The sequence below is a fragment of the Bombina bombina genome, chromosome 1 (assembly GCF_027579735.1).
Source record: "Bombina bombina isolate aBomBom1 chromosome 1, aBomBom1.pri, whole genome shotgun sequence".
NCBI classification, from domain to species: Eukaryota; Metazoa; Chordata; class Amphibia; order Anura; family Bombinatoridae; genus Bombina; species Bombina bombina.
Window position 1 is genome coordinate 340,452,812 of NC_069499.1, and position 288,358 is coordinate 340,741,169.

Consider the following 288,358-nt stretch of genomic DNA (forward strand, 5'->3'; position numbering starts at 1 on the left):
CAGTTGTGATATTGTCGTTCTGAAAACAAATGAATAATTCTCTCTTTAATAGCAGCCAAGCCTGAAGAGCCCTGAAAATAGCACGGAGTTCTAAAATATTGATTGGTAACCTTGCCTCTTGAGGATTCCAAACTCGTGCTGTCAGAGGCCCCCAGACAACTCCCCAACCTGTGAGATTTGCATCTGTTGAAATCACAGTCCAGGCAGAATGAACAAAAGAGGCCCCTTGAATAATCCACTGATAGACTAACCACCAGGACAGAGAGAGTTGAATGTTGGGATTTAAGTATATCAACTGTGACATCCGAGTATAGTCCCTGCTCCATTGATTCAGCATACAAAACTGCAGAGGTCTCATATGAAAACGAGCAAAGGGGATCGTGTCCGATGCTGCAGTCATGAGACCTAAAACCTCCATGCACATAGCCACTGAAGGGAGTGATCGAGACTGAAGGTTTCAACAAGCAGAAACCAATTTCTATAGTCTCTTGTCTGTTAAAGACAGAGTTATGGGCACTGAAACTATCTGGAAACCTAAAAAGGTGACCCTTGTCTGAGGAATCAAGGAACTCTTTGGTAAATTGATCATCCAACCATGTCTTTGAAGAAACAACACAAGTTGATTCATGTGAGATTCTGCTAAATGAAAAGATTGAGCCAGTACCAAGTTATTGTCCAAATAAGGAAACACTGCAATACCCTGCTCTCTGATTACAGATAGAAGGGCACCGAGAATCTTCTAAAAGATTCTTGGAGCTGTTGCTAGGCCAAATGGAAGAGCAACAAACTGGTAATGCTTGTCTAGAAAAGAGAATCTCAGAAACCGATAGTGGTCTGGATGAATCGGAATATGAAGATACGCATCCTGTAAGTCTATTGAGGATATGTAATGACCTTGCTGAACAAAAGGCAGAATAGTACTTATAGTCACCATCTTGAAAGTTGGGACTCTTACAAAATGATTCAAAAACTTCAGATACAGAACTGGTCTGAAAGAATTTTCCTTCTTCGGGACAATGAATAGATATGAATAAAAATCCAGACCCTGTTCCAGAATTGGAACTAGTACAATCACTCATGAAAGCTCTAGATCTGAAACACACTTCAGAAAAGCCTGAGCTTTCACAGGATTTGTTGGAACGTGAGAGAGAAAAAAATCTTCTTACAGGAGGTTTTATTCTGAAACCTATTCAATACCCCTGAGAGACAATATTCTGTATCCAATGATTCTGAATGGAACCTGCCCAAACGTCTTGAAATAATTTCAATCTGCCACCCACCAGCAGAACTGGATCAAGGGCTGCACCTTCATGCAGTCTTGGGGGATGGCTTTGGTTTCTTGTAAGGATTGGATTTATTCCAACTTGAGGATGGCTTCCAATTGGAGCCAGAGTCTTTAAGGGAAGGAGTGGTTTTCTGTTCTCTATTCTGACGAAACGAACAAAACCAATTAGAAGCTTTAAATTTGCCTTTAGACTTTTTATCTTGAGGCAAAAAAACTCCCTTCCCCCTAGTAATAGTGGAAATAATAGAATCCAACTGGGAACCAAACAAATTATTACCCTGGAATGATAGAGATAGTAACCTAGATTTAGATACCATGTCAGCATTCCATGATTTGAGCCAAAAAGCTCTTCTAGCTAAAATAGCCTAAGACATAGATTTAACATTAATCTTGATGATATCAAAAATAGCATCACAGATAAAATGATTAGCATGTTGAAGTAAATGAACAATGCTATGCAAATCAGAGTCTTTTTTACCGTTGTGCTAAGCTATCTAACCAAAAAGTTGATGCAGCCGCAACATCAGTTATAGAAATGGCAGGTGTGAGCATATAGCCAGAATGCAAATAAGCTTTCCTTAGATAAGATTCAATCTTCCTATCTAAAGGATCCTTAAAAGAGGTACTATCTTCCATAGGAATAGTAGTACGTTTAGCAAGAGTAGAAATAGCCCCATCAACTTTAGGGACTTTTTCCCAAAACTCTAATTTAGCCACTGGCAAAGGATACAACTTTTTAAACCTTGAAGAAGGAACAAAAGAAGTACCAGGCTTAGACCATTCCTTAGCAATAACATCAGAAATAGCATCAGGAACAGGAAAAACATTAGGAGTAGTCGCAGGAGGTTTATAGACAGAATTTAAATGTTTACTGGATTTATTATCAAGAGGATCAGACTCCTCAATATCCAAAGTTATTAAAACTTCTTTAAACAAAGAACGAATATACTCAATCTTAAAAAGATAAAATGATTTATCAGTGTCAATGTCTGAAGTAGGATCTTCTGAGTCAGAGAGATCCTCATCAGAGGTGGATATATCAGTATGTTGCCGGTCATTACAAACTTCATCAGTATTATGAGAAGTTTTAAAATAACTTTTACCTTTATTTGAAGGCGGTATAGCAGCCATAGCCTTCTGTATCGCCTCAGCAATATAATTTTTCATATTAAGCTAATACATGTACATGAACTGCCTGACTCACTGCTGCAAATACAACCGATGTAACAAGCTACCCCAACCTTATGTCTCTGCACCCGAAACCTATAGACTGTGAGCTCTCCGGAGCAGGGCCCTCTTCCTCCTGTGCTAGATTTGTTTAGTCTTGTTATGTTTTGTATTGTATCACAAATCTTTGTCATTGTATACCCCTATCATTGTACCCAGCGCTACGGAATTTGGCGGCACTATACAAATAAATGATAATAATAATAATAATAATAATAATATCAACAGGGATATCATGTACTTTAGATGTTGAAGGAACAACAGATACTGTACTAGCACTAATAGAAAACATTTTCTGCAGGCAAAAGCTTATCATAACAACTGTTACATACTACAGCTGGAGATATAATCTCCACTAGCTTACAACAGATACACTTAGCTTTGGCAGAACTGTGTTCAGGCAGTATGGTTCCTACAGCAGCTTCTGAGACAGGATCAGATTGAGACATCTTGTAAAATGTAAAAAAGAAAAAATAACATTAAACAGAAATATCTTATTTCTACATATAGCAGTTTCAGGAATGGGAAAAAACGCAAATGCTAAAATTGACAAAAAAAAGCAAATAGCATAGCCCTATGAGCATGAAGAAGGCAAGGAGCATATAGGAAATGATGCAACTCGCGTCATAACAAACACAATTTCGCGCCAAACAACTTAGCGTCAACTAAGACACAGGACACAAAAAAATTCTCGCGCCAAGAATGACGCAATAAATAACAGCATTTTGCGCCCTCACGAGCCTAATTTGCCCGCAAGTTTTCCAAGAAAAAAAACAAGTCAAATTGAAAAAAAGACTATACCTCAGGTAAGGCAAACTTCCTAAAACATGATTCCCATAACTAAACTGCTGGATTGCAAAGGGAAATACACAAAGACCTGACTCGTGGCAAATAATGACTCATGGTAAAATACATATATTTAAAACTTTATATTAATACATAAAGCACCAAACCATAGCTGAGAGTGTCTTAAATAATGATACATACTTACTGAAAGACACCCATCCACATATAGCAGATAGCCAAACCAGTACTGAAAGCTATCAGCAGAGGTAATGGTATATAAGAGTATATTGTTGGACAGATAGCTCAGCATGCTAAGGCACTGTGGCTGAGGTCTGTAGCATCCCAAGGGTTGCAGGTTCAATCCCCGGCGAGGTCCACTCAGCCTTTTATCCTTCCGAGGTCGATAAAATGAGCATCGCCTTGAGACCCTTACGGGTGATTAGCCGCGCTTTACAAGTACCCAATACAATACAATATCGTCGATCTGAAAAGGGAGGTAGGAGATGAATCCCTACGACCGATAACAGAGAACCCTTGAAAAGATTTCCCACGAGGAAAACCATTAAATCCAATAGGCGATACCTCTCTTCACATCCCTCTGACAAACACTGTACTCTGAGAGGAATCAGAATGCTTAGAAGCGCTTATCACAGAAGAAATCATAAAAATCAAGCACAATACTCACTTCACCACCTCCATAGGAGGCAAAGTTTCTAAAACTGAATTATGGGTGTGGTGAGGGGTGTATTTATAGGCATTTTGAGGTTTGGGAAACTTTGCCCCTCCTGGTAGGATTGTATATCCCATACGTCACTAGCTCATGGACTCTTGCCAATTTCATGAAAGACAAAGCATAGCTCTCTAAAATATAAAGAGAGCAAGAAGCATAAAAGGAAGTGGGGTAAAATAACATTTTTTAAATTTTTTTTCCGGAGCCAAGTATGACGCACAATGCAAAAGGAATTGAAAAAATGTTTGGCGCCAAACCAACACCAGGAAATGACACAACTCGTGTCATGACAAGCACAACTTTGCGCCAAAACAACTAGCGTCGACAAAGATGCAGGAAATGACGAAACTTGCGCCACTATAGGCGCAAATTTGCGGCAAACAAATTTTGCACCAAAAGGGACGCAATAAATAACAGCATTTTGCGTCCGCGCGAGCCTAGATTTGCCCGCGAAAATTAAGTAAAAACAACCAAATTGGAAAAAAAAACTTAAACCCCAGGTAAGAAAAAAAGTTTAAATAAACTTCCTAAAACATGATTCTCATACTGAAACTGCTAGACTGCAAAAGGGAAATATACATAGACCTGACTCATGGCAAATATAAGTAAAACACATATTTAAAACTTTACAATATAATATAAAGTGCCAAACATAGCTGAGAGTGTCTTAAAAAAATATATATACTTACCTGAAGACACCCATCCACATACAGCAGACAGCCAAACCAGTACTGAAAAATATCAGTAGAGGTAATGGTAGAGGAGTATAAAGTCGATCGAAAAAAGGTAGGCAGGGGATGAATCCCTGCGACCGATTACAGAGAGGCTTTGAAAGGATTTCCCATGAGTGAAACCACTTAATCAACAGGCAGTACTCCCTTCACATCCCTCTGACAAACACTGTACTCTGAGAGGAATCGGGCTTCCACGGGAGGCAAAGTTTGTAAAACTGAGGTATGTGTGTGGTGGGAGGTGTATTTATAGGCATTTTGAGATTTGGGAAACTTTGCCCCCTCCTGGTAGGAATGTATATCCCATACGTCACTAGCTCATGGACTCTTGCCACTTACATCAAAGAAATCTGGGTAATCTAGGGGTGGAGGTGTGCAGTGCAGGGGTGGAGTCTGGGTAATCTAGGGGTGGAGGTGTGCAGTGCAGGGGTGGAGTCTGGGTAATCTAGGGGTGAAGGTGTGCAGTGCAGGGGTGGAGTCTGGGTAATCTAGGGGTGGAGGTGTGCAGTGCAGGATTGGAGTCAGGGCAATATAGGGGACAGGGTTTTTGTAGTGCAGGCGGGAGTCTGGGTAATCTAGGGGGGTGTCTGGACAGTACAAGTGCTCAGGGGCGGACTGACAAGTCGGGCAAATCGGCCCTGGCCCGAGGGCCCGGCTTCTTAAAGGGGCCCCATGCATCATACTGATGCTGCATTTTTTTTTTTCTATATATTTTTTTTTAATTATATATATATATTATTTTTTTTTGCGGAGGGGGGTGGGGGGGGATCCCCGGTGCGGTGGTGAAGGAGACGTGACTCATCAGTGTTTAATATGGGCAAAGAAGGGCATAGCTGCTTGAGTCAGGGAAGGCTTTACACATTCCAGTGCAGGTTTTGTGCAACGTCAGGTTTCCTTTACAAATAGTAAGTATTGTAAGCTTCAGGAGGATCAGGAAGACAGAACTCCAAAACCATGGTAATCAAAGTGTAGAGCAGAGAGCTTTTTACCTGGACTGCTCTAAATTGTAAAATACTTCAAATGTTCTAATGCAAACACAAAAAAATACAATAAAAACAAAGCACATTTTATAACTGAAACAATTGGAAACTGTTTAATTGAATGTTTTATCTGAATCATGAGTGTTTGATTTTGACTTTACTGTCCCTTTAAAGGGTTTGTTTTTTTTGCTTTGACAATTTTATTATGAAGTGCTGCACTGATATTTTGCCCCCCCTCCCACAAACATTTTCTTTGGATATCTATGTTAGCAGATAAGGAATTCCTTTTTGAGGTTACAGGTGTTGGCACATATGTAGTTAATGTGGGTATTGGTAGGCTGACCATATTGCCGCTTTAAAAAGGGACACATATGAAAAATGCATATGTCAGGGCTGTTTAAAGAAATGCTTTGAATAATGTTCTGTTATAAGAACCCTGACATATGTATTTTTCATATGTGTCCCTTTTTAAAGCGGCAATATGGTCATCCTAGGTATTGGGGATATTCCAGCAGTGGAGGGAATTAATTAGTGGTGTTAAAGGGACATTCCAGCCAAATTTGGAATCTACATGGGTGCATTTCAGATTTGAATAGAAGCATTTTTGTAATATACATGTATTAGTATCAATGCTTCTAATAAAAGTTATAGAGGTTTCAAAAGTGTATTCAAGTATGCAACGTGCACAAGCATTTTAAACAAAGCACTTGCTGAGAGAGCCTACAGTGCATGTACCATCTGCTATTGACTCAACGTTTTAATTGCTCACATGATACAAGCCCCCCTGGCTATCTGAGCAGCTGCAGTACTTAAAATGCTGGTGCACTGAGAATATCTAGTTATGCTTCACATGCATGAGCAGAGAAAAATGTTAGCACTTAAACAGTGATAACTTTTTTCTAGAAGCATTTTTGCTAATACATTTATATTGTAAATATGTTTCTTTTAAAAGATGTAATTCATTTACGTGCATTTAAATTTTGACTGGAATGTCCCTTTAATACTGAAGTCCATATGACACTGACGTTTAATTAACCCTCAAACTATAAGCGCTCTCTCTCTCTCTCTCACACACACACACATACAGGAAGTCACAAAGACACCAGTAAACATACAAATGCGCAAGTACACACTAATTCTTGTATTACAATAACCTACAGCTCACACACTCGTACAGAACACAGTGCCTGCTGCTAAACAAACTTCCTTTTTATACCTGGATATTTATAACCACCACAACCTACTCAGTGGGAAAAAAATCACAACCGGTAGATAAGAGATGACCTATGAGTCAATCAATAATGAATTGTCAGTTGGTTTGTAGTACCAAACGCCTTCATGTGACGTATCCATAACAGGGATTGCCAGTTCTCTAATCCAGGCAGGATCCTGAAAAAGATATGTTTATTCAAATCAATACCGGGATGGTATATTTATATTTTATGCAAGTGAAATGCATATTGGTATTGAATGCATACACACAGTTCACTGTTACAGGGACCAGGTACCCCAATTATTTCTATTTAAAGGGACATCCCAGCCAAAACTGGAATCCACATGGATTTATTTCAGTTATGAATAGAAGCATTATTATAATATACATGTATTAGCAAAAATACTTCTAATAAAAGCTTTAGCTGTTTTAAAAGTGTATTTAAGTATGCATCGTGCACCTGCATTTTAAACACAGCTTTTGATCAGAGAGCCTAAGGTGATTGTACCATCTGGTAATGACTCTATTTGTTAATTGCTGACATGATACCAGTCCCACTGGTGCTCTGAGCAGCTGCAGTATTTAAAATACTGGTGCACTAACAATATCTAGCTATGCTTCACATGCACATGCTGAGAAAAATGTTAACATTAAAACAGTAATAACTTTTACTAGAAGCATTTTTGTCAATACATGTATATTGCATATATGTTTCTATTCTATGTGCATTTAAATTTTGACTGGAATATCAAATTATATATAAAATTGTCAGAATCTAAACATCACTACTAAATGATATAATATTTGATAAATAAATGCAAATGTCAGCATTCCGAGATTGGTTATATAAATTAACATAATTAATAAAAATATACCAACCAAGGGAGGAGAGAGAGAAAGGCAAATATATATTGTAGGACTCACTTACACACATTAATTCCAATTGTCCTATTCATTTAATAAATGAACAAGCCCAACCACCTAGGGAGTTGGAAAATAAAATGTAACATTTAATTATACTTGTTTAAAACTAAGCCATTAAAACATAAGTAAAAAAGCAAGCAGCCTGTAGTGAGTCTATGTGAAAATGATGGTAGTTACAAAAAACATAATTTATGCTTACCTGATAAGTTCATTTCTTTTATGGTGGTGAGAGTCCATGATCCATTACTCTGGGAATTTGTCTTCCCTACCACTAGTAGGAGGCAAAGATTTCCAAACCCCAAGAGCCATATAAAACCCTTCCCACCTCACACATACCTCAGTCTAACCTATAGTGAGGTAAGAAAAAGGAATAAGAAACATTAAAGGGGCAGGGGAAAAAAGATGTGCTAAAAAAATAAAAATAACCCCAAAAAAACACAAGGGTTGGGTCTCATCTTTCTAATTCACTCCTATTATCAATTATTCTTCAAGACAATTTGTATCCATTACAACAACAACTCAGCGTTTTTCAGCGCCATTCCGTGACTGTGTATGCTAACAGATACAGGTTGTGTTGAAAAAGGCTGGATGCATAGCTGAAACCTCGACTGATACATTATGATGAATTGTATGAAATAAAGATTGCTTTTCAACTGTCAAGCCCTGTGAGTGCCCTTTCTTGGAAAACTTTGTACATGTGATTTAAGAAGTCACCCAGGCACTGGATGTGCTACGGCTGAGGGAGGGAGTGCATGATAAGTACATATATTAGCAAAATTGAGAAGTGATATACAACAATTGAAGGATTGCACAAACTACTGGGATCTAAAGTTTAACACAGCAAAGTGTAAAATAATGCATTTAGGGAAGAAAAATCCAAATGTTAATTACAGACTCAACGACACTTTACTGACTGTTACAGATGAGGAACAGGACTTGGGAATTATTATTTCAGATGATTTAAAACTAAGTAAACAATGTAGTAATGCAGCGAGTAAGGCTAGCAGAATGCTTGGTTGTATTGGTAGAGGTATTTGCAGCAGAAATAGTAAGGTTCTTTTGCCACTTTATAGATCATTAGTTAGGCCTCATCTTGAGTATTGTGTGCAGTTCTGGAGGCCATATCCTCAGAAGGATATTAACAAACTTAAATCTGTGCAAAGGAGGGCTTCCAAAATGGTACATGGTCTAAAAAATAAAACTTACCAGGATAGGCTCAATGACCTAAATATGTATAGCTTAGAGGAGAGAAGGGAAGGAGGTGATATGATAGCAACTTTCAAGTACGTTAAAGGGCTTAGTAAAACTGAGGCTGTGGGTGTTTTACATAAAATGGAAAATTCAAGAACAAGTGGTCATGATCTCAAGGGTAGTAGATTCAGGAGTAATTTGAGGAAGCACTTCTTTACAGAAAGAGTGATTGATTTATGGAATAAACTTCCTCAAAAGGTAATAATGACAAACACTGTGGGGGACTTTAAAAATGCATGGGACAAGCATAAGGCTATCCTACAAACTAGATATGTTTATACTGTTAGGTAATATCGGGCAGACTTGCTGGGCCTATGGCTCTTATCTGCCATCAATATCAATGTTTATATATATATATATATATATATATATATATATATATACAAACTAATAAAATGCCTATAACATAGCTATAGAGTGTCTACAAAGTTTAATAAATCATACTTACTAATAGACAATTGTCTACCAGCAAATAAGTAGCAGACAGCAAAACCAGTACTTAAACATATCAGCAGAGGTTAAGGAACAGGAGTTTATTGTAGATCCATAAAGGGATGCAAAAGACAAGTCCCTGCGACCAAATATGGAAGGTTTATGACTTTCCCAAAAAATCTACCAGTGTGCTTAGTTGAAACCCACAAATAGGGAAATGCATTAAGCTTATGATTACGGATGTATAGTACAGTCAATAAATGCTATTCACGATATCAAGTAAATGCTCAAATCATACCCATGTGACCACCAAACCTCAAATCGCATCGATTTGGCTCACATTGGACGCACGTTTTGCCAATAAGAGCTTTTTCAAAGGCAAGAGCATCCCTAGAGATGAGTCTTATTTAAATAGCTTACTATCATCCAGCCATATTGGTCCTTGCGGAGTTACGCCCACTAATCTGATCATGTGACAAACAAATGTCACAGGATCCTCCTTGGCTGATTCTAATTTGGATGGTACGAGGGGGGCTGGAAGAAATTTATGGTTGGAAGAAACTATAATAAAATCAATCAATTAATAAATAAAATAATAACAACACTTTGGAGTGCCCTTTTCAAATTGAAAAATAACCCTGATATTACTATTAAGGCTGCAGATAAGGGTGGGGCGGTGGCCATAATGGATACCACTTACTATAATAAAGAGGTTTACAGACAGCTAAATGATCCTGAGGTTTATAGGGAGCTTGATAAGGATCCCCTTGCCAGATTTCATGTATACTTAAGGGAAGTATTGAGTAAAGCTGTAGAAGCAGAGATCATTAATAAAAAGCCGTTTGATTTCCTTATGCCTCTAAATCCTAAAACCCCATACTTTTACAAATTGCTCAAGATCCACAAAGACCTCCTTAATCCACCAAGAAGGCCTATTATGGCTTCAGTTGACTCACTGTTCAGTCCCATTTCTAGAATTTTGGAAAACATTTTAACACCCCTGGTTATGGAAGGTAAATCCTTTCTAAAGGATACTGGGAATTTTCTAAGCAAGAATAGAGGGTTTAAAAATGTGCCCAAGAATGTTGTTCTAGCAACTTGGGATGTATTTAGCTTATACACCGTTATTCCCCATCAGGATGGGTTAAATATGACTTGGGAAGCTCTCACAAGATCGGGCAAATATTCTGATGTTCAAATGAATTTAATTATTGAATTACTTGAATTGAGTCTAAATTTTTCCTTTGACAGTAATTTTTTTCTACAATGACGGGGCACTTCAATGGGTTCAAATGTTGCCTGTCTCTATATGGATGGTGTTGAGGAACATGTGGCATATACTGATTCTGAATACCACAAGTGTTTGGCATGGTGGAAGATATATTAATGATTTGTTCATCTTGTGGGAGGGTGACATTGAATCCATTGAAGCTTTCCACCTAAGTATCCAAACTAAAGTCCCAGCCTTACAATTTACCACTAAATATAATGAGATTTCTAATGATTTTCTAGATGCGGTAGTTATATGTTTGGGGGATCATTTTGAGACAGACATTTTCAGGAAACCTACAGATAGGAATACTCTCCTATTGAGACAGAGTCATCACCCTCCTAGGGTGTTTAAAAATGTACCCAAATCTCAGTTACTGAGGGTCAGGAGAATAGTGACCAATCCTTCTACCCAATGGTTGCGCTTAAATGAGATGTGCAACTGGTTTAAGGAAAGCGGTTATTCCCATGAGGAATTGGCCACTATTGATCTAGACCCTACTAGAAATATGAGGGCTCTTCAACAAACTAGTAGATTGGCATTTGTGTCTGATTACAATATCACTAGTCCGATTCTTCATAAAATCATTTGTAGAAACTGGTTCATGTTAAGGAATTTTATGCCTAATATTGAGGAGTTAAAACAGCCACCGTTTCAGCTTTTAGGAAGGGTAATACCATTGGCAGACAATTGGTCCATGCCAGACAGAATACCACTGGTGCCAGGCAAACTACACTTGACCTAGGCAGAATGGTACTTTCCTCTGTTTAAGTTGCTCACATTGCAACAGCATTATCAAAGGCGATTCTATTAGCCATCCCTTTTCTGGTTAAAAAAAAACAATCTATTAAAGGTTATTTTATGTGCCACTCCTCTTATGTTGTATATGCTTTGAAATGCCCACGTGGGCTTGTATATGTGGGTGAGACTACCCAAAAGATTAAAGACCACATTACACAACATAAGTTGATGATCAGTAATCCTAAAAAGAGACAAATGCCAGTCCCAGCCCATTTCTTTGAAATGGGACACCAAGGTAATCAACTTTGCTTTATTGTACTGGATTGGGTGCTTAAGGGACCTCCTGGTTTTGATAGGGGTAAAATGTTGTTAAGAAAAGAAGCTATGTGGATACACAAAATAAATGCTTTATACCCCCCAAGGCTCTCAATAGCCAATAGGGATGGCTTTCTTGTAAGGAGTTTAATGTATCTTATTGTTTTGCGTTAAGCATAAATTACACATAAAGTATATATGTACATATTGTAGGATACATTGATTTCTCTCTCTTCCCCCACCCCACCCCCCTTGTGGTCTATTTAGCCATTAAACTCAATAAAAACTGGCAATACAAACTTGGTGCACACTGTCTGTAACCCCCCTCATCACTGTAGAACTAAGCTATCCCACCCACTCTCAGGACATTCTTTTTTTAGCTATTACAGAAATGTTTGGGAGGAACAGATAAGGAGGAGATTTACTTTCTCCACAGGGGAGCAATCTCTGTGTAGATCAAGTTAGTTTAGAATTTCTTGCTGAGATTATAGGTCTACTGCAAATTTATTTACAGTGCTGCTTGATAGCAGCTTGCCTGCACACACTGAGGGTTGTGTGCACCACCCTCCAGAAAGGCACCTGAGCTCACTAAAGGGATATGAAACCCAAATTTTTTGTTTCATGATTCAGATAGAGCATACAATTTTAAGCAACTTTCTAATTTACGCCTATTATCATTTTTTCTTGATTCTCTTGATATCTTTATTTGAAAAAGCAGGAATGTAAGCTTAATAGCCGGACCATTTTTGGTTCAGCACCTAGGAAGTACTTACTGATTGGTGGCTCAATGTGCTTAAAATTGCATGCTCTATATGAATCATGAATGAAATCCCTTAAGCTAAATCAGCCCCTTCCTGCAGACAGTCCCCGATTGCAGAGCTTGCGGACAGCAAAGAGGGAGAAATCCTAATTGAATCTGCTGCACTGCCCAAAGAACAACTCCAATAGCATCTGCACCCTGCTCTTCACAACTCGTCTCACTAAAGAAACCTGCAGGGTACAGTAATACAGATTGCCCATACCAAGTCCTGATCGATAGGTGAGCGGGGGTAAGGCAAGCAGTCCCCACACTGCCTGAGCGTGCTGCAAATCACATTGCTAGCTTAGACAATTTATAGTATATTGAAAACCTTTGTTACAGCATTTGATTGTTGGCTTCTCTAGGGTGCTTGGGACAAAGCTACATTTTTAAACAAAAGCAAAAGATGTCAATGTCCCTTTAATTACATGACATACAGTAGCCACAAACCTGAGTGTATTGTTTAATACTATATCTCCAAAATGTATAAAACTGTATCCAAAAATACCGGAGGCTTCAGGGAATTGTGGAAACAAAAAAGTACATAGATTTATCTGTGTATGCCCTATTAGGAGATGGAGTAAAGTGTTCTAGTGTTTCCTTACAAGTACATAGTGATCTTTATAACACACATTAAGAAATTTCCCAAATAGGATTAAACAAACATTTAGTGCTTTTTATAACAAGCATTAAGACAAAGAAATGTCTTAAATAGGATTATTGCAAAGTAGGTACATTATGTTGAAATCATTTTTATTAAGTTTTTGAAAAGAAAAGTACAATAGGTCGAAATATTGCAATATATATTAGTAATTTCAAGTTATCTTATTACATAGTTACATTCTTATTAGGTACAGATCAATGCCCACAGTTAAATCATATGAAGGCTGTACTTAACTATCGAATTCATAACTATCAAATTTTTATAGATAAAATTAAAGACATTTCGATGAGGTCTCCACTGGATTTGCGTAGCGCCGTAACTAAAATGTCTTTAATTTTATCTCTAAGTTTAGATGCTAAAAATCTGTCTGGTTTATTTGTGAATATAAGGTATCTGATTTGCAATCCCTGTCTAGCTCTCAGGGATTCTGTCTGTAGATTAAGGTCTAGAGATTGACGTTTTGCTGTTAGAATTTTGAGAACTGAAGGAGACCCAGTATTTTTGTGTTGTTTCTCTAGTAAATGTATTTCGTGTTGCAATTTAAGAAACTTATTTTTCTTTTTGTTGTTTAATTGGGACTTCAATTTAATCAACATTCCTCTCATGAATGGTTTATGGGCTGCTAAGGGAGTTATTGGGTTGGTTGTTGAATCTACATTAATTTGCCAAAACTCAATTTTTGGTAAATAGTGTTTCTATGTAGGGGGTCTTCTAATAGCCAAGGGTCAAAGGTCCAATTTTTGTGAGTGCTTGGAGGGAGAAAACCTTTAAGTTCTGCTTATAGGATAGAATGATCTGACCATACACATGAACTTATAGAGGAGGAGATTAGATTGTGAACTCAAAAATATATAATGTAGTTTAAAATATATTCTATGGGCTGCAGAGTAGAAAGTGTGGTCCGTTGTGTTGCCATATAATTTTTTCCATGAGTCAAGGATGTTATGTCCTGTAAATGTGTTTAAAACTGATTTTATTTTATTATTATATCTGATTTGGGAGTAAGAAAGATTAGTGTTAGGAGGAGCACAATGTGGTTGAAGTGAGACATTGAAGTCACCTGCAATAAATAATCTAGTGTGATTCCAGGTCGTAAGTAAGTGTGAAATGCGAGAGAAAAATTGTTCCTGTTTGCCATTGGGGGCGTAAACATTACAAAAAATCACCTCTGTGCCCTGTATTCGTCCTTCCGGGTCAATTAGTTTGTCCTCTACTGTAAAATTTAAGGAGGAATGAAATAAAATTGATACCCCCCTTGTTTTGCTTTTTGTAGTGGTGTGAAAGTGTAGGGGATATTGGTAAGACCAGTAATTGGGAATATGATTTCTCTCAAAATGCGTTTCTTGTAAGAAAATTATGTGTGCTCCTAGCTGTTTGTATTGATTTAGAGCTTTTCTGCGCTTTACATCTGAATTTAATCCTCTCACATTTTGAGAGAGTAGTATTATATTGGGTGAGTGCATAGCTTTAAGTTACGGAAGTGTGTAGTGTCATATCAGTGCCTATAAGTGTTCTAGAGTGTGTTATTAAATTCTTCCACTTAAAGGGCCATGATACCCACATTTTTTCTTTCATGATTTAGAAAGAGAATGCATTTTTAAACATCTTTCTAATTTACTTCTATTATCTAATTTGTTTTATTCTCTTGATATTCATTGCTGAAAAGCATATCTATATATGCTCAGTAGCTGCTGATTGGTTGCTGCACATAGAAGCCTCATGTGATTGGCTCACCCATGGGCATTGCTTTTTCTTCAAATAAGGATATCAAAAAAATGAAGGAAAATAAATAACAGAAGTAAATTGTAATGTTGTTTAAATTTGTATGTTCTATCTGAATCATGAAAGAAAGATTTTGGGTTTAGTGGCCCTTTAACCTCAGTGATGATCACTTGAAGCTATACCTGAAAAGATCTTATCAGCTGTAGGGTGGATTGCGTTCTCCGGTGTCCGACAGGGAGAAGTATCTTTGAAAAGAGAAAGAGATTTGGCAAGAGGGTAGTCTTGATTATGTTGATAGCATCTAAAGAGATAAAAAAAAAAAAATTAGTAAGGAAAAGGAAAGAATAATATAAAAACATACTAGTTAACTGTAATTGCAGAGTGTTAGTCTGGGGGTTATCAGAGATACACACCTCCTCTCAATTACAGCTTACAATACCCTCGGAGGGAGTGCAAAATATCCTAAATATACTAATAGAAAAACCTGGTATTTAGTCCTATTGAACCTATCTCATACCTTACATTATAACAATAATTAAACAGTAATTTTAATTGACTAACAATAGTAAATAAAGTATGTCAAAGAAATTAGGCAGACACTCAGGAATCAATTTGAATCAAGATTTCTTTACTGTAGGCAGCAGCACATACAGAGCAACGTTTCGGGGTAAATTACCCCCTCCTCAGGTTCAATACAAACAAATGCCAAATGTACATCTTATATAGCCAAATAGACCCACCCCCAATTAATAATTATGACATCATTAAAGAAAGAAAACACACCCCTTGTGCAATGTTCAATACATAACACTAAACAACCAATCTCATTTATAGTCTGATATTTAAGCATGACAAATCACATCTTCTCATGCTATGTATGCATATGACTTATAACTCCCAATGGATTCCAAACAATAGGCTAATTTCTCACTCTCTACTAATCCTTTAGACGCATACCATACATATTTCATACATTTGAGATATTTATTGTTTTGTTATTGATATTTCTTATTTTGTTTTTTGTTTTTTTATTTAGTAAATAAAGTAGTTACATTATGCATAAATAAACATTTTATACCAAATGTCTTTGTGAAACATAACAGAGTGACTATGGGGTGTCAAATTGGCAGTAAAGTCCAAATTTAAAGGAAAGTCTAGTCAAAATTAAAGTTTGATGTTTCCAATAGGGCATGCAATTTTAAACAACTCAAAATGTAGTCACCAATCAGCAATCGCTACCCAGGTGCTGAACCAAAAATGTTCCAGCTCCCAAGCTTACATTCTTGCTTTTTCAAATTAAGATACCAAATATTGTCCCTTTTTCAGGGATTGGTCCCATGGTCTCCTCCCCATATTACCAGATGGCAGATGCTTGCGTATTCTAACATTATCCTTCCTTATGTATGGCAGATGCTCCTTTTTTTATATAAAGCTTCAGTGGGAACAAATATATATTCTGAAATGTTTAAACTGTATGAAACAATTGTTTGCCAGTTATCATCCGTTCGGGATGAAATTTATCACTGATCCTTTAGTAGTTATATATTTATGGTTTAAATTCCTACATACTTTGGGTTTGAATTAGGTAAATGCAGTTTTAAAGTTTCTGCATCCTTAATAATGCTTTTTATTGCTCATGTTCAGAATAGAATTTGACCCCCAGATAGAGCATGTTAACAATTAATTTTAGGAGTGGCAGCTTTACATGCTCTTCAATGTCATGTTTTTTAAACCCTAAATTAGGTTGTCAGTGGAAATAAACAATACATTTTATATACATCTGACTTTTATACTAAATATCTGGCATTCATGTCGCTTGGTCAATCTGCCTGTTCACTGTTAGCACTGGGCAGAAAACAGAGAAACTGTTGACAGGTTTTTCTCAACCTGCCATAAGTTGTTCTTTAATATGAACAGTTTGATTTTCATATTTTTGAAACTACACTTTACGCAATGTTGTCATCAATAGTTAATGTAATATCAATTAATTATCATAAGAGTGAAAAACTTTACTGGCTATATAAAGGAAAAGATAATATGAAATACCCATGTGAAGTCGAAGACGACTATATAACATATTTGGGTATAAAAATAAACAATGATCCAACGAAGACATATAAGATAAATTATCACCCGCTTTTCACACAGATTAAAAGAGATCTAGGGATATGGAGTAAATTATATTTAAACTTAACAGGCAGAATACAGTTAATTAAAATGATGATACTACCAAGGCTACTATATCCAATGCAAATGTTACCATTTCTACTAAAAAAGGCAGATCTATTAAGTATAAATAAAATAATTAAAAACTTCATCTGGAAAGATAAAAAAGCGAGGATAAGTCTAAAGAAGTTGCAGGCCTCTCAAGAACTCGGAGGTGCAGGAGTTCCTAATATACAGTATTATAACTGGGCGATTCTATTAAAATACGCAATAGAATGGATTACGGGTAAGGGCCAGACAGTATGGTCAGAACTATAACAGAAATTAGCTAACCCAAAGAAGCTAACTTTTTTACTATTTGCATCGGCAAGAGAACGAACGATGGAACAAAAGAATAATGTCATGATAAAGGACACGCTATGGGCATGGAAAAAAGTTAATAAACAACTAGAAACAAGAACTGAGATTATAATGTATATGCCGATACAGGGAAACCCCAGATTTGAACCAGGAAATTACTTCCCCTTTAAAAAAAAAAGATGGAAGCCCAACAATTAGACAAGAAAAAGATGTAATGAATATGGTAGAAGGAAAAATTAAAACATTGTCAGAACTATCTAACCAAATCGACTCTTTTAAGGGACAGACTTTACCATACTTGCAAATAAAACATTTTATTCAAACAGAAGAAGAGAAGCTAGGAAGAAATACAACAGAAAAGATAATGGAGAGTATTATTGAAAGAAGTAGAAAATCAAAATATAAACTATCAACTTTATATAAACAACTAATAAAAAAAGAATCAAAATTGTGTCTAAGGAATATAACAGGAAAATGGGACAGGGCTATTGATATAGATATAGGGGAAGAAAGAATATCAAATTGTATAAAGATAGTGAAGAAATCAACATTGGATATGGGGATAAGGGAATCTAATTTAAGATTATTGCACCACGACTATATTACACCCACAAGGAAAGCAAAATGGGACAACAGGACCAACCCAGTATGTATAAAATGTAACAAAAATACACCGGATATATTACATTATATCTGGCTTTGTCCAAAAATTAGACAATTCTGGTACCAGGTAGCAACACTTATATCACAAATTGTTAAAACTAAAATAACTTTAGAAGTAGAGAATATTCTGATCTTTAATATACCTAAAGAAATCAAAAAAGAAGAAATGAGATTAATAACAATGATTATATTATTGTCAAGAAAGTTAATATTTAAATTTTGGATAGAAAAAAGAAAGAAACCTACGATCAGATACTTAAAGAAAACTATAACGCAACCGATCAATATAGAAAGAGCGGATACTCTGGCAGATGTAAATAACAGAATTGGAATAATTTTTGAAAAATGGTCTCTATATGTTAAAAGTCAATCTATAGAAACTTTTAGAAATATGGAATAAGCACAAATTAGAGGTGAATGGAGTTCTCGGAGGGGGAGAAGAATAAAATAGAGAGGTTAGTCAAGCCTATTTTTCTTTTTTTTTCTTTTTTTCTCTCCTCTTCTTCTCCCTTTTATTCTCTCTCTTTTGTTCCCTTACCCATATAGAGCTCTATACAAAATCTGAAGGTGAAAGAAAGATTGCTTAGTAGTCCTTAAAAGATACAACTAGTTATTTAACTAGTATAACTTGATCAGATAAAAGACGGAACTGTTAGAAAAATGAGAATGTTGCCATAACGTACTATGGATATTTGTTTGAGAATTGTTTTTTCATGATAATGTATTGTTTTTTTTTACTTTTACTAATAAAGAAAAAAATTAAAAAAAAAAAAAAAAGTGAAAAACTACAAAAGTATCATATTTTTGTTTCTGAATGCAATAACCATTAACATATTTCTCTAATACAAGTATTCATTGCACAACTTTGATACACCGTCTGCATTCTAATTTTGTGTAAATAAATTAATAACAATAAAAAAAATTGCCACCTGAATTAATTTTTTATAAATATGACATCTAAATATGCGATTAATGCAAACTGATAGGTGTGTGCTGCATTGTTTTGGGGCTACAATGGGGCTAGCAACTTGAGTGGACCTTGCCATGCCCCAAGTTTCATCAGCCAGTTGCAGTAAATTAAATGTGTGTTCATTGGAGGGGGATATTAGGATTCTAACAACTACCCAGGAGTGCTGTATTTTAGCCATGTGCTTTGTTATACGTTGTATGGCAGATAAACATAATGGCTGTATGTGGGAGTTAATATAATAAAGAACTTCAAGGGACACATGAGTGAGCTCTTTCATTTCTTTGATGCACCAAATTAATTTCCTTATACTTTGTACAACATTAATTTAATGTTAGTTTGCAATAAATTTGATGTTCTTGGAAGTTTCAAAAATTACCATAAACCAAAAGAAAGAAAGAAAGAAAGAAACAACTAAATAAAAATAAATGTAAAAATAAAACACTGGAAATAAAACCTATCAAGGTGTTTTGTAAGAAGGAATATCAGGAGCCCCAGATGTTATGTTGCATCCCAGGAGTAAATATCTATATGAACCCTTCCAGCAAACAAAGAGTTGTGTAGGTAATTTATTTTAACTGTTTTAAATCTCAAGAGCTTTTCATCAATCACGGAGATCTCTCTGCTATCTAGAAAATGCAAAGTGCTGTTACCAACGCCATCACCATGATATGCCTGAATGGCATCTGTTTGTCCACAAAAAATATTTTTTATTTTTTATTTTGTTTTATTTATTTACTATAACTAAGACCACAACCAACATTTTATATGGAATTAATTATATTCCATTATATTCACATACTGAATAATGCAATTAATTTCTATACATGATATATAATTAAATAACACTATCCCATTCTTAGAAATGTTAGAGATTATTCCCACTGTACAATATAAATTTAGAGTTAAGGGATAGGATCCAACTTTAGTTACCCAGTGTGCATTTAATGTAAGTTCTTTAATTTTACTTGACTAGTGTTCCAGTATGTTCATTCTACGTTAAATGCTGCTTTTCAAAAACATAGAATTTTTAAATGGCTGAATTAATTTCAGTTTAATGTCATTATAAAATAAAAAATGGGACAACAAATACTCAGTGCCCAAACAGCTTATAGCACTTTGCTACTAAACCTCACATTTTAATTTTCCCTTGGGGCAGGTGGTATTTTTTTCTTTCTTTCTTCTTTATTTTTCCTTTTCTTTTGATGAACATATTTTACTTAAATAACTTGTGTCTGTTTTCTTCTGTGTGTGACATTAATATTATATTTATAGGCATATTAAACCTAAAAATGTGTTTTTAAATGTATGTGTAAGGATTCAAAGGATTCTTGCATAGTGCAGCGCCAATTATATTTGGGGCTTGGCCTGAAGACATATGAATTGAGGGGTCAATTAATCCCCCCAGAAGAAAAGTCTTTAATTTGTCTAACTGTATCCATAAATGAGCTTTGACGTGTAGGTAGCAGAACCTTCCCAATGGAGAGATTGCTTTGGTACCTTACTTCCTTTTTACAAGGTACTGGTAAGTGCCAAGAAGATCACTAAAGTCCAGTGAGGATGGAACATTGTCAGTATTTTTTTTCTTATATTGTTTAGATCAGGCCTAACTGTCACTATGGACTCTAGGGACACTGTTATTTTCCATATGTGAGTCTCAGATTTTTATATATGCAAGGCTAGAATATGGTTGTGCCACTGGTTCTGTCCAAATCTGTCACTTTTTCACTCATCACAGAAAAGTACAGGAAACAGCACAACATTTAGTTTCTCTTCATGGATGTTTTCTCATGAGATTTACATTTCAGTTTGAGCTGTGCAGTAAAGCACATAAAAATAGCTTAAAATACATAAAGAATCTAAAAGGGCACTGTTTAATATTAGACAGTCACGCCCTGTATAGATAATGACAGTAATGCCCAATTTATAAAGCATGGCAGTTGAATTCTCACTCTGCATTTGTAGAAAGAGACATAATGTACAACAAACAACTTGAACTAAAGCTATGGTTTGAAACAAATAGACAGTAATTAATATAGTTTGGCTAATTAGCAGGGAATACTCAGTGGGAGGTATGTGCTTACCTTCCCTATACAGCTGAGGTATATTTCCTTTTATGGAAAACACAGATCAAAGCTGAGCGGAGCAAAGCTTGGACAAAGGTCATTGCTCCCTGTCAGGAGAGACTCTGTACAGGTGTGGAGGATTGCTCTCCTCTCCTGTCTGCCGGCCACACCAGACGCAGGTAAGATCTCCTCTTTGTCATTTATGTGTGCAGGTATATTTGTATTATATTCTGTAGATCACAGGTATTCACTAAGCCTTCCGAGTATACAATATTAGTTTTGCTAGCACAATTGAATTTTTTACCTGCTAGTTTTTTTTCCTCCAGTGAACACAATCTCTCTCACACCAATTCCTCTGAGTCTACTTTTCAAGTCAGAGAGTATTTAGTACTTTAGTTTAGATCCATATAATAAAAGAAAAAGCTTTTATTTGAGTCTAAATACCAGCTTGATAGTTTTCTTGGCAAGGATTGAGATTTAAAGCCACTTACTAAATGATGTTTGTTGCTGCTACAGAATTAGCATAGGAATAATAAAAGGTAGCTATGCAGTATTCATAAAATAGTCATAGTAGTGATACAGTAAAAATATATATTTTGCTATTACCATAAGAGGGTGTTATTTATTTATTTATTTATTTAACATGTGATAAATATTTTTTTCTACTGAATTCAATTAGTCACATAAAGCAACAGATATTTTATCTCATAAGGCAGCATTTGCAAAATCTGTCACTGATATGATTGTGCTCTATAGTGCAGTCATGTGATGACAATGTTTTCTTTAATGTTTATTCACACCTTTAAATAATTAAAGATACTTATTGTGTTTAGTTTATTATATGAGATACTCCTGCCACCCTTCTGCTGCATGTATTCCTCATGGAGTAGCTGCATGCATGTTACCATTTTGCATACTAGATAATATGTTGCCTTCATAGCAGTGTGAAACATCTTATTGAAATCAGGGCAGTGTGTTTATTTCAAAATGACAGCATGCGGGGTCATCCTAAAATGCAGAACATAGACTCTGATAGATATCCCTCTGTATTTCTTTTGCTTATTTGTGTTTTCCTGATTTACTTTAGAACGTTCATTTAGGACATTTGCAAAAGTGCAATAGTTTATGGAGATTTGTTTAGAGGCATTTAAAGAAGAATGTTCAGGTATTGTTGTCCACAAAAATGTTTCTAGTAGGGGAACTAAAATAAATAAAACTACCTTAACACCAGAACAGAGTTTCTTGGGGTCATATACAAATGCAGGTTATCTCGCCATTTTTTTTATTTCTTCTGAAACGTTGGTAGTGCTTTTTATAAACCTCCCAAGCAAAAATCAGATTCTTAAAGGGACACTGAACCCAAATTTTTTCTTTTAAAATTCAGAAAGAGCATGCAATTTTAAGCAACTTTCTAATTTACTCCTATTATCAATTTTTCTTCGTTCTCTTGCTATCATTATTTGAAAAAGAAGGCATCTAAGCTTTTTTTTTGGTTTCAGTACTCTGGACAGCACTTTTTTATTGGTGGATGAAGTTATCCACCAATCAGCAAGGACAACCCAGGTTGTTCACCAAAAGTGGGCCGGCATCTAAACTTACATTCTTGCATTTCAAATAAAGATACCAAGAGAATGAAGAAAATTTGCTAATAGGAGTAAATTAGAAAGTTGCTTAAAATTTCATGCTCAGTCTGAATCACGAAAGAAAAATTTTGGGTACAGTGTCCCTTTAAGCATGTTCTCCTTAGACATAGGCACAAAAGAAGGCTCAATGCCTCAACTTCTGGACCTTGAAGAGTTTGATTTCATATAGAGAAATAAACTCTCCTTGTTCCAACAGATTTGTTTTTATTTGAAAGAGTTGTTAGCACAGTTTTAACATTTATACCAGAGCCCATCTCCAAAGGTGAATGTTATATTAGAGGCCCAGATGGTGATGCTGTTTGGCAAATATTCAAATAGCGAGGCATAGTGCTGGACACCCCCTACTTACCCCATTATCCTATAATCCCAATCACATAGTAACTGGGAGAGACATTAGTTATCATCTCATCCCCAATTATACCTCAGTGACAGAGTGAAATTCTCTCAGTCTATCACGGCTCTACCTCAGCACTTAACAGTGCAAGACACATACATGATGACTCTTCTTGTTTTGTTGTTCCGTAGTCTTTGTTTATAAGTTATCTTTTCTCATTTAAAACATACTGGGGCCTGCACATAGATTTGCAATGTTTCATTGTGCTTAATAGATATTGTAAATTGTATAGGGTTGACACAGCTTGGGTCACCTATGTCTTTTATACCTTTGAATAATTATGATCCATTGGGCCATGATACCCAAATGTTGAAACACTTGAAAGTGGTGCAGCATAGCTGTAAAAAGCTGACTAAAAATATCACCTGAACATCTCTATGTAAAAAAAAAAAAAAGAGTATTCACACTCCACTGTAAAGGACTTAAAGCTGCAAATCAGTATGCCTGTCCCGGGACTTGCAAGGGAGCGTGCCTCATGCACACTCATGTTATTTCCATTTTCAGTTTAAGGAAGTTTTCTATGGAATCACATGAGATCACAGTTCATGAACTCAGCACTGCTGATGCTGATTGGCTGCTGTTCATTTCTTCCTTTTATTTTTTTTGTTACTTGCAGCTGGGCAGTAACTGAAAGATAACTTTTTACAGAACACTTACTCTGGTGAGCTGAGGAAATTTTGAAGTAAAATATCTTCCTTTTTTATATAGAGATGTTCAGGTGATATTTTCCTGTCAGCTTTTTACAGTTATGCTGCATCACCTTCAAGTAATTTATGATTATTATGTCCCTTTAAATATTAAGGAAGAGGCATTTCCCCCCCCCCTCTATCCCCCCCCCATCACCCACGAGTTCAGGATTTTTATTATTATTTAGGATGTACAAACTGTTTTAGACATTTCCCCTAAACTAATTGACTTTTGAAAAATGAACCATTGTCTCTGTATAAAACATTAAGCTAATTTGCACAGATGTTTTAACAATGCAGATATCATTATTATTGTTATCATTCATTTCTATAGCTCCCCAAAATTCTGTAGCAGTAATACAAGGAGATATAGCACAAGAATGATATAGTGTAACAAAAATATGGATAGCATAATGATTATTAAAAATAATACATTTTTTTGTGGGGACAGGTTCACTTCATCCTAGTTAAAAAACCCACACTTTTGTGTGGATCTCACCACACTAGGTGCATTACTAAGTGTAGGCTACAATGGGCATAGTCTGGAGTGCTCATAATATTATGTTGGACCGGTATTCTATTTTTTATTTCCACATACATATTTAGTCTATGGGGAGTCAGTAATCACTGGTTAAAAAGGAGTCTTGGGTGTAACTGTAGGCTGCACAACTGTAGTGCTGTAGGCTGTACAACTGTAGTGCTGTAGGCTGTACAACTGTAGTGCTGTAAGCTGTACAACTGTAGTGCTGTACAACTGTAGTACTGTAGGCTGTACAACTGTAGTACTGTAGACTGTACAACTGTAGTATTGTAGGCTGTACAACTGTAGTACTGTAGGCTGTACAACTGTAGTGCTGTAAGCTGTACAACTGTAGTGCTGTACAACTGTAGTACTGTAGGCTGTACAACTGTAGTACTGTAGACTGTACAACTGTAGTATTGTAGGCTGTACAACTGTAGTACTGTAGGCTGTACAACTGTAGTACTGTAGGCTGTACAACTGTAGTACTGTAGGCTGTACAACTGTAGGCTGTACAACTGTAGTATTGTAGGCTGTACAACTGTAGTGCTGTAAGCTGTACAACTGTAGTGCTGTAAGCTGTACAACTGTAGTGCTGTACAACTGTAGTACTGTAGGCTGTACAACTGTAGTACTGTAGACTGTACAACTGTAGTATTGTAGGCTGTACAACTGTAGTACTGTAGGCTGTACAACTGTAGTACTGTAGGCTGTACAACTGTAGTACTGTAGGCTGTACAACTGTAGTACTGTAGGCTGTACAACTGTAGGCTGTACAACTGTAGTATTGTAGGCTGTACAACTGTAGTACTGAAGGCTGTACAACTGTAGTATTGTAGGCTGTACAACTGTAGTACTGTAGGTTGTACAACTGTGGTGCTGTAGGCTGTACAACTGTAGTGCTGTAAGCTGTACAACTGTAGTGCTGTACAACTGTAGTACTGTAGGCTGTACAACTGTAGTACTGTAGGCTGTACAACTGTAGTACTGTAGGCTGTACAACTGTAGTACTGTAGGCTGCACAACTGTAGTACTGTAGGCTGTAAAACTGTAGGCTGTAAAACTGTAGTATTGTAGGCTGTACAACTGTAGTACTGTAGGCTGTACAACTGTAGGCTGTACAACTGTAGTACTGTAGGCTGTACAACTGTAGTACTGTAGGCTGTACAACTGTAGTATTGTAGGTTGTACAACTGTGGTGCTGTAGGCTGTACAACTGTAGGCTGTACAACTGTAGTATTGTAGGCTGTACAACTGTAGTACTGTAGTCTGTACAACTGTAGGCTGTACAACTGTAGTACTCTAGGCTGTACAACTGTAGTACTGTAGGCTGTACAACTGTAGGCTGTACAACTGTAGTATTGTAGGCTGTACAACTGTAGTACTGTAGTCTGTACAACTGTAGGCTGTACAACTGTAGTACTGTAGGCTGTACAACTGTAGGCTGTACAACTGTAGTATTGTAGGCTGTACAACTGTAGTACTGTAGTCTGTACAACTGTAGGCTGTACAACTGTAGTACTGTAGGCTGTACAACTGTAGTACTGTAGGCTGTACAACTGTAGGCTGTAAAACTGTAGTATTGTAGGCTGTACAACTGTAGTACTGTAGGCTGTACAACTGTAGGCTGTAAAACTGTAGTATTGTAGGCTGTACAACTGTAGTACTGTAGGCTGTACAACTGTAGGCTGTAAAACTGTAGTATTGTAGGCTGTACAACTGTAGTACTGTAGGCTGTACAACTGTAGTACTGTAGGCTGTACAACTGTAGGCTGTACAACTGTAGCATTGTAGGCTGTACAACTGTAGTACTGTAGGCTGTACAACTGTAGGCTGTACAACTGTAGTACTGTAGGCTGTACAACTGTAGTACTGTATGCTGTACAACTATAGGCTGTACAACTGTAGTATTGTAGGTTGTATAACTGTGGTGCTGTAGGCTGTACAACTGCTTTTTTTCTATATGAGGTTTCATGGTATAAAACTGCTACCAGTATGTCGGATTAAAAACTATAAAACTAATAACTTACATAAGAACAATATCTTGGGAATACTTAAAAGAATTAGAATTTGTTAGACATTAATGTTTGCCTGTTGCGAAATAATTTTGTGGAATCTTGCACTGTTCTAGCAACACCCTGTAACTTATTTAATGATTGTAGCAAAAATAACATTTCTTTTCATAGAAGACAACAATACGTTTTTAAATGCCAGGCATTTTAGAGTGCTAAAGCAGTTTAAAATAAGTCTTTGATCCAGTTGTTGTAGCAGTACCATGTGCTGAGCAATATGTTTCTAATATAGTTCCATTAATAGCTTCAATATAATTTTTGTTTAAAGCAGTATTACAGTCACTAAAGACAAGTAAATACATATTTCTAAACAATTCAGACTACCCTAGACAGACCCCATCCAAAAGTGTCCTGAATCCTCTAAAGACAACTTGACCCCATCCCAAGACCACCCAGGTTCTGCTCCCTGATCCTTCATTTTATATATAACTGGTAGATTATAAGAGAAAGGGGCCAACGGCACTAGTTATATGTATGTATATATGTTTTTATTAACCTTCTGTTTCCCACTGAGTCAAAGAGGGACTATGTCCCTAAATTTTAATATATAAATGGGATAGAGTAGGTGCTATGTAATAATGTAATGACAAGATAAACCCAAGAGAGAAAGGAGCTCTAACTTGGAAAAAAGAGACTGGTAGATTATACCTATGGTTTGTTAAACCTAACATAACTTGATAAAAAAAAAAACAACATGCATCTTCTAGATGGTTCAAAATATTTATACTCCTGTGCTGGTGAAGGAAAAACTCATAAAGTTGTTAAGCATTAAACTCCCTGCAGTTTTTCTGGCAACAAAACCTACATGACCATCTAAGTAACCTGATTCACAAACAGACTTCAGCACCCAGCCCTCTCTTTACTTATGCCGCCTGTAAAATGCCTCAGCCCAGCAGAAGATCGGCCAATCAAAGTTTAGCACAGCTTTACCTGTCAGTGCTCAGGACATGTCTACTAATTGCATCAGAACATCTTCTTTTTGCACTTTTTTGTTTCATTAATAGGTAAATATTGCAGATAGCCCTATATATTATCAACAAACAACCACAACTAGGATATTTCAGATTTAATTTGTGTGTGTGTATAAGTGTGTGTGTGTGTTATTACCTCCTTGAAAATATAATTCAGCATTACATCAGTTGACAAATACAGGGCTAGATTACAAGAGGAGTGAAAAAATGTAAGCAATACTGTGCATTAACATTGCTCAATCACAGCTATAGGGATTCTAATTTTGTGCTCAGATATTACAAGTCCAAAGTTCTATTTATTGCTCGAGCAACAGTCTAGGGGGCTATAACATCTTTATGTAGGTTAGAACGGATACACTAAATCCCTCACATGGTAGACTTATATGTGGCCTAGCAGGACATTCATGTCAGCAAATACTCTGCTTAGCACACCAGTGGGTTCCTGCTTGAGCGACATCTACAGTAAGTTGATGGTAGTAGTTCTATATGTAGTTCTATGCTATACTAGAAATAATAAGGGTTTTCTTCAGGTCTAAAACGTGCTTAATTATACTGCAGTATTTACATTGCATTTGAGAGTAATACTTTACTCACCACTTGTAAAACAAATGCAATGAGGGCACTAATAGTGCTCCCTACGCTTTCCATTAAAAGTATAGGTTGCACTAAAAAAAAACTTAGGTTTTTTGGTTTAAATATTTAACCATCGGCTTGTAAAACTCTTTCAATATTATTTTCAATAAGTCTTGCTACTTTTTTAGCTGCTTTTTTATTATCCCTGAATATAATTGTAAATAGTTTTTTATCAATGTAATAAAAGTAATTTGATTATTTGCACAATATTTGTTGTGTAAAATGACTACACCATCTTACCCAACTGATATGTAGTTTAGACAGGTTTTATCTTTGTATTGGAGAATTGCAGAGTTCAAGTTCTGAATTTTTTGTTACGATACAGAATTTCTCTGTTTTTTCACATCTGATAAAATAAAAAACCTTAAAAATCTGCATTACTATAAGTTTAGTTTCCCTCTAAACATCCACCAGTAGCCAATTAGTTAATGCTGCTCAAACCTGGATCTTCTATATATATATATATATAAGCCACTCACAAAAATAACTATTCTATCTGCATTATACATGTTCTGTGTAATAATAAACACATACCTAAATAAATATTTACCGCCTGGAGTGTGTTATATACATACATAAATATGAGGTACGGTATCTTCTGAGGTTTCTGGATGCCTAAGTCCTTTAGTAGTTTAAAGGGACAGTATAGATCAATTTTCATATAATTGCAGGTAATAGACACTATTATAAAGAATAATAAGCACAAATACTTATAGAAAAATCCTGAATAAAACGGTTTAAAAACTTAGTTAGAAGCCCCCAATTTAGCTCTGTTAAAAAGGTAGCTAGAACACCCACTTTAAGTGGGAAATAACAGACCCCCCTCCCCCTTCCTCTGCATATGAAAAGACTCTATACACAAACAGAAGCAAGCTGGAGTAGGTATACATCAGTATTCTCCTAAAACTTTGGGGCTTGGTTAGGAGTCTGAAAATCAGAGCAATGTTATTTAAAAATATGCAAACTATACATTTTAAAAAAACAAAAAACCTCTATGGGCTATATAAATAGATCATCTACAAAACATTTATGCAAAGAAAAATCGAGTGAATAATGTCCCTTTAACATTTCATAATAACAGCACATAGAGAAATATACTGCTGGCTCATTATAGGCACAAGGGCCATTAAATACAGCAAAATTGTTTAATAATCAAATGCATAATAAAAGGAAAATGCAATAGCATGATTAAGGGGTTGTCCCCCGAAACGTTGCAAACTTTTTACTTGTCTCTGCAATAAATATTATTTCAAGCAAGGTGCTGCTGTTTCTTGGAACTGAATTGTACTATAGTATGACGTAATATAAAGTTAACTTTAGTTTTGCTGTTTCCTATAGACTACGCATCTCACTATCGTTTTGATTGGCTTGGGCAGCTGTTCCATAAATATATGCATGTGAATGTTCAATAACACTTAACTCATTGCTGTCTGAATCCTAACAACTCTAATACTGAATTTATACATTATAACTCCACAAACCTTAATGGGATATGAAACCCCCCAAAAAATATTTTGTGATTCAGACAGAGCAAACCATTTTAAAAGTTTACAAATTACTTCTGTTATCAAATTTTCTTCATGATATTCTATATTGATGATATACTTAGCTAGGCATCTAGAGCACTGCATGGCATGGAATAGTGCTGTTATATAGTGCTCTTGGAAATGGATAACATTCTTGCAAAACTGCTTCCATATAGTGCTCCAGAAATGTGCCGACTCCTAAGCATATGTCCCTGCTTTTCAACAAAAGATACAAAAAGAACAAAGAAAATTAATAATAGATGTAAATTAGAAAGTTGTTTAAAATCGCATGTTCTATCTAAATAATGAAATAAACATTTTGGGTTTCATGTCCCTTAAAATCCCAGAGTGTGGGGAGCTACCATTCCTTAGAAATTAATTAATCCCTCTGAAATACAGAATCTTCCAAGGGAGAGTGAATCTGACAAGGAAAAATTAAAAAAAAATTAAAAAATTAAAATGGTCTGTTTCCAGCTTACTTTTGCTTCTAGTTTGCATAAATATCCTTTTCTAACTGATCAATTTGTGCATTGGTTATTTTTTAAACTTGCCAGTGAAACTTACAGCTTTAACATTCTTATAGAAAACAATGAGACCTGAGCTAAAAACTTCAGACACACCCATGTAACGCCCCTGTTGAGACCACTTGCCAAGGCTGCTAAACTTGGGCGCGATCCGATATACGGCACAGGTTTCGGCGCAAGCATGGAAACCTGCGCCGCCCGTAGTTTCAGCTCGCAACTCGAGCTATCACATATACGGCGCCGTCAGATGCTAAAGTGCCGTAAGTCTGACAAACTAGCGATGTCCAGAAATCTGCGTAAGTACAAATTTCTGGAGTCGCCAGTGACTTACGGCACTTTAGAAACTGCCGCCTACAAAAACTTACTAAATTATAAAATCACCCGTGACTGTCTAACACGCCTCCCAAACATAGCCCGACACGTATACCCCTCTATCCGCAATCCCCCCTCTCACTCCTAACAATAAATGTATTAACCCCTAAACCACCGCTCCCGGACCCCGCCGCCAGCTACATTAACTATATTACCCCCTAATATGATCCCCCTACACCGCCACCACCTATTTTAACTATATTACCCCCTAATGTGAGCCCCCTACCCCGCCGCCACCTATATTAAAATTATTAACCCCTAATCTAATCCCCCTACACCGCCGCCACCTATATTAAAATTATTACCCCCTAATGTGAGCCCCCTACCCCGCCGCCACCTATTTTAAAATAATTAACCCCTAATCTAATCCCCCTACCCCGCCGCCACCTATTTTAAAATGATTAACCCCTAATCTAATCCCCCTACCCCGCTGCCACCTATTTTAAAATGATTAACCCCTAATCTAATCCCCCTACACCGCCGCCACCTATAATAAATGTATTACCCACTAAAATACTAAAATGTCCCTACCCTAAACTAAATTACAAATAGCCCTGAAAAGGGCCTTTTGCGTGGCATTGCCCCAAAGTAACCAGCTCTATTACCAGCCCTTAAAAGGGCCTTTTTCGGGGCATTGTCACAAAGTAATCAGCTCTTTTACCTGTAATCTGACCCCCCTACACCGCCGCCAGCTATATTAAATATATTAACCCCTAATCTAATCCCCCTACACCTATATTAAATATATTAACCCCTAATCTAATTCCCCTACACCGCCGTCACCTATATTAAATATATTAACCCCTAATCTGACCACCCTACACCGCCGCCACCTATATTAACTATATTAACCCTAATTATATTAGGGTTAATATAGTTATTTTATTATATATATTAACTATATTAACCCTATCTAACCCTAACTTAATTATTATTGCAAATCCCCCTAATAAAATAACAAAGCCCCCCAAAATAAAAAAATGTCCCTACCCTAAACTAAATTACAAAATGTAATCAGCTCTATTACCAGCCCTTAAAAGGACCTTTTGTTTTGCCCCAAAGTAATCAGCTTTTTTACCTGTGAAAAAAAAGAACACCCCCCCATTACAACCCACCACCCACACACCCCTGCTCTAAAACCCACCCTATCCCCCCTTAAAAAAAAACTAAGTCTATCCCCCAAGTGCTCCTTACCTGTCCTGAAGACCGGTGGAGAAGGTCCTGTTCCAGGCGGAGAAGTCTTCTTCCAGGTGGCGACCTCTTCTTCTTCCAGGAACCAGCCAGCGCGGAGCGGAGGAGTTGAAGATCGATGACCGCGGAGCTGAAGACCGTCCTCCCTGGAACTGAAGACCGGCGATGCAGGAACTGAAGATCGGCGACGCTGGAACTGAAGACTGGAGCCATGGAGCGTGGAGGATCCTCTTCATACGATCGCTGCCGTACACTGAATCGGAATTCAAGGTACGCGATTAAAAATGTCGTCCCTTGAATTCCTATTGGCTGATTTGAGCCTTCAAATTCAAATCAGCCAATCAGATGAAAGCTACTTTAATTCTATTGGCTGATTTGATTAGCCAATAGAATAAGAGCTACTGTAATTCTATTGGCTATTCTAGGGATATTTTTTTATTTTGGGGGGCTTTGTTATTTTATTAGGGGGCTTAGATTAGGTGTAATTAGCTTAACATTCTTGTAATCTTTTTTTATTTTTTTGTAATTTAGTGTTTGTTTTTTTTTGTAATTTAGTTTAGTGTATTTAATTATATTTTAGTTTAGATAATTGTAGTTTAATTAATTTATTGATAGTGTAGGTGTATTTGTAACTTAGGTTAGGATTTATTTTACAGGTAAATTGGTAATTATTTTAACTAGGTAGCTATTAAATAGTTATTAACTATTTAATAGCTATTGTACCTAGTTAAAATAAATACCAAGTTACCTGTAAAATAAATATAAACCCTAAAATAGTTACAATGTAATTATTAATTATATTGTAGCTATCTTAAGGTTTATTTTATAGGTAAGTATTTAGTTTTAAATAGGAATATTTTAGTTAATAAGATTAATATTATTTAGATTTATTGCAATAATAATTAATTTAGGGGTGTTAGGGTTAGATAGGGTTAATATAATTAATATATATAATATAATAACTATATTAACTATATTAACTATATTAACCCTAATATAATTAGGGTTAATATAGTTAATATAGGTGACAGCGGTGTAGGGGGTCAGATTAGGGGTTAATATAGTTAATATAGGTGGCGGCGGTGTAGGGGGGTCAGATTAGGGGTTAATATATTTAATATAGGTGGCGCCGGTGTAGGGGATTAGATTAGGGGTTAATATATTTAATATAGGTGGCGGCGGTGTAGGGGGATTAGATTAGGGGTTAATATATTTAATATAGGTGGCGGCGGTGTAGGGGGGTCAGATTATAGGTAAAAGAGCTGATTACTTTGTGACAATGCCCCGCAAAAGGCCCTTTTAAGGGCTGGTAATAGAGCTGGTTACTTTGGGGCAATGCCCCACAAAAGGCCCTTTTAAGGGCTGGTAATAGAGCTGGTTACTTTGGGGCAATGCCCCGCAAAAGGCCCTTTTAAGGGCTGGTAATAGAGCTGGTTACAGGGCTATTTGTAATTTAGTTTAGGGTAGGGACATTTTAGTATTTTAGTGGGTAATACATTTATTATAGGTGGCGGCGGTGTAGGAGGATTAGATTAGGGGTTAATCATTTTAAAATAGGTGGCGGAGGGGTAGGGGGATTAGATTAGGGGGTATTGTAGTTAAAATAGGTGGCGGCGGGGTAGGGGGCTCACATTAGGGGGTAATAATTTTAATACAGATGGCGGCGGTGTAGGGGGATTACATTAGGGGGTAATAATTTTAATGTAGGTGGCAGCTGTGTAGGGGGATCACATTAGGGGGTTAGACATTTAATGTAGGTGGCGGCGGGGTCCGGGAGCGGCGGTTTAGGGGTTAAACACTTTATTAGGGATTGCGGTTGACAGGTAGATAGACATTGAGCATGCGTTAGGTGTTAGGTTTTATTTTGCAAGATAGACATTGCGCATGCGCTAGGTGTTAGGTTTTATTTTGCAGCCAGTTTAGGGAGCTACGGGGCTCCAATAATCAGCGTAAGGCTTACTACGCCTGCAATTTGTGGCAAGGTGAAAATGGAGTAAGATTTCTCCATTTTCGCCACGTAAGTCCTTACGCTGTATATTGGATACCAAACTGCGCGGGTTTGGTATACCTATCTATGGGCCAAAAAACTACGGCCGTAGGCAGAAATATACAAGCATAACTTCTATGTTACGCCGTATATAGGATACCAAACCAGTGCAATATTTGGCGTCGCCGGCTTTTGCAGGCAACGCTGCATATCGGATTGGGCCCCTTATTTTACAATCGAAAAAATAAAGTATGCAATGAATTTGTACATTTTGGTACAATTTTAACGATGTATTTTGACTTTATGGTGTAAATTAAATTATTTGCAGCAGATTTTCATATGTTTTCTAACACAAACTATAAATAAAAAATTGTATTTGTAATTTAATTATGATTTTTACTTTGTACTTAAAAAACTACTTTTTTTCCTTACCTTATCCTTTACCTTATCAAGGTAAAATTTAACTCTAAAGAATCCTGTATGGATCTTTTTTTCCTGAGTAGACAGCTTTAGAGAATTGGGTCCCATATTAGTTTTATTAAGTTTGAAAATAATGAACTTATGACTTAAATGTTAACTCATACTTGGTGGGTTCATTTACCTATTTTAATAATTTTAAAAGAATATTTAAAAGTGTCAGAGATTAAAAGTTATTAGACACACCAGGAGCTGAACATTTGTTTTGACAATCATTAATTTTACTTAAAGGGATAGTCTAGTCAACATTAAAGTTTCATGATTCAGATAGATCATGCAATTCAAAGCAACTTTCTAATTTGGTATCAATTTTTGGTTCAGAATCTGGGTAGCGCTTGCTGATTGGTGGCTACATTTAGACACCAATCAGAAAGCACTACCTAGGTGCTGAACCAAAAATGTGCCGTCTCCTATACTTACATTCTTGCTTTTTTAAATAACGATACCAAAAGAACGAAGACAAATTGATAATAGGTGTAAATTAGAAAGTTGCTTAAAATTGCATGCTCTATCTGAATCATGAAGGTTTAATTTTGACTAGACTATCCCTTTAAGTAAAATTTATGGATTTCAAAACAAATGTTCAACTCCTGGTGTTTCTGATAACTATTAATCTCTGACACTTTTAAATATTATTTTAAAATTATTAAAACAGATAAATTAACCCCCAAGTATGAGTTGAAGTTTAAGCCAAAAATAAAAGCTGTGGGTCTTTACTGAGCCTTTTACATGTTGTAGTTTTTATTATGTGGGTATTAATAATTCAAATAAAGAAAATACTAATCTTGATGTCAGTACTAACACTTATACAGTACACTGGCTGAATTTACATATTTTAAATTAACACAATCTCTCTGCTGAAAAATGTCTTCCTCCTGTAATTTACATAAACATGAGTTCCCATGTTAAGTTTCCATAATTAAAAATCTAGGTCATTTTACTGTTAAAAAGAAATCTGGTTGAGAGGAGAAGACTGTGATGGAATGCTACTAATATACAGAATTGGAATATTTTCACACAGATACAGCCTCTGAATAATTAGTGAAACTAGTGGAAGGAGCCTGCCTGGTCGTGGCTAGCTAGCAAACTAATTTACATGTCAACTAATCTGGGTCTCTGCGCTCCTTACAAGGACATTTTCACCATATTATTAAAAAATGAATGTTTTCTAAACATTTAAAACATAATTTTGGTTTCAAAATGTGCATTGTTTTGCTCTCCCAGATCAGTCCTGTGACACACCAGTTAGGGACAGCTATTAATTAGGGCTAGCACATATCAAACAATCACTGGGTACAATATTGCGGAGACAAAGTTCTGGATCCTGAAGGATGCGCCCCATCTTCTAAGGGGGCGATGGAAAACACAATTATAAGTACATTGTATAACTTTTCTACTTTATATTATCAAAGATGAGAAATGCATTTGACCTTTTTAACATTAAAGTGAATGTAAATTTTGATGCTAAAGTGCCCGGTTTTTAAAACTTTGATTAAAAACAGGGGCACTTTAATTCATCAATATTTTCATTTCACTCCTGTTGTGAAAATAAACTTATTTTTTAATCTTCACAGCAGCTCCAGCTTCCTCCACCTGTTTCAAAGCCTCTTCCTGGGTCTAAAATTAGGTATCTGGCTTCCTCCAATCACAGCAGTGAATCAGACACTGAATCCCCCGGGGGGGAATCTGTGATTGGAGGATGACCTATCAATCATTTCTGACATCAGAAATGGCTTGTGAGACCGGAGGAAGCAGCAGCTGCTGTGAAGTTTAAAAGGTAAGTTTTTTGTCACAACAGGAGTGAAATGTAAATTTTGATGAATTAAAGTGCCCCTGTTTTTAATCAAAGTTTTAAAAACCGGGCACTTAAACATCAAAATTTACATTCACTTTAAATACATAATGATATAGGTGGAGAGCTTTTAAGAGATTACAATCTATGTCCATTCCCTTGACCCATTGATGGACTTCAGATAATTAGCAGGTCAGAGGCAGCATGTGCCTATTACAGTTTGGTATTCAGTTTGAATAAAATTAACTGGTTGTTTAGTCTTACAAATTAAATTGACCTGACCCCATGCACTTATTGTGCTATCTATCATTGTCATATTGTTTAAGATTTAAACACTAGCAATGATGTGCTCCACTCACAAATTATTTTTCTTAATGTTCTAGGTTCCAAGATTTTCATCATAATTCTACAAAATGCCAGAACTCAGTGAAAAAGTTTCAAAATCGTTGAATAAAACCACCCCTGGGTTGCAAATATGGAGGATAGAGGTAATGGTGTAATGTGAGCCAGGAAACAATAATGTTATATTCACAAGGGACTACAACACTAAGTTTATGATTTCTAAACAGATGGCTATTCTATATGAAAAGTAACTCAATGTGAAAATTGAAATGTGAAGAAAATCTTGATAAATTTTTTTTATTACAGCACAGTCAACAGCATTAAGTCAGGTTTTAACAGGAAAATGATTAATATGATAAAGCAGTTACTGGTTCTTTTTGTTTGCTAACCAGAATCTGATCTTGAAGGTTTTAATCTGTAATTGATGTTTCAGATAACTATACCCTGCTCATGAGAACCGTATTGGCATCTGTTCAGCTTGTTTTTTTAGAATACTGTTAAAGTGCTTTTAACTGTCATTGTGCGATGCATATGAGGTTGCTCGATATGCATCAGACCAGAGCAATTATATTTTAGGGAAAACACTGCACAGGGAGTAAATCTACAATTTGTACTTGTTTATTTTTTGTCGTCAGATGATATATTATTTAATGAGATTAACAATTGCTTTAGAAGAAAATCACACACACACACACACACACAGGCTCACACATATACAAACACACACAGTCTAACACATATACAAACATACACAATCTCACACGTATAAAAACACACACAGATTCACATTTATACAAACACACACAGACTCACATGTATACAAACACACGCAGGCTCACACGTATACAAACACATGTATACAAACACACAGACTCACATGTATACAAACATACGCAGGCTCACACGTATATAAACACATGCAGGCTCACATGTATACAAACACACACAGGCTCACTTATACAAACACACACAGGCTCACGTATACAAACACAGATTCACATTTATACAAACACACACACAGTCTCACAAGTATGCAGACACACGCAGGCTCACACGTATAAAAACACACACAGATTCACATTTATACAAACACACACAGACTCACATGTATACAAACACATGCAGGCTCACACGTATACAAACACATGCAGGCTCACATGTATACAAACACAAACAGGCTCACACATATACAAACATACACAGTCTCACATATACAAACACACACAGGCTCACATGTATACAAACACACACATGCTCACGTATACAAACACACACAGATTCACATTTATACAAACACACACACAGTCTCACACGTATGCAAACACACACAGGCTCACACGTATACAAACACATGCAGACTCACATGTATGCAAACAAACGCAGGCTCACATGTATACAAACACACACAGACTCACAGGTATACAAACTTACACAAACTCACAGGTATACAAACCAGTGACGTGCGGTGAGGTCAGAGGCTGGTGAGGCACTGGCTATGATATGCCTGAGAAGCACAAATATGAACCCAATAGAGGTAGCAGAAGTCTCCTGCCAGCTATAGCTTTTAAAAAAGTACAAATCTAATTAAACTCATGTTCTGATCCAACATCTGCAGAGTCAGAATTTTACCCTGTAACTCTAACAGCATATTTTACAAACAGACTCCAGATAATTACAATAATAATTACAAGAAAAAAGCTTCACGCTGTTGATTATTTGCAAAGCATTTTTTAAAGCATTTAAAGGGATTTAATAGTCTACATTTAAATACATGAGTGCATTTCAATCCAAAAGAACAACTTTAGCAATATGCTGCAGTAGCAAAAACTGCTGCTAGGAAAAGTTACTGCAGGTTCAGCAGAATACGTAAATATGCTACTTATGACTTGTGCAACAGCATTCAAATACAGTGCAACCAATAGCTTGTATGGCACACACTGAATCATCAATAAAATGATACAGACCATCACAGGCGCTATGTTTGAATGAGAGTCCAGGGGACATGAGCAGCATACATGCATATGCTCTGAAACAGTAATATATTTTTCTACTAGTATTTTTGCTAATGTGAATATAGTGTAAAGATGCTTATTTTTTAAATTGAAATGAACTAATGCACGTTTCATTGTGACCCTTTAACATATACCTGTATTTAAATAGCTGCAGAATCTGTTGGTGCTACAAATAAAGATAATACTAATAAAAATAATAGTGAAAAAAACATAATTTATGTAAGAACTAACCTGATAAATTAATATCTTTCATAATGAGCTAGTGACATATGGGATATACATTCCTACCAGGAGGGGGCAAAGTTTCCCAAACCTCAAAATGCCTATAAATACACCTCCCACCACACACATACTTTAGTTTAACGTATAGCCAAGTAGTGAGTTGTAAAAAGGATTAAAAAAGCATAGAAAAAAGAGGAACTGGAAAATATATTGTGCTTTTATACAAAAATATATAACCACCAAAAACAGAGTGGGCCTCGTGGACTCTTGCCATTATGAAAGAAATGAATTTATCAAGTAAGTTCTTACATAAATTATGTTTTCTTTCATGTAAATGGCAAGAGTCCATGAGCTAGTGACGTATAGGATAAAATACCCAAGATGTTGAAGTCCATAGAAGAGTCACTAAAAAGGGAGGGATAAAATAAAAACAGCTATCTTATCTTGGGGAAAGAAAACTCCCTTCGACCCAGTGATAGTGGAAATAATAGAATCCAACTGAGAACCAAATAAACTATTACCCTGGAAAGAGAGCGATAGTAATCTAGATTTAGATACCATATCAGCATTCCATGATTTAAGCCATAAAGCTTTTCTAGCTAGAATAGCTAAAGACATAGATTTAACATCAATCTTGATGATATCAAAAATAGCATCACAGATAAAATAATTAGCAATTTGATGCAAACAAACAATGCTAGAAAAATCAGAGTCTGTTTCCAGATTTGCTAGACTATACAACCAAAAAGTTGATGCAGCCGCAACATCAGCCATAGAAATGGCCGGCCGGAGAATATAGCTAGAATGTAAATGAGCTTTCCTTAGATAGGATTCAATCTTCCTATCTAAAAGATCCTTAAAAGAAGTACTATCTTCCACAGGAATAGTAGTATGCTTGGCAAGAGTAGAAATAACCCCATCAACCTTAGGGACTTTTTCACAAAATTCCAAATTAGCCACTGGTAAAGGATATAACTTAGCCTTAGATGAAGGATTAAAAGAAGCACCGGGCTTAGACCATTCTTTAGCAATCACAACAGAAACGGCATCTGGAACAGGAAAAACCTCAGGAGTAATCACAGGAGGTTTAAAAACAGAACGCTTACTGGATTTGTTATCAAGAGCATCCGACTCCTCAATACCCAAAGTAACTAATACTTCTTTCAACAAAGACCGAATATATTCAATCTTAAAAATATAAGACGATTTATCAACTTCAATGTCTGTAGTAGGATCTTCTGAACCAGAGAGATCCTCTTCAGAGGAGGATATATCAGTATGTTGTCAGTCATCACAAATTTCATCAGCTTTATGAGAAATTTTAAAAGACCTTTTACGTTTATTAGAAGGTGGAATAGCCGACATAGCCTTCTGTATTGCATCAGCAATATATGTTTTCATATCAACATGGATATCATGTACATTAGATGTTGAGGGAACAACAGACGCTGTACTAGTACTAATAGAAACATTATCAGCATGCAAAAGCTTATCATGACAACTGTTACATAGTATAGCTGGAGATATAATCTCAGCTATCTTACAACAGATACACTCATATAGCAGTTTCAAGAATGGGAAAAAATGCTTATGCTAAATAAGCAGAAAAGCAAGCAGCATATCCCTCTAGAATATAAAGAGAGCAGGGAGCATAAAGGAAGTGGGGTAATATAATCAAAAACATAAATGGCGCCAAGTATGAGGCATGACACATAGTGAAAAAACTTTGGGCACCAATCAACATCCGGAAATAACGCAACTCGCATTATAACAAGCGTGACTTTGCGTCAAACAACCTAACGTCAATAAAGACGCAGGAAATGACAAAACTTGCGACACTATAGACGCAAATTTGCAGCAAAAATATTTTGCGCCAAAAAGTACGCAATAAATAATAGCATTTTGCGCCATCGCAAGCCTAGATTTGCCCGCAAAATTTAAGGAAAAACAAGTCAAATTGAAAAAAAACCAAAAAAAAACCACAAGTAAGAAAATAACTTCCTAAAACATGATTCTCATACTGAAACTGTTAGACTGCAAAGGGAAATATACATAGACCTGACTCATGGCAAATATAACCCCAAAGGGGTGCGTTAGCTACGCATGCTTTTTTCCCCCCGCACCTTTTAAATACCGCTGGTATTTAGAGTTCACAGAATGGCTGCGTTAGGCTCCAAAAAAGGGAGCGTAGAGCATATTTACCGCCACTGCAACTCTAAATACCAGCGTTGCTTTGGGACGCGGCCAGCTTCAAAAACGTGCTCGTGCACGATTCCCCCATAGAAAACAATGGGGCAGTTTGAGCTGAAAAAAAACCTAACACCTGCAAAAAAGCAGCGTTCAGCTCCTAACGCAGCCCCATTGTTTCCTATGGGGAAACACTTCCTAAGTCTGCACCTAACACCCTAACATGAACCCCGAGTCTAAACACCCCTAACCTTACACTTATTAACCCCTAATCTGCCGCCCCCGCTATCGCTGACCCCTGCATATTATTATTAACCCCTAATCTGCCGCTCCGTACACCGCCGCAACCTACATTATACCTATGTACCCCTAATCTGCTGCCCCTAACAACGCCGACCCCTATATTATATTTATTAACCCCTAATCTGCCGCCCCCGCTATCGCTGACACCTGCATATTATTATTAACCCCTAATCTGCCGCTCCGTACACCGCCGCAACCTACGTTATCCCTATGTACCCCTAATCTGCTGCCCCTAACACCGCCGACCCCTATATTATATTTATTAACCCCTAATCTGCCACCCCCAATGTCGCCTCCACCTACCTACAATAATTAACCCCTAATCTGCCGACCGGATCACACCGCTACTATAATAAATGTATTAACCCCTAAAGCTAAGTCTAACACTAACACCCCCCTAAATTAAATATAATTTAAATCTAACAAAATAAATTAACTCTTATTAAATAAATTAATCCTATTTAAAGCTAAATACTTACCTGTAAAATTAACCCTAATATAGCTACAATATAAATTATAATTATATTGTAGCTATTTTAGGATTAATATTTATTTTACAGGTAACTTTGTAATTATTTTAACCAGGTACAATATCTATTAAATAGTTAATAACTATTTAATAGCTACCTAGTTAAAATAAGTACAAAATTACCTGTAAAATAAATCCTAACCTAAGTTACAATTAAACCTAACACTACACTATCAATAAATTAATTAACTAAAATACCTACAATTATCTACAATTAAACCTAACACTACACTATCAATAAATTAATTAAATAAAATACCTACAATTAAATAAACTAACTAAAGTACAAAAAATAAAAAAGAACTAAGTTACAAAAATAAAAAAATATTTACAAACATTAGAAAAATATTACAACAATTTTAAACTAATTACACCTACTCTAAGCCCCCTAATAAAATAACAAAGACCCCCAAAATAAAAAAATGCCCTACCCTATTCTAAAATTAAAATAGAAAAGCTCTTTTACCTTACCAGCCCTTAAAAGGGCCCTTTGCGGGGCATGCCCCAAAGAATTCAGCTCTTTTGCCTGTAAAAAAAACATACAATACCCCCCCCCAACATTACAACCCACCACCCACATACCCCTAATCTAACCCAAACCCCCCTTAAATAAACCTAACACTAAGCCCCTGAAGATCTCCCTACCTTGTCTTCACCTCGCCGGGTTCACCGATCCGTCCACCGAAGTCTTGATCCAAGCCTCCGAAGTCTTGATCCAAGCCCAAGCGGGGGCTGAAGAGTGACGTCCATCCTCTGGCTGAAGTCTTGATCCAAGCGGGCAGAAGAGGACATCCGGACCGGCAAACATCTTCATCCAAGCCGCATCTTCTATGTTCTTCAATCCGATGACGACCGGCTGATCTTCAAGACCTCCAGCGCGGATCCATCCATCTTCACCGACGACTTCCCGACGAATGACGGTTCCTTTAAGGGACATCATCCAAGATGGCGTCCCTAGAATTCCGATTGGCTGATAGGATTCTATCAGCCAATCGGAATTAAGGTAGGAAAATTCTGATTTGCTGATGGAATCAGCCAATCAGATTCAAGTTCAATCCGATTGGCTGATCCAATCAGCCAATCAGATTGAGATCACATTCTATTGGCTGTTCCGATCAGCCAATAGAATGCGAGCTCAATCTGATTGGCTGATCGGATCAGCAAGTCGGATTTAACTTGAATCTGATTGGCTGATTCCATAAGCCAATCAGAATTTTCCTACCTTAATTCCGATTGGCTGATAGAATCCTATCAGCCAATCGGAATTCGAGGGACGCCATCTTGGATGACGTCCCTTAAAGGAACCGTCATTCGTCGGGAAGTCGTCGGTGAAGATGGATGGATCCGCGCTGGAGGTCTTGAAGATCAGCCGGTCGTCATCGGATTGAAGAACATAGAAGATGCGGCTTGGATGAAGATGTTTGCCGGTCCGGATGTCCTCTTCTGCCCGCTTGGATCAAGACTTCAGCCGGAGGATGGACGTCACTCTTCAGCCCCCACTTGGGCTTGGATCAAGACTTCGGAGGCTTGGATCAAGACTTCGGTGGACGGATCGGTGAACCCTGCGAGGTGAAGACAAGGTAGGGAGATCTTCAGGGGCTTATTGTTAGGTTTATTTAAGGGGGGTTTGGGTTAGATTAGGGGTATGTGGGTGGTGGGTTGTAATGTTGGGGGGGGTATTGTATGTTTTTTTTACAGGCAAAAGAGCTGAATTCTTTGGGGCTTGCCCCTCAAAGGGCGCTTTTAAGGGCTGGTAAGGTAAAAGAGCTTTTCTATTTTAATTTTAGAATAGGGTAGGGCATTTTTTTATTTTGGGGGTCTTTGTTATTTTATTAGGGGGCTTAGAGTAGGTGTAATTAGTTTAAAATTGTTGTAATATGTTTCTAATGTTTGTAAATATTTTTTTATTTTTTGTAACTTAGTTCTTTTTTATTTTTTGTACTTTAGTTAGTTTATGTAATTGTATTTATTTGTAGGTATTGTATTTAATTAATTTATTGATAGTGTAGTGTTAGGTTTAATTGTAGATAATTGTAGGTATTTTATTTAATTAATTTATTGATAGTGTAGTGTTAGGTTTAATTGTAACTTAGGTTAGGATTTATTTTACAGGTAATTTTGTAATTATTTTAACTAGGTAGCTATTAAATAGTTATTAACTATTTAATAGCTATTGTACCTGGTTAAAATAAATACAAAGTTGCCTGTAAAATAAATATTAATCCTAAAATAGCTACAATATAATTATAATTTATATTGTAGCTATATTAGGGTTTATTTTACAGGTAAGTATTTAGCTTTAAATAGGATTCATTTATTTAATAAGAGTTAATTTATTTCGTTAGATTTAAATTATATTTAACTTAGGGGGGTGTTAGTGTTAGGGTTAGACTTAGCTTTAGGGGTTAATACATTTATTATAGTAGCGGTGTGGTCCGGTCGGCAGATTAGGGGTTAATGCTTGAAGTTAGGTGTCGGCGATGTTAGGGAGGGCAGATTAGGGGTTAATACTATTTATTATAGGGTTATTGGGGCGGGAGTGAGGCGGATTAGGGGTTAATACATTTATTATAGTAGCGGTGCGGTCCGGTCGGCAGATTAGGGGTTAATAAGTGTAGGTAGGTGGTGGCGACGTTGGGGGGGCAGATTAGGGGTTAATAAATATTATGTAGGTGTCGGCGGTAGCAGATTAGGGGTACATAGGGATAACGTAGGTGGCGGCGGTGTACGGAGCAGCAGATTAGGGGTTAACATTTTTTAATAGATTTGGGGGGGGCTTCAGTTTAGGGGTACATAGGTAGTTTATTGGTGTTAGTGTACTTTAGAGCACAGTAGTTAAGAGCTTTATAAACCGGCGTTAGCCCAGAAAGCTCTTAACTACTAACTTTTTTCTGCGGCTGGAGTTTTGTCGTTAGATTTCTAACGCTCACTTCAGCCACGACTCTAAATACCAGCGTTAGGAAGATCCCATTGAAAAGATAGGATACGCAAATGGCGTAGGGGGATCTGCGGAATGGAAAAGTTGCGGCTGCAAAGTGAGCGTTAGACCCTTTCCTGACTGACTCCAAATACCAGCGGGCGGTAAAATCCAGCGTTAGGAGCCTCTAACGCTGGTTTTGACGGCTACCGCCAAACTCTAAATCTAGGCCTAAGTAAATACATATATTTAAAGCTTTATATTAAAACATAAAGCGCCAAACATAGCTGAGAGTCTCTTAAATAATGATACATACTTACCGAAGAAACCCATCCACATATCACAGACAGACAAACCAGTACTGAAAACTATCAGTAGAAGTAATGGTATAAGAGTATATTGTCGATCTGAAAAGGGAGGTAGGAGATGAATCCCTACGACCAATAACAGAGAGCCCTTGAAAAGGTTTCCCATGAGTGAAACCATAAAAATCCTCAGGCAATACACTCTTCACATCCCACTGAAAAATACTGTACTCTGAGAGGAATTGGGCTTCAAAATGCTTAGAAGTGCTTATTATAGAAGAATCATAAAAATCAAGCACAAACTTACTTCACCACCTCAATAGGAGGCAAGGTTTGTAAAACTAAAGTATGTGTGTGGTGGATGGTGTATTTATAGGCATTTTGCGGTTTGGGAAACTTTGCCCCCTCTTGGTAGGAATGTATATCCCATACGTCACTAGCTCATGGACTCTTGCCATTTACATGAAAGAGACGATATTATATTTTATACACACACACACAGACCGACTCACTCAAACACGCTCACACAAACACATTTACTGACTCACTCAAACACACATACAAAGACACACAGACTCACACACTGTAACACACTCAGACTCACACAGACTAACTCAAACACGCTCACACAGACTAGCTCAAACAAACATACAGACAGACACACTCACTCACAGACTAACTCAAACGCACACAGACTCACATACACAGACACAAACACAGACTAACTAAAACACACAGAGACTCACTCAAACACACTCACACAGTCTCACATGTATACAAACACACACACTCCCACACACACACAGACCGACTCACTAAAACACACTCACAGACTCACTCAAACACACATGCAAATACTCACACACTGAAACACACCCAGACTCACACAAACTAACTCAAACACGCATACAGACGCACACTCACTCACTCACAGGCTAACTCAAACACACAAAGACTCACATACACAGACACACACACAGACTTGCATACACAGACACACACACAGACTAACTCAAACACACACAGACTCACTCAAACACACTCACACACAGTCTCACACGTATACAAACACACACACAGGCTCACAAGTATACACACTCACTGTAACTGCTCTTTAAAAAATATTCAATAATCAAAGCCCTAAAAATGGATGACTATAGTAGGGAGCATGGGAAAGAACCCTATAAACTTACATAAACCACTTTAAAGGGTGGGATAAAACACTTGATAATGAGCAAATATAACATCATGACCAGGACAAAGCTACCGGTTTTCATCTGCTGTCTGAATGTAACAGGTAGGTGTTAGTTTATATCCTCAAGTCTACTAACCTACTAACCCAGCCCTGTATGCTGGTTTAGCAAAATACACATGGGAATGTAATTTAGGTTTGTCTCTGTAATGTTTGTGGCGTGCTTAGATATAAAACATCCACAATAACCTCCTTAACATACTGAAATATTGATATTTTTTCAGGAAATGGCAATGGCCCCTGTGCCCGAGAAAACATTTGGAAACTTCTTTGAAGGAGATTGCTATGTGATCCTTATGGTAAACTAAACAAAATAGATAGTATATTATTTACAAACAAAGTAATCTGTTATATCATTTTATGTCTCATGTAGATAAAAAATACTAGTATGTACTGAATGGTTTTCAGGAGAAGGTGTTTCTTTTTTTTGCAGATGATACAAAAATTGGTAGCATAATTAACATTTATGGAAAGGCAGTTCTAATTAGTAGTGGTATTAAAAACAGCACTATTGGTCAGATAAGTGTGATCTAAAATTTGATCCCACAAATAAGTAACTCAGTGGCCTTGGGCCTTCTGGTTCTAGTCTGCAATCAAAATCAATGTCTTTAAAGGAAATGCTGAAAATACTTTTGAAATAAATTCTAGATTCAAAAAGAAACAAAAATCTAAATTCAGTTTATGTTTATGTTTTTACTGTTACTTTTTATAATTTGGTAATTTAATCTTAAATTGTTTCCTTTTTTCTTGCATAAGTGTGTTATAAAATAAAACACACTATATTTCATATTTTAAACATTAATTAAAACCAGATTATTGTAAATGGAATCTCCAAGGAAGTCACTAAATGGTGTGTACACTTTTTTTTTCCAAATGTTGGTTTGCTGGAGATAGACAGTTCAAAATCTAAGGGTGGTTCTATTTTATTAAAAAAATGCCAAATTCTATGGACCTGTTAGAAAAGTAACATGGCATATTAATACACATAATGCTGTGGCTATTTAGCCCTGGATGAAGTTTAATACATGTTTCCAGAATAAATGTTTGGCTCATTTTAGACACTTGTAGTGGCAAACAGGAGTATATGAAAAAGCTGAATGGTGTATACAAACCACCCACTAGCTTGCCTTTAACTCACACATGCACAGCACGTAAGCACTCATCAGGTTCTCTGTATACTCAGAGATTGGGCACATAAAAAAAAGTATTTGTTTCTAGGTTAAATTTACATTTCTAAAAAAAAACTTTTATATGGAAAACCCGCTTTGAAATATTTTGCTGTTGTTAAATAGCGAACATATTTAGAATATCACTATAAAGGGACATGGAAGTCAGTAAATGTCTCTACAATCTGTAATGTAATCTTTAAACCACTGAAATCAACATTTTGTTTGCCCTTCATCCTGCGCATTTGCTTTTTAGATAATGAAATCCGTATATATAAATAATGAAATTAACAATTTTTTGTTCTTTTGGGAGGTAAACATTTCAAAGTTCAGGAGTATAAATGGAAGCATTTTAGTATTGTGATCACTGGAAATCGTAATTTGCAGAAAACAAGTGTAAGATTGTGATCAACCCCCCTATGTTGGTAATACTCTAGAGTCTATTTTAGGGTTTATCCACCATTTTTAAGGGTTAGAGGTAGACCAGAAATTTGGGAGTCATACCTCTGCACACACAAGAACATTCTTAATATATAGCCTAATCTCCAGGCCACAAGAAAAAAACATTAGACAACAATGGTCTAGATATAAAATGTGATGCTATATCAAATATCCCACTACTGCCTGATAAATTATTATCCCTTATGGTATTGGGCATTATATGCATATTATCTCTCTCCATTACTCACTTTTTATTACATTTCAGACACACAAAACTGGAAATAACTTCAACTATGATATCCACTTCTGGATTGGTAAAAACTCATCAACAGATGAACAAGGAGCGGCTGCTATTTACACCACACAAATAGACGACCATCTTGGTGGAAAGGCTATACAGCACCGTGAGGCTCAGGGCTATGAGAGCGAAACCTTCAGGGGCTACTTCAAGCAGGGCGTCATGTAAGTATCAGCTGGTAATATGAAAAATATTCACAAAACAACCTAATATTTCTATGTCACTTGATAAAATGACTTTAGTACAGGGCACTAGTTCACTAATGAGTAAACCATACAGAATAATTCTTACTGTGCAGACTCCTAGACCTCTAGACCTCACCCCAAAAAACTATGACTCCCCCAGGGTTAAAAATCAAATACTAAAGCACACAGGAGTAGCGCTAAAAAAGCAGTCAAGGTCTTCCAATCAATAATAATTTTAATAAAATATATATAAAATACACAATACACTCAATAAATATTAAAGACAGAATGAATATATATATATATATATATATATATATATATATATATATATATATATATATTATTTTACAAAACTAGCAGCACAAAAGATATTGGTAATTTGCAAGTCCTCTTTTTCCTGACTTTCATTAACGATTATAGGCAGAAAGAAGGTGCACGGAGATTGTATTAATTATAATATAATGTATTGCATATATACGAAGTAGAAGATAGAGAGAGGTATAAAGCAAGAAACAAAAGTAAAGATTAAAGCCAATCTTTCCCAGCACTAGGACAATTCCTGCAAAATAATTATTACACAACCCTTAAGAAAAAGGATTAACTATAAAATGACAGATTCTTAAATTTGAAAAAAACAATATAGTTCCAAAAATGCATCTGATATAGGTAATTTTATTATACCAAAAATTATATAGATATATATTTTTATGGCAATTGATTGAAAAATGAGTATCCTACATATATAAGCACATATATATTTAATTTAATAAACTAGTGGTTCTAAATTAAAGTTCAGCAATTCCTTTAAGTAAATACTTAAGGATTCCACAAATAAAGTTACAACTAAAAGTCCCGTTAGGAACTGAGGAATCAGGATCCCCAGAGCAGGCTCTATAATTCCAGACATTCAAATGTAGCCGGTTTGTATTTGCAAACAATTGTGGCCATTTTCTCTCCAAAGCCTTAATTTGCTACAATATATCAGCTCTCAACATTACGATCCCTTGTTAGGCAATTAAACGGCTGAAGGCAACAATTTCCCTGAAGAATATAATTCCTTTTTGTAACAATTTTAGTTAGTTTTAGAGAGGAGGTCTTTTGCAAAACAAAAATTGCTCATTCTTTTCACCGTGTGGTCCTCCGGCATGAAACGGCTACTCAGAGTTACTTACTCAGTAGGTATGATATCCTCCTCCCCTTCACCATGTGAATCACCAACAAGCTGTAGTTACTGCTGAATGGGATGTACTTGTTGCTTTCATGGAAAACCATTAGACTGCTGCATTTTCCCTTGCACCGGGATCTCAGTCATCTGTAACGATTCCGTTTTGTACTTGCCAATTGTCAACTTTATTTGGATAGTATAATCATCTGTGCTGATAGGATTCTCCTCATAGTCGCATCTTTCTCACAGCGACCTGTGCAATGCCAAGCTATGCGCGTTTCATCCTCTATGGCTAAGGGCTTCTTCCGGCAAACATATTTCGTGATGTCATCAGAGTAGTAGTTTTTATTCATTTTCGTAACTCCTCCTGTTACTTTTTACTTCTGTTTTTTAGCCAGATTAAATATATTACTTGCATAAACAATTGCTTAGCTTTGAAACTCTTCCAAGAAGAATGCGTATCATTTTACAAGGCTTAACAAGACTTTGTATTTGGAACATATATATATTAATCATCTTTGTTATCACTATTATCTAATTTACATTGTAACAAGTCTATATATTTCTCAACTTAGAGTATTTTAACTGAGGAAAAAAAACCTTAAAGGGACACTCCAAAATATATAGCATAAAGATAGAAAGAAAAATAATGGAAAACAAAACTATTTTTTGTTGTAAACTTTTTAATATTTCTTTTGTAAATTAGGGTCAAGAATCATATTTATCAATTACCAGATTGATTTATTTTTTAGAGGTTATTTAATCATTTAAAAACGGAGCATAATTAATCTCTTCATTTAAACCCCTAGGGTTCAGAGATTGCAAATTGTAGATCCAATTACATTCTTGTTGAAGGAGAATCTTATCTAAATCCCCTCCTCTTCCTTGCAAATCAATTTTTTCTAACCCTCTAAATTTTAGCTCATTTTTATTACTTTTGTGATGGTATAAGAAATGTCTAGCTACGCTACTAGTTTTAAATAACTTATTTGTTATATCTGTTTTATGTTCCTTTATCCTATCACGTATCTCCCTGTATGTTTTGCCTATATAGTACATCTGGCAACTACTGGTTAACATATAAACCACTCCCTCAGATCTACATGTTATATATACCTTTATTCGTCTTGTTTTCCCTGATTTATCAATGAAACTTTCCCCTACTAGTAGATTCTTACAGACTGAACATTTTTTACATTTAAAGTTTCCATCTTTTTTTGTTGATATATTTAACCAGTTGGACTCTTTTTTAGAGTAGTGACTTGACACTAATCTGTCTTTCAGACAAGGTGCCCTTCTTGCCGTCAATTTTGGCCTTGTTCCTATTAATTTTTCTAAAACAGGGTCAATTGTTAGTACATGCCAATGTTTGCTAAGGATTGATTGTATTTCTTCCCACTTATTGTTATACTTAGTTACAAATCATAATGGATTATCATCATCTTTGAATTGTTTTTATATAACAGAGTCTCTCTGCTTGTATTAAGCGCTCTGTTATAAGCTTTCTTTAGGGGTCCTTGTGTATATCCCCTTTCTTTAAATCTTGCTTCAATTTTAAACTGTAGAATGTAGGGATTTTTGGAGATTTTACCATCAGAAATTATTTTTCTTTTTTATTTATTAATCTGCCATCATACGCCTCTTTGATGAGTACTTCTAATTCATTTTGATAGTCTAACGTTGGATCTTTTTTAAAGAGTTTATATTGTGTTATATCTGACACTTTTCTATAACATTCCTTTTCATAATCTATTGTTTCCATTACCACTACATTACCTCCTTTATCAGAATGTTTAATTATAGAGCCAGCTCTATAAAACCGGCTGCATTTGAATGTCTGGAATTATAGAGCCAGCTCTGGGGATCCCAAGTTCCTAACAGGACTTTTTGTTGGAACTTTATTTGTAGAATCCTTAAGTATTTACTTATAGGAATTGTTGAACTTTAATTTAGAACAATTAGTTTATGAAATTAAATATCTATGTGCTTATATATGTAGGATACTCATTTTTCAATCAATTGCCATAAAAATATATATCTATATAATTTTGGGCATAATAAAATTACCTATATCAGATGTATTTTTGGTACTATATTGTTATTTAGAAATTTAAGAATCTGTCATTTTATAGTTAATCCTTTTTCTTAAGGGTTGTGTAATAATTATTTTGCAGGAATTGTCCTAGTGCTGGGAAAGATTGGCTTTAATCTTTACTTTTTGTTTCTTGCTTTATACCTCTCTCTATCTTCTACTTCGTATCTATGCAATACATTATATATATATATATATATATATATATATATATATATATATATATATATAAAACCAGAGCTGGTATCCTTATTGGAATCACTAATAGATCAATCACACATTTAAGTGAAAACCCTAGTCTCTGAAGGTAAATACAAATCTTGCATTGGATCAAGCACACATATCTTAGATATAGATAATAAAATACTGGGTGTATTAAAACATCCAAGAATCATACAATGTCAAAAGTAAGGCTCCACAGCGTTAAAACCCTACGCTCCGGCAAACTTATTAAAAACTTGATAGTTTGTGACAATATAAATACATAGATAAAGTAGGTGCTCCGAAAGTTTGGTTCCCCAGTGTGTAATTGGACACGTGTCACTGTAAGGTGTGGTAACAGTTTAATACCTTCTAATGAGCAGTTCCACAGTCAGTCCATTTCTCACTCGTTATTCTTAAATTTCCTCTGATCTCTCCTTGTGAATGAATTATATAGTACTTAGACAATAAATGCCTTCTTGACTGGGCTAGGTTGGCTGTTTTACTGTGGTTCCTCACTTGATCCGGATACCGCACTTCCACTAATTCACTAATAGCACACCTCAGTTTCTACATTTCCTATGTCATTTACAAAAATATTAGCATTTCTGTGGGCCCTTTAGTGAATAAATTCAATAGAGTAACATAGAACCTAGTTAAGCTGGAGACGGTGGTAGAGTTAGAGACACTGGAGAAAAAATACTTAATTGAGTTTATAATACTAATTTAAAAAAAAAATCTACATGTTACTATATGGTCATCAAAACTGAGATATATTTATGTTATTGAAAAATATAGATGAAGTCAAAATTGCTATACAATTGTTCAAAATGGACTCATCAAAGTATTTTTGTTTCAAATTATATCAACATTTTTATAATTTTTAGTTTACAACTGTTATATTTTCAGGGAAGAAAATTTCCACAACTTAACTATATAATTGTAGTTGTAAGAATCCTGAGGAAGCAAAATTATTTACTATTCTGCATGAGTTTGTCTCAAAATACTTTGAATAATCAGTTGTTATTTGCAATTCAAAATGTGTACATTATTTAAAGACCTACAGTATGTATTAAAGAGACTTATGGATTGCAATAGCTATTTTGCTAAATAGAACAATGTAATCCATATGAAACATAAAGGGTTAGATAAAGCTAGAATTGTTCCAATTTCTTTTTTTAATCACCTTAAAATAACAATAAAATTATGAGAGTTTATATGATCAGTAGTTTACGTTTTTTATTATTTATTGCCACCAAAGAATAGAAATGCATAATTCTGAACTTTGACATTGTGATCAGACACCCCTCATCAGAATATAATTTAACATAAAAATATTCTGCCATAGGATCCTGTGTTAAGAAATAGCTCAAAACCAATTACTGGAAAGTAGTACTCAAAACTGTTATATCAAAGCTATCTTTAAATGAACCTTAGATTCTTAGATCTGGATCACTACATGGCAGGAAATAGTGCTGTATAACATTCTTGCAAAACTGCAGCAATATAGTGCTCCCGAAATGGGCCGGCTCCTAAGCTTACATTCCTGCTTTTCAACAAAAGATACCAAGAGAATAAAGAACAATTAATAGAAGTAGATTAGAAAGTGTCATGCTCTATCAGAGCCATGAAAGAAAAAATTGGGGTTTCATATCCCTTTAAGAAGCCAACCTTTCAGAGCATAATTTCACACTTCAATTGCGTTGGTTACTCCTAATTATGCAAACAAAAACATATTGCATTACAAACCTATTGACGACATACAAACACCATTCTAAATACATATGGACCTTACTCTTAGATACAAGACTGGAGGTGTGGCCTCAGGAATGAAGCAAGTGGAGACAAACACATACAACGTAAAACGTCTTCTGCATGTCAAGGGGAAGAAAAACATTGCAGCAGGAGAGGTGGGTTCCTTCCAAACAGGATTGTTCCAAGAACTTTACAAGAACACAAATGAGAGATCACATTATTTCACATTTAAGAACATTTGAATTAAAATATGCATTATTACAATTACTATAAAAATAGACCTGTCGTTATCTTTTTTTGCACATAACGAATAGCTGCTGATTTATTTTTATTGATGATATTATAACAGCACCAAAAGACAAAAATAGTTCACATCTGCATTAATATTTAGATTTAAGCAGGAAGTACATTTCTCATGTAAATGATTCATACTTATCTTATATGTGTATTTTTGTTCTAGGTGCCATTGGAATGGAACAGCTTTAATACTGGAGATGTCTTCTTGTTGGATCTGGGGAAATTGATCATTCAATGGAACGGCCCAGAAAGCAACAGAATGGAGAGGCTGGGGGTATATCAAAATTCCCCCCCCCCCTTTTTATTAAAAACTATCCACTGGGACTAAGAGATAAATTACAGTTTAGTATGTGATTAGGTACATGTAACCCATAATAAGTGAAATACCTTAAAAGGATATTAAATGCAAAAATAAATGCCCCACCATCAATTAGAAATGAAACATTGCAATATACATATACATAAACAATATACATATGTTTATTTACTGTGCTGTTGCTTTAAACTGCTGCTTGTCGCATACATAAATTAGCTGTCCCTAATTTGCCTGATGAAGTGCTGTTGCGCATGAAACAGGTAGAATCTCTGTAGCTATTTTTGGCTGTTTTCTTTATACCCTGTATCTATTTTTAATGGAGCAACAAACAGTATGTTTTAACAATACGCTGTTTCTCCTTTGCGGGTTTGAACATTATGCACAACCTTAATTGCCACAGCAAAGGAGACTAAGACTTTAAATTTCACCAGGCATTTCAAGAGGTGTAAAGAGTAAATGATATCAACAGAATTGCAAAGTTAAATTATAGTAAAACATTTCTTCTGTAATGCACAGCTTAAAGGGATAGAAAAGTCAAAATTAACCTAGTAATGATTTAGATAGAGCATTAATATTTAAGGCACTTTTCATTCACTTCTATTTTAAACATGTCTTTGTTCTTTTGGTATCCTTTGTTGAAATATATATATATATATGTACGTATCCAACACTGTTGGAAGCTAGCTGAGACTGGTGGCTACAAACATTTGTTTCTTGTCAGTGTCTCACCAGATGTGTTCAGCTAGTTCCCAGCATTGCATTACTACTCTAGAGCTGACTTTTACTATGTGTTTAATCCGTTTGCAGGGGTTAAACACACATTTATATACAAGCAATAGCGCACAAAATGAAATGCTCTAACATATCTGAACATATTTTCTTTTTGCAATTTTATAATTGCTGATTGATAACAGGGTATGAACCTGGCAAAGGATATCCGTGATCGAGAAAGAGGGGGACGAGCCCAAATTGGTGTTGTGGAAGGAGAAGATGAGGGAACATCCCCTCAGCTGATGACAATCATGAGCAAAGTGCTAGGAGAGAGAAGGGAACTAAAGCAGCCCATCGCTGATGAGGTGGTAGATAAGGCGATTAAAACATCAGTGAAATTGTTCCAGTAAGTAACAAAGAAATGGCCTACCACTAAATGCATTAGCAAATGTGCTGGTATTAAAAAGTGACACATACTTCCTAAATTAGTATTTTACAGAGTAAATTCAAATTAAACTGGTTTCCTGTATATACATGTAAGCAATGCATTAACCCAGTTTCATTATATTCCAAGATCAGGTTCTTTGTTCCTAATAAAGATTATGCATCTGCATTGTGTAACCATATCAGTCAGTAGATATATTTGCCTGGGGATCGGTTTCAAGGTGCGTAAATGATGCCAGGCCCAGAGCTTTTGCACTATTGCATTTTGAGAACTATGTGTTTTTCTCCCACACAGGGATTAAATACATAGTTAAAGTCATACACTGCTGATCCAGAGCTGAACACAGCTGGTTACTGGCACCTATGCCTCTCCTGATTGGCTCAGTGGCTGGGTTTAACTTTCAATGTATTGCCAATCAGGAGCTGACTTTAACGATCAAGTTAAAGGGCCATTACAGTCGAAAAATAACATGCTCTAATTCATTTGTATGGGTTAAATAGCATTTAAAGGTTGCTTTTCTTAACAAATTAGAGCATGTTATTTTTTTACTATAATGGCCTTTAAAATCCTTTGTGAAAGATAAACACATAGTTCTCTTCAAGCAGTAATAAAATGCCCTAACACATTGAAATATTTTATTGTTGCACTTTTAAGTCCATTTAACTTGGGGCAGACATTTTTATTAATTGCATATAAGTTAAAAACTAGGTAATACAACCAGGCACCTAAACAGAATCTTCAACTACACGTAAGTGCTGCAAGAGTCTTTATATGTTGTTATCACGTTTAACTCCTGTTTGTTTTTGTGCAGAGTATCAGATGCAAATGGTAACTTGGTAGTACAGGAAGTAGCAACCCGACCTTTGACCCAGGATTTGTTGAATCATGATGTAAGTCAGTTGCTTATTGCCGACCTTTAATGACTTCCGTATAGAAGCATTTATATACAAAAACATAATTTATGTAAGAATTACCTGATAAATTCATTTCTTTCATATTGGCAAGAGTCCATGAGCTAGTGACGTATGGGATATACATTCCTACCAGGAGGGGCAAAGTTTCCCAAACTCAAAATGCCTACAAATACACCCCTCACCACACCCACAATTCAGTTTAACGAATAGCCAAGAAGTGGGGTGATAAGAAAGGAGCGAAAGCATCAACAAGGAATTGGAATAATTGTGCTTTATACAAAAAAATCATAACCACCACAAAAAGGGTGGGCCTCATGGACTCTTGCCAATATGAAAGAAATGAATTTATCAGGTAAATTCTTACATAAATTATGTTTTCTTTCATGTAATTGGCAAGAGTCCATGAGCTAGTGACGTATGGGATAGCAAATACCCAAGATGTGGAACTCCATGCAAGAGTCACTAGAGAGGGAGGGATAAAAATAAAGACAGCCAATTCCGCTGAAAAAAGAATCCACAACCCAAATCAAAAGTTTTAATCTTTATAATGAAACAAACTGAAATTATAAGCAGAAGAATCAAACTGAAACAGCTGCCTGAAGTACTTTTCTACCAAAAACTGCTTCTGAAGAAGAGAAAACATCAAAATGGTAGAATTTAGTAAAAGTATGCAAAGAAGACCAAGTTGCTGCTTTGCAAATCTGATCAACAGAAGCTTAATTCTTAAAAGCACAGGAAGTAGAGACTGACCTAGTAGAATGAGCCGTAATCCTCTGAGGCGGGGATTTACCCGACTCCAAATAAGCATGATGAATCAAAAGCTTTAACCAAGACACCAAACAAATGGCAGAAGTCTTCTGACCTTTCCTAGAACCAGAAAAGGTAACAAATAGACTAGAAGTCTTTCTGAAATCTTTAGTAGCTTCAACATAATATTTCAAAGCTCTTACCATATCCAAAGAATGTAAAGATCTTTCCAAATAATTCTTAGGATTAGGACACAATGAAGGGACAACAATTTCTCTACTAATGTTGTTGGAATTCACAACTTTAGGTAAAAATTTAAATGAAGTCTGCAAAACCGCCTTATCCTGATGAAAAATCAGAAAAGGAGACTCACAAGAATGAGCAGATAATTCAGAAACTCTTCTAGCAGAAGAGATGGCCAAAAGGAACAATACTTTCCAAGAAAGTAATTTAATGTCCAAAGAATGCATAGGCTCAAACGGAGGAGCCTGTAAAGCCCTCAAAACCAAATTAAGACTCCAAGGAGGAGAAATTGGCTTAATGACAGGCTTGATACAAACCAAAGCCTGTACAAAACAATGAATATCAGGAAGATTAGCAATTTTTCTGTGAAACAGAACAGAAAGAGCAGAGATTTGTCCTTATCCAAACCATCCTGAAGAAACTGTAAAATTCTAGGAATTCTAAAAGAATGCCAAGAGAAATTATGAGAAGAACACCATGAAATGTAAGTCTTCCAAACTCAGTAATAAATCTTTCTAGAAACAGATTTGCGAGCCTGCAATATAGTATTAATCACTGAGTCAGAGAAACCTCTATGACTAAGCACTAGGCGTTCAATCTCCATACCTTCAAATTTAATGATTTGAGATCCTGATGGAAAAATGGACCTTGAGATAGAAGGTCTGGTCTTAACGGAAGTGGCCAAGGTTGGCAACTGGACATCCAAACAAGATCAGCATACCAAAACCTGTGTGGCCATGCTGGAGCCACCAGCAGTACAAATGAACGTTCCATTATGATTTTTGAAATCACTCTTGGAAGAAGAACTAGAGGCGGAAAGACATAAGCAGGTTGATAATTCCAAGGAAGTGACAACGCATCCACTGCTTCCGCCTGAAGATCCCTGGACCTGGACAGATACCAGGGAAGTTTCCTGTTTAGATGAGAAGCCATCAGATCTATTTCTGGAAGCGCCCACATCTGAACAATCTGAAGAAACACATCTGGGTGAAGAGACCATTCTCCTGGATGTAAAGTCTGGCGACTGAGATAATCCGCTTCCCAATTGTCTATACCTGGGATATGGACCACAGAGATTAGACAGGAGCTGGATTCCGCCCATAAAAGTATCCGAGATACTTGTTTCATAGCTTGAGGACTGTTAGTCCCACCTTGATGATTGACATACGCCACGGTTGTGACATTGTCTGTCTGAAAACAAATAAACAGTTCTCTCTTCAGAAGAGGCCAAAACTGAAGAGCTCTGAGAATCGTACGGAGTTCCAAAATATTGATTGGTAATCTCGCCTCTTGAGATTTCCAAACCCCCCTGTCAGAGATCCCCAGACAGCTCCCCAACCTGAAAGACTTGCATCTGTTGTAATCACAGTCCAGGTTGGACGAACAAAAGAGGCCCCCTGAACTAAACAATGGTGATCTAACCACCAAGTCAGAGATAGTCGAATATTGGGATTTAAGGATATTAATTGTGATATCTTTGCATAATCCCTGCACCATTAGCTCAGCATACAAAGCTGAAGAGGTCGCATGTGAAAACGAGCAAAGGGGATCGCGTCCGATGCTGTAGTCATGAGACCTAAAAACTCCATGCACATAGCTACTGAAGGGAATGACTGAGACTGAAGGTTCCAACAAGCTGAAACCAATTTCAGACGTCTTTGTCTGTTAGAGACAAAGTCATGGATACTGAATCTATTTGGAATCCTAAAAAGGTTACCCTTGTCTGAGGAATCAAGGAACTTTTTGGTAAATTGATCCTACAACCATGTCTTTGAAGAAACAACACTAGTTGATTTGCGTGAGATTCTGCAGAATGTAAAGACTGAGCAAGTACCAAGATATCATCCAAATAAAGAAACACCGCAATACCCCGCTCTCTGATTACAGAGAGTAGGGCACCGAGAACCTTTGAAAAGATCCTTGGAGCTGTTGCTAGGCCAAAAGGAAGAGCAACAAATTGGTAATGCTTGTCTAGAAAAGAGAATCTCAGGAACTTATAGTGATATGGATGAATCGGAATATGAAGATATGCATCCTGTAAGTCTATTGTGGACATATAATGTCCTTACTGAACAAAAGGCAGAATAGTCCTTATAGTCACCATTTTGAATGTTGGTATTCTTACATAACGATTCAAAATTTTTAGATCCAGAACTGGTCTGAAAGAATTCTCTTTCTTTGGAACAATGAACAGATTTGAATAAAAACCCAGACCACGTTCCAGAAAGGGAACTGGCACAATTACCCCGGATAACTCCAGGTCTGAAACACACTTCAGGAAAGCCTGAGCCTTTACTGGGTTCACTGGAATGCGTGAGAGAAAGAAACTTCTCACAGGCGGTCTTACCTTGAAACCTATTCTGTACCCTTGAGAAACAATGTTCTGGATCCAATGATTTTGGATTGAATTGATCCAAACATCTTTGAAAAATCTTAATCTGCCCCCTACCAGCTGCGCTGGAATGAGGGCCGCACCTTCATGTGGACTTGGGGGCTGATTTTGATTTTCTAAAAGGCTTGGATTTATTCCAGACTGGAGAAGGCTTCCAATTGGAAACCGTTCATTTAGGGGAAGGGTCAGGTTTCTGTTCCTTATTCTGACGAAAGGAACGAAAATGGTTAGCAGCCCTAAATTTACCCTTAGATTTTTTATCCTGAGGCAAAAAGGCTCCCTTCCCCCCAGTGACAGTTGAAATAATAGAATCCAACTGAGAACCAAGTAATTTATTACCTTGGAAAGAAAGAGATAGCAACGTTGACTTAGAAGTCATATCCGCATTCCAAGTTTTAAACCATAAAACTCTTCTAGCTAAAATAGCTAAAGACATATACCTGACATCAATTCTAATGATATAAAAAAATTGCATCACAAATGAAATTGTTAGCATGTTGAATTAGCTTAACAATACTATACACATTAGGATCTGGTACTTGTTGCGCTAAAGTTTCCAACCAAAAAGTTGAAGCCGCAGCAACATCAGCCAAAGAAATAGCAGGCCTAAGAAGATGACCTGAACATAAATAAGCCTTCCTTAGATAAGATTCAAGCTTCCTATCTAAAGGATCTTTAAAAGAAGTACTATCTGCCGTAGGAATAGTAGTACGCTTTGCAAAAGTAGAGATAGCCCCATCAACTTTGGGGATCTTTTCCCAAAACTCCAATCTATCAGTCGGCAAAGGGTACAGTTTCTTAAACCTTGAAGAAGGAGTAAATGAAGTACCCAGACTATTCCATTCCCTATAAATTACATCTGAAATAGTATCAGGAACTGGATAAACCTTTGGAATAACTACGGCCTAGATTTAGAGTTGGGCGGTAGCCGTGAAAACCAGCGTTAGAGGCTCCTAACGCTGGTTTTGGGCTACCGCCGGTATTTGGAGTCAGTCAGGAAAGGGTCTAACGCTCACTTTCCAGCCACGACTTTTCCATACCGCAGATCCCCTTACGTCAATTGCGTATCCTATCTTTTCAATGGGATCTTTCTAACGCCGGTATTTAGAGTCTTGGCTGAAGTGAGCATTAGAAATCTAACGACAAAACTCCATCCGCAGAAAAAAGTCAGTAGTTAAGAGCTTTCTGGGCTAACGCCGGTTTATAAAGCTCTTAACTACTGTGCTCTAAAGTACACTAACACCCATAAACTACCTATGTACCCCTAAACCGAGGTCCCCACACATCGACGCCACTATATTTAAATTTTTTAACCCCTAATCTTCCGCTCCGTACACTGCCGCCAACTACGTTATCCCTATGTACCCCTAATCTGCTGCCCCTAACACCGCTGACCCCTATATTATATTTTTAACCCCTAATCTGCCGCCCCCGCTATTGCTGACCCCTGCATATTATTATTAACCCCTAATCTGCCACTCCGTACACCACCGCCACCTACATTATAGCTATGTACCCCTAATCTGCTGCCCCTAACACCGCCGACCCCTATATTATTATTATTATTATTATCATTTATTTGTATAGCGCCGCCAAATTCCGTATCGCTGGGTACAATGATAGGGGTATACAATGACAAAGATTTGCGATACAATACAAAACATAACAAGACTAAACAAATCTAGCACAGGAGGAAGAAGGCCCTGCTCCGGAGAGCTCACAGTCTATAGGTTTAGGGTGCAGAGACATAAGGTTGGGGTAGCTTGTTACATCGTTGTATTTGCAGCAGTGAGTCAGGCAGTTCATGTACATGTATTAGCTTGGTTCGGATGAGGGATGGAGGAGAGATGGTAAGCCTCTCTGAATAGGTGGGTTTTCAAGGATCTTCTGAAGCTATACAAGGTTGGAGACAGTCTGATGGAGCGGGGTAGAGAGTTCCAGAGGACAGGAGCAGCACGTGCGAAGTCTTGGAGGCGGGAGTGGGATGTAGAGATAACAGGAGTGTAGAGACGTAGGTCAGATGATGATCGAAGAGGACGGGATGGGGAGTATTTCATGATGAGAGAGGAGATATAGTTGGGAGTTAAACTGTTGAGTGCTTTGTAGGTTAGGGCTAATACTTTAAATTGTATTCTGGAGTGTATGGGGAGCCAGTGTAGAGACTGGCAGAGCGGAGCAGCTGATGTAGATCGTCGGCTTAGGTGGATGAGTCTAGCAGAAGCATTCATAATAGATTGGAGGGAGGAGAGGCGGTGTTTTGGAAGGCCATTTAAGAGTAGATTGCAATAATCAATGCGTGACAGGATGAGGGAATCAATAAGTATTTTTGTAGTATTTTGAGTAAGGAAGGGACGAATTCTGGAAATGTTGCGTAGGTGTGACCGGCAGGATTTGGTAAGCGTTTGTATATGTGGGTTGAATGTGAGTTCTGAGTCTAGTGTGACCCCAAGGCAGCGGACCTGGGGTGAGGTGTTGAGAATAGAGTCTCCAACCATCAGAGAAATGTCAGGTGTCGGATGCCTCGAAGAGGGGGGAATAAGAAGCAGCTCAGTTTTGGACAGATTGAGTTGGAGGTAGTGTGAAGACATCCAAGAGAAAATTGCAGAGAGGCAGTCAGAAATTTGGTTGAGTAAAGAGGGAGAGATATCAGGAGAGGAAAGATAGATTTGGGTATCATCAGCATATATTATATTTATTAACCCCTAATCTGCCCCCCTCAATGTCGCCTCCACCTGCCTACACTTATTAACCCCTAATCTGCCGAGCGGACCGCACCGCTACAATAATAAAGTTATTAACCCCTAATCCGCCTCACTCCCGCCTCAATAACCCTATAATAAATAGTATTAACCCCTAATCTGCCCTTCCTAACATCGCCAACACCTAACTTCAATTATTAACCCCTAATCTGCCGACCGAATCTCGCCGCTACTGTAATAAATGGATTAACCCCTAAAGCTAAGTCTAACCCTAACACTAACACCCCCCTAAGTTAAATATAATTTAAATCTAACAAAATAAATTAACTCTTATTAAATAAATTATTCCTATTTAAAGCTAAATACTTACCTGTAAAATAAACCCTAATATAGCTACAATATAAATTATAATTATATTATAGCTATTTTAGGATTTATATTTATTTTACAGGTAACTTTGTATTTATTTTAACCAGGTTCAATAGCTAGTAAATAGTTAAGAACTATTTAATAGCTAAAATAGTTAAAATAATTACAAAATTACCTGTAAAATAAATCCTAACCTAAGTTACAATTAAACCTAACACTACACTATCAATAAATTAATTAAATAAAATACCTACAATTACCTAAAATTAAACCTAACACTACACTATCAATAAATAAATTAAATACAATTCCTAAAAATAAATACAATGAAATAAACTAACTAAAGTACAAAAAATAAAAAAGAACTAAGTTACAAAAAAATAAAAAAATATTTACAAACATTAGAAAAATATTACAACAATTTTAAACTAATTACACCTACTCTAAGCCCCCTAATAAAATAACAAAGCCCCCCAAAATAAAAAAAATGCCCTACCCTATTCTAAATTAAAAAAGTTCAAAGCTCTTTTACCTTACCAGCCCTGAACAGGGCCCTTTGCGGGGCATGCCCCAAAGAATTCAGCTCTTTTGCCTGTAAAAAAAACACATACAATACCCCCCCCCAACATTACAACCCACCACCCACATACCCCTAATCTAACCCAAACCTTCCTTAAATAAACCTAACACTAAGCCCCTGAAGATCTTCCTACCTTCTCTTCACCCTGCCAGGTTCACCGATCCGTCCTCGGAAGTCTTGATCCAAGCCTCGGAAGTGTTGATCCAAGCCCAAGCGGGGGGCTGAAGAGTGACGTCCATCCTCGGGCTGAAGTCTGGATCCAAACGGCGACTGAAGAAATCCATCATCGGGCTGAAGTCGGAAGTCCATCATCGGGATGAAGTCTTCTATCAAGCAGCATCTTCAATTTTCTTTCTTCCGGAGCGGAGCGGAGCCATCTTGTTCCCAGCCGACGCGGATCCATCCTCTTCTAACGACGCCTACTAGCTGAATGACGGTTCCTTTAAATGATGTCATTCAAGATGGCGTCTGTCGAATTCCGATTGGCTGATAGGATTCTATCAGCCAATCGGAATTAAGGTAGGAAAATTCTGATTGGCTGATGGAATCAGCCAATCAGATTCAAGTTCAATCCGATTGGCTGATCCGATCAGCCAATCAGATTGAGCTTGCATTCTATTGGCTGTTCCGATCAGCCAATAGAATGCGAGCTCAATCTGATTGGCTGATTCCATCAGCCAATCAGAATTTTGGATGGACGTCAATCTTCAGCCCCCCGCTTGGGCTTGGATCAACACTTCCGAGGCTTGGATCAAGACTTCCGAGGACGGATCGGTGAACCTGGCAGGGTGAAGATAAGGTAGGAAGATCTTCAGGGGTAATTTACAGGTAATTTTGTAATTATTTTAACTATTTTAGCTATTAAATAGTTCTTAACTATTTAATAGCTATTGTACCTGGTTAAAATAAATACAAAGTTACCTGTAAAATAAATATAAATCCTAAAATAGCTATAATATAATTATAATTTATATTGTAGCTATATTAAGGTTTATTTTACAGGTAAGTATTTAGCTTTAAATAGGAATAATTTATTTAATAAGAGTTAATTTATTTCGTTAGATTTAAATTATATTTAATTTAGGGGGGTGTTAGTGTTAAGGTTAGACTTAGCTTTAGGGGTTAATCCATTTATTACAGTAGTGGCGAGATTCGGTCCGCAGATTAGGGGTTAATAATTGAAGTTAGGTGTCGGTGATGTTAGGGAGGGCAGATTAGGGGTTAATACTATTTATTATAGGGTTATTGAGGCGGGAGTGAGGCGGATTAGGGGTTAATAACTTTATTATAATAGCGGCGCGGTCCGGTCGGCAGATTAGGGGTTAATAAGTGTAGGCAGGTGGAGGCAACGTTGTGGGGGGCAGATTAGGGGTTAATAAATATAATATAGGGGTCGGCGGTGTTAGGGGCAGCAGATTAGGGGTACATAGGGATAATGTAAGTAGCGGCGGTTTACGGAGCGGCAGATTAGGGGTTAATAATAATATGCAGGGGTCAGCGATAGCGGGGGCGGCAGATTAGGGGTTAATAAGTGTAAGGTTAGGGGTGTTTAGACTCAGGGTTCATGTTAGAGTGTTAGGTGCAGACGTAGGAAGTGTTTCCCCATAGAAAACAATGGGGCTGCGTTAGGAGCTGAACGCGGCTTTTTTGCAGGTGTTAGGGTTTTTTTCAGCTCAAATGGCCCCATTGTTTTCTATGGGGGAATCGTGCACGAGCACATTTTTGAAGCTGGCCGCTTCCGTAAGCACCGCTGGTATCTAGAGTTGCAGTGGCGTTAAATTATGCTCTACGCTCCATTTTTGGAGCCTAACACACTGAAAACCCAGCCATTCTGTGAACTCTAAATACCAGCGGTATTTAAAAGGTGAGGCCAGAAAAAAGCACGCGTAGCTAACGCACCCCTTTGGCCGCAAAACTCTAAATCTAGGCATACATGAGGTTTATAAAACTGAATTTAAACGTTTACTGGTTTTAATATCAAGAGGACTAGTCTCCTCCATATCCAATGCAATCAACACCTCTTTTAATAAAGAACGAATATACTCCATTTTAAATAAATATGAAGTTTTGTCAGTGTCAATATCTGAGGCAGAATCTTCTGAACCAGATAGATCCTCATCAGAGATAGATAAATCAGAATGTTGTCGGTCATTTAAAAATTCATCGAATTTATGAGAAGTTTTAAAAGACCTTTTACGTTTATTAGAAGGTGGTATAACAGACAGGGCCTTCTGAATAGAATTAGAAACAAATTCTCTCACATTAACAGGAATATCCTGAACATTAGATGTTGAAGGAACAACAACAGGTAATGGATTACTACTAATGGAAATATTGTCTGCTTTTGAAAGTTTATCATGACAACTAACACAAACTACAGCCGGAGGAACAGTTGCCACAAGTTTACAACAAATGCACTTAGCTTTGGTAGAACCGACATCAGGCAGCAGCATTCCAAAAGTAGATTCTGAGACAGGGTCAGATTGAGACATCTTGCAATATGTAATAGAAAAAACAACATATAAAGCAAAATTATCAATTTCCTTATATGACAGTTTCAGGAATGGGAAAAAATGCAAACAGAATAAGCCTCTGAAAACCAGAAGCAAAAAGAAATAATGACTTAAATAATGTCAAAAATTTGACGTCTGCAACAAACACAAGCGTCATAGATGATGCAACTACGTGAAAACTCTCGGCGCCAACTAAGACGCCGGAAATGACGTCATAACGTCAACAAACGTAATTCTCGCGCCAAAAAAAAATAGCGCCAAAAATGACACGATAAATTATAGAATTATGCGCACCCGCGAGCCCGCAATTTAGAAAAGAAAGTCAATTCGAAAAATTTCAGGTAAGAAATAATTTTTTCATATGCATTTCCCAAAAATGAAACTGACAGTCTGTAAGAAGGAAATATACTGATTAACCTGAATCATGGCAAATATAAGTACAAAACATATATTTAGAACTTTACATATAAAGTGCCAAACCATAGCTGAGAGTGTCTCAAATAAAAGAAAACATACTTACCAAAAGACACTCATCTACATAAAGTAGATAGCCAAACCAGTACTGAAACGAGAATCAGTAGAGGTAATGGTATATAAGAGTATATTGTCGATCTGAAAAGGGAGGTAGGAGATGAATCTCTACGACCGATAACAGAGAACCTATGAAATAGATCCCCGTTAGGATGACTATTGCATTCAATAGGTAATACTCCTTTCACATCCCTCTGTCATTCACTGCACTCTGAGAGGAACCGGGCTTCAGCATGCTGAGAAGCGTATATCAACATAGAAATCTAGCACAAACTTACTTCACCACCTCCATAGGAGGCAAAGTTTGTAAAACTGAATTGTGGGTGTGGTGGGGGGTGTATTTGTAGGCATTTTGAGGTTTGAGAAAATTTTGCCCCTCCTGGTAGGAATGTATATCCCATACGTCACTAGCTCATGGACTCTTACCAATTACATGAAAGAAAACAGTTCACTAAGCATTGATAACAAATAACCACTGCTGTTTTTAAGATTTTATCATGATCTTTCCTAGGGATGTATTTATGGATAAAAAAAAAAAATCCACTAGTTAGTGTGGACCATTGTGTAAAAAGATCCTTTTCAATTCACTTCATGCTAAGGTCATCCCCAAATTATTGCTGCTAATAATTAATGCAAAAGCATTTCTAGCCTTTCAAAAAATAAAATAAAATTGGATGGTCAAAAGTATAAACAAATTCTAAGGTGGAGACAGTCATAAAAGAGAGAGAGAAAGAAAGTGAGGGGGAAGAGATAGAGAGTGAGGCTTAAGAGGGGAGAGAGCAAAATAGATGATAAATAGATGATATATCGATGATAGATAGACAGATGATAGATAGATGACAGATAGATGATTGATAGATAGATGATAGATACATAGATGATAGATAGGTAGATTGATAAAACAATGATTGATGATAGATAGATAGATAGATAGATAGATAGATAGATAGATGATAAATAGATTAATAAAACGATGATTGATAGACAGATGATAGATAGATGATAGATAAATGATAGACAAATGATAAATAGATGATAGATGGATAGATGGATAGATAGATAGATAGATAGATAGATAAATAGATAAATAGATAGATAGATAAATAGATAGATAGACAGATGGTAGATAGATGATAGATATTAAATGAGAGGGAAAATTAATGATGAGGAAGTAATTTAAAGAAACAGTAGGAGACGCAAACTTGTGGGCCAAGGACAGCATATACTGTTTATAAAGTAAATACAGGTACAAAACATTTTATCCATAGTACTTGGTACCGGAATAGGTTTGCCCAGTGTAATGTGTTGACATAACATTGTGGCGCATGCTGCAGTCCTAGCTGTCAGCTTAGACAACGAAGATTAGAGCCTGGGGCAGAAGACATCTGCCTTCATATGGGAAGGGATTGTGCTTCCTTTTACCATGTGAGGACATATCACTAATACAGCCAGTGACACAGACAGTAAGATATATATCACAATATAACCACATCATATTGCAACCAATGATTTGAATTAAAGTGGTAATAACCCTCATTATAATAATATATAAGAGTGCCATCCAACCATCAATCCAGAATACAGACAGTGTCATCTCCAGAGGGAGGAAGGGGAGGGTTCCCTCTTCTAAAGAAAATAATTTACAAGCAGAGAGATTGGTCTAAAACACTGTGGCGAAGAGGCTAATGAGAAGGGGACTCTAAATGATCGCTTGGAGAAGAGGGGGCCCCTATCCTACAGAAAAAAGGGATATGAAAGAAAAAATAATCGTTCATGATTCAGATAAAGCATTCGATTTTAAAAAACTTTCTAATTTACTTCTATTATCCATTTTTCTTTGCTCTCATGGTATTTTTTGTTGAAAAGCAGGGACATATGCTTAGGAGCTGGCCCACTTCTGGAGCACTATATGGCAGCAGTGTTGCAAGAATGTTATCCATTCGCAAGAGTACTAGATGGCAGCTCTATTTCATGCCATGTAGTGGTATCTCTTTAACACAAAATATCATTGGAAAGAAGTAAATTGAAAACTTTCTTAAAATTGTATGCTCTGTCTGAAATTCCTTTAATGTACATTGTGTAATAGCAGACAGTTGCCAGTACCTAAGATGGCGGTGACCATGGGGAAGGGGAGAGTTAGAGAGCTGTTTGGGAGGCATCAGAGAGGTGGGAGCGTAAGGGGGGATTCCTTACACTGCAGAAAAAAAATTAATTTATTAAAAACAAAAGCCCTAAAACTTCATACTGGCAGATTTTCTGCAAGTACCTTAGATGGTGGTGACCAGTGGGAAGTGGAGAGAGCTGTTTGGGAGGGATCAGAACTTTTTTTTATATGAGCATGTTTGGCGGCGTAATGGTGGCATGAAATATACCAAAATGGGCCTACATGAATACCTTGGGTTTTCTACAAATAAAATTATTTATTTTTGATAGGTAATTATAAAAAAAACAACTTTCTATTTCTGTTTAAATGGAGTAATAGCAAAAATGCTAAAAAAAAAAACGTTCTGTTATTTTGGGCAAGTTTTTTTCTGAACTACCCAGTAGGGAAGGAATTAAAGGGACATGAAGCAAAACATTTTTCTTTTGTGATTCAGAAAGAGCATGACATTTTAAATAAGTTTCCAATTTACTTTTTTTATAATATTTTCTTTGTTCTTATGGTATTATTTGTAGAAGAGATACCTAGGTATGTAGGGTGCACGTCTGAAGTACTAAATGACAGGAAAAATGATCTTGCAAATGTATAACATACTTGCAATACTACTGCCGTGTAGTGATTCTGACACGTGCACGCTCCTGAGCTTAGCTCTCTGCTTCTTAACATATTCTTAACATATTTATAGAAGTAAATTGTAAAACTGTTTAAAATTTCATGACCTATCTGGATCATGAAAGAAAAACAAATTGATTTCATGTCCTTTTAATGGCGGGGAAAATAGTAATTTTCAATATATATATATTTTTTAAAAATATTAATGAAAAAAGTCTAGATGATTTACTCTCACCCAGCCATTTGATTTTTCTTGATAGGACTGCTACATTTTAGACCAGTGTGGTAAAAAGATCTTTGTGTGGAAAGGAAAAAATGCAACTAAGGAAGAGAGGCAGCAAGCTCTGTCACGGGCCCAGGTGAGTAAAATAATATAAAAACTTAATACCATAGGTTGGATCACCTAACAGTCAATGTATAATGATAATGTATAAATAAGATTACAAAATACTGACATATGACATCTGCAAATGACTTTACTGTTCAAACTAGGTAACTCTACTTTAGTAACTGTAATATAAATGTTTTAGGGCTTGAAAAGGATTAAGACTTTATTCTTCATGGTTATAAATGATCTACTACTTTCAGAAATGTCTCAGTTTCTGTCATTCTGATTTATATATTTTAGTGAAATGTCCCATCTGTGCTTTAAGAGTTTTTTTAAAAAAAGGAGCAAAATATTGTTTTGTATCAAAAAAATATCCTACTATTATTTGGCACTGCACTGAAGTATACTTTCCATATTTGATTTTTTTTTAAATATTTTTTAATATCACGTATTTGTTTCCTAGTAGACAAGGAATGTAAGAAAATGAAGTCCCAAATTAAAAAGTATAACAGTAGTAAGATACAAAAGTGCTGCTCCAGATCAAGTGAAATTCATTATAATAACAGCAAATTCTCATAAACAATCCTACTTAGTTAATAAAGTATTACATCTAACAGGGGCCTATTGCACAAGAAATGACAAACCAATGAATGTCCCCAAATTCACTCCTTATGTGAAGAAGGATTGGGACAAAAAGAAGGAACAACAATTTCCTTATTTATATTGTGATCCGACACTACCTTAGGGAGAAATCTCAGTCTACTATGAAGGACCACCATATCTGCATGGAAAATAAGGTAAGGAGAATCACATTGCAGAGCTGAAAGTTCAGAAACTCTGCAAGCTGAAGAAATAGCAAGAAGAAACAAAACCTTCCAAGATAACAACTTAATATCCACAGAATGCATCGGCTCAAACGGAGTCTGTTGCAAAACTTTAAGAACAAGATTTAAACTCCAAGGAGGAGCAACAGGTTTAAACACAGACCAGAGCCTGAACAAAAGATTGGACATCTGGTAAGTCTGCCAAACGTTTGTGTAAAAGAATAGACAGAGCAGTGATCTGACCCTTCAGAGTACTGACTGACAAACCCTTCTCTAGGCCCTCCTGAAGAAAGGAAAAAATTCTGGGAATCCATGAAGCAAGAATTTGCAAGAAATTCTTCATGGATAGGGAATCTATGATAGTCTGAAAAAACACACCCTTGTAGCTGGAACAAGGGAACTCTTTTTCAGATTCACTTTCCACCTGTGGGAACCTAGAAAAGACAACAAGATCTCTGTATGAGATTCTGCAAGATGAAAAGATGACTCCTGAACCAATATGTCATCCAGATAAGGCGCTACTGCAATCTCCTGGGATCTGACCACTGCAAAAATAGCCCCCAGAACCTTTGTGAAAATTCTGGGAGCCGTGGCAAGGTCAAACAGAAGTGCAACCAACTGGAAATTCTTGTCCAGAAAAGCAAACCTTAGAAACTGATGATGATTCCTGTGAATGGGAACATGAAGATACGCATCCTTCAGGTCTATGGTCCTTATGAATTGACCCTCTTGGACCAAAGGAAGAATGGAATGAATGGTCTCCATCTTGAAGGACGGGACTCTGAGGAATTTGTGGAGACATTTTAGGTCTAAAATAGGGCAAAAAGTTCTTTCTTTTTTGGGAACTACAAAAAGGTTTAAATAGAATCCTTGACCCTGATCCTCTACAGGAACTGGAGCAATCTCTCACAGGGAAGATAGGTCCTTTACACAGTTTAAGAAGGCCTCTCTCTTAACCTGATCTACAGATAATCTGAAGAGGATGAAACTGTCCCTGGGAGGACAAGTCTTGAATTCTATTTTGTAACCCTTGGATACTATGTCCACCGCCCAAGGATCTGGGATATTGCGTATTCAAGCTTGATAAAAAAAGGAAAGCTTGCCCCCCACTTTATCCAGGACTGGACTGGGGGCAGACCCTTCATGCTGATTTAGCATCAGATGAAGGCTTTTTCGATTGTTTTCCCTTATTCCAAGGCTGGTTGGACCTCCAAGAGGTTTTGGACTGATCCGGCTTGGAAGAGGAAGATGGAGACTTCTGTCCTTTAAAGTTACAAAAGGACCGAAAATTTGAATTCTGGCAACCCTTAGGTCCTGAGGTAAGAAAGACCTCTTTCCACCAGTAATCTCATAAATTATCTCTGCCTGACCAGGACCAAAGAGAGTCTTACCCTTATAAGGTAAAGAAAGAAGTTTGGACCTGGAAGTTAAAACAGCCGACCAAGATTTTAACCACAAAGCCCTGCTAACCAGAACAGTGAAGCTGGACATTTTGGCACCCAGTCTAATCACTTGCATGTTAGCATCAGAAATAAAAGAATTGGCCAGTTTAAGAGCCTAGATCCTATCTTGGATCTCTTCTTTAGAAGTCTATTCTAAAATCAGCTCAGACAGGGCATTGCACCAATAAGATGCTGCACTTGTCACCGTAACAATACCTGCAGCAGGTTGCCACTGGAGACCTTGATGAATGTACATTTTCTTTAAGTAAGCCTCACATTTCTTATCCATTGGATACTTGAAAGAACAACTATCCTCAATAGGAATAGTAGTTCTTTTGGCTAGAGTAGGGATAGCTCCTTCCACCTTAGGAACTGTATGCCACGAATCACGTATGGAGTCAGCAACAGGAAAAAAAAAAAAAAAAACAGGAGAAGGGGAAAAAGGAACCCCAGGCTATAATCTCTGACATATGGTAAAATACTTCTGTGGAAGAAGGAGCATCATAATTTTTAGGGTTGACAGCGACAGAAGAGTCAGAGTCGTCCAAAGTAGCTAGCAACTCTTTTAGAAGCAAACAAAGCTGTTCACGCTTGAATCTAAAATTGACATCTTCAGATTCTGCAGAAATTTCGCCCATAGTGTCAGAGTCTGAAATTTCACCCTCGGAGGGTACTGAGGTATCTTCCTCATCTTACTTCTGGGAAAGGTTAGCCGGCTTAGGTTTAGAATGTTCAGAAACATTACTAGCTGTAAAAAACTCTTGGATTTCCTCTTACGCTTACCCAAAGTAGGGAAAGCAGATAAAGCTGCAGACACCGCAGACGTAATCTGTGCAGCAAAATCCCCTGGTAAATAAACACCTCCAGGAGGATTAGAGTAACTGCAAGGCACTGTATGAGAAACAGATTAAGTCTGGGACACTTGAGGAGAAAGCTGAGGCATCTCTTGCACAGCAGAATCCTGGGAGACATGTGGCTCAGAAGGAAGTAATTTGTCCTTACACTTTAAGGTTTTAGATAGTCATAATGAACAAAATTGCATGGGCAGGACAATTTCAGCCTCTAGACATAGTAAGCATTTGTCCATAGACATAGTTTTATACTGGTCTGTGTCGATAACTGTATAGCTCCCACTAATAATAAATTACCCAATAAATTAATAGCGGTAAGCCACTTTGAGGAAAAAACATTTGTAAAGCAAAATAGAGGAATTTTTACAAAGTTGACACCAAGACACTCACTTTATAATAAAAATAAATGCACCACTAAACCTCAGTCTGACTAAGGTGCCCTACCGTAACCGGAGCAGGAGATGCCACTAGTAGAAAGAGTGAGGACTCTCCAATCGATGAACAAAGTTTCCAGCCTTCAGACGATCCGATCGGCAAGAAAACACAGCCAACAGAAAATTTTACCTAGCCGGTAAAATCTCCACTCAGCGTATGCAGCCGGAAGAGCGGAGTGTCATGTGACCGGCAATGAGAAAGAAACTGCGCCACAGAAAAAAAGGCGCGCGACTAAAAAGGCGACTGATTTGAATAAAGAGGCTGTCCTTATCACAATATAATCTTGTAGTCCTCTGTCAAATACTAGTAAACCACAAAGTTTCTCTAAAAAGTACCACTCACAGACATCTAAAAACACTCCTTCAGCCACACTAGAGATGAGATATCTCAATATAGGGGAAGAAAATTAACCCCTTAGTCTCCTATCCAACATGCAAATGTGCCTGCAGTCTGCCCTGATTGTATCCCCAATAAACAGATAACTGAGACCTAGCAGATTTAACCCCTTAAAGTGCACACCTTCACAACCTAGAAGGTAAAAAGCACTAACCTGAGGATTCTGCTGCCGGGCAGAGAGGCAGATACAAGGGTGTGATAGATATTCCACTCTCTATCAGGGACCTGAAGACATAGAAAGAACAGAGTAACTAACTCTGGCTTAATTTCAAAGGGGTAGCAAGAGTGTTAGAAAGCGTTGAGGTGGTCCTTGCTTTGTTTCTAACTGCTAAAAGGCCACCATTACCCTTACTAAAGAGATTGACATGGACTTAGCCAGACCCCAATCCTTGCTTGCAGGGAAAAGTACCCATTAAAGGATTAATCTTCTCAGACACTTATCTTCACCATCCTCCCGACACAGAGGCAAAGAATGACTGGGGTTTGGGTAAGGGAGGTCATACTTAACAGCTCTGCTGGGGTGCTCTTTGCCTCCTCCTGCTGGTCAAGAAGTGAATATCCCACTAGTAATTAGAATGATGTGGACTCTCCATGTCATAGGAAAGAAATAGGCATTTTTAATGGAAAGGGTTCAGTTATCCCTTTTCCTTTTATAACGTGACTGAATTCTAAAATCATGTGTAATATAACATTTAGTAAACTATATTCCTACAGTGAAGCTGGACCATTGCTGCCAATACACATTTTCTATCTTTTCTTCTTTGCTAATAGAGTTTTATCACAGCCAAAAACTACTCTCCTTCCACAAACATAGAGGTGCAGAATGACGGAGCAGAATCTGCTGTGTTTAAACAACTCTTTCAGAAATGGACAACAAAGGATCAGACTGCTGGTCTGGGCAAGACACATAGTGTTGGAAAAGTGGGTAAGTCTAGCAAAACATCTAAAGCTGACTGGGTCTTATCACTTAAAGGGATATGAAACATGATATTATTTGTATCACATGATACTGCAAATATAGCAGTTCAAACTGATTTTCCAAGCAGCTGTTAAAGGGATATAAAATAATTTTCTTACCCTGTGTTGAAAATGACCTGCTTACAAATAAGGGCTAGATTACAAGAGGAGAACTAAAATAATCGCATGCCCGCAAATGGGCAAATTTGCCCATTTGCGGGAGCGCAATAATTAGCCAGCCATTACAAGTGGCTGGTTATTGCTACTCCAAGCTCACAGTAGCAATTAGTGCTTATAAAATTAACCAGGGATCATATTTATGGTTCATTTTTTAATGTCCCACAAATGCCCCCGAAATACAGTGTATAGTATTTTAGTAAAAAATAAAGGTAGCAACATCTTTATTTTTTAATAAAATAACAGCACTAGGCAGTATTTTGGGGGTAAAGTTGGCAGGAGTGCCTTTACAATGCGGTCTATGGAAACTGTGTGTTTCTAGTAAATATATATGCATATGCTTATATATACATATATATATATATATATATATATATATATGTGTGTGTTAATATGTGTATATAAACTGTAAATAAACATATTAACACATAAAAAACATAATTTATGTAAGAACTTACCTGATAAATTCATTTCTTTCATATTAGCAAGAGTCCATGAGCTAGTGACGTATGGGATATACATTCCTACCAGGAGGGGCAAAGTTTCCCAAACCTCAAAATGCCTATAAATACACCCCTCACCACACCCACAATTCAGTTTAACGAATAGCCAAGAAGTGGGGTGATAAAAAAGTGCGAAAGCATATAAAATAAGGAATTGGAATAATTGTGCTTTATACAAAAATCATAACCACCCCAAAAAAAGGGCGGGCCTCATGGACTCTTGCTAATATGAAAGAAATGAATTTATCAGGTAAGTTCTTACATAAATTATGTTTTCTTTCATGTAATTAGCAAGAGTCCATGAGCTAGTGACGTATGGGATAATGATTACCCAAGATGTGGATCTTTCCACGCAAGAGTCACTAGAGAGGGAGGGATAAAATAAAGACAGCCAATTCCTGCTGAAAATAATCCACACCCAAAATAAAGTTTAATGAAAAACATAAGCAGAAGATTCAAACTGAAACCGCTGCCTGAAGTACTTTTCTACCAAAAACTGCTTCAGAAGAAGAAAATACATCAAAATGGTAGAATTTAGTAAAAGTATGCAAAGAGGACCAAGTTGCTGCTTTGCAAATCTGATCAATCGAAGCTTCATTCCTAAACGCCCAGGAAGTAGAAACTGACCTAGTAGAATGAGCTGTAATCCTTTGAGGCGGAGATTTACCCGACTCAACATAGGCAAGATGAATTAAAGATTTCAACCAAGATGCCAAAGAAATGGCAGAAGCTTTCTGGCCTTTTCTAGAACCAGAAAAGATAACAAATAAACTAGAAGTCTTTCGGAAAGACTTAGTAGCTTCAACATAGTATTTCAAAGCTCTAACAACATCCAAAGAATGCAATGATTTCTCCTTAGAATTCTTAGGATTAGGACATAATGAAGGAACCACAATTTCCCTACTAATGTTGTTAGAATTCACAACTTTAGGTAAAAATTCAAAAGAAGTTCGCAACACTGCCTTATCCTGATGAAAAATCAGAAAAGGAGACTCACAAGAAAGAGCAGATAATTCAGAAACTCTTCTGGCAGAAGAGATTGCCAAAAGGAACAAAACTTTCCAAGAAAGTAATTTAATGTCCAATGAATGCATAAGTTCAAACGGAGGAGCTTGAAGAACCCCCAGAACCAAATTCAAACTCCAAGGAGGAGAAATTGACTTAATGACAGGTTTTATACGAACCAAAGCTTGTACAAAACAAAGAATATCAGCAATCTTTCTGTGAAAAAGAACAGAAAGAGCAGAGATTTGTCCTTTCAAAGAACTTGCGGATAAACCTTTATCTAAACCATCCTGAAGAAACTGTAAAATTCTCGGAATTCTAAAAGAATGCCAAGAAAAATGATGAAAAAGACACCAAGAAATATAAGTCTTCCAGACTCTATAATATATCTCTCTGGATACAGATTTACGAGCCTGTAACATAGTATTAATCACAGAGTCAGAGAAACCTCTTTGACCAAGAATCAAGCGTTCAATCTCCATACCTTTAAATTTAAGGATTTGAGATCCTGATGGAAAAAAGGACCTTGCGACAGAAGGTCTGGTCGTAGCGGAAGAGTCCACGGATGGCAAGAGGCCATCCGGACAAGATCCGCATACCAAAACCTGTGAGGCCATGCCGGAGCTACCAGCAGAACAAACGAGCATTCCTTCAGAATCTTGGAGATTATTCTTGGAAGAAGAACTAGAGGCGGAAAGATATAAGCAGAATGATACTTCCAAGGAAGTGATAATGCATCCACTGCTTCCGCCTGAGGATCCCGGGATCTGGACAGATACCTGGGAAGTTTCTTGTTTAGATGAGACGCCATCAGATCTATTTCTGGAAGCTCCCACATTTGAACAATCTGAAGAAATACCTCTGGGTGAAGAGACCATTCGCCCGGATGCAACGTTTGGCGACTGAGATAATCCGCTTCCCAATTGTCTATACCTGGGATATGAACCGCAGAGATTAGACAGGAGCTGGATTCCGCCCAAACCAGAATTCGAGATACTTCTTTCATAGCCAGAGGACTATGAGTCCCTCCTTGATGATTGATGTATGCCACAGTAGTGACATTGTCTGTCTGAAAACAAATGAACGATTCTCTCTTCAGAAGAGGCCAAGACTGAAGAGCTCTGAAAATTGCACGGAGTTCCAAAATATTGATCGGTAATCTCACCTCCTGAGATTCCCAAACTCCTTGTGACGTCAGAGATCCCCACACAGCTCCCCAACCTGTAAGACTTGCATCTGTTGAAATTACAGTCCAGGTCGGAAGCACAAAAGAAGCCCCCTGAATTAAACGATGGTGATCTGTCCACCATGTTAGAGAGCGTCGTACAATCGGTTTTAAAGATATTAATTGAGATATCTTTGTGTAATCCTTGCACCATTGATTCAGCATACAGAGCTGAAGAGGTCGCATGTGAAAACGAGCAAAGGGGATCGCGTCCGATGCAGCAGTCATAAGACCTAGAATTTCCATGCATAAGGCTACCGAAGGGAATGATTGTGACTGAAGGTTTCGACAAGCTGAAATCAATTTTAGACGTCTCTTGTCTGTTAAAGACAGAGTCATGGACACTGAATCTATCTGGAAACCCAGAAAGGTTACCCTTGTCTGAGGAATCAATGAACTTTTTGGTGAATTGATCCTCCAACCATGATCTTGAAGAAACAACACAAGTTGATTCGTATGAGATTCTGCTAAATGTAAAGACTGAGCAAGTACCAAGATATCGTCCAAATAAGGAAATACCACAATACCCTGTTCTCTGATTACAGACAGAAGGGCACCGAGAACCTTTGTAAAAATTCTTGGAGCTGTAGCTAGGCCAAACGGCAGAGCCACAAACTGGTAATGCTTGTCCAGAAAAGAGAATCTCAGGAACTGATAATGATCTGGATGAATCGAAATATGCAGATATGCATCCTGTAAATCTATTGTGGACATAAAATGCCCTTGCTGAACAAAAGGCAAGATAGTCCTTACAGTTACCATTTTGAACGTTGGTATCCTTACATAACGATTCAATATTTTTAGATCCAGAACTGGTCTGAAGGAATTCTCCTTCTTTGGTACAATGAAGAGATTTGAATAAAACCCCATCCCCTGTTCCAGAACTGGAACTGGCATAATTACTCCAGCCAACTCTAGATCTGAAACACAATTCAGAAATGCTTGAGCTTTCACTGGATTTACTGGGACACGGGAAAGAAAAAATCTTTTTGCAGGAGGTCTCATCTTGAAACCAATTCTGTACCCTTCTAAAACAATGTTCTGAATCCAAAGATTGTGAACAGAATTGATCCAAATTTCTTTGAAAAAACGTAACCTGCCCCCTACCAGCTGAGCTGGAATGAGGGCCGCACCTTCATGTGGACTTAGAAGCAGGCTTTGCCTTTCTAGAAGGCTTGGATTTATTCCAGACTGGAGATGGTTTCCAAACTGAAACTGCTCCTGAGGATGAAGGATCAGGCTTTTGTTCTTTGTTGAAACGAAAGGAACGAAAACGATTATTAGCCCTGTTTTTTACCCTTAGATTTTTTATCCTGTGGTAAAAAAAGTTCCTTTCCCACCAGTAACAGTTGAGATAATGGAATCCAACTAAGAACCAAATAATTTGTTACCCTGGAAAGAAATGGAAAGTAGAGTTGATTTAGAAGCCATATCAGCATTCCAAGTTTTAAGCCATAAAGCTCTTCTAGCTAAAATAGCTAGAGACATAAACCTGACATCAACTCTGATAACATCAAAAATGGCATCACAGATAAAATTATTAGCATGCTGAAGAAGAATAATAATATTATGAGAATCATTATCTCTTACTTGTTGTGCTAAAGTCTCCAACCAAAAAGTTGAAGCTGCAGCAACATCAGCCAAAGATATAGCAGGTCTAAGAAGATTACCTGAACACAGATAAGCTTTTCTTAGAAAGTATTCAATTTTCCTATCTAAAGGATCTTTAAACGAAGTACCATCTGACGTAGGAATAGTAGTACGTTTAGCAAGGGTAGAAATAGCCCCATCGACTTTAGGGATTTTGTCCCAAAATTCTAATCTGTCAGACGGCACAGGATATAATTGCTTAAAACGTTTAGAAGGAGTAAATGAATTACCCAATTTATCCCATTCTCTGGAAATTACTTCAGAAATAGCATTAGGAACAGGAAAAACTTCTGGAATAACCACAGGAGATTTAAATACCTTATCTAAATGTTTAGAATTAGTATCAAGAGGACCAGAATCCTCTATTTCTAAAGCAATTAGTACTTCTTTAAGTAAAGAACGAATAAATTCCATTTTAAATAAATATGAAGTTTTATCAGCATCAATCTCTGAGACAGAATCCTCTGAACCAGAAGAGTCATCAGAATCAGAATGATGATGTTCATTTAAAAATTCATCTGTAGAGAGAGAAGTTTTAAAAGATTTTTTATGTTTACTAGAAGGAGAAATAACAGACATAGCCTTCTTGATGGATTCAGAAACAAAATCTCTTATGTTATCAGGAACATTCTGCACCTTAGATGTTGAGGGAACTGCAACAGGCAATGGTACATTACTAAAGTACATATTATCTGCTTTAACAAGTTTGTCATGACAATTAATACAAACAACAGCCGGAGGAATAGCTACCAAAAGTTTACAGCAGATACACTTAGCTTTGGTAGTTCCAGCACTAGACAGCGATTTTCCTGAAGTATCTTCTGACTCAGATGCAACGTGAGACATCTTGCAATATGTAAGAGAAAAAACAACATATAAAGCAAAATTGATCAAATTCCTTAAATGACAGTTTCAGGAATGGGAAAAAAATGCCAATAAACAAGCTTCTAGTAACCAGAAGCAAAGAAAAAATGAGACTGAAATAATGTGGAGACAAAAGCGACGCCCATATTTTTTGGCGCCAAATAATACGCCCACATTGTTTGGCGCCTAAATGCTTTTTGGCGCCAAAAATGACGCCACATCCGGAACGCCGACATTTTTGGCGCAAAAGGACGTCAAAAAAATGATGCAACTTCCGGCGACACGTATGACGCCGGAAACAGAAAAGATTTTTTGCGCCAAAAAAGTCCGCGCCAAGAATGACGCAATAAAATGAAGCATTTTCAGCCCCCGCGAGCCTAACAGCCCACAGGGAAAAAAAGTCAAATTTTTAAGGTAAGAAAAAATGATTGATTCAAATGCATTATCCCAAATATGAAACTGACTGTCTGAAAATAAGGAATGTTGAACATTCTGAGTCAAGGCAAATAAATGTTTGAATACATATATTTAGAACTTTATAAATAAAGTGCCCAACCATAGCTTAGAGTGTCACAGAAAATAAAATTTACTTACCCCAGGACACTCATCTACATGTTTGTAGAAAGCCAAACCAGTACTGAAACGAAAATCAGCAGAGGTAATGGTATATAAATAAGAGTATATCGTCGATCTGAAAAGGGAGGTAAGAGATGAATCTCTACGACCAATAACAGAGAACCTATGAAATAGACCCCGTAGAAGGAGATCACTGCATTCAAATAGGCAATACTCTCCTCACATCCCTCTGACATTCACTGCACGCTGAGAGGAAAACCGGGCTCCAACTTGCTGCGGAGCGCATATCAACGTAGAATCTAGCACAAACTTACTTCACCACCTCCATAGGAGGCAAAGTTTGTAAAACTGAATTGTGGGTGGGGTGAGGGGTGTATTTATAGGCATTTTGAGGTTTGGGAAACTTTGCCCCTCCTGGTAGGAATGTATATCCCATACGTCACTAGCTCATGGACTCTTGCTAATTACATGAAAGAAATATATGTATAAAAGCATATACATATTTATTTATATTTGCTGTCATCGTTGCGCTACTTACCCCCTTCCCTGTGCTTAGGTTCTGATGCCGTCTCTGAAATTTGATGGTGTTCTATCAGAAGAGCGAACATATCAGACTAGCTAACAGAAGTGACGTTCCATCAGCTGTCTGATAAGAAATACATACCGTGCATGCGCTCCTCAGCGTAGTCACATTCCAAAGCCACTACATAACAACCCATCAGATTCTTCAACAGAGAACGGCTGCACACTAACAGCCATTACATTGGATGCTTGTTACAGCGCATTTGGGAAATACAAACACGATTACAAACGCCCTTATATATATTTATTAGACGTAGCTGAAGTTTGTGACCGGTTTAATTATTATATATAAAGGCGTTTGTAAACATGTTAGTAACAAGTGTCCAAAATGTTTTATATATATTTATTGTAACACAAGTAATCTGCAAACGTTTGTGATTCAAGGATGTGCACGTTCAATATATTTACTTTGATTTTTAAATATACAGCCAGGGTAGCTTTCTTGAGAGAACACCTGAGAGAGCAGTGCTAAATACATTCAACTTTTTTAACCCTTGAGAGCTGCTTTATAACCGTGTGCAATCTGATGGCTGTTAGTGCGCTCTGGCGTTCACCGTTGAAGAATGGCTTTGGAATGTAAGCGCATGCGCGGTGCGTATTTCTTCTCAGACAGCTGACAGAACGTCACTTCCGTTCTCTAGTCTGAGGTGTTCATTCTTCTAATAGAACACTGGCACTAAGCTTCTGGATTACCATCATACTCTTTGGTTTTATTGTTTACTGTCCCTTTAAAGGGGGCAGTAAACCTAAACAATAATGTTATATAATTCTGCACATAGTGCAGAACTATATAACATTAATTTAGTGGCAACTTTATACTTCAAAGTATTTGAAAGATTTCTAATGCCAAAGTAGAAATTTGTAGAACGCCGCTCCCTGGCTCTACTGAGCAGGTCTGGTCTTATCAGAAGCGCATCGCGGCACGCTGTCTACTCACAGCCGGCCCGATCGCCATTAAACTCACTGTAGCTTGCACCCGCCCTGGTCTGGTAGCGGGAGCGAGCTACATTGAGTTTAATGGCGCAATCGGGCCGCTTGTGACTTGACAGAGTGCCGCTATGCGCTTCTGAAAAGACCAGCCCCACTCAGTAGAGCCAGGGGCGGCGTTCTACAAATTTCTACTTTGGCAATAAACATCTTTCAAATACTTTGAAGTATAAAGTTGACACTAAATTAATGTTATATAATTCTGCACTATGTGCAGAATTATATAACATTATTGTTTAGGTTTCCTGCCCCTTTAAGTTTAATAAAAGAAATCTACCAACAACACTTGAACATTTTTAGATGAGCATTTTCAATCAGTGCACACTCGCTCTAAAGAGTTTGTCACCCCTGGGCCGGGGTCTTGGTCCATTCTATCTGAGGGACAGATTGAAAAAGATGACCAATGTCCAGAAGAGGAGTCTTTTACTCACCTATACAATGGGGTTTAGTTCTGTGCTCCTCAATCCATTTCATGCTAATTTAATTTAATTATGATACCAATTATTGTTCCTATTTGGTTGCAGCCAAAGTGGAACAAGTGAAATTTGATGCAGCTACAATGCACGCCCAGCCTCAGATAGCTGCACAACAGAAGATGGTGGATGATGGATCAGGAGAAGTAGAGGTGATAATATATTATTAGTTTTATGACCACCCAAGTATCACTATAGGCAACCCATTGAGTTATTTTTAGTCACAACAGAATTAATCTTGTATTTTGCCAACATAGGGCTAGATTACAAGTGGTGCTCTATTTAATGCTCCCACTCAATTGTAAACTTCACTAGAAGAAACATTTTTGCTTAAAACTTCAGATATCACAACCGAGTTAATTATTTTTTGTACTTATATTCTTTGGAATATTTAGAATTGTTTACAGTATCTATATTAAGTTTTAATTCTTATTAATATTTTTTAAATATTTTATATGCAATATTTCAATAACGCACCTTCAGATAATTAAGTTTTCATGTGCGCTAATCTGACACCGTGTTGTAGCTACAGTGTGAAACCTGAAGAGTGTTACGCATATTTTACATTCCAATTTTCTTCACACAGAAAGAAATAAATTTTTTATTATTAACTATATAATTTTTATATATCTGATAATGTAAAATATATATAGGTATATATATAATATTATGTGATATATACATATATATGTATATATATATATATATATATATATATATATGTATTTACAATAAAAATAACATTATGCTGTATGCAAAAGAACATTGGAATATTAAATATTTACAGTAAATACACAGTGAAACACATTACTAAAATATGTAATTATTATTTAGATATATATATATATATCAAAAAGATAAAAATAAAATTGAGGTGCTACACAAAAGTTCTGATGCGTTCTAAGGCAATAAGAGGTGTATCAAGTCCAAAACTGCATATGTCATTAGCAGAGATAGCTGTGGGGCCCCAGAAATTGAGAAACCGAATTTCTATGTTCTCCAGAGTCCTTGATATAACTTGTGAACCATAGAACTCTTTATATGGTACAGTAAAAAAGACAGCTTGATTGCGCTGCACGCATTAACTTGTAACATAACACTGGTACAACTCGTTATAACTTCAAGGGGTGTCCACTTAGTATCTTTAAACATAATCGCCTAGATTAAGAGTTCTGCGTTAGCCGTCAAAAGCAGCGTTAAGGGCTCCTAACGCTGCTTTTGGCCGCCCGCTGGTATTTAGAGTCGACCAGGTAAAGGTGTACCGCTCACTTACAAGCTGCGACTTTTCCATACCGTAGATCACCTTACGCCAATTGCGTATCCTATCTTTTCAATAGGATCTTCCTAATGCCGGTATTTAGAGTCTTGGCTGAAGTGATCGTTACACCTCTACCGACAAGACTCCTACCGCCCATGGAAAGGCTGTAGTTAAGAGCTTTATGGGCTAACGCTGGTATATAAAGCTCTTAACTACAGTGCTCTAAAGTACACTAACACCCATAAACTACCTATGTACCCCTAAACCGAGGTCCCCCCACATCGCCGCCACTATAATAAATATTTTTAACCCCTAATCTGCCGACCGCACATTGCCACCACCTACATTATCCCTATGAACCCCTAATCTGCTGCCCCTAACATCGCCGACACCTACATAATATTTATTAACCCCTAATTTGCCCCCCCCCCAACGTCGCCGCCACCTAACTTCAAGTATTAACCCCTAATCTGCCGACCGGACCTAGCCGCTACTATAATAAATGTATTAACCCCTAAAGCTAAGTCTAACCCTAACCCTAACACCCCCCTAAGTTAAATATAATTTTAATCTAATGAAATAAATTAAATCTTATTAACTAAAGTATTCCTATTTAAAACTAAATACTTACCTGTAAAATAAACCCTAATATAGCTACAATATAACGAATAATTATATTGTAGCTATTTTAGGATTTATATTTATTTTACAGGCAACTTTGTATTTATTTTAACTAGGTACAATAGCTATTAAATAGTTATTTACTATTTAATAGCTACCTAGTTAAAATAATTACAAAATTACCTGTAAAATAAATCCTAACCTAAGTTACAATTAAACCTAACACTACACTATCAATAAATTAAATAAATTACCTACAATTACATACAATTAAATAAACTAAACTAAATACCAAAAAAAAAAGAGATTACAAGAATAGTAGGCTAATTACACCTACTCTAAGCCCCCTAATAAAATAAAAAAGCCCCCCAAATTAATAAAGGTCCCTACCCTATTCTAAATTAAAAAGTAATCAGCTCTTTTACTAGCCCTTAAAAGGGCTTTTTGCGGGGCATGCCCCAAAGTTCTTTTGCCTGTAAAAAAAAATAAACCCCACCCCAACATTAAAACCCACCACCCACATACCCCTACTCTAACCCACCCAAACCCCCCTTAAAAAAACCTAACACTACCCCCCTGAAGATCTCCCTACCTTGAGTCGTCTTCACCCAGCCGGGCCGAAGTCTTCATCCGATGGGGCAGAAGAGGACATCCAGACTGGCAGAAGTCTTCATCCTATCCGGGCAGAAGAGGACATCCGGACCGGCAGATATCTTCATCCAAGCGGCATCTTCTATCTTCATCCATCCGGAGCGGAGCCATCTTCTTCCCAGCCGACGCGGATCCATCCTCTTCAACCGACGCCTACTCGACGAATGAAGGTTCCTTTAAATGACGTCATCCAAGATGGCGTCCCTCGAATTCCGATTGGCTGATAGGATTCTATCAGCCAATCGGAATTAAGGTAGGAAAAATCTGATTGGCTGATCCAATCATCCAATCAGATTGAGCTTGCATTCTATTGGCTGTTCCGATCAGCCAATAGAATGCGAGCTCAATCTGATTGGCTGATTGGATCAGCCAATCTGATTGAACTTGAATCTGATTGGCTGATTGAATCAGCCAATCAGATTTTTTCTACCTTAATTCCGATTGGCTGATAGAATCCTATCAGCCAATCGGAATTCGAGGGACGCCATCTTGGATGACGTCATTTAAAGGAACCTTCATTCGGCGAGTAGGCGTCGGTTGAAGAGGATGGATCCGCGTCGACTGGGAAGAAGATGGCTCCGCTCTGCCCCGGATGGATGAAAATAGAAGATGCCACTTGGATGAAGATGTCTGCCAGTCTGGATGTCCTCTTCTGCCCGGATAGGATGAAGACTTCTGCCAGTCTGGATGTCCTCTTCTGCCCCATCGGATGAAGACTTCGGCCCGGCTGGGTGAAGACGACTCAAGGTAGGGAGATCTTCAGGGGGGTAGTGTTAGGTTTATTTAAGGGGGGTTTGGGTGGTTTAGAGAAGGGGTATGTGGGTGGTGGGTTTTAATGTTGGGGGGGGTTGAATTTTTTTTTTTACAGGCAAAAGAGCTGATTACTTTGGGGCATGCCCCGCAAAAAGCCCTTTTAAGGGCTGGTAAAAGAGCTGATTACTTTTTAATTTAGAATAGGGTAGGGACCTTTATTATTTTGGGGGGCTTTTTTTATTTTATTAGGGGGCTTAGAGTAGGTGTAATTAGCCTAATATTCTTGTAATCTTTTTTTATTTTTTGTAATTTAGTGTTTTGTTTTTTTGTAATTTAGTTTAGTTTATTTAATTGTATGTAATTGTAGGTAATTTATTTAATTAATTTATTGATAGTGTAATGTTAGGTTTAATTGTATCTTAGGTTAGGATTTATTTTACAGGTAATTTTGTAATTATTTTAACTAGGTAGCTATCAAATAGTAAATAACTATTTAATAGCTATTGTACCTAGTTAAAATAAATACAAAGTTGCCTGTAAAATAAATATAAATCCTAAAATAGCTACAATATAATTATTCGTTATATTGTAGCTATATTAGGGTTTATTTTACAGGTAAGTATTTCGTTTTAAATAGGAATACTTTAGTTAATAAGATTTAATTTATTTTGTTAGATTAAAATTATATTTAACTTAGGGGGGTGTTAGGGTTCGATTTAGCTTTAGGGGTTAATACATTTATTATAGTAGCGGCGAGGTCCGGTTGGCAGATTAGGGGTTAATACTTGAAGTTAGGTGGCGGCGACGTTGGGGGGGCAGATTAGGGGTTAATAAATATTATGTAGGTGTCAGCGATGTTGGGGGCAGCAGATTAGGGGTTCAGAGGGATAATGTAGGTGGCAGCGGTGTCTGGAGCGGCAGATTAAGGGTTAATAGTGTAATGCAGGTGTCAGCGATAGCGGGGTCGGCAGATTAGGGGTTAATAAGTGTAAGGTTAGGGGTGTTTAGACTCAGGGTTCATGTTAGGGTGTTAGGTGCAGCCTTAGAAAGTGTTTCCCCATTGGAAACAATGGGGCTTCGTTGGGAGCTTAATGCTGCTTTTTTACAGGTGTTAGGTTTTTTTTCAGCCCAAACTGCCCCATTGTTTCCTATGGGGGAATCGTGCACAAGCACGTTTTGCCAGCTTACCGCTACTGTAAGCAACGCTGGTATTGAGGGTTGAAGTAGCGGTAAATTCGGCTCAACGCACCCTTTTTGGAGCCTAACGCAGCCCTTCAGACAACTCTAAATACCAGCGTTGTTTGGGAGCAGCGGTAGGAAAAAAAGCTACGTTAGCTACGTGGGTCTTTACCGACAAAACTCTAAATCTAGGCGTATGTGTGTTGTGATAATTAGATACAGTCTCGTATCAACAAACTTATTCTGCGGGTGTACAGCGTGGGTGAGTCGGTTGGTTGGCATCTTCACTTGCCCCCATTTGTCCAATTCAGCGTAATTGCATACCCAGCCTGTGTAGGCGTAGCGGTTACATCATTATCATCTATTCGTCAGACATGATGCGCTTCACCCCTCCCACAAAGGGCTGGCGTAGGGGCCTCATCCTACTCACCCACGCTGTACACCCGCAGAATAATAATGTATTGAATATCCTGTCCAGTGGTGAATGAAGCACACATACCAGAGCGTGTTTTTTAACACTTGAGAGCCTGGTTCACAAGTTATATCAAGGACTCTGGAGAACATAGAAATCCGGTTTCTCAATTTCTGTGGCCCCACAGCTATCTCTGCTAATAACATATGCAGCTTTGGACTTTATACACCTCTTATTGCCTGATTAGACAGCCAGCTGGTTGTTGTATTATATAAGGGATAGTGTTTAGTTTTTTCCTAGGAGCATATTACAGTATTAGTGGTTAGACTTTTGTGATACATTTTCGACGTAATTGTTTTACTTTGCCTATTTATGTATTTTATTTCAGCATATATGGTGATTATATGAAATATGGGTGGTGGATAGACCTGCTTTAGCCAAGTCTAGTTGTAGCAATAAAACATTGTAAAACTCTGTGCAGCCTTTTGGTCCTTTCTTTGACTGAAACGATTTTTAGTCTCGGTCCTTTTTCTTTTGAATAATATTTTTTATATATATATAGGAATACTTTGTATTAGATGGTGTCTATATGAGTGCAACTGTATAATTTATTTTGAGCCCCAACCCTTTACACCAGGTTTTAAGTCTAACCCGACGCGCATTAAATTTGATTGCACTCAAGTGAACACATTAATTTCAACATTTTTTTTTTTTTTTTAAACCAATGTCCCTATATTTATAATAAAAACTTTACAGCTGTTATATGAACTGGATTATACAGAATAAAATATTTCAATTAAATGCAACTATTTATCTTGCTAAATTACATTCTGCTGTAAGAGAGAACTGTCCAAATCAGGACATCTTACATTACAAATAGGCCAGAAATTCAGAATCTCTTTTTCAGAGGAAATACATTAATCAGATACATTCAGTTTGATAATTTATTCTGTAACCAGGCTGAGTGATTACAAAATCTTGCAACTATTGTAAATATTTTACAAACCAATCAGATGGAATGCTAAAAATGTTTTGGAATACTGCCAGAATTTTTCTTAATCAGTTTTCATTGAGGTAACAATGTTCCTACAATGAAAATAGGTAAATAGACGGACTGGATGGATAATACTATTTTTTTACCATATGCAATATTTCTATACTTTTTCATAATTTGTCCTTATATATAATTTGGTATGATTTAATACTATTTATGTACAGGTCTGGAGAATAGAAGACTTGGAACTTGTCCCAGTAGAGAAGGGATGGCTTGGTCATTTCTACGGTGGTGACTGTTACCTGATTCTCTACAAATACCTCATCAATAACAAGTATAATTATATTATATACATGTGGCAGGTAAGAAGCAGAATTGACTTCTATAATCCAATATCTAAATTTGATTGAAATAAGTGATCTTGAACAGCATAACAATTAAGAAATTAAAGGGACATTAAGCACTAAATACTAGATATAATTATGTATTCAAAGAAAAGGTTAGTATGAAAATAACATGTAGATGTATTTTTTTTAAGTTTCATTAGCTGTTCAAATATTTACAAAATAAGTGTAAAGTGTCTATAAGTCATTTTGTAACTTAGGTTACCTCCTCTTTTGTGGCCAATTAGGGGCAGTTATAAAAAGGGCACTAGAGTGTGCAGCCAATGGCTGTGTGGAATATAACAGTGTTCTGCACTTCCATTTCTAACAGGAACTGAAAAGCTCACAATTACAATATGGAATTACAGGAAAAGGGGACAAAATAAATAAAGACTACTGCAGACATATATATATATATATATATATATATATATATATATATATATATATATATAAAAATATATATGCACAATTTATCATTTTATAATACCATATCCAAGTGTTTAATGTCCCTTTAAAATTGTTTTAGAAAATGGATATAGCATTTGTCTCTTTATTATAGAAATAAAACAAAACTGTTCTGCAGATTTTATTTTGTCAGTTGATGTCAACCTTTAATAGACATTTATCTATTGATTTTCTACAGAAAATTCCTAATAAGGTCTATGGCAAGTTTTGTAGATAAATCATTTCATAAACTTTTCTACAGGATTGAAGGAAAACTTCTTTGTAGCTGCTGAGTTAGGGATAGAATACTTCCTGACCATGAGTATCAATCTGGAGTACAAACTGCAGGAAAAAAACAGACATATGAATGTTTTTCTTTTAATCCTCCTTAATTTCAAGCTTCCTTTTAGATTTAGAGGAAGAAGCACGGCATGCTGGGAGTTGTAAAGCCTACTGGAAGTTGTAGTAATGTAGTTTACTAATTCACTTTCAGAAACAGCAGCAAAAGAAAAGGTTAACACATTGGCCTTTAGTTATGAAGCCGTCAACCGCAAATACGCTAGAATTCCGCAGCGGATTTGTGGTGAGGCTGATTCGCCATAGTTATCAAAGGCTAGAGACCGGCAAAAGTAGAATATAGTGATGTAAGCTACGATCCGCCGGTCTCAGTCCGACACAGATCGATTCTTACGTCACTACAGATGTGCCGATGTTTGGCACAATCTGACTACTTTTGGTAGTTATCAAATAACTAGCAGGTACGCTCTGCACTATTCCGGCCCAGCGTACCTGGTTTTCAATCCGCCGCCCTGGAGGCGGCGGATCCCATAGGAATCAATGGGAGTCTGACAGCAGCGAAAGCTCATGTTCGCTGCTGCCCGATATCCCATTGATTTCTATGGGAGATGTCTGCACCTAACACCCTAACATGCACCCCGAGTCTAAACACCCCTAATCTGCCCCCCCTACACCGCCGCCACCTAAATAAAGTTATTACCCCCTAAACCGCCGCTCCTGGACACCTCCGCAACTATAATAAATATATTAACCTCTAAACCGCCGCTCCTGGACCCCGCCACCACCTACATTATACCTATTAACCCCTAATCTGCTGCCCCTATACCGCCGCCACCTATATTAAAGTTATTAACCCCTATCCTGCCGATCCCGGACCCCGCTGCAACTAAATAAATTGTTTAACCCCTAAACCGCCGCTCCCGGACCCCGCCGCAACTAAATAAAATTTTTAACCCCTAATCCGCCGCTCCCGGACCCCGCCGCCACCTATATTAAACTTATTAACACCTAAACCTAAGTCTAACACTAACACCCCCTAACTTAAATATTATTTAAATAAATCTAAATACATATTACAATTATTAACTAAATTATTCCTATTTAAAACTAAATACCTGTAAAATAAACCCTATGATAGCTACATTATAACTAATAATTATATTGTAGCTATTTTAGGATTTATTTTTATTTTACAGGCAACTTTGTATTTATTTTAACTAGGTACAATAGCAATTAAATAGTTAATAACTATTTAATAGCTACCTAGTTAAAATAATTACAAAATTACCTGTAAAATAAATCCTAACCTAAGTTACAAATATACCTAACACTACACTATCATTAAATTAATTTAAAAAATTAACTACAATTACCTAAAATTAAATACAATTAAATAAACTAAACTATAGTACAAAAAACAAACAAACAAACACTAAATTACAGAAAATAAAAAAATTACAAGATGTTTAAACTAATTACACCTAATCTAAGCCCCCTAATAAAATAAAAAGCCCCCCAAAATAATAAAATGCCCTACCCTATACTAAATTACAAAGTAATCAGCTCTTTTACCAGCCCTAAAAAGGGCTTTTTGCTGGGGGATTGCCCCAAAGTAATCAGCTCTTTTACCTGTAAAAAAAACTACAACCCCCCCCAACATTACAACCCACCACCCACACACCCCTACTCTAAAACCCACCCAAACCCCCCCTTAAAAAAACCTAACACTAACCCCCTGAAGATCACCCTACCTTGAGCCGTGTTCACCCAGCTGGGCCGAAGAGGTCCTCCATCCGGCCGAAGTCTTCATCCAAGCGGCGTCTTCTATCTTCAATCATCTGGAGCGGAGCGGAGCCATCTTCCATCCAGCCGATGTGGAGCCATCTTCTTCCAACGACGTCCTAACACTGAATGTCCTTTAAATGACGTCATCCAAGATAGCATCCCTCAAATTCCGATTGGCTGATAGAATTCTATCAGCCAATCGGAATTAAGGTAGGAAAAATCCAATTGGCTGATATAATCAGCCAACTTCAATCTGATTGGATGAGCCAATAGAATGCGAGGTCAATTCTATTGGCTGATCCAATCAGCCAATCGGATTGAACTTCAATCCGATTGGCTGATTAAATCAACCAATCAGATTTTTCCTATCTTAATTCCGATTGGCTGATAGAATCCTATCAGCCAATCGGAATTCGAGGGACGCCATCTTGGATGACGTCATTTAAAGGACCAGGCATTCGGTGTTAGGACGTCGTTGGAGGAAGATGGCTCCGCGTCGGCTGGATGGAAGATGGCTCCGCTCCACTCTGGATGATTGAATATAGAAGACTCCGCTTGGATGAAGACTTCGGCCGGATGGAGGACCTCTTCTGCCCCGCTTGGATGAAGAATTCGGCCCGGCTGGGTGAACACGTCTCAAGGTATTGTGATCTTCAGGGGGTTAGTGTTAGGTTTTTTTAAGGGGGGATTGGGTGGATTTTAGAGTAGGGGTGTGTGGGTGGTGGGTTGTAATGTTGGGGGGTTGTACTTTTTTTACAGGTAAAAGAGCTGATTACTTTGGGGCAATGCCCCGCAAAAAGCCCTTTTAAGGGCTGGTAAAAGAGCTGATTACTTTGTAATTTAGTATAGGGTAGGGCATTTTATTATTTTGGGGGGCTTTTTTATTTTATTAGGGAGCTTCTTGTAATTTTTTTATTTTCTGTAATTTAGTGTTTGTTTGTTTTTGTACTATAGTTTAGTTTATTTAATTGTATTTAATTTTAGGTAATTGTAGTTAATTTTTTTAATTAATTTAATGATAGTGTAGTGTTAGGTGTATTTGTAACTTAGGTTAGGTTTTATTTTACAGGTAATTTTGTAGTTATTGTAACTAGGTAGCTATTAAATAGTTAATAACTATTTAATAGCTATTGTACCTAGTTAAAATAAATACAAAGTTGCCTGTAAAATAAATATAAATGCTAAAAACATAATTTATGCTTACCTGATAAATGTATTTCTCTTGTAGTGTATCCAGTCCACGGATCATCCATTACTTGTGGGATATTCTCCTCCCCAACAGGACGTTGCAAGAGGATCACCCACAGCAGAGCTGCTATATAGCTCCTCCCCTCACTGTCATATCCAGTCATTCAACCGAAACAAATCGAGAAAGGAGAAACTATAGGGTGCAGTGGTGACTGAAGTTTAATTAAAATTTCGACCTGCCTTAAAAGGACAGGGCGGGCCGTGGACTGGATACACTACAAGAGAAATAAATTTATCAGGTAAGCATAAATTATGTTTTCTCTTGTTAAGTGTATCCAGTCCACGGATCATCCATTACTTGTGGGATACCAATACCAAAGCTAAAGTACACGGATGATGGGAGGGACAAGGCAAAAACTTAAACGGAAGGAACCACTGCCTGTAGAACCTTTCTCCCAAAAACAGCCTCCGAAGAAGCAAAAGTATCAAATTTGTAAAATTTTGAAAAGGTATGAAGCGAAGACCAAGTCGCAGCCTTGCAAATCTGTTCAACAGAGGCCTCATTTTTAAAGGCCCAGGTGGAAGCCACAGCTCTAGTAGAATGAGCTGTAATTCATTCAGGGGGCTGCTGTCCAGCAGTCTCATACGCTAAACGGATTATACTCCGAAGCCAAAAGGAAAGAGAGGTTGCCGAGGTCTTTTGACCTCTCCTCTATCCAGAGTAAACAACAAACAGGTTAGATGTTTGACGAAAATCTTTAGTAGCCTGCAAGTAAAACTTCAATGCACGGACTACATCTAGATTATGCAAAAGGCGTTCCTTCTTTGAAGAAGGATTAGGGCATAATGACGGAACAACAATCTCCTGATTGATATTCTTGTTAGAAACCACCTTGGGTAAAAACCCAGGTTTTGTACGCAGAACTACTTTATCTGAATGAAAGATCAGATAAGGAGAATCACAATGTAAGGCAGATAACTCTGAGACTCTTCGAGCCGAGGAAATAGCCATCAGAAAAAGAACTTTCCATGATAGAAGTTTGATATCAATAGAATGAAGGGGTTCAAACGGAAACCCCTTGAAGAACTTTAAGAACCAAGTTTAAGCTCCATGGGGGAGCAACAGGTTTAAACACAGGCTTAATTCTAACTAAAGCCTGACAAAATGCTTGAACGTCTGGAACTTCTGCCAGACGCTTGTGTAAAAGAATAGACAGAGCAGAAATCTGCCCTTTTAAAGAACTAGCTGATAATCCTTTATCCAAACCCTCTTGGAGGAAGGACAATATTCTAGGAATCCTAACCCTACTCCATAAGTAATTCTTGGATTCACACCAATGAAGATATTTACGCCATATCTTGTGGTAAATTTTCCTGGTGACAGGCTTTCGTGCCTGTATTAGGGTATCAATTACTGACTCGGAGAAGCCACGCTTTGATAGAATCAAGCGTTCAATCTCCATGCAGTCAGTCTCAGAGAAAGTAGATTCGGATGATTGAAAGGACCTTGTATTAGAAGGTCTTGTCTCAGAGGCAGAGTCCATGGTGGAAAGGATGACATGTCCACTAGGTCTGCATACCAGGTCCTGCGTGGCCACGCAGGCGCTATCAATATCACTGATGCTCTCTCCTGTTTGATCTTGGCAATCAGACGAGGGAGCAGAGGAAACGGTGGAAACACATAAGCCAGGTTGAAGAACCAGGGCGCTGCTAGAGCGTCTATTAGTGCCGCTTCTGGGTCCCTGGACCTGGATCCGTAACAAGGAAGCTTGGCGTTCTGGCGAGATGCCATGAGATCCAGTTCTGGTTTGCCCCAACGGAGCACCAATTGAGCAAACACCTCCGGATGGAGTTCCCACTCCCCCGGATGAAAAGTCTGACGACTTAGAAAATCCGCCTCCCAGTTCTCTACCCCTGGGATATGGATCGCTGACAGGTGGCAAGAGTGAGTCTCTGCCCAGCGAATTATCCTGGAGACTTCTGACATCGCTAGGGAACTCCTGGTCCCCCCTTGATGGTTGATGTAAGCCACAGTCGTGATGTTGTTTTGCTAACTGAGGCCAAGCTAGAAGAGCATTGAATATTGCTCTTAACTCCAGAATATTTATTGGGAGGAGTTTCTCCTCCTGGGTCCATGAACCCTGAGCCTTCAGGGAGTTCCAGACTGCACCCCAACCTAGAAGGCTGGCGTCTGTTGTTACAATGGTCCAATCTGGCCTGCGAAAGGTCATACCTTTGGACAGATGGACCCGAGATAACCACCAGAGAAGAGAAGCTCTGGTTTCCTGGTCCAGATTTAGTAGAGGGGACAAATCTGTGTAATCCCCATTCCACTGACTGAGCATGCATAATCGCAGCGGTCTGAGATGCAGGCACGCAAATGGTACTATGTCCATCGCCGCTACCATTAAGCCGATTACTTCCATGCACTGAGCCATCGTGGGGCGCGGAATTGAGTGAAGAACATGGCAAGCATTTAGACGTTTTGATAACCTGGACTCCGTCAGGTACATTTTCATTTCTATAGAATCTATCAGAGTCCCTAGGAAGGGAACCCATGTGAGAGGAAATAGAGAACTCTTTTCTTAGTTCACTTTCCACCCATGCGACCTCAGAAATGCCAGAACTATCTCTGTATGAGACTTGGCAATTTGAAAGCTGGACGCCTGTATCAGGATGTCGTCCAGGTAAGGAGCCACCGCTATGCCTCACGGTCTTAGAACCGCCAGAAGTGAGCCCAGAACCTTTGTAAAAATTCTTGGGGCTGTAGCCAACCCGAATGGGAGAGCTACAAACTGGTAATGCCTGTCTAGAAAGGCAAACCTCAGGAATCGATGATGATTCTTGTGAATCGGAATGTGAAGCTAGGCATCCTTTAAGTCTACTGTGGTCATGTACTGACCCTCTTGGATCACGGGTAGGATGGTTCGAATAGTTTCCATCTTGAATGATGGAACTCTGAGGAATTTGTTTAGGATCTTTAAATCCAAAATTGGTCTGAAGGTTCCCTCTTTTTTGGGAACCACAAACAGATTTGAATAAAATCCTTGTCCTTGTTCCGTCGGCGGAACTGGATATATCACTCCCATTACAAGGAGGTCTTGCACGCAGTTTAGGAATGCCTCTTTCTTTATCTGGTCTGCAGATAATCTTGAAAGGTGAAATCTCCCTTGTGGGGGAGAAGCTTTGAAGTCCAGAAGATATCCCTGAGATATGATCTCCAACGCCCAGGGATCCTGAACATCTCTTGCCCACGCCTGGGCGAAGAGAGAGAGTCTGCCCCCTACTAGATCCGTTATCGGATAGGGGGGCGCTCCTTCATGCTGTCTTGGAGGCAGCAGCAGGCTTTCTGGCCTGCTTGCCCTTGTTCCAGGACTGGTTAGGTTTCCAGGCCTGCTTAGATTGAGCAAAAGTTCCCTCTTGTTTTGAGGTAGAGGGAGTTGATGCTGCACCCGCCTTGAAATTTCGAAAGGCACGAAAATTAGACTGTTTGGCCCTTGATTTGGCCCTGTCCTGAGGAAGGGTATGACCCTTACCTCCAGTAATGACTGATTTTTACTGTTTAAGGTGAAATCAATACATTTAGTACACATTCTCCTATGGGGCTCCACCATGGATTTTAAACATAATGAACAAGTATTTTCCTCTGTGTCAGACATGTTTATACAGACTAGCAATGAGACTAGCAAGCTTGGAAAACACTTTAAACCAAGTTAACAAGCAATATAAAAAACATTACTGTGCCTTTAAGAGAAACAAATTTAACAAAATTTGAAATAACAGTGAAAAAAGGCAGTTACACTAACAAAATTTTTACAGTGTATGTAACTAGTTAGCAGAGCATTGCACCCACTTGCAAATGGATGATTAACCCCTTAAAACCAAAAACGGATTAATAAATGACAAAAAACGTTTTTTCAACAGTCACAACAACTGCCACAGTCTACTGTGGTTGTTACCCTCCTCAAACACGACTTTTGAAGCCTTTTGAGCCCTTCAGAGATGTCCTGTATCATGCAGGAGGAAGCTGAGTGTCTCTGTCTGTAATTTTAGCTGTGCAGAAAAGCGCTAAAATAGGCCCCTCCCACTCATATTACAACAGTGGAAAGCCTCAGGAAACTGTTTCTAGGCAAAAATCAAGCCAGCCATGTGGAGAAAAAACTAGGCCCCAATAAGTTTTGTCACCAAACATATATAAAAACGATTAACATGCCAGCAAACGTTTTATATTACACTTTTATAAGAGTATGTATCTCTGTTAATAAGCCTGATACCAGTCGCTATTAAATCACTGCATTTAGGCTTAACTTACATTAATCCGGTATCAGCAGCATTTTTCTAGCAAATTCCATCCCTAGAAATATGTTTACTGCACATACCTTATTGCAGGGAAACCTGCACACCATTCCCCCTCTGAAGTTACCTCACTCCTCAGAATATGTGAGAACGGCAATGGATCTTAGTTACTTCTGCTAAGATCATAGAAATCACAGGCAGATTCTTCTTCTAATGCTGCCTTTGATAAAACAGTACACTCCGGTACCATTTAAAAATAACAAACTTTTGACTGAAGTTAAGAAACTAACTATAAAACACCACACTCCTCTTACTACATCCATCTTTGTTGAGAGTTGCAAGAGAATGACTGGGTATGGCAGTGAGGGGAGGAGCTATATAGCAGCTCTGCTGTAGGTGATCCTCTTGCAACGTCCTGTTAGGGAGGAGAATATCCCACAAGTAATGGATAATCCGTGGACTGGATACACTTAACAAGAGAAATAGCTACAATATAATTATTAGTTATATTGTAGCTATTTTAGGGTTTATTTTACAGGTAAGTATTTAGTTTTAAATAAGAATAATTTAGTTAATAATTATAATATGTATTTAGATTTATTTAAATAATATTTAAGTTAGTGGGGTGTTAGTGTTAGACTTAGGTTTAGGGATTAATAAGTTTAATATAGGTGGAGGCGGGGTCTGGGAGTGGCGGTTTAGGGGTTAAACATTTAATCTAGTTGTGGCGGGTCCGGGAGCGGTGGTTTAGGGGTTAAACAATTTATTTAGTTGCGGCGGGGTCCGGGATCCGCAGGATAGGGGTTAATAACTTTAATATAGATGGCGGCGGTGTAGGGGGGCAGATTAGGGGTTAATAGGTATAATGTAGGTGTATTTATTATAGTTGCGGCGGGGTCCAGGAGTGTCGGTTTAGGGGGTAATAACTTTATTTAGGTGCGTGGGGCTCCGGGAGCGGCGGTTTAGGGGTTAATACATATAATGTTGGTGGCGGCGGGGTCCAGGAGCGGCGGTTTAGAGGGTAATAACTTTATTTAGGTGCGGGGGGCTCCGGGAGCAGCGGTTTATGTAGTAAAACAGTATAGTTTAGTGTGGGTGCTTAGTGACAGGCTAGCAAGAAAGCTGCGAAGAAGCCAATGAGCAGCGAGATCGATGACTGTCAGTTAACAACAGTCCGCTGCTCATCGCACCGTACTTGGTGCGCGGCTTCTTGACAGCTTTCTTGATAACTTTGGCGAGTCCGCGGCGGCGATGGTAGGCAAGCTTAGGCGAGCGTATTGGGCCGGCGAATGCAGGTAAGTAGACGGCTTGGTACATAGAGGCCAGTGTATGCAAAGCCCTTCTACTTACACACTGGGATAGTTAAAAGTGTTGCTGTTAGCACAAATAGGGAAATGTCTTTTGACATATACTGTTGACATATTATGCATTCTACTGATATAATATGTGTCATTATAAAATACTCAGTTTAAACTGAAGAGAAAACTTAGCATCTTTAGGGTTTAAAGGAATAGTCTAGTCAAAATTAAACTTTCATGATTCAGATAGAGCATGCAATTTTAAGCAACTTTCTAATTTACTCCTTTTATCATTTTCTCTTCGTTATCTTGGTATCTTTATTTAAATGTAAGCCTAGGAGTTGGCCCATTTGTGCTTCAGCATCTGGGTAGCTACATTTAGACACCAATCAAAACGTGCTACCCAGGTTCTGAACCAAAAATGGGACGGCTCCTATGCTTACATTCTTGCTTTTTCAAATAAAGATACCAAGAGAACTAAGCGAAATTTATAATAGGAGTAAATTAGAAAGTTGCTTAAAGTGAATGTAAATTTTGATGTTAAAGTGCCCGGTTTTTAAAAATTCGATTAAAAACAGGGGCACTTTAATTCATCAAAATTTACATTTCCCTATATAGCCAGTGGTGAACTAGTTCGAGTCAAATTTGTTTTAAGTACCGGTAATTTGGTCTTACCCTTAAGATGTATAATTTAAATAATACCCGAACTGGACACTACACTGGTTATCTCTAGTATGCAATTCTACAGATCTCTTGGACTGAATACAAAAAGTCTGTCCCGCGATTAGTGCTATTTTCACTGTTAGATTATTTGTATTATTATTATTTGCACTGTAATATCACTGGGAAGACAAAATTGTATAGTAGGATACTTCCAATTCGTTCCCCAAATTAGTGGTCCCACTACCACCCTCTCAGGCGATCAGCAATATCACTACCTTGGTATTTATAGGAAGGAGCTGATCTCCCCTCCTCCCACAGCTCAACTTGGAGTGTGAGCAGAGCCGATATAACAATAGACAGGGTACTGATAGTATACAGCTCGCGGTTAGGTTTTCTAAGTGTTAGTGTGAATACAGGTCTCCCCTCTCCAATGAATCTATTAAACAATACAAGCGCTACAAGGTAGCGGTTGGTAGGATACTTGGATAAAGTAAATTATAAAGTAGTATTCGACTGAAATATGTTTCATCCAGGCCCTCTCACATACATACTGGTTTAAATTAAATTCTAATTACACATTTGTTCAACAAGACACACTGCTGGTTAGTTTAAAAAGGAGAAATAGTCTCTGGTAGCCCTGACATGTTTCGCCTACACGGCTTTGTCAAAGGTGGGGCGCCCGCCATTCATAGGGCTTTTTATTGGCCGGTCTAAGGGAGGCTTGTCCCTATTTGCTGATCTGATTGGTTCCTCCCTTCTCTCTTTCTATAGGTTGCGAACGAGGTGTATATCATCGTCATTGCCTAGATTCAAACCACTCAATTGCAGTTATAGGATGTATTATATTCATATGTGTTATTGATACGAGGCTTAAAATTATAAAGATGAAAAGGGGATGTAATGTCAAATTTAAAACAACACAGGGGAGATTTATTCATTTATTTGGATCTGTAGCGTGAATACGCATACTAATTTTATATTTCCAATGCGCTTCTGTTTTGAAATGACTGAAACAGGGGAGGCTGTTTTTGGGAACAGAAATCTGGCATGATTCCCAAAATAATCATTAAGCTAAAAAAATGACAGAAAGTCATGTACATTTCCAAGCTTCGTGTTTCGTAATCATATGGTGACGAATTGTGTATAGCGGTTAAATAGGCTAGATGACCCATACCCGTGATGGTTATATCTAGTTAAAGCTTAAGTGTGTGATTTACGTGGGTCGTGAAAAGGGGAAAATATTTCCCACATTATTACCATATTTGATTGACAAGCAATTCTGTGTAAAAAAAAATTTTTTGGTGCAAAAACTCCAGGGTTTAATAACTATCTGGAAACTAAATTGAAATTATGCTAAAATACGGGGGGGGGGGTTGAAAGTGAGTGCTGGGTCCTCATATGCCCTAGTGTATCTCTTTAGAATGGGTGTCCAAGTGTAAAGTGAAAAATACAGGGAAAAGTGATGGACTGGAAAAGAAGTGATTATGCCTAAATATATAAAAAGCTAGTGTTAATAACAAGCAGTGAAATTCATATATGAATTAAAAGTGAAACTAACAGAAGGGAGAGTGAAAAGAAGGATATATCTCAATTTTTTGAAACATATAAAACATATCTATAATCGGAAAAACCTAATGGAAATAATGCATCACAATGGCCCTATATTAATAGATGGCCTCTATGTTCCATCATTCCCAACGGTACAGATTGATTCAAATATTCCTATATCATTTAGTATGTCTAAATTGGGATAATATAACTGTTATTGGATTTTGTATATTTTGTCTTCGTCACTTATGAATATTTACGTTCTTCTCAGCTTGATAATATTACCCCTGTTATGTATAAATGAGATTAGATCCATGTCGCCCTATTTGTGTTGTTAGGTTTTTCTTCAGACATGTTTATACCTTGGTTAGTTGGTATATATATTTTGACATATTAATCCCATGTTCTTATTTATATCAGATTTTAACTCAGGGATTTTTGTTTTACAAAAAACAATAATAGTTGTTTTGTTCATTTAACCCTTTGGGGTATACGCTATCTAGTAAATATATCCATCTACATTCTGCTCTGAGTAGGGCCTGTTCAATATTGCCCCCTCTAATGCCCAAGGATATCTTTTCTATTCCTTGGCATTTGAGCTCTCTCGGGTTTGAATTATGGCGTGTCAGAAAATGAAATGCTACCGAGGATATAGTCTTGCCATCTTCCAGGTCCTTGGCAGCGTTTTTGATATTTCTTATATGCTCTTGTAATCTGACCTTAAGTTGTCGACTGGTCATCCCTACATAGATTTTGGAACAGCTGCAGACCAATACGTATATTATATTTTCGGAGGTGCAACTGATGTAATTTTTCATTTTATGAGTGTTGCCGAACCGATCTTGTATCATGTCTGTCTTGCGTATGTGTTTACATGTTGAGCAAGTGCCGCATGGAAATGATCCTGCCCGAATGGCAGTCCTGGTTTTCGCCACTTGATAGTGGCTGCGGGATACCATACTTTTTATATTCTGGGTTCTCCTATACCCTATCTGGACTCTGTCCCCAACTATTGGCTTCAGATCTTGGTCTAAAGTTAAGATGTGCCAGTGTTTATTCAGTATGTGGCTTATTGCATGTACCTGTGGGTTGTATGTTAAAATCAATCTGGTTTGTTCATCCTGTTTTTTAGTTTTTTTACGTAGTAAGTCAGTGCGATTGGTTTGGATTGCCCTGTTTTTGGCTCTTTTAATATTTATTTTGCTGTAACCTCTATCCAGTAATCGTTTCTCTAGCAGTTCTGCTTGTTCATTAAAGAGCTGGCGATTGCTACAATTTCTCCTTATCCTTAGGAATTCACCGACTGGTAATGATTTAGTTGTTCCAGGGGCATGGGAACTGCTGTTGTGTAGTATACTGTTAGTCGCAGTCTCTTTTCTATAAAGGTTGGTTTGTATTCGTCCTTCTTGATCTTTAAAGATGTTGAGATCTAGAAAATGTATCTCTGATTGACTCATTGTATAGGTCAGTTTAATGTTTAAATCATTCTGATTAAGATTTTGAAGGAAAATTTCCAGTTCTTCCCTGCTCCCCTCCCACATAAACAGGATGTCGTCTATGTAGCGGATCCAGAAGGGTATTTTATCCGTTGCAGTTGAGTGGATGTCATTAAACACCACGTGTTTTTCCCACAATCCTAGGAACAGGTTGGCGTAGGTAGGGGCACAGGCCGTGCCCATCGCCGTACCCTGGATTTGGAGGTAAAACTGATTGGCAAACGTAAAGAAATTGTATCTAAGGACAAATTCCAGTAGCTTGAGAATGAACATATCATGATCCTCCTCTTCCGAGGAGCCTTGGTTAAGAAAAAATTGGACAGCCTTAAGTCCCTTGTACCGAAATATAATCTATCTACACAGTTGGAAATATTTAATCAAGTGGTCTGTGAGGAAATCTCAAAATTAAAAACTCAACACTCACAACAGAACCTCACAAGAACTGAAAAATTGGCTCTAAAAGAAATCCGGACTTGGAAGGACATAGTAATAAGAGAGGCGGATAAAGGTGGAAACATTGTCCTATGGCCTGTAACGATGTACTTAAAACAAGTTGAAAAACAACTAAAAAAAACGACAATGTTATCAAAAATTGTTTAACAACCCTAGCGAGACGTACAGCAAAATCTATAATAATATCATCAAAGAAGGTAATAGCAGGGGAATTATAAATGCTTATGAAACAAAGTTTCTCACAGTTAAACAACCCAGAGTTGCCACCTTCTACCTCATTCCGAAGGTCCACAAAAACATCACCTATCCCCCCGGAAGGCCTATTGTTTCAGGCAATGAATGCCTATCGGAAAGTGCCAGCCAGTATGTGGACCACAGATTAAGGGAATTTGTGGAGACACTGCCCTCTTATGTCAAAGACACTATGGAGGTACTGCAAAGGCTGGAAAATATTAACACCAAGAAAGAAACCTGGCTCGTGACTGCGGACGTGGAGTCCCTATATACCTCCATAGAACATGACAAGGGACTTAAGGCTGTCCAATTTTTTCTTAACCAAGGCTCCTCGGAAGAGGAGGATCATGATATGTTCATTCTCAAGCTACTGGAATTTGTCCTTAGATACAATTTCTTTACATTTGCCAATCAGTTTTACCTCCAAATCCAGGGTACGGCAATGGGTACGGCGATGGGCACAGCCTGTGCCCCTACCTACGCCAACCTGTTCCTAGGATTCTGGGAAAAACACGTGGTGTTTAATGACATCCACTCAACTGCAACGGATAAAATACCCTTCTGGATCCGCTACATAGACGACATCCTGTTTATGTGGGAGGGGAGCAGGGAAGAACTGGAAATTTTCCTTCAAAATCTTAATCAGAATGATTTAAACATTAAACTGACCTATACAATGAGTCAATCAGAGATACATTTTCTAGATCTCAACATCTTTAAAGATCAAGAAGGACGAATACAAACCAACCTTTATAGAAAAGAGACTGCGACTAACAGTATACTACACAACAGCAGTTCCCATGCCCCTGGAACAACTAAATCATTACCAGTCGGTGAATTCCTAAGGATAAGGAGAAATTGTAGCAATCGCCAGCTCTTTAATGAACAAGCAGAACTGCTAGAGAAACGATTACTGGATAGAGGTTACAGCAAAATAAATATTAAAAGAGCCAAAAACAGGGCAATCCAAACCAATCGCACTGACTTACTACGTAAAAAAACTAAAAAACAGGATGAACAAACCAGATTGATTTTAACATACAACCCACAGGTACATGCAATAAGCCACATACTGAATAAACACTGGCACATCTTAACTTTAGACCAAGATCTGAAGCCAATAGTGGGGGACAGAGTCCAGATAGGGTATAGGAGAACCCAGAATATAAAAAGTATGGTATCCCGCAGCCACTATCAAGTGGCGAAAACCAGGACTGCCATTCGGGCAGGATCATTTCCGTGCGGCACTTGCTCAACATGTAAACACATACGCAAGACAGACATGATACAAGATCGGTTCGGCAACACTCATAAAATGAAAAATGACATCAGTTGCACCTCCGAAAATATAATATACGTATTGGTCTGCAGCTGTTCCAAAATCTATGTAGGGATGACCAGTCGACAACTTAAGGTCAGATTACAAGAGCATATAAGAAATATCAAAAACGCTGCCAAGGACCTGGAAGATGGCAAGACTATATCCTCGGTAGCATTTCATTTTCTGACACGCCATAATTCAAACCCGAGAGAGCTCAAATGCCAAGGAATAGAAAAGATATCCTTGGGCATTAGAGGGGGCAATATTGAACAGGCCCTACTCAGAGCAGAATGTAGATGGATATATTTACTAGATAGCGTATACCCTAAAGGGTTAAATGAACAAAACAACTATTATTGTTTTTTGTAAAACAAAAATCCCTGAGTTAAAATCTGATATAAATAAGAACATGGGATTAATATGTCAAAATATATATACCAACTAATCAAGGTATAAAAATGTCTGAAGAAAAACCTAACAACACAAATAGGGCGACATGGATCTAATCTCATTTATACATAACAGGGGTAATATTATCAAGCTGAGAAGAACGTAAATATTCATAAGTGACGAAGACAAAATATACAAAATCCAATAACAGTTATATTATCCCAATTTAGACATACTAAATGATATAGGAATATTTGAATCAATCTGTACAGTTGGGAATGATGGAACATAGAGGCCATCTATTAATATAGGGCCATTGTGATGCATTATTTCCATTAGGTTTTTCCGATTATAGATATGTTTTATATGTTTCAAAAAAATGAGATATATCCTTCTTTTCACTCTCCCTTCTGTTAGTTTCACTTTTAATTCATATATGAATTTCACTGCTTGTTATTAACACTAGCTTTTTATATATTTAGGAATAATCACTTCTTTTCCAGTCCATCACTTTTCCCTGTATTTTTCACTTTACACTTGGACACCCATTCTAAAGAGATACACTAGGGCATATGAGGACCCAGCACTCACTTTCAACCCCCCGTATTTTAGCATAATTTCAATTTAGTTTCCAGATAGTTATTAAACCCTGGAGTTTTTGCACAAAAAAATTTTTTTTTACACAGAATTGCTTGTCAATCAAATATGGTAATAATGTGGGAAATATTTTCCCCTTTTCACGACCCACGTAAATCACACACTTTAGCTTTAACTAGATATAACCATCAAGGGGATGGGTCATCTAGCCTATTTAACCGCTATACACAATTCGTCACCATATGATTACGAAACACAAAGCTTGGAAATGTACGTGACTTTCTGTCACTTTTTTAGCTTAATGATTATTTTGGGAATAATGCCAGATTTCTGTTCCCAAAAACATCCTCCCCCGTTTCAGTCATTTCAAAACAGAAGCGCATTGGAAATATAAAATTAGTATGCGTATTCACGCTACAGATCCAAATAAATAAATAAATCTCCCCTGTGTTGTTTTAAATCTGACATTACATCCCCTTTTCATCTTTATAATTTTAAGCCTTGTATCAAGAACACATATGAATATAATACATCCTATAACCGCAATTGAGTGGTTTGAATCTAGGCAATGACGATGATATACACCTCCCTCGCAACCTATAGAAAGAGAGAAGGGAGGAACCAATCAGATCAGCAGATAGGGACAAGCATCCCTTAGACCGGCCAATAAAAAGCCCTATGAATGGCGGGCGCCCCACCTTTGACAAAGCCGTGTAGGCGAAACATGTCAGGGCTACCGGAGACTATTTCTCCTTTTTAAACTAACCAGCAGTGTGTCTTGTTGAACGAATGTGTAATTAGAATTTAATTTAAACCAGTATGTATGTGAGAGTGCCTGGATGAAACATATTTCAGTCGAATACTACTTTATAATTTACTTTACCCAAGTATCCTACCAACCGCTACCTTGTAGCGCTTGTACTGTTTAATAGATTCATTGGAGAGGGGAGACCTGTATTCACACTAACACTTAGAAAACCTAACCGCGAGCTGTATACTATCAGTACCCTGTCTATTGTTATATCGGCTCTGCTCACACTCCAAGTTGAGCTGTGGGAGGAGGGGAGATCAGCTCCTTCCTATATATACCAAGGTAGCGATATTGCTGATCGCCTGAGAGGGTGGTAGTGGGACCACTAATTTGGGGAACGAATTGGAAGTATCCTACTATACAATTTTGTCTTCCCAGTGATATTACAGTGCAAATAATAATAATACAAATAATCTAACAGTGAAAATAGCACTAATCACGGGACAGACTTTTTGTATTCAGTCCAAGAGATCTGTAGAATTGCATACTAGATATAACCAGTGTAGTGTCCAGTTCGGGTATTATTTAAATTATACATCTTAAGGGTAAGACCAAATTACCGGTACTTAAAACAAATTTGACTCGAACTAGTTCACCACTGGCTATATAGGAATAGTGGTCCCCGGATATACATAGCCTCTCTGTAAATTACTTTCTGACCTTTCAACAATAAACCAACCTAAATTGGTATTCATTTAACGTGCTAGTTTCTCCGAAATATTGCTATACCTAGTATGTTACACCAAGCATCCCTCAATATCATTACATCTCTACATTATTAAATAATATTCATATAGAGGTGCAGCCAAGATTGTTCCCCAATGATAAGGGAAACATTGGACATTAAGGATTATTAAATAACAATTTAGGCTCCGTTACAATATCCATACTTATTACATAGTGATACCAAATACTATAACAGTGTCTAAGACGCTGAGGATTACAATATAATCAGGGTAATAAATCAGAATTATTACAAAGATATATTTAATTATTTACACTTACGAATTACTAGTGAATTACATTATTTTACATGTGGTTCACCCCTATATTATGTAAATCTGTTGTAAAAGTGAGGGTTCTTTAGATTTAACACATCCCTGGTGGCTCTAGTATCTGATTGGATAACAAAAAGCAGAATTGACACTACAAGCACGTGGCATGTTACCAGTATCACCATTACAATCTATCCAAGAATCAGAATAATGCCAGTCCACCAAGTAATTTTATATATATGGGAAGATAATTCGTGTTGAACTTCACCATGAATTATTAACCGATAGGTAAACAATAGAAGTATTCATTCTATCCAGGTACAGAATAATTGACAATTACTTTCAAACTCACATCTCCTAAAGGCAATTGTACCATATAATTTACTTGAAGGTGTGATATTACCTCAGATACCCCCGGACTCAGATAAAGAGTAACAATAGGGGCAATTTCATTGTGATAGTGGCACACATCCCTATCAATCAAATAAGACAATACATATGTATTACTCCCTTTTAACTAAGGGCACAATTTAAGGAGAACATACAGGGGTCTTTACACTAAATACATTGTGATTAGGGAGGCACCATCCCCCCTTTAAATCACCGTCGTTCTCTGTCACACTGACTGAATTTTTTAGAATTTATTTTTTAACAGAGTTATTAAAAGTTAAGTTTTAAACTTGCCTTCTACGGGCTTCTTTACCTATGGTATCAAGCTAGTGTATAATCAGTGCTGTTGAGTGCTATCCAAGTACACTCTTTCAATTGCTTACAGCAATTGGTATTTTGTAGTCTGTTTCTTTTAGTGTACAGCACCTAAGTCCTAGAATATATTTTGATTTCCTCTATCAATATAATAGAGATACAAATATCATTAGGAACACAGCATGTGCCGGCATCTAAACTTACATTCTTGCTTTTCAAATAAAGATATCAAGAGAATGAAGAAAATTTGATAATAGGAGTAAACTAGAAAGTCACTTAAAATTGCATGCTCTATCTGAATCATGAAAGAAAAAAATTGGGTTCAGTGTCCCTTTAAGTATTCTTTCGCATATTCTAGGTCATCTAAATATTCCTTCAATTTGTAATATTAGTTTTTTTACTCAATGTTCTGGTATGCAGTTTAATGTATTTAAATTGTGCTTGTTGCCATATTTTGAATCACAGATCTTCACACAGTAAACCCTAGCTCCTATAATCGACAACATGTGTTTCTACAGGGACGCCATGCAAGTCAAGATGAGATTGCTGCATCTGCTTATCAGGCTGTAGCTCTAGATCAGCAATATGATGGGCAGCCAGTGCAAATCCGAGTACCCATGGGCAAAGAACCTGCACATCTCATGGCAATCTTCAAAGGAAAAATGGTGGTATATGAGGTAAGGCAAATTACGCAAAGCAACAATTTGTATTGAAAAGAATACTAAACATATCTAAACATGTCTATCAAAGTTCAAAGTAATGGCAGTATGAAAAATAAGCCAATAAAAAACAAAATGTATGCTTACCTGATAAATTTCTTTCTTTTGGACATGGAGAGTCCACAACGTAATTCCAATTACTAGTGGGATATTTAACTCCTGGCCAGCAGGAGGAGGCAAAGAGCACCCCAGCAAAGCTGTTAAGTGTAACTTCCTTTACCAATAATCCCCAGTCATTCAGCCGAAGGAAAATGGATAAAGAAGAAAACACAAGGATGAAAAAGGTGCCTGAGGTTTACTCAAAAAAAATGCAGAATTATAATAAAAAGAGGGTGGGGTCATGGACTCTCTAAGTCCGGAAAGAAAGAAATTGATCAGGTAAGCATAAGTTTTGTTTTCTTTACTATGACATGGAGAGTCCACAACATCATTCCAATTACTAGTAGGAACCAATACCAAAGTTAGAGGACACGGAATGAACAGGAAGGGAGAAAAAGGCAGGATGACTTAATTAAACAGAAGGCACCACTGCTTGAAGAACCCTTCTCCCAAAAGAGGCCCCAGTCAAGGCAAAAGTATCAAATTTGTAGGATTTTGAAAAAGTATGCAAAGAGGACCATGTTGCCACCTTGCAAATCTGTACCACAGATGCTTAATTTTGGAAAGCCCAGGGAGAAGATACAGCCCTAGTGGAATGAGCCGTTATTCTCCCAGGAGGCTGCTGACCAGCTGTCTCATAAGCCAACCTGATGACACTTCTCAACCAGAGAGAAAGGGTAGTAGAAGTGGCCTTCTGATCATTACGCTTGCCAGAGAAAACAATGAACAGGGCTGAAGATTGCCGAAATCTTTAGTAGCTTGTAGATAAAGCGCACAACATCCAAGTTATGCAAAAGATGGTCCTTATGAGCAGAAGAATTAGGACAAAAAGAAGGAATAACAATTTCCTGATTAAAGATTTGATCGGAAAACACTTTAGGGAGAAAACCCAATATAGTACAAAGGACCGCCTTATCTGTATGAAAGATAAGGTACGGGAATCACACTGCAGAGCTGAAAGCTCGGAAACTCTGCGAGCTGAAGAAATAGCAAGGAGGAGCAAAACCTTCTAAGATAACAATTTGATATCAACAGCATGCATCAGCTTAAACAGAGCCTGCTGCAAAACAATAATAACTAGATTTAAGCTCCAAGGAGGAGCAACAGGTTTAAACACAGGCCTGATTCCAACCAGGGCCTGTACAAAAGCTTCTGGTAAGTCTGCAAGACATTTGAGCAAAGAATAGATAATGCAGAAATCTGACCTTTCAGAGAACTGACTGACAAAACATTTCACCAGGCCATCCTGAAGAAAATAAATAATATGGGAATCCTCACCAGGCTCCAGGAGAAAACCTCAGATTCACACCAATGAAGGTATTTACGCCATACTTTATGGTAAATCTTGCGAGTAACAGGATTACGAGCCTGAAGCACATATCAACGACTGCTTCAGAAAAACCAAGTCTAGAAAGAACTAGGCATTCAATCTCCAAGTAGTCAGCTTCAGAGAATCTAGGATCGAATGGAGGAAAGAACCCTGAATTAGAAGGTCCTTCCTCAGAGGTTTCCTCTGAGGAGCTAGAGATGACATCTTTACTAGATCCGCGAACCATATCCTGCAAGGCCATGCAGGAGCTAATAGGTTAACCGATGCTCTCTCCTATTTGATACGAGAAAATACATGAGAAAGGAGAGCAAACGGAGGAAACTGATATGCCAGAGTGAACATCTAAGGAACAGCTAGAGCATCTAACAGATCGGCCTGAGGATCTCTTGATGTAGAACCGTACTGTGAGACCTTGGCAATTTTGCGGGTCGCCATTAGATCCAACTCTGGAAGACCCCCCCCCCCACCTGAAAAACACTTCTGGATGGAAAGCCCACTCTCCGGGATGAAAAGTCTGCCTGCTCAGAAAGTCTCTCTCCCAAATGTCCACTCCTGGAATGTGGATGACAGATAGGAGACAGTCGTGAGCTTCCTCCCACTGCAGAATGTGAGTCACCTCCTTCATGGCCAAGAAACTCTGAGATCCTTCCTGGTGGTTGATGTAAACCACTGAGGAGATGTCTGACTGGTATCTGATAAACCGGACTAAAGATAATTGCGGCCACGCTGTCAAGGCATAGGAGATTGTTCTAAACTCCCAGATGTTTATAGGAAGAGGAGACTCTTCCCAAGACCACAGGCCCTGAACCTTCAGAGAACCGCAAACAGCTCCCCAGCCTGACAGGCTGGCATCCGTAGTCATAATCACCCAGGAAGGTCTCAGTAAGCAAATGCCCCGAGACAGATCTTCCTGGGAAAGGCACCACGAGAGAGAATATCTGGTAGGGGGTTTAGATTTATCCTCTGTGATAAATCTGAAAGGTCTCCATGCCATTGATGGAGCATGCAAAGTTGCAGCGGTTGCAGATGGAACCGAGCAAAAGGAATGATGTCCATGGAAGCCACCATCAGACCAATCACCTCCATGCATTGAGCCACTGATCGATGAAAGGTAAACTGGAGGGAAAGGCAAGAAGCAAAAATCTTGGATTTTCTGACGTCCGTCAGGAAAATCTTCATGGACAGATAATCTATGATAGTCCCTAGGAAAATCACTCTTGTAGATAGAACTAGAGAACTCTTCTATAGATTCACTATCGCCCCGAGGGAACATAGAATAGACAACAGCGTCTCTAAATGAGATCTTACCAACTGAAAAGATGGCGCCTGGACCAAAATGTCAACCCAGAAGGGCACCACCGCAATTATCTGAGATCTGACTACCACCAAAAGGACCCCCTAGAACCTTAATAAAGATTTGAGGAGCCGTAGGGAAGGGCATTCATTGGAAGAACTCTAGTAAAGCAAAATGTCGTAAATGTTGATGTACCCAGAGAATGGGAACATGAAAATACATCACTGTCAGGTCCATAGGAGTCAATAACTGACCCTCCTCAACCAAAGGTAGAATAGTCTTCATTTGATGACCCTTATACTTCCAGGACAGAACCTATGAGAAAACTGTGGGGATACTTGTGGTCCCAAAAAAAGGGTTGAAAAAAAATCCCATTTCCTTGGAAAATACAACCAGGAGAGATAAAATCCCTAACCCTGTTTCACCAGAGGAACTGAGTTAACAACCAGCACCCAGTGGTAAATTTGTACCCTGTACCTTCTGCTTGTAAGCCCAGTGAGCTATCCACTAAGCCACAACAGAGCACATAATTAGTGGGATCTGAACCCACGTCTCCATTCTAAGACCAGAACACCCAATAACTGGGAAGGTGTAAATCTTGAGTATTGCATCTGAGACCACTCTGCCATCCTGACTCACCCCAGAGAAGATCAGAGTTTTTTTTTTTTAAAAAAAGAAACATCCAACCTAGGACCATACAATCCTCCTCAAAAAAAAAAAAAAGGACAGACTGAGAAAACATTTTATGTTTTTTTATTATATATAGATATATAAACAAAAGGACTCTGGGCAAATTATGCAATTCCAGAAGAAATACAATAATCTCAAATCGAAAGATTATAAAACAGTAATATAAGATAAAACTTATAAATGCCAAAAGGTACTGAATAAAAAATAATTATCACCTGGGATGTAAGACACAAACATCCCATGTCTCTCATATGAGAAAAACAAAAGGAGTTCATACACCAGCGATATGAAAACACCCAAAAATAAACTTAGTGTCTAGGGATGCTAAGAAATTTGCTATTTAGCAGCCATGAAAAATATTATGATTCCCATACCAAGCCCCAAAATGGACTTGTAGCGGAGAACCCTAATTACTGCATATAGAAGCAATAAGAAAAGAATAGTTAGACCTGATAAGGAGGCATTCACATAAAAATAACCCATGAGGCATACAAAAGTCCTTTGTCTGTACTCTTTTAAAGGGACCGCCCAGGAACAAAAGGCAGAAACAACCATATATATGGGAAACTCTCTGACTTACAAAGAGCTACCCTAAACAGATGAGGGAAGCAAGAGTAAGCAGGAAAAAGAACAGAGGAAAAAGCTGTAATTCTGGATATGAAAATTAGAAGGAAAAATAAATTTGCCAACAACTGATAAAGATTAAACTATCCCCACATGGTAATATTAAAAAATATGTACACAAAGAGGGATAAATACAAAAAACTACTAAAGTAGCCTAGATAGTCTAAGGATACACCCTAGAACTAAACATAGCATAAGCAGATACCATGCTTAAAAAGCTGTTCAGAGAAGACTTCTGTGAAAAGATAGAATAAATTAAAACATATCCACAACAAACATGACATGACAGTACCAGAAAACACCAGCAGATAGCAATAAATAATTGTAGATCCCTTAGGATTAACACAATATAAAAGTGAATATAACTTCTACAAATTCACTATATAAAACCATCATAATAAAAATAAAGTACTTAAATCGCTAATACAGTTGAAAAGTGATGTATAAGTAAATTTGGAATCCAAAACCGCAATACAGAGATTGCAGAAAAAAACTCCACCGTTTTAGCATTAAGCCAACAGGGAATCTGTAAAATTGACAGAAACTGAGCGTAGAAAAACACAGCACTGAGAAAAAGCTCAAACCCACTAAGTAACGGCCATACAGCGCAGAAATATAAGCTCGAAGAGTACAGCCGTATCAACAGTCTCTCACTTAAACCATTAAAGCTATAAAAATAAAAAATACTGGGATGTACCGCCATTACAGATTTCAAGTAAGAATACTTCTACTGCGAAGCGCAACTCACAACAGCATAGGGCTTAAGCCTGCCAATACACCCGATGACAGCGGGAAGATTAAAATGGTGCCGCCTGAAGAAATAAAAAGTGTGCATATTGAGAAACATATATGTCACAAAAACTGCAAGTATCCCCTAAATGATCCGATTAAACGGATCCTGAAAGGCTCCCAGAATATCGTAAAATGCTATCCACATATAGAAAGAGGTACTGTCACTGACAAAATAGTGTGCTCCAACTGTGATAAGCACAAAAAACATCCATAGTAATGGATTGTACAGGGGTAGAAAAGTGGGAAGTAAAAATCACCCGACTTAGATTCCCACATAGCATAAAAAACCGGCACCTGTAGAAAGACCCGGCACTGACAGCGGCAAATCCCCTGTCCCTGGCAGTGAGCCAGACGTCTGCTCAGCTGCAACATATCTCAAACTATTGGATATATCTTAAATAATATACAAACCCCTTTGGAGGTCCAGCTTCCATAATATTCCTGACCTGGGAAATATTTAAATAAAAGGACTTACCCTCCACCGTCTTCTGCTGTTGAGCAGTCACAGCAGTTGCAGGTCTGATGGCCTCATCCGACCACCAACAGGGACCTGTAGAAAAAGAAAGGACAGAGTAACCAACTCAGGCTGTCTCCAAAGGGGTAGCAAAGTGTTAGAAGCCTTCTAACTGCTAAAAGCCACCACTGCTCTTACTAAAGAGATCGACGTGGACACAGCTAGACCCCCAATCCTTGCTTGCAGGGAAAAGTACCCATAAAAGGATTAATATCTTCAGACACCAACTTCGCACAACCTCTATTGACAGAGGCAAAGAGAATGACTGGGGATTATGGCTAAGGGAACTTACACTTAACAGCTTTGCTGGGGTGCTCTTTGCCTCCTTCTGCAGGCCAGGAGTTAAATATCCCACTAGTAATTGGAATGACATTGTGGACTCTCCATGTCATCGGAAAGAAATATATATTTAAAGAGACATGGGAAGTACCTATACCATTTCTGAGTCACTAAAGTTTTTTTGTTTTTTTTTTTAACGTAATTATAGCAAGATTCCTTAAGCCAATCCTTAATTAACTGATAATTTGTAGGATTGTCCTGCGAAAAAGGTTTATTTAGCATAAAAATAACCATTTAAATTGTAATATATTTTGTAACACCCTTTCAGATTTAACAAAGTAAAATGAGCATAACATTCCTTTAAGAAAGAGATGGCAGTAATAAGTGTATAACAGAAACATGCAGACTATGCCTACTGAAAAGAACAGACACAGGCACTTTCACAGCAGTATACAATGCATACAGTCCAGTAATCAGACTGGGTCATTCACAGATATTCAGACATCAAGCAAGGATAAATCAGTTTGAAAAGCCAACAGAGACCAAACAGGTGTAAACAGAGTTGTAATCCATAAATGATTAATGCACCCATTGATCAGACAAACTTACACACACCCTGAGCAGTGAGTGGGAGCAACTTTTCAAAACTACTCAAAAAACACTCTACAAAGCATAATCTGGAATATGCCAGTAATTTGGAAAAGGTGTGATAATAAAAAGAATGCTAAAGGAACAATTTAATGTATGTTATAACTATTACAAAATAAATGTGCCTCTTGGTTTGTAGAGATGATGGCCTAGACTGTATGGTACATGTAAACCTTATTGCCAGGTGGGAATAACAAAGACTATAATTAAGATGTTTGTTGTTACTATCAAATAGAGGATTACATGTGCTACACTGGTGTGTGACAGTGTATGTGCTACTTTTCTTTTGTGTATGTATTTTTGTATTTACAGTCTGTACAAGTGTAACTTGGAAATCCATGAATATTGAATACTGATATATTATTTTATAATTTAACAATTAAAAAAAACAAAAATATGACAGCATTGTTTGAGTTGCTTTTTTTTCTTAATTTAATTTCTAGGGTGGTACCTCCCGTGCTAATAGCACAGAGACACCTCCAGAAAATCGTTTGTTCCAGGTGCATGGAACTAATGAATACAACACCAAGGCCTTCGAGGTACCTGTTAGGGCTTCAGCTCTCAACTCCAATGATGTTTTTGTTCTGAAGACAAAAGGCACCTGTTACCTGTGGTGTGGAAAGGTAAATGTCTACAACAAAATTCAAGTTCTGCGATTTTTGTTTAATATTATGTACAGCTCTCATCTAGTTCAACTAACCAGCAAAAAATACAAAAATGTAAATTCACAAGACCCCAAGGCACAGGTTCTTCTGTTGTTATAATAGTTGCGCTCTTGATTGGATAACTGCAATAAAAAAATCAATAAATTTACAAGGATTTCTGAGCTTGTACAAATAACAGATACATACACTATTTTCAGGGAGTCTAATCTATCTTTTTTATTTGAAAAATGAATGCATTTTGGTTCAAAAGGGCACTTAATTCTGAGAAATACCTAATGTAAAATGGGGGATAAGTGGGAATTTTTATGGTTGGTTTTAGCATAAAAAGATTTCTAAGAATTTCATCTTTAAACATATTTTTTTTTTTTTAATTGAAAATGGACTCTTAACGGAAAGGATGATGTCTGATTCCGATGTCTCAGTGAAGATGCTTTATTTTCAGATCTCCTACTATGTAGTAAATGTCCAAATCCATGAACAGCTCAGGCAGCATGAAAGATAGGGAACTTGATTTATGTTGACAAGTTTCTTAGTTCATGTCCCCATAAATACTTTTTTATTTATCATATTCTTTTAAATAATCTATGGAAAATGCATTGTTAAAAAAACACGGATGCCAAAGTTTACGTTATCATTGGAATTAACAAAAGCAGGAGAATTATGGTTTTATTTGCTCATGCACTTAAAATGCATATAATTATAGATGAAGTTTAGTTGAATTTGATATTTTAAGTAAAAATATCCAATTTTTTTTTTTTACATATTTGCTATTGGAAAATGGAGTCTATCTATCTATTGGGTACTTATAGAGCGCAAACTAATCACCCGTGAGGGTCTCAAGGCGCTAAGGGAAGGTAGATAGGAGGAAAGGGGGGGAGGGGATGGGCGTTCAGTCGAAGAGCCAGGTTTTGAGGTCCTTTCTGAAGTTTATAAGGGAGGTGGATTGTCTGAGGTGCAGCGGGAGGGTGTTCCATGTCTTTGCTGCTATGTGGGAGAAGGATCTTCCGCCTGCTGTGGCTTTGCTGATGCGGGGGATGACTGCGAGTGCTTGGTCGGCCAATCGCAGTTGTCTGGCGGGGGTGTAGAAATTTATGCGGTGGTTTATGTATTCGGGTCCAATGTTGTGTAGGGCCTTGAACGCGTGGGTAAGGAGCTTGAAGGTGATTCTCTTGTTGATGGGGAGCCAGTGTAGATTCCTTAGGTGTTCGGTGATGTGGCATTGGAGGGGGATGTCGAGTATGAAAATAATTGCTCATCCATACAACCCAAACCACTAGCCAGGCAGACAGATATACAATAATCTACTTCATCATTTGATAAACAAATAAAAATCTAAAATACTATATAGGGAACAACCTAAACCAATCTGCTCTTCAAGGTCACAAAAATATACAAAATACAGAAATAAAAATAAAGCGAATAATGAAGTAGTGAACTGATATAAATACAAATGCTGTGCTCCTCTCATGCAGTATTAAACATAATTAAAAAAAAGATGGCTTCATAATATTATTTGATAAGATTTAAATTTAAAATAAATAATATGTAAAGCCGAAATTGTTAATTAAAGCCATAAATTATGACTGAAGCTAACTCTGAAATGGTTTCCCTATTTCCCTAGGGTTGCAGTGGTGATGAGCGAGTAATGGCTAAGAATGTAGCAGATATCATCTCTAGGGGTGAAAAGGTTGTGGTAGCAGAGGGCCAGGAACCATCAGAGTTCTGGTTAACCCTTGGAGGGAAGAGTCAATATGCCAACAGCAAGAGGTAATGCAAGAAAGTGTAACTTGTGATAACCACAATAACCCTAGGCCACTGCTTCTAAAAGACAAAAACCAATAACGTATTCAAATAAATTGACTATATAAATTTAATTTCAAATAATATTTTGTTGCTAACATTTTTAAAGCACTTGCCAAGGGTTATTTTGTAGGAACATAGCACACCTTCTTAAAAAACTTAAAGGGACTTTCCATCCAAATTTGGAATGCACATTGATGAATTTCAGCTTTGAATAGAAGCATTTTTGTAATATACATGTATTAGCAAAAATGCTTCTAATAAAAGCTAAAACTGTTACAAAAGTGTATTTAAGTATGCACCGTGCACCAGCATTTTAAACAAAGCACTTACTCAGAGCCTAAGGTGCTTGCACCATCTAGTAATTACTCAATTTGTTAATTGCCAATGCCAACATGATACAAGCCCCACTGGCACTCTGAGCAGCTGCGATATTTGAAATGCTGGTGCACTGAGAATATCTAGCTATGCTTCACATGCATGTGCAGAGAATAATGTTAACACTAAAACAGCAATAACTTTTACTAGAAGCATTTTTACCAATACATGTATATTGCAAATATGTTTAGATTCAAAGATGTAATTCATCTACGTGCATTTAAATTTTGACTAGAATGTCCCTTTAACATGTCCGCTGTTTGTGTATAATGTACCGACCAAAATATATACTGTGTGTATTAAGAGGGTGAAGTTTAGTACATTGCTTCTATAGATATTGATTAAAAAAAACTGAATAAGTTGAATTTACTTACTAAATTTATGTTTCATTTCTTCATTGTAAAACTAATTTACCCAAAGAGACATATAAAAGCAGCAAATACATAGGTCTAGCGTATTATCACTCTTGAGCGCTAACTGTGCTCAAGGTAAATCAATAGCACTCCCATGTTTGTGCTGGTATTACAAGTTGAAAGTAAAAATGTAGTGTGAGAGTGACTCTGATGCACTTACATTTGTCAGATATTGCAACCGCACTCCCTTTCACAATCGACTTCTCTTTTCTCTATTTTTGCACCAGCATTAAACCGAAGGTGCGTTAGGAATACTTCAAATACCTATGTTCTTCAGTCAGAAGAAAATGTTCTTAATGTATATATATATAGTGCAGTGTATGTGTGTATATTATATATATATCTTTCCTAAGATATGGTGAGTCCACAACGTCATCAATTACTAGTGGGATATTCAACTCCTGGCCAGCAGGAGGAGGCAAAGAGTACCACAGCAAAGCTGTTAAGTATCACTCCCCTACCCATAATCTCCAGTCATTCTCTTTGTCTCTGTCAATGGAGGAGGTTAGGTTTGGTGTCTAAATAAATGAATTTCCTTTTTTGGATATTTTTCCCTGCAAGCAAGGATTTGGGGTTTAGCTGTGTCCATGTCAATCTCTGTAGCAGAGTAGTGATGGCTTTTAAGGAGTTAGGAAGTTGTAAGGTTGTGCTTACTTTCGGCTAGATCACGAGTTTTGTCGGTAAGGCTGTGCGGTGCAAACGCTCCTTTTTTTTCCACCGCTCCCATAAGCCAACGCTGGTATTACAGGTTTTTTTTAACCTGGCGTTAGCCGCAAAAAGGTGAGCATTGAGCAGAATTTAGCTCCACATCTCACCTCAATACCAACGTTGCTTACGGTAGCGGTAAGCTGGCCAAATGTGGAAACACTGGGGCTGAGCTGGCTGAAAAAAAACACCTGCAAAAAAAGCAGCATTCAGCTCCTAACGCAGCCCATTGTTTCCTATGGGGAAAGAAAAAATATGTCTGCACCTAACACCCTAACATGAACCCCGAGTCTAAATACCCTTAATCTTACACTTATTAACCCCTAATCTGCCGCTCCGGACACTGCCGCCACCTACATTATAGTTATAAACCCCTAATCTGCCGCCCCCAACATCGCCACCACCTGCCTACAATTATTAACCCCTAATCTGCCCCCCCCAACGTCGTCACAACTATATTAAATTAATTAACCCCTAATCTGCTGCCACCAATGTTGTCGCCACTTTAATAAATGTATTAACCCCTAATCTGCTGCCCCCAACGTCGCCACTAGTATATTAAAGGTATTAACCCCTAAATCTAAGTCTAAACCTAAGTCTAACCCCCCCTAACTTAAATAGTCTAACCCCCCTAACTTAAATATAATTTAAATAAAGGAAATTAATTTAACAAAATTAAATAAATTAATCATATTTAAAACTAAATACTTACCAATAAAATAAACCCTAAGCTAGCTACAATATAACTAATAGTTACATTGTATCTATTTTAGGGTTTATTTTTATTTTACAGACAACTTTGTATTTATTTTAACTAGGTACAATAGTTATTAAATAGTTATTAACTATTTAATAGCTACCTAGCTAAAATAAGTGCAAAATTACCTGTAAAATAAATCCTAACCTAAGTTACAATTACATCTAACACTACACTATCATTAAATAAATTACCAAAACTAGCTACAATTAATTACAATTAAATTCAATAAACTAAATTACGAAAAACAACAAACACTAAATTACAGAATTTTTTTTTTTTTTACAAGAAGTTTAAACTAATTACACCTAATCTAAGCCCCCTAATAAAATAAAAAAGCCCCCAAAATAATAAAATGCCCTACCCTATACTAAATTACAAATAGCCCTTAAAAGGGCCTTTTGCGGGGCATTGCCCCAAAGTAACATCACCGGCACTCCCATGAAGCCTGGGAGTGCCGCCCACTAGGCTATCAATAATCCCTGTCCTGTAGGGAGGGGGATTGACAATAAAAAGCTTAACATGCACCTACCTACAGGTAGCGATGTGCATGACAACAATGCCTTGTCATGCAAATCAAAGGGGTTAATCTGAGGAGGGAAATAAAGTGACTGTGACTTTACATGCCAGATGCATGGTCCCTTGCAAGTCCTGGAACTTTTATCCTGATAGTATGCTTAATGTCCCTTTACAGTGAGATGCAGATATAGAGGAAATTTTAAGGCAAAATATCTTCCCTTTTTTACAGAGATGTTCAGGTGATATTTACAAGTAATTTAGCAGATGGGTAAGATGTTCCTTTAACTGAATATTTTCCACAGGTATACTGTGGTCTAAGTACAAAAGAAAAACAAGCAACAGTTTGTTAACTAGTTTTACAAGTTAGGAAAAACATAATTTATGTAAGAACTTACCTGATAAATTAATTTATTTCATAGTGGCAAGAGTCCATGAGCTAGTGACATATGGGATATACATTCCTACAAGGAGGGGGCAAAGTTTCTCAAACTTCAAAATGCCTATAAATACACCTCCTACCTTACACATAACTTAGTTTAACGTGTAGCCAAGAAGTGAGGTGTAAAGGAAGGAGTTAAAAGCATCAAAAAGAGGAACTGGAAAAAAAGTGCTTTATACAAAAAATCATAACCACCAAAAATAAGGTGGGTCTCAGGGACTCTTGCCACTATGAAAGAAATTAATTTATTAGGTAATTTCTTACCTAAATTATGTTTTCTTTCATGTAAGTGGCAAGAGTCCATGAGCTAGTGACGAATGGGATATAATACCCAAGATGTGGAAATCCCCGAGTCACTAGAGAGGGAGGGATAAAATAACAACAGCTAAATCTGATGAGAAATTAAATCCAAAAATATAATTAAGTTTTCTTAATTTTAAAAAAAAAAAAAAATCTCAATTCAAAGGCACTAGAATCAAACTAAGACAACTGCCTGAAGAAACTTTCTACCAAAGGCTGCTTCCGAAGAAGCAAACACATCAAAATGGTAACATTTAGTAAAAGTATGCAAAGAAGACCAAGTTGCTGCTTTGCAAATTTGATCAACTGATCCTTCATTCTTGAAAGCCCAAGAAGTGGCAACTGATCTAGTAGAATGAGCTGTAATTCATTGAGGCGGAGACTGCCCCGCCCCCAAATAAGCTTTGCAAATCAAAAGTTTCAAACAAGATGCCAGAGATATGGCAGAGGCTTTCTGGCCTTTCCTGGAGCCTGAAAAAAATAACAAATAGACTAGAGGTCTTTCTGAAATCTTTAGTAGCCTCAACATAATATTTCAAAGCTCTTACCACATCCAAAGAATGTAAAGATCTTTCAATAGTATTCAAAGAAGGAACAACAATTTCCCTATTGATGATCTTAGAATTCAGAACTTTAGGCAAAAATTTAAATGAAGTCCGCAAAACAGCTTCATCTTGATGGAAAATCAGATAAGGAGACTCACAAGAGAGAGCAGACAATTCAGAAACTCATCTAGCAGAAGAGATAGCCAAAAGAAATAACACTTTCCAAGAAAGTAATTTAATATCTAGAGAATGCATAGGTTCAAAAGAAGGAGCCTGTAAATTCTTCAAAACCAAATTGAGACTCCAAGGAGGAGAAATAGATTTAATAACAGGTTTGAAAGCCTAAACAAAACAGTGAACATCAGGAAGTTTAGCAATCTTTCTATGAAATAAGACAGAAAGAGCAGAAATTTGTCCTTTCAAAGTATTTGCAGACAAACCCTTATCCAAACCATCCTGAAGAAACTGTAAAATCCTAGAAATTCTGAAAGAATGTGTAACACCATGAAATATAGGTTTTCCAAACCCGATGATACATTTTCCTTGAAACAGACTTATGAACCTGTATCATAGTGCTAATCACTGAGTCAGAGAAACCTCTATGACTAAGTACTAAGCGTTCAATTTCCATGCCTTCAAATGTAGAGTTTTGAGATCCTGATGGAAAAACGGTCCTTGAGACAGGAGGTCTGGCCTTAAAGGAAGTGGCAAAGACTGGCAACTAGACATCTGAACAAGATCCACATACCAAAACCTGTGAGGCCATGCTGGTGCTATCAGAAACACATGAGCTTGTTCCATTATGATCTTGGAGATCACCCTTGGAAGAAGAACCAGAGGCGGAAAAATATAAACAGGTTGGTAAAACCAAGGAACTGCTAAGGCATCGACCATCTCCGCCTGAGGATCTCTGGACCTGGAAAGGTATCTGGGAAGCTTCTTGTTTAGACGAGAGGCCATCAGATCAATTTGTGGAAGACCTCACATATGTACAAGATGAAAAAACACATCTGGATGGAGAGAGCATTCCCCCGGGTGTAAAGTCTGACGGCTGAGATAATCTGCTTCCAAATTGTCTACACCTGGGATATGAATCGCAGAAATTAGACAAGAGTTGGATTCCGCCCAAGAAAGTATCCAAGATACTTCCTTCATTGCTGAAGGACTGTGAGTCCCTCCTTGATGATTAACATATGCCACTGTTGTGATATTGTCTGTTTGAAAACAAATGTAAAGTTCTCTCTTCAATAGAAGCCACGCCTGAAGAGCTCTGAAAATAGCATGAAGTTCTAAAATATTGATTGTTAACCTCGCCTCTCGAGGTTTCCAAACCCCTTGTGCTGTCAGAGACCCCCAGGCAGCTCCCCAACCTGTAAGACTTGCATCTGTTGTGATCACAGTCCAGGTAGGATGAACAAATGAGGCCCCTTGAACAATAAGATTATGGCCTAACCACCAAGTCAGAGAGAGTTGAGTGTTGGGATTTAAATATATTAGTTGTGACATCTGAGTATAATCCCTGCACCATTGGTGCAACATGCAAAGCTGTAGAGGCCTCATATGAAAATGAGCAAAGGGGATCACGTCCGATGCTGCAGTCATTAGACCTAAAACTTCAATCTTCCTATCTAAAGGATCCTCAAAGGAAGTACTATCTTCCATAGGAATAGTAGTACGTTTGGCAAGAGTAGAAATAGCCCCATCAACCTTAGGGACTTTTCCCCAAAACTCTAAATTAGCTATAGGTAAAGGTTATAGCTTTTTAAACCTAGAAGAATGGTTAAAAGAAACACCAAGTTTAGACCATTCCTTAGTAAACATATAAGAGATAGCATCTGGAATAGGAAAAACTTCATCAGATTTATGAGAAGTTAGGAGAGACCTTTTATGTTTATTTGAAGGCGGAATAGAAGCCATAGCCTTCTCTATGGCTGCAGCAATATAATCTTTTATATCTACAGGAATATCATGTACATTAGACTGCAATGGTTTAACAGTAGATGTATTTGTACTTATAGAAACATTATCAGCATGTAATAATTTTTCATAACAAGTGCCACATATTTGAGCTGAAGAAGATCAGCTAATTTACAACATACACACTTAGCTTTGGTAGAATTGTATTCAGGCAGCTTAGTTCCTACAGTAACATTAGAGGCAGGATCAGTCTGAAACATCTTGCAAATGTAACAAAAAAAAAATAGTTTTTTTTATACAAAAAAATAATAGTTTTTTTTATACAAAAAAATAGTTTTTTTTATACAAAAAAATAGTTTTTTTTATACAAAAGTAAAATCAAAAGCAAGCAACCTAGCCCTCTATAAATCAAATGAGAGCAGAGAGGAAAAGAGGGAGAGACTTAATATAGCAAATTTTGGTGCCAAGAATGGCGCAAATGCAGAGAAAAAAACTTTTTGGTGCCAAAGTTTAACAAGTGAAATGACAAGACTCACGTCATAACAGGTGCGACTTTGTGCTAAAAAAACTTGCTTAAAAAAAGTCGCAAGAAATGATGCATCTCGCGTCACGGCAGACACGACTTTGCGCCAAAAAATTCTAATAAAACGTAACATTCTGCATCATCGCGAGCCTAAGCCCACAAAAGTTTTTAAAAAAACAGTCTCCAAGTTACAACTAACTGGAACCTCATGTAAGTCTAAAAACTCTCATAAATATAATTTCCATGCTGAAACTGTTAGACTGCAAAGGGAAATACACAGACCTGACTCATGGCAAATATATACAATATACATTTAAAACTTTATAAGAAAAAGTGCCAAAAATAGCTGAGTGTGTCTTAAAAAATTATATATACTTACCAGAAGACACCCATCCTCATATAGCAGACAGCCAAACCAGTACTGAAACATATCAGCAGAGGTAATGGTAGAGGAGTATAATGTCGATCTGAAAAGGGAGGCAGATGAATCTCTGCGACCGATTTATAGAGAGCCTTAGAATAGATTTCACATAGGTGAAAACATGGCATCATCAGGCAATACTCCAATCACATCCCTCAAACACTGTACTTTGAGAGGAACTTGGCTTCAATATGCTTAGAAGCGCCTTTCACAGAAGAAATCAAGCACAACTTGCTTCACCACCTCCATGAGAGGCAACGTTTGTAAAACTAAGGTATGTGTGAGGTAGGTGGTGTATTTATAGCCATTTTGAGGTTTGGGAATTTTTTCCCCCTCCTGATAGGAATGTATATCCCGTACATCACTAGCTCATGGAGTCTTGCCACTTACATGAAAGAAATTGACCTTTAGCATCATATGTTGTAAAGGTGATAATGGAAATGTTTAATTTGTTTGGGTATTCTATGCAGATTGCAGGAAGAAAGTCCTGACATCAGTCCACGCTTGTTTGAATGCTCCAACCAGACTGGAACATTTGAAGCAACAGAGATTTCAGATTTCAACCAAGATGATCTGGATGAAGATGATGTGTTTCTGTTGGATGCATGGGATCAGGTGATGAGAAAGCATTATCTTAGTTAAACCTGCAATATAGCACTGACTTTACTGTAAAAATTTCAGTGGCAATCAAAATAAAAGGCTAGTAATAATACTATTTTTTTTAAATGCCAGTTTTCAAATGATGCTGCCTAGTGTTACGTAATCCACTGGCTGCCAGAGAGGGCTCATACAGTTCTGATTATTCTAGCTTTAGTGTAGCTATAATCTAGATTTTATTAAAGACACAGAGACCAATATTTTGCTTAACTACCAGTTTACTGCTCTGACAGTTTTTAAAAGTATACAGTGTTAACATTAGTAAACATAAAACAAATGAAAGAACATAGAAAACAAAAGGACCAATAAGGACAAAGCCATGTTTGTAGAAGATGATATCAGCCAATAAGCATGCTCATAATGTCCATAAACAGTCCAGAGTGCACCAATACCTCCTCTTTCTTGTTTGATGCGAAGATGCAATGAGGACATTAAAGAAGGCAATAATAGATTACAACACCATAACAATTGGAACAGAAACAACCAATAACAGAAAATCTAAATATTCTTGAATGCAGGATGAAGAAACTTGACATTGAGGCAGGAAAGGATCCTTCTAGGAATTTGTCTAGGCTGAAGGATGACTTCGAACAGATGACGAAAACATTGACGAATAATCCAAATCAGTTGAATGAGACGTTTTGAGGAGTAGATGCTGGAAATAAAAAATATATTAATAAACAAATCAAATATAATTATAAATATTGGGAGGGGACAGAAAAAAATGCCATGGTGGGAAAATATTTGTCTCTGTGTCTTTAATAAAATCTAGATTATAGCTACACTAAAGCTAGGATAATCGGAATTTTATTACAAGACTAGAGACTCATATTTTGCTAGTTTAAAGCAAAAATGGATCATAAAATTAAGGAAAAAGCAGCGTTATCAATTGGTTTAAAATAAAATTGTCTAAAAGTAGAGTCCGAAGACCAGTCTGTTGCGTTTCAAAAAGGCTTTAGAGGCAGAAGCTTCACGAATGGAGTGAGCCGAAAAGGAATCTTCCACACCAGCAAGAAGCATAATCCACTTTACTCACCTGGCAATAGAAGTAGAGGAGACTGGTTTGAAAGGGGAAACGAAAGAGATGAGAAGTTGAGAAGAAGAAGAATGACGTAAAGGTTGAGTACGAGACAAATACTCTTTTCGACAAAGGACAACACACAATTTAGGATGATCAGAGAAATAAGTATAAAAAAATAGATTGAGAAAGACATTTAGTTCTTTTAGAAAGGATATAGGTGACACCAAAAGGAGAAAACATTTGGGAATTAATATAAATGGCGCGTACATCAAAAACTCCGTGAAAAGATAGGAGACAGAGAAGAGTGGCAAGTTTAGCTGACAGCTGTTTAAGAGATAGAAGATCGTTAGAAGGCCAATTTCTAAGGAAAAACAGAACCAAATCTACGTCCCAAAAGAAAGAATATTTAGAAGAAGGAAGCTTTTAGATACAAATTGCTTTGAGAAGTCTGCAGACCTGATGATTTTTCCAAACAGGGGTATTATTAATTGGGACATGTCCAGCAGAAATAGCAGAACAAAAAGAGAAGAGAAATAATCTAAAATAACTTTCAAAGGAGCTGAAAAGGGATTCAAGTCCCTCTGGACACACAAGACAGACCACTTTGACCAAGCTGAGAGATAACATCTTTTGGTTCCAGGAGCCCAAGAGTCCTGTAAATAAAGATCGAGCTCGGTCTGAAAGTCCATCAAGAGACCAGGATCCCCTGAAAGCATCCAAGCTACAAGAGTTAGAGAGTTGGCAAGCAGAAGAGGATGAGGGAATCCCAGGGGATCCAGAAGGAGATGAGGGAGAGAAGGAAGCAGAAGGGGAAGAAGGAAGGAGAGTTCCAGAAGAGAAGGGTACCAAGGCTGAGACAGCCACAGTGGAGTGATTAGGACAAGAGATATCGGGTTCCTGCGGAGATAAGCTAAAGTCCAAGCGATCATAGAAAAGGGAGGAAAAGCATAAGCTCCAGTGGTGGACCACACTTGAAGGAAGGCGTCCATGGCAGAGTCGTCCGGGTCCGGTCTCCAACTGAAAAAGGGGGAGACCTGGAAATTGGAGTGAGAGGCAAAGAGGTCTAAGAATGAAAGGACCCCTGAGAGAGGAAATCTGAAGGAAAATGTCTCTGTTCAATTTCCAATCGCTGGAGTCCTTCAAATGGCGAGAACCTCAGTCTGCAGCTTGATTGGATAAACCCGGAATGAATTCCGCTGCAATAGAAATATTCTTGTTGAGGCAAAAATGAATGAAATTTTTTATGAGGTCTGATAGATGTTTTGATTTCGTGCCTCCTAAACTATTTAAATAACGGACTGTCGATAGATTGTCCATGCGAAGGAGAACTGAAGTAAGGAGACTGGACTTGAGAAAACTTTGAATTCCAAAGGAGCCCGCCAGAAGTTCTTTGCATTTGATATGGATGTTGAATTCTGGAAGGGTCCATTTGCCACCTGTGATTATGGAACAGCAACGAAGCTCCACAACCAGAGTTGCTTGTGTCCGATTCTATAACAAGATCTGGAACAGAACCAAAATTGCCTTGCCGTTCCATGCCTCTATATTTTGGATCCACCAGAAGAGTTCTTCTTTGGCTTCTGGGGATAAGGAGATTCAATGCTGATAAGAAAAGCCTCTTTGGAGATGAGATATTTGCAGGCGTTGAAGAGCCCGATAATGGAGAAGGGCAGGAAAGATGGCTTGAATGGAAGATGAGAGGAGGTCGATTATACGGGCTAACAATCTAAGGGGAAAACGGGTTTTCCTCAAAAGAGAGGAAATCTCCTTCTTGATGTTTTTCAATTTCTCTAATGGTAAGCTTAAAGTGGAATCTAGAAGGTTGATCTGAAATCCCAAGAAGACAATGGTTTTAAACGGGAGAAGAGAAGATTTTTCTTTGCTGATTATGAATCCCAAGTTCTCCAGAAGAGAACAAGTGATGTTCAAGTGAAGGAGAGTCGAAGGAACCTGATTCATGATGAGAATGTCGTCCAGATAAACTATCAGGCAAATCCCTCTGAATCTTAACCAGGCTATGACTGGTTTCAGAATTTTCGGGAGTATCCAAGGCCAAAAGGGAGGCAAGTGAATTGCCACAGAGAATAGTTCCAGAAAAAACTAAGAAATTTCAGAAGAATGTATGGGAATTGTAAGGTATGCATCCTTGAGGTCCAATCAGACAAGCCAATCACTGTCCAGAAGAGAGTCCCTCAGAAGATGAATACCTTCCATCTTGAAGTGTTGATATGTTACATAATTATTTAGAGTTTTTAGGTTGATGACTGGTCGAAATTTGCCATTTTTCTTCTTTACCAAGAAAATATTGCTTATGTAACTGTTCTTGTCTACAAGAACGGGTTCTACAGCTTGTTTTGAAATTAAGGAGGAAATCTCTGAATGTATAGCTTGGAGATCTGAATTTGAAAATAAAATTGGACGAGGGCTAACAATTTGGATGGGAATGGAAATGAAATCTATAAGGACTCCAGAAACAGTGTGAAAAATCCAGGGGTCTGATGTTATTAGACACCAATTTGGAAGAAAATGAGCCAGTCGACCACCCATCTTTTTTGGGGGAAAAAAGAGAAAAGGGAGAAGAGATTTCCTAAGGGGGTTCTATAGCAACTTCTTGATCTTGCACCTCTGGGCCAGAAGCGGACTCTTGTGGGAAAGAATGGGGAGGCAAATTGCTGTTGTTGATGAAACTGCTGTAAAATTGGGGTCTAGAGATAAAGGGTTGCAGCCGGGAAAACAACCCCTTCTTTTTCCGGCCCTATCAAAAAGGGGACGAGGATTCTGATAAAGAGTCTTCCTTACAGTGACTTTGGTTTTGGACAAACTGGAGAATGTTTTGGTATAGTCACTGAGTTTTTTAAGGTAAACATCCCCAAAGAGAAGACCATAGGGTCTGTAGATGTCTCATTATTGGCGAAATCTGATAATTTAGGGTCAAGCCTGCGAAGAATGGACCTTCTGCGTTCACAAGCTATAGCAGTATTGGTGTTGCCTAATAAGACCAAGGCTCTTTGAATATATTCCATAATGATTTGAGGATCCATAGAGGAATTATTTGTAACAGAATCCTCAGCCAGTTCAAATATCTTTGATAAGGGGCCAGAAATATCTAAAGGTTTGGTCTGGGGGGAGCAAGGACTTAAGTAAATTATCAGAACCTCCTTTTAATACTAGGACCCAGGAGTACCCAGGAATTTTAAAATTTGGGGATCAATGTCAGGAGTGACAGAGGTATTGGCTTGTGATTTGTAGAAGTTAACACCAAATAATTAGTGCAGTATACTTACTCCGAAATATTCAGAGTTCAGCCTCTTCAAATAGGATTTTGGCAAAGATTGCTCATTCTTTAGATGTGAGTGTATCTGTAAGTGATGAAGGTCACACTGAAAAAGGTTGTATCTCACAATGTGTATAAAGTGCAATATAGTCACTCCGAGTAATTCGGAATCCGGTTAATCAAAAGGGTTGTAGCTGTAAAAGTACTTCCAAAAAGGCAGCAAATAGAATGCTTTTTGTAAAAAAACAAATATTTATTAAAACATGTCAGTTTGACAACTAAAAGCTTAAGTATTTAAGGATAAAATTTAAACCTCCATTGTCATCACACAAAACTTTGTTAATGTACTTGGTTTATCTTGATTACGTCTGTGCCTAAACCATCTCTGGATTTTACGAGCATCCCAGTCCCAGCTGCTTTTGATAATCCTTCACCAGCCGCTTCCCGTCAGGACACTTTGTTATAGAGATAAAGATTTTTTCTAGAATGGCGTTGGGCTGTGCCCTGCGAGGGCTATTTCTTTGGATACCCAGTCGAAGAGCCCATGGCTTTGCAATAAACCTTTCAAAGAGTAGCCTAACTGCAAAGATCCCCAGCGCAATAGGAAAGGCGGAAAGAATATGTCCGGCCCACAGGTACTGCTCCCCAGACTCGGTATCCACTAGGTCAGCCCATGTAACGTTCTGTGGCAGCCAGAATCGCTCATTCCAGAACCAGGCTGCACCACGGAGACACCCGGGTTACCAGGCAGAATAGCACGGGGGTCTGACACGGAAACTTAGCCAAAATAAGAGCTTTTATTTGTCAAACTGACATGTTTTAATAAATATTTTTTTTTTTTTACAACAAGTATTCTATTTGCTGCCTTTTTGGAAGTACTTTTACAGCTACAACCCTTTTGAGGAACCGAATTCCGAATTACTCGGAGTGAGTATATTGCACTTTATACACATTGTGAGATACAACCTTTATCAGTGTGACCTTCATCACTTACTGATACACTCACATCTAAAGAATGAGCAATCTTTGGCAAAATCCTATTTGAAAAGGCTGAACTCTGAATATTTCGGAGTAAGTATACTGCACTAATTATTTGGTGTTAACTTCTACAAATCACAAGCCAAGCTTTTTACTCCTCAGTGTGCAAGCATCAGAAAAATGATATAATATTAAGACCTGCACCTCTACATCCTATATCCACTTATCTATAACCAGTCCTTTGGGAGAGACTGATAGAAGGCAGCGGTCGTTCTAGAGGGGAGTACTTTTTCTCTAATTATTCTAGTCATTCTGTACAGTTTGTTGTTTTAACACCTAGCATATCTGTATAGCATTCAAAACAGTTACAGGGGGATTACCTGGGAGGGAGGGGCAAGGACATTCAGCACAAAGTTTACTGCGGACCTCTTGCAATAAGGGATGTCTTAAATAAAAGTCTATATATTCTGGTACACCTGAGGAGGGAAACGACTCCGAAGATCTGGGGTGTTTAACCTCCTCAGGCTTGAATCTGGGTTTACCAAGGGGGTCAAGAAAAACAATTTCTGAATCGTTAACAGGCAAGGATTTTTTGCGTCTTTTAAATTTAATAAAATAATTATAGTCAGGGTAATCTGAATCATCATCAGAATCATATTTTTATTCGTCAGAAAAATCCTCATCAGAAGAGGGAGAAATATTTTCAGAGAGTGATTGCAGAAATTTTAATGCTTGTCTTTTTAGACCAATTCTTTTAGAATTAGCATTAGTAATAGTTCCCTCTGAGTTGTGACTCTCAACACAATCAGAAGTTCTGGGGCCGAATGACTGCCGGCTAACAGTACAGGTGCTTAAAGGCAATAAGCTATGAGGGATGTCTGTCTGAAGCAGACTATCAGCATCTTTCTCAACCTGAGAGGAACAATGTTTAGTTTTAGAAGTATATTTTTTGTGTGTTTGAGGGGTTTCTGACTGAAAATTAGCAATAAAGTTATTCATTTTATTATCCATTTTCCTCATAAAGGACTGCATAGAGGCCATAATATTTTGTAATGAGGGGTCAGCGTTAGCTGAATTATTCTCCCTCATGAGACATCTAGAGACCACAAAAAAAATTGGCAAAATTAAAATAAAGTTCAAAAATTCTAGAAAACTTGGGGAGTCAAATATTTTAATAATGCAGCACAGCAGTATAAAAGGCTGAATAAACAATGTCAATACCTGTGAAAACAGAGAAACTGTGACACACAGAGAAAGAAAAGAAAATTACCACAGAAAAAGTTGGGAGAAAAAATGTTTTACTTACAATGTTGCAACTTAAAATATGTAAGGACTGAGGGCGTGTTTAAAGGGCCATAATACCCAAATGTTAAAACACTTGAAAGTGATGCAGTATAGCTGTAAAATGCTGACTAGAAAACATCTCTATGTAAAAAAGAAAGATATTTTACCTCAAAAGTTCCTCAGTAGCCACACCCCATTGTAAAGGATTTCTAAGCAGCATTTTAGTGTGTCTGTCCTGGGACAGCTTAGGGGATGAGCCTCGTGCACTCTCATATTTCCTTATTCAGCTTACTATGAAATCTCATGAGAGTTAAGTCAAATCTCATGAGATCACAGTAAAAGAGTTCATGACCTCAGCACTGCTGATGCTGATTGGCTGCTTTTCATTTCTTCATTTTTTTTTACCTGCAGCTGGGAGCAGCTGAGTACAACTTTTTACACAGAACTTACTCTGCTGAGCTGAGGAGATTGTGAGGTAAAATATCTTCCTTTTTTACATAAAGATGCTCAGGTGATATTTTCCTGTCAGCTTTTTACAGTTATACTGCATCAGTTTCAAGTGATTTAGCATATGAGTATTATGTCCCTTTAAGCCCTGGGAGAAACCAGAATCTAAAGCAATACAGCTGAAGCAGATAAACACCACCTGGAGAAAGGAATTGCACTTCACTGCCAAGACATGACAAGGCTATGAGTGAAGGAGGCAGGAAAAGGGGGACAAAAGTGGATATACAGGTAAGGATAAGAAGATAGAAAATGCTCCTGAATGAGGGAGAAAAGAAACCAAAGGGAAAGGAGGGAAAATATAATTCCCCCACAAAAAAAAAAGAAATAAAGAAATAGCTAGATAAAAGGATAAAGCATAGGGTAAGGAAATGAGAAACAAAAATATAATTAATTTTTTTAAATAAATAACATAAAATAACAATTTATTAGGAAGACAATACCAAGTACTTATCTTTTCAGAGCAGCAAACAGAAAGAGGAGGTATTGGTGCACTCTGGACTGTTTATGAACATTATGAGCATGCTGATTGGCTGATATCTTCTACAAACATGGCTTTGTCCATATTGGTCCTTTTGTTTTCTATGTTCTTTCATTTGTTTTATTTTACTAATGTTAACACTATACTTTTAAAAGCTGACAGAGCAGTAAGCTGGAAGTTAAGCAAAATATGAGTCTATGGTCTTGTAACAAAATCTAGATTTTATATAATCAACAGTTTTTGTAAAGGTATAGCGTTGGTGAAGGCAGATACATGTTTATTGTATTCCAATTTTAATGCATTCTGTTTATTTTACCAGGTGTTCTTTTGGATTGGGAAAGACGCAAATGAGAAGGAGAAAAAGGAAGCAGCTTTCACAGCTCAGGAATATCTCAAAAGCCATCCAAGTGGCCGGGATGTTAACACTCCCATAATAGTAGTGAAACAAGGTTTTGAGCCTCCCACATTCACTGGATGGTTTATGGCATGGGACCCCTTTAAGTGGGCTGTACGTTGTTTACACGTTGTCATTATCCTAATTTCATTCTTGGTTGGCACTAATAGATTACTCAATTCTGTTTTCTATAAACCTTACTTGTGCAGAAAAACATTTAAACAGGTTATATAACAATAGAAAAGTGACAGTCCTTTTTTTTTTTTTGCAACAGAATAATAAATCTTATCAGGACATAAAAGCAGAGCTAGGAGATCCCAACTCAATTGACCTGATTTCTTCGGTAAGTTTTAGTCTATTCTATTGTTTAAAGGGGCATTAAAGCTATTTTTTTCTGATATATTTATAACAGCGTATTTTAAAAATAAAAAAAGGCTTAAAGATCTGTTTCTTTTTTTTTGAAAGAAAAATACCTTTTGCTTTCATACTTGTGAAGGAAATACCTGCCTTTCCTGACAGTTACACCACTGCAATACTGCTAATTGTTGCTTTTTCATTGTAATGCCCCTTTACTGTCCTGTTTCTCTGCAATGAACATGGTTTATAAATAATCTTTAAAATGACTCATTATTACTAAGTATTATCTATAGGCCTCATTTATGTTTAATTTTGATTACATTGTCAGACAAATAACCAGAACTGGATTCTCACATTCTCATTGATATCTCAATATTTATTTTGGTGATTTAACTTTCAAAAACTAAAGTGTTTAGTCTTTTCTCTGTTTTTTCAATACATGACATTCATTTGTAAGAGGTTGTTGTTTTTTTTCCCTCCACTGAATCTGGGTAGTAGGTGAGAATGAAAATGATAAGTTGTATTACCCTAAGTTATTGAATTTTAACATAATTAAAACTACAAGCTAAATGGAATGAGAAAAAAAAACCTCTCGGCTAGATTACGAGTTTTGTGTTATGAGTGAAAAAGCCTCATAACGCTGCTTTTTCAAGTATTGTAGGTACAGCGGTACTGCACACTTTTTTGGCCGTCACGCAACGTAACTACTGCACTTTTTCAAAAGTCCTTTTTCAATGGGACTTCCACAGCGCCGGTATTACCGGCCAAAAAGTGAGACGTACAGCTTATAACTACAAGATCTGTACCGTAAACTGAAAGTCAGTAGTGGGTTTTCGTTACAAAGCTGTAGCATAAAACGCAGTACACTACCACCCATAAACTACCTATTAACCCATAAACGGAGCCCCCCCCCCGCATCGCAAACACTAAAATAAAATTATTAACCCCTAATCTGCCGCTCTGGACATTGCTGCTACTATAATAAACATATTAACCCCTAAACCACCGTACTCCAGCATCACAAACACTAGTTAAATATTATTAACCCCTAATCTTCTGCCCCCAATGTCATCGCCACCTATATACACTTATTAACCCCTAATATTCTGTCCCTAACATCGCCGCAACCTACATTACTGTTATTAACCCCTAATCTGCTGCCCCCAAAATCGCTGCCACTTAACTACACTTATTAACCCCAATCTGCTGCCCCCAATGTCGCCGCCACCACTATACTAAAGTTATTAACCCCTAAACCTAACCCAACCCTAACACCCACTAACTTTAACATAATTACAATAATCCCAAATAAAAATTACAATTAATACCTACATTATTCATATTTAAAAGTAAATAAATACTTACCTGTAAAATAAAACCTAAGCTAGCTACAAAATAACTAATAGTTATATTGTATCTAGCTTATGTTTTATTTTAATTTCACAGGTAAGTTTGCATTTATTTTAACTAGGTAGACTAGTTAGTAAATAGTTATTACCTATTTACTAGCTACCTAGTCAAAATAAATACAAATTTACCTGTAAAATAAAACCTAACCTGTCTTACACTAAAACCTAACATTACACTAAAATAAAATAAATAAATTAACAAAATACATTTATCTAAATTACAAAAAATAATAAACACTAAATTACACAAAATAAAAAAGAAATTATCAAATATTTAAACTAATTACACCTAATCTAATAGCCCTATCAAAATAAAAAAAGCCCCCCCAACATAAACAAAAAAAACCTAGCCTACACTAAACTGCCAATGGCCCTTAAAAGGGCCTTTTGCAGGGCATTGCCCCAAAGAAATTAGCTCTTTTACCTGTAAAAAAAAAAATACAAACAACCCCCCAACAGTAAAACCCACCACCCACACAACCAACCCCTTCAAAAAAAAAAAAACTAAGCTCCCCATTTCCCTGAAAAGGGCATTTGGATGAGCATTGCCCTTAAAAGGGCATTTAGCTCTTTTATGTTGCCTAAAGTCCCTAATCTAAAAATAAAACCCACCCAATAAACCCTTAATAAAACCTAACACTAACCCCCGAAGATCCACTTACAGTTTTTGAAGACCAGACATCCATCCTCATCAAGCCAGGAGAAGTCTTCATCCAAGCGGCAAGAAGTTGTCCTTCAGGCGGGCAGAAGTCTTCTTCCAGACGGCATCTTCTATCTTCATCCTTTCAACACGGAGCAGCTCCATCTTCAAGACATCCGGCGCAGAGCATCCTCTTCTTTCGCTGGATCTTGAAGAATGAAGGTTCCTTTAAATGACGTCATCCAAGATGGCGTCCCTTGAATTCCTATTGGCTGATAGAATTCTATCAGCCAAACGGAATTAAAGGCTAAAAAATCCTATTGGCTGATGCAATCAACCAATAGGATTAAGCTTTAATCCTATAGGCTGATCCAATCATTCAATAGGATTGAACTTGCATTCTATTGGCTAGGTAGGTGGCGGCGGCGACATTGGGGGCAGCAGATTAGGGGTTAATATATTTATGTAGGTGGCGGCGATGTCGGGAACGACAGATTAGGGGTTAATAAGTGTAATGTAAATGGCGGCGATGTCGGGGACGGCAGATTAGGGGTGTTAAGACTCGGGGTTTATGTTAGGGTGTTAGATTTAAACATAAATTTTCTTTCCCTATAGGAATTAATGGGCCTGCGTTACGGAGCTTTAGGCTCCTTTATTGCAGGTGTTAGGCTTTTTTTTTGGCTGGCTCTCCCCGTTGATGTCTATGGGGAAATCATGCATGAGCACGTAAAACCAGCTCAAAGCAGCGCTGGTATTTGTGTGCGGTATGGAGCTCAACGCTGCCATATTGCCCACAAACGGAGGTTTTTGGAAAACCTGTAATAGCAGCGCTATTAAAGGTGAGCAGTGGAAATAACTTGCAAGTTATTACCGAGCCACTCATAAAGCAAAACTCGTAATCTGGCCGTCTGATAATTATGAAATTAATACTTTTTTTTTGTAAATGTTTACCTCTTTAAAAAAAATCAAAATTCACATTCTGTAAATAAATTTAAAAGTACTCTTCAGAAAATGAAAAATCTAATATTGTTGTTGCTCTTTCAGGAATTAACAAACATGGAACTGAACTCTTTTACTGCACAAACGACCTTTGTGTCACCAGCCTTTAAGAGTTTTCCAGCTGAAGATCTGCTGAATAAGACACCCGATGAGCTACCTCCTGGTGTGGACCCAACAAAAAAGGAGGTAAAAATCCAGATGAAAATAAATAAAAAAATAATAAATTAAGTGGCAGCATGATTTTATAATATTGTATTACACAGAAACAGTAAGATCCCGAACAAGTTTTGATTATAGAAATTAGAAAAACATAATTTATGTAAGAACTTACCTGATAAATTAATTTCTTTCATATTGGCAAGAGTCCATGAGCTAGTGACGTATGGGATATACAATCCTACCAGGAGGGGCAAAGTTTCCCAAACCTCAAAAATGCCTATAAATACACCCCTCACCACACCCACAATTCAGTTTAACGAATAGCCAAGCAGTGGGGTGAAAAAGAAAGGAGTAGAAAGCATCAACAAAAGAAATTTGGAAATAATTGTGCTTTATACAAAAAATCATAACCACCATAAAAAGGGTGGGCCTCATGGACTCTTGCCAATATGAAAGAAATGAATTTATCAGGTAAGTTCTTACATACATTTTTAAAGTTTTTTAAAGTTTTCTTTCATGTAATTGGCAAGAGTCCATGAGCTAGTGACATATGGGATAGCAATACCCAAGATGTGGAACTCCACGCAAGAGTCACTAGAGAGGGAGGGATAAAAATAAAAACAGCCATTTTCCACTGAAAAAATTAATCCACAACCCAAAAAAATAAGTTTATTCTCACAAATGAAAGAAAAAAACTTAAAGGGACAGTATACACTCATTTTCATATAACTGCATGTAATAGACACTACTATAAAGAATAAGACGCACAGATACTGATATAAAAATCCAGTATAAAACTGTTTAAAAACGTACTTAGAAGCTTTCAGTTTAGCTCTGTTGAAAAGGTAGTTGGAAAGCCCACTGCAAGTGGGAAATAAGACACTTCCCCCCTCCCCCTTCTTTTGCATATGAAAAGACTCTTTACACAAACAGGCGCAAGCTGGAGAAGGTAGCTGACGGTATTCAAATAAAACTTTATGGCTTGGCTAGGAGTCTGAAAATAAGAGCAATGTTCTTTAAAAAATAAGCAAAATTATACATTTTTTAAAAAAAAAAACTTTATGGGCTTTATAAATAGATCATCTACAAAACATTTATGCAAAGTAAAAATGAGTGTATAATGGCCCTTTAAATCAAAAACAGAAGAATCAAACTGAAACAGCTGCCTGAAGAACTTTTCTACCAAAAACTGCTTCTGAAGAAGCAAATACATCAAAACGGTAGAATTTAGTAAATGTATGCAAAGAGGACCAAGTTGCCGCTTTGCAAATCTGATCAACTGAAGCTTCATTCTTAAAGGCCCACGAAGTGGAGACTGATCTAGTAGAATGAGCTGTAATTCTCTGAGGCGGGGCCTGACCCGATTCCAAATAAGCTTGATGAATCAAAAGTTTCAACCAAGAAGCCAAGGAAATAACAGAAGCCTTCTTACCTTTCCTAGGACCAGAAAATAAAACAAATAGACTGGAAGTCTTCCTGAAATCTTTAGTAGCTTCCACATAATATTTCAAAGCTCTTACCATATCCAAAGAATGTAAGGATCTTTCCCAAGAATTCTTAGGATTAGGACACAAGGAAGGGACAACAATTTCTCTATTAATGTTGTTAGAATTCACAACCTTAGGTAAAAATTGAAAAGAAGTCTGTAAAACTGCCTTATCCTGATGAAAAAATCAGAAAAGGAGACTAACAGGAAAGAGCAGATAGCTCAGAAACTCTTCTAGCAGAAGAGATAGCCAAAAGGAACAACACTTTCCAAGAAATTAGTTTAATGTCCAAAGAATGCATAGGCTCAAATGAAGGACCCTGTAAAGCTTTCAAAACCAAATTAAGACTCCAAGGAGGAGAAATTGATTTAATGACAGGTTTAATACGAACTAAAGCCTGTACAAAACAGTGAATATCAGGAAGTATAGCAATCTTTCTGTGAAATAAAACAGAAAGAGCAGAGATTTGTCCCTTCAAGGAACTTGCAGACAAACCCTTATCTAAACCATCCTGAAGAAACTGTAAAATTCTAGGAATTCTAAAAGAATGCCAAGAGAATTTATGAGAAGAACACCATGAAATGTAAGTCTTCCAAAATCTATAATAAATCTTTCTAGAGACCGATTTACGAGCTTGTAACATAGTATTAATCACGGAGTCAGAGAAACCTCTATGACTTAGTACTAAGCGTTCAATTTCCATACCTTCAAATTTAATGATTTGAGATCCTGATGGAAAAATGGACCTTGAGACAGTAGGTCCGGCCTTAACGGAAGTGGCCAAGTCTGGCAACTGGATATCCGAACCAGATCCACTTGAACATCCCTGGACCTGGACAGGTATCTGGGAAGTTTCTTGTTTAGATGAGAGGCCATGATATCTATCTCTGGAAGACCCCACATCAGAACAATCTGAGAAAACACATCTGGAGGGAGAGACCACTCCCCTGGATGTAAAGTCTGACGGCTGAGATAATCCACCTCCCAATTGTCTACACCTGGGATATTCACCGCAGAGATTAGACAGGAGCTGGATTCCGCTCAAGCAAGTATCCGAGATACTTCTTTCATAGCTTGGGGACTGTGAGTCCCACCCTGATGATTGACATATGCCACTGTTGTGATATTGTCTGTCTAAAAACAAATGAACGGTTCTCTCTTTAACAGAGGCCAAAACTGAAGAGCTCTGAAAATTGCACGGAGTTCTAAAATATTTATTGGTAATCTCGCCTCTTGAGATTTCCAAACCCCTTGTGCTGTCAGAGATCCCCAAACAGCTCCCCAACCTGAAAGACTCGCATCTGTTGTGATCACAGTCCAGGTTGGCCGAACAAAAGAAATCTTAGCACAAACTTACTTCACCACCTCCATAGGAGGCAAAGTTTGTAAAACTGAATTGTGGGTGTGGTGAGGGGTGTATTTATAGGCATTTTGAGGTTTGGGAAACTTTGCCCCTCCTGGCAGGATTGTATATCCCATACATCACTAGCTCATGGACTCTTGCCAATTACATGAAAGAAATGTATTTGAGATTAATAATTGCAGTTCTAAATGTACACGTGTTATGGTAAAATCAGGGGTCAAGTCCTACCAAAAAAAAAAAAGTACGGGAACTCACCAAGACTTCCATCCTCCCTCACAATTAATATTGTTTTAATGAAAGCAAAATTAAATCCAATGAAGGATTGAATGGTTGCATTTGGGCCTGAGAATCCTCCTTTGTCACAGAGTCTCACCCATTTAAGGTGCAATAGTCTTATTTCTGCTGAGGGGAGCTAAATAAACCCAGAGCAAGCTACACATAAATGTAAAAACCATGTGTAATTAAAGATAATATTCATAGCAGGGGTGATAACAGTCTTACATTTAGTGTATTGTAGGAAGTGTTACAGCCCTTTACTATAGGATCTCCCTATCCCTCTAACCAGACTATGCTCCAGCTCCTCCCATCAGCAGCAGCAGTGTTTACTGAAGTGTTTATTTTCTCTGTCCAGAGGGAACTTAGTTCCTCCTGCAAAAATAGTGCAGGAACTCCGTTCCCATGCGTTCCCGCTCGACTTGACCCCAGGGTAAAATAAATGTGAAATGCTATCACAGTAAAGCTTCAAGTTTACTTTCCGTGGATACCGTGACTGCGTTTAATTCTTCTCTCAATAGACTTGAGGGGAGTGCACTGAAGTTTTTTTTTTTTTTTTAAAATAACACTTATCGTTTGTGCACAAACCCGAAACCACGTTTAACCAAGTGTGCTATACTCGAAGGAAGTTATGCATATTTTACATTCCAATGTTGTTCACATATAAGAAAATATCTTTCATTTATTTTTAAAATATATATATATATATATAAATAATAAATCTATGTATATATACACCTGTGTGTATGTATGTATGTGTATATAAATAACATTGGTATTTAACATAATATTTACAGTACATACACATTATTAAATTTTAATGTTCAATAAAACAAAATGTATGCTTACCTGATAAATTTCTTTCTTTCTGGGCATGGATAGTCCACGATGTCATTCAAATTACTAGTGGGATATTCAACTCCTGGCCAGCAGGAGGAGGCAAAGAGCACCCCAGCAAAGCTGTTAAGTGTAACTTCCCTTACCCATAATCCCCAGTCATTCAGTCAAAGATAAATGGAAAAAGAAGAAACACAAGGGTATGGAGGTGCCTAAGGTTTACTCAATAAAAACTGAAAGGATGAAAATAAGGAACAACAATTTTCTGATTAATGTTTCGGTCCGACACCACCTTAGGGAGAAACCCCAATTAAGTACGAGGACCGCCTTATCTGCATGAAAAATAAAGTAGGGGAATCACACTGCAGAGCTGTAATATCAGAAACTTTGCAAGCGGAAGAAATAGCAAGGAGAAATAAAACTTTCCAAGATAACAATTTTATATCAACAACATGCATCGGCTCAAATGGAGCCTGATGCAAAACTTTAAGAACAAGGTTAAGGCTCCAAGGAGGAGCAACAGGTTTAAACACAGACCTGATTCTGACCAGGGCCTGAACAAAAGCTTGAACATCTGGCAAATCTGCCAGACGTTTGTGCAAAATAATAGACAGTGCAGAAATCTGACCCATTAGAGTACAGAATGACAAACCCTTTTTCAGGCCATCCTGAAGAAAAGATAAAATTTGGGGAATCCTCACCCGGCTCCAGGAGAAACCCTTAGATTCACACCAATGAAGGTATTTACACCATACCTTATGGTAAATCTTTTGAGTAACAGGTTTACGAGCCTGAAGCATAGTATCAATGACCGCTTCAGAACAACCACGTCTGGACATTCTCCAAGCAGTCAGCTTTAGAGAATCTAGATTTGGATGGAGGAATGGACCCTGAATTAGAAGGCCCTTCCTCAGAGGTAACCTCCAAGGTGGAAGAGATGACATCTTCACCAGATCCATGAACCAGATCCTGCAGGAGTAGCAAATGTAGGAAACAGGTATGGCTAGACTGAAAATTCAAAAGGAACACCACCAGAGCATATATCAAGAGCGGCCTGAGGTCTCTTGATCTTGATCCATACCTTGGAAAGCTTGCGTTTTGAGACGAGACGCCTTCAGATCCAACTCCGGAACCCCCCACCTGAGGGTTATCCTTAAGAACACTTCCGGATGGAGGAACCCCACTCCCTCCTGAGATGAAACGTCTGTCTGCTCAAAAATCCGCCTCCCCAATTGTCCACTCCTGGAATGTGGATGGCAGATAGGAGACAATCGTGAGCTTCTGTCCACTGCAGAAAGTGAGACACCTCTTTCATGGCCAAGGAACTCCGAGTTCCCCCCTGATGGTTGAATGTAAGCCTACTGAGGTAATGTTGTCAGACTGGAATCTGATAAACCGGACTAAAGAATAATTGAGGCCAACGCTGTCAAGGCATTGAAGATTGCTCTCAATTCTAAGATGTTTATGGGAAGAGAAGACTCTTCTCGAGACCACAGGCCCTGAGCTTTTAGAGAACCCCAAATAGCTCCCCAGCCTAAGAGGCTGGCGTCCGTAGTCACAATCACCCATAAAGGTCTCAGGAAGCAAGTGCCCCGAGACAGATGTTCCTGTGAAATCCACCACGAGAAAGAGAGTCTCTTGTTAGGTGATCTAGATTTATCTTCTGTGATACATTTGAATGGTCTCCATTACATTGACTGAGCATGCAAAGCTGCAGCGGTCACAGATGGAACCGAGCAAAAGGAATGCTGTCCATGGAAGCCACCATCAGATCAATCACCTCCATGCATTGGGCCACCGATGGACGAATAGCAGACTGGAGGGAAAGGAAAGAAGCAAGAACTTTGGATTTTATGACGTCCATCAGGAAAATCTTCATGGACAGGGAATCTATGATTTTTCCCTAGGGATCTCTTGTAGCTGGAACTAGAGAACTCTTTTTCCAGATTCACTTTCCACCTGTGGGAACATAGAAAAGACAACAACATCTCTGTATGAAATAAGATGTCATCTATATAAGGCGCTACAGCAATACCCTGGGATCTGATCACTGCCAATAGAGCCCCCAGAACCTTTGTGAAAATTTTGGGAGCCGTGGCAAGACCAAACTGTAGTGCAACTAACTGGAAATACTTGTCCAGAAAGGCAAACCTTAGAAACTGGTGATGATCCCTGTGAATGGGAACATGTAAATAACCGCATCTTCAGGTCTATAGTCGTCATGAACTGACCTTCCTGAACCAATGGAAGAATGGAACGAATAGTTTCCATCTTGAAGGATGGAACCCTGAGGAATTTGTTGAGGCACTTTAAGTCTAGGATTGGACAGAAAGTTCCCTCCTTTTTGGGAACCACAAATAGATGAATATCCTTTACCTTGTTCATCTAGACTGTAGAGGGACTGGAACAATAACTCCCAGGGACGATAGGTCCTCTATGCAAGTTAAGAAGGCCTTCCTTTTTACCTGGTTTGAGGATAGTCTTGACAGGAGAAATCTGCCCCTTGGAGGGCAAGACTTGAATCCTATTTTGTATCTCTGGGATACTATGTCCACAGCCCACGGATCTGGGACATCTTGTATCCAAGCCTGTTGATAAAAGGAAAGTCTGCCCCCCACCTGATCCAAAATCTGATCGGGAGCGGATCCTTCATGTTGATTTAGAGTCAGCAGAAGGCTTTTTGTTTTGTTTTCCCTTATTCCAAGGCTGGCTGGACTTGCAAGAGGACCTGGATTGGTCCGGTTTGGAAGAAGAGGAGGAAGACTCCTGTCCCTTAAAGTTGCAAAAGGAATGAAGATTAGAAGTCTGTGGACCCTTAGGTCTATTCTTCTTGTCCTGAGGTAGGAAAGATCCCTTTCCACCCGTAATCTCTGAAATGATTTCCGCCAGACCAGGAGTGAATAGGGACTTAACTTTATAAGCTAAAACCAAAAGCTTGGCCTTTGAAGATACATTAGTCGACCAAGATTTTATCCACAGAGCTCTATATGAGATTGAACAGTTAAGCTAGACATCTTAGCTCCCAGTCTAATTACCTGCATGTTGGCATTGCAGATAAGGTATTGGCCAGTTTAAGAGCTTTGATCCTATCTTGGATATCCTATATTGTAGTCTCTTCTGATATTATATCGGACAGGGCATTGCACCAATAAGATGCTGCTCCCGCAACCATAGCAATACTTGCCGCAGGTTGCCACTGTAAATTTCGATGGATGTACATCTTTTTTAAGTAAGCTTCTAGCTTATTATCCATCTTATCCTTAAAGGAATAACTATCCTCTATAGGAATGGTGATTATTTTAGCTAGAGTAGAGATAGCTCCTTCTACTTTAGGCACAGTGCGCCATGAGTCACTAATGGAGTCAGCAATAGGAAACAACTTTTTAAAAACAGGGGAAGGGGAAAAAGGAACCCCTGGATTATTCCATTCCTAAACTATAATTTCAGACATCTTGTCTAGAACTGGAAAAACATCCACGGATGAGGGAGAATCATAAACTCTATTATGTTTAGTAGACTTTTTAAAGTTGACAGCAACCACAGGTTCAGAGTCATCCAAAGTATCTAGAACCTCCATGAGAAGCAACCAGAGATGTTCAAGCTTAAATCTGAAATGAACTTCTTCAGATTCTGAAGAATTTTCCCCCATCATGTAAGAGTCTGAGATTTCTCCTTCATAAGATACTTAAGTATCCTCCTCAATAGACATTTGGGAAAAGTTGACCAATGCAGTTTTATGTTAAAATATTTTTTATAATAATAACATCAAATAAAATATGTCTTATACATTTGGTTGCAATATGAATTCACCAGGACCTTAAACACATTCGGCCAGATTACGAGTTTTGCGTTATGAGTGGCTCGGTAATAACTTGCATGTTATTTCCAACGCTCACCTTTAATAGTGCTGCTATTACAGGTTTTCCAAAAACCTGTGTTTGCGGGCAATATGGCAACGTTGAGCACCATACCGCACACAAATACCAGCGCTGCTTTGTGCTGGTTTTACGTGCTCGTGCATGATTTCCCCATAGACATTAATGGGGAGAGCCGGCTAAAAAAAAAACCTAATACCTGCAATAACGGAGCATAAAGCTCCGTAAACGCAGCCCCATTGATTCCTATGGGGAAAGAAAATTTATGTTTAAACCTAACACCCTAACATAAACACCCTTAATCTGCCGCCCCTGACATCGCCAACACCTACATAATGTTATTAACCCCTAATCTGCCACCCCCGACATCTACATTACACTTATTAACCCCCTAATCTGCTGCCCCCGACATCGCCGACACCTACATTACACTTATTAACCCCTAATCTGCCGCCCCAACATCACAGCCACCTACCTACACTTATTAACCCCTAATCTGCCGCCCCCAACGTTGCCGCCGCCACTATACTAAAGATATTAACCCCTAAACCTCTAGCCTTCCACATCACTAACACTAAATAAATATATTAACCCCTAAACCTAACCCTAAGTCTAACCCTAACACCCCTAACTTTAATATAATTAAAATAAATCTAAATACAAATGACTATTATTAACTAAATAATACCTATTTAAGACTAAACACCTGTAAAATAAAACCTAAGCTAGTTACAATATAACTAATAGTTACATTGTAGCTATCTTAGGTTTTATTTTTATTTTACAGGTATGTTTGTATTTATTTTAACTAGGTAGACTAGTTAGTAAATAGTTATTAACTATTTACTAGCTACCTAGTTAAAATAAATACAAAGTTACCTGTAAAATAAAATCTAACCTGTCTTACAATAAAACATAACATTAAACTAAAATTAAATAAATTCAATTAACAAAATACATCTATCTAAATTACAAAAAATAATAAACACTAAATTACACAAAATAAAAAAGAAATTATCAAATATTTAAACTAATTCCACCTAATCTAATAGCCCTATCAAAATAAAAAAGCCCCCCCAAAATAAAAAAAAAACCTAGAATACACTAAATTGCCAATGGCCCTTAAAAGGGCCTTTTGCGGGGCATTGCCCCAAAGAAATCAGCTCTTTTACCTGTAAAAAAAAAAATGCAAACAACCCCCCCCAACAGTAAAACCCACCACCCACACAACCAACCCCCCCCAAAAAAAAAAATACCTAAAAAAACCTAACCTCCCATTGCCCTGAAAAGGGCATTTGGATGGGCATTGCCCTTAAAAGGGCATTTAGCTCTTTTACGTTGCCCAAAGTCCCTAATCTAAAAATAAAACCCATCCAATAAACCCTAACACTATCCCCTGAAGATCCACTTACAGTTTTTGAAGACCGGACATCCATCCTCATCCAGGGAGGGCTAAAGGAAAAGGCGGACCCTAATCTGAGGGCACCACAGCCTGCAAAACATCTCTCCCAAAAGCTGATTCAGCCGAAGCAAAAACGTCAAATTTGTAGAATTTTGAAAAAGTATGCAAGGAGGGCCAAGTAGCCGCCTTACAAATCTGATCCATAGATGCCTCATTTTTAAAGGCCCAAGAGGAAGCCACTGCTTTAGTGGAATGAGCAAAAATAATAACACCTTTATTAATAGCAAAAAATAATAAAAAGTCCACAAGTCAAATAACAAGCCAGGAATCAAAACCAGAGCTGGTAGTCACACGAGCCGAGTCAGGAGCCAAAGCGAATAGTCAGACGAGCCGGAATGAGGAACAGGGAAAACAGCAGATTCAGGAACAAGCCATGGATCAGGAACCAGGAAGGACGTCAGGCAGCCAGGTAATACACAGGAACTCTCACAAACATGTCTGAGACAACGCAAAGGCAAAGCATACTGAACAAAGGCCCTTTAAATAATAAGTGATGACATCACAATTCTGAGACTGCATCCTGTCTCACATGAATGATGCACACCAGTCTGGCCATAAAAGGAAGTGCAGGAATTGAGCAGCATCCCCCACAATGCACCATAGTCAAGAAGAGAGGTGAGTAAAATGGCTGCCAGCAGCACATGGCAAACACAACAGGGAAAAAACCCTGACAGAGTGTCAATAACCCTCACAGAGAACCTCTCCTGGCTAAGACTAAGCGTTCAATCTCCACGCAGTCACTCTCAGAAAATCTAGATTTTGCTGAACAAAGGGACCCTGTTCCTGAAGATCCTTGTAACAAGGTAACCTCCATGGAGGAGATGAGGATATCCCAACCAGGTCCGCAAACCACATCCTTCACGGCCACGATGGAACCATCAGTATCACTGATGCTTGTTCCTGCTTGATGCGAACCACTACACGAGGAAAAGTGGTAACTGCGGAAAAATGTAAATTAGATTGGACCTCCAAGGCACTGCTTATGCATCTATTAGCTCCGCATAAGGATCCCTGGATCGCAACCCATATCTGGGTAGCTTGCAATTGAGCCGGGACGACATGAGATCTATCTCCGGAATCCGCCATCTGTTGCAAATCTCCGCAAACACCTCGGGATGGAGAGACCATTCCCCCAGATGAAAGGATTGTCTGCTGAGGAAATCCGCTTCCCAGTTGTCCACACCCGGAATGTGGATTGCTGACAGCGAGCAGTTCTGTGCCCCTGCCCACTCCAGAATCCGAGATACTTCCCTCATTGCTAGGGAGCTCCTCGTTCCCCCCTGATGGTTGATGTAAACCACCAAGGTTATGTTGGACGAACCCAGAAGAGGCCAAGCCTTCAGAGCATTGAAGATCGCTCGAAGTTCCAAAATGTTAAACGGGAGGAGGGATTCCTCTCGAGTCCACAGGCCCTGTGCCTGGCACTCCAAACAGCTCTCCATACTGATAGACTTGCGTCGGTAGTCACAATCCCCCAGGATGGTCTCAAGAAGGATGTCCCTTGGGACAGGTGATCTGGACAGAGCCACCAAGAGAGCAATTCTCTCCACCGGTTGTACAGAGAAATCTGTTGAGACAGATCCAAATGATTACCATTCCACTGTCTCAGCATGCACAGCTGAAGTGGTCTGAGATGGAATCTGGCAAAAGGAATGACACCATGAGACCAATCACAACCACAGAGGGCCTTAAGGAGGTCTGGAAGACAAGACAAGCGGAAGTCTATTATAGTACCCAGGAATTCCACCCTGGTACTGGGAATAAGAGAACTCTTTTCTAAGTTTATCTTTCATCCATGAGATTGAAGAAGAAATAGAAGATCTTTAGAATGGTCTTCTGCCAGACGACAGGATGGTGCTTGAACCATAATATTGTCCAAGTATGGCGCAACTGCTATACCTCTGGTTCTGGCCACTGCAAGCAGAGCCCCTAGAACCTTCGTAAAAACTCTTGGAGCAGTAGCTAGACCAAACAGAAGTGCAATAAACTGGAAGTGCTGGTCCAGGAACGCAAACCTTAGGAACTTGAAGTGTTCCTTGTAAATTGGAACGTGAAGGTAAGCATCCTTCAGATCTATCGTGGTCATGAACTGTCCTTCCTGAACTAAGGGAAGTATGGACCTTATTGTTTCCATCTTGAACGAGGGGACAGATAGGAATTTGTTTAAGCACTTTAGGTCCAGAATCGGGCGGAAAGTTCCCTCCTTCTTTGGGACCACAAAAAGGTTTGAGTAGTATCCCAGACCTCATTCTGCAAGAAATAATGGGACAATTACTCCCAGGGGGAAGAGATCACTCACACACCCCAGAAAGCCTTGAAGACAGGTTTGACAAGAGGAATCTGCCCCTGGGTGGATGAGACTTGAAACCTATCCTGTATCCCTGAGCTATGACTTCCAGAACCCACGGGTCTTGCACATCCCTAAACTAAGCGTCCGAAAAGAGTGACAGTCTGCCCCCTACAAGATTCAGAGCCGGATCGGGGGCCACCCCTTCATGCCGACTTTGTCTCGGCGGGCTTCTTGTTTTGCTTGGATTTATTCCAGGACTGAGTCCCCTTGGATTTCTCAGGCTTTGCGGAGGGCTACTGACATTGGGATTTATCTGAACGAAAGGAATGAAAATTAGGACCTTGTCCTTTAGGTTTGTTCTACTTATCCTGCGGTAAAAAGGCACCTTTACCTCCAGTAACCATGGAGATAATTGAGTCCAGGCCTGGAATAAATAGAATTTAAGCGGGAGGAAAAGAAGTCTTGACTTTGAAGTCATGTCCACAGACAAGGACTTCAGCCAGAGTGCCCTACGGGCTTTAACAGAAAAACCTGAAGCCTTAGCAGCATACAGGCGAATAATCTGCATATTTGCATCACAAATAAAAGAATTAGCCACCCTTAAGGCCTTAATTCTTTCCTGGGTTACGTCGAGGGGACCCTTCACCTCGATCAACTCAGATAAGGAGTTGCACCAGTAGGTAGCCGCTCCAGCAACAGCAGCAACAGCCACTGTCAGTTGAAACAGATATCCTGTATGCTGAAACATCTTTCTTAACAGAGTTTCAATCTTCTTATCCATGGGTTCTTTAAACGATGAACTATCCTCAAGCGGGATAGTAGTGCGCTTAGCAAGAGTGGAGATAGCGCCATCCACCTTGGGGATGGAACCCCACAAATCCAATTGAGAGTCCGGAACCGAGAATCATTTTTTAAAAGGAAAAATAAGGTGAATAAGAAGAACCAATACTTTACCATTCATTCTTAATAATGCTCACCATCTTTACGGGAACCGGGAAAGTCTGTGGTACAACCCTGTCCTCGTAGACCTTATCTAATTTAGGAATCAAAGGTTCCTCAGGAAATTTAGGCTCTGGAACCTCTAAAGTAGCCAAAACTTCCTTTAGCAGAAAGCGTAAATGTTCAATCCTAAATCTAAAGTCTGGTTCTCCGCAGCTGGAGGCTTAGAGGCAGCAAATTTCGACCCAGAAAGAGCATCCTCTGAAGTATCAGAGGCGTCTTCATCAACAGATAATCTTGTATCAGATAAATCCAATAAGCTAGTAGATGACCACTGGGAAGGATAGCAATATTCGACCTTTCGCTTATGCTTAGCAGGGTGAGGTAAAGCACTAAAGGCCACAGTCACTGCCGTTTGTAACTGCTCAGTAAAGTCTGGCGGTAAAAGGGCTCCTCCAGATAGAGGATTAGGAGTGCTACGGGAAGCTGCATGTGTATTGGGAGATGACTGTAGGGTGCGCACCTCACGGTACGAAGACTCTTCAGAGGTGGATGGCTGGTACTAAACATATTAACTTTCTTTGACATGATTACATTATCAAACATGTGGAACATAATTGAGCAGGCGGGTACACCGTGGCCTCCTCACAATATTGGCAGGTATTAGACTTAGTTAAAGAGGGAGTACCCTCTAACGCATCAGAATCCTCTATAGCTTGCACTTATAAAGCAGACTATTGAATAATGATATAAAATGGCACCTTTATACCCCAATGGCTGGGGCACTCACCACCTCCTATGACCCAGGCCAAACAGAGAAACCGCTTCATCTCCAGAAAACTGCACAGTCAGGAAAGAGGAAATCAGTGTGACCACACCTGGTCACAGGGTGCACAATGCAGGACCGCCCCTGCTATAGGAAAAAGTGCGCCAAGCCTTTCAGGCTGCACAGTTTACAAAAACAAAAGTAAAACCTGTACGTTCCAACATCTGCCTGAGCCTCATCTCACACATGTCGCAGCATAATCATAATAAAATCAATTATGTGATTAATCCCCCCTGTTCAATAATCCCTCTCCGGAGATATTAACCCTTGATTCCATACAGATAAAAGGAGCCACACTGTGACCCTGTCTTCTTGCGTTATCATATGTGTATAAAAAAATGAAACAATCTTACCGGAATCTATGCTATGGAACAGAAACACAGCCTCTCAAGCTTGACAGTCCTGTAGCATCGTTCCTGACATGGATTTGAGTGATGGAAGCAGGAATTAAAACTCGTCAGCACGGATTGCTTAGGAGCTGTTAATACTAGTCTGGATGGATTCGCAGAAAGACTCTCCCTGCATCTACAGACTCTAACATTCGTCAATGCACTCACTGACAAGACTACATAAATCTCCAGTCCCATTTCGAAGGGTAGATACCCTCCATAAGGAACTACTCTGTATCTTCTGATACTGGGATATGAGGGAAGTAGGGGAAGTATTTAAGCCTTTGGCTGGGTGTCTTTGCCTCCTCTTGGTGACCAGGTTTAGTATTTCTCAACAGTACCAAATGATGCCGTGGACTCTCCTCATATCAAGAAGGAAAACATAATTTATGTAAGAACTTACCTGATAAATTCAATTCTTTCATATTAGCAAGAGTCCATGAGCTAGTGACGTATGGGATAATGAATACCCAAGATGTGGATCTTCCACGCAAGAGTCACTAGAGAGGGAGGGATAAAATAAAGACAGCCAATTCCGCTGAAAAATAATCCACACCCAAAACAAAGTCTAAATCTTATAATGAAAAAAACTAAAATTAAAAGCAGAAGAATCAAACTGAAACAGCTGCCTGAAGTACTGCTTCTGAAGAAGAAAACACATCAAAATGGTAGAATTTAGAAAAAGTATGCAAAGCAGACCAAGTTGCTGCTTTGCAAATCTGATCAACCGACGATTCATTCCTAAATGCCCAGGAAGTAGAGACTGACCTAGTCGAATGAGCTGTAATCCTTTGAGGCGGAGTTCTACCCGACTCAACATAAGCATGATGAATCAAAGACTTTAAAGTGATGGTAAACTCTCCCCTTTATAAAATCAGATCTGGAATGTAAGCGCTATTTTAGATGAAGTTTAATTCATTAGCTGTAATGAAGATGCAGTATAACTTAGTTATTAATATAGATATGAAATTCAAATACTGCATTGTCCTCCGCCCACTTTAAAAGTAAACTTTTCTGTGAGCTAACAGATTGAATTGTTGTCCAATCAGCGCTCTCCCCATATGACACTTTTTTTGTAGCTAGAGCATTGATTAGGTAAAAATTTAAATGAAGTTCGCAAAACCGCCTTATCCTGATGAAAAATCAGAAAAGGAGACTCACAAGAAAGAGCAGATAATTCAGAAACTCTTCTAGCAGAAGAGATGGCCAAAAGAAACAAAACTTTCCAAGAAAGTAATTTAATATCCAGCGAATGCATAGGTTCAAACGGAGGAGCTTGAAGAGCCCCCAGAACCAAATTCAAACTCCGAGGAGAGATTGACTTAATGACAGGTTTTATACGAACCAAAGCCTGTACAAAACAATGAATATCAGGAAGATTAGCAATCTTTCTGTGAAAAAGAACAGAAAGAGCAGAGATTTGTCCTTTCAAGGAACTTGCAGACAAACCTTTATCCAAACCATCCTGAAGAAACTGTAAAATTCTAGGAATTCTAAAAGAATGCCAGGAAAAATGATGAGAAGAACACCAAGAAATGTAAGTCTTCCAGACTCGATAATATATCTTCCTAGATACAGATTTACGAGCCTGTAACATAGTATTAATTACGGAGTCAGAGAAACCTCTATGACTGAGAATCAAGCGTTCAATCTCCATACCTTCAAATTTAAGGATTTGAGATCCTGATGGAAAAAAGGACCTTGCGATAGAAGGTCTGGTCTTAACGGAAGAGTCCACGGTTGGCAAGTAGCCATCCGGACAAGATCCGCATACCAAAATCTGTGAGGCCATGATGGAGCCACCAGCAGAACAGACGAGTGCTCCTTTAGAATCTTGGAAATCACTTTTGGAAGAAGAACTAGAGGCGGAAAGATATAGGCAGGATGATACTTCCAAGGAAGTGACAATGCATCCACTGCTTCCGCCTGAGGATCCCTGGATCTGGACAGATACCTGGGAAGCTTCTTGTTTATATGAAAAGCCATCAGATCTATTTCTGGAAGTCCCCACATTTGAACAATCTGAAGAAATACCTCTGGGTGAAGAGACCACTCGCCCGGATGTAACGTCTGGCGACTGAGATAATCCGCTTCCCAATTGTCTATACCTGGGATATGAACCGCAGAAATTAGACAGGAGCTGGATTCCGCCCAAACAAGTATTCAAGATACTTCTTTCATAGCCAGAGGACTGTGAGTCCCTCCTTGGTGATTGACATATGCCACGGTTGTGACATTGTCCGTCTGAAAACAAATGAATGACTCTCTCTTTAGAAGAGGCCACGACTGAAGAGCTCTGAAAATCGCACGGAGTTCCAAAATGTTGATTGGTAATCTCGCCTCCTGAGATTCCCAAACCCCTTGTGCTGTCAGAGACCCCCATACAGCTCCCCAACCTGTCAGACTTGCATCTGTTGAGATCACAGTCCAGGTCGGAAGAACAAAAGAAGCCCCCTGAACTAAACAATGGTGGTCTGTCCACCACGTCAGAGAGTGTCGTACAATTGGTTTTAAAGATATTAATTGCGATATCTTTGTATAATCCCTGCATCACTGGTTCAGCATACAGAGCTGAAGAGGTCGCATGTGAAAACGAGCAAAGGGGATCGCGTCCGATGCAGCAGTCATAAGACCTAGAATTTCCATGCATAAGGCTACCGAAGGGAATGATTGAGACTGAAGGTTTCAACAAGCTGAAACCAATTTCAGACGTCTTTTGTCCGTCAGCGACAGAGTCATGGACACTGAATCTATCTGGAAACCTAAAAAGGTTACCCTTGTCTGAGGAATCAACAAACTCTTTGGTAAATTGATCCTCCAACCATGTTCTCGAAGAAACGATACAAGTTGATTCGTATGAGATTCTGCTAAAAGTGAAGACTGAGCAAGTACCAAGATATCGTCCAAATAAGGAAATACCACAATACCCTGTTCTCTGATTACAGATAGAAGGGCACCGAGAACCTTTGTAAAAATCCTTGGAGCTGTTGCTAGGCCAAACGGCAGAGCCACAAACTGGTAATGCTTGTCTAGGAAAGAGAATCTCAGAAACTGATAGTGATCTGGATGAATTGGAATATGCAGATATGCATCTTGTAAATCTATTGTGGACATATAATGCCCTTGCTGAACAAAAGGCAGAATAGTCCTTATAGTTACCATTTTGAATGTTGGTATCCTTACATAACGATTCAATATTTTTAAATCCAGAACTGGTCTGAAGGAATTCTCCTTCTTTGGTACAATGAAGAGATTTGCGTAAAACCCCAGCCCCTGTTCCAGAACTGGAGCTGGCACAATTACTCCAGCCAACTCTAGATCTGAAACACATTTCAGAAATGCTTGAGCCTTCACTGGATTTATTGGGACACGGGAAAGAAAAAATCTTCTTGCAGGAGGCCTTATCTTGAAGCCTATTCTGTACCCTTGTGAAACAATGTTCTGAATCCAAAGATTGTGAATCGAATTGATCCAAATTTCTTTGAAAAAACGTAATCTTCCCCCTACCAGCTGGGCTGGAATGAGGGCCGCACCTTCATGTGGACTTGGGAGCTGGCTTTGGCTTTCTAAAGGGCTTGGATTTATTCCAGACTGGAGATGGTTTCCAAACCGATACTGTTCCTGTAGGGGAAGGATCAGGCTTTCGTTCCTTATTATGACGAAAGGAACGAAAACGATTAGCGGACCTAAATTTACCTTTAGATTTTTTATCCTGTGGTAAAAAAGTTCCTTTCCCCCCAATCACAGTTGAAATAATAGAATCCAACTGTGAACCAAACAATTTATTACCCTGGAAAGAAAGGGAAAGCAAAGTTGACTTAGAAGACATATCAGCATTCCAAGTTTTAAGCCATAAAGCTCTTCTAGCTAAAATAGCTAAAGACATATACCTGACATCAACCCTAATGATATCAAAGATGGCATCACAAATAAAGTTATTAGCATGTTGAAGAAGATTAACAATGCTATGAGTATTATGATCTGTTACTTGTTGTGCTAAAGCTTCTAACCAGAAAGTTGAAGCTGCAGCAACATCCGCCAAAGATATAGCAGGTCTAAGAAGATTACCTGAACAAAAGTAAGCTTTTCTTAGAAAGGATTCAATTTTCCTATCTAAAGGATCCTTAAAGGAAGTACTATCTGCCGTACGAATAGTAGTACGTTTAGCAAGAGTAGAGATAGCCCCATCAACCTTAGGGATTTTGTCCCAAAACTCTAATCTGTCAGATGGCACAGGATATAATTGCTTAAACCGTTTAGAAGGAGTAAATGAATTACCCAGATTATTCCATTCCCTGGAAATTACTTCAGAAATAGCATCAGGGACGGGAAAAACCTCCGGAATAACTACAGGGGGTTTAAAAACCGTATTCAAACGTTTAGATTTAGTATCAAGAGGACCAGACTCCTCTATTTCTAATGCAATTAAGACTTCTTTAAGTAAAGAACGAATAAATTCCATTTTAAATAAATAAGAAGATTTATCAGTATCAATCTGTGAAACAGAACCTTCTGAACCAGAAAAATCAGTATCAGAAACAGAATCAGAATGATGATGTTCGTTTAAAAAGTCATCTGAAACATGAGAAGTTTTAAAAGACCTTTTACGTTTACTGGAAGGAGGAATAACAGACATAGCCTTCTTAATAGATTTAGAAACAAAATCTCTTATGTTAACAGGAACACCCTGAATATTAGATGTTGATGGAACAGCAACAGGTAATGGAACATTACTAAAGGAAATATTATCTGCATTAGAAAGTTTGTCATGACATTCATCACAAACAACAGCCGGAGAAACAGTTACCACAAGTTTACAACAAATACACTTAACTTTGGTAGATCCAGCATCAGGCAGCGATTTTCCAGAAGTAGCTTCTGATTCAGGGTCAATCTGAGACATCTTGCAATATGTAATAGAAAAAACAACATATAAAGCAAAATTATCAAATTCCTTAAATGACAGTTTCAGGAATGGGAAAAAATGCCAATGAACAAGCTTCTAGCAACCAGAAGCAAATAAACAATGAGACTTAAATAATGTGGAGACAATAATGACGCCCATATTATTTAGCGCCAAAAAAGATGCCCACATTATTTGGCGCCTAAATGCTTTTGGCGCCAAAAATGACGCCACATTCGGTAACGCCGACACTTTTGGCGCAAAAACGTCAAAAAAATGACGCAACTTCCAGCGACAAGTATGACGCCGGAAATGACACCGAAAATTTTTGCGCCAAAAAAGTCCGCGCCAAGAATGACGCAATAAAATTAAGCATTTTCAGCCCCGCGAGCCTAACAGCCCACAGGAAAAAAGTCAAATTTTAAGGTAAGAAAAATTGGTTTATTCATATGCATTATCCCAAATATGAAACTGACTGTCTGAAATAAGGAACGTTGAACATCCTGAATAAAGGCAAATAAATGTTTAAACACATATATTTAGAACTTTATAAAAAAGTGCCCAACCATAGCTTAGAGTGTCACAAAATAAGACTTACTTACCCCAGGACACTCATCTACATGTAGTAGAAAGCCAAACCAGTACTGAAACGAGAATCAGTAGAGGTAATGGTATATATAAGAGTATATCGTCGATCTGAAAAGGGAGGTAAGAGATGAATCTCTACGACCGATAACAGAGAACCTATGAAATAGACCCCATAGAAGGAGATAATTGAATTCAAATAGGCAATACTCTCTTCACATCCCTCTGACATTCACTGCACACTGAGAGGAAAACCGGGCTCCAGCCTGCTGCGAAGCGCATATCAACGAAGAATCTAGCACAAACTTACTTCACCACCTCCAAGGGAGGCAAAGTTTGTAAAACTGATTTGTGGGTGTGGTGAGGGGTGTATTTATAGGCATTTTGAGGTTTGGGAAACTTTGCCCCTCCTGGTAGGAATGTATATCCCATACGTCACTAGCTCATGGACTCTTGCTAATTACATGAAAGAAATTAATTATCTCTCTTAACAGGAGATAAAAATGTATCAAGAAAAAAAGTGGGGTTAATTGCCAGAAACACTGCTTATAACAAAGCTATAGAAACACCTCTACACCTCAGCCGTATAGCTGAGGTGCCTACCTGCCCCCTCTGCAACTTCCGATAAACACAGCAATGTGAATAGCTCTGGATCAGATCCGGACTCCTATGGACTCTCCAAACACTGCCGGTTTCCAGGAAGTCACGTGATCGGCACTACGCTGTGCCACAAAGTGAAAGTGCGTGTATCTTCACTGAATTTCCACCTCAGAAAGGATCCGCCTCCACGCTAATGTTGGAGGCAGTCCCAGGAGCCGCAACTGAATCATCAGTTCACTGTCAAAAAGATTACAAACCTTTGCGTATATTGAGTTGACAGGAACTTTGCTAGCAGCTCCGGAATAAAAAGTGTCTAAGCACCAAAGCACTTCTATGTACACATCTCCCATGATTAAAACTGAGCCACCAATTCTCCAAAACACAGTCCAGTGCCTGCTACTGCCATAAATAGTACTGTATGACAGGATGAAGTCCCACCTTAGTGCAGTTTAACTGCTTCTGTGCCTCAGTGTCTAAGTTTAGGAAAAGACATAAAAAAATGGCATTTACCTGCACTTCAAGCTGTCTGGCAGGAGGACAGCTCACCATGCGTGAGAGGAAGCCACTCCTCACAGGGGCCTGTGGAAGAAGAAAAGAACCACCCCACAAGTTCCTAACTGCTTGAAAGCCACCACTGCCCTACTGAAGAGACAAAACCTACTCTAGCTTTCAAAATAATAAAATCTTGATTGAAGAGAAATAATCAGACACCAACAAACTTCACCTCTCCTCCTTGCACTGCAGGCAAGGAGAATGACTGGGGGTTGTGGCAAGGGAAGTGATACTTAACAGCTCTGCTGTGGTGCTCTTTGCCTCCTCCTGCTGGCCAGAAGTGATATTCTCAACAGTAATTGATGATAATGCCGTGGACTCACCATATCTTAGGAAAGAAATATGTTTAGATTTCCTCTTATGCTTACCCGAAGTAGGGAAAGCAGATAAAGCTGCAGTCACGGCAGAAGTGATCTGCGCAGCAAAATCTCCTGGTGAATAAACACCCCCAGGAGGTTGAAAGAAAACAGAAGGCACAGCATGAGAAACAATTAAGGCTTGGGACTTTTGTGGCGAAAGCCTAGGCATATCACGCACAGCATTATCCTGAGACACGACTCAGAAGGGAGTAATTTGTCTTTAAATTTTAAAATTTTTGCTAAGCATGGGGAACAGAGTTGCATAGGAAGGACACATTTATCCATTGTAATAGATTGATCCTGTTCTGAGTCCATAGCTACAGAATCAGATCCCACTAAAAGAGACAAAATTATAAAGAATTAAAAATAACATAATTTATGTAAGAACTTACCTGATAAATTCATTTCTTTCATATTAGCAAGAGTCCATGAGCTAGTGACGTATGGGATATACATTCCTACCAGGAGGGGCAAAGTTTCCCAAACCTCAAAATGCCTATAAATACACCCCTCACCACACCCACAAATCAGTTTAACGAATAGCCAAGAAGTGGGGTGATAAGAAAAAAGTGTGAAAGCATAAAAAACAAGGAATTGGAATAATTGTGCTTTATACAAAAAAATCATAACCACCACAAAAAAGGGTGGGCCTCATGGACTCTTGCTAATATGAAAGAAATGAATTTATCAGGTAAGTTCTTACATAAATTATGTTTTCTTTCATGTAATTATCAAGAGTCCATGAGCTAGTGACGTATGGGATAATGACTACCCAAGATGTGGATCTTCCACGCAAGAGTCACTAGAGAGGGAGGGATAAAATAAAGACAGCCAATTCCGCTGAAAAATAATCCACACCCAAAATAAAGTTTAAATCTTATAATGAAGAAAACTGAAATTATAAGCAGAAGAATCAAACTGAAACAGCTGCCTGAAGTATTTTTCTACCAAAAACTGCTTCAGAAGAAGAATACACATCAAAATGGTAGAATTTAGTAAAAGTATGCAAAGAAGACCAAGTTGCTGCTTTGCAAATCTGATCAATCGAAGCTTCATTCCTAAACGCCCAGGAAGTAGAAACTGACCTAGTAGAATGAGCTGTAATCCTTTGAGACGGAGATTTACCCGACTCGACATAAGCATGATGAATTAAAGATTTCAACCAAGATGCCAAAGAAATGGCAGAGGCCTTCTGACCTTTCCTAGAACCAGAAAAGATAACAATAGACTAGAAGTCTTTCGAAAATTCTTAGTAGCTTCAATATAATATTTCAAAGCTCTAACTACATCCAAAGAAGCAAATGATCTCTCCTTAGAATTCTTAGGATTAGGACATAATGAAGGAACCATAATTTCTCTACTAAAGTTGTTAGAATTCACAACCTTAGGTAAAAATTTAAAAGAAGTTTGCAACACCGCCTTATCCTGATGAAAAATCAGAAAAGGAGACTCACAAGAAAGAGCAGATAATTCAGAAACTCTTCTAACAGAAGAGATGGCCAAAAGAAACAAAACTTTCCAAGAAAGTAATTTAATGTCCAGAGAATGCATAGGTTCAAACGGAGGAGCTTGAAGAGCCCCCAAAACCAAATTCAAACTCCAAGTAGGAGAAATTGACTTAATAACAGGTTTTATACGAACCAAAGCTTGTACAAAACAATGAATATCAGGAAGAATAGCAATCCTTCTGTGAAAAAGAACAGAAAGAGCAGAGATTTGTCCTTTCAAGGAACTTGCAGACAAACCTTTATCCAAACCATCCTGAAGAAACTGTAAAATTCTCGGAATCCTAAAAGAATGCCAGGAAAAATGATGAGAAAGACAAAGTCAGAGAAACCTCTTTGACTAAAAATCAAGCGTTCAATCTCCATACCTTTAAATTTAAGGATTTGAGATCCTGATGGTAAAAAAGGACCTTGTGACAGAAGGTCTGGTCTTAACGGAAGAGTCCACGGTTGGCAAGAAGCCATGCGGACAAGATCCACATACCAAAACCTATGAGGCCATGCTGGAGCCACCAGCAGAAAAAACGAGCATTCCTTCAGAATCTTGGAGATTACTCTTGGAAGAAGAACTAGAGGCGGAAAGATATAGGCAGGATGATACTTCCAAGAAAGTGACAATGCATCCACTGCTTCCGCCTGAGGATCCCTGGATCTGGACAGATACCTGGGAAGTTTCTTGTTTAGATGAGAAGCCATCAGATCTATTTCTGGAAGTCCACATATTTGAACAATCTGAAGAAACACCTCTGGGTGAAGAGACCACTCGCCCGGATGTAACGTTTGGCGACTGAGATAATCCGCTTCCCAATTGTCTATACCTGGGATATGAACCGCAGAGATTAGACAGGAGCTGGATTCTGCCCATACCAGTATTCGAGATACTTCTTTCATAGCCAGAGGACTGTGAGTCCCTCCTTGACGATTGATATATGCCACAGTTGTGACATTGTCTGTCTGAAAACAAATGAACGATTCTCTCTTTGGAAGAGGCCATGACTGAAGAGCTCTGAAAATTGCACGGAGTTCCAAAATATTGATTGGTAATCTCACCTCCTGAGATTTCCCAAACCCCTTGTGCTGTCAGAAACCCCCATACAGCTCCCCAACCTGTCAGACTTGCATCTGTTAAGATCACAGTCCAGGTTGGAAGAAAAAAAGAAGCCCCCTGAACTAAACGATGGTGGTCTGTACCACGTCAGAGGGTGTCGAACAATCGGTTTTAAAGATATTAAATGAGATATCTTTGTATAATCCCAGCACCACTGGTTCAGCATACAGAGCTGAAGAGGTCGCATATGAAAATGAGCAAAGGGGAACACGTCCAATGCAGCAGTCATAAGAACCTAGAATTTCCATGCATAAGGCTACCGAAGGGAATGATTGAGACTGAAGGTTTCGATAAGCTGAAACCAATTTCAGACGTCTCTTGTCCAACAGAGACAGAGTCATGGACACTGAATCTATCCGGAAATCTAAAAAAGGTTACTCTTGTCTGAGGAATCAACAAACTTTTTGGTTAATTGATCCTCCAACCATGTTCTTGAAGAAAACAACACTCATAAAAAGCTGGAAAGGATCTTTCCATTGAAAATGAGCAAAGGGAATTGAATCCAATGCTGTTAAAACTTCTATGCATATATAGCAACTGAAGGAAATAATAGAGACTAAAGGTACCGACAGACGGAACCCAATATAAATTGTCCCTTGTCTGATAGAGACAAAGATAGTGACATAAACCATCTGGAAACCTAAAAAAAAAAAGGTGACCCTTGCGTGAGTAATCAAGAGCTTTTGAAAAAAGATCCTCTAACTATGTCCTGAAGAGCAAGTGAAACATATGAGATTCTGCATCCTCAGGAAATAATCTGAATGAAAACAGAAAAATTAAGAATATGCATTTATTGTATCTAATGAAAACAAATAATGCTAACAATGACCATAAAAAGGCAGAATAGTTTGAATAAAACTCCAAAACCCAGTTCCTAGAAAAGGAACTGGAAGAAATACCCCAGAAGATTCCAGGTCTGAGCAGCGCTTGAACCCCATGGGTACCCAGCCATGCTTCAACAGTATCCAAAATATATAGGACAGAAACACACTGAAAGAAAGTGTTAGCCTTACTGGAATAAAATCAAAGAAATTTGAACAAAATAGAACCAAATAAATTTCAAAGAAGTCATAACCTGCCCCTTACCAGCCAAGCTGGAATACGGCATGTACATCGCAATATTAGGGAGCTAATTTCGAACCCCAATTATAAACATGTTACTTGGGAAAGAACTCAGGAATTCGTTCCTTAATAAGAACAACCAAACTAATAGAAGCTTAAAGTTTAGTCTTAGAACTCAATCTTGAAGCCCATAGTAACAGTTAAGAATCGATCCAATTATAATTGATTATCTTAGAACAAAAGAAATATGGATTTTCTTTTTTTTTTTTTTTTTTTTTAAAATCACAAAATTCTTCTAGCTAAAATAGCTAAAGACATAGATTAACCCTCATTTGCGAATATATTCAATAAAATGAAGACACAAATGAAATCATTAGCATGATATTCCAGTTTAAAGGACCAGTCAAAACAGAGGACTTGCAAAATGCAAAACAACAAGACAAATGCAACAGCACCTAGTCTAGTAAATGTAGTCCCTTTAACAATGCTAAAATAAATCATAATCTGATACTTGATCTTAAAGTAAACAGAAAAAATGAAGCAATTGCAATATCACAGGACTAAGAAAAGTACCTGAAACTAAATCATTTTCCATAAATAAGATACAACTATATAAAGGAAAATAAATACTATTTTGCTATAAAAAAATAGCATAATTAGTAGGAGTAGAGATAGCTCCAATAAATTGGAGAACCCTCCAAATTGAATTTAACTGCTGACAAAGAATATAGTTAAAAAATAAAAGAAAATTCTCAGCCTATTCCATTCCCTAGTATGGGGAATTGGAAAGAAAACCTCTGAAATCACAGAAGAATAAAAAGGCAGAAATAGTGTCAGCAAGTCTTAAAGAACTAGTTACCTTAATATCCAAAATAATCAACACCTCTTCAACAAAGAACAAATGTACTTTAATAATAAAAAAATTATATAAAAAAGTAGATTTGTTAGTGTCAATATATGATTAAGAGAATTTCTGAAAGAGAAAAAAACATCATCAGAGAAGGATAAATCAGTATGTTGTTGGTCATTTGAAACTTCAATAATTAAAAAAGAAGTGAAAAAGACCTAAAAATTGTATTAGAAGGCACAAAGTCAGACAAAGCCTTAATCAGAAAAAATATTTCTTAGAAATCTTCTAAACATTTCTTGTACTTAAGAATGGAAATGTATAAAGCATAAATACTAATGGAATCTGCATGTAAAAGTATATCATAATAACTTATTACAAACCATAGCTAAAGATAAACATTTATAACATTAAAAATAAATGAACTTAGCTTTGGGAGAACTGAAACTCAGTTAAGCATTTTTCCAGAAGTGGCTTCTGACTCAGGGACAATCAGAGACATCTTGCAATATGTAATAGAAAAAACAACATATAAAGCAAAATTGATCAAATTCCTTAAATGACAGTTTCAGGAATGGAAAAAAATGCCAGTGAACAAGCTTCTAGCAACCAGAAGCAATAAAAAATGAGACTTAAATTATGTGGAGACAATAGTGACGCCCATATTTTTTAGCGCCAAAAAAGACGCCCACATTATTTGGCGCCTAAATGCTTTTGGCGCCAAAAATGACGCCACATCCGGAACGCCGACACTTTTGGCGCAAAAAAAGTAAAAAAAATGACGCAACTTCCGGCGACATGTATGACGCCGGAAACAGAAAAAAAATTTGCGCCAAAAAAGTCCGCGCCAAGAATGACGCAATAAAATGAAGCATTTTCAGCCCCCGCGAGCCTAATAGCCCACAGGGAAAAAGTCAAATTTTAAGGTAAGAAAAAAATTGATTAATTCACATGCATTATCCCAAATATGAAACTGACTGTCTGAAATAAGGAACGTTGAACATCCTGAGTCAAGGCAAATAAATGTTTGAACACATATATTTAGAACTTTATATAAAAGTGCCCAACCATAGCTTAGAGTGTCACAGAAAATAAGACTTACTTACCCCAGGACACTCGTCTACAAGTAGTAGAAAGCCAAACCAGTACTGAAACGAGAATCAGTAGAGGTAATGGTATATATAAGAGTATATCGTCGATCTGAAAAGGGAGGTAAGAGATGAATCTCTACGACCGATAACAGAGAACCTATGAAATAGACCCCGTAGAAGGAGATCATTGAATTCAAATAGGCAATACTCTCCTCACCTCCCTCTGACATTCACTGCACGCTGAGAGGAAAACCGGGCTCCAACCTGCTGCGGAGCGCATATCAACGTAGAATCTAGCACAAACTTACTTCACCACCTCCATAGGAGGCAAAGTTTGTAAAAACTGATTTGTGGGTGTGGTGAGGGGTGTATTTATAGGCATTTTGAGGTTTGGGAAACTTTGCCCCTCCTGTTAGGAATGTATATCCCATACGTCACTAGCTCATGGACTCTTGCTAATAACATGAAAGAAATAATAATTTTTATCCAAAAAAACCCCAATATGCCCAAATTTTAGTACTACCTTTAAAACATAAAATATACTAGGCACACAAGAAAAAATGTCACCCTAAGAAGCAACCTCAGACTGCCTGAGCAGATAGATATCCCACTAGTAAGAGGAAGCAAGACTTTTCTGCAAAGTTCTTCTACTCTTTAGCAGACAACCCGATCAAAGAGAACCAGCCACAAATCTGACACTGAGAAACTCACTAAGCTCCCCTCCGGATACCGGAAGTGCGGAGGTCATGTGAGCGGCTAGAAAAATGAAACGGCACCACATTAATAGCGCGCGTTAACAAACTGCTGCAGAAAGCAAATAAAATGTCTTTCTTTTCCTCACAGCCTTAACTTACTCTGCCATAGCCCAGCTATACAAATAAGGGGAAAAGTAAATAATCCCTTAGAATCCCTTCAGCCAAGTGAAATCTCCATTAACCCATTAAGTCTCACACTGAGTGTAATTAAAAATCAAAGTATGAATTCTTTTAACTCAAACTGCCAATAAAGCTGCCCATAAAATAAACCCTTAACCCAATAAGGATGATTATGTCCCAAAATCGATCCACTTGAGGGTTAACCTCAAAAGTGCTGTCCTTCAGTACCTAGAAGGCAAAAGGCACTTACCTGTGGATCCAGCTGCAGGGCAGATAACAGCTACTAAGGTGTGACCAGTACTCCACTCCCTGTCAGGGACCTGTAGTAAAAGAACAGAGTTACCAACCCTGGCTTTCTGTAAAGGGGTAGCAAAAGTGTTAGAATTAAAGCAAATACAACCTCGCCGACCTTCTAACTGCTAAAAGCCGCCACTACTCTTACTAAAGAGATTGACGTGGACATAGCTATACCACAATCCTTGATTGCACTGAAAAGTACCCATAAAAGGATTAAATATCTTCAGTCACCATCTTCGCACATCCTCCATTGACAGAGGCAAAGAGAATGACTGGGGATTATGGGCAAGGGAAGTTACACTTAACAGCTTTGCTGGGGTGCTTTTTGCCTCCTCCTGCTGGCCAGGAGTTGAATATCCATAATTGGAATGATGTTGTGTACTCTCCATGCCATAGGAAAGAAAAATTATTTTTCTTATTTTCAGGTATATAATCAATGTAAATATTTGCATAGGGAATTAGCACATCTAGGCAAGATTCCCTGCTTACTTTTTCCCAGAAATACTCTATATACAATGTTACCAATGCACAAGAGAATTCTGGGTAAGATATGCAAATTCTCAGTTTTTTTGCTTCAAAAACTGTTTGTTTTTTTTTGTTTGTTTTTTTTAAAGATTTTTATTGAAGCAATTGCAAACAAATTACAGGCAGTATAGAATGCTTCATATCAATATGACATATACAAACAATTTGGCATCCATATGACATTTAGAAACAATCAAATAAAAGAATCAAGGACCTATTTAGCCCAGTCCCAAAAATAAACATTACAATAATCCTGTCTAAACAACCTATAAAATATTTATATTATAATATCACATCACAATTGTTGACTTTACTCATATAGTTGCCATAATTTGGGGGAAAGAGCTTATAGAAACAATACCTCATCTTAAATATTAGGGGGGTATATCAATAGCTTCTATGAATAAACACACTTAATTTCAATTTAGGGAGATACATATGGGGTCTGTGCCCCTAAGCCTAACCAGTAAGCTGAAGGGGGAGGCGGAGCTAATGTTAGAAGAGCCTCAAATGTAAAAGGATAGATCTAGGTTACTGGGTGCTATGAATTTATAGGTGAGACTTTTGGTTGGAAGTGAGAGTGGAGTATACTTAACTGGAAACCAGGGGACTATAACTCTAACAGAACCATAACATATGTACATGTGTGGTACATCTCATTGGTGTCTAGAGTACATTATACTATGGTGTAACCGATACATTGCAGGGTATAGACAAATACATAGCTAATATCCTAGACCAGGAATAGCAACTGGGACAAGAGTACTCATCTAAGCATAACACTTTTCTTTTTTTAAAAAAGATTCCTCAAAATTATCCAAGCCTAATGCTCCGCAGACTCGGCCGCTGATGGCAGAACCCACAAATTATAGAACAAAGATGGGAATCTTATCTCACAGAGTCATAAAGTTACAGCTAGTCTCTTTTAATACCTCTATAGGAGTTGCCTTCATTTTTATGCTTAACTAAACGGACTTCCACAGAGATATCTAATATGGAGACTGCAAAACCTGTATAATTAAACCTTTGTACCATATACCGTCTCATATAATTGTACTATACCCCTAACCAACTTTAGGTAATTAAATCATCTAAACATTATCACGTCACACAAAACATTGTACATCTAAAATCTATATTATATATATATATAACCAGTTCTGGCTTATAATGTATAGTTAAATGTAAAGAGTAAGATAAATGGTATTTTAGTAACATATATAACATATACGTGGCAAAGAACTATCCATAGCCAACAACAAACCCAACAAGTTATTGTGAGACAATCATAGGTGCGGCCAAGCCCAGGGCCTAGAATCCCATCTGTCAGCAGTCAAAAAGATACGTATTTGAAACCTTAGCCAGCAATGTTGTTTAGAAAATTTCCATCTCCTAAGGATTATAAAATAGCACAGTCTAAACCGTTAACACAGCATGAGGGGGAAAATGATTGCTATATATCTGGTATCACACTCATAAGCCCCTATACACACATATATAAAATACAAACAAAAACAAATATTGTTAGCAGCTAATCTCCCTTTCGGGAGTGTATACTTAAGACATCTATGAGAACAATCAAATGCTATGGCAAAAAAAACAGAATTTATGTTTACCTGATAAATTTCTTTCTCCTACGGTGTGTCCGGTCCACGGCTTCATCCTTACTTGTGGGAATATTCTCTTCCCTAACAGGAAATGGCAAAGAGAGCACAGCAAAAGCTGTCCATATAGCTCCCCCTCTGGCTCCGCCCCCCAGTCATTCGACCAACGGTTAGGAGAAAAAGGAGAAACTATAGGGTGCCGTGGTGACTGTAGTGAACAGAAATAAAATTTTTTAAACCTGACTAAAAGCCAGGGCGGGCCGTGGACTGGACACACCGTAGGAGAAAGAAATTTATCAGGTAAATTCTGTTTTCTCCTACATTGGTGTGTCCGGTCCATGGCTTCATCCTTACTTGTGGGAACCAATACCAAAGCTTTAGGACACGGATGAAGGGAGGGAACAAGTCAGGTTACCTAAACGGAAGGCACCACAGCTTGCAACACCTTTCTCCCAAAAACAGCCTCCGAAGAAGCATAAGTATCGAATTTGTAAAATTTGGCAAAAGTATGCAGAGAAGACCAAGTCGCTGCCTTACAGATCTGATCAACAGAAGCCTCGTTCTTGAAGGCCCATGTGGAAGCCACAGCTCTAGTAGATTGAGCTGTAACTCATTCAGGAGGCTGCCTTCCGGCAGTCTCATAAGCCAATCGGATGATGCTTTTCAGCCAAAAAGAAAGAGAGGTAGCAGTAGCTTTCTGCCTTCTCCTCTTACCAGAATAAACGACAAACAAAGATGATGTTTGTCTGAAATCCTTTGTTGCTTCTAAATAGAATTTTAAAGCACAGACCACATCTAGGTTGTGTAACAAACGTTCCTTCTTTGAAACTGGATTTGGACATAGAGAAGGAACAACTATTTCCTGGTTAATATTCCTGTTGGAAACCACTTTTGGAAGAAAACCAGGCTTGGTACGTAAAACTACCTTATCTGTATGGAATACCAGATAGGGTGAAGTACACTGCAAAGCAGACAATTCAGAAACTCTTCTAGCAGAAGAAATAGCAACCAAAAAAAGAACTTTCCAAGATAGTAACTTAATATCTATGGAATGTAAGGGTTCAAACGGAACCCCTTGAAGAACTGAAAGAACTAAGTTTAGACTCCATGGAGGAGTCATAGGTCTGTAGACAGGCTTGATTCTGACTAACGCCTGTACAAACGCCTGTACATCTGGCACGGCTGCATATCTGTCCTTTTAAAGAACTAGCTGACAATCCAAACCCTCTTGGAGAAAGGAAAGTATCCTAGGAATTTTAATTTTACTCCAAGAGTATCCCTTGGATTCGCACCAACAGATATATTTTTTCCATATCTTATGGTAAATTTTTCTAGTCACAGGTTTTCTGGCCTGAACCAGAGTATCTATAACAGATTCCGAAAACCCACGCTTAGATAGAATCAAGCGTTCAATCTCCAAGCAGTCAGTTGCAGAGAAACTAGGTTTGGATGTTCGAATGGACCTTGTACTAGAAGATCCTGCCTCAAAGGTAGCTTCCATGGTGGAGCCGATGACATATTCACCAGGTCTGCATACCAAGTCCTGCGTGGCCATGCAGGAGCTATTAGAATCACCGAGGCCTTCTCCTGTTTGATCCTGGCTACCAGCCTGGGAAGGAGAGGGAACGGTGGAAACACATAAGCTAGATTGAACGACCAAGGCGCCACTAATGCATCCACCAGTGTCACCCTGGGATCCCTGGATCTGGACCCGTAACGAGGAACTTTGAAGTTCTGACGAGACGCCATCAGATCCATATCCGGAGTGCCCCATAGTTGAGTTAACTGGGCAAAGACCTCCGGGTGGAGTTCCCACTCCCCCGGATGGAAAGTCTGACGACTCAAATAATCCGCCTCCCAGTTGTCTACTCCTGGGATGTGGATTGCAGATAGGTGGCAGGAGTGATCCTCCGCCATTTGATGATCTTGGATACCTCTGTCATCGCCAAGGAACTCTTTGTTCCCCCCTAATGATTGATGTACGCTACAGTCGTCATGTTGTCTGACTGAAATCTTATGAATCTGGCCTTTGCTAGGTGAGGCCAGGCCAGGAGCGCATTGAATATCGCTCTCAGTTCCAAAATGTTTATCGGGAGAAGGGACTCTTCCCGAGACCATAGACCCTGAGCTTTCAGGGAGTCCCAGACCGCGCCCCAGCCTAAGAGACTGGCGTCGGTCGTGACGATGACCCATTCTGGTCTGCGGAAACTCATTCCCTGAGACAGGTGATCCTGAGTCAACCACCAGAGGAGTGAGTCTCTGGTTACCTGGTCTACTTGAATCTGGGGAGACAAGTCTGTATAATCCCCGTTCCACTGTTTGAGCATGCACAGTTGCAATGGTCTTAGATGAATTCGAGCAAAAGGAACCACGTCCATTGCTGCAACCATTAATCCTATTACCTCCATGCACTGAGCTATGGAAGGCTGAGGAATAGATTGAAGAACTTGACAAGCGTTTAGAAGTTTTAATTTTCTGACCTCTGTCAGAAAAATCTTCATTTCTACAGAATCTATTATTGTTCCCAGAAAAGGAACCCTTGTGGACGGGGACAGGGAACTCTTTTCTACGTTCACCTTCCACCCGTGAGACCTGAGAAAGGCTAATACAATGTCTGTATGAGCCCTTGTTCTGGAAAGGGATGACGCTTGGATTAGGATGTCGTCTAAGTAAGGTGCCACCGCAATGCCCCTCGGTCTTAGAACCACTAGTAGGGACCCTAGCACCTTTGTGAAAATTCTTGGAGCAGTGGCTAAACCGAACGGAAGAGCCACGAACTGGTAATGTTTGTCCAGAAAGGCGAACCTTAGGAACTGATGATGATCTTTGTGGATAGGAATATGTAGGTACGCATCCTTCAAGTCCACGGTAGTCATGTATTGACCCTCCTGGATTGTTGGTAAAATCGTCCGAATGGTTTCCATTTTGAATGATGTTACTCTGAGGAATTTGTTTAGAATTTTTAAATCCAGAATTGGCCTGAAAGTTCCTTCTTTTTTGGGAACTACAAACAGGTTTGAGTAAAAACCTAGTCCTTGTTCCGCTGTTGGAACTGGGTGTATCACTCCCATTTTTAATAGGTCTTCTACGCAATGTAAGAATGCCTGTCTCTTTATCTGGTCTGAAGATAAGCGAGACATGTGGAACCTTCCCCTTGGAGGAAGTTCCTTGAATTCTAGAAGATACCCCTGAGAGACTATTTCTAGTGCCCAGGGATCCGGAACATCTCTTGCCCAAGCCTGAGCAAAGAGAGAAAGTCTGCCCCCTACTAGATCCGGTCCCGGATCGGGGGCTACCCCTTCATGCTGTCTTGGTAGCAGCCGCAGGCTTCTTGGCCTGTTTACCCTTGTTCCAGCCTTGCATTGGTTTCCATGCTGGTTTAGGCTGGGAATTGTTACCCTCTTGTCTAGAGGCTGCAGAGTTAGGAGACGGTCCGTTCCTGAAATTGCGAAAGGAACGAAAATTAGATTTGTTCTTAGCCTTGAAAGGCCTATCCTGTGGGAGGGCATGGCCCTTTCCCCCAGTGATGTCTGAAATAATCTTCTTCAATTCTGGCCCGAAAAGGGTCTTACCTTTGAAAGGAATATTAAGCAGTTTTGTCTTGGACGACACATCCGCCGACCAAGATTTTAGCCAAAGCGCTCTGCGCACCACTATTGCAAAACCTGATTTTTTCGCCGTTAATTTAGCCAATTGAAAAGCGGCATCTAAAATAAAGGAATTAGCCAACTTTAGTGCGTGAATTCTGTCCATGACTTCCTCATATGGAGTCTCCTTATGGAGCGAATTTTCTAGTTCCTCGAACCAAAAAGACGCCGCCGTGGTGACAGGAATAATGCACGAAATTGGTTGGAGAAGGAAACCTTGCTGAACAAATATCTTTTTAAGCAATCCTTCCAATTTTTTATCCATAGGATCTTTGAAAGCACAACTGTCCTCAATGGGAATAGTTGTGCGCTTGGCCAACGTAGAAACTGCCCCCTCAACCTTAGGGACTGTTTGCCATGCGTCCCTTCTGGGGTCGACAATGGGGAACATTTTCTTAAATATAGGAGGTGGGACAAAAGGTATACCTGGCTTCTCCCACTCCTTGGTCACTATGTCCGCCACCCTCTTGGGTATCGGAAAGGCATCAGCGTGCACAGGGACCTCTAAGAATTTGTCCATTTTGCACAATTTCTCTGGAATCACCAAAGAGTCACAATCATCAAGAGTAGTTAGCACCTCCTTAAGCAGGGCGCGGAGATGTTCTAACTTAAATTTAAATGCCACGATATCAGGTTCTGCCTGCTGAGAAACTTTTCCTGAATCAGAAATTTCTCCCTCAGACAGACCCTCCCTCACTGCCAATTCAGACTGGTGTGAGGTTATAACAGATAAATTATCGTCAGCGCCCACTTGCTCATCCTCTGTATTTAAAACTGAGCAATCACGCTTTCTGGGAAATGCTGGCAGTTTGGATAAGAGATTTGCTATAGAATTATCCATTACTGCAGTTAATTACTGCATAGTAACAAGCATTGGCGCGCTAGATGTACTAGGTATCGCCTGTGTGGGCATAACTGGTGTTGACACAGAAGGAGAGGATGATGAGCTATCCCCACTACCTTCATATAAAGAATCATCTTGGGCAACCTTATTAAATGTGACAGTACTGTCCTTACTTTGTTTGGACGCCATGGCACAATTTGAACATACATTTAAAGGGGGAACCACCTTGGCCTCCATACACACAGAACATATGCTATCTGAAGGTATAGACATGTTAGACAGACTTTGGCAGGCTATTAATGCAATAAAACCGTTTTTAAACAAAACCGTTACTGTCTCTAAATAATAAAAAGAGCACACTTTATATCTGAATGTTTGAAAAACTATAAAGGAAATATCCGATCTTTACAAAATTTGCACCCTAGTGTCTTAATGCTTTGAAAGTATTGCACACCAAATTTCAAGTCTCTAACCCCTTAAATGAGCTAATTGTCAATTTAGCAGTTTAAACCCACTACAGTCCCTGCCACAGCCTTTTGCTGCGGCTTTACCTTCCTTGGGGGTTATTCACCACAGAAATAAGCCTCTTAGAATCGTTTTTGTGGCCACAGGATCCTCTCACATGAAGCTGCATGCACTGCTTCCAGAAGTAACTGCGCAATTAAGGCGCTAAAATGAGGCTTCCTCCCTCTGCATACCAGAGTGAAGGGGCCTTCCTGACTAGATTAGGTGTCTAACAAACTGCCAGGCGTAATAAAACGTTCCCAAAAGTGTTTCCAAGTCTCAAAACACTCCAAAAATCATAGAAATATTATATAAATCAATCGATTTAGCCCACAATAGTGTCAACCAGTATATAGCCCATTTATAAGCCTTCATTCTGTTATGAGTCTAAGAAAACGGCTTACCGATCCCAAAAGGGAAATTACAGTCTTCTAGCATTACTATGTCTTGTTAGAAAAGAGACTAGTCATACCTGGAGCAGAAAAGTCTGCAAACTGTTCCCCCCAACTGAAGTTCTCTGGGCTCAACAGTCCTGCGTGGGAACAGCAATGGATTTTAGTTACTGTTGCTAAAATCATACTCCTCTTTTAACAGAACTCTTCATCACTTTCTGTTGTAGAGTAAATAGTACAAACCGGCACTATTTTAAAATAACAAACTCTTGATATAAGAAATAAAACTACAACTAACACCACATACTCTTTACCATCCCCGTGGAGATGCTACTTGTTCAGAGCGGCAAAGAGAATGACTGGGGGGCGGAGCTATATGGACAGCTTTTGCTGTGCTCTCTTTGCCATTTCCTGTTAGGGAAGAGAATATTCCCACAAGTAAGGATGAAGCCGTGGACCGGACACACCAATGTAGGAGAAAGTATTGTTGAGGTGAACCTGTTACGTCTAACTAAATGAAACCATACACTGTTAACACATCAAAATATGGGAGTAAAGTGTGCTGCCTCAACTTTAAACATATAACTAGCATTAACTGTAAAAAAACGTCTTAATGATATCTTGGTAGACAAACATAAATGCACAACTGTTTAATCTATATTATGAGATGATAGTTAAATTCAAGTCTAGTACAGACTTAGTCACCAGCCACATGGTAGAAACTCTGTGTGGTTGCAGATGTTCCGGTACACTGTAAAGAGCCCCCAACTCATCACCGTAAGTCATGTATATATATTGATGGCTAGCCCACACCGGTTCTCAGGGCAATGTTATGGGGTGCAGAATATACAGGGCCGTAGTAGATCTCTGAATAAACTTGCCTGCATGACTGAATGAGTCCCCTTGTGAGAAGCTTGAATAACAATGTCCCTCTTTTCCCATTTCCATGGGTTGAATACTGAACGCCAGGTTGGAGTTTCCACTCCAAATTCTTTGTATCAGTGTCACTATTTAGATGAAGAAGAGGTAGACTTCCACACCTGGGTGGAAATATCTCACAATGGAAGGCCTGCACAACCTCCTTATATCCTGCGATCTCTTGCCGGATATAAAAAAGGTTTGGATAAACCGCATCCAAGCAACGGTCGGGAACCTCGTCAAACTGCATGGTCCGCGCAGCCCACGACTGATCCTCGGTATCTAGAATCACATCCCTGCAAGTGAAAGCTGGATGTTCATCACCCGCCATAGTAAATAACGAGCCCGGTCTCACTGTCTTATGTTGGACGTGGTCGACTATGATCATCTGATCTCCAGTGCCGGTGTCTCTCCTGTTCTCCTGAGGGACTATATGACTCAGGTCTCCCCTCGGTGATGCACTCCGGAGCAGTGGTATTAATAGTTTGTGCAGATCCCATGTCAATTCGCATAGATAGTTGTCCAGGGTATCTTGCATGCGTTGTTCCCATACATCTAGTGCCGCCATTTTAGAAAAAGACAGCGATACTTGCAACGCTTCAGTAAAAACACTGTCCAAAGTTCCCCAAAAGAAATACTAATCTTGATAGGATTTTTGATGTGCCAAAAGTATTTGCGTACTTTGTAGCCCAGGAACCTGGGGGGGATTATGTGCAGGATCCTCAGCCACGCATCTTTCTGCCGATAAATCAAGTATGGCCTAGTTAGAGAAAGTTATGCGCTGCTTACTTGGAGAGCATAGGTCAGGTTTGTCAGTTTATCAGCTCCTTAACTCTGACAAAGTGTAGAGACTATTCCTGCTTCCAAGTAGAGAAGTATTACTATAATATTTCCTTTATAATTGACTAGATAGCAGATTTTAATAAAATATAAGCAGGAGCTTCACATAGACACATCCTGCCGCTCCAAGTGTAGGCTCCGCCACCCGCTTCAAATACTGTTTTAACACAGCGATCCTTTTAACAGGATTATTGCAGCAATCCAGAAATCACTCACTAGACAGCCTGTTTAGTTCTTTTTGGAACTCATCAGTAGGAGATAGATTTCTGGTTGCTACATTGGTAAAGCTACTTTCAGGGTTAAAGCAAAATTCATTAAAATTATGGGGGAGATTAATTTTGAGACATGGAGGATTCCATAATTTTAATGAATTTTGCTTGGTAACATTGTATATAGAGTATTTCTGGGAAAAAGCAAGCGGGGAATCTTGCCTAGATGTGCTAATTCCCTATGCAAATATTTACATTGATTTAATTTTGAGACATGGAGGATTTTAATCTCAGTTTTTTATCCCCCCTATAATTTTAATGAATTTATCTATATATATATATATATATATATATATATATATATATATATATATATATATATATATATACATACATACACACACACACATATATAAACACATGTAGGATGATTATAAGGCGCACTCTAACACACTGTAATTGTTTCGCACTTAAATATATATGGTATATGCTCCTATGTTGAGTCAAGCTTCAAACTGTGTAGCAATGTAAGTGCTTTTTTTCTTCTGTGTAAATATAAATATAAAGTCTCTAGTTCACCTCACCGCAGTATGCACAAGAACACAGATTGAGAATGTGTGATGTAAATATGAGTATCTGTTACATCTATCGGTATCTCTATGAATCAAAAAAGAGATTACCTTGTATCCACTGTGAAGTTCTATATGTTCCTGCGTGGGTGGTAACGAGGCTCCTTGCAACCTGAAGTTGAGACACTCCTTAGTCTCACGAAAAGAGATTCCTGGATACTGTGTGATTTATCTGCTGCAAGGAAAACACTTCAGCCACCTTATTTGCAAGTAAAAACCGACTTTATTTAAAGTCAAAATTAAGCAAGGTACAAGTGAGCTCGGGAGGGAGCACTAAGAATGAAACGTCCGACGCATTTCCTGCCCGGAGGCACTTCGTTAGAGTCCCTGACGAAGTGCCTCCGGGCAGGAAACGCGTCGGACGTTTCATTCTTAGTGCTCCCTCCCGAGCTCACTTGTACCTTGCTTAATTTTTAATTTAAATAAAGTCGGTTTTTACTTGCAAATAAGGAGGCTGAAGTGTTTTCCTTGCAGCAGATAAATCACACAGTATCCTATAAACACATGTATACATACACTAATATATATATATATATATATATATATATATATATATGTGTGTGTATATATATATATATATATATACACACACAGACATGTACCATATACCCTTAAACACATAACTTTTTTTTATATTTTTGTAAATATTTTTTATTATTTAATATATATATATGAGAATGTGAATGTTTATTTTAATGTATTTATGTTGTGTTTAGTGCAACTCTTTTTAGCCCTAACCCTTTACCCAAAGTCTTGTCGCTCTTACCTGACAAGTTGCATTTACTTTCAGTTTGTAAACTATAGCTAAAATGTTGCAGACTTTACACAAATTTAAATGAAGCTTCAAGAAATGGAGCCCTGTATATTTAAAAATGTATAATAAAAATTCTCCTATGTGAAGAACATTGGAATGTAAAATAAAGGAAATACACACTAACACACATTAAATATTAAAACTAAATACAAATTTTAAGGTATTTGAGTGGAAAGAGCTCCAAAGTGTATGTATATATGCGTGCACATTTGTTTATTTGTATATAAATATACAAATACATATGTATACACACACACATATATATAAATAATATAACCCTTGCCATTACCATGTCATATACCTTTTAACCCTTATAAAATAGTTTATTAATATTTATATGAATATTTTTTTATTATATAGTGTATATATGAGTGTAACACTTTAACGTATTTATGTTGTGTTTGGTGCATATTGATTTTTAGCCCAAACCATTTATGCAAGGTGTTCAGAAGTGCTAATCTGACTAGTGCAAATTTAGATTGAGATCGGTCGTATGCCTTTACTTTCAACTTGTAAAGTTAGCACAGTCACAATATTGCGTGCCACTTGTAAATCTAGCTCTCTCATATATATATAAATATATATATATATATAACATAATTTATGTAAGAACTTACCTGATAAATTCATTTCTTTCATATTAGCAAGAGTCCATGAGCTAGTGACGTATGGGATATACATTCCTACCAGGAGGGGCAAAGTTTCCCAAACCTCAAAATACCTACAAATACACCCCTCACCACACCCACAAATCAGTTTAACGAAGAGCCAAGAAGTGGGGTGATAAGAAAAAGTGCGAAAGCATAAAAATAAGGAATTGGAATAGTTGTGCTTTATACAAAAAAAAACATAATCACCACTAAAAAAGGGTGGGTCTCATGGACTCTTGCTAATATGAAAGAAATGAATTTATCAGGTAAGTTCTTACATAAAACATAATTTATGTAAGAACTTACCTGATAAATTCATTTCTTTCATATTAGCAAGAGTCCATGAGCTAGTGACGTATGGGATATACATTCCTACCAGGAGGGGCAAAGTTTCCCAAACCTCAAAATGCCTATAAATACACCCCACACCACACCCACAAATCAGTTTAACGAATAGCCAAGAAGTGGGGTGATAAAAAAGTGCGAAAGCATATAAAATAAGGAATTGGAATAGTTGTGCTTTATACAAAAAAATCATGACCACCAAAAAGGGTGGGCCTCATGGACTCTTGCTAATATGAAAGAAATGAATTTATCAGGTAAGTTCTTACATAAATTATGTTTTCTTTCATGTAATTAGCAAGAGTCCATGAGCTAGTGACGTATGGGATAATGACTACCCAAGATGTGGATCTTTCCACGCAAGAGTCACTAGAGAGGGAGGGATAAAATAAAGACAGCCAATTCCTGCAGAAAATAATCCACACCCAAAATAAAGTTTAATGAAAACATAAGCAGAAGATTCAAACTGAAACCGCTGCCTGAAGTACTTTTCTACCAAAAACTGCTTCAGATCAACCGAAGCCTCATTCCTAAACGCCCAGGAAGTAGAAACTGACCTAGTAGAATGAGCTGTAATCCTTTGAGGCGGAGTTTTACCCGACTCGACATAAGCATGGTGAATTAAGGATTTCAACCAAGATGCCAAAGAAATGGCAGAAGCTTTCTGACCTTTCCTAGAACCGGAAAAGATGACAAATAGACTAGAAGTCTTACGGAAAGACTTAGTAGCCTCAACATAATATTTCAAAGCTCTAACAACATCCAAAGAATGCAACGATTCCTCCTTTAGAATTCTTAGGATTAGGACATAATGAAAGAACCACAATTTCTCTACTAATATTGTTGGAATTCACAACCTTAGGTAAAAATTCAAAAGAAGTTCGCAACACCGCCTTATCCTGATGAAAAATCAGAAAAGGAGACTCACAAGAAAGAGCAGATAATTCAGAGACTCTTCTGGCAGAAGAGATGGCCAAAAGGAACAAAACTTTCCAAGAAAGTAATTTAATGTCCAATGAATGCATGGGTTCAAAAGGAGGAGCTTGAAGAGCCCTCAGAACCAAATTCAAACTCCAAGGAGGAGAAATTGATATATTGACAGGTTTTATATGAACCAAAGCTTGTACAAAACAATGAATATCAGGAAGATTAGCAATCTTTCTGTGAAAAAGAACAGAAAGAGCAGAGATTTGTCCTTTCAAGGAACTTACGGACAAACCTTTATCTAAACCATCCTGAAGAAACTGTAAAATTCTCGGAATTCTAAAAGAATGCCAGGAAAAATTATGAGAAAGACACCATTTACGAGCCTGTAACATAGTATTAATCACCGAGTCAGAGAAACCTCTTTGACCAAGAATCAAGCGTTCAATCTCCATGCCTTTAAATTTAAGGATTTGAGATCCTGATGGAAGAAAGGACCTTGTGACAGAAGGTCTGGTCTTAACGGAAGAGTCCACGGCTGGCAAGATCCGCATACCAAAACCTGTGAGGCCATGCTGGAGCTACCAGCAGAACAAACGAGCAATCCTTCAGAATCTTGGAGATTACTCTTGGAAGAAGAACTAGAGGTGGAAAGATATAGGCAGGATGATACTTCCAAGGAAGTGATAAAGCATCCACTGCCTCCGCCTGAGGATCCCGGGATCTGGACAGATACCTGTGAAATTTCTTGTTTAGATGAGAAGCCATCAGATCTATTTCTGGGAGTTCCCACATTTGAACAATCTGAAGAAATACCTCTGGGTGAAGGGACCATTCGCCCGGATGCAACGTTTGGCGACTGAGATAATCCGCTTCCCAATTGTCTATACCTGGGATATGAACCGCAGAGATTAGACAGGAGCTGGATTCCGCCCAAACCAGAATTTGAGATACCTCTTTCATAGCCAGAGGACTGTGAGTCCCTCCTTGATGATTGATGTATGCCACAGTTGTGACATTGTCTGTCTGAAAACAAATGAATGACTCTCTCTTCAGAAGAAGCCAAGACTGAAGAGCTCTGAAAATTGCACGGAGTTGCAAAATATTGATCGGTAATCTCACCTCCTGAGATTCCCAAACCCCTTGTGCCGTCAGAGACCCCCACACAGCTCCCCAACCTGTAAGACTTGCATCTGTTGAGATTATAGTCCAGGTCGGAAGAACAAAAGAAGCCCCCTGAATTAAACGATGGTGATCTGTCCACCACGTTAGAGAATGTCGGACAAACGGTTTTAAAGATATTAATTGAGATATCTTTGTGTAATCCCTGCACCATTGGTTCAGCATACAGAGCTGAAGAGGTCGCATGTGAAAACGAGCAAAGGGGATCGCGTCCGATGCAGCAGTCATAAGACCTAGAATTTCCATGCATAAGGCTACCGAAGGGAATGATTGTGACTGAAGGTTTCGACAAGCTGAAATCAATTTTAGACGTCTCTTGTCTGTCAAAGATAGAGTCATGGACACTGAATCTATCTGGAACCCTAAAAAGGTTACCTTTGTCTGAGGAATCAATGAACTTTTTAGTGAATTGATCCTCCAACCATGATCTTGAAGAAACAACACAAGTCGATTCGTATGAGATTCTGCTAAATGTGAAGACTGAGCAAGTACCAAGATATCGTCCAAATAAGGAAAAACCACAATACCCTGTTCTCTGATTACAGACAGAAGGACATCGAGAACCTTTGTAAAAATTCTTGGAGCTGTAGCTAGACCAAACGGCAGAGCCACAAACTGGTAATGCTTGTCCAGAAAAGAGAATCTCAGGAACTGATAGTGAGCTGGATGAATCGGAATATGCAGATATGCATCCTGTAAATCTATTGTAGACATATAATGCCCTTGCTGAACAAAAGGCAATATAGTCCTTACAGTTACCATTTTGAATGTTGGTATCCTTACATAACGATTCAATATTTTTAGATCCAGAACTGGTCTGAAGGAATTCTCCTTCTTGGGTACAATGAAGAGATTCGAATAAAACCACAGCCCCTGTTCCATATCTGGAACTGGTATAATTACTCCAGCCAACTCTAGATCTGAAACACATTTCAGAAATGCTTGAGCTTTCACTGGGTTTACTGGGACACGGGAAAGAAAAAATCTCTTTGCAGGAGGTCTTATCTTGAAACCAATTCTGTACCCTTCTGAAACAATGTTCTGAATCCAAAGATTGTGAACAGAATTGATCCAAATTTCTTTGAAAAAACGTAATCTGCCCCCTACCAGCTGAGCTGGAATGAGGGCCGCACCTTCATGTGGACTTAGAAGCTGGCTTTGCTTATCTAGAAGGCTTGGATTTATTCCAGACTGGAGATGGTTTCCAAACTGAAACTGCTCCTGAGGATGAAGGATCAGGCTTTTGTTCTTTGTTGAAACGAAAGGAACGAAAACGATTATTAGCCCTGTTTTTACCTTTAGATTTTTTATCCTGTGGTAAAAAAGTTCCTTTCCCACCAGTAACAGTTGAGATAATAGAATCCAACTGAGAACCAAATAATTTATTACCCTGGAAAGAAAGGGAAAGTAGAGTTGATTTAGAAGACATATCAGCATTCCAAGTTTTAAGCCATAAAGCTCTTCTAGCTAAAATAGCTAGAGACATAAACCTGACATCAACTCTGATAATATCAAAAATGGCATCACAGATAAAATTCTTAGCATGTTGAAGAAGAATAATAATAATATGAGAATCATGATCTGTTACTTGTTGCGCTAAAGTTTCCAACCAAAATGTTGAAGCTGCAGCAACATCAGCCAATGATATAGCAGGTCTAAGAAGATTACCTGAACACAGATAAGCTTTTCTTAGAAAGGATTCAATTTTCCTATCTAAAGGATCCTTAAAGGAAGTACCATCTGCCGTAGGAAAAGTAGTACGTTTAGCAAGGGTAGAAATAGCCCCATCAACTTTAGGGATTTTGTCCCAAAACTCTAATCTGTCGGACGGTACAGGATATAATTGCTTAAAACGTTTAGAAGGAGTAAATGAATTACCCAAATTATTCCATTCTCTGGAAATTACTTCAGAAATAGCACCAGGAACAGGAAAAACTTCTGGAATAACCACAGGAGATCTAAAGACCTTGTCTAAACGTTTAGATTTAGTATCAAGAGGACCAGAATCCTCAATTTCTAATGCAATTAGGACTTCTTTAAGTAAAGAACGGATAAATTCCATTTTAAATAAATATGACGATTTATCAGCATCAACCTCTGAGACAGAATCCTCTGTATCAGAAGAATCATTAGAATGATGATGTTCATTTAAAAATTAATCTGTATAATGAGAAGTTTTAAAAGACTTTTTATGTTAACCAGAAGGAGGAATAACAGACATAGCCTTCTTAATGGATTCAGAAACAAAATCTCTTATGTTATCAGGAACACTCTGAACATTAGATGTTGATGGAACTGCAACAGGTAATGGTACTTTACTAAAGGAAATATTTTCTGCATTAACAAGTTTGTCATGACATGTAATACAAACAACAGCTGGAGGAACAACTACCAAAAGTTTACAGCAGATACACTTAGCTTTGGTAGTTCCAGCACCAGGCAACGATTTTCCAGTAGTATCTTCTGACTCAGTTGCAACGTGGGACATCTTGCAATATGTAATAGAAAAAACAACATATAAAGCAAAATTGATCAAATTCCTTAAATGACAGTTTCAGGAATGGGAAAAAATGCCAGTGAACAAGCTTCTAGCAACCAGAAGCAATAAATAATGAGACTTAAATAAAGTGGAGACAAATTTGACGCCCACAATATTTGGCGCCTAAATTCTATTAGCGCCAAAAATGACGCCACATCCGGAACGCCGACATTTTTGGCGCGAAAAACGTAAAAAATGACGCAACTTCCGGCGACACGTATGACATCGGAAATGGAAAAAAAAAATTTCGCACCAAGAAAGTCCGCGCCAAGAATGACGCAATAAAATGAAGCATTTTCAGCCCCTGCGAGCCTAACAGCCCACAGGGAAAAGTCAAATTTAAGGTAAGATAAAAATGATATATTCAAATGCATTATCCCAAATATGAAACTGACTGTCTGAAATAAGGAAATGTTGAACATCCTGAGTCAAGGCAAATAAATGTTTGAACACATATATTTAGAACTTTATAAAAAAGTGCCCAACCATAGCTTTAGAGTGTCACAGAAAATAAGACTTACTTACCCCAGGACACTCATCTACATGTTGTAGAAAGCCAAACCAGTACTGAAACGAGAATCAGCAGAGGTAATGGTATATATAAGAGTATATCGTTGATCTGAAAAGGGAGGTAAGAGATGAATCTCTACGACCGATAACAGAGAACCCATGAAATAGACCCCGTAGAAGAAGATCATTGAATTAAAACAGGCAATACTCTCCTCACATCCCTCTGACATTCACTGCACGCTGAGAGGAAAACCGGGCTCCAACCTGCTGCGGAGCGCATATCAACGTAGAATCTAGCACAAACTTACTTCACCACCTCCATAGGAGGCAAAGTTTGTAAAACTGATTTGTGGGTGTGGTGAGGGGTGTATTTATAGGCATTTTGAGGTTTGGGAAACTTTGCCCCTCCTGGTAGGAATGTATATCCCATACGTCACTAGCTCATGGACTCTTGCTAATTACAAGAGTTCATGAGCTAGTGACGTATGGGATAATAAATACCCACGATGTGGAACTTCCACTCAAGAGTCACTAGAGAGGGAGGGATAAAATAAAGACAGCCAATTCCGCTGAAAAATAATCCACACCCCAAAACAAAGTTTAAATCTTATAATGAAAAAAACTGAAATTATAAGCAGAAGAATCAAACTGAAACAGCTGCCTGAAGTACTTTTCTACCAAAAACTGCTTCAGAAGAAGAAAATACATAAAAATGGTAGAATTTAGTAAAAGTATGCAAAGAAGACCAAGTTGCTGCTTTGCAAATCTGATCAACCGAAGCTTCATTCCTAAACGCCCAGGAAGTATAAACTGACCAAGTAGAATGAGCTGTAATCCTTTGATGCGGAGTTCTACCCGACTCAACATAAGCATGATGAATCAAAGACTTTAACCAAGATGCCAAAGAAATGGCAGAGGCCTTCTGACCTTTCCTAGAACCAGAAAAGATAACAAATAGACTAGAAGTCTTTCGGAAATCTTTAGTAGCTTCAACATAATATTTCAAAGCTCTTACCACATCCAAAGAATGTAACGATCTTTCCTTAGAATTCTTAGGATTAGGACACAATGAAGGAACCACAATCTCTCTACTAATGTTGTTAGAATTCACAACCTTAGGTAAAAATTCAAATGAAGTCCGCAACACTGCCTTATCCTGATGAAAAATCAGAAAAGGAGATTCACAGGAAAGAGCAGATAACTCAGAAACTCTTCTAGCAGAAGAGATGGCCAAAAGAAACAAAACTTTCCAAGAAAGTAATTTAATATCCAGAGAATGCATAGGTTCAAAAGGAGGAGCTTGTAGAGCTCCCAGAACCAAATTTAAACTCCAAGGAGGAGAAATTGACTTAATGACAGGTTTGATATGAACCAAAGCCTGTACAAAACAATGAATATCAGGAAGATTAGCAATCTTTCTGTGAAACAGCACAGAAAGAGCAGAAATTTGTCCTTTCAAGGAACTTGCAGACAAACCTTTATCCAGACCATCCTGAAGAAACTGTAAAATTCTAGGAATTCTAAAAGAATGCCAGGAAAATTGATGAGAAGAACACCAAGAAATGTAAGTCTTCCAGACTTGATAATATATCTTCCTAGAAACAGATTTACGAGCCTGTAACATAGTATTAATTACGGAGTCAGAGAAACCTCTATGACTGAGAATCAAGCGTTCAATCTCCATACCTTCAAATTTAATGATTTGAGATCCTGATGGAAAAATGGGCCTTGAGATAGAAGGTCTGGTCTTAACGGAAGAGTCCAAGGTTGGCAAGAAGCCATCCGAACAAGATCCGCATACCAAAACCTGTGAGGCCATGCTGGAGCTACTAGCAGTACAAACGAACGCCCCTTTAGAATCTTGGAAATCACTCTTGGAAGAAGAACTAGAGGCGGAAAGATATAGGCAGGATGATGCTTCCAAGGAAGCGACAATGCATCCACTGCCTCCGCCTGAGGATCCCTGGATCTGGACAGATACCTGGGAAGTTTCTTGTTTAGATGAGAAGCCATCAGATCTATTTCTGGAAGACCCCATATTTGAACAATCTGAAGAAATACCTCTGGGTGAAGAGACCATTCGCCCGGATGTAACGTCTGGCGACTGAGATAATCCGCTTCCCAATTGTCTATACCTGGGATGTGAACCGCAGAAATTAGGAGCTGGATTCCGCCCATACAAGTATCCAAGATACTTCTTTCATAGCCAGAGGACTGTGAGTCCCCCCTTGATGATTGACATATGCCACGGTTGTGACATTGTCCGTCTGAAAACAAATGAACGATTCTCTCTTCAGAAGAGGCCACGACTGAAGAGCTCTGAAAATCGCACGGAGTTCCAAAATGTTGATTGGTAATCTCGCCTCCTGAGATTCCCAAACCCCCTGCGCTGTCAGAGACCCCCATACAGCATCCCAACCTGTCAGACTTGCATCTGTTGAGATCACAGTCCAGGTTGGAAGAACAAAAGAAGACCCTTGAACTAAACGATGGTGATCTGTCCACCATGACAGAGAGTGTCGTACAATCGGATTTAAAGATATTAACTGTGATATCTTTGTATAATCCCTGCACCACTGGTTCAGCATACAGAGCTGAAGAGGTCGCATGTAAAAACGAGCAAAGGGGATCGCGTCCGATGCAGCAGTCATAAGACCTAGAATTTCCATGCATAAGGCTACCGAAGGGAATGATTGAAACTGAAGGTTTCGACAAGCTGAAATTAATTTCAGACGTCTCTTGTCTGTCAGAGACAAAGTCATGGACACTGAATCTATCTGGAAACCTAAAAAGGTTACCCTTGTCTGAGGAATCAATGAACTCTTTGGTAAATTGATCCTCCAACCATGTTCTTGAATTAACGACACAATTCGATTCGTATGAGATTCTGCTAAATGTGAAGACTGAGCAAGTACCAAGATATCATCCAAATAAGGAAATACCACAATACCCTGTTCTCTGATTACAGATAGAAGGGCACGAGAACCTTTGAAAAAATCCTTGGAGCCGTTGCTAGACCGAACGGCAGAGCCACAAATTGGTAAACTGATTTGTGGGTGTGGTGAGGGGTGTATTTGTAGGCATTTTGAGGTTTGGGAAACTTTGCCCCTCCTGGTAGGAATGTATATCCCATACGTCACTAGCTCATGGACTCTTGCTAATTACACGAAAGAAATATATATATATATATATATATATATAATCACTCACATGTTAAATATTAATACTCCATAATTATAGAATTACATCTCTTACGCTCCTCTTTCTAGGAATATCTGTCAAATGAAGAATTTATTGCAATATTTGCCATGTCTCGCTCTGAGTTCCAAGGACTGCCAGACTGGAGGAAGCAAAATATCAAGAAAGTAAAAGGACTGTTCTAATGCCACAAACTACTGTTTTGTTTTTTTCTCTCTACTACTTTGTTTATAATCTTTTGCTCTCTACTCCAGCTTTTCCATTACTTAGAGCTAAAGTTATATCATTCCTTATGTTTAAAACCAGAGCTTTTATACATAAATATAACAATAAAATCTGTGAAAAAAATAAACACACTAAGACAATAAAAAAACCTGTTTTTTCAATATTACAAAATTACTTAAGTTGGGTAATATCTCAGAGAACAACTTTATTACATACTAATAAATCTTGATGAGTGGCAACAAGAAAAAAATACTACACTATTGGAATGTAAGTACCCCTCACACTTGGAAGAAGAAACTTTAATATTCATCAGTTTCTCTCCTTGCCAAAATGTTATTAATCGCCTGCAGCACATTTCAGAGGAATTCACAGGTGGGTCCCTCGGGTACTGTCAATCTGAATGTTGGAAATAAAAGAAATTAAACTATAAATAACCCATCATTTCCACATCTGTACTTAGATCCCTATGATCAAGATCAAATGTGGTTTGTTCTCTTGGTATTCTTTGTTGAAAGTTGAAGCAAGAGAGCCAATGGCACTACTTATAAAAGAACAAACGTTCCCATATATATATTATTACTCTATGGTAATTATTTCTTAGGGCTTGGTACTTACAGGAATTTAAGAACAAATCAGTAAATAACTGAAAAGCAGAGTACAAATATAACACTCACAAAGTTTGATTAATATGTGGGTTTATGTCTAGCAAAAAATGAAAAATAAATCTTAACTTTTATTAAATCAATGCAATGTTTTGTGGACCCAGGACATACTTGAAAACGAGAGAAATCTCAATGTATCCTTCCTGGTAAAATATTTTATAAATAAATAAATAATACTTAATACAAAACAAGGGTACGTAAGTGGTTTAAAATTACAGATGCTTACTCAACAGAGGAAGGTTATTGGAGATTGGATTGAAATAAAGGATAGCAGGATCAGGTAAGTATTTGGAAATTAAATGATCCTGACATTTCCTGTCTATAACACAATCTCAGTAGAACAAACGTCTAAAAGAGGTACTGAGTATAAATTAGCTGGGAAAATCAGATATCCTCACACTATCAAAAACTTCTAATAGGTACTGGAATGCTGGGATATTAAATATTGGTAAGTAGTCGTTAGCACTCCGGCTAAGTCGGAAACCTATACCTATTAGTTACCAGTTTAGAATATTAATTCCTGTGTCAAAGATCTATAGTTAACACTATTGTGGCATAGGAGTCTTGGGTGTGGATTATCTGGAGATGCCAGGGACCTATACCTTTTATTACCAAAATTGAGTTCCTTGTGTTTGCCGAAACAAATTCCACTAGTAATCAGTCATTAGTACTCTAGCTGAGCTAGAGAACTGTACCTAGAGTTACCAATATTAGGGCATAAATATCTCTCAATCTATATAGTAGATCTATACCTTTGGATTACCACTGTTGTGGCATAGGAGTCGGTACTTCTAATAGGCAATGTAATGCTGGAATATTAACTGTCAGATGATACTGGAGACCTATATCTTGAGTTACCGATATAGAAGCATAAGAATAAGTCTCATTGGTAAGCAGTCAAATCCACTCCAGCTAAGCCAGAGACCTATACCTTTTAGTTACCAGTATAGAACTCTTGTATGTCAGAGATCTATACCCAATAGTTACCACTATTGTGGCATAGGAGTAGGTAAAAGAATGCTAGGGTGTAGACTATCTGGAGATGCCAGAGAGCTATACCTTATGTTACCAAAATTAGAGTGTAGGAACAGGTTCCTCTAGTGAGCAATCATATTACGCTCTAGCTAAGCCAGAGACCTATATCTGTTTATTACCAATTGGCATGATGAAGCGAGAGGATATACTTGTGTCAGCAAAGAAATCCCCCAAAGTGAGGAGATATATATACCTTTTAAATACTGTTTAAACTCCAGCTAAGCCAGAAACCTATACCTTTTTATTACCAATTGGCAAAATAAAGCGAGAGGATATAATTATCCCCATTAATAAGCAATCATTTAACTCCAGCTAAGCCAGAGACCTATACCTTTAAGTTACCAGTATAGAGCATTGGTTATATCAGAGATCTATAACTAATAGTAACCACTATTGTAGCATGGGAGTAGGTACCAGAATACTAGGGTGTCGACTGTCTGGAGATGCCAGAGACCTATACCTTATATTACCAAAATTAGAGTATAGGAACAGGTTCCTTTAGTGAGCAATCATTGACACTCCAGCTGAGTCAGAGACCTATACCTTTTAATTACCAATAGGCATAATGAAGCGAAAGGAAATAATTGTATCAGCAAAGAAATCCCTCAAAGTGAGGAGATATATATTTTTTTAATACCGTTTACACTCCAGCTAAGCCAGAAACCTATACCTTTTAATTACCAATAGGCATAATGAAGCGAGAGGATATAATTATATCAGCAAAAAGATCCCCCAACGTGAGGATATATATATACCTTTTAATACCATTTGTGCATGAGTAAGCAAGTTCTAGCTAAAAAAAGGGGGAGAGAGGGAGTGGGGACGCCACTGGCGCATTTCACCGTGGTGGCTTTATCTGGCTTAGCTGGATTAAATGATTGCTTATTAATGGGGATAATTATATCCTCTCACTTTATTTTGCCAATTGGTAATTAAAAGGTATAGGTTTCTGGCTTAGCTGGAGTTTAAACAGTATTGGTAATTAACAGATATAGGTCTCTGGCTTTGCTGGAGCATAATATGATAGCTCACTAGAGGAACCTGTTCCTACACTCTAATTTTGGTAACATAAGGTAACTAAAATGTATAGGTCTCTGGCTTAGCTGGAGTGGATATGACTGCTTACCAATGAGACTTATTCTTATGCTTCTATATCGGTAACTCAAGATATAGGTCTCCAGTATCATCTGACAGTTAATATTCCAGCATTACAGTGCCTATTAGAAGTACCGACTCCTATGCCACAACAGTGGTAATCCAAAGGTATAGATCTACTATATAGATTGAGAGATATTTATGCTCTAATATTGGTAACTCTAGGTACAGGTCTCTAGCTCAGCTAGAGTACTAATGACTGATTACTAGTGGAATTTGTTCCAGCAAACACAAGGTACTCAATTTTGGTAATAAAAGGTATAGGTCTCTAGCATCTCCAGATAATCCACATCCAAGACTCCTATGCCACAAGAGTGGTAACTATAGATCTTTGACACAGGAATTAATATTCTAAACTGGTAACCAATATGTATAGGTTTCCGGCTTAGCTGGAGTGCTAACGACTACTTACCAATATTTAATATCCCAGCATTCCAGTACCTATTAGAAGTTTTTGATAGTGTGAGGATATCTGATTTTCCCAGCTAATTTATACTCAGTACCTCTTTTAGACTTGTGTTATAGACAGGAAATGTCAGGATCATTTAATTTCCAAATACTTACCTGATCCTGCTATCCTCTATTTCAATCCAATCTCCAATAACCTTCCTCTGTTGAGTAAGCATCTGTAATTTTAAACGACTTACTTACCCTTGTTTTGTAATAAGTTTTATTTAATAAAAGTTGTTTTATTTTTCATTTTTTGCTAGACATAAACCCACATATTAATCAAACGTTGTGAGTGCTATATTTGTACTCTGCTCTTCAGTTCTCTACTGATTTGTTCTTAAATTCTTTGTTGAAAGCTAAACCTAGGTAGGCTCATATGCTCATTTTGAAGCCTTTGAAGGCCACCTCTTATCTCAGTGCAATTTAACAGTTTTTCACAGGTAGACAGCGCTAGTTTGTGTGTGATATAGATAACATTATGCTCACTCCCATGGAGTTATTTATGAGTCAGCACTGATTGTCTAAAATGCAAGTCTGTAAAAAAAGAACTGAAATAAGGGGGCAGTCTGCAGAGGCTTACATAGAAGGTAATTATAGAGTTAAAAAGTATAATAATATAATCGTGTTGTTATGCCAAACTGAGGAATAGGTAATAAAGGGATTATCTATCTTTTTAAACAAAAAAAGTTTCTTTAAAATCGAGAAACAAGACCTTCCAAGACAGAAGCTGAATGTCCAAAACATGCATAGGATCAAACAGAGACCTGTAAAACTCCTTGAAACAAATTAAGGATTCAAAGAGGAGAAAAAACTAAATTTATGCTTACCTGATTAATTATTTAATTTTTTCGAAATTATGATGGTCCACAATCCTCCATAACATATATAGGAGAAGGTTAAGAACCCATACAAGAGCTTTAAAACCCTCACACCTCTCTCTAGTTTTATTTATAGCCCAGTAGAGAATAAGAAAGAAACATAGGAAAGGCTAAGCAGGGTCTATAGAGGTGTTATTAGAACTGTTGTGGGGTCTGTGAACCATCATTATTCCGAAAGAATATAATTTATCATCAGGTAAGCATAAATTCATTTTTCTTTAGTAAAAGATGATGGTCCACAGTCCTCCATAACACATAGGATTAATACCAAAGCCGATAGTTTATGTTACGGACAAGGTGGGAAAATACTTTCACTGAATGTTCATATTTAGCCGACACAGCAGCCTGAAGGACTTTTCTGTCAAAAGCTGCTTCCGAAGAAGAGAAGACATCAAAACGATACATTTTTTAAAGCGTATGTAAGGAGGGACCATGTGGCAGCTTTGCAAATCTGCTCCAAAAAGGCTTCATTCTTAAAAGCCCATTAAATTGCCACTGCTCTGGTAAAGTGAGCTGTAATACATTTAGGGGGTGACTTAACCGCCACCAAGTAAGCTTTGTGAATCACTTGTTTAAACCAAGATACCAATGCTACCTTAGTCGTTTTCTGTCCTTTACAATTCCCAGAGTAATGTAGAAAAAATAAAAGTTTTTCAAAACTCGTTAGTCGCTTGGAGATAAAACTTCAGAGCTCTAACTACATCCTGATTATGTAACAATCTTTCTTTAGAGTTAGCAGGCTCTGGACAAAAAGAAGGAACAACAATTGCTTGATTGATATCAGTTGATATTCGTTGAAATCACCTTTGGAAGAAAATACTGTTTAGTATGCAGTACAGCCATATCCTTGTGAAAAATCAGAAATGGAGGATCACAAAATAATGCAGACAACTCAGAAACTCTTCTGGCAGAAGAGATAGCTAATAAGACAAGCTCCTTCCAAGACAACAACAGCTTTATGTCTATGGAGTGCATTGGTTCAAAGGGAGGACCCTGGAGAACATAGAACTAGGTTGAAATTCCAGAAAGGAGAAATAAGTCTTACAACTAGCTTAACTTCAGTTAATTCTAACTAACGTTTCTTGTAAAAAATTAAGGATTCTCAGGAACCGAAAGTAACACCAAGAAAATCCCTTAGAGGAGAAACACACAAAATATGCTTTCCACATTTTATGGTAAACCCTTTGAGGTTACAGGTTTCCTAGCCTGAATTAGAGTATCAATTACAGAGTCTGAAAATCCTCTATGTCTCAACCTTCACACCATCAAACTTAGAGTTTTGAGATCCTTATGGAAAAAAGGACCTTGTGATAACAGGTCCTGACTGAGAGGAAGACACCTGGAGGCGTTGTTGACATCTGTACTAGGTCTGCATACCATGGCCAGGCTGGAGTAATTAATATTACTGATGCTGACTCCTGTTTGATCCGAGCAATGACTCTTGGCAGAAGAACAAATGGAAGAAACGGGTATGCTAGATGGACATACCAATGCGTCTATCATGACATGTGTGCCCTTGGATCTCTTGATCTTGCACTGTACTTTGGAAGTTTGTGATTTAAGTGTGAAGCCATCAGATCTATGTCTGGTAGGCCCCATTTGATCGCCATCTGATGGATAGACCATTCTCTTGGATGGACTGATTGACAGCTGAGGTAGTATGCTTCCAAGTTGTTCACACCTGATATGTGAATCGCTGATAGGGAGCAATGATTCCTCTCTGCCCAGGACAGAATCTAAAAAAAAGTTCCTGCATGGTCAGTAGACTGCGGGTACCTCCTTGATGATTAATATAGGCCATCGCTGTGATATTGTCCGACTGGAAGCGGATACTTTTTTTCCTCCTTTAACAGAGGCCAGACCTGAAGGGCTCAAAGAATCTCTCAAATAAGTATTTATTGGTAACCATGCCTCTAAAGGAGACCAAACTCCTTCCGCTCTTTGAGAATTCCAGACTGGCCCACAGCCTAACAGACTGGCATCCATCGTGAAAATGGCCTATGACGGACAAAGAAAAGAAATGGCCCTCCTGCGTTTCCATCTTGAAAGTGGGAACCCTGACAAACATGTTTAAAGTCTTTAGGTCTAAGACAGGTCTGTAGGTCCCTTTCTTCTTTGGGACAATAAACAGATTAGAGTAAAAACATAATTTATGCTTACCTGATAAATTTATTTCTCTTGTGGTGCATCCAGTCCACGGATCATCCATTACTTGTGGGATATTCTCCTTCCCAACAGGAAGTTGCAAGAGGATCACCCACAGCAGAGCTGCTATATAGCTCCTCCCCTAATTGCCATATCCAGTCATTCAACCGAAAACAAGCAGAGAAAGGAGAAACCATAGGGTGCAGTGGTGACTGTAGTTTAAAATTAAAAAACACCTGCCTTAAAATGAAAGGGCGGGCCGTGGACTGGATATACCACAAGAGAAATAAATTTATCAGGTAAGCATAAATTATGTTTTCTCTTGTAAGGTGTATCCAGTCCACGGATCATCCATTACTTGATGGATACCAATACCAAAGTACACAGATGAAGGGAGGGACAAGGCAGGTACTTAAACGGAAGGTACCACTGCCTGTAAAACCTTTCTCCCAAAAATAGCCTCCGAAGAAGCAAAAGTATCAAATTTGTAGAATTTGGAAAAAGTATGAAGCGAAGACCAAGTCGCCGCCTTGCAAATCTGTTCAACAGAAGCCTAATTTTTAAAGGCCCAAGTGGAAGCCACAGCTCTAGTAGAATGAGCTGTAATCCTTTCAGGAGGCTGCTGTCCAGCAGTCTCATAGGCTAAGCGGATTATGCTGCTTAGCCAAAAAGAGAGGTTGCCGAAGCCTTTTGACCTCTCCTCTGTCCAGAGTAGACAACAAACAAAGCAGATGTTTGACGAAAATCCTTAGTAGCTTGTAAGTAAAACTTTAAAGCACGAACCACGTCCAGATTATGCAAAAGACGTTCCTTCTTTGAAGAAGGATTAGGACACAATGATGGAACAACAATCTCTTGATTGATATTCTTAGTAGATACCACCTTAGGCAAAAACCCAGGTTTTGTACGCAGAACTACCTTATCTGTATGGAAGATCAGATAAGGAGAATCACATTGTAAAGCAGATAACTCGGAGACTCTACGAGCCGAGGAAATAGCCATAAAAAAAAGAACTTTCCAAGATAAAAGTTTGATATCTATGGAATGAAGAGGTTCAAACGGAACCCCTTGAAGAACTTTAAGAACCAAATTTAAGCTCCACGGGGGAGCAACAGGTTTAAACACAGGCTTGATTCTAACCAACGCCTGACAAAACGCCTGAACGCCTGGAACATCCGCCAGACGCTTGTGCAAAAGAATAGACAGTGCAGAAATCTGTCCCTTCAAAGAACTAGCTGATAATCCTTTTTCCAAACCCTCTTGGAGAAAAGATAATATCCTGGGAATCCTAACCTTACTCCATGAGTAACTTTTGGATTCACACCAATAAAGATATTTACGCCATATCTTATGGTAGATTTTCCTGGTGACAGGCTTTCGTGCCTGTATTAAGGTATCAATGACTGACTCGGAGAAGCCACGCCTTGATAAAATCAAGCGTTCAAACTCCAGGCAGTCAGTCTCAGAGAAATTAGATTTGGATGATTGAAAGGACCTTGTAGTAGAAGGCCTCGTCTCAAAGGCAGAGTCCAAGGTGGAAAGGATGACATGTCCACTAGGTCTGCATACCAGGTCCTGCGTGGCCACGCAGGCGCTATCAAGATCACTGATGCTCTCTCCTGCTTGATGTTGGCAATCAGTCGAGGGAGCAGAGGAAACGGTGGAAACACGTAAGCCAGGTTGAAATACCAAGGTGCTGCTAGAGCATCTATCAGCGTCGCTTCCGGGTCCCTGGACCTGGATCCGTAATAAGGAAGCTTGGCGTTCTGGCGAGACGCCATGAGATCCAGTTCTGGTTTGCCCCAACGATGAATCAATTGAGCAAACACCTCCGGATGGAGTTCCCACTCCCCCGGATGAAAAGTCTGACGCCTCCCAGTTCTCTACACCTGGGATATGGTTCGCTGATAGGTGGCAAGAGTGTCTCTCTGCCCAGCGAATTATTTTGGAGACTTCTAACATCGCTAGGGAACACCTTGTTCCCCCTTGATGGTTGATGTAAGCCACAGTCGTGATGTTGTCCGACTGAAATCTGATGAACCTCAGGGTTGTTAACTGAGGCCAAGCTAGAAGAGCATTGAATATTGCCCTCAATTCCAGAATATTTATTGGGAGGAGTTTCTCCTCCTGAGTCCACGATCCCTGAGCCTTCAGGGAGTTCCAGACTGCACCCCAACCTAGAAGGCTGGCATCTGTCGTTACAATTGTCCAATCTGGACTGCGAAAGGTCTTACCTTTGGACAGATGGACCCGAGATAGCCACCAGTAGAAACTGCTCCCTCCACCTTAGGGACCGTCTGCCATAAGTCCCGTGTGGTGGCGTCTATGGGAAACATTTTTCTAAAAATAGGAGGGGGGGGGGGAACGGCACACCGGGTCTATCCCACTCTTTATTAATAATTTCTGTAAACCTTTTAGGTATTGGAAAAACCTCAGTACACACCGGCACTGCAAAGTATTTATCCAGTCTACACAATTTCTCTGGCACTGCAATTGTGTCACAGTCATTCAGAGCAGCTAAAACCTCCCTAAGCAATACCCGGAGGTTCTCAAGCTTAAATTTAAAAGTAGAAATATCAGAATCAGGTTTCCCTGAGTCAGAGATATCACCCACAGACTGAAGCTCTCCTTCCTCAGCTTCTGCATATTGTGAGGCAGTATCAGACATGGACCTTAAAGTGTCTGTATGCTCTGTATTACGCCTAACACCAGAGCTATCTCGCTTTCCTCTAAATTCAGGCAGCCTGGCTAATACCGCCGCCATGTCTTGTAAAGTAATCGCTATGAGCGTCCTTGATGTACTTGGCGCCATTTGAGCGTGAGTCCCTTGAGCGGGAGTCAAAGGGTCTGACACGTGGGGAGAGTTAGTCGGCATAACTTCCCCCTCGTCAGAATCCTCTGGTGATAAATTTTTTAAAGACAAAAGCTGATCTTTATTGTTTAAAGTGAAATCAATACATTTAGTACACATTCTCATATGGGGTTCCACCATGGCTTTTTTTTTTTTTTTTTTTTTTTAAAAATAGCTTTATTCAAAGATATTCAAATGGTTACAAACTTTTCAATTTTTCCACAAGATGTGCAAATACAGGTTCGCTGAAACATTGCTTTACAAATTGTGATATGTGAAATTGGTATAAAGAACGTTCTTCCTTTGGCCCCTTAAAGCATAGTAAGCTGTAAACTGCTCATAGGGCAGGTAAAGTTAAAGTCCTGGAGGATCAAAACGCAGTTCTGAGTGCACTTATATATTGAAAGTCCAAAAGTCCATTGGTGCACTGTCTCTGGCACTCTACGGCCAGTCCTTCTAAGCTATACAATTACAGATCCAAGTTGCTGGAGAATGGGAAAGAGGAAAAGGGGGGGGGGTGTACAGGGGATCTAACTGCCGTGTGCAGTAGCAGGAGTTGTATGGTGTCATTCATTCTCCGTGCTCCCGTTGTTTGGGATTGTGTGGGTCTTGCTTACTTGCGTTTCGTGAGAGGTAGGTGAAGGAGGTGGAGAAAGGTGGGGGGGGGGAGGGAGGGGAGAGGGTTGGGGAGGGGAAGTGTCATTGAGGGTTTCAGTAGTCAGTGCTATCAGTTGTGTTGTCTTACATTGTCTGTTGTCTGTGTGTTGCCCAGCGCTCCAGCATTGTCTCGTGCGTGTCTACCGTACCATGTTGGGTGTGGTGGTATCTTTCTAGTCGTAGCAACGTGTCTACCTGTTCTTGCCATTCTTTAAAGGTCGGTGTGATTCTAGACTTCCAATGTTTTGGGATCAATAATTTGGCTCCTTTCAGCATAAGTAGTAGTAGAGCTCTGCTCACCTTGCAGGATAATTTGGGCAGAGATAGGTATAGTAATGTTTTTGGGCTGTTTTGTAGAGGTTTCCCCAAGACTAGTTCCATGTGGTTAAGAATTGCGACCCAATATTCATCTAGCTTAGGGCAGTCCCACCAAATGTGTGTAGGTGTACCTGGTTCTCCGCAATCTCTCCAGCATTTGCCAGAGGCCTGTTTGTAAATCTTCTGCAGCCTACTAGGTGTGAGGTACCACCTCGCCATGCATTTGTAACTAGATTCTTGCACTCTCATAGATATTGAGGATGTTTTGGTCACAAGAAAGGCATTCTGCCAGTCCTCATATCCTATCTCAGTCTGCCACTCCCTTTCCCATGCTTTTGTGTAAGAGGGAAGTGTCTGGGCTTCGTCTGTCAGTAAAAGTTTGTAGAGTAATGAGATTGCGTGTGCTGTTGGTGTGTCTTTCAGGCATAGGGTCTCAAATGTGGTAGGTGGTCTAGTAAGGCAGGATCTGTGTTTGTGTGTCATGAGATAGTGATTTAGCCGCGTATGTGAGTACCAACTCATCGTCAGGTTAGGCAGTTCTTCAGAGATAGCCGCATGAGTCTTGAGCTTATGTCCATCAGTCAGTGTCATGATGGTGTAGTCTTTAAAGGGTGTGTCGGGGGTGGTTCTATTGTCTGGGTAGTTCCATGGCAGCTCTTCATTGTGATAGATGGGAGTCAGCGGAGAGTGTTTAGTCATGATATGTGTTGTGGTACATGTTATCTTGTCCCATACTGAGTAGAAGTCCATCAACAAGGGGTATTTTGCTATGGCTGTATGTCTATCCTTCTCCAGAGTCCAGGCACCTAGTCCTGCGTTGTTTGTGTCCAAGATGTCACAGTCTAGTCGTACCCATTCTTTGTTGGGATCATTGGAGCACCAGTCTAACAGTCTGCCTAGCGTGATTGCCTGTTTGTACGTTTGTATGTTTGGGACTCCCAGTCCCCCTCTGTCCCTAGGTAGATACAAAGTTCTCCTGGCTACTCTAGGTCTGACCCCCTCCCAGATGTATTGCTCGATTAGGTTTTGTAATTTTAGTAGGTAGTTCCCCGGGAGGGGAATTGGCGTTGTCTGGAGTATGTAAAGCAGTCTGGGTAGCACATTCATCTTAATGACATTTATTCGTCCAAGCCAGGAGATAGACTTGTTCTTCCATCTGGACAAGTCTGCTATCAGCGTGGTTTCTAGGCTTTTGTAGTTTTCTTGAAAGATAGTCTGAACGTCCGGGGAAATATATATACCCAGGTACTTCAGCCTATCTTGCTGTAATTTCAGGGGACAGTCACCTAGTGCTGTAATTAATTCCTCTGGGTTGTATTTAATGTTCAGTATTTCTGATTTGGTGACATTAAGGTGGAAGTTAGAGAGTCGTCCGTATTCTCTGAAAGTATCTAGAATTTTGGGGAGGGAAGTCCCTATGTCGGTGTCAGTAGAACGTCATCAGCATATAATGCCAGCTTGTGTGTGCGCGATTTTGTCTTTATGCCCGAAATCTGGGGGTCCTCTCTAATTTTTTGCGCCAGCATCTCTATGGTGATGGCGAAAAGGAGCGGTGAGAGTGGGCACCCCTGCCTGGTCCCGTTTCTGATATGGAATCTGTCAGATAACAGGCCATTAACTTTCACTCTGGCCGTGGGGTTCTCATAGAGGGCAAATATTTGTTTGATAAAGGCTTCGCTGAACTGCATTTTGGCCAGGACTGCTTTAAGAAAAGGCCAGTGTACCCGGTCAAACGCCTTTTCTGCGTCTGTAGAGACCAATATTAGGGGTGTGTGCTGTTGCTGGGCGTGCGACACAAGTTGTAGCACTTTCAGCGTGTTGTCGCGAGCTTCTCTCCCTGGCACGAACCCCACCTGGTCCGGGTGTATCAGCGCGGGGAGAATCTTATTGATTCTATTAGCTAGCACCTTGGCGTCGATTTTTACATCCACGTTGAGGAGTGAGATCGGGCGGAAGTTCTCCGGTCTATCCGGGGTTCTTCCCTGCTTGGGAAGGACAGTAATATTTGCCTCTAGCATCTGGTCAGGGAACCCTCCCTCTCGTAACAATGAGTTAAATAAGGAGGTGAGGGGTGTGAGTAGGTGATGTGTAAAGTCTTTGTAGTATTTAACCCCTAGCCCATCTGGCCCTGGGCTCTTACCGTTTGGCATGCTTTTGATGGCTAACTTAATCTCATCAGCTGTTATTGGTCTGTCTAGTTGCTCCATGTCCTCTCGTGAGAGGGAGGGCAGTTGAATGTCCCTTAAATAGGCGTCTATGTGTGACTGTGAGCTATTGTTGGTGATGTTGTATAGAGCCTCGTAGTATCGTCTGAAAGTCTCAGCTATTTTCTCACTCTCTTTCTGTGCGTTTCCTGATGTGTCAGTCAGAGTGTGTATGTGCGTGTTTAATTGTTTGCACTTCAGCGCCTTAGCTAGTGATGAGCCTATTTTATCGCTCATCTCAAAATATTTTTGTTGTAGCATTGATGCCTTCCTCTGATACTCTTTAATAAGGTGATTGTTCAATGCAGTCTTTACTGCAGTCAGGGATTCTAATATTGTGGAAGATGAGGTATTCTTTTTTAGCTCAGTTTCCCAGAATCGAATCTGGGATAGGGATGAGTTCAAAAACTGTCTATTCTGTTGGTTTCATTAGCTTTGAGTTTTATGAACTCACCCCTAATCACACATTTGTGTGCTTCCCATGTCGTGGAGGTGGGTAGGGCCTCCAATGGGTTTTCAATAAAGTAATGCCGTAGTGTTGTGTCAATTGTCAGTTTGTGCAATGGGTTGTCTAAGATATGTTCGTCAAGTCTCCACAAATGTGGTTTTGCGGGCATGTCTGGCCAGTCCAATGTGCACTGTACAGGAGCGTGGTCTGACCAAGTGATTGGTAGTATAACAGTGTTGTTTATGAGAGAGAGGCCAAGTTGGTCTGTTATGAGGAAGTCAATTCTAGTATATATGTGGTGTGGATGTGAGAAAAAAGTATAGTCTCGTCTGTCTGGATGTAATGATCTCCATATGTCGTGCAGTTTTAGTGAGCGAAGCTGCGAATTAATGGCTTTAATTACTTTGTGTGGTATATTGGTTTTTCCTGTCGAGGTGTCATGAGTGGGGTCCAATGGTAGATTAAAATCTCCTTCCAGAAATACTATGCCTCTTGCATGTTCTAGTAATAGTTGTGTCAGCTGTTTGAATACGGTGTGCTGGCCCTGATTTGGTAAGTAAACATTAGCAATTGTGATATGTGAACCAAACAGTGTCCCCACCACTAACAGATATGATCCATTGGGGTCCTTGAGTACCAGGGTAGGTTGGAAGGGAACTGTGTTCTTGATGAAGATGCCCACCCCGCCTTTTTTTGAACAGCCTGAGGCTAGATAAAAGGTGTTATACCTATGAGTGACATACCTAGGCTCCCTCCCTTTTTTGAAATGTGTCTCCTGGATACAGACAATGTCCCCTTCCGCTCTATGTAGTTGTGTGAAAGCAATTGATCTCTTTTCGGGGCTGTTAAGCCCTTTAGCGTTTATGGTTATGAGTTTAATGGGGCGTGACTGCATGTCTCCAATGTTCAGTGTGCTTAGCTAGACAATGTCAGAGATACTTCGCTGTCTTTATACCTGTCCGTTAATGTGTTAGCGTGCTGGAGGCTGGGCAATGTCTGACTATTCTGTAGGCTCTACTCCTTCTGTGAGTCTGTGGATTGTATGATTTCTAGGACTCTCAGTCCCTATGTGTTAAAGGAGGGGAGGGGGTGGGTGGGGGGAAGATGGGAAGAGGGGGTGAAGAGAGGATAGGAAGAGGAGAAAGTTGCAAACAGTTATTATACAGCAAAGGTGCAGCTACCCAGTTGCGGGTGCCAATGTCAGGTGAATGTATAAAACTCTAGGAAGCTATGAAAACAGTAGTCAATAATAACAATCAACTAAATAAGTAGGGTAGTATCCCCGTCATCAAACCCAGCATTTGAAAAACAAATTTAAAGATAACATTGCATTATATACGACCTGTAGTCTCGGGTCAGGAACTGATCCCCGGCCGGGGCCGTGGGAGCGAGCAGTCCATTAATTGATGTGGTTCTTTCACATCATCAGCTACAGTCACCAGTGAGGGATGTTTATGATTGTCCCGTTCAGTGTTGGTTGTATTTGCGGGTCGTGCCCGGCTCCCTGGCGGGAACCTTGGTGCAGGGCCTTCTTTAATTTGTTCCTCTGTCGGGATGCGTATCTGTAGGACTTCACAAAAGCGGGATAAATCATCTTGAGTTTTGTAGATAGCTGTGGTGTTGCCGGTAGTTGCGATGATGCTAACTGGGAACCCCCAGCTATAGGCAATCTTCTTCTCTCGGAGCACTGTGGTTATATGATTCAAATCCCTTCTTTTTTGGAGTGTTGTGGGGCTCAAATCTGTAAAGATTTGGATGTGAGTGCCAGCATGGGTGAGGTCTTGTTTTTGCCTTGAGTGCTTGAGGATGTCTTCTTTGTCTTTAAAGTGCAGTAGCTTTAGGATCACATCTCTGGGGGGTGCTTTGGGTGGTGGTTTCGCCCTGAGGGCTCTGTGCGCTCTCTCAATAACCACTTCAGGTGCATTTTCGTCTCCCCTTACTGTGCGGAACAGCGCCTGTAGGCAGCCCTCCAAAGCTCCTTGTTGGATGGTTTCTGGTATCCCGCGTATTCTCAGGTTGTTCCTCCTGCCCCTATTATCCAAGTCCTCCACTTTCTCTAATAAGTTGTATATGGTTTCTTCCTGATCATAGAGTAAGCGGGACATATGATTGATGTCGTTGCTAGCTGTATTGTGGTTTTCCTCTAGGTTAGTAACTCTTTGCGTTACTCTTGATAAGTCTTTTTTCAAATCACCATACCATCCCTTCACTTCAGTGAGCATTTCTTTGAAATCTTCTTTAGTGCACAGAGATTTAAGGTCCTCTTTAGTAATTGTTGGATTGTTGGTGGGGGCAGGGCTCTCAACCTGGGTACTAAGCTGTGGGCTAGATGCAGGCATATTACTGTCAGAAATAGGTTGTGCCGATTTTGAGATGGGTTCATGTTGCTTTATAAATTGCTGCATGGTCCTGGGTTGTGGAGCACCATCTAGTTTAACTGATTTTTTCCCAGGCATATTTGCGTGGGTTGGGGAAGGCAGGTGTTAAAGGACAGATGATACCACTTCTTGAGGTATTATAAGTCAGAAGTGAGGCTTGTGTCTTAGATGTGATTAGTATAGTGCTTTGGCTGTTTCACCCTCCACACTGTGTAAGCTTATGCAGGGCCTGTCTTAATAAAGGTAAATGAGATAATAAAGAAAAGTCTAAAAGTCCTATTACCTCAGAGGAGCTGTGTAGAGATGCTGCTCCCTGTGTCTGTGACCCTTGTGGCGTTTATTTTGCTGTCTGATGCAGCAGGGAGAAATCACCCAAAGTGGCTGTGGTGTGGGTGCTTCACATGTGCAGTTGCAAGCTGTGTATTTTATGCTCTTCTCCTCAGCAGTACTCCTCTGAGGTGCCTGACCCCCCTTAGCTGTAGCTGGTGTGGCAGCCCTTGATGACTGGCTGTGCTGTGCTGTGGTGCTGCGTGTGGCCTAAACTGCTAGCTTCCGTGACCTTGGGCGTGTGACACCCTACCGCAGGGCCTCGGTATGTGCGGCTATGGCGTGCGGCAACGGGCTGTAGATGCGGCCACGGTCGATGGTATGGTCATCAGGTGGTAAGTGCCTGCAGCCGCCAGTCTGTCATGCTGCTCCCCGGTGAGATAGACACTGCCCTGGAGCCATTGAGGCCTGACTGCGTGATGCCCCCTGAGTCCCGGACCACGCCAGATGTTTTGAGCGGGTCCGGGGTAGATAGAGCGCACTAACGGCTATCGGAGGGTAAGACCAGGGTGGGGAGGCATTCACCTTCGAATTGGGGCAGTTGTTAGGACTTGGGTCGAGGATGGCTGCTGGATTTGATGACTTAGGGCCTGGGAGCTGTTTCTCTATGCAGCCATTTCCCTGAACGGCCAAGCTCCGTCCCCCCACCATGGCTTTTAAACATAATGAACAAGGAGTTTCCTCTATGTCAGACATGTTTGTACAGACTAGCAATGAGACTAGCAAGCTTGGAAAACACTTTAAATCAAGTTAACAAGCAAATATAAAAAAAAACGGTACTGTGCCTTTAAGAGAAACAAATGTTGTCAAAATTTGAAAAACAGTGAAAAAAGGCAGTAAATCAAACTAAATTTTTACAGTGTATGTAATAGGTTAGCAGAGCATTGCACCCACTTGCAAATGGATGATTAACCCCTTAATACAAAAAATGGATAAAAAAAACAATCACAACAATTAAACAGTCACAACAACTGCCACAGCTCTGCTGTGGCCCTACCTTCCTCAATAAACGACTTTTGAAGCCTTTAGAGCCCTTCAGAGATGTCCTATAGCATGCAGGGGACTGCTGAGGGAAGCTGAATGTCTCTGTCTGTAATTTTAACTGCGCAAAAAAAGCGCTAAAATAGGCCCCTCCCACTCATACTACAACAGTGGAAAGCCTCAGGAAACTGTTTCTAGGCAAAAATCAAGCCAGCCATGTGGAAAAAACTAGTCCCCAATAAAGTTTTATCACCAAAGCATATATAAAAACGATTAAACATGCCAGCAAACGTTTTACATTGCCATTTTATATGAGTATATATCTCTGATAGTAAGCCTGATACAAGTCGCTATTAAATCACTGTATTTAGGCTTAACTTACATTAATCCGGTACCAGCAGCATTTTCTAGCAATTCCATCCCTAGAAAAAATTAAAACTGCACATACCTCATAGCAGGATAACCTGCACGCCATTCTCCCTCTGAAGTTACCTCACTCCTCAGACATATGTGAGAACAGCAGTGGATCTTAGTTACAACCTGCTAAGATCATAGAAAATGCAGGCAGCTTCTTCTTCTAAATACTGCCTGAGATAAAATAGTACAACTCCGGTACTATTTGAAAACAACAAACTTTTGATTGAAGAAAAAACTAACTATATTTTACCACTCTCCTCTTACTACCTCCATCTTTGTTGAGAGTTGCAAGAGAATGACTGGATATGGCAGTTAGGGGAGGAGCTATATAGCAGCTCTGCTGTGGGTGTCCTCTTGCAACTTCCTGTTGGGAAGGAGAATATCCCACAAGTAATGGATGATCCGTGGACTTGATACACCTTACAAGAGAAAAAAATCTCAGGAGCAACCTTAAAAATCTTTAAACACAGAATTTAAATGATTATCAACTTAGATATTAGGAGAACTAGACTACTCAATACGTAAGGTTAACAATACTTCTTTAAAAGAGAATCTAAAAAAAAAGATTAGTCAATTACTATCTCTGACGAAGGATCACTAGCTCATGGACTCTTGCCACTTATATGAAATAAATGATACTATTGCAATAGTCTATGATGGACCAAGTGGTATAAAATATACAAGATATCTAAAAAATATACGATATCTAAAAATAATGAAATATATATAAAAACAATGGGGAGATGAAATGTATGCCAGCAAAATAGGAAAAAAAAGTGTCCAAGTGCTATTTGTCCATTTTAGTTTCCAAAAAATATAAGGAACAGGGTCAGTGATAAAAAATAAATTGATTTTCCAATGGTTGTGCACATACATAGGAAGGTGTCCTTTAAGTGATGGGAGTGTTATTCCAAATGTGATAAAATGGTGATAAAAAGTACCTTAAAGGGACAGTCTACACCAGAATTTTTATTGTTTAAAAAGATAGATAATCCCTTTATTACTTATCCCTCAGTTTTGCATAACTAGCACTGTTATATTAATAAATGTTTTACCTCTGTAATTACTTTGTATCTAAGCCTCTGCAGACTGCCCCCTTATCTCAGTGCTTTTGACATACATGCAGTTTAGCCAATCAGTGCAGACTCCTAAATAACTCCACGGGAGTGAGCAAGGTGTTATCTAATATGACACGCATAAACTAGTACTGTCTAACTGTGAAAAACTTTCAAAATGCTCTAAACTAGGAGGCGGTTTTAAACTGTTTAGAAATCAGTTTGAGCTTACCTAGGTTTAGCTTTTCAAAAATACCACCAAGGGAACAAAGCAAATTTAATGATAAAAGTCAATGTAAAGTTGTTTAAAATCGCATGCCCTATCTGAATCATGAAAGTTTAGTTTTGACTAGACTGTTTCTTTAACACCACTGGGTGAATAGTGCTGAAGTATCCTGTGTGTCAGCCAATATAGTTGCGTGATCACACTGGCATCCATTTCTGGATCTTGTGATGAGTCTCTAAATAAGAGAGTGCAGTCACTCAATAGCTTCGTGGTAAGCCTATTTCCAGAGTATTGCTGAATATTTCTTCTTCTTTACTTGGTTTCCTTGAAATGTAGCTGTTACAGGTATCTGTTCAGTCAGCTCAGTGAGCTGTTGGAGATTCAAAAAAGTGTGAGGCAATCAGGGTACATCTACCGGTTTCAGCTACAAATAGTCTTAATCAAGAGTACCTGATTGGCTCTAAGGTTCTCTCTTATATACATTTTGTAGATTTTGTACTGGCTAATTAATGAGATTCCTTTCTGTGTGATGTTTGGTCTTGACTGTTTTACCTGTTAAAGGTATTAAGTTCTTGTGAAGTGGTTATCAGTATTTCCTTGTGATAAATAAGTAAGAAATTATATTCTGAATCCACTGATTTTGGACAGAGTCTGTCCAAACTCTTTGAAATAGCTTTAGTCTGCCCCCTACCAGAAGAACTGGCTTGAAGGCCGCACCTTCATATAGGTTTAGGGGCAGGATTTGGTTTCTTATAAGGCTTGGATTTATTCCAATTTGGAGATGGTCTCCAATTAGAGCCAGAGGCCTTAGGGGAAGGAGTGGTTTTCTGTTCCCTATTATGACGAAAGGAACGATAACGATTGGGAGCTTTAAACTTACCCTTAGATTTATTGTCTTGGGGCAGAAAAACTCCCTTACCCCCAGTAACAGTGGAGATGATAGAATACAATTGTGAACCAAAAAGATCTTTACCTTGAAAAGAGAGAGATAATCTAGTTTTTACACCATGTCAGCATTCTAAGATTTAAGCCATAAAGCTCTTCTAGTTAGAATGGCTAAAGACATGGATTTGACATTGATCTTCCTAACATCAAATATAGCATCACAAATAAAAATGATTTGCATGTTGAAGTAAAACAATAATGTTAGATAATTCAGAATCTGAAGAGAACTGCTGTGCTAAACTGTCCAACCAAAAAGTAGAAGCAGCAGGAACATCAGCCATAGATTTAACAGGTCTAAGAATATAGCCAGAATGTAAATATGCCCTTCTTGGATAAGAATAAGGCTTCCTATCTAACGGATCTTTGGCTATAGGTAATGGATACAATTTCTTAAACCTAGAAGGGTTAAAAGAGGTACCAGGCAGGGCCGGCATTTTGTAATTGGCAGTATAGGCATCCGCCTTAGTGTGCACCAGCAGGGGGGCGCTGAAAAGAGTGGTATTATAGGTGCACTGTTCGTGTGAGAGATATCATAAGACAGAGGACAAATGGTGAAAAAAGACTGGATATCTGGATAAATTATACACAGTGAATTACAAATCAGTTACATATGGTTTAAAATATTCATATGCTTTATAAAGTATGTATATATATATATATATATATATATATATATGTATATATATATATATATATATATATATCCACGCTCCCTATCCTGGTCAGGCAGATCTTGTTAATATAAGTCCATCAGATGAATGGATTAGTCCATACAACACAGTTTTATTTGAAATTCAAAGCTGTAAACAAGTCACCATATATGGAATGCAGGGTTTGTTCATAAAGGATCCATACGTATAATAAATAAAGTGCCCACTTACTAGAGATTACCTCAATCAAATGAGGTAAGTATTGTGTTCTTTAAGAAGGCTGATTCCACTTTAAGAAAGCCGGTCTCCAGTGCAGCAGTTCGGATATCCACTTCAATGCCACCTCAGTATGGTAGAAGAACACTTTCTTCCTCCCCAGTCTGTTCTGCTACCTTCTCTCCACAGTCCCAAATGGCGATTATATAAGGGAAGAGCAAGAACAAACAAATAGTGCAACACTGTATGCAAGGCAATGTAATATTTTATTAAACATATCAAATCAATGCTCACATTTAAAAACCTCAATCCAATATGAGGTATCAGTTACAACATCAAAGACACTTTCCAAATTGACACTCGTATCTGAATCGTTAAATATGCAGTGGTAAATCAAAGTGCAAAGTCTTTCAATAGTGTAATCTCTTAACACGTTTCAAATGTGTGTAGAATATAGTGCGTGTGTGTGTGTGTGTATATATATATATATATATATATATATATAGTGTGTGTGTATATATAGTGTGTGTATATGTATATACATACAGTATATATATATATATATATATATATATATATATATATAAATTTTAAGGGGTAATGGGAAATTATTTTGTCTTTTTTTAGAACATCTTTGTAAAATTTTGTAAAAACCAGCAATGGTATGGTATGTAATGGGGGGTGGGGTGCAAAATTTGTCCTTGCCTATGTGGAGAAAAATCCTAGCACCGGCCCTGGTACCAGGCTTAGACCATTCTTTAGCAATCACATTAGAGACAGCGTCAGGAATAGGAAATACTTCAGGAGTAATAACATAGGAGATACACACAGGGGATGAAAGATTCCTCACAGGAGGTGCGCTCGGGACCAAACAGGGAAAGCAATCGTGAACGGTAGAAGGCAGCTCTCTTAGCAGATGTCGATTCACAGCTTAAAATCACAGATTTCTTATCTTAAAATCACAGCTGTTTCATCAGGCTACATTGTGTAGCCTGATGAAACAGCTGTGATTTTAAGCTGAGAAACGCGTCGTTATGCTATTGACACTGTGTGCAAAATAAAGATTGTACTTTTAACAAATCTGAGACCTGTTGACTTTTGGCCTCTCGGCTCCTCCGTTTGGATAGCCCCGGTACCTACTCTGTTGGGACGTGCCTTGAAGCTGCCGCTGTGTCCTACGGGCGACTATGAAGGTCCCGTGCTGTCTGGTCTGGCACTCCGGTTGTGCCGCTACATCTGGTGAGAGGCTACCCTATACCCTATAGAGACTTTGGGTCTCCTGCTGTCATTTCTGTTCAAGATTGTACTACTCTATGTGGTGCCTCTATTTCTCCTTTCTAGATCACCTAGGAGTAATAACAGTAGTCTTAAATAAAGAATTTAGACAATTACTAGCTTTATCATCAGGAGATTTAGACTCCTCAATACCCAAAGTAAACAAAACTTCCTTTAAGAGAGAACAAATATATGCTAACTTAAATAAAAAAAGATTTGTCTGTATCAGTCTCTGATGTGGCATCCTCTGAATCAGGGGAGACCCCATCAGTAGAGGATACGTCAGTATGCTGAAGGTCAGAACTTAATTCACTAAGTTTTAGGAAAATGTTGCAAAAACCTTTTACATTTATTTGAAGGCAAAATAGCAGTCATTGCATACTTAGCTTTGTTAAATACTATGGTAACATCAGAGGCCGGTTCAGTTTGAAACATAATTAAAAAAAAAAAACTATATTAGAAAAAAATTAAAATAAATTCATTCTGCAAATTTATATCCATCCTCCTATATATGATATATATATATATACAGTGGATATAAAAAGTCTACACACCCCTGTTAAAATGTCAGGTTTCTGTGATGTAAAAAAATGACAAAGATAAATCATTTCAGAACTTTATCCACCTTTAATGTGAACTGGTCTGGGAGGCTGCCAAGAGGCCTAAAGCAACATTAATGGACCAGTCAACACTGTACAGAACAATAATAAAAACATTCCTTTTGCAATATTAAATGTTTCTAACAATAACTTAGCATTTTTATTTCATTTTTTCCCCTCAAATTATTGTTTTACATTTCTGGCCGCTTTCCCTGTCCTCTTTATCACGTGTGTGTCATTTGCGAATGAAAAATGCATATACGTATATGCATTTTTCATTCACTGCGCAGCCACAACCGGAAGTGGTGACGTCACTCGTGATGTCACCGGCACATCGGCATTGCGCTTCTTTGGTGGAGCAGTGCACATAAAAGGATGTGCACTGTCCACAGAAGCAGAAGAGCGCCTGCGTGTAGAAGCGGAAGAGCGCGCCTGACACAGAGCTGCCTGATTTCCAGCCTGCTTGTCAATATAGCAGGTATGTGCAAGCGCTATGACTATGGGGTTGAGAAACCAATCTATACCTTGTAATAGTCAGTTTCTTCTGCAGCAAAGAACATGATATTGCAGAGTATCAGCTTATGTCTGTGTAGCTCCTTCCTATTGCTGGATTTTGTGTATAGATCATTTTATAGGTTAAAAAAACAGCCATACACCTTAAAGTGGTGCAGCAGCCTCTGGTTGCCAAGTGGTTAAATAAGCAGACCAGTATTTGTACTTCTATGCTTCTGTAAGGTTTTAACAAGAAATCGGCATATTTTGAAAACCCTTATGGCAGTGGGATCCATCATTTGTATCATAATCAGCAATTCTGCAGCTTGCAAAAGTGATGGTTGATGTATTTTGTAATATAATACTGAGTGACCTGGATCATTTGTACTGTATTAATATTTATTTTGTAACCCCCAAGTCCAAAGTAGAATGAAAACTTTAGCGTGAAGCCAATTAAGTTTGCTGTAACTTTTTTATTAACCTTACTGAAGTGAAGAATTCTAGTATGAATGGAAAATTGATGAATATGATAAATAAAATTCAGTATAGAAGTTCATGGGTCTATTAGACATTAGGAAAGTACATTCGGTATTTTGTCTCTCTATCTCATAATTGTTAAAAAGAAATATGACAGTTACTTTTTATTTTAAAATTATTTTTTTCTTGAAATGGCAAGAAATATCCTTTGCCCAAAAAATTACAATAAAGATCTTACGGCTAGATTTAGAGTTCTGCGGCCAAAGGTGTGCGTTAGCTACGCTGGCTTTTTTCCCCCCGCACCTTTTAAACAACGCTGGTATTTAGAGTTCACAGAAGGGCTGCGTTAGGCTCCAAAAAAGGGAGCATAGAGCATATTTACCGCCACTGCAACTCTCGATACCAGCGGTGCTTACGGACGCGGCCAGCTTCAAAAACGTGCTCGTGCACGATTCCCCCATAGGAAACAATGGGGCAGTTTGAGCTAAAAAAAAAAAAACTGCAAAAAAGCAGCGTTCAGCTCTTAACGCAGCCCCATTGATTCCTATGGGGAAACACTTTCTAAGTCTGCACCTAACACCCTAACATGTACCCCGAGTCTAAACACCCCTAATCTTATACTTATTAACCCCTAATCTGCCACCCCCGCTATCGCTGACCCCTGCATATTATTATTAACCCTTAATCTGCCGCTCCGTACACTGGTGCAACCTACGTTATCCCTATGTACCCCTAATCTGCTGCCCCTAACACCGCCGACCCCTATATTATATTTATTAACCCCTAATCTGCCGCCCCCGCTATCGCTGACCCCTGCATATTATTATTAACCCCTAATCTGCCGCTCCGTACACCGCCGCAACCTACGTTATCCCTATGTACCCCTAATCTGCTGCCCCTAACACCGCCGACCCCTATATTATATTTATTAACCCCTAATCTGCCGCCCCCAACGTCGCCTCCACCTACCTACAATAATTAACCCCTAATCTGCCGACCAGAAATCACCGCTACTCTAATAAATGTATTAACCCCTAAAGCTAAGTCTAACCCAAACACTAACACCCTCCTAAGTTAAATATAATTTAAATCTAACGAAATAAATAAACTCTTATTAAATAAATTATTCCTATTTAAAGCTAAATACTTACCTGTAAAATAAACCCTAATATAGCTACAATATAAATTATAATTATATTGTAGCTATTTTAGGATTAATATTTATTTTACAGGTAACTTTGTAATTATTTTAACCAGGTACAATAGCTATTAAATAGTTAATAACTATTTAATAGTTACCTAGTTAAAATAATTACAAAATTACCTGTAAAATAAATCCTAACCTAAGTTACAATTAAACCTAACACTACACTATCAATAAATTAATTAAATAAACTACCTACAATTATCTACAATTAAACCTAACACTACACTATCAATAAATTAATTAAATACAATACCTACAAATAAATACAATGAAATAAACTAACTAAAGTACAAAAAATAAAAAAGAACTAAGTTACAAAAAATAAAAAAATATTTACAAACATTAGAAAAATATTACAACAATTTTAAACTAATTACACCTACTCTAAGCCCCCTAATAAAATAACAAAGCCCCCCAAAATAAAGAAAATGCCCTACCCTATTCTAAAATTAAAATAGAAAAGCTCTTTTACCTTACCAGCCCTTAAAAGGGCCTTTTGCGGGGCATATCCCAAAGAATTCAGCTCTTTTGCCTGTAAAAAAAAACATACAATACCCCCCCCAACATTACAACCCACCACCCACATACCCCTAATCTAACCCAAACCCCCCTTAAATAAACCTAACACTAAGCCCCTGAAGATCTCCCTACCTTGTCTTCACCACACCGGGTCCCGATCTGTCCAGAAGAGCCTCCGAAATCTTCATCCAAGCCCAAGCGGGGGCTGAAGAGTAACGTCCATCCTCCGGCTGAAGTCTGGATCCAAGCGGCGGATAAAGAATTCCATCTTCGGGCAGAATTCTTCATCCTATCCGGGCAGAATAGTCGATCCGGACCGGCAAACATCTTCATCCAAGCCGCATCTTCTATGTTTTCCATCCGATGACGACCGGCTCCATCTTGAAGACCTCCGGCGCGGATCCATCCCCTTCTTGCGACGTCCTAAGTCCGAATGAAGGTTCCTTAAAATGACGTCAACCAAGATGGCGTCCCTCGAATTCCAACTGGCTGATAGGATTCTATCAGCCAATCGGAATTAAGGTAGGACAATTCTGATTGGCTGATGGAATCAGCCAATCAGATTCAAGTTCAATCCGATTGGCTGATCCGATCAGCCAATCAGATTGAGCTCGCATTCTATTGGCTGATCGGAACAGCCAATAGAATGCGAGTTCAATCTGATTGGCTGATCGGATCAGCCAATCGGATTGAACTTGATTCTGATTGGCTGATTCCATCAGCCAATCAGAATTTTCCTACCTTAATTCCGATTGGCTGATAGAATCCTATCAGCCAATCGGAATTTGAGGGACGCCATCTTGGATGACGTCATTTAAAGGAACCTTCATTCGGACTTAGGACGTCGCAAGAAGAGGATGGATCCGCGCCGGAGGTCTTCAAGATGGAGCCGGTCGTCATCGGATGGAAAAATATAGAAGATGCGGCTTGGATGAAGATGTTTGCCGGTCCGGATCGACTCTTCTGCCCAGATAGGATGAAGACTTCTGCCCGAAGATGGAATTCTTTAGCCACCGCTTGGATCCAGACTTCAGTCGGAGGATGGACGTCACTCTTCAGCCCCCGCTTGGGCTTGGATGAAGATTTCGGAGGCTCTTCTGGACAGATCGGGACCCGGTGTGGTGAAGACAAGGTAGGGAGATCTTCAGGGGCTTAGTGTTAGGTTTATTTAAGGGGGGTTTGGGTTAGATTAGGGGTATGTGGGTGGTGGGTTGTAATGTTGGGGGGGGTATTGTATGGTTTTTTTTTTACAGGCAAAAGAGCTGAATTCTTTGGGGCATGCCCCGCAAAGGGCCCTTTTAAGGGCTGGTAAGGTAAAAGAGCTTTTGTATTTTAATTTTAGAATAGGGTAGGGCATATTTTTATTTTGGGGGGCTTTGTTATTTTATTAGGGGGCTTAGAGTAGGTGTAATTAGTTTAAAATTGTTGCAATATTTTTCTAATGTTTGTAAATATTTTTTTATTTTTTGTAACTTAGTTCTTTTTTATTTTTTGTACTTTAGTTAGTTTATTTCATTGTATTTATTTGTAGGTATTGTATTTAATTAATTTATTGATAGTGTAGTGTTAGGTTTAATTGTAGATAATTTTAGGTATTTTATTTAAGTAATTTATTGATAGTGTAGTGTTAGGTTTAATTGTAGATAATTGTAGGTATTTTATTTAATTAATTTAATGATAGTGTTCGGTTTAATTGTAACTTAGGTTAGGATTTATTTTCCAGGTAATTTTGTAATTATTTTAACTAGGTAGCTATTAAATAGTTCTTAACTATTTAATAGCTATTGTACCTGGTTAAAATAAATACAAAGTTGCCTGTAAAATAAATATTAATCCTAAAATAGCTACAATATAATTATAATTTATATTGTAGCTATTTTAGGGTTTATTTTACAGGTAAGTATTTAGCTTTAAAAAAGGAATAATCTATTTAATAAGAGTTAATTTATTTCGTTAGATTTAAATTATATTTAACTTAGGGGGGTGTTAGTGTTAGACTTAGCTTTAGGGGTTAATACATTTATTATAGTGTTGGCGAGGTCCGGTTGGCAGATTAGGGGTTAATACTTGAAGTTAGGTGTCGGTGAGGTTAGGGAGGGCAGATTAGGGGTTAATACTATTTATTATAGGGTTATTGAGGCGGAAGTGAGGCGGATTAGGGGTTAATAACTTTATTATAGTAGCGTGAGGTCCGGTCGGCAGATTAGGGGTTAATAATTGTAGGTAAGGTAGCGGCGACGTTGGGGGGGGGCAGATTAGGGGTTAATAAATATTATGTAGGGGTCGGCGGTGTTAGGGGCAGCAGATTAGGCGTACATAGGTATAATGTAGGTTGTGGCGGTGTACGGAGCGGCAGATTAGGGGTTAAAAAAAATATGCAGGTGTCAGCGATAGCGGGGGCGGCAGATTAGGGGTTAATAAATATTATGTAGGTGTCGGCGGTATTAGGGGCAGCAGATTAGGGGTACATAGGGATAACGTAGGTGGCGGCGGTGTGCGGTCGGCAGATTAGGGGTTAAAAATTTTTAATAGAGTGGCGGCAATGTGGGGGGGCCTAGGTAGTTTATTGGTGTTAGTGTACTTTAGAGCACAGTAGTTAAGAGCTTTATGAACCGGTGTTAGCCCAGAAAGCTCTTAACTCCTGGGTTTTTTTCTGCGGCTGGAGTTTTGTCGTTAGATTTCTAACGCTCACTTCAGTCACGACTCTAAATACCGGCATTAGAAAGATCCCATTGAAAAGATAGGATACGCAATTGACGTAAGGGGATCTGCGGTATGGAAAAGTTGCGGCTGGAAAGTGAGCGTTAGACCCTTTCCTGACTGACTCTAAATACCAGCGGTAGCCCAAAACCAGCGTTAGGAGCCTCTAACGCTGGTTTTGACGGCTAATGCCAAACTCTAAATCTATCCGACAGTTTCTTGTATCATAAGTGCAAAGAAGTTTGGCTCAAATACTTCTGCACTAAGTTTTTGGTTTTTTTTAAAACTAGTGATCTAATTTTTTTTATTTTTTTTTATTAAATAAATCAGACTGAAGCTTACATAAAAATATAAAACCAGGGGGGGCGGAGCCAACGCTGAAACAGAGAGGTCGCATGCTTATACAGCTCTGCTCAATATCTACTTTTAAACCTAATTTTGACCGAACTGATCAGCCTAACTTTTATTTAACTAGTTGACCAAGATACTAGAGAACAGATACAAGAATCCTGGAGTCTGGAATTCCTCCATGACTAGCGAGATAAAGGTTATTGGGTGAGGCCCTTTTATGCAGATGTTCCGAGCAGCGGCCATTATGAGAATCCTAGGCGGACCTACGTATTGAGAGCATCTTATCCTGGTCACCGCTCTACCTTATTTACGCTGTGGAACAATATTTATACACAATGGAGCTCTTAAGCCTTGCTTTTGTGGAGTCGCTGCACAGCCTGCTGCGTAGTCACTTCTCGAATCTCGAGAGCAGCATGATGGTGGCCTGGGGCGGAGCGGCAGAGGTGGACGCACAGAGCATTGATACAGCAATTTTAAAGACCTCTCCTACTTTGAAGCCTGAGGTCGGATTGATGGTCCGGGAGCTGAATGAAACTGCACACTCTGAACATGAGCAAGGTTTGACTGCTACGCAGGCATCAGCCAACAACTTAGCTCGAAAATGTACGGTGATTGACACGCACATGGCTACATCTGTTGGGCTTCAAGACCATAGTGGGGAAAAAGCGTGTTATAACGCTACAGATCAGCCAAGAGATGGCGCCCACCACGCAACGCAGGTATTAGCCAACAACCTGGCTCAGCAACGCAGGGTGACTGTTTTGGACGAGGACGCATATGAGGGAATCCGAGATCATGGAGGGGAAACAGTGATTTTTCACGCTAATGTTCAGCTAAGAGAAGACGACCAGCATAGCTGGGATAGGAGAGAGTGTTTCTTTTGCCAATCTGAACGGATCTCTGTCTCCCAATCAGGCCTGAAAGAGGGGGTTGGCTAAACTCACAGAGAAAGAAGTTTAATCCTCAGCTTAGATATAATCTGTGAGGAACTGTGGACACTTAGATTTGCTGTGAACATATACCACCCCACACCTTTGATGGTTAGAAGCATGTTTTGTTATATACCTTTAACTTTTGGTTACGGTTAGCTCAGCTATATATACCTACTATTACAACATTAACAATACCGCTGATACATTTATGAGAGTCTTTGAATTTGCTATATGAGACCTTCACTAGGCTGGAGCTTTTACTATTATCCGGTAGAACTTCTTCCATTCAAACTGATGAAGCTGAGATCCATATTCCATATGAGAGTTTTGTCAATCGTGTGCAAATTGCCTTGCTGCTACTACACCTCCAGTTTGATTTGTCTTACCTTTTCTGCTACATTCCTCTGAGAGGTGATCACTACAAGGAGTGTTATTTACCTACAATTCTGACTCTTGACAAGCACTGTATTGACTATGTAATTTCTATAAGGTTTAATTGTGGGAGGCAATCATTCCCATTTTTGTGATGCTATCTTTGTCATTTTATTTATATAAGTTATGCATAACCCTAGTTAAATGTTTTATAAAAGTATAAGGTTGACTGGGAGCCCATACATGAGTAATACGCTGCTGGTTCCGAATGGGGATATTAGTTTTTCTTTCAGGCAGCCACTATACATGTCATGTTCTTGTTAAATGAACCAGTTGCAGCAATTTTGGCTATGCTGGTCTGCATTAACATAGTCTTAACCACTCCGCTCAGTTTTGTTGTCCTATGAATCTGGCACTTACAACCTGATTGAAAATGTAGTCTTCTAGTTTGACTCGTAACCAGAGCTACAAATAGCAGTTTATTACTATGCATTTGATAATGCTTAGAATGTAAGTGGATTCCCTTACAGTAACTAGATGACTGCACGGTTTGTTGGGTTCATGGGCGCATCCTTAACTTACAAGACTCTGTTTAACCAGTATACCTCCAGTCTTCATCACTTTATTACAATATATATGCAATATGTTAGGTCTATGGAAGATTCCCCCTAAATATGCTAGTGTGAGTTGCCGTGCTGCTATCGGCCGAAGCAGCATGGCTTTAAATGATTTAGTACAGGGGCGTTTCTCTATGGCTTAGTTAAATCTGGAACACTCCTTTCCCTTACTCTCTCATATGGCCAGTAAATGCGCCTTTCTAGGACTGTAGGTGTGGAGGAGTATGGTAATAGTTCTTTAATGTTAAGGCAATGCCAGCGTTTGTCTATAGTTAGCGTGACTTCTGAAGACTGCAGCCCTTCACCCTCATGTATATAGTTTGCTGATAACTTATCTACATTTCGAAATAGTATAAACTCACAGTTTGGCAAGACATTATTTGTGGTTTGCTCCCATCTTACCTGAACTTACCTGAAGTTATTTGCCTAGAATATATATATTAATTTTACCTATTCGCAAACAATTGCAAGTACCTCTTCCTCTGCGCTGTTTACTAACTATGATCTGGGGAATATTATTGTGTTGAACCCCTTGTGTACTACTTCATTACCAGATGGATAATTTTTATCTTATTTAGTATTTGCAGGGGTCTATTATACAGATATAATTCTAGCTTTTAATTGATGTCCCCATAACATCCATTGGATTTTTAGCTGCCAACACATGGTATATGCTTGATATCCCTTACTTCACATATATTAGCTCCGCATAAATAGTTCTTTACCTAATCTAATATATTTCTATTGTGCAGGCTCAACATATCTGTCTATAGCCGGTACCTAACATCTAAAAAAAAAAAATTCAACTTACCACCTCCCCCCCCCCCCCCTTAATATACCTCCTAATTTTAGGAGATCTAACTACGCGGCTTATCTAGCCTATGCCGCAACCTAATTACTGTTTACTATTAATAATTCCTGTGGTTCTGTATAAGACCTTGTTTATCATATTTAGTGTTGCAGGATTGCTTGAGTTTCTAGCATAATTCTACCTAAATATTTTATCATACTATTTACATAAGCTTACGAACCCAAATGTGACCATTCAAACTGCTAGTTCTAATCTATATAAAATAGAGAAAAAGAGGTTCCAGTTTTTTCCATTAGATTCATCTTGTTGGGAATTTTATCCTTCTGTATATATGGAAGTCGGCATTTTCAAAATGAAATATGTATGTTTGCTTTCATGATATGTCGTTTCTTATAAGTTGTATTGTTTTTGCACAACCTCAATAAAAAAAAAAAAAAAAAATTATAAAACCAGGATCTACAAATAATCAGAAAGATCCAGCAAAAAATGTGTGTCCTTTTTAAAAGCACAATTTTTTAAAAAATGTTTTCTTCTGAAAGATTTATTATGACAGCATTTATTTATTTTTGTAAAATGCTGAAATAGATGGATTATCAAACATAAATTCTAATTTGCAGAAGTGTTTATGCCATTTTCTTTGTGCAAATGCATGTTTGTCAGTGTAATTTGTCATAGTTGTACAGGGAAGGTTTCCAATCATTTGTAGCAACACATGTTCAGTTTAAGCCTGAAATGCATGATTGTGTGCCCATTGCTTTTATATATATATATGTATGTTTTGAATGTAATGTAAAAGTTTTGAAAGGTGTATAAAGAAACCCCCAAGAATGTCACACCTATTAGTAGTTATAATTTCAAAAGCTATCGCATAGCGATAAAGTTTCATATCACACATATATTGGAAGCTTGTTTTATACTATTGTTTGGGGTTTTATTATATGTAGGTGTGTCTATCTATGTTTGTGTGAATTGATGTGTTATATATGTGTGTGTGTGTATATATATATATATATATATATATATATATATATTATAACAGGCATGCAATCTCGGGATTTGTGCAAAATAACGCCTAGATTTAGAGTTCTGTGGCCAAAGGGGTGCGTTAGCTACGCGTGCTTTTTTCTGGCCGCACCTTTTAAATACCGCTGGTATTTAGAGTTCACAGAATGGCTGCGTTAGGCTCCAAAAAAGGAGCGTATAGCATATTTGCCGCAACTTCAACTCTCGATACCAGCGGTGCTAACTGATGCGGCCAGCTTCAAAAACGTGCTCGTGCACGATTCCCCCATAGAAAACAATGGGGCTGTTTGAGCTGAAAAAAAACCTAACACCTGCAAAAAAGCCGCGTTCAGCTCCTAACGCAGCCCCATTGTTTCCTATGGGGAAACACTTCCTACGTCTGCACCTAACACTCTAACATGTACCCCGAGTCTAAACACCCCTAACCTTACACTTATTAACCCCTAATCTGCCGCCCCCGCTATCGCTGACCCCTGCATATTATTATTAACCCCTAATCTGCCGCTCCGTAAACCGCCGCTACCTACATTATCCCTATGTACCCCTAATCTGCTGCCCCTAACACCGCCGACCCCTATATTATATTTATTAACCCCTAATCTGCCGCCCCCAATGTCGCCTCCACCTAACTACACTTATTAACCCCTAATATGCCAACCGGACCTGAGCGCTACTATAATAAATGTATTAACCCCTAATCCGCCTCACTCCCGCCTCAATAACCCTATAATAAATAGTATTAACCCCTAATCTGCCCTCCCTAACATTGCCGACACCTAACTTCAAGTATTAACCCCTAATCTGCCGACAGGAGCTCACCGCTACTCTAATAAATTTATTAACCCCTAAAGCTAAGTCTAACTTTAACCCTAACACCCCCCTAAATTAAATATAATATAAATCTAACGAAATAAATTAACTCTTATTAAATAAATTATTCCTATTTAAAGATAAATACTTACCTGTAAAATAAACCCTAATATAGCTACAATATAAAGTATAATTATATTATAGCTATTTTAGGATTAATATTTATTTTACAGGCAACTTTGTATTTATTTTAACCAGGTACAATAGCTATTAAATAGTTAAGAACTATTTAATAGTTACCTAGTTAAAATAATTACAAAATTACCTGTAAAATAAATCCTAACCTAAGTTACAATTAAACCTAACACTACACTATCAATAAATTAATTAAATACAATACCTACAATTATCTACAATTAAACCTAACACTACACTATCAATAAATAAATTAAATACAATTCCTACAAATAAATACAATTAAATAAACTAACTAAAGTACAAAAAATAAAAAAGAACTAAGTTACAAAAAATAAAAAAATATTTACAAACATTAGAAAAATATTACAATTTTAAACTAATTACACCTACTCTAAGCCCCCTAATAAAATAACAAAGACCCCCAAAATAAAAAAATGCCCTACCCTATTTTAAATTCTGATCAGCCAATAGAATGCGAGCTCAATCTGATTGGCTGATCGGATCAGCCAATCGGATTGAACTTGATTCTGATTGGCTGATTCCATCAGCCAATCAGAATTTTCCTACCTTAATTCTGATTGGCTGATAGAATCCTATCAGCCAATCGGAATTCGAGGGACGCCATCTTGGATGACGTCCCTTAAAGGAACCTTCATTCTTCAGTTGGACGTCGAACGAAGAGGATGAATCCGCGCCGGAGGTCTTCAAGATCAGCCGCTCGTCATCCGATGGAACAACATAGAAGATGCGGCTTGGATGAAGATGTTTGCCGGTCCGGATGTCCTCTTCTGCCCGGATAGGATGAAGATTTCTTCCCGAAGATGGACTCCTTCATTTGCCGCTTGGATCCAGACTTCAGCCCGAGGATGGACGTCACTCTTCAGCCCCCCGCTTGGGCTTGGATCAAGACTTCAGACCCTCTTCTGGACCGATCGGTGAACCCGGTGAGGTGAAGACAAGGTAGGAAGATCTTCAGGGGCTTAGTGTTAGGTTTATTTAAGGGGGGTTTGGGTTAGATTAGGGGTATGTGGGTGGTGGGTTGTAATGTTGGGGGGGGTATTGTATGTTTTTTTTTTACAGGCAAAAGAGCTGAATTTTTTGGGGCATGCCCCGCAAAGGGCCCTTTTAAGGGCTGGTAAGGTAAAAGAGCTTTGAACTTTTGTAATTTAAAATAGGGTAGGGCATTTTTTTATTTTGGGGGTCTTTGTTATTTTATTAGGGGGCTTAGAGTAGGTGTAATTAGTTTAAAATTGTTGTAATATTTTTCTAATGTTTGTAAATATTTTTTTATTTTTTGTAACTTAGTTCTTTTTTATTTTTTGTACTTTAGTTAGTTTATTTAATTGTATTTATTTGTAGGAATTGTATTTAATTTATTTATTGATAGTGTAGTGTTAGGTTTAATTGTAGATAATTGTAGGTATTGTATTTAATTAATTTATTGATAGTGTAGTGTTAGGTTTAATTGTAACTTAGGTTAGGATTTATTTTACAGGTAATTTTGTAATTATTTTAACTAGGTAACTATTAAATAGTTATTAACTATTTAATAGCTATTGTACCTGGTTAAAATAAATACAAAGTTGCCTGTAAAATAAATATTAATCCTAAAATAGCTATATTATAATTATACTTTATATTGTAGCTATATTAGGGTTTATTTTACAGGTAAGTATTTATCTTTAAATAGGAATAATTTATTTAATAAGAGTTAATTTATTTAGTTAGATTTATATTATATTTAACTTAGGGGGGTGTTAGTGTTAGGGTTAGACTTAGCTTTAGGGGTTAATCCATTTATTACAGTAGCGGCGAGATTCGGTCGGCAGATTGGGGTTAATAATTGAAGTTAGGTGTCGGCGATGTTAGGGAGGGCAGATTAGGGGTTAATACTATTTATTATAGGGTTATTGAGGCGGGAGTGAGGCGGATTAGGGGTTAATAACTTTATTATAGTAGCGGTGCGGTCCGCTCGGCAGATTAGGGGTTAATAAGTGTAGGCAGGTGGAGGCGACGTTGAGGGGGGCAGATTAGGGGTTAATAAATATAATATAGGGGTCGGCGGTGTTAAGGGCAGCAGATTAGGGGTACATAAGGATAACGTAGGTGGCGGTCGGCAGATTAGGGGTTAAAAAAATTTAATCGAATGGCGGCGATGTGGGGGGACCTCGGTTTAGGGGTACATAGCTAGTTTATGGGTGTTAGTGTACTTTAGAGCACAGTAGTTAAGAGCTTTATGAACCGGCATTAGCCCAGAAAGCTCTTAACTACTGACTTTTTTCTGCGGCTGGAGTCTTGTCGTTAGATTTCTAACGCTCACTTCAGCCACGACTCTAAATACCGGCGTTAGAAAGATCCCATTGAAAAGATAGGATACGCAAATGACGTAAGGGGATCTGTGGTATGGAAAAGTCGCGGCTGGAAAGTGAGCGTTAGACCCTTTCCTGACTGACTCTAAATACCAGCGGTAGCCCAAAACCAGCGTTAGGAGCCTCTAACGCTGGTTTTGACGGCTAACGCCAAACTCTAAATCTAGCCGACAGTTTCTTGTATCATAAGTGCAAAGAAGTTTGGCTCAAATACTTCTGCACTAAGTTTTTTTTTTGTTTTTTTTTTAAACTAATGATCTGATTTTTTTTTTATTTTTTTTTATTAAATAAATCAGACTGGAGCTTACATAAAAATATAAAACCAGGATCTACAAATAATCAGAAAGATCCAGCAAAAAATGTGTGTCCTTTTTAAAAGCACAATTTTTTTAAATTTTATTTTCTTCTGAAAGATTTATTATGACAGCATTTATTTATTTTTGTAAAATGCTGAAATAGATGGATTATCAAACTTACGGCTAGATTTAGAGTTTTGTCGGTAAGGACCCGCGTAGCTAACGCTGGCTTTTTTCTGGCCGCACCATAAAAATAACTCTGGTATTGAGAGTCCACATAAAGGCTGCGTTAGGCTCCAAAAAAGGAGCGTAGAGCATATTTAACGCAACTGCAACTCTCGATACCAGAGTTGCTTACGGACGCGGCCAGCCTCAAAAACGTGCTCGTGCACGATTCCCCCATAGGAAACAATGGGGCTGTTTGAGCTGAAAAAAACCTAACACCTGCAAAAAAAGCCGCGTTCAGCTCCTAACGCAGCACCATTGTTTCCTATGGGGAAACACTTCCTACGTCTGCACCTAACACTAACATGTACCCCGAGTCTAAACACCCCTAACCTTACACTTATTAACCCCTATTCTGCTGCCCCCGCTATTGCTGACCCCTGCATATTATTATTAACCCCTAATCTGCCGCTCCGTAAACCGCCGCTACTTACATTATCCCTATGTACCCCTAATCTGCTGCCCCTAACACCGCCGACCCCTATATTATATTTATTAACCCCTAATCTGCCCCCCTCAACGTCGCCTCCACCTGCCTACACTTATTAACCCCTAATCTGCCGAGCGGACCGCACCGCTACTATAATAAAGTTATTAACCCCTAATCCGCCTCACTAACCCTATAATAAATAGTATTAACCCCTAATCTGCCCCCCTCAACGTCGCCTCCACCTGCCTACACTTATTAACCCCTAATCTGCCGAGCGGACCTGAGCGCTACTATAATAAAGTTATTAACCCCTAATCCGCCTCACTAACCCTATAATAAATAGTATTAACCCCTAATCTGCCCTCCCTAACATCGCCGACACCTAACTTCAATTATTAACCCCTAATCTGCCGACTGGAGCTCACCGCTATTCTAATAAATGTACATTATCCCTATGTACCCCTAATCTGCTGCCCCTAACACCGCCGACCCCTATATTATATTTATTTACCCCTAATCTGCCCCCCTCAACGTCGCCTCCACCTGCCTACACTTATTAACCCCTAATCTGCCGAGCGGACCGCACCACTATTATAATAAAGTTATTAACCCCTAATCCGCCTCACTAACCCTATAATAAATAGTATTAACCCCTAATCTGCCCTCCCTAACATCGCCGACACCTAACTTCAATTATTAACCCCTAATCTAATAAATGTATTAACCCCTAAAGCTAAGTCTAACCCTAACACTAACACCCCCTAAATTAAATATAATTTTAATCTAACGAAATTAATTAACTCTTATTAAATAAATTATTCCTATTTAAAGATAAATACTTACCTGTAAAATAAACCCTAATATAGCTACAATATATCTTGGATGACGTCATTTAAAGGAACCGTCATTCGTCGTTCAGTCGTCGGCCAGGATGGATGTTCCGCGTCGGAGGTCTTCAGGATGCTGCCGCTCCACTCCGGATGGATGACGATAGAAGATGCATCTTGGATGAAGACTTCAATCGGATGGAAGACCTCTTCTTGCTCCGCTTGGATGAAGACTTCTACCGGATGGATGACCTCTTCTTGCTCCGCTTGGATGAAGAATTTGGCTCGGCTGGGTGAAGACGACTCAAGGTAGGGAGATCTTCAGGGGCTTAGTGTTAGGTTTATTTAAGGGGGGTTTGGGTTAGATTAGGGGTATGTGGGTGGTGGGTTGTAATGTTGGGTGGGGGTATTGTATGTTTTTTTTTAAAGGCAAAAGAGCTGAACTTCTTGGGGCATGCCCCGCAAAGGTCCCTGTTCAGGGCTGGTAAGGTAAAAGAGCTTTGAACTTTAGTAATTTAGAATAGGGTAGGGCATTTCTTTATTTTGGGGGGCTTTGTTATTTTATTAGGGGGCTTAGAGTAGGTGTAATTAGTTTAAAATTGTTGTAATATATTTCTAATGTTTGTAAATATTTTTTTATTTTTTGTAACTTAGTTCTTTTTTATTTTTTGTACTTTAGTTAGTTTATTTCATTGTATTTATTTGTAGGAATTGTATTTAATTAATTAATTTATTGATAGTGTAGTGTTAGGTTTAATTGTAGATAATTATAGGTATTTTATTTAATTAATTTATTGATAGTGTAGTGTTAGGTTTAATTGTAACTTAGGTTAGGATTTATTTTACAGGTATATTTGTAATTATTTTAACTATTTTAGCTATTAAATAGTTCTTAACTATTTAATAGCTATTGTACCTGGTTAAAATAATTACAAAGTTACCTGTAAAATAAATATTAATCCTAAAATAGCTATAATATAATTATAATTTATATTGTAGCTATATTAGGGTTTATTTTACAGGTAAGTATTTATCTTTAAATAGGAATAATTTATTTAATAAGAGTTAATTAATTTCGTTAGATTAAAATTATATTTAATTTAGGGGGGTGTTAGTGTTAGGGTTAGACTTAGCTTTAGGGGTTAATACATTTATTAGAATAGCGGTGAGCTCCAGTCGGCAGATTAGGGGTTAATAATTGAAGTTAGGTGTCGGCGATGTTAGGGAGGGCAGATTAGGGGTTAATACTATTTATTATAGGGTTAGTGAGGCGGATTAGGGGTTAATAACTTTATTATAATAGCGGTGCGGTCCGCTCGGCAGATTAGGGGTTAATAAGTGTAGGCAGGTGGAGGCGACGTTGAGGGGGGCAGATTAGGGGTTAATAAATATAATATAGGGGTCGGCGGTGTTAGGGGCAGCAGATTAGGGGTACATAGGGATAATGTAAGTAGCGGCGGTTTACGGAGCGGCAGATTAGGGGTTAATAATAATATGCAGGGGTCAGCAATAGCGGTTAATAAGTGTAAGGTTAGGGGTGTTTAGACTCGGGGTACATGTTAGAGTGTTAGGTGCAGACGTAGGAAGTGTTTCCCCATAGGAAACAATGGTGCTGCGTTAGGAGCTGAACGCGGCTTTTTTTTGCAGGTGTTAGGTTTTTTTCAGCTCAAACAGCCCCATTGTTTCCTATGGGGGAATCGTGCACGAGCACGTTTTTGAGGCTGGCCGCGTCCGTAAGCAACTCTGGTATCGAGAGTTGCAGTTGCGTTAAATATGCTCTACGCTCCTTTTTTGGAGCCTAACGCAGCCTTTATGTGGACTCTCAATACCAGAGTTATTTTGATGGTGCGGCCAGAAAAAAGCCAGCGTTAGCTACGCAGGTCCTTACCGACAAAACTCTAAATCTAGCCGTAAATTTGATAATCCATCTATTTCAGCATTTTACAAAAATAAATAAATGCTGTCATAATAAATCTTTCAGAAGAAAATAAAATTTAAAAAAATTGTGCTTTTAAAAAGGACACACATTTTTTGCTGGATCTTTCTGATTATTTGTAGATCCTGGTTTTATATTTTTATGTAAGCTCCAGTCTGATTTATTTAATAAAAAAAAAATCAAAAAAAAATCAGATCATTAGTTTAAAAAAAAAAAAAAAAAAAAACTTAGTGCAGAAGTATTTGAGCCAAACTTCTTTGCACTTATGATACAAGAAACTGTCGGCTAGATTTAGAGTTTGGCGTTAGCCGTCAAAACCAGCGTTAGAGGCTCCTAACGCTGGTTTTGGGCTACCGCTGGTATTTAGAGTCAGTCAGGAAAGGGTCTAACGCTCACTTTCCAGCCGCGACTTTTCCATACCGCAGATCCCCTTACGTCATTTGCGTATCCTATCTTTTCAATGGGATCTTTCTAACGCCGGTATTTAGAGTCGTGGCTGAAGTGAGCGTTAGAAATCTAACGACAAGACTCCAGCCGCAGAAAAAAGTCAGTAGTTAAGAGCTTTCTGGGCTAATGCCGGTTCATAAAGCTCTTAACTACTGTGCTCTAAAGTACACTAACACCCATAAACTACCTATGTACCCCTAAACCGAGGTCCCCCCACATCGCCGCCACTCGATTAAATTTTTTTAACCCCTAATCTGCCGACCGCCACCTACGTTATCCTTATGTACCCCTAATCTGCTGCCCCTAACACCGCCGACCCCTATATTATATTTATTAACCCCTAATCTGCCCCCCTCAACGTCGCCTCCACCTGCCTACACTTATTAACCCCTAATCTGCCGAGCGGACCGCACCGCTACTATAATAAAGTTATTAACCCCTAATCCGCCTCACTCCCGCCTCAATAACCCTATAATAAATAGTATTAACCCCTAATCTGCCCTCCCTAACATCGCCGACACCTAACTTCAATTATTAACCCCAATCTGCCGACCGAATCTCGCCGCTACTGTAATAAATGGATTAACCCCTAAAGATAAGTCTAACCCTAACACTAACACCCCCCTAAGTTAAATATAATATAAATCTAACTAAATAAATTAACTCTTATTAAATAAATTATTCCTATTTAAAGATAAATACTTACCTGTAAAATAAACCCTAATATAGCTACAATATAAAGTATAATTATAATATAGCTATTTTAGGATTAATATTTATTTTACAGGCAACTTTGTATTTATTTTAACCAGGTACAATAGCTATTAAATAGTTAATAACTATTTAATAGTTACCTAGTTAAAATAATTACAAAATTACCTGTAAAATAAATCCTAACCTAAGTTACAATTAAACCTAACACTACACTATCAATAAATTAATTAAATACAATACCTACAATTATCTACAATTAAACCTAACACTACACTATCAATAAATAAATTAAATACAATTCCTACAAATAAATACAATTAAATAAACTAACTAAAGTACAAAAAATGAAAAAGAACTAAGTTACAAAAAATAAAAAAATATTTACAAGCATTAGAAAAATATTACAATTTTAAACTAATTACACCTACTCTAAGCCCCCTAATAAAATAACAAAGACCCCCAAAATAAAAAAATGCCCTACCCTATTCTAAATTCCGATCAGCCAATAGAATGCGAGCTCAATCTGATTGGCTGATCGGATCAGCCAATCGGATTGAACTTGATTCTGATTGGCTGATTCCATCAGCCAATCAGAATTTTCCTACCGGCATTAGCCCAGAAAGCTCTTAACTACTGACTTTTTTCTGCGGCTGGAGTCTTGTCGTTAGATTTCTAACGCTCACTTCAGCCACGACTCTAAATACCGGCGTTAGAAAGATCCCATTGAAAAGATAGGATACGCAAATGACGTAAGGGGATCTGCGGTATGGAAAAGTCGCGGATGGAAAGTGAGCGTTAGACCCTTTCCTGACTGACTCTAAATACCAGCGGTAGCCCAAAACCAGCGTTAGGAGCCTCTAACGCTGGTTTTGACGGCTAACGCCAAACTCTAAATCTAGCCGACAGTTTCTTGTATCATAAGTGCAAAGAAGTTTGGCTCAAATACTTCTGCACTGTTTTTTTTTTTTTTTTTTTTTTTTTTTAAAATAATTATCTGATTTTTTTTTTATTTTTTTTTATTAAATAAATCAGACTGGAGCTTACATAAAAATATAAAACCAGGATCTACAAATAATCAGAAAGATCCAGCAAAAAATGTGTGTCCTTTTTAAAAGCACAATTTTTTTAAATTTTATTTTTTTCTGAAAGATTTATTATGACAGCATTTATTTATTTTTGTAAAATGCTGAAATAGATGGATTATCAAACTTACGGCTAGATTTAGAGTTTTGTCGGTAAGGACCCGCGTAGCTAACGCTGGCTTTTTTTCTGGCCGCACCATAAAAATAACTCTGGTATTGAGAGTCCACATAAAGGCTGCGTTAGGCTCCAAAAAAGGAGCGTAGAGCATATTTAACGCAACTGCAACTCTCGATACCAGAGTTGCTTACGGACGCGGCCAGCCTCAAAAACGTGCTCGTGCACGATTCCCCCATAGGAAACAATGGGGCTGTTTGAGCTGAAAAAAACCTAACACCTGCAAAAAAAGCCGCGTTCAGCTCCTAACGCAGCACCATTGTTTCCTATGGGGAAACACTTCCTACGTCTGCACCTAACACTCTAACATGTACCCCGAGTCTAAACACCCCTAACCTTACACTTATTAACCCCTATTCTGCCGCCCCCGCTATCGCTGACCCCTGCATATTATTATTAACCCCTAATCTGCCGCTCCGTAAACCGCCGCTACTTACATTATCCCTATGTACCCCTAATCTGCTGCCCCTAACACCGCCGACCCCTATATTATATTTATTTACCCCTAATCTGCCCCCCTCAACGTCGCCTCCACCTGCCTACACTTATTAACCCCTAATCTGCCGAGCGGACCGCACCGCTATTATAATAAAGTTATTAACCCCTAATCCGCCTCACTAACCCTATAATAAATAGTATTAACCCCTAATCTGCCCTCCCTAACATCGCCGACACCTAACTTCAATTATTAACCCCTAATCTAATAAATGTATTAACCCCTAAAGCTAAGTCTAACCCTAACACTAACACCCCCCTAAATTAAATATAATTTTAATATAACGAAATTAATTAACTCTTATTAAATAAATTATTCCTATTTAAAGATAAATACTTACCTGTAAAATAAACCCTAATATAGCTACAATATAAATTATAATTATATTATAGCTATTTTAGGATTAATATTTATTTTACAGGTAACTTTGTAATTATTTTAACCAGGTACAATAGCTATTAAATAGTTAAGAACTATTTAATAGCTAAAATAGTTAAAATAATTACAAATATACCTGTAAAATAAATCCTAACCTAAGTTACAATTAAACCTAACACTACACTATCAATAAATTAATTAAATAAAATACCTATAATTATCTACAATTAAACCTAACACTACACTATCAATAAATTAATTAATTAAATACAATTCCTACAAATAAATACAATGAAATAAACTAACTAAAGTACAAAAAATAAAAAAGAACTAAGTTACAAAAAATAAAAAAATATTTACAAACATTAGAAATATATTACAACAATTTTAAACTAATTACACCTACTCTAAGCCCCCTAATAAAATAACAAAGCCCCCCAAAATAAAGAAATGCCCTACCCTATTCTAAATTACTAAAGTTCAAAGCTCTTTTACCTTACCAGCCCTGAACAGGGACCTTTGCGGGGCATGCCCCAAGAAGTTCAGCTCTTTTGCCTTTAAAAAAAAACATACAATACCCCCACCCAACATTACAACCCACCACCCACATACCCCTAATCTAACCCAAACCCCCCTTAAATAAACCTAACACTAAGCCCCTGAAGATCTCCCTACCTTGAGTCGTCTTCACCCAGCCGAGCCAAATTCTTCATCCAAGCGGAGCAAGAAGAGGTCATCCATCCGGTAGAAGTCTTCATCCAAGCGGAGCAAGAAGAGGTCTTCCATCCGATTGAAGTCTTCATCCAAGATGCATCTTCTATCGTCATCCATCCGGAGTGGAGCGGCAGCATCCTGAAGACCTCCGACGCGGAACATCCATCCTGGCCGACGACTGAACGACGAATGACGGTTCCTTTAAATGACGTCATCCAAGATATATTGTAGCTATATTAGGGTTTATTTTACAGGTAAGTATTTATCTTTAAATAGGAATAATTTATTTAATAAGAGTTAATTAATTTCGTTAGATTAAAATTATATTTAATTTAGGGGGTGTTAGTGTTAGGGTTAGACTTAGCTTTAGGGGTTAATACATTTATTAGAATAGCGGTGAGCTCCAGTCGGCAGATTAGGGGTTAATAATTGAAGTTAGGTGTCGGCGATGTTAGGGAGGGCAGATTAGGGGTTAATACTATTTATTATAGGGTTAGTGAGGCGGATTAGGGGTTAATAACTTTATTATAGTAGCGCTCAGGTCCGCTCGGCAGATTAGGGGTTAATAAGTGTAGGCAGGTGGAGGCGACGTTGAGGGGGGCAGATTAGGGGTTAATAAATATAATATAGGGGTCGGCGGTGTTAGGGGCAGCAGATTAGGGGTACATAAGGATAACGTAGGTGGCGGTCGGCAGATTAGGGGTTAAAAAATTTAATCGAGTGGCGGCGATGTGGGGGGACCTCGGTTTAGGGGTACATAGGTAGTTTATGGGTGTTAGTGTACTTTAGAGTACAGTAGTTAAGAGCTTTATGAACCGGCGTTAGCCCAGAAAGCTCTTAACTACTGACTTTTTTCTGCGGCTGGAGTTTTGTCGTTAGACTTCAGCCACGACTCTAAATACCGGAGTTAGAAAAATCCCATTGAAAAGATAGGATACGCAAATGACGTAAGGGGATCTGCGGTATGGAAAAGTCGCGGCTGAAAAGTGAGCGTTAGACCCTTTTTTGAGTGACTCCAAATACCGGAGGTAGCCTAAAACCAGCGTTAGGAGCCTCTAACGCTGGTTTTCACGGCTTCCGCCAAACTCCAAATCTAGGCCATAAATTCTAATTTGCAGAAGTGTTTATGCCATTTTCTTTGTGCAAATGCATGTTTGTCAGTGTAATTTGTCATAGTTGTACAGGGAAGGTTTCCAATCATTTGTAGCAACACATGTTCAGTTTAAGCCTGAAATGCATGATTGTGTGCCCATTGCTTATATATATATATATATATATATATATATATATATATATATACATATATATATATATATATATATATATATATATATATGTTTTGAATGTAATGTAAAAGTTTTGAAAGGTGTATAAAGAAACCCCCAAGAATGTCACACCTATTAGTAGTTATAATTTCAAAAGCTATCGCATAGCGATAAAGTTTCATATCACACATATATTGGAAGCTTGTTTTATACTATTGTTTGGGGTTTTATTATATGTAGGTGTGTCTATCTATGTTTGTGTGAATTGATGTGTTATATATGTGTGTGTGTGTATATATATATATATATATATATATATATATATATATATATATATTAGGAACAGGCATGCAATCTCGGGATTTGTGCAAAACAAGTGTTTTAATGGCACATCAAACACACACACACACGTATGTGTGTGTGTATATATATATATATATATATATATATATATATATATACACACACATTATATACACATACATACATACATATATATATATATATACATACATATACATATATATATACACTACATACATATATATAAATATGTATATAATGTGTGTGCGTGTGTATATGTATATATATATATATATATATATATATATAAAATGTAAAAAAAACGTAGCATGGTATATATATGTTTTGAATGTAATGTAAAAGTTTTGAAAGGTGTATAAAGAATATATATATATATATATATATATATATATATATATATATATATATATATATATATATATATAATAGCCAGAAAAAATGCACTCTCAGGACTTTCACAATCAAGTTACTTTTATTCCTGTAACGTTTTCGGAGGTCTTGCCTCCTTCATCAGCATCTACTCTATTGTTTTGGGTTTTATTATATGTAGGTGTGTCTATCTATGTTTGTGTGAATTGATGTGTTATATATATGTATATGTGTGTGTGTGTATATATATATATATATATATATATATATATATATACACACACACGCACATATATATATATATATATATATATATATATATATATATATAAAACAATTTATCATTATAACAATAATATGTTTATGGATATAACTACATATGAAATGAAGGGTTTTATGTATGTAATATTAATATTTTGTTTCTTTTGGCAAACATTCCGTAAAGGTCCAAAGATTGCGAAAAGGTCCGAAGAATAAAATAAGGAGTTTGAGTTTCAGAAGATCTCATTCAAGGTATTTAAAATTTTTAATTGTTTCACTATTTATTATGTTTTCAAATAAAAAAACATAATTTATGTAAGAACTTACCTGATAAATTCATTTCTTTCATATTAGCAAGAGTCTATGAGCTAGTGACGTATGGGATATACATTCCTACCAGGAGGGGCAAAGTTTCCCAAATCTCAAAATGCCTACAAATACACCCCTCACCACACCCACAAATCAGTTTAACGAATAACCAAGAAGTGGGGTGATAAGAAAAAGTGCGAAAGCATCAAAAATAAGGAATTGGAATAGTTGTGCTTTATACAAAAAAATCATAATCACCACAAAAAAAGGGTGGGTCTCATGGACTCTTGCTAATATGAAAGAAATGAATTTATCAGGTAAGTTCTTACATAAATTATGTTTTCTTTCATGTAATTAGCAAGAGTCCATGAGCTAGTGACGTATGGGATAATAAATACCCAAGATGTGGAACTTCCACGCAAGAGTCACTAGAGAGGGATGGAAAAAATAAAGACAGCCAATTCCGCTGAAAAATAATCTACACCCCAAAACAAAGTTTAAATCTTATAATGAAAAAAACTGAAATTATAAGCAGAAGAATCAAACTGAAACAGCTGCCTGAAGTACTTTTCTACCAAAAACTGCTTCAGAAGAAGAAAACACATCAAAATGGTAGAATTTAGTAAAGGTATGCAAAGAAGACCAAGTTGCTGCTTTGCAAATCTGATCAACCGAAGCTTCATTCCTAAATGCCCAGGAAGTAGAAACTGACCTAGTAGAATGAGCTGTAATCCTTTGAGGCGGAGTTCTACCCGACTCAACATAAGCATGATGAATCAAAGACTTTAACCAAGACGCCAAAGAAATGGCAGTGGCCTTCTGACCTTTCCTAGAACCAGAAAAGATAACAAATAGACTAGAAGTCTTTCGGAAATCTTTAGTAGCTTCAACATAATATTTCAAAGCTCTTACTACATCCAAAGAATGTAACGATCTTTCCTTAGAATTCTTAGGATTAGAACACAATGAAGGAACCACAATTTCTCTACTAATGTTGTTAGAATTCACAACCTTAGGTAAAAATTTAAATGAAATCCGCAACACCGCCTTATCCTGATGAAAAATCAGAAAAGGAGATTCACAGGAAAGAGCAGATAACTCAGAAACTCTTCTAGCAGAAGAGATGACCAAAAGAAACAAAACTTTCCAAGAAAGTAATTTAATATCCAAAGAATGCATAGGTTCAAAAGGAGGAGCTTGTAGAGCTCCCAGAACCAAATTCAAACTCCAAGGAGGAGAAATTGACTTAATGACAGGTTTTATATGAACCAAAGCCTGTACAAAACAATGAATATCAGGAAGATTAGCAATCTTTCTGTGAAACAGCACAGAAAGAGCAGAAATTTGTCCTTTCATGGAACTTCCAGACAAACCTTTATCCAAACCATCCTGAAGAAACTGTAAAATTCTAGGAATTCTAAAAGAATGCCAGGAAAATTGATGAGAAGAACACCAAGAAATGTAAGTCTTCCAGACTCGATAATATATCTTTCAAGACACAGATTTACGAGCCTGTAACATAGTATTAATTACGGAGTCAGAGAAACCTCTATGACTAAGAATCAAGCGTTCAATCTCCATACCTTCAAATTGAATGATTTGAGATGATGAAAAAATGGGCCTTGAGATAGAAGGTCTGGTCTTAATGGAAGAGTCCAAGGTTGGCAAGAAGCCATCCGAACAAGATCCGCATACCAAAACCTGTGAGGCCATGCTGGAGCCACCAGCAGTACAAACGAACGCTCTTTTAGAATCTTGGAAATCACTCTTGGAAGAAGAACTAGAGGCGGAAAGATATAGGCAGGATGATACTTCCAAGGAAGCGACAATGCATCCACTGCCTCTGCCGGAGGATCCCTGGATCTGGACAAATACCTGGGAAGTTTCTTGTTTAGATGAGAAGCCATCAGATCTATTTCTGGAAGACCCCATATTTGAACAATCTGAAGAAATACCTCTGGGTGAAGAGACCATTCGCCCGGATGTAACGTCTGGCGACTGAGATAATCCGCTTCCCAATTGTCTATACCTGGGATGTGAACTGCAGAAATTAGACAGGAGCTGGATTCCGCCCATACAAGTATTTGAGATACTTCTTTCATAGCCAGAGGACTGTGAGTCCCCCCTTGATGATTGACATATGCCACGGTTGTGACATTGTCCGTCTGAAAACAAATGAACGATTCTCTCTTCAGAAGAGGCCACGACTCAAGAGCTCTGAAAATCGCACGGAGTTCCAAAATGTTGATTGGTAATCTCGCCTCCTGAGATTCCCAAACCCCCTGCGCTGTCAGAGACCCCCATACAGCTTCCCAACCTGTCAGACTCGCATCTGTTGAGATCACAGTCCAGGTTGGAAGAACAAAAGAAGCCACTTGAACTAAACGATGGTGATTTGTCCACCACGTCAGAGAGTGTCGTACAATCGGATTTAAAGATATTAACTGTGATATCTTTGTATAATCCCTGCACCACTGGTTCAGCATACAGGGCTGAAGAGGTCGCATGTGAAAACGAGCAAAGGGGATCGCGTCCGATGCAGCAGTCATAAGACCTAGAATTTCCATGCATAAGGCTACCGAAGGGAATGATTGAAACTGAAGGTTTTCGACAAGCTGAAATCAATTTCAGACGTCTCTTGTCCGTCAGAGACAAAGTCATGGACAATGAATCTATTTGGAAACCTAAAAAGATTACCCTTGTCTGAGGAATCAATGAACTCTTTGGTAAATTGATCCTCCAACCATGTTCTTGAAGAAACGACACAAGTTGATTCGTATGAGATTCTGCTAAATGTGAAGACTGAGCAAGTACCAAGATATCGTCCAAATAAGGAAATACCACAATACCCTGTTCTCTGATTACAGATAGAAGGGCACTGAGAACTTTTGAAAAAATCCTTGGAGCCGTTGCTAGGCCGAACGGCAGAGCCACAAATTGGTAATGCTTGTCTAGAAAAGAGAATCTCAGAAACTGAAAGTGATCTGGATGAATCGGAATATGCAGATATGCATCCTGCAAATCTATTGTGGACATATAATGCCCTTGCTGAACAAAAGGCAGAATAGTCCTTATAGTTACAATTTTGAATGTTGGTATCCTTACATAACGATTCAATATTTTTAAATCCAGAACTGGTCTGAAGGAATTCTCCTTTTTTGGTACAATGAATAGATTTGAGTAAAACCCCAGACCCTGTTCCAGAACTGGAACTGGCACAATTACTCCAGCCAACTCTAGATCTGAAACACATTTCAGAAACGCCTGAGCCTTCACTGGATTTATTAGAATGCGAGAAAGAGAAAATCTTCTTGCAGGTGGCCTTACCTTGAAACCTATTCTGTACCCTTGTGAAACAATGTTCTGAATCCAAAGACTGTGAATCGAATTGATCCAAATTTCTTTGAAAAATCGTAATCTGCCCCCTACCAGCTGTGCTGAAATGAGGGCCACACCTTCATGTGGACTTGGGAGCTGGCTTTGGCTTTCTAAAAGGCTTGGATTTATTCCAGACTGGAGACGGTTTCCAAACAGAAACCGTTCCTTTAGGGGAAGGATCAGGCTTCTGTTCCTTATTCTGACGAAAGGAACAAAAACGATTAGCAGCCCTATATTTACCTTTAGATTTTTTATCCTCAGGTAATAAAAGTTCCTTTCCCCCAGTAACAGTTGAAATAATAGAATCCAACTGGGAACCAAACAATTTATTACCTTGGAAAGAAAGGGAAAGGAAAGTTGTCAGAAGACATATCAGCATTCCAAGTTTTAAGCCATAAAGCTCTTCTAGCTAGAATAGCTAAAGACATATACCTGACATCAACTCTAATGATATCAAAGATGGCATCACAAATAAAGTTATTAGCATGTTGAAGAAGTTTAACAATGCTATGAGAATTATGATCTGACACTTGTTGCGCCAAAGCCTCCAACCAAGAAGTGGAAGCTGCAGCAACATCAGCCAAAGAAATAGCAGGCCTAAGAAGATTACCTGAACATAAATAAGCTTTCCTTAGAAAGGAATCAATCTTCCTATCTAAAGGATCATTAAAGGAAGTACTATTTGCCGTAGGAATAGTAGTGCGCTTAGCAAGAGTAGAGATAGCCCCATCAACTTTAGGGATTTTGTCCCAAAACTCTAATCTGTCAGATGGCACAGGATACAATTTCTTAAATCTTTTAGAAGGAGTAAAAGAATTACCCAGATTATTCCATTCCCTAGAAATTACTTCAGAAATAGAATCAGGGACAGGAAAAACTTCCGGAATAACTATAGGAGGTTTAAAAACCGAATTTAGACGCTTATTAGATTTAGTATCAAGAGGACTAGAATTCTCCATTTCTAATGCGATTAAAACTTCTTTACGTAAAGAACGAATAAATTCCATTTTAAATAAATATGAAGATTTATCAGTGTCAATATCTAAGACAGAATCCTCTGAACCAGAAAAATCCTCATCAGAAACAGACAAATCAGAATGATGATGTTCATTTAAAAATTCATCTGAGAAATGAGAAGTTTTAAAAGACCTTTTACGCTTACTGGAAGGAGGAATAACAGACATAGCCTTCCTAATAGATTTAGAAACAAAATCTCTTATATTAACAGGAACATCCTGAGTATTAGATGTTGATGGAACAACAACAGGTAATGGAATATTACTAATTGAAATTTTATCTGCATTAGCAAGTTTATCATGACATTCATCACAAACTACAGCCGGAGGAACAGTTACCACAAGTTTACAACAAATGCACTTAACTTTGGTAGAACCAGCATCAGGCAGCGTTTTTCCAGAAGTAGCTTCTGATCCAGGGTAAATCTGAGAGATCTTGCAATATGTAAGAGAAAAAACAACATATAAAGCAAAATCTATCAAATTCCTTAAATGACAGTTTCAGGAATGGGAACAAAATGCCAATGAACAAGCCTCTAGTAACCAGAAGCAAAAGAAAAATGATACTTAAATAATGGGAAAAAAAGGTGGAGACAATAATGACGCCCACATTTTTTAGCGCCAAAAAAGACGCCCACATTATTGGCGCCTAAATGCTTTTGGCGCCAAGAATGACGCCACATCCGGTGACGCCGACATTTTTGGCGCAAAACGTCAAAAAAATGACGCAATCACGAACAACTTCCGACAACAAGAATGACGCCGGAAATGACAAAAAAAATTTTGCGCCAAAAAAGTCCGCGCCAAGAATGACGCAATAAAATGAAGCATTTTCAGCCCCCGCGAGCCTAACAGCCCACAGAGAAAAAAGTCAATTTAAAGGTAAGAAAAAATTGATTATTCATATGCATTATCCCAAATAATGAAACTGACTGTCTGAAATAAGGAATATTGATCATCCTGAATCAAGGCAAATAAATGTTTAAACACATATATTTAGAACTTTTACATAAAAGTTCCCAACTATAGCTTAGAGTGTCACAAAAAATAAGACTTACTTACCCCAGGACACTCATCTACATGTAGTAGAAAGCCAAACCAGTACTGAAACGAGAATCAGCAGAGGTAATGGTATATAAGAGTATATCGTCGATCTGAAAAGGGAGGTAAGAGATGAATCTCTACGACCGATAACAGAGAACCTATGAAAAAAGATACCGTAGAAAGAGACCATTGAATTCAAATAGGCAATACTCTCCTCACATCCCTCTGACATTCACTGCACACTGAGAGGAAAACCGGGCTCCAACCTGCTGCGAAGCGCATATCAACGTAGAATCTAGCACAAACTTTTCTTCACCACCTCCACGTGAGGCAAAGTTTGTAAAACTGATTTGTGGATGTGGTGAGGGGTGTATTTGTAGGCATTTTGAGGTTTGGGAAACTTTGCCCCTCCTGGTAGGAATGTATATCCCATACGTCACTAGCTCATGGACTCTTACTAATTACATGAAAGAAATATATATTTATATTTATTTTATTTCTCTCCTTAGAATCATCTATATTCAGATAGGATTTCGTTTCCTGGATTTGGTCTAAGCAGGCAGTATGTGTTGATTTTACTTATTACATAATTCTAACCTTATTTTATTTTTTTCTACACAGGTTACATTCCTTTCAAGAAGAAGACAAAAAAAAAGTTCAAAGTAAGCATTATATTTATATAATATTTTTTTCTTTTTCACACACACACGATAGATAGATAGATAGATAGATAGATAGATAGATAGAGACCAGTACTTCTTTCTCTATCTCTTTCGTGTGATATCAATTTTTTCTTTTTTTTTTTCTTTATAGGAGCTTTATGTGTATACTATAGCAGTTCAAGCCAGTGGAATTCATTTTTTGAAAGGTATTAACAAACTCTCTATTCTTTCTCACTCGTTTCTTTTTCACACACACACACACACACACACACACACACACACACACACACACATATATATATATATATATATATATATATATATATAACATAATTTATGTAAGAACTTACCTGATAAATTAATTTCTTTCATATTGGCAAGAGTCCATGAGCTAGTGACATATGGGATATACAATCCTACCAGGAGGGGCAAAGTTTCCCAAACCTCAAAATGCCTATAAATACACCCCTCACCACACCCACAATTCAGTTTAACGAATAGCCAAGCAGTGGGGTGATAAAGAAAGGAGTAGAAAGCATCAACAAAGGAAATTTGGAAATAATTGTGCTTTATACAAAAAAATCATAACCACCATAAAAAGGGTGGGCCTCATGGACTCTTGCCAATATGAAAGAAATGAATTTATCAGGTAAGTTCTTACATAAATTATGTTTTCTTTCATGTAATTGGCAAGAGTCCATGAGCTAGTGACATATGGGATATCAATACCCAAGATGTGGAGTCTTCCACTCAAGAGTCACTAGAGAGGGAGGGAATAAAATAAAAACAGCCATATACCGATGAAAAAATTAATCCACAACCCCAAATAATAAGTTTATTTTCATTTTTAAAAGAAAAAAAACTAAATCAAAAGCAGAAGAATCAAACTGAAACAGCTGCCTGAAGAACTTTTCTACCAAAAACTGCTTCCGAAGAAGCAAATACATAAAAACGGTAGAATTTAGTAAATGTATGCAAAGAGGACCAAGTCGCTGCTTTGCCAATCTAATCAACTGAAAGTTTCATTCTTAAAAACCCACGAAGTGGAGACTGAACTAGTAGAATGATCTATAATTCTCTGAGGCGGGGCTTGACCCGACTCCAAATAAGCTTGAAGAATCAAAAGCTTTAACCAAGAGGCCAAGGAAATAGCAGAGGCCTTCTGACCTTTCCTAGGACCAGAAAATATAACAAATAGACTAGAAGTCTTCCTGAAATCTTAAGTAGTTTCAACATAATATTTCAAAGCTCTCACCACATCCAAAGAATGTAAGGATCTTTCCAAAGGATTCTTAGGATTAGGACACAAGGAAGGGACAACAAGTTCTCTACTAATGTTGTTAGAATTCACAACCTAAAGGAAAAATTCAAATGAAGTCCGCAAAACCGCCTTATCCTGATGAAAAGTCAGAAAAGGAGATTCACAAGAAAGAGCAGATAGCTCAGAAACTCTTCTAGCAGAAGAGATAGCCAAAAGGAACAACACTTTCCAAGAAAGTAGTTTAATGTCCAAAGAATGCATAGGCTCAAATGGAGGAGCCTGTAAAGCCTTCAGAACCAAATTAAGACTCCAAGGAGGAGAAATTGATTTAATGACAGGCTTAATACAAACTAAAGCCTGTACAAAACAGTGTATATCAGGAAGTATAGCAATCTTTCTGTGAAATAAAACAAAAAGAGCAGAGATTTGTCCTTTCAAGGAACTTGCAGACAAACCCTTATCCAAACCATCCTGAAAAAACTGTAAAAATTCTAGAAATTCTAAAAGAATGCCAGGAGAATTCATGAGAAGAACACCATGAAATGTAAGTCTTTCAAACTCTATAATAAATCTTCCTAGAAACTGATTTACGAGCTTGTAACATAGTATCAATCACTGAGTCAGAGAAACCTCTATGACTTAGTACTAAGCATTCAATTTCCATACCTTCAAATGTAATGATTTGAGATCCTGATGGAAAAATAGACCTTGAGATAGTAGGTTTGGCCGTAACGGAAGTGGCCAAGGCGGGCAACTGGACATCCGAACCAGATCCGCATACCAAACCCTGTGTGGCCATGCTGGCACTACCAGCAACACAAATGATTGTTCCATGATAATTTTGGAAAACACTCATGGAAGGAGATCTAAAGGCGGGAAGATATAAGCAGGATGATAACACCAAGGAAGTGTCAGCGCATCCACTGCTTCCACCTGAGCATCCCTGGACCTGGACAGGTATCTGGGAAGTTTTCTTGTTTAGATGAGAGGCCATGAGATCTACCTCTGGAGGACCCCACATCCGAACAATCTGAGAAAAAAACATCTGGATGGAGAAACCACTCCCCTGGATGTAAAGTCTAGCGGTTGAGATAATCCGCTTCCCAATAGTCTACACCTGGGATATGCACCGCAGAGATTAGACAGGAGCTGGATTCCGCCCAAACAAGTATTTGAGATACTTCTTTCATAGCTTGGGGACTGTGAGTCCCACCCTGATGATTGACATATGCCACTGTTGTGATGTCTGTCTGAAAACAAATGAACGGTTCTCTCTTTAACAGAGGCCAAAACTGAAGCGCTCTGAGAATTGCACGGAGTTCTAAAATATGTATTGGAAATCTCGCCTCTTGAGATTTCCAAACCCCTTGTGTTGTCAGAGATCCTCAAACAGCTCCCCAACCTGAAAAACTTGCATCTGTTGTGATCACAGTCCAGGTTGGCCAAACAAAAGAAGCCCCTTGAACTAAATGATGGTGATCTATCCACCATGTCAGAGAGTGTCGTACATTGGGATTTAAGGATATTAAATGGAGATATCTTTGAATAATCCCTGCACCATTGATTCAGCATACAAAGCTGAAGAGGTCTCATGTGAAAATGAGCAAAGGGGATCGCGTCCGATGCTGCAGTCATGAGACCTAAAACTTCCATGCACATAGCCACTGAAGGTGCCGGCAGGCTGCAACCAATTTTAAACGTCTCTTGTCTGTTAGAGACAGAGTCATGGACACTGAATCTATCTGGAAGCCTAAAAAGGTGACCTTTGTCTGAGGAATCAAGAAACTTTTTGGTAAATTGATCCTCCAACCATGTTTCCGAAGAAACAATTCTAGTTGATTCATGTGAGATTCTGTAGTACGTAAAGATGGAGCTAGTACCAAGATATCTTCCAAATAAGGAAACGCCGCAATACCCTGTTCTCTGAATACAGAGAGTAGGACACCTAGAACCTTTGAAAAAGATTCTTGGAGCGGTTGCTAAGCCAAATGGAAGAGCAACAAATTGGTAATGCTTGTCTAGAAAAAAGAATCTCAGAAACTGAAAATGTTCTGGATGAATCGGAATATGAAGGTATGCATCCTGCAAGTCTATTGTAGACATATAATGTCCTCACTGAACAAAAGGCAGAATAGTCCTTATAGTCACCATCTTGAAAATTGGTACTCTAACATAACGATTCACTCTAACGTAACGACCTTTGAAAAAGCCACGTTACGTGGCGAAACATGTCAGGGACGTTAGGGCAATGGTGAGGAGTCCTAGGAGCTCCTGTGTTTTTAGTAAGCCTTAAGCTACCGATTGAAATTACTGTAGTCTTTTCACTGTATCTATCCAGATTCTACTGATGGCTATTTATGCTCAAATATCAACATTTATCTGGCTAGTAAAGAGTTACTAGTAATTATGTTTTATTAACTAACCTAGTGCTTGAGAACGCTTGAGAGCATATTATTCTCTCAGGCAGGTAACGGTCACAGCTGTTAGCTTAGTTAGTATACCTAACCTCGCGCAAAACGCTTGTGTTCACTAATTGAGGTATACACAAATATATCACAAACAAAAAGTAGCAAATGTCGGTACACGCCAATGTACAAACAGTCTTGTGAATTACGGTTACACAACCGTGCATTTGAGGCATTGCAACACTGTTTAATATTTAAACTTTGATACATGGGTATGTGTAAATACAGACACAGCTAACCTCTCACACAATTGAGCAGGTAAATAAGTATTATACTCAGAATCTACCTTTTCAGAACTGTAGATGGTCATAACTGGTAGTACACCGAACTGATTGGAGATCGGTTCTGTCTAAATGCAGATATATTCAAATATATTATATTTATAAAGCAGCTAACATTAGCACACCCTAATACACAGACAGTCTTGTGAATTACGACTATATAACAGTGTATTCGAGAAACTACATTATTATTAAATATTCAGACTGGAATACGTATGTGTGTGGGAACAGAGACACAGTTAACCTCTCAGACTACTGAGCAAATTAATATTGTACTTAATAACTGCCCTCTTATAATCTGTAGATGGTTAAAGCTGGTAATACATCTAATTTAATGAAAAACCATTTTGCTTAATTTGAGGTTCACAAAAGTATTTTACACAGAGAAAGTAGCGGATGTCGGCACACTCCAATGCACAAATATTTTGGTGAATTATTGACACATTACAGAGCATAAGAGAAATATTTAGACTGTGATATGCATGTGTGTGTGTCTAGAAACTCAGCTAACCACTTACATAACTGAGTAAGCAAACCAATACCATACTCAGAATCTGTTATGAGAACATGGGCAAGATTTAGTTCTTTACTAAACTTATTCAGTCAGAACGCATTTGCAGCACAAGTGCACAAGTGAGATAGGTTGATAACTCAGCCATCACTTCAATAGTATAACTTTTAGGTATTGTGGAAGACAAATGTGGCAATACCAGCAAATGTTACTATAATAATATTTGAACTTAAGTTTTTTACAAACATACTAACTACCTTCTCATCACTAGAGACCTTGAATCAAAGATACTCTATACATTATACTTGCATATAATCTATACTCATTACAAGTGTAAAAACATATATGTTTATTTAATTGAATATAAGCAAGTAACCAATTGCAACACAAATTGCACATAAGAGTGTCTGTTGAATAAATTCCTAGTATCACGTGACTTTGTCACATTAAGCCAAGCTGACTACAATCGGTACTTAAGTGTGTTTTTAAAGTTTTTTCCTATTTTATTTATAGACCCCAATAAAAGTTAAATTTTAATTATAGCTTAGTGTGTGTCTCCTCAAACCTTGGATGTCATTTTTGATTTCCTCACATCAACCTTACCTTATAAGTGACCTGTGAGTGCTTTCAAGTGTATTCTTTCCCTTTTTGTTCCAGTAATTAACAGTATACACATAGCACCAAACTTAGCCATTTAGTTGGCTGATAATACATAAGGCCTTAACAAGTTGGCCAGATATTAAATAAATCAGGTCCTATCTATATCTGTAGTGCCATTGGTAACTTTTTTCACAAAATTGGTAATGCTTGTCTAGAAAAAAGAATCTCAGAAACTGAAAATGTTCTGGATGAATCGGAATATGAAGGTATGCATCCTGCAAGTCTATTGTAGACATATAATGTCCTCACTGAACAAAAGGCAGAATAGTCCTTATAGTCACCATCTTGAAAATTGGTACTCTAACATAACGATTCAAAATTTTCAGATCCAGAACTGGTCTGAATACATTTTCTTTCTTTGGGACAATGAATAGATTTGAATAAAACCCCAAACCTTGTTCCAGAAGAGTAACTGGCATGATTACCCCTGAAGACTCCAGGTCTGAAACACACTTCAGGAAAGCCTGAGCTTTTACTGGATTTTACTGGGATATGTGAGAGAAAAAATCTTCTCACAGGAGGTCTTACTCTGAATCCTATTCGATACCCTTGAGAGACAATGCTCTGAATCCATTAATTTTGAACAGATTTTATCCAAATATCCTTGAAAAACCTTAATCTGCCCCCTACCAGCGGAGCTGGAATGAGGGCCGCACCTTAATGCGGACTTAGGGGCTGACTTTGGTTTCCTAAAAGGCTTGGATTTATTCCAATTTGAGGAAGGTTTCCAATTGGAGGCAGATTCCTTGGGGGGAGCCTTAGATTTACCCTTAGGTTTTTTTATCCTGAGGCAGAAAAACTCCTTTACCCCCAGTAACAGTTGAAATAATAGAATCCAACTGAGAACGAAATAAATTATTACCTTGGAAAGAAAGAGATAGTAATCTAGATTAGATGACATATCAGCATTCCAAGATTTAAGCCACAAAGCTCTTCTAGCTAATATAGCTAAAGACATGGATCTAACATCACAAATAAAATGATTAGCATGTTGCAGTAAGCAAATAATGCTAGATACGTCAGAATCCAATTCTTGTTGCGCTAAATTCTCCAACCAGAAAGTTGATGCAGCCGCAACATCAGCCAAAGAAATTGCAGGTCTGAAAAGATGACCTGTATATAAATAGGCCTTCCTTAGATAAGGAATAGTAGTACGTTTAGCAAGAGTAGAAATAGCCCCATCAATTTTGGGGATCTTTTCCCAAAACTCTATAAATTTTGCTGGCAAAAGGATACAATATTTTAAACCTTAAAAAAAGGAATAAAAGAAGTACCTGGCTTATTCCATTCCTTAGAATCATATCAGAAATAGGAAAAAAAACTCCTGGAGAAACCACAGGAGGTTTAAAAACAGCATTTAAACGTTTATTAGACTGAACGTCAAGAGGACTGGTTACCTCAATATCCAAAGTAATTAACACTTCTTAATAAAGAACGCATATACTCAATTTAAAATAAATAAGTAGATTTGTCAGTGTCAATGTCTGAGGAGGATCTTCTGAATCATATAGATCCTCATCAGAAAAGGATAAATTATCATATTGTTGGTCATTTGAAATTTCATCAACTAAATGAGAAGTTTTAAAAGACCTATTACATTTATTTGAAGGTGGAAATGCAGACAAAGCCTTCAGAATAGAATCAGAAACAAATTCTTTAAAAATTTACAGGTATATTATGCACATTAGAAGTTGAAGAAACTGCAACTGGCAATGTACTATTACTGATGGACACATTATCTGAATGTAAAAGTTTATCAAATGACATTCAGTGACATAATTTCTACAACTTTACAACAAATGCACTTAGCTTTTGTAGAACCGATGTCAAGCAGCAATGTTCCAGCAGAAGCTTCTGAGGCAGGGTCAAAGTGAGACATCTTGCAAAATGTAAGAGAAAAAACAACATATAAAGCAAAATTATCTATTTCCTTATATGACAGTTTCAGGAATGGGAAAAAAACATAATTTATGTAAGAACTTACCTGATAAATTCATTTCTTTCATATTAGCAAGAGTCCATGAGCTAGTGACGTATGGGATATACATTCCTACCAGGAGGGGCAAAGTTTCCCAAACCTCAAAATGCCTATAAATACACCCCTCACCACACCCATAATTCAGTTTAACGAATAGCCAAGAAGTGGGGTGATAAGAAAAAAGTGCGAAAGCATAAAAAAAATAAGGAATTGGAATAATTGTGCTTTATACAAAAAAACTATAACCACCACAAAAAGGGTGGGCCTCATGGACTCTTGCTAATATGAAAGAAATGAATTTATCAGGTAAGTTCTTACATAAATTATGTTTTCTTTCATGTAATTAGCAAGAGTCCATGAGCTAGTGACGTATGGGATAATGACTACCCAAGATGTGGATCTTCCACGCAAGAGTCACTAGAGAGGGAGGGATAAAATAAAGACAGCCAATTCCGCTGAAAATAATCCACACCCAAAACAAAGTTTAAATCTTATAATGAAAAAAACTGAAATTATAAGCAGAAGAATCAAACTCAAACAGCTGCCTGAAGTACTTTTCTACCAAAAACTGCTTCAGAAGAAGAAAACACATCAAAATGGTAGAATTTAGTAAAAGTATGCAAAGAAGACCAAGTTGCTGCTTTGCAAATCTGATCAACCGAAGCTTCATTCCTAAACGCCCAGGAAGTAGAAACTGACCTAGTAGAATCAGCTGTAATCCTCTGAGGCGGAGTTTTACCCGACTCGACATAAGCATGATGAATCAAAGACTTTAACCAAGACGCCAAAGAAATGGCAGAGGCCTTCTGACCTTTCCTAGAACCGGAACAGATAACAAATAGACTAGAAGTCTTTCGGAAATTTTTAGTAGCTTCAACATAATATTTCAAAGCTCTAACTACATCCAAAGAATGCAACGATCTTTCCTTAGAATTCTTAGGATTAGGACACAATGAAGGAACCACAATTTCTCTACTAATGTTGTTAGAATTCACAACCTTAGGTAAAAATTTAAAAGAAGTTCGCAACACCGCCTTATCCTGATGAAAAAAATCAGAAAAGGAGACTCACAAGAAAGAGCAGATAATTCAGAAACTCTTCTAGCAGAAGAGATGGCCAAAAGAAACAAAACTTTCCAAGAAAGTAATTTAATGTCCAGCGAATGCATAGGTTCAAACGGAGGAGCTTGAAGAGCCCCCAGAACCAAATTCAAACTCCAAGGAGGAGAAATTGACTTAATAACAGGTTTTATATGAACCAAAGCCTGTACAAAACAATGAATATCAGGAAGACTAGCAATCTTTCTGTGGAAAAGAACAGAAAGAGCAGAGATTTGTCCTTTCAAGGAACTTGCAGACAAACCTTTATCCAAACCATCCTGAAGAAATTGTAAAATTCTAGGAATTCTAAAAGAATGCCAAGAAAAATGATGAGAAAAACACCAAGAAATGTAAATCTTCCAGACTCGATAATATATCTTCCTAGATACAGATTTACGAGCCTGTAACATAGTATTAATTACTGAGTCAGAGAAACCTCTATGACTGAGAATCAAGCGTTCAATCTCCATACCTTCAAATTTAAGGATTTGAGATCCTGATGGAAAAAAGGACCTTGTGATAGAAGGTCTGGTCTTAATGGAAGAGTCCACGGTTGGCAAGTAGCCATCCGGACAAGATCCGCATACCAAAACCTGTGAGGCCATGCTGGAGCCACCAGCAGAACAAACGAGCACTCCTTTAGAATCTTGGAAATCACTCTTGGAAGGAGAACTAGAGGCGGAAAGATATAGGCAGGATGATACTTCCAAGGAAGTGACAATGCATCCACTGCCTCCGCCTGAGGATCCCTGGATCTGGACAGATACCTGGGAAGTTTCTTGTTTAGATGAGAAGCCATCAGATCTATTTCTGGAAGTCCCCACATTTGAACAATCTGAAGAAATACCTCTGGGTGAAGAGACCATTCGCCCGGATGTAACGTTTGGCGACTGAGATAATCCGCTTCCCAATTGTCTATACCTGGGATATGAACCGCAGAAATTAGACAGGAGCTGGATTCCGCCCATACCAGTATTCGAGATACTTCTTTCATAGCCAGAGGACTGTGAGTCCCTCCTTGATGATTGACATATGCCACGGTTGTGACATTGTCCGTCTGAAAACAAATGAACGACTCTCTCTTTAGAAGAGGCCATGACTGAAGAGCTCTGAAAATTGCACGGAGTTCCAAAATGTTGATTGGTAATCTCACCTCCTGAGATTCCCAAACTCCTTGTGCTGTCAGAGACCCCCAAACAGCTCCCCAACCTGTCAGACTTGCATCTGTTGAAATCACAGTCCAGGTCGGAAGAACAAAAGAAGCCCCCTGAACTAAACGATGGTGGTCTGTCCACCACGTCAGAAAGTGTCGTACAATCGGTTTCAAAGATATTAATTGAGATATCTTTGTATAATCCCTGCACCACTGGTTCAGCATACAGAGCTGAAGAGGTCGCATGTGAAAACGAGCAAAGGGGATCGCGTCCGATGCAGCAGTCATAAGACCTAGAATTTCCATGCATAAGGCTACCGAAGGGAATGATTGAGACTGAAGGTTTCGACAAGCTGAAACCAATTTTAGACGTCTCTTGTCTGTCAGAGACAGAGTCATGGACACTGAATCTATCTGGAAACCTAAAAAGGTTACCCTTGTCTGAGGAATCAATGAACTTTTTGGTAAATTGATCCTCCAACCATGTTCTTGAAGAAACAATACAAGTCGATTCGTATGAGATTCTGCTAAATGTGAAGACTGAGCAAGTACCAAGATATCGTCCAAATAAGGAAATACCACAATACCCAGTTCTCTGATTACAGACAGAAGGGCACCGAGAACCTTTGTAAAAATCCTTGGAGCTGTTGCTAGGCCAAACGGCAGAGCCACAAACTGGTAATGCTTGTCTAGGAAAGAGAATCTCAGAAACTGATAGTGATCTGGATGAATCGTAATATGCAGATATGCATCCTGTAAATCTATTGTGGACATATAATGCCCTTGCTGAACAAAAGGCAGAATAGTCCTTATAGTTACCATTTTGAATGTCGGTATCCTTACATAATGATTCAATATTTTTAAATCCAGAACTGGTCTGAAGGAATTCTCCTTCTTTGGCACAATAAAGAGATTTGAGTAAAACCCCTGCCCCTGTTCCAGAACTGGAACTGGCACAATTACTCCAGCTAACTCTAGATCTGAAACACATTTCAGAAATGCTTGAGCCTTTACTGGATTTATTGGGACACGGGAAAGAAAAAATCTTCTTGCAGGAGGCCTTATCTTGAAGCCTACTCTTTACCCTTGTGAAACAATGTTCTGAATCCAAAGATTCTGAATCGAATTGATCCAAATTTCTTTGAAAAATCGTAATCTGCCCCCTACCATCTGGGCTGGAATGAGGGCCGCACCTTCATGTTGACTTGGGAGCTGGCTTTGGCTTTCTAAAAGGCTTGGATTTATTCCAGACTGGAGATGGTTTCCAAACTGATACCGCTCCTGTAGGGGAAGGATCAGGCTTTTGTTCCTTATTGTGACGAAAGTAACAAAAACGATTAGTAGACCTAAATTTACCTTTAGATTTTTTATCCTGTGGTAAAAAAGTTCCTTTCCCCCCAGTAACAGTTGAAATAATAGAATCCAACTGTGAACCAAATAATTTATTACCCTGGAAAGAAAGGGAAAGCAAAGTTGACTTGGAAGACATATCAGCATTCCAAGTTTTAAGCCATAAAGCTCTTCTAGCTAAAATAGCTAGAGACATATACCTGACATCAGCCCTAATGATATCAAAGATGGCATCACAAATAAAATTATTAGCATGTTGAAGAAGATTAACAATGTTATGAGAATTATGATCTGTTAATTGTTGCGCTAAAGCTTCCAACCAAAAAGTTGAGGCTGCAGCAACATCCGCTAAAGATTTAGCAGGTCTAAGAAGATTACCTGAACATAAGGAAGCTTTTCTTAGAAAGGATTCAATTTTCCTATCTAAAGGATCCTTAAAGGAAGTACTATCTGCCGTAGGAATAGTAGTACGTTTAGCAAGAGTAGAGACAGCCCCATCAACTTTAGGGATTTTGTCCCAAAACTCTAATCTGTCAGATGGCACAGGATATAATTGCTTAAAACGTTTAGAAGGAGTAAATGAATTACCCAAATTATTCCATTCCCTGGAAATTACTTCAGAAATAGCATCAGGGACAGGAAAAACTTCTGGAATAACTACAGGAGATTTAAAAACCTTATTTAAACGTTTAGATTTAGTATCAAGAGGACCAGAATCCTCTATTTCTAATGCAATTAAGACTTCTTTAAGTAAAGAACGAATAAATTCCATTTTGAATAAATATGAAGATTTATCAGCATCAACCTATGAAACAGAATCCTCTGAACCAGAGGAATCATTATCAGAATCAGAATGATGATGTTCATTTAAAAATTCATCTGAAAAATGAGAAGTTTTAAAAGACCTTTTACGTTTACTAGAAGGAGGAATAACAGACATAGCCTTCTTAATGGATTTAGAAACAGAATCTCTTATGTTAACAGGAACACTGAGTATTAGATGTTGATGGAACTGCAACAGGTAATGTAACATTACTAAAGGAAATATTATCTGCATTAACAAGTTTGTCATGACATTCATTACAAACAACAGCTGGAGGAACAGATACCACAAGTTTACAGCAAATACACTTAACTTTGGTAGATCCAGCATCAGGCAGCGATTTTCCAGAAGTATCTTCTGATTCAGGATCAATCTGAGACATCTTGCAATATGTAAAAGAAAAAACAACATATAAAGCAAAATTGATCAAATTCCTTAAATGACAGTTTCAGGAATGGGAAAAAATGCCAGTGAACAAGCTTCTAGCAACCAGAAGCAAATAAACAATGAGACTTAAATAATGTGGAGACAATAATGACGCCCATATTTTTTGGCGCCAAAAAAGACGCCCACATTATTTGGCGCCTAAATGCTTTTAGCGCCAAAAATGACGCCACATCCGGTAACGCCAACTTTTTTGGCGCAAAAACGTCAAAAAATAACGCAACTTCCGGCGACACGTATGACGCCGGAAATAACAAACAAAATTTTTGCGCCAAAAAAGTCTGCGCCAAGAATGACGCAATAAAATGAAGCATTTTCAGCCCCCGCGAGCCTAACAGCCCACAGGGAAAAAAAAGTCAAATTTTAAGGTAAGAAAAAAAATTGATTATTCAAATGCATTATCCCAAATAATGAAACTGACTGTCTGAAATAAGGAATATTGAACATCCTGAATCAAGGCAAATAAATGTTTAAACACAAATATTTAGAACATTATATAAAAGTGCCCAACCATAGCTTAGAGAGTCACAAAAATAAGACTTACTTACCCCAGGACACTCATCTACATGTAGTAGAAAGCCAAACCAGTACTGAAACGAGAATCAGTAGAGGTAATGGTATATATAAGAGTATATCGTCGATCTGAAAAGGGAGGTAAGAGATGAATCTCTACGACCGATAACAGAGAACCTATGAAATAGACCCCGTAGAAGGAGATCATTGAATTCAAATAGGCAATACTCTCTTCACATCCCTCTGACATTCACTGCACGCTGAGAGGAAAACCGGGCTCCAACCTGCTGCGGAGCGCATATCAATGTAGAATCTAGCACAAACTTACTTCACCACCTCCACAGGAGGCAAAGTTTGTAAAACTGATTTGTGGGTGTGGTGAGGGGTGTATTTATAGGCATTTTGAGGTTTGGGAAACTTTGCCCCTCCTGGTAGGAATGTATATCCCATACGTCACTAGCTCATGGACTCTTGCTAATTACATGAAAGAAATGCAAATAGCATAGCCCTCTGATAGAGAAAAAATCAAGAGGCAAACATCAATGGGGTATTGAAATAATGAAAAAGTTTGGCGCCAAAAAATGACGCACAACGTAACTAAACTTTTTCGGCGCCAAAAAATAACCGGAAATTACACACTTGCGTCACTAACGAAGCAACCGTGTGAAAGGTCTCGTTTTCAAGTATGACGCCGGAAATGACGAACTTGTGTCATAGACGTACCTTTTCGCGCCAAAAAATGATGCAATAAAGTTTAGCATTTGTCGCACCCGCGGGCCTAATACCGCCGCAATTTGTAAGAAGTAGTCAATTGAAAAAAAGACTAAACCCCAGGTAAGAAATAAATTTCATTTTAAAAAGATGTTTATATTCCCCAAATATGAAACTGACAGTCTGCAGAAGGAAATACATGAACCTGACTCATGGCAAATATAAGTATAATACATATATTTAGAACTTTATATAAATGCATAAAGTGCCAAACCATAGCTGGGGTGCCTTAAGTAATAAAAAACATACTTACCAAAAGACACCCATCCACATATAGAAGATAGCCAAACCAGTACAGAAACAGTTATCAGTAGAGGTAATGGTAATTTGAGAGTATATCGTCGATCTGAAAAGGGAGGTAGGAGATGAATCTCTACGACCGATAACAGAGAACCCATAAGTGATACTCCCTTCACGTCCCTCTGACATTCGCTGTACTCTGAGAGGAATCGGGCTTCAACAATGCTGAGAAGCGCATATCAACGTAGAAATCTTAGCACAAACTTACTTCCCCACCTCCATAGGAGGCAAAGTTTGTAAAACTGAATTGTGGGTGTGGTGAGGGGTGTATTTATAGGAATTTTGAGGTTTGGGAAACTTTGCCCCTCCTGGTAGGATTGTATATCCCATATGTCACTAGCTCATGGAGTCTTGCCAATTACATGAAAAATATATATACACAAACAATTAAAATTATGGGGAGGCGAAAAGTGAGTTTAAAATCCTCCACTTAATACAAAATATAGAGAATATAACTCATTGTGTAAACCATTTACAAATCTAAACAAGTCAGAAGACTTGCATTAAACCCAGAAACTCTCCGACTACACTGTTTCCAATGCAGCAAAGGAATCTGGGTAAGATATGCAAATGAGGTTCACAATGACTCACCTTTTTACTTCTAGCCTGCTTTTTAAGACAGACTTCCCTTTATGCCATAGCACTGCTGCATTACACAGCTTTAATGCTTAGCTAGGGTTAGTACAGTGATTTAGACCAATCCCAGGACAGCTGTTTCGTGGTTATTGCCACTCATCAGCTGGGAGTAGTTTAAATCACTGCTTGGAAAAGTTCATTTCTGGGGGAAATTCAACAACAATTAAAATTATGGGGAGGCGAAAAGTGAGTTTAAAATCCTCCACTTAATACAAAATATAGAGAATATAACTCATTGTGTAAACCATTTACAAATCTAAACAAGTCAGAAGACTTGCATTAAACCCAGAAACTAGAAGTAAAAAGGTGAGTCATTGTGAACCTCATTTGCATATCTTACCCAGATTCCTTTGCTGCATTGGAAACATTGTAGTCGGAGAGTTTCTGGGTTTAAATCAAGTCTTCTGACTTGTTTAGATTTGTAAATGGTTTACACAATGAGTTATATTCTCTATATTTTGTATTAAGTGGAGGATTTTAAACTCACTTTTTGCCTCCCCATAATTTTAATTGTTGTTGAATTTCCCCCAGAAATGAACTTTTCCAAGCAGTGATTTAACCTACTCCCAGCTGATGAGTGGCAATAACCACGAAACAGCTGTCCTGTAAGATTCAAGCCTGCTTAGTATGGATGAATGTGATATAGGTTTGTAGCACAGTATCAAATGAGAATACTATTACTTGGTAAACCCATATAGATATATGTGCAGTTAATCTAAGATTAATGATTCCCTGCATAAAATACACACTATAGTATAATCTGCAATATTAGGAATAATATCAAAATAAATCTTGGAATAAACAGGCTTGTAAAATATAAGAGGTTATGGAATAGGTGAAACTTTCCAAATGAATAAGTAAGGAGTAATTAATAATTGAATGCGTAATATGAAGAAATTGAATACACAGCAAGTAAGTCTTATCCAAGGTAATTTAGATAGAATCACATAATGGAGAAATTCAGCAAATAAAGTTATAATGCAAACGAGGTATTGTACCTTGCAAACTGTGAGTGCGGTAGGTAGTGACAAACACTTCCGGGTTCTGTACGCTGCGAGTGCAGCAGGAGTTGAGACACGCTGAAGCCGGCTGACTGACAGCGTGTGACGTCACGATTCTCCGGTGCAGCCGAAAACAAGATAATGTTAATGAAACGGAACAGATAAGTTATAACTGTTTAGAACTTCAATAACCGGTTATTCTTAATGGGAGCCACAAGGTTGTTTAAAATAACATATGAGCGCATAAGATGGTACAGGTAGCGTAAGTCCACAAATAACAGACAGTCTTGAATAAATGTAAGTACTTGCCCAAACTTAGATTTCCAATATTGAAGAAGTTGTAACAGGCTGGAATACACTGGGAGATTCGTAGTAAAATGTTCTTGAAAGATATAACTCCAGTTGTAGATGAGATAAGATTCAATTTAGAAACTTACAGAGAACTGAGAGGCTCAGTGTTACTCTGAGGAGAATAACAAAATACTAAGCAAGGTGTGCTTAGTGATCAGGTGTTTTATGGGAGTGAGTAGGTTATGATTGGTTGATCTCTAATTAAGGAAACAGTGCACCCTAAACCCTGACATGACTCCCCCCTCAAACAAGCTGATCCTCAGCTTGAAGTCTGGGGCGATCTGGATATCTCCTGTGAAATTGGGTAACAAGTCGAGGTGCATTAAGATTAGATGCGGGTTCCCAGGTGTCATCATCCTCTGAATATCCCTTCCACCTAATTAAATATTCCAGAATTCCCTTGGAAAACCTTGAATCGAGTACTTCTTTCACCTCATAGACTTCTGAGTCTTGGATGGAACTGGTCGGCAGTAATTGGGGTGTATTGTTTCTCGTAGGAACGTATGGTTTGAGGAGGGAAACATGGAAAGTTGGATGTATTCTCATAGATGATGGTAAATCTAAAGTAACTGCGTTCTGATTTATTACCCTAGTAATGGGGAAAGGTCCGCAGAATTTTTGCGTCATTTTTCTACTCGGGAGATGTAGCTTTAGGTTTTTCGTTGACAACCATACCTGGTCTCCAATTTGGTATGAAGGTGGTTGTCTGTGCCGCAAATCATAATAGTGCTTTTGGGAGTTCTGAGCTTTTGAAATGTTTTCTTTGATAACCCGAAAATTGTCTAGGAGTGCATTATTCCATTCATCAACCAGAGGAGAATTGGAAGGAGTAGTACTAACTGAAGTGATGGTTGGATGGTATCCATAATTTGCAAAGAACGGAGATAATTTTGTGGATGAGTTGGTTAGGTTATTGTAGGAAAATTCAGCGAAGGGTAGGTATGTTATCCAGTTGTCTTGCTGATAGGAACAGAAACATCGTAAGTACTCATCTAACCATTGGTTGATTCTTTCAACCTGTCCGTTTGCTTGTGGATGGAATGCAGTTGTGTATTGATGAGTTATGTTAAGAGAATGACAGAGACTTTTCCAAAATTTAGATGTGAACTGAGATCCCCTGTCAGATATCAGAACTGTTGGTACTCCATGAAGCCGAATCACATGTTGTATGAATAGTTTAGCTGTTTCCGCTGAAGTGGGAAGTTTATGAAATGGGATAAAATGCGACATTTTGGTGAAACTGTCAACAACTACCATGATAGTGGTATAATTTTTTGATGGAGGTAGATCCACAATAAAGTCAACTCCTACTTGTTTCCAGGGTCTGTCAGAAGTTGGAATGGATATTAAAAGCCCGTACGGTAATTTCCGCTCTGTTTTGCATACTTGACAAGTAACACAACTCTTTATGTAACTTGAGACAGTTTCCCTCAATTGAGGCCACCAATATGTCCTTGTTATAAGTTCGATGGTGCGTGATTCCCCTGGATGACCAGCTAAGGGTGAATCATGGTGGTGTTGTAGGATTTGATGTCTCAAATCTTTAGGAATATAGATCATATTCTTGTAGTAGTATAATCCGTCTTTCAGTTCCAAAGGAACCTTAGTGTCAGTGGGTGAATTTTTCGAAGAGTTCTTTATATCAGTAAGAAAGTCTGAAGTTAATCCGATGAAGCGTTCAGAAGGAATTATAGATCTAGGATTTTCATTAGGAATAGGTTCGGATAATTGTCGAGAGAGTGCATCCGCTTTTCCATTTTTGTTTGCAGGGCGGTATAGGATTTGGAAGTCGAATCTTGCAAAGTAGAGACTCCACCGTACCTGTCTAGCTGATAGAGTTTTGTTATTTTGCAGGTATTGGAGATTTTTGTGGTCCGTGTAAATTATGAAGGGCATTTTTGCACCTTCTAGTAAGTGTCTCCAGAATTCTAACGATTTGCGGATGGCGAGTAATTCTTTGTCTCCTATTGCGTAATTCCTCTCTGCTGATGTCATACTTTTTGAGAAATAGGAGATTGGATGTAAAGGATCTTTGGATGTTTTCTGTTGTGAAAGTACTGCACCAATCTCAAAGTCTGAGGAATCAACTTCCAGTACATATTGTAAATCAACATTCGGAAATTTAAGTATGGGTGCTTCTGTGAAAGTTTGTTTCAGGAAGTCAAATACTTTGGAATGAGTTTGATTCCAATGGAATTGTTGAGTTGAACCAGTAAGTTGTGTGAGTGGTCTCACTATTGAAGAAAAATTCTTTATAAATTTTCTGTAATAATTGGCAAACCCTAAGAACCTTTGGAGAGACTTTTTGTCTTTAGGAGTTGGCCAATTTTTCACTGAATCAACCTTCTCGGTTTGCATTTGGATACCGTCAGGAGATATAGTGTAGCCTAAGAATGAGATAGTGGTATTGTGGAATGAACACTTTTCTAATTTGGCATATAGTTTATGCGTTTGTAAACGAGCTAATACCCAACGGACATGTTTTATATGTTCTGACAAGTTGTTGGAGTAGATTAAGATGTCGTCTAAGTATACTACTAGACATATGTCTAATAAATCCCGGAAAATATCATTAATGAAGTGTTGGAACGTTGCGGGGGCATTACAAAGACCGAATGGCATCACTAGGTACTCATAGAGTCCATACCGAGTTCTGAATGCTGTGAGCCATTCGTCTCCTTCCCTTATACGTATGAGATTGTATGCCCCGCGCAAGTCCAACTTAGTAAAGATGGTAGCATTACTTAATCTTTCAATTAATTCCGGGATGAGAGGTAACGGATAACGTTTTTTTACCGTCCGTTTATTAAGCTCTCGATAATCTATTATCGGCCTAAGGGATGTGTCTTTGTTGGTTACAAAGAACATTCCGGCTGCTGTGGGTGAAGAAGAGGGTCTGATAAAACCCTTCCGTAGATTATCTTGTAAGTATTGTTTTAGATGTATCAACTCTGGGTGACTCAATGGATACAAATGACCAACCGGTAATGTTGCACCTGGAATTAATTCAATTGGGCAATCATATACTCGATGGGGTGGAAGAGTTTCAGCCTCAACTTTGCTAAAGACCTCTATGAAGTCCTGGTATGGTTCCGGTATTTGTATCTGTTCTAATTCTGTGTGAAGTATTTTATGATGTGGAAAGCAAGTGTTTTCACAAAATTTTGATTGGAAGGTAACAGTTAAAGTAGTCCAATCAATATGGGGATTGTGTGTCTGTAGCCAGTATAAACCTAATACTATAGGAAAATGGGGTGATGGAATTACATCGAATGTTATATATTCGGTGTGTCCATCCTCAGTAATGACTAATATAGGTATTGTGTTGTGTGTTATAGGACTATTTGCAATCACAGAGCCATCAATAACTTTGATTGAGACTGGTGTTTTCTTCAACACAATAGGTATTTTATTTTTCAATACAGTAGATTTATCTATAAAGTTGCCAAAGGCTCCAGAGTCAACGATGGCAGATGTAGACAATCTCTTAAGGTCCCACTGCAAAAGGAGAGATAGTTTGCAGTAAGAAATTTGTTTATCTAAACTTTGAGTATTGTTAATATGAACAAACTTACTCTTTTTATTTTTTCGTAGTGTTGGGCAGTCCGTAACTGTATGACTGGGATTTGCACAATACATACAGAGGTGATTGGTTCTTCTCCTTATCCTTTCTTCAGGAGTTAATGGTCCACGTATAACTCCTATTTCCATGGGGGTTACATGCTCCGTAGGAGGGGATTTTGTATGTGCATAGGTGGAGGTGGTGGCTTTAAATGTTGGATCAAAATGACCACGTTCCGCTTTGCGTTCCCTGAGCCTACGGTCGATTTGGGTTGCGACTTTCATTAAGGCATCCAAGGTACTTGGAAGCTCTATACGAGCTAGCTCATCCTTGACGGGATCAGACAATCCCAATCTAAATTGGTTTCTGAGAGAAACCAAGCTCCATGCTGAATCTGATGCGTACAGCTTAAATTCAGTGGTATATTCTTCCACTGTCTTTTTTCCTTGTTTTAAGCTCCTCATCTTCTGTTCAGCCGTAAGTTGAATATCAGTATCTCTATATAGCTCATCCATAGCTTGAAAAAAATTTGTTAGTGAGTCTAGTAGAGGGTCATTTGTTTCACACAAATGATCTGCCCAAATTCTGGGTTCGGATCTTAGAAATGATATTGTGGACAAAACCCTTACCCTGTCAGTGGGGTAAGTTTTTGGTTTTAAATTAAAGAGCAAGTAGCAAGCATTTTTTAAACTGCCTGTAGGTTTTCCTATCACCATTATATAATTCTGGCAAGCTTATCTGTGGTTCAGAACTGGGGGTTTGTTGTTCTTTTACCTCCTTTATAAGTTCTCTGAGAACCTGATTTTCAAGCTGTAAGTCCAGGATAGCCTGTCCCATTTTGTCTACCTTTTGACTCAGGTTATAGACTACTTGGGGAATATCAGCAGGTTCCATTTTCTTTTATGGCTTAGTATTATGTAAGATTCAAGCCTGCTTAGTATGGATGAATGTGATATAGGTTTGTAGCACAGTATCAAATGAGAATACTATTACTTGGTAAACCCATATAGATATATGTGCAGTTAATCTAAGATTAATGATTCCCTGCATAAAATACACACTATAGTATAATCTGCAATATTAGGAATAATATCAAAATAAATCTTGGAATAAACAGGCTTGTAAAATATAAGAGGTTATGGCATAGGTGAAACTTTCCAAATGAATAAGTAAGGAGTAATTAATAATTGAATGCGTAATATGAAGAAATTGAATACACAGCAAGTAAGTCTTATCCAAGGTAATTTAGATAGAATCACATAATGGAGAAATTCAGCAAATAAAGTTATAATGCAAACGAGGTATTGTACCTTGCAAACTGTGAGTGCGGTAGGTAGTGACAAACACTTCCGGGTTCTGTACGCTGCGAGTGCAGCAGGAGTTGAGACACGCTGAAGCCGGCTGACTGACAGCGTGTGACGTCACGATTCTCCGGTGCAGCCGAAAACAAGATAATGTTAATGAAACGGAACAGATAAGTTATAACTGTTTAGAACTTCAATAACCGGTTATTCTTAATGGGAGCCACAAGGTTGTTTAAAATAACATATGAGCGCATAAGATGGTACAGGTAGCGTAAGTCCACAAATAACAGACAGTCTTGAATAAATGTAAGTACTTGCCCAAACTTAGATTTCCAATATTGAAGAAGTTGTAACAGGCTGGAATACACTGGGAGATTCGTAGTAAAATGTTCTTGAAAGATATAACTCCAGTTGTAGATGAGATAAGATTCAATTTAGAAACTTACAGAGAACTGAGAGGCTCAGTGTTACTCTGAGGAGAATAACAAAATACTAAGCAAGGTGTGCTTAGTGATCAGGTGTTTTATGGGAGTGAGTAGGTTATGATTGGTTGATCTCTAATTAAGGAAACAGTGCACCCTAAACCCTGACATGTCCTGGGATTGGTCTAAATCACTGTACTAACCCTAGCTAAGCATTAAAGCTGTGTAATGCAGCAGTGCTATGGCATAAAGGGAAGTCTGTCTTAAAAAGCAGGCTAGAAGTAAAAAGGTGAGTCATTGTGAACCTCATTTGCATATCTTACCCAGATTCCTTTGCTACATTGGAAACAGTGTAGTCGGAGAGTTTCTGGGTTCAATGCAAGTCTTCTGACTTGTTTAGATTTGTAAATGGTTTACACAATGAGTTATATTCTCTATATTTTGTATTAAGTGGAGGATTTTAAACTCACTTTTCGCCTCCCCATAATTTTAATTGTTGTTGAATTTCCCCCAGAAATGAACTTTTCCAAGCAGTGATTTAACCTACTCCCAGCTGATGAGTGGCAATAACCACGAAACAGCTGTCCTGGGATTGGTCTAAATTACTGTACTAACCCTAGCTAAGCATTAAAGCTGTGTAATGCAGCAGTGCTATGGCATAAAGGGAAGTCTGTCTTAAAAAGCAGGCTAGAAGTAAAAAGGTGAGTCATTGTGAACCTCATTTGCATATCTTACCCAGATTCCTTTGCTGCATTGGAAACAGTGTAGTCGGAGAGTTTCTGGGTTTAATGCAAGTCTTCTGACTTGTTTAGATTTGTAAATGGTTTACACAATGAGTTATATTCTCTATACACAAACACACACATATATATATATATATATATATATATATATACACACACACACACACACATATATATATATATATATATATATACACACACACACACATATACATATATATATATATATATATATATATATACACACACACATATATATATATATATATATATATATATATATATACAGGGAGTGCAGAATTATTAGGCAAGTTGTATTTTTGAGGATTAATTTTATTATTGAACAACAACCATGTTCTCAATGAACCCAAAAAACTCATTAATATCAAAGCTGAATAGTTTTGGAAGTAGTTTTTAGTTTGTTTTTAGTTATAGCTATTTTAGGGGGATATCTGTGTGTGCAGGTGACTATTACTGTGCATAATTATTAGGCAACTTAACAAAAAACAAATAACATAATTTATGTAAGAACTTACCTGATAAATTCATTTCTTTCATATTAACAAGAGTCCATGAGCTAGTGACGTATGGGATATACATTCCTACCAGGAGGGGCAAAGTTTCCCAAACCTTAAAATGCCTATAAATACACCCCTCACCACACCCACAAATCAGTTTAACGAATAGCCAAGAAGTGGGGTGATAAGAAAAAAAGTGCGAAGCATATAAAATAAGGAATTGGAATAATTGTGCTTTATACAAAAAAATCATAACCACCACAAAAAAGGGTGGGCCTCATGGACTCTTGTTAATATGAAAGAAATGAATTTATCAGGTAAGTTCTTACATAAATTATGTTTTCTTTCATGTAATTAACAAGAGTCCATGAGCTAGTGACGTATGGGATAATGACTACCCAAGATGTGGATCTTTCCACACAAGAGTCACTAGAGAGGGAGGGATAAAATAAAGACAGCCAATTCCTGCTGAAAATAATCCACACCCAAAATAAAGTTTAACAAAAAACATAAGCAGAAGATTCAAACTGAAACCGCTGCCTGAAGAACTTTTCTACCAAAAACTGCTTCAGAAGAAGAAAATACATCAAAATGGTAGAATTTAGTAAAAGTATGCAAAGAGGACCAAGTTGCTGCTTTGCAGATCTGGTCAACCGAAGCTTCATTCCTAAACGCCCAGGAAGTAGAAACTGACCTAGTAGAATGAGCTGTAATTCTTTGAGGCGGAATTTTACCCGACTCAACATAGGCAAGATGAATTAAAGATTTCAACCAAGATGCCAAAGAAATGGCAGAAGCTTTCTGGCCTTTCCTAGAACCGGAAAAGATAACAAATAGACTAGAAGTCTTACGGAAAGATTTCGTAGCTTCAACATAATATTTCAAAGCTCTAACAACATCCAAAGAATGCAATGATTTCTCCTTAGAATTCTTAGGATTAGGACATAATGAAGGAACCACAATTTCTCTACTAATGTTGTTGGAATTCACAACTTTAGGTAAAAATTCAAAAGAAGTTCGCAACACCGCCTTATCCTGATGAAAAATCAGAAAAGGAGACTCACACGAAAGAGCAGATAATTCAGAAACTCTTCTAGCAGAAGAGATGGCCAAAAGGAACAAAACTTTCCAAGAAAGTAATTTAATGTCCAATGAATGCATAGGTTCAAACGGAGGAGCTTGAAGAGCTCCCAAAACCAAATTCAAACTCCATGGAGGAGAAATTGACTTAATGACAGGTTTTATACGAACCAAAGCTTGTACAAAACAATGAATATCAGGAAGAATAGCAATCTTTCTGTGAAAAAGAACAGAAAGAGCAGAGATTTGTCCTTTCAAAGAACTCGCGGACAAACCCTTATCTAAACCATCCTGAAGAAACTGTAAAATTCTCGGTATTCTAAAAGAATGCCAAGAAAAATGATGAGAAAGACACCAAGAAATATAAGTCTTCCAGACTCTATAATATATCTCTCGAGATACAGATTTACGAGCCTGTAACATAGTATTAATCACGGAGTCAGAGAAACCTCTATGACCAAGAATCAAGCGTTCAATTTCCATACCTTTAAATTTAAGGATTTCAGATCCGGATGGAAAAAAGGACCTTGAGACAGAAGGTCTGGTCTTAACGGAAGAGTCCATGGTTGGCAAGATGCCATCCGGACAAGATCCGCATACCAAAACCTGTGAGGCCATGCCGGAGCTATTAGCAGAACAAACGAGCATTCCCTCAGAATCTTGGAGATTACTCTTGGAAGAAGAACTAGAGGCGGAAAGATATAGGCAGGATGATACTTCCAAGGAAGTGATAATGCATCCACTGCCTCCGCCTGAGGATCCCGGGATCTGGACAGATACCTGGGAAGTTTCTTGTTTAGATGAGAGGCCATCAGATCTATCTCTGGGAGCCCCCACATTTGAACAATCTGAAGAAATACCTCTGGGTGAAGAGACCATTCGCCCGGATGCAACGTTTGGCGACTGAGATAATCCGCTTCCCAATTGTCTACACCTGGGATATGAACCGCAGAGATTAGACAGGAGCTGGATTCCGCCCAAACCAAAATTCGAGATACTTCTTTCATAGCCAGAGGACTGTGAGTCCCTCCTTGATGATTGATGTATGCCACAGTTGTGACATTGTCTGTCTGAAAACAAATGAACGATTCTCTCTTCAGAAGAGGCCAAAACTGAAGAGCTCTGAAAACTGCACGGAGTTCCAAGATATTGATCGGTAATCTCACCTCCTGAGATTCCCAAACTCCTTGTGCCGTCAGAGATCCCCACACAGCTCCCCAACCTGTGAGACTTGCATCTGTTGAAATTACAGTCCAGGTCGGAAGAACAAAAGAAGCCCCCTGAATTAAACGATGGTGATCTGTCCACCACGTTAGAGAGTGCCGAACAATCGGTTTTAAAGATATTAATTGATATATCTTCGTGTAATCCCTGCACCATTGGTTCAGCATACAGAGCTGAAGAGGTCGCATGTGAAAACGAGCAAAGGGGATCGCGTCCGATGCAGCAGTCATAAGACCTAGAATTTCCATGCATAAGGCTACCGAAGGGAATGATTGAGACTGAAAGTTTCGACAGGCTGTAATCAATTTTAGACGTCTCTTGTCTGTTAAAGACAAAGTCATGGACACTGAATCTATCTGGAAACCCAGAAAGGTTACCCTTGTTTGAGGAATCAAAGAACTTTTTGGTAAATTGATCCTCCAACCATGATCTTGAAGAAACAACACAAGTCGATTCGTATGAGACTCTGCTAAATGTAAAGACGGAGCAAGTACCAAGATATCGTCCAAATAAGGAAATACCACAATACCCTGTTCTCTGATTACAGACAGAAGGGCACCGAGAATCTTTGTGAAAATTCTTGGAGCTGTAGCAAGGCCAAACGGTAGAGCCACAAATTGGTAATGCTTGTCTAGAAAAGAGAATCTCAGGAACTGATAATGATCTGGATGAATCGGAATATGCAGATATGCATCCTGTAAATCTATTGTGGACATATAATTCCCTTGCTGAACAAAAGGCAATATAGTCCTTACAGTTACCATCTTGAACGTTGGTATCCTTACATAACGATTCAATAATTTTAGATCCAGAACTGGTCTGAAGGAATTCTCCTTCTTTGGTACAATGAAGAGATTTGAATAAAACCCCATCCCCTGTTCCGGAACTGGAACTGGCATAATTACTCCAGCCAACTCTAGATCTGAAACACAATTCAGAAATGCTTGAGCTTTCACTGGATTTACTGGGACATGGGAAAGAAAAAATCTCTTTGCAGGAGGTCTCATCTTGAAACCAATTCTGTACCCTTCTGAAACAATGTTCTGAATCCAAAGATTGTGAACAGAACTGATCCAAATTTCTTTGAAAAAACGTAACCTGCCCCCTACCAGCTGAACTGGAATGAGGGCCGTACCTTCATGTGAACTTAGAAGCAGGCTTTGCCTTTCTAGCAGGCTTGGATTTATTCCAGACTGGAGATGGTTTCCAAACTGAAACTGCTCCTGAGGACGAAGGATCAGGCTTTTGTTCTTTGTTGAAACGAAAGGAACGAAAACGATTGTTAGCCCTGTTTTTACCTTTAGACTTTTTATCCTGTGGTAAAAAAGTTCCTTTCCCACCAGTAACAGTTGAAATAATAGAATCCAACTGAGAACCAAATAATTTGTTTCCCTGGAAAGAAATGGAAAGTAGAGTTGATTTAGAAGCCATATCAGCATTCCAAGTCTTAAGCCATAAAGCTCTTCTGGCTAAGATAGCCAGAGACATAAATCTAACATCAACTCTAATAATATCAAAAATGGCATCACAGATGAAATTATTAGCATGCTGGAGAAGAATAATAATATCATGAGAATCACGATTTGTTACTTGTTGCGCTAGAGTTTCCAACCAAAAAGTTGAAGCTGCAGCAACATCAGCCAATGATATAGCAGGTCTAAGAAGATTACCTGAACATAGATAAGCTTTTCTTAGAAAAGATTCAATTTTTCTATCTAAAGGATCCTTAAACGAGGTACCATCTGATGTAGGAATGGTAGTACGTTTAGCAAGGGTAGAAATAGCCCCATCAACTTTAGGGATTTTGTCCCAAAATTCTAATCTGTCAGGCGGAACAGGATATAATTGCTTAAAACGTTTAGAAGGAGTAAATGAATTACCCAATCTATCCCATTCCTTAGCAATTACTGCAGAAATAGCATTAGGAACAGGAAAGACTTCTGGAATAACCGCAGGAGCTTTAAAAACCTTATCCAAACGTATAGAATTAGTATCAAGAGGACTAGAATCCTCTATTTCTAAAGCAATTAGTACTTCTTTAAGTAAAGAGCGAATAAATTCCATCTTAAATAAATATGAAGATTTATCAGCATCAATCTCTGAGACAGAATCCTCTGAACCAGAAGAGTCCAAAGAATCAGAATGATGGTGTTCATTTAAAAATTCATCTGTAGAGAGAGAAGATTTAAAAGACTTTTTACGTTTACTAGAAGGAGAAATAACAGACAGAGCCTTCTTTATGGATTCAGAAACAAAATCTCTTATGTTATCAGGAACATTCTGCACCTTAGATGTTGAGGGAACTGCAACAGGCAATGGTACATCACTAAAGGAAATATTATCTGCATTAACAAGTTTGTCATGACATTTAATACAAACAACAGCTGGAGGAATAGCTACCAAAAGTTTACAGCAGATACACTTAGCTTTGGTAGATCCAGCAGGCAGAGGTTTTCCTGTAGTATCTTCTGGCTCAGATGCAACGTGAGACATCTTGCAATATGTAAGAGAAAAAACAACATATAAAGCAAAATAGATCAAATTCCTTATAAGACAGTTTCAGGAATGGGAAAAAAATGCCAAACATCAAGCTTCTAGCAACCAGAAGCAAATGAAAAATGAGACTGAAATAATGTGGAGACAAAAACGACGCCCATATTTTTTGGCGCCAAATAAGACGCCCACATTATTTGGCGCCTAAATGCTTTTGGCGCCAAAAATGACGCCACATCCGGAACGCCGACATTTTTTGGCGCAAAATAACGTCAAAAAAATGACGCAACTTCCGGCGACACGTATGACGCCGGAAACGAAATGAATTTTTGCGCCAAAAAAGTCCGCGCCAAGAATGACGCAATAAAATGAAGCATTTTCAGCCCCCGCGAGCCTAACAGCCCACAGGGAAAAAGTCAAATTTTTGAGGTAAGAAAAATATGATAATTAAAGCATAATCCCAAATATGAAACTGACTGTCTGGAAATAAGGAAAGTTGAACATTCTGAGTCAAGGCAAATAAATGTTTGAATACATATATTTAGAACTTTATAAATAAAGTGCCCAACCATAGCTTAGAGTGTCACAGAAAATAAGACTTACTTACCCCAGGACACTCATCTACATGTTTGTAGAAAGCCAAACCAGTACTGAAACGAGAATCAGTAGAGGAAATGGTAAATATAAGAGTATATCGTCGATCTGAAAAGGGAGGTAAGAGATGAATCTCTACGACCGATAACAGAGAACCTTATGAAATAGACCCCGTAGAAGGAGATCACTGCATTCAATAGGCAATACTCTCCTCACATCCCTCTGACATTCACTGCACGCTGAGAGGAAAACCGGGCTCCAACTTGCTGCGGAGCGCATATCAACGTAGAATCTAGCACAAACTTACTTCACCACCTCCCTTGGAGGCAAAGTTTGTAAAACTGATTTGTGGGTGTGGTGAGGGGTGTATTTATAGGCATTTTAAGGTTTGGGAAACTTTGCCCCTCCTGGTAGGAATGTATATCCCATACGTCACTAGCTCATGGACTCTTGTTAATTACATGAAAGAAATATACCCATTTCAATTATTTATTTTTACCAGTGAAACCAATATAACATCTCAACATTCACAAATATACATTTCTGACATTCAAAAACAAAACAAAAACAAATCAGTGACCAATATAGCCACCTTTCTTTGCAAGGACACTCAAAAGCCTGCCATCCATGGATTCTGTCAGTGTTTTGATCTGTTCCCCATCAACATTGCGTGCAGCAGCAACCACAGCCTCCCAGACACTGTTCAGAGAGGTGTACTGTTTTCCCTCCTTGTAAATCTCACATTTGATGATGGACCACAGGTTCTCAATGGGGTTCAGATCAGGTGAACAAGGAGGCCATGTCATTAGATTTTCTTCTTTTATACCCTTTCTTGCCAGCCACGCTGTGGAGTACTTGGACGCGTGTGATGGAGCATTGTCCTGCATGAAAATCATGTTTTTCTTGAAGGATGCAGACTTCTTCCTGTACCACTGCTTGAAGAAGGCGTCTTCCAGAAACTGGCAGTAGGACTGGGAGTTGAGCTTGACTCCATCCTCAACCCGAAAAGGCCCCACAAGCTCATCTTTGATGATACCAGCCCAAACCAGTACTCCACCTCCACCTTGCTGGCGTCTGAGTCGGACTGGAGCTCTCTGCCCTTTACCAATTCAGCCACGGGCCCATCCATCTGGCCCATCAAGACTCACTCTCATTTCATCAGTCCATAAAACCTTAGAAAAAATCAGTCTTGAGATATTTATTGGCCCAGTCTTGACGTTTCAGCTTGTGTGTCTTGTTCAGTGGTGGTCGTCTTTCAGCCTTTCTTACCTTGGCCATGTCTCTGAGTATTGCACACCTTGTGCTTTTGGGCACTCCAGTGATGTTGCAGCTCTGAAATATGGCCAAACTGGTGGCAAGTGGCATCTTGGCAGCTGCACGCTTGACTTTTCTCAGTTCATGGGCAGTTATTTTGCGCCTTGGTATTTCCACACGCTTCTTGCGACCCTGTTGACTATTTTGAATGAAACGCTTGATTGTTCGATGATCACGCTTCAGAAGCTTTGCAATTTTAAGAGTGCTGCATCCCTCTGCAAGATATCTCACTATTTTTTACTTTTCTGAGCCTGTCAAGTCCTTCTTTTGACCCATTTTGCCAAAGGAAAGGAAGTTGCCTAATAATTATGCACACCTGATATAGGGTGCTGATGTCATTAGACCACACCCCTTCTCATTACAGAGATGCACATCGCCTAATATGCTTAATTGGTAGTAGGCTTTCGAGCCTATACAGCTTGGAGTAAGACAACATGCATAAAGAGGATGATGTGGTCAAAATACTCATTTGCCTAATAATTCTGCACTCCCTGTATATACACACACACACACACACATATATATATATATACATACATACATACATATATACACACACACATATATATATATATATATATATATATGTGTATATTTATAGATAGAAATATATGTATATTTATTTTTACATTGTAATTGCAATGCTACTGTAGAATTCTTTAAAATTTGCTAGTGTAGTATTCTTTCAAATTGCATGCATATGTTAATTTATCAATTGACATAAGCTTTTAAAGGTGAACAAAGAAACCCAAAAGAATTTCACACATATTAGTATTTCTAATTTCAAATCCTATAGCTGAAAATTTCATTTCACACATATAGTGTAAGCTTGGTTTGTTATATTGTTTTAGGTTTCATTATATGTAAGTGTGTCTGTCTATGTTTTTATTTAAATGTGTGTATATGTATGTGTATATGTATGTATATATATATATATATATATATATATATATATATATATATATATATATATATATATATATATGTGTGTGTGTGTATATAAAAATATATATAAAAATATATAATCTATCTATATACATATATTTTCTCTCTGTCACTTTCTTTATTCTTTACTAAGTAAAAATATGATATTTTTTTTCTTTATCGGAGCTTGATGTGTATGCCATAAGTCTAATAGTTCAAGTCACTGGAATTCATTTTTTGAAAGGTATTTACAAACTCTATTTTCCTTTCTCACTCACTCGTTTCAATATATATATATATATATATATATATATATATATATATATATATATATATATAGTATATATAGTCAAGTAAAAAACAGCACTCTCTGGACTTAAGTTTTAAACAAAAAGTTTAATTAGTAACGTTTCGGGGAATGCTCCCCTTCATCAGACCAACAACATACAAGTGAGTCAAACCATTTATGCATACATAGACCCCTACCCCTAGTGGAAAAAACGCCAAAAGCTGGTTGTCATGGCAACCAGACACATAATACCAAGTAAATACATATAATCAAGCCAAACTCACATCAAAGAACCCAAAAATTCATGATCCTGGTAAATGTGCAGATATACATAGGGCTATTTGGCTATGTAATGCACAATCAGTGGTTACATTCACATATCAACCAGTATCGTATGGTGCATGAGAAGAAAATCTAGAAAACAAATCAACATCTATCTATATATCTCCGTCCTGTTCAAAATAATTTAAAGACCAGTAACATACTTCTTTACCAGAAGTAACATCATATCTGTATAGGCCATCTGTAACTAGAGCCATCTAATCTTAAACATAATACAGTCCCAGTAATACTAAGATAAACGAACGATCAGGCATCCGCACCCTCACTATAGCAAACTTTTACTGTTGTGCCCGGGACTTACCCCAAATGAGCTCTAGCCACCCCCTTGCTGTGCGATCCTTCTGTGGAGGAGCTCTGGACATGTCGGGGGACCTACACGGTCAAGCCGAAAACATATCGGTGGGCTGATAGCTCTAAAAACATCCGGCACTCACATACGGCTCCAGCAGCGCGTCCTCTAACGTCGGTCGTGACGTAACGGGAATCTCCGGTCGGGGGGCGGTGCTCACTCTTCACCCGGGTTAGCAACAGGTTACAGGTACACAGGGGCTAAAGCAGATCCAATGCTGGTGTGAAGGCAAAAAGTCACAAAGAAGGCAGGATCCAGCTTGTGTGCAAAGTAAAATCCAAATTTATTAGGCTCAGTTAAAACGCCAAATAGGAAAGCAAACAGCATAAACAGGAGAGGTGTGTGAGCGTGACACCAAAGCTTACATGTTTCATAGGATGGGCCGTGTCCCACTGTGGCCAATCAGAATACGGGTACAAGGGCTGAGCGCAAGAATCGCTGCGGCTACGAATGTTCTATATCTTATCCTGTAAGGGGCCCCTGTAGTATACGGAATGAGTCACTCAGTAGTCTGAGGTTGAGACCTGCCTATTAGATTATGGGACTCTTTTTAGTTCAGTGCGGGGTGGGCCTCCTGTCCTTAACCTTCCTTACATAGTTTACTCTGTCCTATACCGTACATTTCCAGATGTGATCACACTGTGTCAGAATAGCGTACTTGTAATGTGTATTAGACCCAAAAAGTCACAAAGAAGGCAGGATCCAGCTTGTGTGCAAAGTAAAATCTAAATTTATTAGGCTCAGTTAAAACGCCAAATAGGCAAGCAAACAGCATAAACAGGAGAGGTGTGTGAGCGTGACACCAAAGCTTACATGTTTCGGCACGCAGCCGTAATCATAGCCATAGGTGTCATGCAGGTGAATGCATACTTAAAAAGTCAATGATACAATACCATTGGACAAAGAATATATACAAAGCACGCCCACACTCCACAGGTTGAGGAGGAATTAACCCTTTGTTCCCTAGACCTGAACAGCAGTAATACACTTTCTAGTTAATACATATGAAATATCGTATTAATTAAGAGTTTACACACTATAAAAGATGGTCAAACAAGCAAACATGTATAACACATATTATATGATAAATATTCTATACATAAGAAAAAACGCTAGTTATAATGACCACAAACTGTATTGGATACTTGATATACTCTGTATGATAAAGTAGAATGTATGTTATATTGAATGTACCCCATTGGAGGTATATTATACCACAGAAAATATGACAGACAAATGCACACTTGCTAGGGTAGGAGAGACTTCAGCCTACCCGTTGGATGATTACTCAATATGTTCTAGCATCTATGCACGTGTGTGTCATATATCTGTGCGATAGTCTAGTATAAAAACCACAATAATAATGATAATGTGTAAACCCTGTATATCGGGAATAGTATAAGGGAAGATGGAAGATTAAGGGGGAAAGAAAAGTGCAGAAACCATATATAAGTATAAAAACCACAATAATAATGATAATGTGTAAACCCTGTATATCGGGAATAGTATAAGGGAAGATGGAAGATTAAGGGGGAAAGAAAAGTGCAGAAACCACAAAGCAAAAATTAAAATCCGAAATTCAAAATTCAAAAAGCACTAAAGCAGGATGTATGAATGAAATGTGTAAATGAGTTCACTATGTATATCTTCCTTATATACATCATATTTGTCCTTGTTTAAGATATATCACATTTGTTTACATACTCAAAAAGTTGAGAATATTGGAAAATATGTGTGAGGAACATATGCACTCTCATATGTGCATTTATCTCTCTGTATATATAAGGATGCTGATAAAAATGATATTTAAGTGTTGACTACGAATTGTTTGATTAGATGTAGATGTAATTATGTTTGTATATTGAGGGATATGACTAATGTAATATCAGAGGTAACCGCTAGGGCTATTCCCAGAAGTTGATTAAATCATATCTGGAGTTTAATCCTAAAGGTAGCCTTGTTTTTAAAGTGTAGATCCAATACACTTCCCTTTTGGCAAGTATATTTTCAAGGTTGCCTCCTCTCTTGGGCACCTTGGCTTGTTCTATTGCCACCCATTTGAAAGAATTCAAGCTACAACTATGTTTAGTGGCAAAATGTTGAACCAGGGGTGTGCTGGATGTACCTTTAGTAATGGTAGAGAAGTGTTCCCTAATGCGGGAATTTATATCCCTAGAGGTTAGCCCTACGTATTGGACCTTACACTGGGTACATATGATGATATATATGACATCAGTACTTTGGCAATTAAGGCAGGTTTTGATAGGGTATGTCTGACCTGTTATTGTTGAAGTAAATTCTTTTGTAACCCAGACAAAATCACAGGGTTTGCACTTTCTGTGCCCACATTTGAACATGCCTAAGTGTTGTAACCATGAGCTGGTATGTCGTGATGTCTGTTTCAATTCTGTTGGGGACAGGATGGATGCGAATGTTGGGCTTTTTTTGTATGAACACCTTACCCCTTGTTTTACGGTTTCAACCAGCTTATCATCGGCTGCCAGTAAAGGGAAATGTTTCCTGACTATGTTGCAGATCTGTGGATACTGTGTACTAAAGGTTGTCACAAAGTGTACACCTTTAAAGTCACTGTGTGTGTTTTTGGGTTTGTCTACCAAAAGTTGGTCCTTATCCAGCTTGTCAACAGCTAATCTCGCTTGTCTGATATGTCTGCGGGCATATTTTCTATCTTTGAGTCTCTTCTCTAGACAATCAGCCTCCTGCACGTAATCCACAGTGTTGCTACAATTCCTCTTAAGCCTGGTGAACTGGCCTTTTGCAACAGCATATGATGTATTCTTAGGATGGCAACTGGAGGCGTGCAGGAGGGTGTTGCCTGAGATGGGCTTACGGTATACTTTAGACGTGATTTTACCACTACTTTCTCCTGTAAGACATAAGTCTAAATAGTTAATACAATTTGAATCTGTAGTGAAGGTAAAACTTAAGTTCAAATTGTTATTATTGATCATCTCAATGAAGGTCATAATATCTGCAGGGGAACCTGACCAGATGAAGAGGAGGTCATCAATATAACGTTTAAAGAAACAGATGTGTGATCTGTATGGGTTACTATGGTCAAAGATGTTGTCTAGCTCCCATTTGCCAAGAAATAGATTCGCATAAGAGAGGGCATATTTCGCCCCCATGGCCGTACCACATCTTTGCACATAGTATTGCCCTTCAAAGGTCAATAGAAACTCTAGAATTCTTAGGACATATTTTTGAAAATCTAATGTATATTCTGTATGTGTAGTTAGAAAATACCTTACTGCCTCAATACCTCTGTTGTGTGGTATTTTGGAATACAGAGAGACCACATCAACTGAAAGCCAGTGGTAATTGGTTTGCCAATTGATATCAGTTAAAAGATTGAGTAAATGCTTTGAATCTCTAGTGTATGAGGGTAATTGGTTAACCAATGGTTGTAAAATGGCATCTAGCCACTGGGACAATCTTTCAAATATAGAATCTATACCACTAACTATTGGGCGGCCCTTTACGTTAGTGAGAGATTTATGGACCTTAGGGAACATATGGAACACTGGGATCCTAGGGTACTTGACGTAAAGATAGTCTGCTGTGTTATCATCTATAAAACCGTGTTCGACACCATCATCCAAAATATCAAACAATAATTTCTTGTACTCATTGGTTGGGTTTCTTGGTAGGAGCGAGTAATCTGAAGGGTTATTTAGCTGTCTAAGAGCCTCTGATACATAATCTTTCTTATCTAGAACTACAATAGTACCCCCCTTATCTGATGAACGGATTACCAAATCTGGTTGTTGTTGTAATGACCTTAGTGCTTCTGATTGCTTTTTAGTCAAATTGTTTGTTGTTCTATCTGTGGTTTCCTTCAATTTCTGCAGATCTGATTCTACCCGTGCATGAAATGTCTCTATTATTGGCCCTCTATTTTGTATCGGGTGGAAGGTAGATTTATTCTTAAATGAAAATGCCCTATTGAGTGTTCCAGGGGCACGGTTACCCTCTATGGCAAGATTTTGAAGAGATATGAGGTCACAAGTTTCTGAGAAAGTGTTTATGCCTGTGTTAGATGCAGTATGGACTTTGTCCAGTTCGAAATTGATAGTCTCATGCGGAGCATCTGCAAAGTGTTTCTTTAATGTGATATTCCTAACAAATTTGTTGATATCAATGAGTGTCTGAAAGATGTCAAAGTTTGTAGTAGGTGCAAAACCTAGGCCTAGGGATAATACATCTATTTGATCATTAGTCAGTATAACTGAAGATAGATTAACCACACTGTTTATTTGTATTTGGTCTGCGTGCGGTTGTCCCGTAATGGGTATCTCTCTTGATTGTTGTGTAATGCCCTGTAATGGTGGATCCATGGGAAAAACCTGATTTAGTAATGTCATATCTTGGGTCCATGTGTTCCCAGCGTGTGCACCCATTTGTTCATCTGATCTGTTTGTAGAGATGTATTTGGAGATAGTGTTTTTGTCTTTAGGTCTCGCTATTTGTGATGTCAAACTAGTGGGTGCAATATTGAGAGCATTGGGAACATTGGAGATATTGGAACTATTAAAAACTGTAGGAGCCTTTAGAATGCCCTGTTGTGTATTAGAGATGGTATTAGTCTGGGTTACTCTATCTGTTTCGTTATCGCCACCTGAGTTATATTCGTCAGACGATCTGTCTGTATCGCTATCAGAAAAGCTACGGTGACCCCTTCCATGTCTACGATTGCCCCTACGATTTTTGTTCTGTGGTAAGCTTCGTCTATAATTGGAGCGTTGTTTTTTGTTCCAAATATAGACTGAATTTTTCTGGTAGTCTGTTTTGTCCCGTACAAACTTAATATGTTTGTTTTCCATTATAACTTGCTTACCACGGGCCAAAGACTCTTGCAAAATCTTATCAAATTTAGCAAAGTCAGGGTCAACACTTCTATTATTTAGCTCTATCTGAAGTGTATCTATCTCATGTTTAACATCATTTAATTGCTGTGTCCTATATTGTATTAATAATAACATTAGTTGACATGAACATTCTGATAACGCTGCATTCCATTTATCAACAAATTCTATGTCCGTAGTATCAACATCAAAAGTGGGGAATTTAAAAATTCTCAGTCCTCTGGGAATCATTTGAGCTTTAAGATATGATTGGAATGTCCAAATGTCCCACTGTGCTTTAGTTTCTTTGAACAAAAGAGTCTCCATAGTTTCGAATAAAGTGCTAAGTGAAAGTGTCCCCTTAGCCTCAGAAAATATTTTTTCATATTCTGTGGAACAGTTACTACTTGCTGTAGCAGGTCTCAGGGAGAAATATTGTTGTGCCGTTTCTTCCATTTTAACTCTGTACTGATTAAATATTCCCTGCCCAAGTAGATTAACAATGTATTCAGAAGAGCCCCTGTATTTGTAAGCTGCAAAGAAGAGTCTCCCTGGGTATCACCAGTAATACCCCAAATGACAGAGTTATGAGAGAAGTAGGAGGTACTCTTCAAACATGCGGACCAAAAGGCAGACAAACATGCATAGCAAACTTTTACTGTTGTGTCCAGGACTTACTATTGTAGTTCTAGATAAGAAAGATTATGTATCAGAGGCTCTTAGACAGCTAAATAACCCTTCAGATTATTCACTCCTACCAAGAAACCCAACCAATGAGTACAAGAAATTATTGTTTGATATTTTGGATGATGGTGTCGAACATGGTTTTATAGATGATAACACAGCAGACTATCTTTAAGTCAAGTACCCTAGGATCCCAGTGTTCCATATGTTCCCTAAGGTCCATAAATCTCTCACAAACGTAAAGGGCCGCCCAATAGTTAGTGGTATAGATTCTATATTTGAAAGATTGTCCCAGTGGCTAGATGCCATTTTACAACCATTGGTTAACCAATTACCCTCATACACTAGAGATTCAAAGCATGTACTCAATCTTTTAACTGATATCAATTGGCAAACCAATTACCACTGGCTTTCAGTTGATGTGGTCTCTCTGTATTCCAAAATACCACACAAAAGAGTTATTGAGGCAGTAAGGTATTTTCTAACTACACATACAGAATATACATTAGATTTTCAAAAATATGTCCTAAGAATTCTAGAGTTTCTATTGACTCATAATTTTTTCACCTTTGAAGGGCAATACTATGTGCAAAGATGTGGTACGGCCATGGGGGCGAAATATGCCCCCTCTTATGCGAATCTATTTCTTGGCAAATGGGAGCTAAACAACATCTTTGACCATAGTAACCCATACAGATCACACATCTGTTTCTTTAAACGTTATATTGATGACCTCCTCTTCATCTGGTCAGGTTCCCCTGCAGATATTATGACCTTCATTGAGATGATCAATAATAACAATTTGAACTTGAGTTTTACCTTCACTACAGATTCAAATTGTATTAACTATTTAGACTTATGTCTTACAGGAGAAAGTAGTGGTAAAATCACGTCTAAAGTATACCGTAAGCCCATCTCAGGCAACACCCTCCTGCACACCTCCAGTTGCCATCCTAAGAATACATCATATGCTGTTGCAAAAGGCCAGTTCACCAGGCTTAAGAGGAATTGTAGCAACACTGTGGATTACATGCAGGAGGCTGATTGTCTAGAGAAGAGACTCAAAAATAGAAAATATGCCCGCAGACATATCAGACAAGCGAGATTAGCTGTTGACAAGCTGGATAGGGACCAACTTTTGGTAGACAAACCCAAAAAACATAATTTATGTAAGAACTTACCTGATAAATTCATTTATTTCATATTAGCAAGAGTCCATGAGCTAGTGACGTATGGGATATACATTCCTACCAGGAGGGGCAAAGTTTCCCAAACCTCAAAATGCCTATAAATACACCCCTCACCACACCCACAAATCAGTTTAACGAATAGCCAAGAAGTGGGGTGATAAGAAAAAGTGCGAAAGCATAAAAAATAAGGAATTGGAATAATTGTGCTTTATACAAAAAAATCATAACCACCACAAAAAAGGGCGGGCCTCATGGACTCTTGCTAATATGAAAGAAAAGAATTTATCAGGTAAGTTCTTACATAAATTATGTTTTCTTTCATTTAATTAGCAAGAGTCCATGAGCTAGTGACGTATGGGATAATGACTACCCAAGATGTGGATCTTCCACGCAAGAGTCACTAGAGAGGGAGGGATAAAATAAAGACAGCCAATTCCGCTGAAAATAATTCACACCCAAAATAAAGTTTAACATTAAAAATATAAGCAGAAGATTCAAACTGAAACAGCTGCCTGAAGTACTTTTCTACCAAAAACAGCTTCAGAAGAAGAAAACACATCAAAATGGTAGAATTTAGTAAAAGTATGCAAAGAAGACCAAGTTGCTGCTTTGCAAATCTGATCAACCGAAGCTTCATTCCTAAACGCCCAGGAAGTAGAAACTGACCTAGTAGAATGAGCTGTAATCCTCTGAGGCGGAGTTTTACCCGACTCAACATAGGCATGATGAATTAAAGATTTCAACCAAGATGCCAAAGAAATGGCAGAAGCTTTCTGGCCTTTTCTAGAACAGGAAAAGATGACAAATAGACTAGAAGTCTTTCGGAAAGTCTTAGTAGCTTCAACATAATATTTCAAAGCTCTAACAACATCCAAAGAATGCAATGATTTCTCCTTAGAATTCTTAGGATTAGGGCATAATGAAGGAACTACAATTTCTCTACTAATGTTGTTGGAATTCACAACCTTAGGTAAAAATTTAAAAGAAGTTTGCAACACCGCCTTATCCTGATGAAAAATCAGAAAAGGAGACTCACAAGAAAGAGCAGACAATTCAGAGACTCTTCTGGCAGAAGAGATGGCCAAAAGGAACAAAACTTTCCAAGAAAGTAATTTAATGTCCAATGAATGCATAGGTTCAAACCGAGGAGCTTGAAGAGCCCCCACAACCAAATTCAAACTCCAAGGAGGAGAAATTGACTTAATGACAGGTTTTATACGAACCAAGGCTTGTACAAAACAATGAATATCAGGAAGATTAGCAATCTTTCTGTGAAAAAGAACAGAAAGAGCAGAGATTTGACCTTTCAAGGAACTTGCGGACAAACCTTTATCTAAACCATCCTGAAGAAACTGTAAAATTCTCGGAATTCTAAAAGAATGCCAGGAAAAATGATGAGAAAGACACCAAGAAATATAAGTCTTCCAGACTCTATAATATATCTCTCTAGATACAGATTTACGAGCCTGTAACATAGTATTAATCACAGAGTCAGAGAAACCTCTTTGACCAAGAATCAAGCGTTCAATCTCCATACCTTTTAAGGATTTGAGATCCTGATGGAAAAAAGGACCTTGCGACAGAAGGTCTGGTCTTAACGGAAGAGTCGACGGTTGGCAAGAGGCCATCCGGACAAGATCCGCATACCAAAACCTGTGAGGCCATGCTGGAGCTACCAGCAGAACAAACGAGCATTCCTTCAGAATCTTGGAGATTACTCTTGGAAGAAGAACTAGAGGCGGAAAGATATAGGCAGGATGATACTTCCAAGGAAGTGATAAAGCATCCACTGCCTCCGCCTGAGGATCCGGGGATCTGGACAGATACCTGGGAAGTTTCTTGTTTAGATGAGAAGCCATCAGATCTATTTCTGGAAGTTCCCACATTTGAACAATCTGAAGAAATACCTCTGGGTGAAGAGATCATTCGCCCGGATGCAACGTTTGGTGACTGAGATAATCCGCTTCCCAATTGTCTATACCTGGAATATGAACCGCAGAGATTAGACAGGAGCTGGATTCCGCCCAAACCAGAATTCGAGATACTTCTTTCATAGCCTGAGGACTGTGAGTCCCCCCTTGATGATTGATGTATGCCACAGTTGTGACATTGTCTGTCTGAAAACAAATGAACGATTCTCTCTTCAGAAGAGGCCAAGACTGAAGAGCTCTGAAAATTGCACGGAGTTCCAAAATATTGATCGGTAATCTCACCTCCTGAGATTCCCAAACCCCTTGTGCCGTCAGAGACCCCCTCACAGCTCCCCAACCTGTAAGACTTGCATCTGTTGAAATTACAGTCCAGGTCGGAAGAACAAAAGAAGCCCCCTGAACTAAACGATGGTGATCTGTCCACCACGTCAGAGAGTGCCGTACAATCGGTTTTAAAGATATTAATTGAGATATCTTTGTGTAATCCCTGCACCATTGGTTCAGCATACAGAGCTGAAGAGGTCGCATGTGAAAACGAGCAAAGGGGATCGCATCCGATGCAGCAGTCATAAGAGCTAGAATTTCCATGCATAAGGCTACCGAAGGGAATGATTGTGACTGAAGGTTTCGACAAGCTGAAATCAATTTTAGACGTCTCTTGTCTGTCAAAGACAGAGTCATGGACACTGAATCTATCTGGAAACCCAAAAAGGTTACCCTTGTCTGAGGAATCAATGAACTTTTTAGTGAATTGATCCTCCAACCATGATCTTGAAGAAACAACAAAAGTCGATTCGTATGAAATTCTGCTAAATGTGAAGACTGAGCAAGTACCAAGATATCGTCCAAATAAGGAAATACCACAATACCCTGTTCTCTGATTACAGACAGAAGGGCACCGAGAACCTTTGTAAAAATTCTTGGAGCTGTTGCTAGGCCAAACGGCAGAGCCACAAACTGGTAATGCTTGTCCAGGAAAGAGAATCTCAGAAACTGATAGTGAGCTGGATGAATCGTAATATGCAGATATGCATCCTGTAAATCTATTGTAGACATATAATGCCCTTGCTGAACAAAAGGCAGGATAGTCCTTACAGTTACCATTTTGAATGTTGGTATCCTTACATAACGATTCAATATTTTTAGATCCAGAACTGGTCTGAAGGAATTCTCCTTCTTTGGTACAATGAAGAGATTCGAATAAAACCCCAGCCCCTGTTCCAGAACTGGAACTGGCATAATTACTCCAGCCAACTCTAGATCTGAAACACATTTCAGAAATGCTTGAGCTTTCGCTGGGTTTACTGGGACACGGGAAAGAAAAAATCTCTTTGCAGGAGGTCTTATCTTGAAACCAATTCTGAAACAATGTTCTGAATCCAAAGATTGTGAACAGAATTGATCCAAATTTCTTTGAAAAAACGTAATCTGCCCCCTACCAGCTGAGCTGGAATGAGGGCCGCACCTTCATGTGGATTTAGAAGCTGGCTTTGCTTTTCTAGAAGGCTTGGATTTATTCCAGACTGGAGATGGTTTCCAAACTGAAACTGCTCCTGAGGATGAAGGATCAGGCTTTTGTTCTTTGTTGAAACGAAAGGAACGAAAACTATTATTAGCCCTGTTTTTACCCTTAGATTTTTTATCCTGTGGTAAAAAAGTTCCTTTCCCACCAGTAACAGTTGAGATAATAGAATCCAACTGAGAACCAAATAATTTATTACCCTGGAAAGAAAGGGAAAGTAGAGTCGATTTAGAAGACATATCAGCATTCCAAGTTTTAAGCCATAAAGCTCTTCTAGCTAAAATAGCTAGAGACATAAACCTGACATCAACTCTGATAATATAAAAAATGGCATCACAGATAAAATTATTAGCATGTTGAAGAAGAATAATAATGTTATGAGAATCATGATCTGTTACTTGTTGCGCTAAAGTTTCCAACCAAAAAGTTGAAGCTGCAGCAACATCCGCCAAAGATATAGCAGGTCTAAGAAGATTACCTGAACACAAACAAGCTTTTCTTAGAAAGGATTCAATTTTCCTATCTAAAGGATCCTTAAAGGAAGTACCATCTGCCGTAGGAATAGTAGTACGTTTAACAAGGGTAGAGATAGCCCCATCAACTTTAGGGATTTTGTCCCAAAACTCTAATCTGTCAGACGGCACAGGATATAATTGCTTAAAACGTTTAGAAGGAGTAAATGAATTACCCAATTTATTCCATTCCCTGGAAATTACTTCAGAAATAGCACCAGGAACAGGAAAAACTTCTGGAATAACTACAGGAGATTTAAAGACCTTGTCTAAATGTTTAGATTTAGTATCAAGAGGACCATAATCCTCAATTTCTAATGCAATTAGGACTTCTTTAAGTAAAGAACGAATAAATTCCATTTTAAATAAATATGAAGATTTATCAGCATCAACCTCTGAAACAGAATCCTCTGAACCAGAAGAATCATTAGAATCAGAATGATGATGTTCATTTAAAAATTCATCTGGATAAAGAGAAGTTTTAAAAGACTTTTTATGTTTACTAGAAGGAGGAATAACAGACATAGCCTTCTTAATAGATTCAGAAACAAAATCTCTTATGTTATCAGGAACACTCTGAACATTAGATGTTGATGGAACTGCAACAGGTAATGGTATTTTACTAAAGGAAATATTTTCTGCATTAACAAGTTTGTCATGACATTTAATACAAACAACAGCTGGAGGAACAGCTACCAAAAGTTTACAGCAGATACACTTAGCTTTGGTAGTTCCAGCACCAGGCAGCGATTTTCCTGAAGTATCTTCTGACTCAGATGCAACATGAGACATCTTGCAATATGTAAGAGAAAAAACAACATATAAAGCAAAATTGATCAAATTCCTTAAATGACAGTTTCAGGAATGGGAAAAAATGCCAAAGAACAAGCTTCTAGCAACCAGAAGCAATGAAAAATGAGACTTAAATAATGTGGAGACAAAAGCGACGCCCATATTTTTTTAGCGCCAAATAAGACGCCCACATTATTTGGCGCCTAAATGCTTTTGGCGCCAAAAATGACGCCACATCCGGAACGCCGACATTTTTGGCGCAAAAGAACGTCAAAAAATGACTCAACTTCCGGCGACACGTATGACGCCGGAAACAGAAAAGATTTTTTGCGCCAAAAAAGTCTGCACCAAGAATGACGCAATAAAATGAAGCATTTTCAGCCCCCGCGAGCCTAACAGCCCACAGGGAAAAAGTCAAATTTTTTAAGGTAAGAAAAAATGATTGATTCAAATGCATTATCCCAAATATGAAACTGACTGTCTGAAAATAAGGAATGTTGAACATCCTGAGTCAAGGCAAATAAATGTTTGAATACATATATTTAGAACTTTATTAAAAAGCGCCCAACCATAGCTTAGAGTGTCACAGAAAATAAGACTTACTTACCCCAGGACACTCGTCTACATGTTGTAGAAAGCCAAACCAGTACTGAAACGAAAATCAGCAGAGGTAATGGTATATATATATATAAGAGTATATCGTCGATCTGAAAAGGGAGGTAAGAGATGAATCTCTACGACCGATAACAGAGAACCTATGAAATAGACCCCATAGAAGGAGATCATTGCATTCAAATAGGCAATACTCTCCTCACATCCCTCTGACATTCACTGCACGCTGAGAGGAAAACCGGGCTCCAACCTGCTACGGAGCGCATATCAACGTAGAATCTAGCACAAACTTACTTCACCACCTCCATAGGAGGCAAAGTTTGTAAAACTGATTTGTGGGTGTGGTGAGGGGTGTATTTATAGGCATTTTGAGGTTTGGGAAACTTTGCCCCTCCTGGTAGGAATGTATATCCCATACGTCAGTAGCTCATGGACTCTTGCTAATTACATGAAAGAAACACACACAGTGACTTTAAAGGTGTACACTTTGTGACAACCTTTAGTACACAGTATCCACAGATCTGCAACATAGTCAGGAAACATTTCCCTTTACTGGCAGCCGATGATAAGCTGGTTGAAACCGTAAAACAAGGGGTAAGGTGTTCATACAAAAAAAGCCCAACATTGGCATACATCCTGTCCCCAACAGAATTGAAACAGACATCACGACATACCAGCTCATGGTTACAACACTTAGGCATGTTCAAATGTGGGCACAGAAAGTGCAAACCCTGTGATTTTGTCTGGGTTACAAAAGAATTTACTTCAACAATAACAGGTCAGACATACCCTATCAAAACCTGCCTTAATTGCCAAAGTACTGATGTCATATATATCATCATATGTACCCAGTGTAAGGTCCAATACGTAGGGCTAACCTCTAGGGATATAAATTCCCGCATTAGGGAACACTTCTCTACCATTACTAAAGGTACATCCAGCACACCCCTGGTTCAACATTTTGCCACTAAACATAGTTGTAGCTTGAATTCTTTCAAATGGGTGGCAATAGAACAAGCCAAGGTGCCCAAGAGAGGAGGCAACCTTGAAAATATACTTGCCAAAAGGGAAGTGTATTGGATCTACACTTTAAAAACAAGGCTACCTTTAGGATTAAACTCCAGATATGATTTAATCAACTTCTGGGAATAGCCCTAGCGGTTACCTCTGATATTACATTAGTCATATCCCTCAATATACAAACATAATTACATCTACATCTAATCAAACAATTCGTAGTCAACACTTAAATATCATTTTTATCAGCATCCTTATATATACAGAGAGATAAATGCACATATGAGAGTGCATATGTTCCTCACACATATTTTCCAATATTCTCAACTTTTTGAGTATGTAAACAAATGTGATATATCTTAAACAAGGACAAATATGATGTATATAAGGAAGATATACATAGTGAACTCATTTACACATTTCATTCATACATCCTGCTTTAGTGCTTTTTGAATTTTGAATTTCGGATTTTAATTTTTGCTTTGTGGTTTCTGCACTTTTCTTTCCCCCTTAATCATCCATCTTCCCTTATACTATTCCCGATATACAGGGTTTACACATTATCATTATTATTGTGGTTTTTATACTTGACTATCGCACAGATATATGACACACACCTGCATAGATGCTAGAACATATTGAGTAATCATCCAACGGGTAGGCTGAAGTCTCTCCTACCCTAGCAAGTGTGCATTTGTCTGTCATATTTTCTGTGGTATAATATACCTCCAATGGGGTACATTCAATATAACATACATTCTACTTTATCATACAGAGTATATCAAGTATCCAATACAGTTTGTGGTCATTATAACTAGCGTTTTTTCTTATGTTTAGAATATTTATCATATAATATGTGTTATACATGTTTGCTTGTTTGACCATCTTTTATAGTGTGTAAACTCTTAATTAATACGATATTTCATATGTATTAACTAGAAAGTGTATTACTGCTGTTCAGGTCTAGGGAACAAAGGGTTAATTCCTCCTCAACCTGTGGAGTGTGGGCGTGCTTTGTATATATTCTTTGTCCAATTGTATTGTATCATTGACTTTTTAAGTATGCATTCACCTGCATGACACCTATGGCTATGATTACGGCTGCGTGCCGAAACATGTAAGCTTTGGTGTCACTCTCACACACCTCTCCTGTTTATGCTGTTTGCTTGCCTATTTGGCGTTTTAACTGAGCCTAATAAATTTAGATTTTACTTTGCACACAAGCTGGATCCTGCCTTCTTTGTGACTTTTTTGGGTCTACTACACATCACAAGTACGCTATTCTGACACAGTGTCCGTGATCACATCTGGAAATGTACGGTATAGGACAGAGTAAACTATGTAAGGAAGGTTAAGGACAGGAGGCCCACCCCACACTGAACTAAAAAGAGTCCCATAATCTAATAGGCAGGTCTCAACCTCAGACTACTGAGTGACTCAGCCCATATACTACAGGGGCCCCTTACAGGATAAGATATAGAACATTCGAAGCCGCAGCGATTCTTGCGCTCAGCCCTTGTACCCGTATTCTGATTGGCCACAGTGGGACACGGCCCATCCTATGATCAAAATGTAACTGAGAGTAACAGGTTAGCGCATATCGTTACTCAGAAACTCGGTAGTAGTCCCAACAGAAATGGGTAAATTTCACCTAGACTATATGAAAGCGAAACCTTGGTGATCCAGTAAATGATTACATGCTATAGTGCAAAATCACAATACTCAACATCATTGGTGTATTTACATTCAACCTGGCCAAATAAACATAATTAGACTAAACATAAGAAGAGCATATATGTGTTAACCTACTAGGGGAAGTGGGTGGAAAATCAATGAGCGGCATGACCCATCCTGGTCACTCCTAAGTGAGATATACCTGATGGCAGCAGGGAGAGGACTCACAAAATACCCCATATAATGGGTAAACAAGGGAAAGGCACATATATAAGAGTAGGAAGGGTGTAATTAGCACAACCATATCTATTTTACACGATGAGATATACAATGCATCTATGCACATGTTGTAGTCAAATAGTACATAAACCCACACTATTAGAGAATATAAGACAGTCATCAAAGCAAGCATATAAAATCAAGGAAGATCAAAAAAAACATAAAAAGTAAAATATCATAAAAAACATCATAAAAAGTCTACAGACAGAAATACATTACTACACGCTTCCAGCTACCATCCCAGATCACTCATTAAGGTGATTCCCAGGGCACAAATGCTGAGAGTCTGTTGCAACAATACATCTGATGAGAATAAGGTGTTACAATTAGATGAAATGGAAACAAGATTCTACACCAGAGGATACAAAAGCAACATTGTAAGAGAAGCGAGGTCCCAGGTTGATTTGGAGATAACTAAGAGTGACCACCAAAAGAGAATGAATTTCGTCACTGCATACACCCCCAGCACAAGGACACTGGGGGTAACGTTAAAAGAGAAATGGGACATCATCCAGACAGACCCTTCACTACCCTATCAGCACTATGGACCACCCAGGATTGGGTACAAAAGGGGAAGGAACCTAAAAGATATCCTGATGAAAACGGACCCCACTGACAGCTACAATAAAGTCACATCAATTACCAAAAGAGGATCTTACAAATGCCCTAGCTGTGTGACGTGCAACTCCATGTTGCAAGGCAAACAGTTCAGACATCCACACAACAATACAAGTTATAGAATCAAGCACTATCTTACGTGCACCACGAAGTTTGTCGTATATATGTTGAATTGCAGTTGTGGCCTTTTTTACATTGGTAAAACTTCAGACGATATCAAAAAAAGGATGGCCAACCACAGGAGTGCCATTCGGACAGCAATTGAAAAAGGGAAGAGTGATCAGCCAGTGGCCAGACATTTCATGGAGAAGGGTCACTCAGTTGCAGACCTGAGATTTAAACTTATTGACCATGTACCCCCACTCCCTAGGGGCTGTGATAGGGACACACGTCTCCTACAAAAAGAAGCAGAGTGGATCTTCAAACTGGACACCATACACCCCAGAGGTTTGAATATGGGAATAGACTGGCACTGTTTTTTATGATGTTTTTTATGATATTTTACTTTTTATGTTTTTTTTATCTTCCTTGAGTTTATATGCTTGCTTTGATGACTGTCTTATATTCTCTAATAGTGTGGGTTTATGTACTATTTGACTACAACATGTGCATAGATGCATTGTATATCTCATCATGTAAAATAGATATGGTTGTGCTAATTACACCCTTCCTACTCTTATATATGTGCCTTTCCCTTGTTTACCCATTATATGGGGTATTTTGTGAGTCCTCTCCCTGCTGCCATCAGGGATATCTCACTTAGGAGTGACCAGGATGGGTCATGCCGCTCATTGATTTTCCACCCACTTCCCCTAGTAGGTTAACACATATATGCTCTTCTTATGTTTAGTCTAATTATGTTTATTTGGCCAGGTTGAATGTAAATACACCAATGATGTTGAGTATTGTGATTTTGCACTATAGCATGTAATCATTTACTGGATCACCAAGGTTTCGCTTTCATATAGTCTAGGTGAAATTTACCCATTTCTGTTGGGACTACTACCGAGTTTCTGAGTAACGATATGCGCTAACCTGTTACTCTCAGTTACATTTTGATCATAGGATGGGCCGTGTCCCACTGTGGCCAATCAGAATACGGGTACAAGGGCTGAGCGTAAGAATCGCTGCGGCTACGAATGTTCTATATCTTATCCTGTAAGGGGCCCCTGTAGTATATGGGCTGAGTCACTCAGTAGTCTGAGGTTGAGACCTGCCTATTAGATTATGGGACTCTTTTTAGTTCAGTGCGGGGTGGGCCTCCTGTCCTTAACCTTCCTTACATAGTTTACTCTGTCCTATACCGTACATTTCCAGATGTGATCACGGACACTGTGTCAGAATAGCGTACTAGCGTGATGTGTATTAGACCCAGCCATATTTCGGGGCAGCATGTACATATTGATTTTGAGTTTGAGTTTTCAATTACACTTATGGAGGCTTGTCACATTGAGCCTATGGGAACGCTGCTGTTGAATTCCGGGGGCGGACCGCCCCTGGGTGATACGCATGCGCACTATTAATCTGTGCAATGCGCGGTGTAAACTGTAAGCACGAACATGGGCCTGCATCTGACACTGCCGCACGGGATGATGACATTGCGCTCCGGTATTACGGTCACCCATTCTATAATATTTTATTACCCTGAGTGTCTACAATGTAATGGGTCCGAGGTTAATGCTTGACCCCTATAGTGAGGGTGCGGATGCCTGATCGTTCGTTTATCTTAGTATTACTGGGACTGTATTATGTTTAAGATTAGATGGCTCTAGTTACAGATGGCCTATACAGATATGATGTTACTTCTGGTAAAGAAGTATGTTACTGGTCTTTAAATTATTTTGAACAGGACGGAGATATATACATAGATGTTGATTTGTTTTCTAGATTTTCTTCTCATGTACCATACGATACTGGTTGATATGTGAATGTAACCACTGATTGTGCATTACATATCCAAATACCCCTATGTATATCTGCACATTTACCAGGATCATGCATTTTTGGGTTCTTTGATGTGAGTTTGGCTTGATTATATGTATTTACTTGGTATTATGTGTCTGGTTGCCATGACAACCAGCTTATGGCGTTTTTTTCACTAGGGGGAGGGGTCTATGTATGCATAAATGGTTTGACTCACTTGTATGTTGTTGGTCTGATGAAGGGGAGCATTCCCCGAAACGTTACTAATTAAACTTTTTGTTTAAAACTTAAGTCCAGAGAGTGCTGTTTTCTACTTGACTACATTTCACCTACTCTAGCACCCTGGCCCTTGGGAAACTGTTTGTGAGAGTGCAACTGACACACTTTGCCTATGATTAACCATCCTGTTGCACCCACCAGCGAATTTTACATCAGATCCCTCACTCTGTTATACTACCGGACTTGTGTTCTAATCACATATCATCACCACGGTGTGGATACTCACTGGGGATTATTGTGTCACCACAAAAGCAATAATGGAGCACATTGAACCCACGCAGGCCACAGCAACGATCCCAGCAGATGTGGAGGGTGATGAAACACTATCCATGAGTGACTTGGATGCAGCAAGGATACTGTTTGACACCATTCTACCTGAAGATCCTGCTGAAAATGCAGTGACTGTGTACAATCAACTGACCGAATTGAAGAAAAGAGAGGTAGATCTTAAACTACATGGCATCTACCTCTCAGAATACCACAGAAAAAGACTGATTCCTAGGGGTTTTAGAATCAACAATGTGCCTACTGTAGGTAGACAAAACTCAGACTTTTGCAGGAAATGGGTGGCAATATTGAACAAATGCTCCTTGGACCTTATCCTGCTAGTGGTCGAGGAAGTCAGAACTCAAATGCAGAAAGCCAGAGAGGATATCAACAATCTGGAGGAGGTTAAAGGCCATATCCTAGCACAGGGCAAGTCAGAGAATTGGATGGAGAAAATTAATACCCAATTACGTGAATACAACAATGCCTTAATTGCCTTTAAAAATAAGAAGCTTGGTTATATTATGGAGGATTATAAGGATAAAAAAGTGTACAGATGGACTCTTGGGCCTGTTGAAAGAGCCCAATATCAACCAAGAAGACAAAGGAGATTCAGAACATATGCACACAGGCAACTGAATACTGTGGACTCCAGCTCTGGTTCAGATACTGAGTACTCAAATGACCGGCTACAGGAGACAGAGAATCAGCACAATATACAGCCTTTTTTAGGCATTACCACCCGCTCCAGGGGAAGGGGCGAAGACCACACACACGCAGGGGCGGATTTTGGAAGAAGACCCCCGCTACCTCGCAGAAGGAGGAGGATGTGACGGTCAACTTTAGCCAACATGTTCTGACTGATAATGAGAGGCGAGTTCTCATGAAGGGCCTCTCTTTTGTTCCAACAACCAAACCTGACGACTTTGCCACCTATATCGATACTATGCGTTTCCAGAGACAATTAAAATTGGGAGATTTTTTCCAGGGGAAGGTGATGGAAGATAACAGACATCCTTTTAAAAAACCCAGCACGTTTGAACCTCCCACAACTAACCCGAGCATCAAAACCTTTACTCGTATTGTACAACAAAGAGTAAGACAGGGGGAACATGGCCCAACTAGAAACAACATGACAACAAGTGATTGGGAAGCTGTACAATCTCTTAGAAATGACTCTAAAATAGTCATACGTCCAGTGGATAAGGGTGGTGCGGTTGTCCTGCAGGATTACCAGGAGTACAAAGCAGAAATAGACAGACAACTGGCGGACAATTCCACCTATAGGACTCTACCCTGTGATCCCACCATTTCTTATAAAACACAGATTGATTCTGTTATTGAACATGCAGCACGAATGAATTGGATAGACTCAATTACTAAAGAGTGGCTGACAACCGACTATCCAGTGAGACCAATACTGTATACGTTACCAAAGATACATAAACAATTGGTAAACCCACCTGGACGCCCCATAGTCTCAGCACGGGGGTCATTGTTGCAACCCTTGGCCAAGTTTGTTGATGCTTTACTACAACCTCTAGTGGTTAACATGCGATCTTATCTACGGGACTCTTCTGCCCTTATCACGTATCATACCAAATTGACCGACATACAACCAGGTGATGTGCTTGCTAGCCTGGATGTCACAAGCTTGTACACCATTATACCACATGAAATGGGGATGGAGATAATCACCAACTGCCTTGATAGATGCCCCTTTGTGGGACCACCAACCAGTTTTATTGTTGAACTCTTATCCCTATGCCTCAAATTGAACTATTTTAAGTTTCAGAGAAGATTCTACCTGCAGCTCATGGGAACAGCCATGGGCTTGAATATGGCACCTGCATTTGCAAATCTCTTTATGGAGTATGTTGAAGAAAAGATATTCAAGGTGTATGACAACCAACAGGTATATTTTTACAAGCGGTACATTGATGATATCGTGGTAATCTGGCGAGGGACGATTGAGTCCTTTGGTGAATGGGTCATATCCCTGAATGAAATAGGGGGACAGGTTCAACTTAAAGAGGTTTCCAGCTACAACGAAGTTAATTTCCTGGACCTAAGAATCTATAAGGTTGACAACAAACTCGGAACTACTCTATTTAAAAAGTCTACAGACAGAAATACATTACTACACGCTTCCAGCTACCATCCCAGATCACTCATTAAGGCGATTCCCAGGGCACAAATGCTGAGAGTCTGTCGCAACAATACATCTGATGAGAATAAGGTGTTACAATTAGATGAAATGGAAACAAGATTCTACACCAGAGGATACAAAAGCAACATTGTAAGAGAAGCGAGGTCCCAGGTTGATTTGGAGATTACTAAGAGTGACCACCAAAAGAGAATGAATTTCGTCACTGCATACACCCCCAGCACAAGGACACTGGGGGTAACGTTAAAAGAGAAATGGGACATCATCCAGACAGACCCTTCACTACCCTATCAGCACTATGGACCACCCAGGATTGGGTACAAAGGGGGAAATGCCCTAGCTGTGTGACGTGCGACTCCATGTTGCAAGGCAAACAGTTCAGACATCCACACAACAATACAAGTTATAGAATCAAGCACTATCTTACGTGCACCGCAAAGTTTGTGGTATATATGTTGAATTGCAGTTGTAGCCTTTTTTACATTGGTAAAACTTCAGACGATATCAAAAAAAGGATGGCCAACCACAGGAGTGCCATTCGGACAGCAATTGAAAAAGGGAAGAGTGATCAGCCAGTGGCCAGACATTTCATGGAGAAGGGTCACTCAGTTGCAGACCTGAGATTTAAACTTATTGACCATGTACCCCCACTCCCTAGGGGCGGTGATAGGGACACACGTCTCCTACAAAAAGAAGCAGAGTGGATCTTCAAACTGGACACCATACACCACAGAGGTTTGAATATGGGAATAGACTGGCGATGTTTTTTATGATATTTTACTTTTTTTTTTTTTTTTTTATCTTCCTTGAGTTTATATGCTTGCTTTGATGACTGTCTTATATTCTCTAATAGTGTGGGTTTATGTACTATTTGACTACAACATGTGCATAGATGCATTGTATATCTCATCGTGTAAAATAGATATGGTTGTGCTAATTACACCCTTCCTACTCTTATATATGTGCCTTTCCCTTGTTTACCCATTATATGGGGGATTTTGTGAGTCCTCTCCCTGCTGCCATCAGGGATATCTCACTTAGGAGTGACCAGGATGGGTCATGCCGCTCATTGATTTTCCACCCACTTCCCCTAGTAGGTTAACACATATATGCTCTTCTTATGTTTAGTCTAATTATGTTAATTTGGCCAGGTTGAATGTAAATACACCAATGATGTTGAGTATTGTGATTTTGCACTATAGATTGTAATCATTTACTGGATCACCAAGGTTTCGCTTTCATATAGTCTAGGTGAAATTTACCCATTTCTGTTGGGACTACTACCGAGTTTCTGAGTAACGATATGCACTAACCTGTTACTCTCAGTTACATTTTGATCATAGGATGGGCCGTGTCCCACTGTGGCCAATCAGAATACGGGTACAAGGGCTGAGCGCAAGAATCGCTGCGGCTACAAATGTTCTATATCTTATCCTGTAAGGGGCCCCTGTAGTATACGGGCTGAGTCACTCAGTAGTCTGAGGTTGAGACCTGCCTATTAGATTATGGGACTCTTTTTAGTTCAGTGCGGGGTGGGCCTCCTGTCCTTAACCTTCCTTGCATAGTTTACTCTGTCCTATACCGTACATTTCCAGATGTGATCACGGACACTGTGTCAGAATAGCGTACTTGTGATGTGTATTAGACCCAGCCATATTTCGGGCAGCATGTACATATTGATTTTGAGTTTTCAATTACACTTATGGAGGCTTGTCACATTGAGCCTATGGGAACGCTGCTGTTGAATTCCGGGGGCCGACCGCCCCTGGGTGATACGCATGCGCACTATTAATCTGTGCGATGCGCGGTGTAAACTGTAAGCACGAACATGGGCCTGCATCTGACACTGCCGCACGGGATGATGACATTGCGCTCCGGTATTACGGTCACCCATTCTATACTATTTTGTTACCCTGAGTGTCTACAATGTAATGGGTCCGAGGTTAATGCTTGACCCCTATAGTGAGGGTGCGGAAGCCTGATCGTTCGTTTATCTTAGTATTACTGGGACTGTATTATGTTTAAGATTAGATGGCTCTAGTTACAGATGGCCTATACAGATATGATGTTACTTCTTAATTATTTTGAACAGGATGGATATATATAGATAGATGTTGATTTGTTTTCTAGATTTTCTTCTCATGCACCATACGATACTGGTTGATATGTGAATGTAACCACTGATTGTGCATTACATATCCAAATAGCCCTATGTATATCTGCACATTTACCAGGATCATGCATTTTTGGGTTCTTTGATGTGAGTTTGGCTTGATTATATGTATTTACTTGGTATTATGTGTCTGGTTGCCATGACAACCAGCTTTTGGCGTTTTTTTCACTAGGGGGAGGGGTCTATGTATGCATAAATGGTTTGACTCACTTGTATGTTGTTGGTCTGATGAAGGGGAGCATTCCCCGAAACGTTACTAATTAAACTTTTTGTTTAAAACTTAAGTCCAGAGAGTGCTGTTTTCTACTTGACTACATTTCACCTACTCTAGCACCCTGGCCCTTGGGAAACTGTTTGTGAGAGTGCAACTGACACACTTTGCATATATGCATATATACATATATATATATATATA

General features: G+C 38.4%; 1 protein-coding gene across 1 annotated transcript; it reads left to right on the forward strand.

Annotated features, from left to right (window-relative positions):
* Positions 1–21,344: 21,344 nt before the first annotated feature.
* VIL1 (villin 1) lies at positions 21,345–183,732 on the forward strand. Its single transcript, XM_053689807.1, has 20 exons — positions 21,345–21,471; positions 36,464–36,568; positions 46,374–46,448; positions 48,022–48,218; positions 53,502–53,610; positions 53,916–54,026; positions 54,983–55,185; positions 56,036–56,114; positions 69,246–69,344; positions 74,033–74,186; positions 82,312–82,412; positions 88,353–88,490; positions 107,554–107,712; positions 114,468–114,647; positions 116,311–116,456; positions 123,877–124,021; positions 131,925–132,113; positions 132,274–132,342; positions 135,450–135,590; positions 183,431–183,732. The coding sequence occupies exons 2-20, from the start codon at positions 36,494–36,496 to the stop codon at positions 183,542–183,544; spliced, it is 2,484 nt and encodes an 827-aa protein (XP_053545782.1). The 5' UTR covers positions 21,345–21,471; positions 36,464–36,493; the 3' UTR covers positions 183,545–183,732.
* The last annotated feature ends 104,626 nt before the right edge of the window (positions 183,733–288,358 follow it).

Excerpts from the sequence above, each read along its gene's own strand:
- VIL1 (XM_053689807.1), top strand. The coding sequence starts at position 36,494 with ATGCCAGAACTCAGTGAAAAAGTTTCAAAATCGTTGAATAAAACCACC. Across the intron at positions 48,219-53,501 it reads TACTTCAAGCAGGGCGTCAT|ATACAAGACTGGAGGTGTGG; the intron begins GTAAGTATCAGC and ends CCTTACTCTTAG. Across the intron at positions 88,491-107,553 it reads ATATTATATACATGTGGCAG|GGACGCCATGCAAGTCAAGA; the intron begins GTAAGAAGCAGA and ends GTGTTTCTACAG.